This window comes from Equus quagga, chromosome 1, assembly GCF_021613505.1.
Source record: "Equus quagga isolate Etosha38 chromosome 1, UCLA_HA_Equagga_1.0, whole genome shotgun sequence".
In the NCBI taxonomy this organism is placed as follows: Eukaryota; Metazoa; Chordata; class Mammalia; order Perissodactyla; family Equidae; genus Equus; species Equus quagga.
Window position 1 is genome coordinate 118,933,326 of NC_060267.1, and position 288,358 is coordinate 119,221,683.

The 288,358-nt window shown below is 39.9% G+C and overlaps 1 protein-coding gene and 1 long non-coding RNA gene across 12 annotated transcripts; one reads left to right on the forward strand and one right to left on the reverse strand.

Moving 5' to 3' along the window:
* Positions 1–11,631: 11,631 nt before the first annotated feature.
* MITF (melanocyte inducing transcription factor) lies at positions 11,632–221,302 on the reverse strand. 8 transcript variants are annotated; one of them, XM_046669232.1, is made up of 11 exons: positions 220,839–221,302; positions 95,437–95,686; positions 41,543–41,602; positions 41,375–41,467; positions 40,240–40,323; positions 38,009–38,104; positions 30,849–30,966; positions 28,611–28,685; positions 23,537–23,612; positions 20,048–20,195; positions 11,632–15,167 (listed from the first exon to the last, which is right to left on the reverse strand). In XM_046669232.1, the coding sequence occupies exons 1-11, from the start codon at positions 221,285–221,287 to the stop codon at positions 14,766–14,768; spliced, it is 1,851 nt and encodes a 616-aa protein (XP_046525188.1). In that variant the 5' UTR covers positions 221,288–221,302; the 3' UTR covers positions 11,632–14,765. The 8 variants fall into 8 exon arrangements, with proteins under 8 accessions (XP_046525188.1, XP_046525182.1, XP_046525164.1 ...); XM_046669226.1 differs by having other exon boundaries at positions 28,611–28,667; positions 41,375–41,602; positions 95,437–95,683; XM_046669208.1 differs by having other exon boundaries at positions 41,375–41,602; positions 95,437–95,683.
* On the forward strand, positions 220,048–229,417 carry LOC124243589 (uncharacterized). 4 transcript variants are annotated; one of them, XR_006889722.1, is made up of 4 exons: positions 220,048–220,270; positions 222,469–222,626; positions 228,854–228,967; positions 229,295–229,417. It is a non-coding gene; the product is annotated as an uncharacterized LOC124243589 (long non-coding RNA). The 4 variants fall into 4 exon arrangements; XR_006889720.1 differs by having other exon boundaries at positions 220,050–220,270; positions 228,854–229,405; XR_006889721.1 differs by lacking the exon at positions 220,048–220,270 and adding an exon at positions 221,233–221,337 and having other exon boundaries at positions 228,854–229,398.
* Positions 229,418–288,358: the final 58,941 nt, after the last annotated feature.

The window sequence follows — 288,358 nt, forward strand, 5'->3', positions numbered from 1 at the left end:
TTCTCTCATTAGTCTTCACACCAACCCTCTGAGAGGGGTATTTTTACCTCCATTTTTAGATGAGGAAGCTGAGACTCAGAAAGCTTATTTGCCCAAGATTACACGGTAAGTAACAGACCCTTCTAAATCAAAACCTTGTATTATATCTACGCTTGGTGTCTTAAACAGCAAAGGCCAGCAAGCAACCAATCTTAAAGATCCAAAGTTCTATTCCCAATGGTCTCTTCTCTGTAGAATAACCCACGGATTGGCTCTGTTTAGAATTGCAAACTATTTTTAAGGGGTTGCATTAACGAGTTAGAGAGTTTCATAAACCAAGAATCTTCCAACAAAATTTGGAAGAACAATACGGAGATCCCTTTAATTAAAATTAAAGATTCCTTTCAATTTATAAAGGAAAAGTCATTTTAACAACAACAATGATAAAATGTATCGTTTCAGAATAAAGAGCAGTCCTTTAAACTAAATACATTTAGCTTTATGAAAAGCTCAATCTGTTGTTCTGATTTTTCTCACTTCACCGTAAATATGTGAATGTCATGTTTTGGACAAGCATTATTCCATGGAATGGTATTTGGGAATTGATTGTTCAGTTGAAGTCAATAAATGCTTTTTGTCTTGTTGTGTTGTGTGTGTGTGTGTGCAAATGCATATGTGAGTGCTTGTGCATGGGTGGGTGTGTTGCCAGAACAGAACAAGATATCGATTTCTAGCTAATTCATACTTTAATTGATAGCTCATGATACACCATCATTGACCACAAACTCAACTAAATAACTAAACTAATTGAGCCTAGCATTTTTAGTTTAATGCAAATGCCTAAACATTATATAAAACCAACATCATTATTGATGAAATTTTAGTACCATCTCATGGCAAAAAACAAACGTGAACACACCCCGTGTTTAGAAAATAGAGTCTCATTGTGATGTCATAACAATAGTTCATCTTCAGACAAAGTTTACTCTTTTTGACAAGTGAAGAAACAGCCTGTAATGGCCAAGAGTTGTTCTTGAAGAAACATACATGAAAACACTAAGTATCCCTGATTGTGATGACATTACAATTATGATAAAGATGAAAATTTCCTTCCATCCTGCTTCCTAATTGAAACTTTGCTTTGTCCCCAGTATTCACATCCACGACTTGGGAACAAACTTCACCCAAGCACCCCCACCCCAAGCCATATTTCCCTTCCATCTTTGCACTCTTCCTCTTCAACACTTGTTTTCAACCCAGCTTCCTATTTTGGCTGCACCCTGCAGGATCCCTTCCCAGCTAGAAGTCTGTGGGGCAAAATCCTTTCTCCCTTAAAATGACTACTCTCCATGCAGCCTAAAACAACTTTTTTTTAAACGTTTCTCCCTACTCTTTTCCCCCCAATTTTTAAATTAAGATAAAATTCACATAACATAAAATTCACCGTTAAAGTTTACAATTCAGATTTTAGTATATTCACAAAGTCATGCAACCATCATGACTATCTAATTTCAGAACATTTCCATCGCCCCAAAAGAAATCCTGTCCTCAATCGTCCTCTTCCCAGCCCTTCTCCATTCCTTCTTGCCCCAACCAATAGCTTGTGTTCTCTGAACAGTGAATCTTTGTGTATTAACCATGTTTCTAGCTTCTGTAAATTCGATGCTTTAACATCTGCCCTGCATGCATATGCTAGACATGCCTTGTTTGTTCTGGACAACCCAATAATATGCCTGAGTCACCTTGCCCTGGCCTCTTGCATCCCTCGTCACACACTGCCCTACCTCAAGAGGGGTCCTCCTCCCAGGGGCACACTTTTCAAACATAAATCAACCAATCCAGACTCCACACCCCCAGCCAACCCCCTTATTAGACATTCAAACTCCTGGTCATTATCTACATGCCCTAACCACCCTTGGACCAAGTGCCAGACAACCAGGGAGAGCTTCTATTCCCCAGAGCCTACTAAAATTAGTGAAACTAGCCACACCTAAGCCTGCTTACCCTGCCTCGCCAGTTCCTTCTTGTCTTGCCCATGGTTCCTTGCTCTGTCTGCCCAGTGCTTCCCCATGCGGCCTCCCGTGGCATGGTCTGACAGCTCCCTCCCACACCTGAGACTGTGAGTAACAAACTGTCTTTCAAGGGCAATCATCTCCTGATCTGTTGGCCTTACCATACTTCAAATTTTCTATTAATAAACTATATTTTAAAACACCCTGTTATCATCCTTCATGCTAACCTCATTCAATGCAATGTCAGGAAATAAGATTCTAGTCCAAGCTCTGCCACAGAAGACCTGTGTGACCCTAGGGATATCAATTAACCTCTCTGGGTCTATTTCTTTATATGTAAAATGATGAGCATTTCTTAACATTTTATAATACACTTCCATTTTAATAAACAGAAGAACCTTATACCCTACTTCTCCTCCCATGAGCATATGCCTTCACACTCAAGAAGTGGTCCCTACACACAAGATTTTCCCTTCCTACATTAATAAGCAGCCATTTTTCCTTTTTTAAATAAAAAAAAATTATGCTATTTAGTTTTTTAAAAACTATGCACACAGTCTTGTAAGTTATTGCAATAGGTGCTTCTAATCTTTAAATTCTGAAATTCTATTAAGAACATAAGAGGAATTCAACAAATATTATTTGAATAATTACACACGAGCATACATTTACTCTTTAATTCAAATATTTATTGAAAATCTGTTACGTGTCAGATTCTGGGTTAAATACTGGGATATAAAACTAAAAGACATATGACTCACTGGTATTGAAATATCCTGAATCCAGGTTGAGAAGTAACTAAATCCTCCTGTGTCTCTAGGTTCAATGGAGGAATGCTATCTAGCTCAGATGAGGTTTTAAAATGTGGCACACATTTTTTTTGGAGCCACTTACCTGTGATCCTGACGCTGGACCAAATAATGCCCCTCAGCAGCATCTTATTGGGTGAGAAAGTTTGTGAACCAGGTACATCCTCCCAAATGCGTGCCTTTTTCACCAACCGGATGGGAGCTACAAAATAGCTCCTCTTTCTAAAACAACTCTGATCAATTGGTTGGAGATGCTAAGAACACTTTTTGAATTGTGAAGCCATGTCTAGACTCAGAGAGAAATACTGTGGCAACTGATTAGCAATGCCAGCAGATGAGGTGGGTTCAGGATGTGGTGACGTGTGGATCACATCTTTGCCATCCTTGAGATAGATTTTCAACGGCAGAGAAAGACGGCTCATGTCACTTCCTATTTGGAAACACAAGTAGAAACTGGGTATAAGAGAAGAAAGAAGAAAGCTATGATGATATTAGACATTACTAGGGCAGGATCCTTACTCCTCAGATTGCTGGGGAGATGTCTACCTTCAAGAGGCAGAAGAGAGCTAATCTTAGCAACTTATCACATATCCCATAGCCTTACAAAATGATAAGAAAAAATGCCGTTACAGCTCTCTTTTTCTACAGTGAATCATAGCACAGACAACAGAATTTGCACTGGTTTCATTGCTTCTTGTATGATTTTAAATTTTGTGCAACATGTGTGTGTATAACGCTCTACATTCAGCGGTTCATTTCAAACTAGATGTGATTAAAGAAAAAGCTCAACTGACAACAAAATAAATATTCAAGGCTATTATCCAGTCTTTTATAATAATCCCAATAAACAGATAGAATCTGCCTGCAGGTTTCACTAAGCAAAGTAAGATACACTTCTCAAGATTTTTTGCTTCCTATATTACAAAAGGACAACTGCATCTCATATAAAATCCTTAGAAACAGACAAAATTTTTAGATAGCTTTTAAATTCTAGCTCAACTATTCTCATCCAAGCTACAAAGGGGAATTTAATTTGTTTTTGCGTAAGCAGAAAAAAATTCACTGATTTAGATTATTTGAGTAGTAAGGCCAGTAGGAAATAGCAAAAGTCCTTAAGTAATGTCAGTGAAGAAAAGAACAAAGAGGAGGAGTGGGAAAAAGAGGAGGAGGAGAAAACATTTCTTACTTTTTTTCCTTTTTTTTTTTTTTGAGGAAGATTAGCCCTGAGTTAACATCTGCCGCCAACCCTCTCCTTTTTGCTGAGGAAGGCTGGCCCTGAGCTAACATCGGTGCCCATCTTCCTCTGCTTTATATGTGGGACGCCTGCCACAGTATGGCTTGACAAGGAGTGCATAGGTCCGCACCTGGGATTGGAACTGGTGAACCCTGGGCTGCCGAAGCAGAACATGTGAACTTAACCACTGCACCACCAGGCCGGCACCAACATCTCTTACTTTTAGTTGTAAAGAGTATAGAGTATTTGTGAGCATAGCTAAGCTATAACAACAAAAGGGCTCAAAACACAGGCCTCAAGTTAGATAGACATTTCTTCTTTTTCACGTAGCAGTCTAGAAATGAGAGGTCCAGGGCTGGTGGGGCCGCTCTGCCAGGGTCAACGCAGAGCATCTCTCTCTGGGCTTCAGGAGCCTGTTTTCAGCTCTCACTCTCTCCTAGCCAGTAGGTAGTAAAAAATGGAGGGCTACTCACATCCTATTATCCAGAATTTAATGACATGGTCCCACCTAGTTGCAAGAGAGGCTGGACAAAAAGGAACCCAGCAATGTGGCTATGTGCTGAGCTAAAACTCAAAGCATTGTATTACTAAAAAGAAGAAGAGAAAAAAGAGGCCAGAGGACAATTATCCATCCATGCCATAGTCCAGGGGTTGGGAAGCTATGGCCCAAATGTGGCTCACCACCTGCTTGAGAACAGCCTGTGAGCTAACAGTGACTTTTACAGATGAACATTTATGATCAATTTGATGCTAGGGAACACTAACTTTGAACTCCAATTAAGCAAAATGTTATTTCCCCTTGAAAAAGAATTCCATTCTTTTCATGAGTAAAATCTGTTACAAAAATTGTCCTCAATCATTATTGTACTTTGAATTCATCAATAAAAAATTGGTGGAAATTTGTTTTCTTTCTTGTTATACAAATACTGATGTAATATGCTTGATTTTGCCTCTTGGCCCTCAATGCCTTGAGTATTTACTCTCTGACCCTGTACAGCCAAGTTTGCTGACCCCTGCCATAGTGTGAGCTGCACTAAATTAGTGGAATTCCTGCAAAGTGGAGAAAGAAGAATGGCTTACAATGGGCACAGCAAAACAGAACCTCATGGCCTCAAGGAGTCTGGCCTGTGTTTCTAATCATGGGAAAATTTCTTTAACCGAGTCACAAATCCAGAAATTTCTATTAGCCAAAGTCCCGTGGAAAAACAGGAAGGTAGGAGAGAAAAAAGCTTCTGCACAGCCAAAACCAAAGCACTAAAGTTTATGCACTGCACTTACAGGAGAATGGCCAGACCCTCACACAGGGCACATTTTTCTTGTACAAGACACAGTTCTGTTAACTTTTCATGACCCCACTGGATTAGCAGTTTGCCCAAACCCACAGCAGAGCTGTAGCAGTAAATTTGACGGGGTTGGGGAGGAAAGGAGACAGGGTAAGAGCACTGTCTCCATGGCCTCTTAATACAGGGACCTCAACCTCCATTCCACCTCTGAAGCCCCCTAGGACACCACTGTATTACAGCTCAGTGAAAGAAGGAGCTTAAAGACGACCCTGTGCCGCGAAGCACAGGTAAAATTATATGCATTATATTCTGTTTTAAGAGGTAGAGAATAATACACTTGAGAAAGTCTATCAGCAAAATAGTGAAGAGAAAACTCTGGTCATTTAAAGACACAAGTTATCTGTTATTTAATTCATCTGAAATTTTTATTCTCCCAAGAACTCATGTAAATAAGATGTGATGACGTGCTTGTAAACAGTTATTTCTACAGTCCTAGGAAACAAATTATATTAACCTAGTACTTTTTTCCAATCTTATTTATGTTTTAAGTTCTTTTTTTTTTTTAGAAAAAAGACTGTATTCTTATTGATGGTATTCTAGCAAAACTTGCCAGTCCTTGTCTACTGATCACAAATATGATTATTTTATTTGCAAGTGACGGAAACCAGCTCAAATTGGTTTAAGGAAAGGGGAGTGCAGAGGAGAAGAAGAAGAAGAGGAAAAGGCTATGAAGGAAATAAACAAGATGGTGTGTTAAGAGAACAGAAGTGGAGCTTCCTTTCTATAAGGTGGTCCGTGCCCTCTTTTCTGAGGAGGTAAAATTTAATCTGAAACCTGAACGATAAGGAGCCAACTGTTGGAAAAGCAAGAAGTAGACACTCAAAGGCAGGAAGGACAACTGAACAGGGGCCACGGGATGACCACCTCCCCAGCTTTTAGGGCTGCTCCTTTTCCCCTCCAGAGGACTGAGTTCACCTGATTCCATAGGTGGAAATATGATTAGGCACGACCAGTCTATTCCAACCCCCTGGCAACAGTGATTGGTCAAGGCATAAGTACATTGGCCAATTTGGACCAAGGACACTCTGGGAAGAGAAACACCTGTTCCGGGCTGGTGGATCAGCTGCAAGGGTGTGTTTGGGGGCATCAGCCACTTTGCCACCTCACTGGGAGAGTCTGTCTAAGAATGAAGCTGACATGGAGGAGAGTCGAAGTGAGTAAGAGAGACAGCAAATGACATGCATGAAGTCATTATTTGAGTAACTGAGGTCACCATTCTGAGTTTCACCCTGGGAGTTTTTCATTACATGAACCAATAAACCCCCTTTTCAAGTTAAGCCAAATGGGAGTTTGGTTTCTGTCATGTACAACTGAACACATTCTGACAACCCAGTGAGCTTTGGAAATGACAGAAATAAGAGTCCACGTATTTGGAGGGACATGTTCTTAGGGAGTCCTCTGTACATCTTATTGAAAAGCTTGAGGGGTTGGCCCTGAGGCTGAGTGGTTAAGTTCATGTGCTCTGCTTTGGCGGCCCAGGGTTTCCCCAGTTTGGATCCTGGGCGCAGACCCAGCACTGTTCATCAGGCCATGCTGAGGTGGCGTCCCACAGAGCACAACCAGAAGGACCTACAGCTAGAATATACAGTTATGTACTGGGGGCTTTTGGGGAGGAAAAGAAAAAAGAAGATTGGCAATAGCTCAGGTGCCAGTCTTTAAAAAAAAAAAAAGCTTGGGTCTGAGGATCTCCATCTGTAAAGGACTGGTTAGGGGAGTGAGAGCTGGAGAATTCTTTATGAAAAACCAGTCATGAATGAGGAGGAGGAGCTACAGCTATAGGGATTTATTACCTTCTTTCCCTCCCTTTCCATCATCCCGTGGTTAAGGTAGAGGACAAATAAATCCCAAATTGATGCATCTGGGAGGAGCAAAGGATTGGGAAAGGCAGAGCTTGCCCAATCATCTTGAAATGCACAGTAACGAGGATCTGTTGTTTCGCCTACCTAGAGTCCTCTCCTCCCCCTTTTGGGAGCAGTAGCACCCTTTGGAGTCTGGGTTAATCCCACCTTCCTTTCTCTTGGTCCACCTGGTTTAGGTGCTGCTGAGTGAATCTGGCAGAGTGGACCACGTGAGCCAGACCTGGCCAGTTGGCGTGGTCCACCTGCTGGGTGTGAGGGTCATACTCAAGTGGGCCTGATCAGAACTAACAGAGGGACTTTGCCATTGCAACTGGGAAAGAGGTGCTGGCTCTCAACTGGACTTTGAAACCGCAGAAGAGCCCTCATGGAGAAGACTCGCCTGAGAGAGATGGGCAGAGTCAAGAAACTTACAGACAGGCAGACGAAATGCCTTGTTTGAGCCTTTGAATTCAGGCATACATGAAGTTAGTTACCATTTGGACTTTGTGGTAGTGTGAGCCAACAAATTCCTGCATCCCACTGGAGTGAAATTCCTCTGTTCACCATTTGTTCCCAGGCAGACAGTGGCAGCTGAAAAAAAAATATTTAAAAAAGACATTGAATGAAAGAAATCTCTGATCTCCTTTGTAAGGAGTAGAAAAGGTGTGCTAATGTATTTTCCCTGACTTTGTAATACAGGGTATTTCAATTCTAGAAGAACCTAAGTAATTAGTCAAGTATACTTCAGGTACTTGAGGATTAATGTAGCTTTTGTGGGTTGGCCTACAACCAATTAATTTAACTGAAATTTTGAGATATAACCTGATCTATCTGTTAGGATTTGCCTGTCTTAAAAAAGGTATCACTGGGGCCGGCCTGGTGGCACAGCAGTTGGGTTCACACGTTCCACTTTGGTGGCCAGGGGTTTGCTGCTTTGGATCCTGGGTGCGGACATACACAGCACTTGGCAAGCCATGCTGTGGCAGGCGTCCCACATATAAAGTAGAGGAAGATGGACATGGATGTTAGCTCAGGGTCAGTCTTCCTCAGCAAAAAGAGGAGGATTGGTGGCAGATGTTAGCTCAGAGCTAATCTTCCTCAAAAAAAATAAAAGGCATCATTGACAAGCTATGTAAATTCTGAATACCATACAATTCTTCCTAGCATCCTTCCACCAAAAACCAACGAGCAGGACTGAAAGCCATAAACCAATTGTACTGTAACCAAGATCTTCACTTTACTTCCCAAACATCAGGTGTCTATGTTTAAAGGGGTGGGAGACACGCAATACAAAGTTTTTTTTTAACCACTCATAGGGAAGGTACACAGGACGTGAGCATAACAGAATTTATATTTTCATTGAACACAAAAACATCAATTACTTTTGAATTCAGGAACAATAATATTTTAACGGCAATCGTTTCCTTGACCAAAATTTTATATTTTCATTGGAAATGAAAACCTAAGCTACTTTGTTTATTCAGGAATAATTTTTTAATGACAATGGTTTCTACCTACAGAATAATAAACAAACGTAAGCATACTTACCTTAGGAAAGCAGAGATGATCTTTATCAACTCTGTTCTTTGGAACCATTAACAGGTGTTTTACTCACACACACACACACACGCACAATCCTGTGGTCAAGTAAGACCAGGAAACACTACATACTACTCCCAGTCTTGAAAGCTCTCAGTGAACATTAGCATCTTTTCGAATGTGACAAGTCTTACAGTAGAGATACCTGTTCAAATGTGATTAACTCAGCATTTCCCCAAATTAACTTTTGCAAAATTAACCATAGGATTTTGCTTCCTACCTTCCCCCCACCCCCAACCAGCCCCAAACCCCCATTCCTCAAAGCAACTTTTGGAACAGCTTGTGGAACTCGTTCCATAAAGCAAAGTTTGGGAAACACTAGTTTAGTGGTTTCTATCTACAGATTTTGCTGTCTGAATAATATGGAAGAAATTTTGAGTGACAATTGCACCCATTTGGATGGAACTTCAACTGACTCCATAATTAGAAATTTAAAATGCAAATTTTTCAAAAAGCAAACTGCCTTTACCATTTAGACATGTTGCTGAGATTTATTTGGATTTGGGTAAAGTCACATTACTTTCCAAGATATCTAGGAAAGGTAACAGTCTCCAGAGACCTATATATATTGAACACAAATAAGATTAGCCATGTCTAAATTTTATGTATAAACAGGCGCTTGACAATTTTAATATGGCAAATGTATTCTGTACTCTTTTTTCTTTTTTTTTTGGTACATGCCTCTTGGGAAAACCAGGAATGGAATGGAATGGAAGCTTCTTCATTTAAATTCTGCACAGGATGTGTATTACGGATTCATGTTGGTATAGGTGAGGACGTGAAGCCATTGCCACTGAGCCTCAGATGTGGCAGCAAAGAATTAACGGATCATCACCATCTCTCTCTCAATGTAATGAAAATCTAACTTTACAACACTCCTCTTAACTGAGCTTTCCTCATGCTACTTGGCTATGCATTAAATCTTGGCATACACAAAAAATAAAAACAGGGTGCTTCTAAAGGTTCATTTATGTTGGCTGGATTATGAAGATTAACTCCTCAGATGATGTTCCAAAGAAGTCATCAAATGTGAGTATAATTGAAAATAAAAACCTGAAAAACATTTAAATATTGATGGAAAGTGAACAGATAGGATATCCGTCAAGACGTCACTTTTTAGATACATAACATCAGTGTGTATCATAAAGGATTAAAAAGTTTAATTCTCCGGGGAATATAATAGAGATTTCAGCTCCAGCAAGGCATATTTTCTGGAAATAATATAGTATAATTCTCACGGCAGAGGCAAACGTACAGAGTATATAGGTTTAATACAATTTAAATTTTAGGTCATTTGTGCTGAAGATGTTTTAAAAATGTGATAAATTGGATTTATTATTAATTCTCTAAAATATTCTAATGCTGGGTCCTAGAGAAAGCAAGGTCCTCTTCTCCAAATTAGTCCTTGGCTTCTGTTGCCTTGCCAATACACACGTATTAGCCCTATGCTAAAATGCAGCATTTCTCAAAATATGCATGTTACTATTGATACATACGATGAGTTTAGGTGGTCCAGGGAGTATGTTCTATTTTAATAATGAAAGTGATTATGATGATAATATAAAAACAGCTGCCACTTACTGAGCGTTTGCATGTACTGCCAAGCAAAAATTCTAGTGTATTGATTTGAATGATTTTCACAAGACCATTAAGTGGTAGCTACTGTTACTATCTCCAATGAACAGAAAGGAAATTGAAGCACAGAGAGGCTAAGTAACTAGCTGAAAATCACACAGCTGGAAATGGGCAGAGATAAGATTCAAACTCAGGAAGTCTAGCTGAGAGTCCATGCTCTCTTATGTTCTGGTAATAATGCTATAACACATAATTACGTGGTCTTTTTTGGGGGGAAGGAGGGAGATGCTAGAGATTAAGGATCCTTATAGATCGTTAAGTAAATGTTAATAGGCAAATGACCAGTCAGAAATTTGGGTTAAGTCCTACTGCAGACCTCCTGAGATGAATGGCTCCAATGTGCAACTTACCTGCCTTCAATGCTGCCTAGAAAATTCTCTTACTCAGATAGGAAATCTTCCCATTTTTACATGTTTTTAAGACATCACATAATCACATTTCTATGGGAAATATAAATAATTCAAATAACTCTGAGAAAGAAGGAGCTCAATTACTGTATATTACAATTTAAGGAGAAAAAAATCAAACTTAAGAAAAAGCTGACAGTCAGATCAGAGGTATTACAGGAAGTTTCTTGCTCATTTTCTCCAGAGGTTAACCCAGAATATTTTTTTAAGAGGGCAGAAGTTTAAGGTCTAGCTAGGGAATAAAGACATGTTTTGTCTGACACTTCTCAAGTCAAATCCAACATTTATCAAATGATTTTTAAGTACTGTATTAAAAAAAAAAAAACAGCCAGGAGCTGGCATCCTGGGTATATTAAGCCTTTATTATTGTAAATTTGTATTTTAAAAACCCAATATCTTTTCTGTAAATATGCAAAGGTTTCTCTGACAATTTCTCGTTTTGTAAAGCCACCTCTCACTGAAACATTTTAAATAAAACTTCTCTATCTAAAATGAATTCTCGGCATTTGGGAGTTTAAAATCTCCCCAAATTCAGAGGAAAAAAAGCTGCATAATTATAGTTCATCTGAGTGCAAGTCATAAAGTAATCAAAAATATTTAAAAGCAAAAAGTAATATCAGAGTGGCATTTAAAACAAAAAAAAAAGTACTTACTGGCATTTTTAAATTTTTCATGCAATTTGTTACTCATTCAATCAGAAGAAAATGTGTGCTACCATTTTTGATAAGGCAAGCGATATTCAAAACTGGCATTAACTAAACACAATTGGCCACCATTCTGTGAAAAACCAAATGCTTTAATGAAGCTATCAAGAACAACAGTTCAGTTATTTCATCGGATACATTAATATTGATCCATAATATACAGTGCTATGGACCATACAGAAATCACTGCTGCATCCAACAGCAGGTGACTATTATTAACATTACAGTACCAAGCGTCCACAAGAGACAGTCATTTGTCTTTTTTTTTTCCAAGAAATAGGGTTTTTAATATACTGTTATCAACATCAACTTTTCCCCAGTGCATTTTTAAAAAATATTAAGTGCATTCCTTTGTGCTTTATTTTACATCTTTTAACGTCCTATGTATTTTATTTGTTCTTATTGCTTTATTATTTAAAAACAACCAGAAAGAACTTTGTCATCCTATGTATGACCAGGTTGGTTGTATGATTTTTGGCAAAGTCAGAAGGTTTGGTATTTCAATTGCCTTACCCAGAGGCAGGTGGACAAGTTTGGCATTTCGGTGACTCCATATGGAGGACCAACCCTGAGTCACAATTCTGTACCCAGGGATGGGGGGAGTGGTGTGTGGATCATTCTCTCGTTGTCACAAATGGCAAGCCCAAACAAGCACCTCTTGGCTTAACTAGTCCCTAAAACGAATCCACACTCTATTTGGCAAAAAAGAAAGAAATCAATCCACCCCCGAGGTTGCAGCATTCTCCTGGGCTTGCTCACCAGCCACTCCCAGAAATTGTCTCTTGAGAAGAAGGGGATGGAGAAGCAGGCAATGGCGAGCTCAGGAGTTGCGAGAGTCAGGGCAGTGGTCCAGATGCCATGCTTTCTCTCAACAAAGCTTTCTATTAGGCCGCTTCACCCTGGCCATATTCCCTGGGCCATGCGTTAGTCAACCTTGCTCTATTTTTAAAGAACCCTCAAAATCAGCTAAGGAAAACTAGCATCATACCATCGCGATCTTCAACTTTTGCACCCACCCAGCTCCCCTTCCCCCATATAAATATGAAGAGAAAAACAGACAATGGTATGATTGTATCAATGAACACTATGGTACAACTAGCTGTTCATGCAGATTTGCATCACTATTCTAGGAAAAGAGCTATACAATTAAGGGGGTTGAAAGAATGGGAACTAATTTTCCCGACCCCCTTAAGTAATAAAGCTATAAAACTGATAGCATCATCAATGTTTCCAAAGATTCTCATTGCCCAGCGTGCATGGGAACGATGCGGTTGATTATTTTCACGGAAGCCATCCATTCATACCTCTGACAATCTCTCCTTCGCCCGAACCCTCCAATACCCACCACCAATTCACATTTGACATTTAAACTCATTTTCTGTTTTTAAAAAAACCCTCCTGAATAAGGTTTCCTGATGAAAGAAGTTGGCACTCTGTCACTAAAATACATTTAATATTAAAAATATCTGAAGGAAAATTGGAAGCTCTTATATTGTCTACATAGGCACCATGCTACATGTTCCTCTTGACTACAGATACCATCTTGAAACTTTCTCCTACATTACAGTTCAGTCAGTGCTAGTCCAAAAAAGACTACTGCTATATTTAAGGCACTTCATTCTGAATGGATATGCTTTATGCCACTTGCTATTCAATTGTAGGCTGCTACTGAAAAATTCCATTCAGCAGCCTGGCTCTTAACACCATATGTCATCTGTATAAAACATCTAGGCTTGATAGAATACATGTAACACTACTGTTATTGCATAGGACTACACAAGTAAATAATGCACTGAAACTAACTTTACAACATTGCTGCTTGTTAAAACATTGTTATCAAGTAACAGTAATCTGCCAATACAGTATTTCTCTCTTTAAAAAAGTTCAGCAAGTTTGCTGAAATAAACACCAATTGATATGACCATAATGGGCGCATTAACGCTATGGTTATCGGTTTCCAAGAATATTGCTATTTTTATATCACTAAAAATAAATACGTAAGTTTATTCTCTCTAGAAAGCCGATTTTAACCTATTAATACTATACCTTAAATGTGCCGAAAAACAGTTCCGAGTGAGACTGTAATACACAAAAAATTTGCAAAGCTCTCTTTAAACACAAGGTCTTGCATAAAAGTTTTCTCTCATGTGTGTACAAAGAATGCGGAAAACCACCAGTGAGTCGTAAAAATATTGAAAACTTGCCATTTTAAGATGCATATTCTTACAAATTAATACAAACATATTGAAAAGAATGATGATAATAAAGAGTCTGTACAAGTCAAATAAACAGTAAAACATAATTTAAAAATAAAAATAGTAAAGCCAATTAGAAATGTGCCCGGTTTGGTTTTCTTATCAAAAGAGAAAATAAAGAAAACAAAAAAGTAAAACGTTCAGTGCTCCTTAATAGTTTACTTTGAGAGGACATTAATTTCCATTTCAAAATAAAGTATATCTTATGAAAAACTGAATCACACTCATTGATGAAAACTGTAACAGAGCACAGAGCAAATAAGAGCAAGATCAGACCCCATGTTTCAGAGCCTTGTCCATCTCCCTTCAATTTCAGCTGCACCTAAGTAAGGTATCAGTTATGTTTTCTAACCAGACAATCCTCTTGAAAATAGTTACATTTTTTTTCTTGTATGGAATATAGTACTTCTTTAAATAGTTTGCAGTACAAAGACTAAATGATGCTAGAAGGGTACTGTATCTTTAAGGCAGTACCAATAAATCAATACATTTACAAAATGGAAAAGGGTTAGTGTGGATTTCTTGTCTTCTTTCCTTTCTCTCTCTTTTTTTGGTTGCTTTACATTCTTTCGATTAAACTTTACATTTAATTTCCAAGGAAGTCACAGGCATAAAAATCTCAAACCAAGTTTCCCCTGAATAAAAATGGACAGAAATTTCTCAGATGCAAAATCCTCTTGCTCAGAAAGCTAAAGTCCAGGGTGAATTCAGTTCACAGATACTGTACACTTTTTGTACAATACTTTGGAGGCATTTGTAGTTGTAAAATAGAATATACAAGTCTGTTTCACAAAATTCTAAAAATAATATATATCCTGGGCTATTGATAAAGCATGAAAAAAAAATTCATATCAAAGGAAAATTATCAAGAAAACCCCTTCAGGTAAATTATGAAATCTACTAATCAAGAAAGGAAGCAGTCTGTGAGAATGCAGAGTGCGAAGGATTTGCTAACAAGCATGCTCGGTTTCTTCCATGCTCATACTGCTCCTTCGGCTGCTCGTTTTGGAAGCTCCGGGGGACACTGAGGAAAGCAGTGGATCAGTTACACCAACCGGAGAAAGAGTATCATCCATCAGGATGTCTTCCAGTTTGGATCCCATTTTCGTGGGGACGCTGTAGGCTTGGTTGCTCTCGGTCCCGGTTCCGAGGTTGTTGTTGAAGCTGATGGTGCCGTCTGTGAGATCCAGGGTGGTTGTACAAGTTAGGTCTGCGTGATGCTGAAGGAGGTCTTGGTTGCAGTTCTCAAGGGCGGGTTCTTGCTTGATGATCCGATTCACTAAATCTGGAGAGCAGAGACCCGTGGATGGAATAAGGGAAAGTCCATGAGCGCGAGCCTGCATTTCAAGTTCCTAAAATAAAAGTAAAGATCAGACACTTAAATAGGTGAGGCACAGGATTTGAGGGCAGCGAACCTATTGTATGTGATACAAACATGATGGGTACATGTCTTGATGCATCTGTCCAAACTCACAGGATATACAACACCAAGAGTGAACCCTAATGAAAGTAGGGACTTTGGGTGATGATGATATGTCAATGTAGGTTCATCAACCGTAACAAATGTACCCTCAGGTGCGGGATGTTGATAAGTGGGGGAGGCTGTGCATGTGTGGGAGCAGAAGGTATATGGGAAATCTCTGTACCTTCTGCTCAACTTTGCTGTAAACCTGAAATTGCTCTAAAAAATAAAGTGTATTAAAAAATCACTTAGAGGGAAAACAATAAATTATTAAAATAAAAATTTTTGCTCTTTTAAATTAATAAGTGCTGTATGTCTTAAAGTATAGTATAGGTACCACTGGTAGTATATGAAATGGTTTTTAGGTGGTATATGGATTTTTTTCCATATTAAATATAGAGACAGTCTCAGACGTAATGTTCACAATGAGGATAAGTTAAACGAAATAAAAATAAAATTTCAAATGTGAGCTGATTAAATGAAAATACTCGATATAGAATAACATAGTTCCATGGTTCCTAAAACTGTGCAGAGGTATCTAGGGGTGCTGCACTGAACTCACAGGGCACTGAGGATATCCTAACATTTCAAGGGAAATGGCACGCTACTGTGAGAACTATCAAACTCAAGATAGGTTACAGTTTCAGCATTAGACTGTGCTACATTTTTTTCCATCACTTCATATCATAGCAAAGCCAGGTTTTTGGTGGTTGCTGTGATTAAAAAAAAAAAAAAACAAGCATTGCATGAAAATCAGTGTGGAGAACAGGGTGGCAATGTCCAATCTAATTCCAATGTTTGAGAAGTTGTGTAGTGCTCAACAGGCACACGTGTCCCATTGGTAAGTAATGGGGTTATTTAAAAATAAAATTAAAATGGCACCTTTCTTTCAATTTATGTGTTTTATATTTATATGTTTCAAATGGTTACTAAGTTGTTAGCACCTAAGTATTTAATAAGTTGTTTGGACCTAACAAAGAAATCATAGGTATTTCTTTTGGGCTAGGGGTGTGGTGAAGAAGTTACTAATTCACTAAGGATGCCGTCAACTAAGAAAGTTTGGGTAGTAATGGCAAAAGTTGTGAAGGTTCTACATAAGTAACTTAAGTTTGAGAAGTACCATTTGACCCACCTCACCATGGCAAATGCAAGGGCTTTTTTTTTTTTTAAATTCCACAAGAAAGTTCTTATCTGTATTCTTCCTACACTTTCTTCACCTCCTTCATATTAGGGGCTGAAATGTGTCCCCTGCAAAATTTGTATGTTGAAATCCTAACCTCTAGTACCTGAGAATGTGATTGTATTTAGCGGCAGTATCTTTAAAGAGGTAATTAAGTGAAAATGACATCATTAGAGTGGGCCCTAATCGAATATCCAAAAGGACTGGCGTCTTTCTAAGAAGGAGATTAGGACACAGAGAGGCACATGCGTAAGACCACACGAGAACACACGGAGAAGGCGCCATCTACAAGACAAGGAGAGAGGCCTCAGGAGAAACCAACCTGCCCACAGCTTGGTCTTAGATTTCTAGCCTCCAGAACTGCGAGACAAGAAATTTCTGCCGGTTAAGCCGCCTCATCTGTGGTATTTGCTATGGCAGCCCAAGCTGCCTAATTCACTTCCCAAGTGGCAGTGACTCCCTCAATAACTTATTTCAAAATGCCTTCCAAGCAAGCTCTTCCCTCTTCCCTTTCTGAGCATCTCTGGACCCTCCTCAAATGAACCACACAGACCTCGATTGACTCCCTGGTGAGCTTTCTGCTTCCACATACCAACGCTGTCCTTTCTGTGTGATTCAATAGTATTATAACAACAGAATATAAAGCGGAAGCAAGTCACCTTGCCTCAGCAGAGAGGGAAAGGTCCTCTCCAACGTGATGAGGCCTCTCAACCTCTGCCCACTAGCTTGGAGATATGTGTTCCTGAAAAGTTAGTCCACAATAAAGGTTGTTTGATCTGCAAGCTCTTTCTCTGGATGTAATACAAGTAAGAGATAGCAGCCTGAGACGTCACACAAGTATCCGCATGTTCCTGTACGCAATCTCCAGAAACACACGTCTCTCCCGGCATCATTTTAAAGCCCTGGGCTGTTTAATAAAAAGACAGTTCCAATGATATGGAGGCTTCATGCTCCTTTTTCTGTGAAAATTTTTGTACGCATCACTTAGAGCGAAAATGAGGGGAAGCCCTTAGGCCCAAGCTGAACACACACACTGCTGTCAATCTACGCCAACACGCGAGTAAGAACAGCACCCCCGCACATGCAGTTTGTCTTTTCAAAAAAAAAAAGTTGGATTAAGAGAGGCAAACATCTTACCCTAACCCTTTGTTGTTTAATTAAAAATGTTTATCAGCTGATTAAAGCGTTACTTAGATTTCTAAACAATGTGATAAATCTCATCTAGAGAACCCAGGCTCACTGCATTACAGAGCTTTCCTAATTAATGATGTTTTCCACGATACACAGAAGTCTAAAAGCTGCCTCACACTGCCACTGGAAGAAACCCAAGACATCATCGCTGTAGAATTTCCAGTTCATGCATTTCACAATATTCATACTTCAAATGAACAGACGTGTTTGGAACCTTAAAATGAAACCTAGCTTCTCTTTTAAAATAGTTATTATATTTTAACACTTGTGAAGGGAATAACACATTAGAAAAAGCTGCTTTGATAAACAGGTACACTAAGTTCAAGAGATTAAAGACCTATGGCTACTTACTGAAGTGGTCGAACATAATCAAGAAAAGCCAAAGAAAAAGAGGGGAGAGGGGAAGGAGGCTTTTCAACTCACATATGACCTCGACTTCACCACCAAGATTCTAAGCTGCACCCCCTCGAGGACAGCCACTTCTGCATCCCCCCCCACCACGGCTGAAGATTACTGCAGCGACACGAGAGACGTGCCATCTAGAGATGTCAACAGTGTCGCAGGGCATTAAAAAGATTGGAGACCATTATTATAAACGAATTACTCTGTTAAATAAGTTCAGTGGCCGGGATTAACACCACTAGAAGAAACACACTGGTCTCTAAAGTGTCCTACTTTGCACTGCTGTTCCAAAAATAGTTGTATTGGAAATCTGAAGCACAACCATTGTTCCACGGCAAAATCTGGTAAGAGGTGAGTCCACCTACTCAAGAAGACAACACAGCGTCACTGACTCTTACTGGTAGGTTGCCTTCAAAGTCAGCAAGTAAACTGAAATTACCATTGCAAACTCCTTTCATCATTAGCAGAGAGTCAGTCTGTCTTTCTCTTCTTCAAGACAGCTTCAGAGAAAGTGTGTCTTTACACTCAGCCTGAGAAGGCAAGTGTCTAAAAGAAGTACCAGGAGCTGATACTAAAGAGGGATCCCCCATCTCATGCTTACACTGGTCCATATACTCACTGAATGGAATGACGGATGAATTCCATATATTATTAAAATTGGTATTTCTCTAAGAGTGTACAGTGTAAGTTATACATATGGCATAATTTCACTATCTGTAACCATTTCTAAAATTTATATCTTGATGATAAGATCCTGTGGGTATCCCCAAGTTCCCTATTAAGATGGGCTTTCGGGGGCTGGCCCTATGGTTAGTAGTTAAGTTCGGTGTGCTCCACTTTGGTGGCCTGGGTGCAGACCTACAACATTCAGCAGCCATGCTGTGGCGGTGACCCATGTACAAAATACAGGAAGACTGATTTAACAACCATGGTCAATTCTCATTATTCAAGGTGGTTATTGCTACAGACTGAACATTTGTGTCCCCCTCAAAATTCATATGTTGAAACCTAATCCCCAAATGTGATGGTATTTAGAGGTGGGGCTTCCAGAGGTTATTAGGTCCTAAGAGTGGAGCCCTCACGAATGGGGTTAGTGCCCTTATAAAAGAGGCCCTAGAGAGCTCCCTCCCCCTTCTGCCACGTGAGGACACAGGGAGAAGACAGCTGTCTATGAACCAGGAAGTGGGCCCTCACCACACACCAGCCTCCAGAACTGTGAGAAATAAATCAGCCGTGTAAGCCACCAAGTGTGTGGTATTTTTGTTATAGCAGCACAAATGGACAGTCATGATCTATAAAGTCGCTGTGACTGCTGAATTTGTGAATACTGAACCACTGCCCCTGGAGGAAGGACAAGGTCAGGTTCCAGTGAGTGTCTGGTCCCACATTTTCATCAGCCAATCAACACGCAACCTTGTTTCATGTGTGTTTCTGTTTAAAGACACCTTATTTAATATATACTGTTGATTCATTAACATTGAACTCACAGCCAAGAGCACTGTAACTCATGCCTAACAAAACTTCTCTCCCCATAAGGCCCATCACAGACTTCTTGTGCTTAGGAACACTGGATAGCGCTTCAGCACCATGCTTAGAGGCCATTTTAAACAGTAAAGTCACCAACAAAAACGACAAAAATGTGAAAAACATGCCATTAAATAGACTACAAAAATGACACCTGTTGACTTTATGAGCTGAAACAAGAAGGCAGAGCATCGCCTTGCCCAACCTTATCTGGAAACAAGTGCACTGGGCAAGTCAAATTTGCTGCTTTGAACACATCCGAGAACAACCAGGAAAGCGTAAAAATACTGATTTGAGGGTTACATATAAATTTTTACAAGGTGGCAAGTTCACAAATAGGAAATCCACAAATAATGAGTATCAACTATATTAGGATTGCGTAAGTCAGCTCCCTCATGGCTCATTATATCCTTTCTTCTCCCATCTCAAAGTCAGGAGCATGCAGTAAACTCTGCACAATGCACGCCATGTACCTGTATTCTGAGCAACAAATGCCGGTTGGCATGCTCCAGTTTCTTCTGTCGGTTTTCAAGTTCTTTTGCACGTTGCTGTTCTCGTTGCAATTTTCGGATATAGTCCACAGATGCTTTTAAAATGGTTCCCTTGTTCCAGCGCATGTCTCTATAATGAAAATGGAAGAAAACAGACCTTTTCAGGATTTGAGGCTCAATGAAAGTGTAATATTCAGAGCATTTAGTTTCTAAAGATGTGATAACAATTAGAAGTTGATAATAGCTATCGCTCAGTGAGTGTTTGGCACGCGCCGGACACTGTCCACCAATTTCTTCTACAATATCTCACTTAACTCAGAAAAACACCTTGAAAGGGAAGAACATTGTGCACGTGTTGGAACAGAGACCATTCAACTTGTCCTAGGTCACAGAGTGGAGTCAGGACTTAAATTGAGTTCTGTCGATTACAAAGTCAATATTTTTAAATACTATATTTATGTTTAAAACTCCTTATAGGTATAGGTTTCTAAGAGTATTCAAGTTAATTTATTCAGACAGAATAAGCTATGGTAAAAGAAATTCTGTGAGATCCCACTTCTCGACTGTGGGCAGCAGGAAAGCGGCATCCTTGGATTTTATCATCAACTTTCATGGGCAGGTGATCTAACCTCTCTCCGTCTCTGTTTCCTCATCTATAAGACGGTGATACTACACTTGCGTGAGTGCTTCATAGGCAAGTTACTGGAATCAAAAGAGGCACTTTATATGAATGTAAAAAGTTTAGAACGCAATTGGAATGATGAAGCGGGTACTGTGTTAAGGACGCAACATACAATTACAATAGCTATCTTTAAAAAGTATTTAGTATGTGCCAGGTACTTTTTAATGTGTTCTACTGCTCATTTAATCATAACAACCTCAATGGGGAAAGCACTAAAATTATACCCATTTTACAGATTGAGAAACTAAGGCACAGAGAGGTTAAGTAATTTGCCCAAAGTCACATAGTTAGGAAGTGGCAGAGCCAGGAAGCTTAGAGAATCTGGCTCCAGACTCCATGCCCTAAGCCACTATACTGTTCTTCTTCTTATGTGGTTGAGTCCCCAAAACAACTAAATTAGGTAGAAATATTCTGACCCACCCCCCCCTTTTTTAAACAGATATGAAAAATGAAGTACAAGAATTCAAAATTCAAGTGTCTTCCCCAAGGTCAGACATTTAGTAAGGGACTGTTTTGGAATTCAAACCAAGGTGGCCTGAGCTTGGCTCCTCTCAGTTTTTAATCATTATAACTCTAATGTACTCACATATGAGAAAATTAAGAACACCATTAAAATGTAGGCAAAAGTGAGTTGAACAATTTAGAGCACTCCAGAAAAATAATTAAGAATGAAATTATAATTACATAAGTAATATTTCTGTAGCACTTTAAACTAATGGAGCCCTATTATAGGTAATTTTCACAATGATGACAATGGCAAGGATAAAAACAAAAACAATTAAATGTATGGAAAACTTCCTACTCCAAAATCTATAGCTGCAAAATGCAGATTGGAAGTATCAGCTGGGACGTGTGAATGGAGGGCCATTAAAACAAGCCAGCGAGTAATTGATCCTCGTATGAGTTCGACGACGAAGAACAAAACAGAAGTTCTCCCCTGAGAGGCAGCGCTACAGCCCCCGGAGAATTCCCTGGGGTTGATCCCCGGGGTTCTGGGCACCAAAGACGGCACCCGCAGGAGGTGTTCTAAGATCCTCAGGCTGAGTACAGAGCCGATTTACTTAACATTCAGGGCTAAAACCAAAGTAACAGAAACCTTACCAGCCAAACGGACCTATACTGAAAGATGCCTTAACGAGGCCAGTAAGGTGAGAAATCAGTATTGAAACAGGCAAGCAGCTGCCCAGTTTTTCAGAAGTGACTATTTCAACCAAATATCTTGAGTTTTGCTTCCTTGTGAGACCCAATCAATCAGTTATGCCTTGGGGCTTAAAGGAAAGGTTTTTCTAACTTCTTTTTTTTTGGAATGACACTGAGCCTTTTTTCACACAGAAGTGTACACAGATCCCCAATAAATAAATCAACAAAAGCACATCTGCTCTAGAGAAGGAGCACATATGGGGCTGAAACCCTGATCAGCTCAACTGTGTCTCTATAGCAGCCCCAAAGCTTGCTCCAGAACCCCGGTATGGGAAAACCCTGTAATGGATTATAGTCCATTTCATCTTAAAACAATGCCTACAATGAAAGATCATTATCAGTTTAGATTATAAACACCTAAGTATTCTAATACAATGGAGAAAGAAGATATGCAAATACAGGCTTTCACTGCAGCCCCATAATTTCATAATATGTTGCTAAAGGGATCCACACGCCACAGTTTAAAAGAATATGCTAAAAAGCAAAAGCTGATAAAGAACAGGAAAATGGGAATTCAATTTCAACTATCATGCAAGACTGACTATAGGAAATGAAGGTCACAGCCCCTTAGTAGGATAAATTTGTGCTGCAGAACTGAGAATGTGAATGTTTTGAGTTTCAAAATGGCTTTCCTAGAAACCTGGGAAAGCAAAATGTTGATGATGGAAATTGTGCTTGAACATCCATCAAAACCACCTTACAATGGGCAATGGTTTTATTTTATTTTGTCATAAATTCCCTGACAATAATGTGAATAGCAAATTTAATAAGCCTTGCATGAATAATGCTTGATTTCATCTTTACATTTTATTAGGTAGCTCAAAGGTCATATTCAAAGGCTAATTTCCTAGAATGCCTGTGGGAGCCATTAAAATGTATACATCCTCTAACCCCTTACTTCAAATGGGCCAATTTCTAATGGATAAAAATGGTGTATTTGTTGTCCTATTTGCTGACGTGGCTGGCAGGAAAATTCTCTCTACCACTGTTAACTCTGAAAGAGAGGGGAAGGCAGACTGAAAGCTGACCTGTACTTAGAAGAGGATTAAAAATTACTTTTTTTCATAAACAGGTAAAACATACAAACAGCACGCAAGTTTTCAAAAAAAAAAAAAATTGACCTTTTGTCTGTTGAATACTGTGAAACCTGACATCTCCAATATCAGCTCCCAATGCCCACAGATAGCATCAGAGCTGAGAACAAATAGTAGACAAATCTTGCTTTAACAGCGACTGAAATCTCTGTACTGCATGCATGGCTAAAATGACTTCTTTTGGCAGCTTGGTGTTTATTTGCCAAGGATTTTCAAGATTTCAGAAAGCCACCTCCAAACACCCAAATCATCATCATCATCATCATCCTCATCATCTTCATCATCCTTTTGTACGATTCAGTTTATTTCTCTTGAAATTTTCGTTTGATAGGACTAACCAACAGAAAGTTGTAAGAAGTATTTAGGAATGAAACCAACGGGAGAAGGGGCATTTCCTTCCTTTAGTTTTTATAACTGTGCACTTTTTACAACATATGAAAAAATATTAAGGCACGAGAAAAGATATGATGCAGATTAACATGCAATTGTACTCACGGATCATTTGACTTGGGAATCAAAGTACCTAGTTCTTTAATGCGGTCATTTATGTTAAATCTTCTTCTTCGTTCAACTTCAAGAAAAGAGCAGAGGAAAGGGCCATCAGTAACAGCGCCACATACCACACACAGTCAGCACATCCCACTCAAGGCAGTGGGTGTTAACTTCGCCAGGTCAGGACAATGTAAACCTGAACCTTTATTTCCCAGTTTTTACCACGTTTTTGGTACTGAGGTTCAAGCACTTTAAAAAAATGAGCTGCCTTTGTACAGAACTTTATCAGTTACAAAGCCTTGAGATACACAATTTCTCATTCGATCCTATAACAACCCTGAAATTGGAGTCCTATCTTCAGCTACAAATGATAAAACCGCCTTGGAGATATTAGGGACTCGGGGAGAACATCCATCAATAAGTGGGGAACAGCTTGAACTCAACCCTGATCCTCCAGACCACGAGCGGCAAACTTTCTGCAAAGGGCCAGTGAGTGAGTACTTTTGGCTTTGCAGGCTACATGGCAAAAATTGAGGATATTACTTACATGGCCAGAGAAAAAACCAGATTTCCACAAATTTTTAATTGTCGAAGTTCAAAATGTGGTAATATTAACTGGGTACAGTTTTTTGCAATGCAAATCTATTAATCAGAAGCATTGGATGCCAAAATTTGGATTTTATATAATTTTCACATATCACAAAATATTATTCTTGTTTTGATTTTTTTTAACCATTTAAGAATGTAAAAAAACATTCTTAACTCACGGGTCATACAAGAACCTCTGCTCTAGCCCAGCACTGCCCACTAGAAATACAATGCAAGTTACACGTGTAATTTTAAATTTTCTAGTAGCCAATTAAAAAAGTGAAAAGTGGTGAAATTAACTTTATATTATATTAAACCCAATATATGCAAAATATTATCATTTCAATGTGTAATCACTATAAAAATTTATAAATCAGATATTTACTTTCTTTTCTTTGTACTAAGTTTTTGAAATCAATGTGTATTTTACACTTAAAGCTACATATCAAGCATTCAATAGGCAGACATGTGGAGTGGCTACTACACCGGATGAGACAATCCTAGAACTTAAGGTGAGCATCTTTAACTATACCATGCACCCTAACAGCATTCCTATATTATAAACCTAGTTGTATGTTCAACTAAATTAATGTAATCTTCTTAAGGGAGGGTGAAAGAATAAGGCATATGAGTTAATAAATGTTTCTAATTTACCTAGTCTGGCAAATAAATTCTAAATAATTTGAGGTCTAATAAATTGGGTTAAAGTTGTTAATATTTTACTTTAACTACCTTATAACCTAATATATATTTATTTGACTCATTAATATTCTGTATACTTACATAAATGTTATTCACTGCTTTCCAAATTTGTAAATTGTATTTTTTTCTTAGCTGAGTGATTATTTCTATGATTAAATCAGTTATATATAATACTGTCTTATCATTAGACTTTAATAAAATAGAAATAGTGAGTGATATCAATGGTTCTGAAGAAGGAATTTTTGGATCTCTGATCTTCTAGCTAACCTCCTCTAAAACTCTGAAGCTGATACTTTTTCTTACTTTTTCCAAGTATATACAGTCATAAAAATTCAAATAATACTGACATACATAAAGTGAAATAAAAGTCCCCTGTAAGTGAAATTAAAAGTCCCCTAGACCTAGACGTGAGCACTGTTAGGTTTCTTCCATATCCTTTGTGATTATTTGTATGCTCTGAAAATAAACATGCGTGTGGCTTAGGTGTGCACCCAGGCACAGTCCTTAGAATTCTTTTCATCCACAGTCACTTCCTGGTGATCTCATTTAGTCTCATGGTTTTCAATCCCAGGTATACACTGATGACTCCCATACTTACATTTCTACCCCAGACCTCTCCCCAGAACTCCAGACTCACACGTCTAACTGACTACTAGATGTCTCCATATGGAGGTCTAATGCACAGCCCCACTTCAAACATGCCTTCCTGGTCTTCTCTGCTCAAACAGCTTCACACACAGGCTTCCCACCTCACTTAATGTAACTCCATCCTTCTAGTTGTTTAGGCCAGAACTTTGGAATCAGTGCTGCAGCTCTGTCCTTGTCATAGCCTACATACGATCCATCATCAAAGCTCTTGGCTCTACCTTCACAATATTTCCAGAATCTGTCCACTTTCAACCTCCACTGCTGCCCGACGGAAGTCCCCATCATCTTGTGCCTGGATGACTGCAATCCTCCTAACTGGCATCTCTGCCTCACCCACTCCCCACCTGCTTTGGTCTGTCTAGAACACAGCAGCCAGAGGGATCCTATTAACACCTAAGTAAGAGCATGTCAGTCCTTTGCTTAGAACCTTCCAATCACTTCCCATCTCACCCAGAGAAAGGCCAAGTCCCCAAGGTACACTACAAGGATCTGACAGGCTCCCAGCCCTCTGACCATGCCTATTATGACTCACCTGTGTTCCCCGCCTTTAGCCCCACAGGGTCCCTGCAGTTCCTCAACCAAGCCAGACACACTCGCCACTTCAGGACTTCATACTGTTGTCCCCCATGCCTGGAACACGCCCCCAGATATCTTGGCTCTGCCCTCACCTCCCTCAGGTAGTGACTCAAATTTACCTATAAGCCTTCCTTGACCACCGTATTTAAAACTGAGCCACCACCTCCCATGCCCATCTCACCTCCGCCTGCTCGGCTGCCCTTTGTCTCCTCATAGAACTGTCTACCTTTTAATATCCGTATATTTCATTTATTTATTGTGTTCATTTTTTGTTGTATTCCAAGCACCCCTATGGGCCTGGCACACAGTAGGCCCTCAATAACTATGTGTTAAATAAAGAATGATACAGTTAAAGTAGAATTACACTGAAGACAATTCTGCATCTATCTTTTCTCACTTAGCATATTGCTGACACCTTTCACTGTCAACATTTAGATGGATCACATTTTATTTTTATTTCAGTGCCTTCCCTCCTCAATAATTTTTTTCATTATAAAAGTGATATAAGCTTGCAAAAAATACAAAAACGTATAAAGGAAAAAGTAAAAGCTACCTTTTTACACCATCCAATATCTATATGTCTGAGGAAACTGTCAATGATAAGGGTGACACCTAGACCTTCTCCCACACATCCACACATCCACACCACACACACACATCGCTATACAGTGTATTCTTTTTACATAATGGGATACTGTCGATATTATTCTGCCACTTGCTCTTCTCACTGAGTAATATATTGTAGACATCCATCTAAGTCAGGTGAGAGAGACCAACCCCATTTTTCTTCAAAGCCATTGAGTATCCTTCATATGGATGCACCATAATTTATTTACAAATCCTCTACTGATGAATATTTAGACCGTTTCCAATATCTCCCTCTTTTTCAATGGTATAATGAATATTTTCGCTGGTGCTCATATGTACATTTTATTCCTATCATACTTATCTTATGCTGAAAACATCATCTGAATATATTTGTTTACACATCTATTCTGTCCGCCCTGAGTTTAAGCTCAAAAGGGTGGGAAACCTGTCTGTCTGGTTCATTTCCATAGAAAAGTGCTTCATACATAACAGGGGCTCAATAAACAGTTAATGGCCAAATAAATGAATGAATAAATGGAAGTATTCTTTTGCACATTCTGGCAAGTACTCTACAACATAAATCCATAGACGAGAACGAGCTAGGCCAACAGGCAACCTAACCTTGAGTACTATTTCCAATGGTTAGATGAGATTCTAAGATGGTTTTATAGCCCCCAGAGTTTGAGCGAATCATATTTGCACATTACTGACAACCCTTAACTTGAGAGTTTAGGTGCCTGCATAAAGGTGTATATTGTTTTTGACACGATCCAACTTAGTTTCCCAGATTTCAGGTAGGTGAAGTTTTGGATAATGCCTAATTATCTTTTTTCTAAGGTATTTTAAAAGAAGAAATATCTTAGAGCAAAATGACTTGGAAGCTAGAGAAGACATCAGAATATTAGTCCAAATATCTTGGTTAAAAGATGAGAACTGGAAATGAGAACTGGAAGGGCAGTATCTATCAAAAGAAAAAACTCGCTCCCTCTGGGACCAAGCCATTCCATTTCTCAGCACCTAACCTGGAGAAACAAACTGCCCTGTCCACAAAGAGGCATGTAGGCAAATGTGGACTGTGGCATTGTATATAAAATAACAGAGAAAAACTGGAAACAACGTAAACACTTAGCAGTAGGATGATTACTAAGTATCACACTATCACACTGCGGAATACTATGCAACAGTTTTTAAAAAGTAGATAGATCTAGATTAATAACAGCAAAAGGTCTTCAGGACACACTGCTGAATAAAAGAAGCAAGCAGCAACAGAATATGGACAATGTGACACTGTTTGTGTTAAAATATACACAAAACAATGCAACATGTCGTCTGTGTGCATATGCATGTATGTGTGACATTCTTAAACACACAGAGGTTGGGAAGACCAGCAGCAAATTGAAAAGAATAATTCTTATTCCTGGAGAGCAGAGGAAAATTCTGACTTTATTCTACCATTTTTATAAAGAAAAAGTTAATTTAACACATAAAAAAAAATCGCTTCAAATGTTAGAAGACTTTTTTTTTAAGCACAGGTAAAGTCAGAAATTTGGGAGGCTCCCTCTCTCATTTACTCCCCCTCAGATGTGCTCCATTTTTTTCTCTCAAATCTCACTGGAGAAGGTGATCCCATAATTCCCTTTTGTTAATAAGTTCCAGTGTGAGCAACACCTATTAATTGGGTAGTTGGGGATCACGTCTCCCACACACACACACATACATCCCATCATTACAAACAGGGAAAATAAATACTCTTCAGGGTTACCGAAAAGAAGTATACAAAAAAATTCAATTTGATCAAAGGTGAAATATGGGGAAAAATATACACCTTGGTTCCTCTGAAAAACAATTTTCTTCCATAAAACATACCTTTAACAGCCATAGAAATCAATCTCCCTCCACAATTTCTGGAAAAATCTTGATATATGGGGGAACATCAACTCCAATATCAAATAGCATGAACATAAAAGCAACTCACTCAAGTTGTGATTGTCCTTTTTCTGCCTCTCTTTAGCCAATGCTCTTGCTTCCGACTCTGTGGGAAAAATACACGCTGTGCACGTGAATGAAGTCATTAGAAATTGGAATTGTTCAAGGCACACAAAAACGTAAACTACAAAACAGCTCATTTTCTAAACATCTGGAAGCTTATTGGACTTGACTCTAAGTAAAACTACAGTTTTTAAAATTACAACTTTTAGAAAATTTGCATTTTTCAAAAGCAATGTGTATCAACTAAATGCAAACGCTTGGCTTCCACAAAATGGTAAAAGACCAGTAACAAAGACGTATGACACACTGTAATCATAACACGTATGAGCAAGAGAAAGATAACTAGAAAGCTATAAAAATTTGTTATTATAGTCTATTATCAGGAGTCAAATTTTCCTTTCTTTTCTTTGACACCTCGTGATACACACCGACGTGAAAACTAAATAGAGAGGCTCCCAAATTGAATCGCTAACTGATTTATGGACATAAACATTTTTTCAGAACTTGGTGCCAGGTTCTGTCAGAACCTGCTAGAATGAAATTATTTAATGACTCTTAGGAACAACTATTTACCAGTCTGAGTTTATAAAACAAAAATAGGAACAGAGTACAGAGGCATTTGGTATCAACTCCGTTTGGAAAGGTCTACCTGCAGCATAGCAACTCTTGTGAGGTCTCTGTGATAACGATTACTTTTTGCCTTACAGAGAGCAAAACAAAACAAGAAGAAAACACCTTGTTTGACGAATCTGGGATTCAGGAACTTCTGTTATTTTCTTTTCAGAAGTGATATCCAAAACATTACACTACCATAATTCAGAATTTTATCTCAAAATAGAAATTTTTTTAGTATAACTTATAGCCACTGAAGCATATATGTGCAAATATATTTATTTCTTATATATTATTTTTATATATTTTATATATATATTTTATATGCTTATATATTTTTATATATTATTTTCAAATATATTTATATATTTTATTTATTTATTTATATATATATAGATATATATCAAGAAGCTGAATTATTTCATTAGGAAGGTCAATCCAAATAATTTTCTATTTTTTTCCTCAAATGAAAGTATGGTAGGTAGCTTTTATTTACACACCTTCCACTTCAGAATCTTAATTTTTTTGCTGTTTTTGTTTTTTGAGGAAACAATCACATATATAATTCAAAACTCCACTTTGCACTCAAGTAGAAAGAATTTTATTCACGTCACTCTGACCATATTTTATCATCATTTTTCTCATTTGGCAATAGTTTCTAAGACTCCATGGTACTTTTCCTTCCTGGGTACCTACTTATTTGTTGGCTTTCAATGGTTTTTACTTATTAATTAATTATCTTTTTCAACTAAAATCAATGACTTTTTAAAAAAATGTCTTTCTTCTGTCACAATTTTCTGAAGTATTTTTTTAAAAAGATACCCTTGAACAGAACAGGAATGTTTTGCACCAAATCCATATTCCATACTCTCAGTCTGTTCATCCAATCCTGCAGGATGCAAGGATCAAATAATAAAAAGGGGGATGAGGTGAGGGTCATAAAATTCAGCATGGTAGAATGCCAGTTCTAATATAGTTTTGTCATGTTTTAATGGCCAAATGCCTTTCCTAAAGCGTTAAAAAAAAATGGTGAAATCAGTAATTTCACACTTGCCTCAAGAACAATACCCATTGCTCCATTTTATAGTTTATTTTTTTCTTCTGTGTAATAAATCTTTTGCACGTGATACAGCAAAAATGACAGGAGGCGTCTGAAGGTATAGAAAATATATTCTTACCCTATCCCAACTGTGGGCTTGAATGTGTGTCAAAGGAAAATTCAGACCAGGGTTCTGAAACTCACTGCCTCTAGGGGCTTGGCAAGTAACATCACCACCAACTGGGTGGAGACAGCTTACAATGGAAAGTGTTGCCTGCTATTTCCCCTCCAAAGGGGACAGCAGCCTGGACACAATGATGGGTGCCATGGAGTAATGGTGCTGTGGAGTAATGGCGGTCCCAGTGCCTAGTATCTCAAGAAATACTGGAAACCAGGATTTTCAAGCATAAATCCACTATGTTAAAATATTGCTCAACATTTTAACCACTGCATAGAGTTAAAAAAGTATGTGTGTGAGTTGGAAATTGTCTGGAGGTCACTATTTTGATAGCTTTGCTTGTCAGAAAGTTAACAGAAATTCCCCAGTAAGAGGCACATTTGCCTGGTATTCACCTGTGAGCTCCCTTTTTATGTTGGGGAGGTTGGCTGGACACGAGTTGCTGATGGTGAGGCCTGGGGGCGGCAGGCCTTGGTTGCCGTAAAGGTCAATTAAGTTTCCGGAGACAGGTAACTAGAGAGAAAAACAATAATGGAAATGGATTGTTCAACAATTCCTAAGCTGTTCAGATAAAACCCGCATCCAATTATTCCAGGCTTCACTTGGTTTGGTTTTGGGAAATGGTTTGATGTAAACAGTCATTTTTAAACTAGGAAAACATGAGATGTTTACCTTTTCTTCACTCACAGATATATGATCTCCTTAGCCAGTTCTCTGAGAGAGGAAAGAATGCAGAATCTCACACCCATAGAATGGGTATACTCCCCAGCTTACAGGTTTATTTGGGCATGGAGACAAGGGATAATGCGGCAAAGGCATTATCCAGCCCATCTAGTAGCCTTTAGTAGAAGTTCAGCAAATGCTGGCTATTATGGTAAAATAGGGTTCTATGCGGATGACTTTTTCACCAAATCAGGTTTTTTCATTAAAGTCAATTTTGTTCCTTCTCTCTATTCCTCTCTCCCTTATTCTCTCTTGTTCTTTTAAAAGGGAAAGCAATAAAAAGTGTTTTCTTATTGGAAAAGAAATGGTTTCCCTTTTGATAAAGAAAAGCTATTTTCCTTGAAACTGAAATTTTTCACAAAGCCACAAGAGGGAGCCCACTGACTTTAGTAAAAGACCAAAAATACACTTAAAAAAAAATAATAATATTTAGCCGTCCCAAGCCAGCTTAAGAGCATTTTTCTTTAGTTATGAATTGAATATTTTCAAGTAGTAAACTTATTTTTTCCCAACACTGACTTCCTTTTGTCATACAGGCATTTCCCTGTAATGAGTTCATTCGGGAGCTTGATACACCCTGTTGTATTTCCTGTTCCCACCCCCTGAAGTAAAGTTCTAAATGTTAACTACAGGGACACTGTTACATGACCTCACCACTTCCACTGTAGAAAATTCTCATTTCCAGCTTAATTCAAACAACTCCTATAACTATTACCAGGGAAGACTTTATGTCATTTATTCCTTCCCTTACTCGATTACACACTCCAAATTTTACTCTACCTCTGAGAAAAGTAAATTTAGACAGCATTTAAGTGTGATTAAAATATTTCGTGACTGCAAGGTATCTAGAAAAGGTTGTACTGCAAGATAGCACCCTTTATTCTCTCAAATGACTGTTAACATACAGGTCAAAATTAGAATATGAAATAAAGACAGAATCAAATGCGTTTCGCCTCATTGGTAGTCACTGGCCATCTATTCCTATCACGGTTTCTAAATAAATACTCTAAGAACCAAACCCCTAGCTAAAGAGATGCAGGAGGGCTGTAGCTGTACAGAGAATAAGATACTTCCCAACAGGTTAATATGACTGCGGCTGGGGCAGAGAGGACAGACACATCGGCAGAGAGCAGCAGAGCACATTGCTCTCTTCTCCACTTCGTCTTCTGCTCCTTTTTGAAGGCAGCATTTATATTATGTACATAAAATGTAATACACATACCCCACTTACATATGCATATAAAACAATGTATTGTGATAATTTAAAATGGCCTTGAACCACACTTCAAGGCTTTCTAGCTGAGGCACTGATAAAAAGTGACTTTGATGATTAGCTGTCATTTTGCTAAGTGGTTTTATTTGATACAGGTCCCTTTCTCAGAGTCAACCTTGCCTTGTGTATGTTCAGTTTTATTCTGGTCCAACTTAACACTGCAAAGTGAAAGGTGCACAAAATGTTGCAGTACAGCACTATAAAAAGTCGGAGAGTCGAAACTTACAAAGCTGCTATGACATCTGATAACTCCTCTGGATTCCAAAGCTTTATCCTCCTATCTTTCAGGAGTTTCAGATTTTGTGAGAACTCCCGGGTATTAACAAACCAAGAATGCAACTTCAAAATTCAATGCAACAAGCTAAAAAGAGTATTCTCATAGCTCTAGAAATACAAATTATATGTTTTCATATGCAAATTATATGTAAAACACACAATCGTGTTATTATGATGATTTGTTAGGGATAAATATGTAATAGGCAAGTGATTAGGTATAGCTACCTTTAAAAACACCTCTAAGTCAACAATGGATCTACATTGAACAGATATTTAATTATAAGCTTCTTTAGGACAAGAATATATTTTCTAACCATATTCTAAAGGAAGATGCATATATATATATACGTAATAAACGCAGGCTCACAGAAAGAGAGAGAGAGACACAGAGATAGAGACAGAGGGTAAAAGAATCAAAAACTGGAAATGAGACAGAGGCAGGGTGGAAACAAGGAGAGAGATGGAAAGACTGATGGACAGACAGGCAGGTTAGGGGTGGAGGAGACAGAGAACAAGACTGCAGGAGACTCAGAGACAAACGGATTGGGAGGGGTTAAAATTTTAAGAGAAGATGGCTGTGATTGGCATGGATTGACAGCAGTGGCTACCAAGAAGGGAGATGAATTAAAATTTCTGTAACAAGATGCCTTATCGGGCACTCCACCGAGGTCAGACATCATTACTTCCAGTCAAAAAAGCAGCTGGTAACCCTCCCTCTAGTCCCCCGAAAGATTTCTCGTTTTGGCTGTTTTTCCAATACTTGCTCATTAGGAGTAGGTGGCATAGAGCCTGCCAGAGGATTCTAATAGAGAAAATCTAATTTTGCAGGCACCTGCTCCGGGCCAGGCACAGAACTAGAAAGGCACTTTGTGTGTGTTATCTTACAAGACATCACAGAAGGAAAAGCCGTGGCGCTTGCTGTGTCTGAATGGAGGTTTTTGGTAGGAGGTTCATGTTCCATGTTAACAGCAGTATTGGGTGGTAATCAACCTGTTGATATTAACCAAGCAGAAACTGCGCTTTTCAATTAATCTCATGTGGACCTGAACAAAGTTGCTCACCAGCCAAGTGTGGATACTCAAATTTACAAACTAATAGTGCAGCGATTTACAGCCTGGGTTTAGGAGTCAGAGACCTGGGTTAAAACCTGCCTCTCTTACTGACCTGCTGTGTGTTATTAGCCTCTCTGAGGTATGGTGTCCCCCTCTGAAAAGTGGCAATCGCATCACCCATCTCACAGAGCTTTGTAAGAATTAAATGTGATAAAGTAGGTGAAACAGTGCCTGCTACTTAAGTGATCGATAAGCTGCTATGTTTAGTAATATTATAATTTTCTAGAAAATACTGTTTTCCCAGTCTACAATTTGGACAGTCGAGCTAATTTTCACCTTGATCAACAAAACTATCTGCCATGCTAATTAACAAGTACCCTGTCAACCATTACTCCAATTGTACCAGATTGCCACGCAAATCTTAAATCAGGGGATCTGCAGAGCTGAAGCGCTCACTTATTATCCTAAATCGGTGCTTTTCCCACCAGGGGACGTTTGTCAATGTCTAGAGATATTTTTGATTGTCACAAGTCATAAGGAGGGTGCTATTGGCACCTAGTGGGTAGAGGCCAGGGATGCTGCTAAACATCCTACAATGAACAAAACAGCTCCTACAACAAAGAATTATCCACTCCAATGTCAATAGTGCCAAGGCTGAGAGACTTGGTCATAACTGTGGCTCATGTTCTTTGTATTAATGGACGTTATTCGTTGAAGCTACTAAAAGGAAGGTTGATTACAATAATATGTCTTTCTAATTAAAAATTAGTCTGCTGGCTATGCATACTTAAGAAAGGATTCTGTGGTTCCCCTTCTGGGTTAGAAAAATTCCCTCATAAACACAGTTAACATCATAATTAGCTCAAAATAACACCTTTGCAGCTAAAGAAGAGGAAGAAGCATCTTCTGTTAACATGGATATGTTGTGTCTCTGCTGGGTTTTTATCCAGCATGTTAACCTGATGGACAAGATTTCAATTTCAGCACACAAGCCACACAAGGGACAGATGAGAGCCACAGTCCAATCAGGACAAACAGAGAGAAGGCAGACAGGCATAGGTCTGTGCCCTAAACTTGGTCTGAATCGAGTTCTTCAAGCTCCACCAAAATGAATATTTTTCCAAGTCAATGATAATTGTAAAACGTTATTCTTTTTTTCTCTCTTGGATGGTCCCCTTCTCTGAATATCAATTGAACACTGTTAGCACAAGTAAACTGGGACTTTTATTATTTGTTTGTGATGGTACAAGAGGGCCCTTGTGTTCTCAAAATAGTTATTTCTAGACTTCAATTCCCCTAGGATAGTTTCTTCTCTAAGTGTTCCTTCCACTTTGTGTTTTTTATGTAGTTAACTTGAAATAAAGCATTTCAAAGAATCAAATAAAAGGAAAAAAAAATGCCCAACAGGAATAACATTAAGTTTAACCTTTATTGTGGGGGAAAAAAAATTAAAACATTAGTAAGTTATAGTAGTTTTGTTATTTAATTTTGACAACTAAAACCCAAGTTTATCAAGAATAATAGCTGGTAACTAACATTTAATGAGAGCCTATGAAGACCAGGATGGTTCTAAACGCTTTTTGTGGATTAACTCTCATGATTTTCACATGGATTATGTTGCTTTAGATGCTATTATTATCCCCATTTTACAGACAAGGACAGTGAGGCAGAGAGGTCAAATAACTCACCCAAGAGTATGCATTGAATTCAGATGTCTGGCTCAGAGTCCGTGTTCCTAACATCTGTGTTATATTGTCTTTCCCCTAATAGCAAAATGCTGAAATAGTTCGTCATGGGAAGGTTCCAATGGGGCCACATTTAGCCTTTTCCAGGGTGGGAATATAGAAGAGAAATGGATGCAGGAACAAAGTCAGTGACTTCTGAAGGTGGCTGTAGGTTACTCCTCTCCTGACTGGGGATTAATTCAACTCTGCCCAGGGGATCTTTCCTATCTGCAAACTCCTCTGAGATGGCCTCTCTGCCTCAAAATTATCCTTCTCCACTCAAGGGCTCAAGTGGTCTCCCCTTTCCAGACCAGTAAGCCCCGTGAGAAGAGGAAGCATAACTTACTCATCTGCCTCCATAGCAGCTCACCTAGTGCTGGTCACGTATTAGTCATTTAAAAAATGCTAAATCTGTCGTAGGATTAGTTCAGGAGCAATCAGATAATAAAGGAATAAGACGTCAACTCTAAAGCAGACTGACTAAATAGACTTCGGTATTGAGTCTAAAGGAGAGAAGCAAATGGGGATCATGACAACTGTTTCCAGAAGGGGTGTCATGAGGACAAGTTCTCCATGAGTCAAACTGGGACCCATGCCTGGAATTTACAGAGAGACTCACTGTGAGGAATATTTTGATTATTAAGTATGATGTTATTCTAACATAGAGCTTGACACATTACAGGTGCTCAATTAATATAAGCTGAATAAAACACTATCAAAATTACTTGGTATAATAATTAATAAAAACACTTATTGCTTTAGCTATTATCAAGTACAACTTATGTTTCCAATGCTAAATGCTACACATACTTTATCAAGTGAGATGACCATGTGAGGCAAGAACAATTATCAGTCCCATTTTACAGATGGGGAAATGTAGGACTTCAAGAAGCTGGGTAACATGCAAGGTCACACAGCAAATGCTGACTTAGGATTTGAACCCAGCTCTGATCACAAATCTCCTACTCCTAACCACTGTGTTTCACTGCTTCTCTTGTGAGTTACTGCATATGCTCCACTGGACGCTTTCAAGAAGCTGGATGCCTGATTTTTTTTGTAGGGGACAGCGGATATGTAAGAGGAGGTTGATGCATTGAGTTCTAGGCTGGATCAGATGATTTTAAAGGTCCTCACCATTGGGAGAAAAAAACCAATAATGATCTAAAAAAAACCATACCAATTCTACAGTCCTGAGTGTGCTTGGGTACCCATTTGATACCACTGGCAAAGTGACCACGCTCATCAGCAAAGTTCTTTTGAGATGACTGAGCCATTGCTAATTAATGCTGCGAGGGCAGTGAACACATTGTAAATATACCCAGGTCTTTGGGTATATTTATAAATTCCCTCGTGCCAGCTCCCTCAAGTGTTTTGCTCATGTTCGTCCCAGGATTTTGCCTACTGACAAGTGTAGTCAGCCTCATGGGATGTACATAGTTGAAAGCAGAAGGGTTCCATGGAAGCCAGTCAAGAGTTCAAAGAGGGTGGGGAGAGTTTGGCATGGAAACATTTGTCAGGATAACAGAACATTTAGTTCTTTCAAAATCAGGGGGTAAGTTTAAATGGGTAGGAAATTGACAAAAACCAAAGATCCTAGAAGAAGCTTTGAGGTTTCAAGGGAAGCCTTTACCCCTCAAGACATCAATAAGCGAACTTAAAGAATTGGACCAAGATGAGAAAGAAAAGAAAATGCTAACTATGAAAATTTAGTTTATTAAGGATTTTGGTGTAAATAAGTAAGGGGTATGATGTTCCCTGGCTGAGGGAATTTATTATTGGAATTTAGTCTTTTTAAATAAATCTTTTTATTGTGGTAAAAATATATAAGCTAAAATTTACTATCTTCACTATTTTTAAGTGTACAGGTCAGTAGTGTGCAGTATTTTCACATTGCTGTGGGACACATCTCCCGGACTACATAAGATCTGCAAAAAGACTTCAGCAAAACGGTAACATAAGACACAAATACAAGGAATGGAAAAAATAAACAATACAGGCAAGGCTCCAAATTACAAAGATAAATAAGTAACATAAGAGCAAACACGACCACTGTTTTACTAACTAAAATTGGAATAAATTTCACTGTTGAAGACTATCCCTCTACCACCTGTGAAAAGTAAAGGACGGCCTTTAAAAACTGCATTAATTTTTTGGGTCAACTAGAATACCACTGTAAATAGTACAATCCATAGTATTTCCCTTGGCGGCAGTGCACTAAGCTGGGCATTAGATGTCAAAGGGAACTGGAGATTCTGATGTCCCATCGAAAGTGGACTTGGACTCCAAGGAGTGTAGAGCTCAATCATGGGGTTACTGACAAACTCATGAGGAATTCTTAATTTCTGATGTCAAAGTCATTTATTTGTGATCCTGAGATAATTCTCTGTTTTATTATTAATAAGTTTCTCCATGAATCACTTGCAAAGATAAACTAAAAGTTCAGGAAAAGGGAGAGAACACTAGAAACATCTCAAGATTTTCTTTGGAAAAAAAAAAGTCATCAATACCGTATTTGCCATTTGCAAGGCAGGATCCATCAAGCCCAGGATTTCTTCATTATAACTTGATTCTAGGCTAATGATGTCATCGATCACATCATCCATCTGCAGAAAAAGGGGCAATGAAAGAGAGACGGATATAAACAAAAACTGTGCAAAGCAAACCAAAAAGAGATCCGCCATGGTCTTTTCTTACCCAAAGCAATAACACTCCTTAGTTAGATTCTAAGAAGTAACCGTCCTCTTCCTCCCAAAATATGAATATTATTGGAGGCCATTATCACTACTGGGTGATAAGAATGACATTTGCAACCAGCACTTAGTGAGTGATAATTAGATGCCAGGCACCAAGCTCAGGGCTTTTCAGGGGCTAAGATATTTACCCTGACAATAACCCTATCAGGGTAGATGCTATTATTATACTAATTTTCCAGGTGAGATAAATGAGAAGCAACTTGCCCGAAGTCACATCCTGAAGAAGGGTTAGAGACACAATTTGAACCCATGCTCTCAAGTGCTATGCGAAACTGCCCACCCTCAACAAGAAAGAAGAACCAGGAAACTTCATCTCGAAGGATAGCTGCCTTTTCCTTTTTTCTCTAAGAGCTATGCCCCATACCTTTCCCACACCCTCTTTGGAGTAGGAAAACAGATGGTAATTTAGCCCTTTGCTCCCACAGGGGCATGTGGGGCACTGTGACTGCCAGGCCACTTACTACTCCTGCACTGATCTATCAGTGACTTGTAAAATAAGTTTCTCCTTGTACAGCTGCCAATGTGCTTGGCACTCCCCGAGGAGTACACCAGGACGAGGTTATCATTACGGTCGTGGAGCTGACATTCCCTCTAGATCAATTTTATTCCTGAAGTACCAAAACATCAGTTATGATCATAAACAAGAGTGATTACACGTGCATTGCAGCACTTGCAAGGACAAGTCTGTGAAAACATTTCTTTGTAAACACCTTCTGTATGTGAGCTAGTCAGGGTATGTGTGTGTGTGTGTGTGTGTGTGTCTGCGTGTGTGTGTGCATGCACACACACTTGGATCTTAATCGTGCTTGGTAAGTACACAACGAAATCTCAGAACTCAGAGGGATGGTCCTTTGTGTCTTCTTGCCTCTTTCAATTGAAGAGAACAGGCTCCAATGTCATGGAGTCTTCATCCTCCCACTTTCTATATTAGGGGCAAAGCCCCGCTCTGTAAGAGCTTCAGTGTACCAATCTGTAAAACGGGGTTAATAATACTCAGTGCCTTATTGAATTCTTGTGAGATTTAAGGATAAACCATATAAAGAGCTCACAGTACCAGGAATATAGTAAACATTCAAAAAATGAGTGTTATTCAGTGACCCCTGAGAAGAATAATTGGAGGTCAGTTTGCCAGCACACTGTGTATTAACTTCCGTTTCTAGGCACACCAGTTTTATCTGTTTGTTTTTAAGAGATGATTTTCAAATTGAGTTGGTGACAGGCAAATGGGCCAGGGGACTTATGAACAACCTTTCTTTGTATATTTTTAATTTTATTTTTAGGGAAATAAAATAAATGGGCTTCATGTGATAGAATTTTCAAAATAATTTTTTTCTCTTACGAAAAAAGTAATGCAAGTTAATAGGAAATACAAAAACACAAAAAAAATTTTGCTTATTATTCTTCTTTCTCATATATATATATACATTTTAAAATACATAAATATATTAGTAAATGAATGTAGGATAATTTATATATCCATTAAATAAGATATCACAGAAGAACCTTTAATTACCTGGGAAAATATCCATGAAATATTATTAAATTAATAAAGTTTCAAAATACATGTTCCATGAGATTCCATTTTATAAAACAATATATAGATCTCACATATACATACACACATATCTTGGTTTTCCTTAAAGTTGGTACCCTACAAATTTGTATAACATACACTGATGATAGTATCTAAATGAGGCACAGCATTTTACATTTTATTTATTAACATTTATGTATTTTAAGCACTTCTTAATGACTTAAAGTAAGGTAGGGAAAACATTTTAAGTTTAATTTCCCTAGTAATTATTTAATCACGAGACGCTATGAAGAAAATGCCCTTGTTCATAGCTTTCCCTATTCAAAAAAAAAAAAAAAAAAATCAATGGGGGGGAAAAAACCCCTTAAGTCAACAGGAAGGTGTGATTAGCCACAAATATAGATTCTCATTACAAAGTGTTACATCCTTGGGCTGCTGAGTCATTCAGTACCTGCATGCACGATGCTCGAGAATGTGTGTTCATACTTGGGCATTCGCTCTCCGCCCTGTTTTGCTCTTCAAATTTATAAAACCCCTGCAAAAACACAAGCAAAATCAGCTCATGACTTGGATTTGCAAGTGACTTTTCAATAACATGTTCACATGAGGCTGATGGTGCAGTGACAAGATGAACTAATAAGCTTTTAAACAAAGTGGAATCTGACCAAGAAACGAAATAATGAAGGAAGAGCGTCCATGAAATCAGCTTGACAGATGACAAATATGGACAGAGAAGAATAAGGCAATTGGCTTGGGCAAAGGGGAAAAGACTTAGTCCCTCTAGAAATTAAAGTCAAGCAAACTTCAGGAAAGTCACCTCTGAAATCACATAAACATTTCAGAGTACAGTAAAACTCCATTAAAACGAGGCTTCTCATCTCATAATTTGGAAATAATGGGCATTAAGTCACAACTCTCCTCTCAGGTATTTTTATGTTTCAAATTTGGATGCAACCATTAGCTTGAGGTATTTGAGTCTTGTCTCCAATCCAGCCTTTACAAAAGCAGATTGAATGGGCAGCGACAATTTTATTATGAAACTGAATTTATCCAGCCATTAAACCTTTGCTTCTCTGTAAAATTCTCATGTGCTACGTTATTCAAATCTACCCATGCACATTCTGTGCTTTTTTCCCCCAACTCAGGGAGAAATAAAAATAATATTCAAGACATTCACAACAAGCAGAACTTCTAAACCGCCTGTCCTACACCTTTTCTATTTTTGCTTTTCCTTTTCCACCTTCCCTTCTCCTCTCCCTGCATTTTCACTGCTTTCTAAACGGAAAGACATTGAAGAGAAGGGAGCACTCAGCTACCGACGTGGAAACAGGTTGGGAGAGAGTGTCCTCGCCTCTGTGTTCCACTGGGACGGAGCGGGCCAGGTCTCCCGTCATGCGCCACAACCCAATAACCCAGTGACAGCGACAAGAGGCTGGAGTGCCACAGCCATGCTTGCAAATCTGGGACAAAGGCCGAGGAAAGTGGCCACACGGACAGACTAGAGTCCAGAGTCAAGTGCAGGAATGATATCCAACAGACAGTCACTTAGTGTAAGCAAACAGGAGAGGGGAGGAGACATGAATTACCTCTTTTTCACAGTTGGAGTTAAGTGTAAGCATAGCCATGGGGCTGTTGGGTGCGCTGCTCCCCGGCACCGGTGGCATGACATGATCGCCAGGCTGGTTTGGACATGGCAAGCTCAGGACTTGGTTGGCATGTTTATTTGCTAAAGTGGTAGAAAGGTACTGCTTTACCTGCTGCCTTTGGGCTTGCTGTATGTGGTACTTGGTGGGGTTTTCGAGGTGGGTCTGCACCTGAACATAGCCAGGGAGGGAAGAGAAGACAGCGGTGTTATTTGTGAGTTTGGGACAGCTCTTGTTTCAGGCACGAACATGAGACTGGCCAGTCCATGAACAGAATAAATTATTAAGCCCTCGTTATGTACCAGGCACTGTGCTAATGGATTTTGATATTACCGAAGTTTAAAGTCTAACTCTTAGGATTTGGGGTAATACTTTCCCTGTTTCATTTCCATGCTAATTAGCGGTACATCTCTTTAAAACCTTGTGCCCTTCTTCTCATGTCTAATGACTAAAAATTGGCAACTGGCTGCAGGGCAAAAATTTCCCCAACACACCTGAAAGGTTTTATTACGATCAAAACAACAATCAAGAAAAAGGAGCATAACTCAATTTATTTCACTTTCTTTGGCAAACAGAACAGCTTTCTGTTAAAAAAAAAAAAAAAAGCTCCTTAAGAAGCAACTGTAAAACAGTCGTAGAAAATCAACAGAAACATTCTGATGATTCAATCAACTAGCTGTGGATTAATTCCTCCCACTTTCATTTGGACATGATTATTCAACATTTTAATTAAGAGCTTGAACGCAACATAAAAAGCAATTCCACATTAAGCAGTTTCTTTCAAATGCATAACACTTAAATGTATGCGGTTTTAAAAGCATGAATATTAAGCCACCGGGATATTTTTCTGCCTTTCTTATTAATACAGAATTAGGAAAGCGTTTTTTAAATTTTAAATCAACAACATTCAATTTAAAGTCACTTTTTCCTTGATAAACACAATTTAATCTTATAAGCTATGAACAGCGGCTCAAAGAGAGAGCAGAGCTACACGCCAGGGAAAAAAATATATCCTACGAATACCTTGTTCAAAATTACACTGAATTACTTCTTATGGTATCAAACAACAAACAGCATTAAAATAGTAGATTTGTACTTACTGAAAACAGTGTGTCTATTACAATAACATGAAAACGTGTATCACTCAATTGATTGCATTACATTTCAGAGACTAAATATGAATAAGAATAAAGCTCACCTGATAGTGATTATATTCTAGCATTTCCAGCATAACAAGGTTTTAGGTGGCCCCAGTCCAATGAGAAATGGTAGACTATTCACTCCCTCTACTTTCTGTAATTCCAGTTCCAAGACTGACTGGCACAGGGAAGGCACTATAAACAAGGTATCCCGAGACGCCACCGGAAACTTTATCACAGCCGTCCTGCTTATAATAACCTAAGCTAATTAGTTATGCATTTAAAAAAAAATGTTCACACAAGGGGCTTTTTTTTGGAAGCCCTAGGAGTTTAGTCTTAAATATTGATATCAATGTTTCCCCCTGGCTTGACGTCATGCTTTTTTTCATAAATATAAAAGAAGCTTTTAAAGTGATGAGCTATCAAAGTCAAACTCACTGTCAGATCAAGGCCAGTTCACTATTCATCTTTAGTTCCAGTAGTATTAATAGACAATGGTATTTCTCTCCCAGCAATAGGTTAAGAGCTCCCATGCCCCCTTTGGAGAAGACATTGCCTAAAAGCTACTAGTACACATAAGACTTTTCTAATGGCCGAATAACCCTGCCACTACCGACTTGCAGGGAGACTATCGTTTAGGATGCAGGAGTCTCCGGGCTGAACTTTCAAGTTCAATGGCGTCATCTTGCACTGTGGTCTCAAAGTGCATCTTATTCTTAGCTGGATAGGTATGTAACTTTCCTCCTGAGCTCGCATCAGGAAGAGAGGGAGTTATCCTAAATAGAACAGGAAAACTACACAGACACACACAAGACTAGATGTTTATTTATGTGGAAAATAAGAAATAAACGTCTTCCCAATTTAACCCTCAAATTAGGAAGCATTAAAATTTTTACTAAAAATCTTTTGATATAATTCTCAGGGCTAGAGAATAATAAGATTTATCATACAACTGATGCATTTATATATTTACTCACTTATTTATTCCATTATTTACTGCTATTATGTGCTAAACACTGTGCAAGGCACAGAAGATATATTGCAAACAAATACATTTGATTGCCAGCTTTCAGAAACTTATAGTCTGGGGAGAGGAAAAAGAAGAAAAAAAGGCAAACAAATATATATCTAAAAATTATGATAAATGGTTATTCACTGCTGAAATGGGAGGTATTTTAAGCATTAAAATTTGAAATTCAATAATTCTGTCCAAATGCCCAGGATAATGAAGTCCTTTAGGCTGACAGTCTCAAATTGCTTCAAATGACTGATCAAACATGAACACAGAGGTTCACAGAGACATTTTAAGTTTCATAAAGGGTCCAGACACGATAATGATGAGGACAACAGACATTACTAAAATAAACATAAAATGAGGGCAATGGGTGTAATGTGCTCATTTCACTATTCCACTTAAAAAAGAAAGGGCTGCACATTTAAAAATAAATGTTAATTCACTGGCAGATCCTTATTCTTTAATGAATTAGAATTTTATGTGTTAGCGAGGAGAGAAGCAACTTGTTCTCTATTTGGCATTGTCTGCGAGGTCTTTACTACACCCAGGTTGGGGTAATCAGAGTGGGATGTATTTTGCTCTTTTACTGTCAGTGTCTTTTTAGTTTTCAAGTAAGTTGAGAATAGATTGGCTATAAACACTATGCAGGAGACAGAACATCTCTAGCTGTCCCAATCCAAGTACCTCAAACAGGTAACATAAATGAGGGACATAAACTATAGGGCAATATGGAGTGCTGAGGTCTGTGGCAAACCAGAGGACACACGTCTTATCTATTTTTTTTTTTGAAGAAGAAGATTAGTCCTGAGCTAACTACTGCCAGTCCTCCTCTTTTTGCTGAGGAAGCCTGGACCTGAGCTAACATTGTGCCCATCTTCCTCTACTTTATATGTGGGACGCCTACCAGAGCATGGTGTGCCAAGCGGTGCCATGTCTGCACCGAGGATCTGAAATGGCGAACCCCAGGCCGCTGAGAAGCGGAACGTGCGAACTTAACCGCTGCGCCACCGGGCCGGCCCCACACATCTTATCTAAAAGGAATAGCTGACATAAACTGCAGCTCATGGTGGCCATATGGGAATATCAGTCTAGTCCAGCTAGACTGTCTAATTTTTCAATTTAGCTGGCAATCTGAACTTCTTCTTCCTTTTTATTTTATTTTTGGTGTGGAAGATTGTCCCTGAGCTAACATCTGTGCCAATCTTCCTCTACTTTATATGTGGGTTGTTGCCACAGTGTGGCTTGATGAGCAGTGTGTAGGTTCGCGCCCAGGATCTGAACCCGTCAACCCCAGGCCACTGAAGCAGAGCTTGTGAACTTAACCACTATGCCACTGGGACAGCCCCTGAACTTCTTTTTTAAGTGAAATCTCCCAGATTAAAAACAATGACACCCAATTGTTGATTTTTCACCTTGCATAAGACAAATCAAACACAACCGTGGGGTGGACTCAGCCCATAAGCCACTAGAACGTGGTCTCTGCTCTACACTGTACAGGAGGATAATCTTCATATCTACATTCCCTGGGGGAGGCCCTAGGTTCTGGGAAGTTAGTTCCTCTTCTGAGAAGTTAGTGTCAAAATCCAGGCATTTCCTGGTGCTTCTCTGAGAGACAGCATGCCTGACAGCACAGTCAGCAGAATAGTTAAGAACTCGAAACCTGGGTTCAAATTCTGGCTTTGTAGCTTACGACTGAGGTGACCTTCTGCCAGTCATTAACTTTTGCAGGGCTTCATCTCCTCCTGTGCTCAGTGGAGATGCTAACAGAGCCTGCCTTGGAGAGGTGTTTACAGCATGAAATGAAAACACTCCTCTAACAGGCTTAGCCACGTACGTGAAACAACAGCTCTCAAACATTTTTTTTGTCTTAGGATCCTTTTAAACTCTTCAAATTTACTGTGTTTGTGTGGGTTGTCTATCTATCAACATTTACCAGATTAGGAATTAAAACAGAAATTTTTAAAACAAGATTATACACTAGCACATATTCCTCTGGCCATCAGAACAATGACATTTTAACACGTCATCTAGTCTCTGTAAAACTGTATACTCGTGAAATGAGCGTGGAAAAAAAAGAAAATAATTTCTTGGTATTATTATGAAAATAGTTTTGACCTGGCGGAACAACTGCAAGGGTCTTGGAGACCCCCAGGGCTCTCTGATCACATCTTGAGAACTGCTGACCTAGAACACAGTTATACGCTCGTATGATCACCATCCACCCCAGCCATGTCATTCACCACTGTGTATCGGTGGTGCGTGACACAACCTCTGTGTGTCTTGCCTCCCTCGTCCAGAAGACGCTTGAGGAAGACACTATCCCTGTCCTAACTTCCTCATAGCAGGATTATAAGGCTCTGCAGTCCTCTGACTATTTTAAAAGCCATATAGATATAACTTTCTGTCTTCAACCATCCTGAACCATAGCTTTTCAGTGAGTGACTTCCCTTTTACTGATTTTTAAATAGCCAATCAAAAAAGTATGCAAATGAAAACATATATGTGACATTAAACATCTGCATGATTTCCTGATAATTTTTGCAGGTTTTTGACTTGGGTATTGCTGAGCACTTGAGACATAGAACACAAAATAAGGCTAGAATTCTTCATACTCTACCAAAATATAGTATTTTATTGAGATAATTTATATTTCATATAAAGTATATTAGCTATCTGGTTAAAGTGCAAAAATTCAAAGACTTTGAAACTTTTCTTCCTTGTTATTACTATCTTTTTGCCCTTTTCCTTTCTTCATTCAGATCTTGAATTGATAGCAAGAGAATTGGAATGGATCACCTTCTAACTGTCACACTTTATCTTCTCAACTTCCCAGGCAACAGTGACAGGCTATTTTTCATCAGTTTCATTCTAAAGGGATCCCGGAGCACATCAGGGTAAGATGGTGCCTACAGATACTACCACCTTGGCTCACAAAAGAATTCACTGGAGGGGAAAAAAAATCCCCATTTGATGTCCATTATTCTTCTATTCCCTCTGCTATTTTATAAAACCAGAATATAAGTAAGATTGAGTGAAGATTTCCAAAACTCTTCTAGTTTATAACTGATTTTATTTTTTTAACAAGTCAACAAAGTGTTCAGATTTCTTTTTATGTTTAGAGAGAGAATGTGTTCTTTTGCTCAGGAAGCTCGAGGAAGATTAAAGGATTATAATTCAATCAATTGCTCTTGACTACAACCCCCAAACCACTATTCTTTTCACACTGTTTATTAAATGACAATTTATAGAGAATGTCAATTATGCAATCACCATCCCTGAAAAAAGCGGTAAAACAGAGAAAGCTAGCTTTCTTAAATGACTTGAGCACAGTGTTGTCCAGGGTCACATCTGCTAGGTGCCAAGCTTCTTCTCACTCTCACAATTACGTTACTGCAAAAGAAAACTGAAAGTTCAGAACACATGTTCTCGGACAGTCGCTCATATTTTCTGTTCGATCCATACAAAGGCATCCTTAACAAAACATAAGGACAGCACGAATGTGAATCCTAACCTAAGAGAGAAGAATCAAAACCAGATGCAAACAAAAAGCAAAAAGTACTTCAATAAAGGAAGGTTAGAAGTGACAAAGGTTGATAAGACCAAGGCCTTTTCTCTATCACAGGGGTCTGCCCACCAAGATAGATTTTACATTTTTAAATGGTTGGAAAAAATCTAAAGAAGAATGATATTTCATGACACATGAAAATAATATGAAATCCAGATTTCAGTGTCCATAAATAAAGTTTTCTTGGAACACACCCATCTGTTTGCATATTGGCCATGGCTGCTTTCGCACTACAAGTAGTTGCAACAGAGCCGGCATGGCCCCCAAAGCCTAAAATATCTACTATCTGGATTTTTACAGAAAATGCCAGCCCCTGCTCTGTCAGAACGTTTTACCTAACTAGAATTCAGCTTTCCTATTAAGCAGAAGTTTTAACAAGGTTTGAAGGAAAGAATGAGGTGATTTTTTCTAAAGAGGAATACTATATGTGCATATAACTTTGTAACTGTTTTTCCAAATATTGTCCAATGGACAAGCAGCCACTTTAACACAGGGTGTGCTTAATGATCCCCATCTTACATGTAAAGAAACAGAAACTCTGAAAAGAAAGTTAAAAGACTTGCCAGGGTTAGAAATTAAACCAAGGTCCCCATCATTCTGTCCCCAGTGACAAATGACAGAAACATCCTTCACTGTTGATCCTTTTGATCTAGGACTATAACTGAGTGAAGAGGGGAAGATAAAACTACGTAAATCCAGAGGTATGCTCACAGACCCTCTGTGCGCACACACAAATGTGCATGCAGTTATACCCCATTTTTATTGGTCTGTATACGTTCACAGCACTTCCTGTCATATTACTCTGTAGGATCATTAGGCTCTGGATTCAGAGAAATGTGTAGTAAATGTGTACAAAAGGAAAGGACAGCGTATCTATTTTTCTAAAATTTTGATGTTGTAATAGAATAAACCAGATCAGCCCTACCAAAACACCCTAGCAGGTCTTTTGTCTTAGCTAATGACCCATAAAAGAGTGTGCTTATTATAAAATGCAAGGTGGGCATGCTTTGGGTTTAGGGCAAACAAGATTTAGTAACCTCAGGAAAAAAGGTATTATCATAAGAAAACTCCTACTATATATACTTGTTTTCCATCTCAGACTAAAATAAGCCAAACATTTGAGTATAAAAAGAAGATCAAGTTTTTATCTCAGTCAAATAGAAATATGAGAGATCTAAGAGGGGTAGCCGTCTGCCTGCAAAGTATTTATACTCCCAGAATAAGAATGCCACTCTCAGAATCAAATTCCTACGAGAGAAGCAGCAAGACCCAATAAACCTAATCCATTACTCAACTTAAAGAAAACCATGCATTTACAGGTCCTGCACTCTCAGGATCATAGTCATTATGCATGGATATGTTATGTTAACTAGCAAGATTTTTTAAAAATATAGAAAACAGAATTAGCATTAATTCACTGAAAATTGTCTACCATGTACTAGATGCTGTGCATTTTATATTTATTCCTGGCTTAGGTCAATTCAAAATAAAACTAAGAAATCACTTGGATAACCATATAAAATATTCTTGAAAGCCTCTACACACAGTTTTTTTTTTTAATCATATGAAGCCACTACAGAAGAGATCTGATTTCAATAGTTTTAACCTCTTATTCTGAGTCGTTGCTATCTGAGAGTATACCCAATCGCTCTCTTGCCATATACATAAAGAACTAAATACAGGATTGGGTGCAAACCTTGAGGTCTATGTAAATCACCTGGGATCTTGTTAAATGTAGTGTGACTCCATGGATCTGGGGTGGGACCCAAGATTTTGTATTTCTAATAAGCTCCCAGGGGATGCCCACCCTGCTGGGCCACGGACTCCACCACACCTTGAGTACAAGACTTTAATGTGTTCTTACCTGAATGTCTGCTCCCATCAAAAGAGTTGTATGTTCACCATTCATTCAACAAATATTGCTCGAGTACCAACCGAATGCCAGGCAACCACCCTAAATCTTACACAGGCTGTTCAGGGAAGGCCTCACAGAGAAGGTGACATTTAAGCACAGACCGGAAGTTGGGGAGGAGAGGAGCCAGGCAGGTTGGTGGGAAGGGCATCCCAGCAAAGTGCAGAAGTCCTCGGGTGTGAACAAGCCTCGCATGTTTAGGGCACAGTAAGAAGGCTCTTTATACACATTCTTTACTTGGCATCTAATTTACCATAAGTGCCTGGTTTTCCTCCTGCCTCTTTCATCATTTCCTCCCAGTCTTCTTTGCTAGTTTTCTCCTCTTCTCTCTCTCTTAAATGTCAGAACACCTCAAGGCTCAGAGCTTGATTTTCTGTATCTACATGCACAGCCCTGTATACCTAAGCCAGTATCATGGACGTAAACACCCAGTCCAGACATCTCTGTACTCCAGATTCATCTCTACCCACCCACTCCGCAGCACCACTTGGAGGACTGCAGACATGTCAAACTTAACAGGCTCAACATCCCCTCCAAATCGCTTCCTCCCACGGCCTTTTCCATCTTAGTAGTTGGCAACTCCATCCTTCTATTAGGTTAAAACATACGAAATTATCATTTTTTGTAGGTCAAAAAGCGGTCTTCACATGGTTCAACCTAGATGCTCACTCCCAAAACCTTGGTCATCTTTGACTCCTTTCTTTCCTTGACACTCCATATCCAATCCATCAAGAAGTATTGGCTCCCTCTTCAGAGTATATCCAGAATTTAACCCATTTTCACCATCTCTACTACTACCATCTGGTCCACGCAAACATCACTTCTCACTTGGATTACTGATAGTCTCTTGACTCTTCTACTTGCTTCTGTCTTTGCCTTCCCTCAGTCTATTTTCAAGGCACTGACGAGAGTGATCTTTGTAAAATACATCAGGTCATGTCACTCCTCTGCAAAAAAACTCTCTGTGACGGCTCCATATTTATCTCTGAGAAAAAACAAAGTACCTACAATGGGCTACAAGTCCCTAAACCAGTGCTATTCATAGTGTTTGTTTGAAGTGCACATTCTCAGGCCCCACCCCAGAGCTAAAGAATCAGAATCTCTGGCTGTGGGGACCAGAAATCTATGTTTTAACAAGCTCTGCAGGCAGATTCTTACGCACACAGAAGTTTGAGGACCCCTTCCCACTGTACCTATTTTCCACTGCACCCTGGGATCATGACCTCTGACCTTATCTCCCACAACTATCCTATAGTTTGTTCAAACTATCCTATGGGTTGTTAAAAATCCCAACCCATGCCCTGCCAGTGCTCCTGATTCCCAAAGCCTGCTCTGCTTTGTCCAGAACACAGCCCAGCACACAGTAGACACTCAGTACATATTTGGTGAATCAATCAATGAATAAGCCAGTGTGGCTGAAGCACATGGATGGGGGGTCAGGGACAGAAGCTAAGGACAAGGGGTTAGATTGTGCAGGCCCTTGTAGCAGTTGGAGGTTAGGATTTTGACAGCCTCTGGAAATGTCCTGAGGAAACAGAGAAGTGACAGACCCTCACTCTTCCTGACTAATTCAGAAAGTTCTGGAGGAACTAAGTCTCCAGGTCAGGCAGTTGATTCACAGCCCACCTCCCTACCCCAAGCAATAAGGCTTCCTTTTTGATCAGGGTCTGCCCAAAGATTGCCAATTCTTATAGCTCTCATCTATGTGGGTTAGGGCCCTGTGGGTCTAACACACATGGCCAGGAGCCTGGAGATTTATCTCCATCTCTAAGCTGTAGACCCCTCGATAAGTCACAGTTAGAGCAGAGGTCCCTAAGCAGGTGGCCCATGGTCACAATCCACAGGATGGGCACAGTCCACAAGTATCCATCAGAGCCTGATCTATAACAGGAATAGTTAGATTACTACCCTAGGGCCCACCACCTTGTTTTCTAAATAAAGTTTCATGGGGACGCAGCCTTGCTCATTCATTTACATGTAATCTGTGACTGCTTTCAAGCTGCAGCAGTGCTAGAGCAGAGCTGAGTAACAGACCTCACGTCCCCCAAAGCCTAAATACTTACTCGTTACCCTTTACAGAAAGTTTGCCAACCATTAATCTCTAATAACAAAAATTGGAAGCAAATATCTAATAACAGACAATGGATTCAATTAATCATGAGGTAACCATATAAATTCAGAGTTCCCCAATCTCAGCACTATTTGATGCTGGGGCCAGATGATTCTTTGTTGTGGGCGCTGTCCTGTGCCTTGTACGATGTTTAGCAGCATCCTTGGTCTCTACCCTCTACATGCCAGTAGCACATTCTCCTCCAGTTGTAACAACCAAAAATGTCTCCAGACATTCCAAATGTCCTCTAGGGGGGCAAAATCGCCCCCAGTCGAGAACCACTGCATATAAATGGATACAATGCAGTCACTAAAATCCACATTTTATAAAACTATTTAATGAGGCAGAAGTTTATAATGTAAGTAGGGACACAAAGCAGGTTAGAACCACTAAACACACCGATTGTAAATCGGCTTAAAAATATTGTTTACACATATACATAGACAAAAATGACTAATGACAAACCATTCTGCAAAGTCTTAAGGATGACAATGCCTGGGAGATGAAATTCTAGGTGATTGCTATTTTATTGGTTCTTTTCTATATTTTCTATAATGTTTGTAGTACTAAGTTCATAATTTAAAAAATCTATAAATTGCACAAAAATTAAAGTCTATGCATCTGGAGAAATAAAAATAGATTCAGGCAGAATTCCTGTATTAAAAATTTTGTAAAAGACAGATAAACCCATGAAGTTGTTATTTAATGGTGAAATTTGCCTCGTTTCAATTTTTTCTTTAAATACTTGATCAGATTAAGAGGACTCTGTTATTTGTGAAATTTTCAGTCTAACACTGGCGCCCAGACAGTTTGAGTTTGTATAAAATTTGGCACATTTTTACGGTTTTGTAAAGGGCTGCGATTACGTGGTTCAACGGGGCCCTTATAATAGCCCATTGTAAGGACTGCCCGGTTCTCTCCCCTCCTAATGGGAGCTGCGAGTGCAGCATTCCTCGTGCTGCAACTTTTTCATGTGCCCCAGTTTAGCCCTGCCTCAGAACTGCAGATGCCTTTTTGTTTTAGCATTTTTCCCCCCAAAATGCCCCCATTGTTTGCAGTTTATCGGGTATTAGAGATCATTATGGCACAGGCAGCGTAACTCCTTTTCATAAGGAGCGATACTCTTAAGAAACTGGCAGTGGTCAAGTTTGTCAGAGATGAAAACATTGCCCTGGGCCTAAGCAAAAGGTCGGTCAGAAATGAGAGCTGAATGCTGCCGGTTTGAAGGTCAAGTCCACATGAGCTGAAAACTGGCAAAAAGCAGCCTCCTCACAATAACACAGACCTCAGGGCCATATCACGAGATTGTGGGGTCCTCCTGGTGTTTGAGGAACTGCACTGTCTTGGGCGATTCCTAAGACTTGTTACATAGATTATGTGATGATGAAATTCCAGAATGGAAGTAACAGCCCCAACGACAACAGCAGCTTGAGAGCTTTCTGACTGAGTTTGGCACCGGGCTGAGCGCTTTACATGCAGACACACTATAACTACTACCATGTGACAACTCAGTCTTTCACTCAACCAGGATTTATGGAGGCACCGAGGATAGAACAGCAGCTAACACAAAGCTCCGATTCCACAAAAACCACATTCAAGTTGGGGAAGCAAGACAAACACAATGGAAACAAATCCACACGGAAAGGAGAATTTCATACAGTGACATAAGCGCGATGCAGAAAATAAAGCAAAGAAAGCCACTGGGAGAGAAGAAGGCTACTCTGTGGTGGTCACATTCCACCTGAAACCCAGATGATGCGATGAAGCCAGGAATGTTGAGAACCAGAAGAGCTTAAACCCGGAGGCGGGAAGCAGCTTGGCAGACTGAGAACAACCTCAAAAGCAATTAAGCCAGCAGGGCTGGGGCTGGGGCTGGGGCACTGACCAGGTCAGCACATGAACTGAGAGAGGCCATGGGGGCCACAAGTTACGGAGTTTTGTAGGCCTCTCAAAGGAATTTGATTTTTCTTCTCTGCTACTTATAAGAAGTCCTTGGGAGGTTTTAAGCAGAGAAGCGACATAATGTGAACATTTGTAAAACATGTCCCTGGGGTCGTTGTGGACAGGAGGTGAGAGTGGAGGAACAATTAGGAGGCTCCTGTAGCCACATATATGAGGGCTAATGATGCCTTGGACTCAAAAATTAAGATGCACTTGGATCTAAGACACATGCTACCAGGTCTTGTCTCTGGCTTCTTCTCAGCTTACATCAAAGCTAATTTAAAAATAGCACACATATTAAAGGACCTTCTTATACAATGCTCTGAAATGTCTCACACCACCATTGAGAAGTTATAAATGATGCAGACAGTTGTCAAGTATCTCATGTATACCTGCTTGGGGAACACAAGCTGAGCATATGGCCAACTGTTGGGATGCAATGCAGAGAGGTAGTCTAGCATTGTTAATATGTGGCTGGAATTTCAGACAAATCTGAGTTCAAATCCTAAGCACTTGCTTAAATGCTTTGAACCTCAGTTTTCTATTTGCAAATGGGATCATGGATACTACCTACCTGGTAGTTGCTGAGCTGTTGATTAGTTTAAGTGATGAAATGTGTGAAAAGTGCTTAGCACATATGCTCAATAAATAAATAATGTTCTCTATTATTGTTAGTCCTGGAATTTTTGCTTTCACATTCAAGTAGATCAGTGTTAGATCATTTAGCTCATCCATCTCAAAAAAGAGAAGGCCACCTTGAAGGAGTGGAGAGGGCAAACGGCAGGGGGACATTTCTGGCCTCTTTCAGGCATCTTTCATTCACTCCTAGCATACACATTTATGTATTATATAGTTTATTTTTATTCATTTTCTAGCTTCTTTTTCTATAAAAAGGAAAGTCTCATGGTAGCATATTTACTAAGCAAACACTTGGTCAATCTATCAACCCATCACAAGCAGAAATCTTTGCTTTTTGGCTTGCTTAGACCTCTGTCTTAACCTTTCTTCTAAAGGAACTGACTTTACGTTCCATGAATTGATCATGGATTCAACACGGTCTATGCCATTCCTCTGTGGTGGTGTCAGCCTGAGCACCTCTCAGAAAACATTTTGTTAACAAAGTAAGTTGGATCTGCCCACAGAGTGTTCTCACCGATCAAATCAGGAGTGTATATTTTAGCCACAAATGAAACACAGAGGGTACAACACTGAATTCATATTGACCTGTTCAGATGAAAATCAGGACTACCTCTTATCGCACTGCACAATGCAAATTCTCAGAGAGATTCAAAATTTATTGCAAATCCATAAAAATGTATTAAGGTCAGACACACCTATACAAGACCAATATATGTAGTTGGAATAATCTCACACGGATTTCTTTGCGTGATAAAAATAAAGGATAAAGGGCGTAAAGAGAAAAAGGACAGAATATTTCTTTTGAAAATGTAGGTGGGGATTTAAGAGAGGTAGGAAAATAAGAATATACTGGGATTCCTCATAAGGAATAGAAAGAATTAGAAAGTGAAACTGAAGTAATTATTGAGCACTAACTATGTGCCAGGCAGTTTTTGTAAACGTTTTCAATGGATTTGCTCATATAATCTTCACTACAAGCCTATGAGGTAGGGGCTGTTATTATTTCCATTTCAGGGATGCGAAAGCTGAGGCTCACCCTAACCATTCTATTAAAAACTGCCATGGTATGACTGATGTGTAGAATTTGTATTTCAACATAATATTTCTGGCTTTGAAACTGTACAGAGAGCCTTTGTGATAATTACTTCTTCTGAGTGCTTGTCTTCTTCCTTCCATTATAAATAAGCCTCTCTTTAATATATGTTCCTCACCTGGGTGAACGCTAGGCGTTAAACCAAAGCTCTATCCGATTGCTAAGTGAACAGAAGCGGGCAGTCAGGCCAGCAGTGGGTCAATGAAGACAGGATGTTACAACAGAGAAAGTCAAAGTGAACATTTGTTATGGGAAAACTGCCTTAGGACTTTGAGTAATTTAAGAGTTGATGCTTTTTCTTTCTTTTTTCAGGGGTGGGAGAGGAAGGAGAGAGTCGGCAGGCAAACAGAATCTTTCAGACTCAATAGGAATTTTTGTTAACCAAAAGCATCTAAGTATCATGGGATTTTTAAAGAAAAGGTTAAACCATTGTATGATATAGTAATGTCTTTTATAAGAAAGAAAATAGGCCACTGTACCCTGAAATGCCAGTCGCCTTATAGCTAATTGCAAACCAATATCAAAAAGCCAGGGAAGAAGAGAAATGTCCACATTACTCTTTTCTTAAAAGGCCCACTGCACTATGTGGTTTGGATAAAACAAAAGCAAAAAGTGATGGTTTAGTCAGTGCCCAAAAGTCTATACACGATGTGTAGTAACAGAAAGAGAGACCTCAACAGAAAAGACAAGACCTCGCTCCTCTCCTCAAAGAGTTGATAACTGGGGGGTTAGAGCGAGGATGATGGAGCGAAGGGAAACCCACACACAAATATACATTTAAAGGGCTCCTATTCTTTAAGACTGGTTCTCAACCACAGGCGATTTGTCCCTTGAGGACTATCTGGGAACGTCTGGAGATATTTTTGGTTGTCACACTTGAGGATGGGGTTGGGGGGCCGCTACTGGCATCTAATGGGTACAGACTAAGGATACTGCTAAACATCCTACGCTGCACAGGACAGCCCCTCACAACAGAGAATTACCTGGCCCCAACTTTGCCAGTGGAGAAGTCCTACACTAAGTGACAGTGTGCCAATTCCCACCCCAACCCTCTTAGGGGTAGATTTCAGAAAAAGGTGACAAAACCAGTCTAAGTCACAGGCATGGTGTGGATACCGCACGAACTACTGATGTGCCTCCAGGTTGTATCTGAGCTTCATAGCTAAGAGTTATTTTATATCTTGACATGCAAAGGACACCTTTTAAGTTTACTGGAAGGAGGAGGAAATGTCAGCATCACTCTAAATAGCTGAATTCAAAACCCAAGACTTCATATCAACTTGAGTTCTGGAGAGCAATACAGGCAGGAAAAGTTATGCTGGTAAATTATCAGTTCAACAAAATAATGATAAACTTAACCCTAAAACTATACAGAATGAAAGTGAACAATTCTAATGATTCAGAGAGCACTCTGGGAATTTACTTCGGTGTTTCTGAACATCAACTGTGAGTGCATTGGGAATATCAGCGAGTGTCACTTAAAAGTCCCCTCTTGGGGGCTGGCCCCGTGGCCGAGTGGTTAAGTTCGTGCGCTCCGCTGCAGGCGGCCCAGTGTTTCGTTGGTTCGAATCCTGGGCGCGGACATGGCACCGCTCATCAAACCATGCTGAGGCGGCGTCCCACATGCCACAACTAGAAGGACCCACAATGAAGAATATACAACTATGTACTGGGGGGCTTTGGGGAGAAAAAGGAAAAAAAAAAATCTTTTAAAAGAAAAAAGTCCCTTCTTTACTTCCTTGCAAACATTCCTTGCAAACAAGGAACGTTACTTCCTTGCAAACAAAGCCAGAGCTCGCTAATTCTTAGTTTACAATATTTCTCATAAATCCTCCTTACTTGCCCCAACTATTAATAACAAAACAACAAGTAATTTTTCATCTATGCATTGCCTACATTAAAAAAGGATTTTTTTAAAAAGGTATTTTAAGAACTTTCAAAAGTCATTAGCTTATAATTTTGTATGTGACAAAACTTATAGACTTATATTTCTGTTTTGTAAAAAGTATAAACAGAAGTGTAGCAAATGCTGATAACTGTAAAAACTGAATGACGAGGGAGGAGTCCCATTGTGTCATTCTTCCTACTTTTGTATATATTAGAAATTTTCCATGATACAGAGTTATAAAGAAAGAAAAATGTGTAACTAGTTCTTAGACACACACACACACACATACACACAATGTTGCCTTAGCTGTTTACATAAAATAATTTAATCCTGATTATTTCAACAGCAAATACTTTGTGGTTTTAGAGATTCTAGATCTAGTTTTATTTTGCTATCTCCCTCCCTATACCCTACATTAAAAAAAAAAAATCTACAAACCACTCATTAAGGAAAAACAAAAAAAACCTAAAGTGATAGAAATAACACTAATTAAACAATATTCTTCCTACAAAATTTTTGTCTCAAATGATGCCTATAACAGGTAAGTGCAGCCCCAAATGACCTGAAATGGACTCTTAGCAAAATGACAAGTGGTCTCAACTGCCAAACTGAGCTTCCTCGTATTACGTGCTTTGTCTCATAAGCACTCTGGAAATGCTTACAGTGTGGTGCCTGAATCAGTGTTCTCTGCTTCCCCTTTTGGCATTAAAATACGGAATGATGCCGTTATACCTTTACCATGAAATATGCTTAGGAAGTTAGCTTTTGATATAAAATGGTGACACAGAGAGAGAAAGAGAGCACTTTCTTGAAATAATAGAAATGATTAAAGAAAAACATGTAATAAAAGGCCAGTACTGCAACATTTTTCATTTGTTTTCCTTTAGCTAGAACATGATTGTTTACCTGACAACAAGCTATACAATTTTCCTAATTCAAAGTGGTCATTGGAAGGTATGAGACTGAGTTCTAACACTATTTTTACCCTCTCTGTTCAAAGAAAAACAGGAAAGAAAATTAACCTCTCCTGAACATCTCTTATTATAAGGCATAATGCTCAGGCCTTTATGTACCTCCATCTTACTTGATGCTCACAATAAAGTGCCATCACTAGTCTGATTATACAGATGAGCGGAGAGGTTAAATAACTCGTCTGAAATCACTTACCTGCTCTCATACAGTGAGAGCTCTGAGCCCTACTTTCTTGGGCTCCAAACCATGCAGGATGCATCGCGGCTTCACTTCTCAGGAGTGACCCGTGCTCTCCTACAAGTGATATCACAAATATGCTATGTAAAGACCCCCAAAATTGTCACTACGAAAAGGAATGCACCAGAGAAAAACCACCGAGGGAATTTTATTGAGCTCATTATCACTCTCAAGACTGGGGACAAAACAAAAATCTTATAACTTTTCTCATTAAATATGCAATGTACACGGTTGGAGACAATTTAGGGAATGAAAATGAGCAAAGGGAAGGAGAAAATATCACAAATAATCCTTCACTGAGACAAATCCTGAGAGCATGATGGTATTCATCTTTCTATCGACCCTAGTTGGATTTTTAACGTTGTCACCAGCTTCAAAAAGACCATGGCTCCATCTTTCCTAAAGGGAAATCTATAGACGTCTCCAAAATACAAAATATACTTGCCAACCTACCCACCCAAATCCTGCAAGATTACACCCAATTTAATCTCTGAGATTAGGGTTCACATGTGGATTATTAACTTAAATTACGTTTTACTACACTTGACTCTTTAAGTAGTAGTAGGGGACACTTGGAGCTACAAACAGCCCTTTGCTAGGTATCAAGGGAGTAGAAATAGAATCATCAATGGGAGGAAGATGATAAGGAATGTTACATAAGGAGAGACTTAACGCTGAAAAATCCTATGCTTCCCCTAACCCACCTAACGTTGCCACACAAATACCTTTTTTTACATCAAGCCACAAGTGCAACCACCCTTACCGAAGAGCAGAATTACAACCCAGACTGAGTTCAGGGGCTAATGATAGCAGGAAAAAAGGGCAGAAACTCTATCAAGTCAAATATCCCCATATTTCAAAGAATGGTGAAGAATATCTAAGAATTTCCCAAACCTGAGTGCTCAAACTACGCGCACTAACCTAAATGCCAATAACCGAAATATGCACAAATGAGATTTTTTTTGGTCATTATTCCCAGAAACAATCTATTGTGGTTTTTCGAAAGCATCCATACACATACACTTCCAGACTCTAAAACCACCTACTTGATGGAAGCTCTTTGGCAGCAGACAGACATCCTTCTTGTTCTGGTACCCTGGTGCTTAGCACAGTGTTTGACATGCATGAGACATATAATAAACATATACCGAATGAACAAGTGATGACACCAGAATCTTACAGGAGAGAGCATTCTTCTAAAGACTGAAAACGGGAGATTGACAGATTTACCAAGGGGGCTGGCTAATAAACTATGCTATTTTCATTTTATGATAACATTTAATTCTAAAAGAATCCACTTGTAAACACAGTGGTCGACTCAGAACATCCACAAAGTAAGAATATCATTCCAAGGTTTGTGATCCTGATGAAACTGAAATGTTTTACTTTAAAAAATATTAAGAAGCAAGTATGAATAGATATACAACAGCCATAAGCTTATTATGATGCACACCAAATTATCTAGTCTAGATATGGGATATTTATTATTAGGTCACATATTTGTTTTTCTAATACTAAATTAAAAAGTAGTACTATTTAGTAAATCTTTGCTTAACAAACGTAGCTTGCCCACATAAAATGTTTTAAAAAGTTTAAACAACCTCAAATTTAACTCACTCAATTCTGAACCTATAAAATTTAACATCAAAAGGAGTAAAGAGTGTGTCAATGTTAAAATCAATTAATGAAAGGTATAAATTAAGTATACTGATTTTTCTTATTAGAGAATGGAGAGTTAACAGATTTCTCTATGCATATGCACTCTTTTTCTTTTTTAGAAGATTGGCCCTGAGCTAACATCTGTTGCCAAGCTTCCTTTTTTTTCCCTCCCCAAAGCCCCAGTGCATAGCTGTATATTCTAGTTGTAAGTCCTTGTATGTGGGACACCACCACAGCATGGCTTATGGGCAGTGTGTAGGTCCATCACCTGGATCCAAACCTGCGAACCCTGGGCTGCCGAAGCAGGGCATGCAAATTTGACCACTATCCCACTATGCTGGCCCTCTCTTTCTGCATTCTTGACACCCAAATTCAATGTTCAGATGTCAAACCTTTAAATACGAACATATTCATCACATTATTTTTCTTTTGTTTTACATTATTTTTCATAATAATGAAAATGTATCAGTAATCTCCAACTTTAGAAGAACGTGAAAGTACATTAAGTACATTCATTTGATTTATTTTGAAATTATTCAGAATTATTTATAAGAGGATTATACAGTAATATAAAAAATACACGATATTTAAAATAAAATGCAGATATAACGGTATAAAAGTTATGAAAGCACTGACACAAAAACATGTGAATTGGAAAAAGACTAACAAAACTATATTTTAAAATAGTTTTGTACCAGATAAATGGAATACAATGATATTTTCATCTTTCCTCCCTTCCAAACTTTCTGGTATGATTATTATAGTAACAATTTGCCAATTTTTTTGGCTGCAGGGCCAGCCTCCTACTAGAGAAGTGGGAATACATAAGTGTTTCTTTTCCTGCCTCCCTTGCTGCTCAGGAGGGAACACATGGCTTAGGATCCACCAGTCTGAGGTACCTGCCCTGGACTCGGGTGTTAGAGAGAAGTAGCAGGCCCCACTGGCAATGGTCATGGTGTGGGAAGATGGAGTTCCCGGCACAGCAGGGACAACAGAGCAGGCTTCAGTGGTTGTTCACCAGACTAAATCTGCAGTGTGGTTTGAGGTCTTGCTCCTGGCTGCACAGCTCCAAGCCTGGTCCTCCTACCTACCTAGCCACTCTGCAGGGAGCCCAATATTCTGTCTATAAATTTCTTTGCTTTTAAATTAACCAGAGTTGCCAACTATTACTAGCTATTAAAAACTCTGATACATGAGGGGCTGGCCCCGTGGCTGAGTGGTTAAGTCTGTGCGCTCTGCTGCAGGCGGCCCAGTGTTTTGTTGGTTCGAATCCTGGGCACGGACATGGCACTGCTCATCAAACCACGCTGAGGCAGCGTCCCACATGCTACAACTAGAAGGACCCACAACGAAGAATATACAACTATGTACTGGGGGGCTTTGGGGAGAAAAAGGAAAAAATAAAATCTTTAAAAAAAAAAAACAAAACTCTGATACATGACTAAGGTTTCATTACTTCTATAAATACATGTACAGGTGTGTTATAAATATATATTTATTACAGAAATATGTACATATTTACATGTATGTGAATATATGCATGTATATGTACAAATATACCTATTTACATATATATAAAGGGGAATTATCATTCATTAATTTTTATGTATTAGGAATTTTTTTACACTAAAAGGAACTATATGGTATGATACATTTTTATTATGCCTGATTATGATGTACAATTCTTATGTTGAAAAGAATTCGGGCTGTGGTTTAGAAAAGAATCCTATGATACGGAAAAAACCTCCAAATGGATTCTCTTAGATTTGTTCCCATTGGAAGCAACTGAGATGGGCATCTAACATCTCGCTCTGGGCTGTATCTTAGAATTAAATCTAATGTGTAGAAGCACGCAGTATCTCTGTTTAACTTTGGAGAAAAGAGTGATTGATTATGTTTAACATCCATGCTTGTATCTATGTATTGCACCATGACTGACCCACAGAATAAAGAGTTGTTTGTTATATAAAGAAGCACACTTATTTTAAGATGTTTACATTTCACCAGAACCCACTAAACCAAGCTTTATATCTCTTCCTATGCTCAGTACAATACATTGCGCATAGCAGGTGTTCAATAAACATCTGTTCAAATACTGAACTGATATGAAGTATCCCGAATTACTCATTATTTTTACAGGTTAAGCCCTCCCCAGAAGAAGTCAAGCGCAGGATTCCTCTTCTTAATCCTATTTTAACAACTAGCCAACCATTACAACCCACCCCCCTTTCTAGAACTACCCAGACCCTAGCAATCACCCTTTCTCACATACTGACTCATCCGACACTGCACAATGATGGCAGGGACCCGATGCTCCAGTAGGGCAGGTGAGTATTACCACTACCACCTCATAAATGGATGAAGTATCCCTATGCCAGGGAGAGTAACAATTTGTGCAAAGGTAGACGATAGATACACAAGGAAGCGTCAAGTTTATCTGCAGGAGAGTTTTCAGCACATGGCTCAATATAAATATCCTCTTCTGAAATGTGAAATTGTCCTTTGAAAACAAAATTGTTCCATTCCAGTAGCAAGTATGGATGAGTATGAATTGTGCGTGTATGTGTCTGTCTGTCTGTCTGTCTGATAAAGGAGCGGAGAGGACGGCAACCACAACAAAAACAAACGGGGCAGACCATGAAAACAACTTCTCCCAAGAATGAGCATTTTGTTAATTCGCATTTCAAAAAGAGAGAGAATTCCTCTTCTCATTTAAAGTGCCATAATGCATTGTGTCACAGATCATAAAAAGTGCCATATCAAATCTATGCTGCATGCACGGAAGCCAGCTGCAGCTTTATGTTGCCCTGAATATGGAAAGGTTGAGTAGGCACCACCATCAAAACAATCCAAGGGACTTCATTTTATCATGCTATTAACATGTTTGTTAGGATGATATAAAATCACTGGCTTAGTTTACAGGCTGATGACACCCGTGGAACTGCCTGGTTCTACCCTCCAAGTCCAATGAGCTGTGCTATTATTTGTATCTAAAAACACTGCATTATCATAAACGAGATGCAGTCCGTCACTGCGCACGATGATCAAGTATCCCAAGGGCTGAAATCTGAGTCACCTTCATGCAAATTCAACTACGCACTAAGGTCAGGGCTCCATTACCTTAGCTCTTCTTCGGAACCACAGAAAAACCCTATTCTACAGATGCAGGGCAAATGAGAGCCCTCAAGGAAGAATTCATCTCCTAAAGAAAAATAACGGCGTAAAACATGAAACGCGACACACGACGTGCTTTCTTCATTTATTTAGACAGAAATGTCATTCAAACATCAGTAATACTACTATGTTGTTCATTAAACAATAAAACAAGCTCATTAAAAAATCTTAAAACAATAAAGACAATATAGATGTAGAACAAAAAGCCCCGTCTCTTTCCTCTCTTTTATTTCTATGCTCTAGAAGTAATCCATTTTAGGGTTTACAGGGATTCTTAATACTTCTAGGTGAACTCAAAAAGAATTAAATAAAAATATAATCACACATATGCAATATATGCATTTAAAACAAACATCTGGTTGTGTGATGCATGTTTCTGCAGTTTGCTTTTTTAAAAATAATAATATAATATAGACAACTTTCCACGTCAACATGCTGAGATTTACTTCGCTTTTTAAAAGCAGTCACCTAGTGTTCCATTCTATTAATAAAATGTTTTATTCTCAGATTGAAGGCCATTTAGGTGTTTGCCAATGTCCAATATTGTAAGTAATGGAGAATTGGATATTCTGCATTCATGAACATATTGCACCATCATATGAGCTTTTATTGTCGGCGTGGTCTTTGAAGTAGAAGGTAGCTGGGCAAAGAGAGAGCCTGTTTCGCATTTTGATAGATGCTGCCCAAATTCCCTGCAAAAAGGTTCTTCACTGACATTCGCACCAACAGAGGATCGAGTGTCCATTTACCCAAACCTTCCCCAATGACGACTCCAACAGGTTTGAGAAGCGTTCTAACAATTTTTGTGAGCAGCCTACAGAATGAGTGTCATACTTTCTTTACGAAATAGTAGGAAGCTTGACTTCAAAGAAATCACAAGCAAACTTACTGCCCTAAAGATAATGACACTGGTTGTAGCAACATAGAAAACAACTAAAAAATGTCCAGGACGGCACTTAAAGAAGCTAACCAAGCAAAGACAGTGATGATGAGCTTCTGTGATAAACACTTTGGCACACATATTGGGATGTGCCTCACTACTGTTTTTCCCCCTTAAAGTGTTCCCTCCTTTTTAAAAAAAAAATTATTGAGATATAACTGACATATGAAATCATATTAGTTTCAAGTGTACAGCATAATTTGACATCTATGTTGCAAAATGATTACCACAATAAGTCTAGTTAACATCCATCACCACACGGTTACAAATTTTTCTTATGTTAAAATTTGTGCAGAATGATATAATAGCCATCTTCCTGTTTCTTGGAATGAAAAAAAAATTAAAATATTGCCATGTGTGCTTTGGATTAAATATTGGAGATATTAGGTTCGCCTTCCTTCCCAGAGGAACTATCACTCAGAATTTGTTGTGGATCCATCCATGTTTTTATGCATTTACAACACAGCAGCTATAAAGTATCTATGTTATTTTGTGTGATTTTCTTTTAAAAAAAACCATAAATATTAACCATATGTATGTCTGAATCAACTTACTTTTGTCACTCAATATGACATTCCTGAAATCTAGCTATGATGATACATACACATCTAAATTTATTAATTTTCCCCACATTAGGATATTTTGTGTAGTCCAGTCCCTTATTAATAGACATTTAGGTTGACTGTAATTTGTTGCAATCACAAACAACGCTGCGGTGACTCTGCGCCTCTCCTTTAGGGTTTCTTTAGAGTACAAATCTTGAAGTGAAATTGCTAGATAGTAGGTTCTGCACATTGAAAACTTTATTAAATGTTGCCAAATTGTTCCCAAGATATTTGTACAAACTTTGCTCCCACTAACAGCGTGTGAGGGTTCTGATTTCCCTGTTCTATCCAAACATGGTATTATCAGGCTTCCTAATTTTTGCCAATCTGATTGTATGTAAAATAGCATATGGTTATTGTTTTAATTTGCAGTTCTCTACAAATCAGCCAGCCCTGGTGGTCCAGTGGCTAAGATTTGGTGCTCTCACCGCCCCAGCCCAGGTTTGTTTCCTGGTCAAGGAACCACACCACCCATCTGTCGGTTGCCATACTGTGGCGGCTGCATGTGGCTGTGATGCTGAAAGGTAGGCCACCAGGATTTCAAACATCAGCAGGGTCACCCATGGTGGACAGGTTTCAGTACAGCTTCAAGACTTAGGCAGACTAGAAGGAAGGACCTGGCAACCCACTTCCAAAAAAATGGCCATGAAAATCCTATGAAAAATGCAGTGGAGCATTGTCTGATATAGCACCAGAAAGCAAGAGGATGGCGCAAAAAGCCCTGGCAGGGTTCCACTCTGCTGTGCACGGGGTCACTGGAGTCAGAATTAACTCGACAGCACTAACAACAAATTACAAGTCAGGCTGGCTTTTGTGAATTGTCTATCTCTATTCTTTGCTGTGTCTCTCACCTCATTGTTTTCTTATTGATTTTCAGGAGTTCTTTATATATTCTATATTTATATAGAATTACATAGAATTAAAAAATTTTATCACATAGTCTCAAAAGCAGAACTGACAGTAGGAAGGAACTAACTCTAATACAAATCTTCAGAAATTGCTTGCTTACATAGGAACAAATACTCTCAGATTGTTCCTTATTCCTTTCTCCTAAGGAGAAACATAAACCCTAAGTGGAACTACTAGATAAAAGAAGATAAACAAAACACTGAAGCTTTTGATGCATTTTGCCAAATTTTCATTCAGAAAAATTGTTCCAATTTACATTATTACCAGCAGTGTATGAGTGTCACCTCCCCACATCTTCACAAGAGATTGAACCACAAATACACAAATATTAATGTAGTAAACAAACAAAAACTCCTATTACTTTATTTTGTTATTTAATATTATTACTTTAATATGATTTGTTTTTCTCCCCAAAGCCCCAGTACATAGTTGTATATCCTAGTTGTAGGTCATTCTAGTTCTTCTACGTGGGACGCTGCCACAGCATGACTTGATGACCAGTGTGTAGGTCTGTGCCCAGCATCTGACCCTGTGAACCCTGGGCCACTGAAGCAGAGTGTGCAAACTTAACCACTCAGCCATGGGGCCAGCCCCCAATGTGATGTTCTAAGACAAATGATTTTATGTTTGTTGAAGTACAACTATTTTTTTTTAATTGTTAAATCTTTAAGAATTCTACCACCCAGTAATTTTTTTTAATGGGAGGAGGGTGATAAAGGGAAATATTAGTCAATTTGAAAACTCATGCCAAATAAAGGAGTGATACATAATGCACAAGAGTTTTGATTTGTTTGTTTGTTTGTTTTCAAGGGAAATTAGCCCTGAGCTAACATCTGCCACCAATCCTCCTCTTTTTGCTGAGGAAGATTGGCCCTGAGCTAACATCTGTGCCCATCTTCCTCTATTTTATATGTGGGATGCCTGCCACAGCATGGCTTGATGAGCAGTGTGCAGGTCTGCACCCGGGATCTGAACCAGTGTGCTGCAGGCTGCTGAAGCAGAGCGCACAAACTTAATCACAGTGCACAAACTTAACCACCATGCCACTGGGCCAGGCCCTGTGGGTCTCCTGTATGAAGTCAACGATAATTTCAACTACCAATTTTGTCACTGTGATAGAGGCCATTAGACTGGGAACGGAGGAGGACACTACATCCAGCTCATGGACTAATTTGTATTATCTTAAAGTGTCCAGGATGTGTCTCTCTCCAATACAATATAACCTTCATGAAAGAAGGACCTTTGTGTGTATTGGTTTGTTTTGCTGCTGTATCCTCAGCACCTATAACAGTACCTGGCACACAGAAACTCAATAATTTGTGTTGAATTACTCAATGAATAAACGATCCATTTATCTATTAAAGCAGTTTGACTCCACAGGGCCCCATCTCTAAACCACCAGGCTTTTTCATCCAATGGTTCAAAAGAGATCATGTACAGGAAAGTTTTAGACATAGTAAGTAAGAATTCCAGAGATCAATGGCCTATTTAAGTTACATTTCAAGTTTTGAATCCCTTTCATTCTTTTAGTACTAAAGTTCTTACGCATAGTGGTTAGGAACACAAGATTATTCAGGGAAGCAAGTGGAGGATCAAATACAAGCTCCAACACTTCTAAATGTGTGGCCTCAGACAAGTGGTTTAACCTTACTCTCTCCAAGCTAAATAGGCATTAACAGCAGCCACTTCACATTGACAATATAAGTACAAAATTAGACAATCTATGTAAAGTACTTAACACAATGACCAGCATATATTAAGTAACCAATAAATAAAAGCTGCTGAATTTATTACGTACTTTGATCAAAGAAACAGAGAAGGGAGTGTGTTGACAGCCTCTATTATAATTCACACCCAACAGCCTATAGGTTGCCAGTCTCCACTTTGGAACTTCCCCACTCGGGCATCTTATAAATTAAGCAAACAAAAACCCAACCACAGTCTTCTGGACAGACTCTGCAATCCACTTCAGAATCTACCAGGGTTTAATTAGTCTTGTGACAAGCAGTTTGAAGTCACTTCCTAAATGTTAAGTAACTACATCAGTAAAGACCATGTAAAATAAGACTTAGAAATAATTAAAGATTAAACCAAGGGACTTGTACATAACTCAGCCCTCTGCTATTTGGGAAAATTCTGAAATGTCTTAGATAAATCACCTTAAGAGAAAGACACCTAATCATGGCATTTATTAACCAGAGTAATGAAGAAAAGTTTCAGTTTTACCTCCCTAAAGACTGACATCATATATACAACTAGTAACCACCAAATTTTACTAAAAAAAATAACAAAGAAGAACAAATTGGAGGGCAGACACTACCTGACTTCAAGACCTACTAGAATGCTACAGTAATCAAGACAGTTTGGTGTCAGTGTCAAGAGAGACACAGAGATCACAGGAACAGGACAGAGAGGACAGAAACAGACCCACACATATATAAGCGACTGCTTTTTGACAAAAGTGCAAGGGCAATGGAGAAAGGACAGTCTTTTCAATAAATTATGTTGGAACAATTAGACATCCATATGTGAAAAAATTAATTTTGACCCACATCTTACAACATATACAAAAATTAATTCAAAATGAATCATAAAACCTAAAACTGTAAAACTTCTGGAAGAAACATAGAAGAAAATCTCTGTGATCTTGAGTTAGGCAGAGTTCTCAGACAGGACACCAAAAGCGTAATGAATAAACAAATTGATAAATTGGGCTTTGTCAAAATAAAAACTTCTGCTCTTCAACAGACACTATCAATATAATGAAAAGACAATCCACAAACTAGGAGAAAACATATGCAAAGTGTACATCTGATAAAGGACCTCTTGATCAGGAAAAAATAAAGAACTCTCAAAATACAGTAAGAGAAACAACCCAATTAAAAAATGGGCAAATGATTTGCATGGACACTTCAACAAAAGAAGATATATACGTAGCAAATAGGTACACAAGAAGATGCTCTACATCATGAGTCATCAGGGAAATGCCAATTAAAAACACAATGAGACAGAACTACACATCTATCAGTATACATACCTCTTAGAAAATAAAAAGACTAATCATACCAAGTGTTGGAGAGGATGTAAGGAAAGGGAGCTCTCATACATCACTGGTGAGAATATAAGGTGGTACAATCACTTTGGAAAAAACTTTGGCAGTTTCTTAAGTTAAATATATGCTTACTGTATGATGCAGCTGTTCCTTTCCCAGGTATTTACCAAAGAGAAAAGAAGGAAAACATTCATACAAAGACCTGTGCACAAATGTTTATAGCAGTTTTATTTGTAATATTTTAAGACTGAAAACAACCCTAAATGTCCATCGACAGGTAAATGGATAAACAAACTGTGCTATATCAATAGAAAGGAATATTGCTTAGCAATATAAAGGAATGAGCTAGTCATACACGCCACAACACTGCTGAATCTCAAATTAATTACGCCAGAATGAAAGAAGCCAGACCCCCCCCCCCCAAAAAAGAGTACATACTGTATAAACCAATATTTATTAAACTCTAGAAGAAAACTGATCTATAATGACAGAAATCAAGTGAGTGGTCAGTGGTTGCCTGGGGATAAGGCGAGAAGGGTTGAGCTGGGTGGGAAAGAAGCATTATAAAGAGGCACAGGCAAACTTTTGGGGATGAAGGATATGTTCATTATCTTGTTTGTGTGATAATTTCACAGGTGTATAATATACCAGCATTTATGGGTCATTTATGTCAATTATGCCTCAATAAGGCTGTTTTAAAAAATAATAACAGTAACTATTAGTTATTGAAACTGTACTGTGAATATGCTGTGCTAATATTTCGAGCTATGTATATATAGTCTCACATATTCTTACCAGCCTATGAGGTAGGTATTATTCACTCGCATTCTATAGAGGAGTGAAGAGAGGAAAACATCACTTGTAGACTGAGATTTCTTTCATCATACTGACTACTTAGTCTATACCAGGGACTGTCCTAAGAGCCAGGGGACATGCAAAGATGTGGAAGCCATGTGGTTGCTGTCACGTTACTTACAGCCTATAAGGATGAAAACAACTGACGGTAGTAGAAAAGATAAACTGATTCATGCTATAAGTAGAATACAAGTAAAATTCTATGAAAGACGTGAGTGGAGAGTGGAGGAGAAGGAGGTAGAGAGAAGAGGAAAAGTCAAGGAATGTTTCACATAGAAGGCAGTGTTTGAGCTGGGCCTTATGGCTGGACAAGATTTGGCCAAGGACAGACGGAGACAGAAGGGCAGGATAAGAGAAGACGTAATGAGGAAATTCTCAGCATTTCTGCTGCTATTTTTCATGCTGGTGAGTGCCTGGTATGGGCAAATATACAAAATCTAAAAATTATCAAACATCTCAGTTATACGTATGGTTAAATGGTAGGGTTGTTAAAAGACCATAAAGTATCATTTTTTAAATTATCATTTATGCTTTGTCTCTTTGTTTGCTACGGTATCCCCAGTGCCTGCCACCTTGCTTGGTACATAGTTAGTACTAAATCAATATTTCTTAAATGAATAAATATTTCAAAGAGGACAAAAGGAGACAATAGTTAATGAACAGTCATGGGCAACATGACTTCAAACCAATCATGGCACGTTGTCTCTAGAGTTTTTATTGAAATTTGTAGTAATAATAATAGCACTAATAGCAGCCATTCACATTACTGAGCACTTACTCTTTTGCATTCATAGTCGTTATCTCAGGTAGTCCTCCAACAACCTTACAGCGTTATTATTGCCTTGTTGCCAATGGAAAGAGGCTAAGTCATTTTGCTGCTAATATTACACATCTAGCACATGGAAGAGGCAGAATCAGAACCCGGGGGATCTGATTCCAGCACCTCCTCCTCACACACTCGTGAAACATCTCCCACACCAAGGTAGAGCGAAAAGCTATGACTTCTAGAAGGGACCTGAGTTTCTGAATTCCATGTCCAGTGAATACCGGAATGGACCACTGAGTCTCAATCAGTGGCAACTCAACAACACCCCTCTGACCATTGATTTAAAAAAAAAAAAGAAATTAACAAAGAAGCCCCTAGTGACAAGGCTGCTGCTTAACGTGGTTAATGAAGCGAGCTGCCTTTAGAGAAGATGACCCTAGCCGCCTCATCATCCAACAGTTGGTCAGGGTCAGAAGCAAGTCTCAGGTCACAGAACAGAGCACAATCAACAGGCTAACAGAAAAATCACACCCATGACCTTGAACCCAGTGATCCAGTGTTCTAAACCAGACTTTGTTTATCATCAGAAACCACTAGGGAGATTTTTTAAAATAAAGATTGAAAGAGCACTTCCATACTCTAGGTCTGGGCCCAGCTATCTTTATTTTTAAAAGATCACCAGGGTATCCCAATGATTATTAGTTAGTTTGGAAATCATTATTCTCAACCACAAACTAGATCCACATCTTAGGGAAAAATTGTTCTTATGATACATATTGAATTTTCATCTCTATGGCTTCATAATAATTCAAACTAAAACTCATAAAATGTGGTTAACTTAAAAGGAAAATCTAGTTCCTAAACTCTTTGAAGACTCAGAGACCATAGCTTATAAACTTTACAAACAAAACTGGAAATGATGAAACATGATAGAAAATACCATTATTGCATTACTTTAATTATCCTATACTTTTATAAAATAAAAACAAAAATCAGAGTAATTTATTTTAAAATTCAAAATCAAACCCATTTGGATTTGTTTTGCTTTTTACCCTAAAAAAAATAAAGTGTGTATTAAAATGTTTCAGAGGCAATTCTAACTAAGTATCATGAACTGCCAATACCACGTCAAAAGGCAAGATCGCTAAAGACAAAGAATTGAATGTGTTACCATCTCAGTGTTCCAGAGGTTATGAGTGTAACTAAAGGCTGCACAGTAATTAAAAGTAGTATTTTTGTCAGAAGATCAAACTAGCGTCATATATTTAAAAAAAAAGAAAGAAAGAAAGCCTCAGGCTGGTTTTCAAAAGGGTCTATTTTATACCAGAATAACCTATGAACTATCTGTTTAACCCTCTATTTGAAGGAAAATATAAATCACCCACACAAGGCCACTGGACAGCTGGTCACTCAAACATAAAAACCAAGGGGTGCAGGGGCCGGTCTCGTGGCCAAGTGGTTAAGTTCGTGCGCTCCGCTTTGGCTGCCCAGGGTTTCACTGGTTCAGATCCTGGGCGCAGACATGGTACTGCTCGTCAGGCCACGTTGAGGCAGCATCCCACATGCCACAAGTAGAAGGAGCCAGAACTAAAAAATATACAACTATGTACTGGGGGGATTTGGGGAGAAAAAGCAGAAAAAAAAAAAAAAAAGAAGATTAGCAACAGTTGTTAGCTCAGGTGCCAATCTTTAAAAAAAAAATAAATCAAGGGGTGCAGAGTGAGTCATGAATTAAACTTCAATTTCATTCAACAAATAATTATTGAGTCCATAATATGTCCCAGTACTCTTCTACATGCTGAGGCTCCAGCAGGAAGTCAAGTAGATAAGATCGATGTTCTCATGAAGTTAAAACTGACCTTTAGGTATAAATATATTAAATATGGAATAGCTATGAATTTATATACATGGAAAGAGGAAGAAGCACAAGAAATGATCGATCACTGGAGAAACAAAAGAAAAACTAAAGATATGAACAACCACAAAACATGGACGTGTTTCTTCTTAGGAGCTATTACGACTTTGACGTAAAAGGTCTCAATTCCACTGATGGCCACCTCACCATTTTTATTTTCATGAAACCTGAAGGACACAATCTAGAAGGAAGGTCTCTTCTCCACTGCCAGCTGGAATGGGGCCACATCTCCATCTCCAATGCAAAGCAAATCATACTACTACCACCTGCCCCCACCTTGCCAGACTGGGCCAGGGCTCCATCTCCCTCTACTGTCTCCATGCAGGCACAGAGTGGGCAACTCTTGAGTTTGTAACACTTGCACTTGCAAGGTTGACACTTGATGAGATAAATGGGTGAGTTAATTGCCTACATCTCATGAGCTCTTACGACAAAGGATGGGAGGCTACACTCAGCCTACACCACATCTCAGAGGCTCAAAGTACTACCCAGGTTTTTCTGCAGATCTCTGCATTAGGTAAGTGGTATCACTATAAATATCTGTTTTCAGAACTTACTATAATATTAATTTGTTTCTCCATCTGGTTACAACTCATGTAGAAGTGAGGAGCTACTCATAGGATAGGACTAGTTGTTCTGTCTCAAATACATGATTATACCATGGGTCATCAGGAGAAAAATATTTAGGCAATAGCTAACTTTCATGGGCTCACACCCTATTCAGTCTAGGAGCACTCTGACAAAGACAGTCTTAAGGAAATTAACTATGCCGGTTGGGATACGGATGGAGGATGAGCAGAAGGATCATTGTGTCAGTATCAGTGGCATAACGGCCAAAAATTTGATTCTTAAATTGGAAAGACTGTGCTCAAACCCATGAAATGTACCTAAACCTTGGCAAAATAGAAATGGTAAAAACTATTTAAAAAAAGTATTTTTTTAAAAAAAGAGCCAAATCACCTGCATTATTAATAACATACTATTCACATTTAGAAAAAAAGGCTCTAAATGAAGCTAAATACTACTAATGTTAACACAGAGGCCAAGTCTTACTAAAGACATATTGGATTTTTAAAAATCACATTGGTTCCTATCACTGCTAATTTGGTTCAAGAGTAATTCCTTTTCTCTAGCTGGTCTAGGAGAATGCTGCTTGAAATTACAACCAAAACTCAAGTCATAGGTATATAAAAAGTTACACTGTAGCAACTTTCATCCAAAGAGCTCAATGTGCTTCACACATATCTCATTCCATTCTCACAAGTTTGGTGCTTTTTTTCCTTTCTAATGGAAATAACTTTTCTGGGGAGATTTCAAAAAGGGGCTTCTGGTCGTTAACATATTTTAAGCCGACTTTTCCTCTGATACTACTTTTTATAATTTAATTTTATATAATTTTAATAGGTAACAAATTCAGGACTTTCACAAAGTAATATCTCTAAAATAGACATTGTACAATCATTATTTACTCTATCCATTGATTGAATTTTCCCTTCGCGAGCACTGTCTCTCATCCTTTAGTTACCTTAATCAGGTTACTTTTTTCTTGAACAAATTATTGAGTCAAATATTCCCAAAATATTCAAAACATAACTTCCTGTTAACATATTCACCTCAGCTGCTTCCTCCTTCCTGAAGAAAGGGCCAGCTGCATACTTCCATCTACTGTTTTACTGTCTTCTATCAGCTTTTGTCAACTCTAGCTCGAAAACAAGGTCACTGGCTTGCCAAGCGTCAGCCAGTGTCACCTCATGAGTCAATCAGGATGAGCACAAAGAACAAAGATGTGGGAGGTGTTTGGTTCAACAGCTCCAGGAAGGAAGAGAAGAAATTCAGGTAATTGTACCACACCTATTACACAAAACTAATTAAGGAGGCACTCTTAGAAAAAGAGAGAGAGAGAGAGGGTTTAGAAACAGGAGAACGAAGGCAAGAACAAGAGAGGGAAGTATCACAATTTTTTAATTCCATGGAGAAAGGTTATCATTGATGCAAAAATAAACCAGCTGAAACAGGGCTGGGTGAGGTGAGCCTCCACTGGGAGCAGAGGAAAGGGCCACTCACCCATGGTGATCAGAAGTGTGGCAGAGAACGCCACTGCTTCCTGCCTTCAGCCCTCACTAGGGCCCACCGTTACCTTCTCTGAAAACCCATCATTTTTCCCTCTTCCTCCATGCCAGCAGTAATCAAGTCCTCTTAATATAAGAAGACTTCTTCTACTACATGGGGAAACCATGTATGTAAGCTACTCTTAGCAGCTTTCTTGATTCATCAAATCTAAGAACAGGAGTGCAGAAGCAGGGAGGTGTATAAATGGCTTCTTAAAAGAGAAGTCACTGAAAACAACAGTCCGCTTTGCAGTCATGTCCCCAGGCAGACTCCAAGGAGAGACACCCCCTAGAGGTAACTCAAGCCTAAAGCCAGTGCCCCTTTAAATCATTACTGTCAGAAGTTGTCTGCATTTTTTAAAAAATTACTTTATTGAGGTCATATTGGCTTATAGCACTGCGTAAATTTCAGGTCTATGTTTTTTTTTTTTTTTTTTTTGCCTGAAATTGGCTGATCCAGAAATTCGGGTCTCCTGAAATAACACCATACACAGTCAACAAGGACATTATTCCCCTCAGAAGAAGCTTTCCCAATGATTTCAGGAGAAATGTTCACGTTGTTGCTAAGGCAGGCAGAGGCTGTACATGAGCTAGCGTTTCCCGGAAGAGCTTGGTGCTCCCACTCAGGGGATGGAACGATGTCCTCCTGAGATGAGAACCCTCAGGGTCATCTGCTGGCGTCGGCTCAGAAAGGCATAACGGGTTCACTCTCTTTACAAATAGTAGACTACATTTCTTAAAACGTTAGTCTGGTTAAGTCTGGTTACCCCAGCCAATACCTTTCCATGGCTCCCCACTGCTTTTGGAACAAAGACAAGAACCCTTAAGACAGTCTACAAGGCCCTAGGTGCTCTGGCCTTTCCCACTTTTTAGCCTTGTACTACACAATTCTCGCCTTCATTCTCTGCACAAAACCACCCAGACTTCACTGCTTCTTGTTTCCTGGAGCTGCCAAGCCACTGGCACCACTGGGCCTTGCCACAAGCTTTTCTTCACAACATGAAATGTTCTCTCACCACAGACTTCACAGGGTTAACACCTACACTCCTTTCAGCTCCAGGGTCACTTAGAGAATTCTTCCCTGCCCAAACTCTTCCCCTCTCCTTTGCCACATATTCTCACAGAATCTTCTTTCTTTCTTTCATAGCCCTTACCTTAGTTTCTAATTGTCCATTTACCTTTGTTGCTGGTGCTGGGGAGACTGACTAAACATCCCTCTTCTCCACGTTAACACTAAGCCCCAGGAGAACAAGGACTCTGTCTGACTTTGCCCAACAATGGATCCCTAATACATAGACGCTCAATAACTATTTATTGAATAAAGGGATGAATAGATAAGTGTTCACCTCCTTTCTGCCCAATCATTCAACAAATTGGCAGCCCCATCTTTTGCCCTCCACTCTCCCAAATCTAGTCTTTCAAAGGTCACGGTCACCTCCCAGTGGAACAATCCAACAAACACTTTTCAATCCTTAACTTCTTGGACATACATGCTATAACTTCAATTGATCAGCTGCTCTCCTACCTCAAAACTTTTCTGCCGCACCAGATTCTCCAATTTTTGTTCCTAGTTTTTCTACCTCTCCATAGGTCCTCCTTACTTTGTCCTTCTCTTTATTGGTGTGTTCTGGAGTTCTTCTCAAGGCCCACATCTTCTCTCACAACACTCTCTCTGGTGACCTCAAACTCCCTATGGATTAAAATACTCACTATGCTACTGAGTCCTAAACGTGTAGCTCAAGTTCAGACTTGGCTCTAGAAGCAGAGAGATTCCCCTATCCTGATCACAAGACCCCTGCCCATCTCTCAACCTTCACCCCCAGCATGGCCAGCCTTCTCTATTCTTTGCCTGCTCTCTCCTGCCTCAGGGCCTTTGCACATACAGTTCCCTCTGCCTGAAATACTCTTCAAAAGACCCTCTTCCAAATTAAAGTCTACTCACTCTTCATACTGTAGGTCAGATGAGTATAGGAAAGTCTTCTCTGGCTCTTTACATCAAATCCTCCCATCACTGGCGACCATAGCACTGTGCTCGTCTCTTGTCTGGTACCTGTTGACACTGCAACTATACACTCACGTCTGTGATTATTTGATTATTCACAGGGAGTTTGATTAATTAGCAGGGAGTTTCACAAAGGCACATAAAAATCTTCAAACCAAGAACAATGCCTTGTACACGGTTGGCACTCAATAAAGATTTGTTTTACATACTAACTCCCACTCAACATCTTTATAAGAACTAGTACAGAATAATTGTGAACAGCAAAGGCTGTAAATCAAGTAGATTTGACTTTGCTAGTTTGTTCATTCATTTATTCACATTTACTTATTCATTAATTCAATAAGAGTTTGTTTATGAGGGTTTACTACATATTGCACACAATGTAAAATGCTCAGGATCAGAGGTGGACAAGAGATACGATCCCAAATCTCAAAGATGTGAATCCCAGGTCGACCACTTATTAGCCATGTGCATAGACCAGCGGTCAAACCTTTTCTATAAAGATCCAGAGATTAATTATTTTCAGCTTTGGGGGCCATGAGGTCTCTGTTGCACTGCTCAACTGCCACTGTAGTGTGAAGAGCAGCCACAGCCCATAAGACAACGAATGAGCGTGGCTGTATTCTAATAAAACTTCAGAAAAACAGGCAGCAGGCAGGACTCAGCCTGCACACGCTGTTTGCCAACCCCTGGTACAGAGCAGTTTCTTTACTATGGTCAGTTTTCGTCTAGGTAAAGTATATATAATATTATGCTTTCTACTTTTTCCTTTTTACCTAACAAGGTTCCATTCACTTTATCCCTTAACTTTTTTTTAACCAGTGCTCTCTTCTTACGTCTTCTAAGAGTTCCAGAGGCAATGCTTTCATCATCATTTATTCCCCAAATTATTTTGATAGTCTCCCCACCTCCAAATGTCTTCCTCTAAAACCAATCCTCCCCCCTCCACCAGCTCCCGGAGGCACCTACCTGACCATTCCTCTCCTTCTCTAAAACGAAAATAAACGAACAAAGACATGGAAACAAACACACACACACACACACACGCCGTCAGTGGCTTCGCGACACCTACCACCTCAGATCCAAGCTCCTCTGCGTTGCCTACGGGCGCTCCACCACCTGCTCACCCTTAGCTGCGCCTCTCCACATTCTCTCAACCCCATCTTTTACTATCTTGCATTTCACTGCTTCCTGTAAAATCCAGAATACGTCTTGTTGATCATTCCTCTCCTCATGCCATGCTCCCTCTCCCTAGTCCTTTTGGTATGACCCTCCTCGTTCTTCAAGTTTCCACTCAACATTAACCCCTTCAGGAATATGTCCCTCACCTGCTGAGGCTGAATGGCAGTCCCTCTGTGTGCCCACAGCACTTCCCCACAAGGCGGACCAATTGCCTTCATCGCTGGAGAAGTAAAGGTTTCAGTGTGACAAGGCGTTCCTAGCACTAGCTTGATTGAGTTTATTGAGTGCTTTCCTACTTGTCCTTCAAGACTCCGCTCAAAGGCAACCACCTCAGGAGCGGTGCGCCGCACTTTACATACATTAATTCACTCAATTACCACAACTCTGAAGTTGATTCAGGTGTTTCTGCTCTAACTCCATCTATAGGGTCCTGAAGAAATGTCACATTCTGTAAAACCACATGCTATGAATAAGAGGGCATATAGAAAAAAAAAATGGTTAGGGGCAGACCCCTCAAAACCTACGGACCTTTGTAACCAGAGCATGAATAACAACAATCAGTAAACCCTAATTCAACACCAGCTGGTTAAACTTCTACTGGCATCTGCAGCCGGCTTCACAGAGCGTTTTAAACCCCAAGACTCCTGCTTCCTTCCTTCAAAAGATAGATCATGGATGGCGGGTGCTTCTCATGTAGATCATTTCTTGAAAAATTAAAATCCGATCCTGGATATAGCCTTCTTTACGAGCGCACTGTGTCAACGCAGAAAGAAGTGTTTTTGTCGCCGCTTCCTCTGCACTCTCAGCTCCTCCAGAGAGCGAGCACAGAGGAATGCCACGCAGTGCTAGGAGCTTGGATTGCACTACACTGCAGGAGGGGCAGATGCTCTGTAGACAGTTTATTTCAGCTAAGTCTTCATCTACGGCTAAGGCTTTCTTTTTCTTCTTTTTCTTTTTTTTGAGGAAGATTAGCCCTGAGCTAACTACTGCCAATCCTCCTCTTTTTGCTGAGGAAGACTGGCCCTGAGCTAACATCCGTGGCCATCTTCCTCTACTTTATACGTGGGACGCCTACCACAGCATGGCCTTTGCCAAGCGGTGCCATATCCGCACCCGGGATCCGAACTGGCAAACCCTGGGCCGCCGAGAAGCAGAACATGTGAACTTAACCACTACACCACCGGGCAGGCCCCTAAGGCTATTTCTTTAAATATGATAAAGCTTGTCCTGACTGCTTTAACCATTAACATGCTGTAGAAAACGTACCAAAAGGAATTCCATGTTACACCAGCCTGAGTTCTTTATTTATCAATGACATTTGTGGCATTCACATTAAAGAAACACACTGCAACAGATAGGGTATACTGATACTAGGCCCATTTTACAGATGAGGAAAGTAAGGTTTAGACTACGGACTAAGTCACCTGCCCAAGATTACTTAATGACAGAGCTAGGATTCAAAGGCAGGTTGTGTAATTCCAGATTTGTACATTTAAGGAAGGAGGAAAGGAGGGAGGGAAGGAAATTAACATCTATAAAGGTGTCCTCCAAGGGGGGAAAAAAAGGAAAAACTGAAAGATCACTAAAAAAGGAAAGCCTCTGAGAGAAAACTAGTCAACAGACACACACACACTCTTAAGAAGAGAATTAAAATCAGTATTAATATGCAAACCAAAGGAAAAGAACAATACATATATATATAGCAGTGAATCACATTTTAAATTCCCCTTTTCCTGTCCTTATACTCACTGATCAATTGTAAACAAACATCCTTAGCCTCAACTCGTTCTCTGCTTAATAAAGGAAAGAAAATAAAAGCTATAGAACATTCTGTGACGACAAATTATGTCAGAAATGAATTTTCATGTTAGCGATTTAGTAAACCTGAGACTTAAATATTTAACATGGGATTTTAAGACATTTGTGTCAATAAACTCAGTTTTGTCAACTCCCTCATCATCTATTCCTAATAAATCTGTGCTCAGTTTCTGCTTAAAAGGCCTTGAGGAATGTCTCAGAAATGCAGTAAGTGAAAGTCAGTATTAAATTATTACTGTTGTAATAATGTAACTATAATATAATGTGACATAATATACCAAATAAGATACAATAATATAAAATAATATATATAATATAAATAAGACAGATAAAATAATCCAATATCTAAATAACAATAAAAGGTTTTCCAACTCACCTTTTGCCACCTCAAGGTCACCTGAACTACAGTGGAACTGTAAGCATTATATACCCTGAGGTTCTTTATCATGACATCTGTGTGTCTAACACTTAAAACAAACCTAACGCTTCTTTCAAGGACTTTGAAAGTCCTTTGTTGTCTTCGTCTTATCACAAATGAAACTTCAGTGATCTGTAGGGAAGCACCTCTCAAGGAAAAAGACAGCTCACTGAATGTCAGAGCTAGGAGAGACTGTCAGAGGTAGTCTGAGACCCGCTAGTCAATCTGCGGACACTGAGGCCCAGAAAGGCAGCTCTCCCCAGGTCAAATTACAGGGCCACGCATGGACGTGGGTATCATGCATTACGTTTGATTTCAGGGCTGTAGTATCGATTGTAAAGTAGTGAACGTTGCAAGATCGGTTGAAGGGAATGGCCTTTTGTCTTATCTCAAGATATTACGTATCACAGAAATAAAATAATGATTTAATAGCAAAAATAAAGGTCAGGAAAGAGTTAGCATTGAATACAGAACACTCAAGGGGACATGTTTCTAAAAGATAAAAAAATAAAAGGAAAAAATTTTAAAAAGGAAAGATTAAAATTTTATACAAATTACAAGATATAGGGGGGTGGGACAGCAGGATCTCAGACTAGAAAAAGAAAATGGACGTATCACGTAAGGAAGAAGTCAGGTATTTGAGGAGCATACAAGTCAAAATACTTGGAGATGAGATTAAAAATAATTACACAACTCGATTAGCAGTGAAAACCTTCTGAACGCAGATATTGGTTTCCATCAGTTGACTGGCTCTATAAAGAGGGCCCTTGGTCTCGGGATGCGAGGCTGTGCTTAAATATATTTTGAATCTCTACCTGCCTAAAAATAATAATGCTTTCAAAAGCAAACACTTGGGCTGGCCCCATGGCTGAGTGGTTAAGTTTGCGGACATGGCACTGCTCATCAAACCACGCTGAGGCAGCGTTCCACATGCCACAACTAGAAGGACCCACCACGAAGAATATACAACTATGTACTGGGGGGCTTTGGGGAGAAAAAGGAAGAAATAAAATCTTTAAAAAAAAAAGTGAACACTTAACAAAATCATATATGGTCACTTATATTTAGCCAGAGTTCCAGGGCCAAACCTGTTGACTTCTTAGCTTATGAGTGAAAACTTAATTTCAGAATCAGGGAGAATTTTGACAGCCCAACACCTATTAATTTTTCTTGAGAATTTAACCCCAATTTTTACCACCTTCTTCAAAATTTTCTACAAGTAAGGATTTAACAGTTGCCTAATTTGGTTGTCAATCATCAAAACAACTTGTAAGAATTTTAAGTAATGGGTGTAATTTGGGAGGAAGCTAAAAACTGCCCAAGCATCTCACTCTCCCCTGAAAAAAAGTCACTGTTAAGGCAATCTACATAGCCAGGAGATTTTTAAGAATAAAAATTCCTTGCTGTTGAAACGTAACTCATGAGTTATCAGTTAAAAGAATCTTTATACATCCCATATACCTCTAGAGAAATTAATTCCAGATTGTATGTAGACTCAACTTTCCTCACCTTTTGCCAAAGCAGTAATCTTTTAGTCATTTCTCAAGAACCCATTATGTGGCTCAATCACTGTGGCCCAGGTGTGTGTCTTTAGTTGAAATGCTGATGACAGTGATCAGCATTAATAAGTATTGTGCCAGGCACAGTACTAAGTGCTTTGCAAGCACATGTCACTTATTTCTCACAGTAACCCTGTGAGCCAGAAACCTTTAGTATCCCTGTTGTGTAGCAAGGGAATTAAGGTTGAAAGGATTTGGACACTGCCCATCTAACTCTGGAGCCCATGCCCCTCAACACGTATGCTGCAACCAGAGAGCAGGTGTGGCATGTCATCAAACACCTTTGGGCAAGAGTTCTTTGAATGAGTTTTAATTGAAAAATAGAAACCCTAACAGAAAAGCAGAGTAGGTCTAGGAAACGAGGGTCATGATCAGTGCAGAAGTTCGCAAGGGGTGGTTACTTCCGATTTTCTCCTCTTACTAGGAGGGTGGTAAAAATCCGTGGCTCCCGGTGGAAGAAAAGCGCACAGTAGGGCTGCTATGTGAGCCAGGCCTCTTCTAAGGCGGCAGTTGGGTCTGCATGCTGGGTGTGCAAGTTAAGGACTCAAGCATCAGAAAGAGTTGGTCTTTCCCAGGAGCTTCCAAAAATGAACACTGGTTTTATTCCAACCAGGGGGCCTCATGCACTGGATATATTGCCTTCGGGCAGAAAACTAATACTAAAAAAAGAAAAAAGAAAGAGAAACACTTTCTGTTGATGTCAATGCTCCAGTGTAAAAGGCAAAGCCAAGACTGGGGCCACGTCAGAAAAGACCTTTGATGTCAGAGACTGACCATCAAGGGCCCGCTGCTTGGGAAATTATAGATGTTTGGGTCCCTCAGACTCTCAAAAGGCCATTTTGTGTTACCATTTAATGAAATCCAATTTGCAAAAAAGAGCAGATTCCAAAAGTAGAATTTAAATAACACTTCATAGTTTAAAAAAAAAAAAGGTTTCCTCAAAAGAAGTAGCTCAACCTTTTTTAAAAGTCAAATACTTCAAGGCCCTATTTGATTAGGAGTTGTGCTTTTAGTTTTTGTTGATTAAGAAAATGTCTAAAGGGGCCGGCCCGGTGGCGCAGCAGTTAAGTGCGCATGTTCCGCTTTGGTGGCCCGGGGTTCACCGGTTCAGATCTCGGGTGCAGACATGGCACTGCTTGGTAAGCCATGCTGTGGCAGGCGTCCCACATATAAAGCAGAGGAAGATGTGCACAGATGTTAGCTCAGGGCCAGTCTTCCTCAGCAAAAAGAGGAGGATTGGCAGCAGATGTTAGCTCAGGGCTAACCTTCCTCAAAAAAAAAAAAGAAAACGTCTAAAAATGAGAAAAAAAAAAGAGAAATATATGCTTAGGTATCAATTTGTACTTTGTCCATCAAAGCAGCATCTAAATTTATTTGAAAAAGAGATGTATGGTATATATGTAAGTGAGGTAGATATTTAGTTTACAAATATTTGTGGACAAATGGATTCATTGACCTCTCAGAGCTCCTCCAAAAGCACAATGGTTGTTGCAGCTTAAAGTGGGAACCACTGTGTAATTTTAGAGTTTCTTGTTGTTTATCCCCAAGATTTGACAGGATTAATCTATTTTTATCAACTTTGCCTAAGTATAAGCATGTAATGGAATGTACCCCAGTACAAAGGACTCTCAAGAGCTACTGGATATTTTGCAACTTCTACTGATCAGTTTTACACAAATGCAACATTTCCTTTGCCTGTCTTCCCCCTCTCCTCTCTTCTCAAAGTGCCTACCTCTTGTACCACCGTTGAAGATCTGCCATAGCTCTTTACATGTTTACTGTAGGTCTAAGAAGTCCTACAGTAAAGAAACTTGGTTGACTTTATTTGCACCAGCATTTCCCAATTTGTCTTATGTTTCTTACAAATTAACTTCCAGGTTTCTACGGCAGTGATTCTCAAACAGGCGCATGGATTGAGAGCATCCAGGGCCAGCTAAAACACAAATGAATAGCCCTACCCGAGAGTTTCTGACTCAAAAGATTTGGGATGGACTCAGGGAATCTTCAGTTCTACAGAGCTCCCAGGTGATGCAGGCAGACCCAGGCACACTTTGAGAACAACTAAGGTACAGAGCACTTTCCAAGAAACAACATTTAGGGTTAAGTTCTACAGATCTTAGGTTCATGTCAAACTGAATGAGGATTTTACATCAAAATTAAATGCTCTTTCACAATGTTCTAGTTTTTCTCCCATCTATAAAATATCAGTCGTCCTAAGTGTCAATAAAAATGGGCACAACAACCCAGGCTCTTAAGACTGTATTAGGAATTTTATCAAGATTATGCCAATTAATGAGTTAAAAAAATTCTGATGGTATATGATTTTAATGCAAACCTAGAAAGCTACTAGGAAAATTGAAATCAACTTTACATGGCCTGCAGGTTTATTAACTGATTTTAAGACGATAATAAAACAAGTAATAAACACTGAGAAAACATACAATTCCAAACCAAGGAAATCATCAAATCTGACAACGCTGTGATTTTTCTCCCTGGAAGTCACAGCACACTTAATATTTTTGCTCTTTTGGTTTTCTTGCTTGTTGTAATTGAACAAGAATGCAACTTTATAGGCTCTTAATATTATATGAAGAACACAATAAATCTCTCCAAGGTAGTTTACTAATCCCAACACAATCAACTCATGTTTGCATTAGGAATGACAAAGTACCTAATAAGATATGTTATCATTTTAGGTATATTATTTCTGGTTTAATAAATGGTCAAAAACTACTATCAAAACAGAAAATGTGAGAGCCTAGTGAATAAGAAAAGGAGAAAAAACTGTTTCATTGAATCATCAGCTATGCTGAAAATTCCTCAAAATATACTGCAAGTTAACTGAGAACAGAAATTGTCTTAGCAATATCAACATGAAAAAAAATTGTATCTAGAACTCTGCCAAAAAACTAGTTTTCAATACCCCACGTTAGTTTAGCTACTACTGAATGTATATTTAAATAACTAAGATTAACTAATTCCTTTTCCTTCTATGTCTTTTTTGCACCAAGAACTTTGATGAAATGCTTATACACTCCCAAGGTTTTAGATATCTTCAACACACTGGACAGGTGCTCTGTAAGCCTGATATGTATAAATTTGAAAAGAAACTGGATTGAGAGTATGAGTAAGATGTGTGACTGAGTCAAGGACTGTCACCTCGCTCAGGCCTGAACGGAAGGCTGTTGGCAGAGACAGGTCCAAATGCCAAGTTACCAAGGGTGACTCTTCACTATGCTCTCCTGCAAGAGGCTGTTTTTGACAGGAAATGTCAACCACACATGAGATATGTCTGCTAACCTGAGCTCTAAAGGGTTGTGAGAAAGACAATAATGAGTAACTTTTTGTTTTCTTTGGTGGGGAGGTAGGCAGCGGGAAAACAATAGTATTGGTTAGGTACAAGGGCAGCATATGAAGATGGCCAACTTGGAGATGATAATAATTACTATATTCAGGTGATTAATAGTTAGAAATTATTATATTATTCATTACCAACAACAATAAAGCAGAATCATTTTTTGAGCACTTTCCATCTACCCAGCACTGTGCTAAATGCTTTAGATCTGTGCTGTCTAATAGAGAAGCCACAGGCCACAGGTGGCTACTGAGCACTGGAAACGTGGCCAGTGTGACTGAGAAAATGGATTTTTAATTTTTGTTTCATTTAAATCTAAATGTAAAGACTTATACTCAATTTAGTTTTTGGAAATCTTTTAAATGTTTGAAAAACTTGGGCATATGAATCAGCTTTTTCAACTGTAAATCTTATAAAAGCTAAACACAGATCAAATAATTCTGATGAAAATTTAGCCTCTGAATTAAGATATTCTTCCAGGTGTAAAATACATACACAAGTTGAAGGCTTAGTATAAAAGACTTAACATGAAGACAACATCAAAAAAAGAATGTAAAAAAAGTTTTATTAAAAATTTTTATATTGGTTATATGTTGAAATGATAATATTTTAGATACATTGGGTTAAATAAAATATATTATTAAAACCAGGGTCGGCCCGGTGGCACAGCAGTTAAGTTTGCACATTCCAATGTGGCGGCCCAGGGTTGGCCCATTCGGATCCCAGGTGCAGACATGGCGCCACTTGTCAAGCCATGCTGTGGTAGGCGTCCCACATATAAAGTAGAGGAAGATGGCCACGGATGTTAGCTCAGGGCCAGTCTTCCTCAGCAAAAAGAGGAGGATTGACGCAGATGTTAGCTCAGGGCTAATCTTCCTCAAAAAAGAAAAATATATATATATATATACATTATTAAAACCAATTTCACCTGCTTCTTTTTACTGTTTTTAATATGACTAGCAGAAAATTTACATTTACATATATGGTTCACATTCTATTTGTATTGGGCAGCACTACTTCAGGTGAATTATCTCATTTAATCTTCAAAAAGACTCTTCAGAGCAGGTGCTATTACCTCCATTTCACAAATGAGGACACTGAGGTCCAAAGAGAACAGGAAACGTGCCCAAGCTCACCCCGTTAAGTATTGGAGCCTACTTTTATCTGCTTCATATGCTCCAATTTTGTTTCATCTAATCTAATCCTAGATTTTCAACAGGGATGCTGATTCTGGTTGCATCTCAAAGCATAACGAAGCACATCACTTGGTATTAATGGGAATTTGGCATCCAAATAATAATTTACTGCAGTGTTTGGATACCAAGGCTGTGAGACGAAAGTCACAAGGTTCTTTGCTCCTCATAAATTCCATCTTTTAAGATTAACCTGGCTGTCATAAATATCACCAAACACTTAACAATGCAGGAAGACCAAAGGCCATTACACTCCAGCCTGTCTTACCAGACGAAGGATTCAAATTAAATTCCATCAAACCACAGTGAACCAACACACTTTGACAAGCACCTCACATCCAAAACCTCCAAGAGCCTGGAATTTTTTTTTTTTCCTAATTTGCTCCCCCTTTCTCTTCACCAAGAGACAAAAGAAAGCCCAGTAAAATACTGAATGGAGTAAAAGAAAACACAACAAAGTTAATAGGGGGCTATAGATGGCCCTTCAGAATTTGTAAAAACACAAAAACAAGAGGGCACGTTTCCATCGCTGCACAATATTGCTTTTGTTTAAGAGCCAAGTCTCAGTCTTGAAACGTGTTGGTAATAAATCAGCAGGCATTATTTTAAATCAACCGGTTTTATGAAATAAGCCAAGAGTTGAAAGAGGCAGGACTAATTACCAACATTCCTTGATGAATTACTTAGCGGCGTGTGCTAAGTCAATGTGCGTCTACGTCTTGATCCCCAATTTTATCCCATACTTATTTCCCAGGAGGTAAAAAGAACATGTGGCTAATTAAGGCACCGCTCTCCACAGCCAGAAGTACTCAAGGTAAGATTTCTTTCGAAAAAAAGAAAAGGTTCTTTGCCTGGTACTTATTAATCTAATTTTTACTACTTCACTAGAAAAACAGAGCTAATCTTGTCACCTTTAGGCAGCCTGAACTACCATGCAGTGTTCAGAAAAAATGTTACATATTTGTAATTTAGCCAATAAGAATTTCTTAAGCCTTTCCTAACCAGCAGGAATGTCTCTGGTTTGTCGCTTCTAATTAAGTCTCAACAAAATTTCTAGCTCCTAAATTTTAATTATACAAAACTCAGGGCCAACAGGGGAGATTATGACAAAGCTATGCCTAGTGGTAAGGTAATAGAAATCTGAATTTTGCTTTTCATGTTGGGCCTCTTAACTACTTTTTAACATTATTCACAACCTGGTGATTCAAATCCTTTTATTCATTTTTAATTTTTGGGACCCTTACACCTTGGTATCTTTCCTAGGAAAGACCACTAGGGTTACATAACATGCATAATCTAGTAAACTCACTGACAGAAGAACTGTGCTCCTCAAAAAGTTGTAGGTGAAAAAATATTTGCCAAGAATCCTAAATAAAACGCATTAAGAGATGCTCACCATAACACTAAGAATATATGCACATGCTCTCCTAGTAAAAAGAAGAAATAAAGCCTCTGACCACCACCACTTCCAATCCCAAAACCCATCCCAAAGGTCACTAGTAGAAACAGTTTAGTATAGTTTCATCTAGACCCTTTTCTAGGGCATTCTCTATTTTCTAAAAGAGATTAAACAATTCTTTTCCTAGGACCACTCTCTAAAAGCCTCCTACTTCATCTGCTTCATATGCTCCAATTCTGATTCATCTCATTTTCACACGGTTATAAATTAATAGGCAAAAACATCTAACTTTATAAACAAGGTCTCAAAGACTAGTGTATCGTCAGGAGCTAAATTTTCCTTAAAGTTCAGTCTGATACTCAAAGATGTCAATAAAAAGAGGCATATTCAGGGCAAGAGCCAATATTCTAGCACAGATTGCAGCTATAACCTTGAGCAAAGCCGCCGTCCTGATTTACATACTTTCAAACACAGATCCCACCCTTTATTTTAGTAGGGCAATGTTAAAATTAGATTTTGCTTACACGTATCCACAATCTCGACTGTTTAAGAGCATACCTATGGAAGGTAGTCCATCAGTGTTCTTTCAAATCCAAGTCCTTCCTTTAACTGTTGGGTTTAAGTTCGTGAAGAAGACTCATGACCGACCTTTTCACATAGTAATATAAGATTTATTACAGTTGATGTTATTCACTTAAAAGCAAAGAGAAAAACAACCAGAACTGAAGTTGCAGTTTTAAGTGCCAGAATAGAGCAAAACCTATAATACTGTAGGGAGGCAGGGGAACAAGACTATAAACAAATCGTAATTTCAGGAGAGAATTCATATGAAAAGATGTGTGTGAGTCTATCAAATTGAGTATTTCAGAAATCATTGAAAACAACACAGATGTATTATTAAAATATATAGAATATAAAGCATATGAATTATGATAGCCTGGGCCAACAGGATCTTTGAAACATAAGCGATCTTGAGTTATCCTTTTTGGATGTTGTTACAGAGACGTTCACTATAGTGTTTTTTGATCAATAATGATGACTATGACCCAACCATAAATTACCATCATGCTCAACGTGGCCAGGTGGTCTTTTTATACAGTAAGAACACACCTAGCTCTTTCATCTGGCATATGGTGGAGACGCATGGGGACACTGTAATTATTCAATATGGATGGCCTTTACTAATTCCAAATGCTTAAGATCATGGATCCTTCCGTGAAGCCTGTGAGACTCCTCTCTTTGACCTCCCACTTTGCTCTAACATATCTTGTTTCTGGTGATTCTTTAGAAATATTTAGAATACATCCTTGAGCTCTGTAGAAAACACAGGACATAGCAGGGTGTGTGCTTATAGGCAGAGACGGTAGGGTGTGGAGCCTAACTGTGTGACCACAGTACAATCTCTCTATGCCTCAGTTTCCTCATCTGGAAGATGGGACTTATCCTACCTATCCCATAGGGCTGCTAGAGGGATAAGTGAGATAACAGATACAAAATGTTCAGCCTCTCACCCGATACAGCCAATAGGTAATGTCCATGCAATCACTGCCTTTCCTTCTCCAAGTGACTTCAGGCAGAACTACATTTACACAAGTAATTCCTATAAAAATTTTAAGCTATGACCTGAAGCTCTGTAATAAACATTTGCTACAGGCCCCAGGCTACCATGTCAGTTGAGAGACACAACATTGCTACCTCTCTCTCCTAAAGTTTCTCAGGTCATTCCCTCTAGGAGACATATCACCATCAATGGTTAAGAAATCTGTGCCATGGAGTCCAACTGAGTGGGTTCAAATCCTGACTATCATTTGCTTCAGCGACTTTGGGTGAGCTACATAACCCCTTTGCCTCAGGTCCTACATCTGTGAAATGGGGATGCTAACAATAATTGCCCATAGCTAACCATGACTGCTATTCTAACAGTTCTCCAAGGGACGTACAGACTAGCTGGAATGTAGGAGTCACACCTATAAGAGCCTCGATAAGTGTTCTCTAAACACAACACAAAGAGAGGAGTTGAGAAAGATGCTGAGTACACTACAGGAATGTTTCTCAACCTTTTTTACATCATAACTCCCCTAAGGAGCCTTTTCAGACTTTGTTTTTTTTCTAACTGCCTCTCCCACCTCCCTATCCCCATGAAATTTTAACAGGCATATATACTGTGCATCTGTTTGTATACTATGGCCCTTTAGCAACTCACAAACCATTGTAACATCGTAGATACGGCTTTTTGCTCTCCAAGAACCAATTTTTGCCCCCTTAGGGGGCAATATCACCCCTGTTGAGGATACATACTCTACAGGTCACATCACATGAAAAAGAAATTACCATTCAGAGCCAGATAAAAAAGGCCCACTCCAATTTTCAGCCCTCACTCCTAGGCCCCAGACCTTAATATTCTCTTTAAGATGCTACCCTAACCTCCAGTAGTACAGAATTACGAGAAGTGTGTAAATGAAAGGAGACTGCACCTATCAACATGGCTTCCTTTAACAGCCCAAAACAAGCAGCTGAGCAGGTGCCCCCTCACGGAAATCCACAAGAGGACTTCAGTGATCACAAAATAGCTCATAGAGAAGATGACAGAGCTCCCTGTGCCTGAAGACAAGGTGTCCCTCCTAAATCTGCATGGTTCAGGTGTCCACTGAGCACAGCTGCCCCATCCACAACCTGAGGACGTGAAACCACCCATAAAAATGGCCTTGTGGTCACAGGGGGAGAAATCCTTTCCATTTTGTGCCAATATTACGAAGTGAACATGTGATTAGAGCTGATGTTTCAATGTTTTCAGGAAAGTGGAATTAATCATAGGCTTAGCTGTGTCAAGGTTGAATACTTTGTTTTAGATAGCTGCTCCCCGTGGGTCTGCCCTTTCAAGTGGACAAGCCCTAAAAATCTAAGCAAAGATGACTTTCTTCAGCCAGCATTTCCTTACTAGTTACTAGACACTAAAAACAACGTCTAAAATTAATCAATATGCATTTACTGAGATTCTTGCCCTAGTCAGCCTGGGTTAAGTTTGATTTCACCAAGGTAAGACAACTCTATGGAGTACCTTCTTGCACCAGCCCTGAGACTACTAAATCCTCACCCACGGGAGTTCGTAAAGCAGCCTGGGAAGCAAAAGGGCCACGAGTCAGTGCCAATGCAAGCTGGTGCACACCCGTACCCTCGGGATGATCTAAGTGCTTTCCACATACAGAGTCAGAAGTCCCCATTCTGCTTAACGAAGAGCAGAGTATCAAGTAATAGTCTCAAAAAGTAGAGACAACCCAGAAGGAGAAGAAATTCTATTTCTTTTGTTCCATTTGCAAATGTGAACAAAGAGAAAGACAGGGTTTATGTGCACCTGATCAAAAATGCCTAGTGTATTTCTTCAGCCCTCACTCCCACCAAAGGCAACTGTAGGGCTGGAAAGCTGCAGAAGTCAGAAAGGCTGCAGCCCCAACTGTTAGCAGCGACTCCCTCCGGGAGCTCGATGGAGGGAAGGGGTGGAGAGAGAGGCTCTGGTTGGATCCTTCTTCAGCACTGTTTAAATCAGTTCCAAGTTAACAAGTGTGGCCCGTAATTTTTTAAAAAGTCAGTAGGGAGTTGGCCCAGTGGCATAGTGGTTAAGTTCATGTGCCCCGTTTTGGTGGCCAGGGTTCACAGGTTCAGATCCCAGGCACAGACCTAGCACAACTCATCAAGCCAGGTGGCAGCGGCATCCCACATAAAACAGAGGAAGATTGGCAACAGATGTTAGCTCAGGGCCAATCTTCCTCACAAAAAATATATATATATTCTTACAATAAATAATACTATTTTTTAAAAATCAACAAAAATGAGTTTTAAAGAGAAAATTACTTAAATTACCTTATCTGTGACACTGAACACGTCCAAGTGATAAGACCAGGAGATTCAAAGACCCTTTAGGGAAACAAGGTCTGGGAGGATGAAGAGCTGTTTGTGGAACCTGGAAACTGAGTCTCTTTGTCTCCCTGAAGACCTTGCAGACACTGAGTTTGACTCAAAAACAAGGATACTGAAGTTTATAAACAGTCCTGAAATCAAGGCTCACAGAATGTTGGTGTAAGTCACACTGACTGGTGACAAAAGTATATGATGGCCCATGGCAGAACACCATATATGATGGCCCACAGGCTATGGTATTAGAGGAATTCTCAGATGTCCTTTCTTATGAGGACAGCGCCTCTAGCAAGAGATCCCCTAATAAGGGACCAAGGGAAGCCACTCTGAGACATGCTGCATCTGTTCCTGCTTCTTGCAGCCACCATGATGCTAATAAGGTTCTGTATGCCCAGCTAAATGAATTAGGAACAAAATCTAAATGCATGGTTGGGAATGGGAGTAGACGCTTCTGCTAATCCATGACCCACCAACCCACTTGTAACTCCACACACCCTTTTCTGTGTTTCTGTATTATACCTAAAGAATAAGCCACACCTTGAAAAGTCTACACCAGGTAGATTTCATAATTTACAGAGAAAGCCTAGCAATTCAGTCAGCCACCATTTCCCTTACTAGCGAAAACTCAAGGAATGTTGGATGTAGAACAGGGGGTCAAGGAAGCAGGACTTCCATCCCAACTCACTCGAATCACTATCCAAACGATATGCCACATTTATGAGAACCACTAGATAAAGCCAAAGTAAATTCAGCTGACAATGTAGAGGGCCCTGGCAAAATGTGTTTCTGTATCTGATGAACAGCAAGCACCATTTCTAATTCTACAGCAATCTGCCCAACTCTTTGGATTATCTGGGATGGCTTGGAAAAAAGGAAAAAGTAAAAAATAAATTCCTTCAAACTACTTAAAATATCTTAAAGTTATCAAGAAAAATTTTTCCCTTAAATTCACATAGCTTTTCTCCTAAGCAGAACAGAAAAATTCAATGTACAATCTATTCCAGAGAGAACACCTTGTTTTAAAATTTTCAAATTCCAAGGTGAAAGGAAGGAAAAGGAGGAAGTAGAGAGGGAAACCCTTGGCAATTCCCTACAAATTTCTGAATACAGAAATGTTTGCAAACTATAAATTAATGTTTTCAAGCTCTAAACTGGCAGAGTCCACGTTGCGGGGGGGAGTGGGAAGAGAAATTTTGATGAACTTGACAGGCCAAGAGCAGAGCAACCAGGTGCTCCTCTAATCAATTAGTGTTAGAGAGCTGAGACAGTGAAAACGGATGCTTCACGGTGTGCAGACGATAACACAGTGGTTGGCACGTGATGCTTCTTTAGCTATGAGACCTGACATGTGCCCACAAGGTCTGTCCCTGGTTCCTCTGCTTCTGTGTGAAAGAAGCCAGATCAAATATCCAACCTCAGGTCTGTATGACTTGCATGTCAGCAAAACCTACCTGTAGAAGAAACTGCTTCCATTAATGGTTCTTAATGACTTTTTTTTATTAATTCACAATTTGAAATACAGGATGTGTTCACTACCGTGAAAATGCACTAGGCAATATATTCCAAGTATTGTTTAATTTATGGTAAAGAAGCATCCTTAAATTACAATACCCAATTGAATAAGGTTATTCTTTGGAATCCTAGAGGACACCTCTAAATATATAGCAATAAATATATTTATTTTTAAATATATAGCCATAAGACATCATTCCATGTCATCTAACATAAAAATCAATAACAGGAATAGAGCCATAAATTAATTGAGTCAGTATAGAAACCAGAGGCCAATCTTGCAAAGCTTCATGAATTTATAGACTGAACACTGACCACATGAGGAATAAGTAATTAATTTCCAACCCCTAGTATAAATTCCACAGACTAGTACTAAGTTTACCAGAAGCAGTCAACAATTTTTAAACATGCTTTATAAAGCTTCAGATTTTAAGCATAACTCTGCCAAAGAAAAGGATTAATCTGAAAACTCTAATTTAGCTTTTCAAAATCAGTCATTCAGCCCACTGATAGTACAATGTTGGTAACTTAAATTTGTGCATGTCATCTTTGATCAAGTTCTTGCAAACCAGTGGGAGATGGAAAGATTTAACCAGGATTCTCTAGCACATGCTAGCACGTCTGATCGTATACCTACCTCCACTGAGAAGCAGGTATGTTCTGTTTTCATAGTTTAAATCTTTAAAACTTAAATGAAGAATTTACTCAGGCTACACTATGAGAAAATACTTACTCGATACAATTTGTATCATAATGCATGCAATTAACACACTCGGTATTACCCATTCCTTAAAAACGCAGTTACAGAAAAATGGTCCAAAATTAAGCAAATTTACTATTTTTGTTACTAACCATTTACTTTATAAAATTATGCTTATGACTTACAAACTATAAAAGGGAAAAGAAAAAAGGACCACATTTCTTTCTTACCTTTCTATACTAATATTTCACAAAAATATTTTCATACATAAAACTTTTGAAAATATATAAACTATTTTATAAAGTACCAAGTTTTTAAGTATCTGAAGCAATCACTTATATGATCCTCTCCTTAAAAGTGTCACTTGAATTTCTTAGAATGTTATCTTATAGGAAATCATATATTTTTATTTAGTCTTTCACTTAAGGGCACTAAAATCTATCTAAATAGCTATCAAACCAATCCACACTGAGGCGCTAACCATTTTTTCTTCTCATTTCTACGACATACTTCACTACTTTCATACACACAAGTTAAATAGAGATCAACTACATTCAGCATGAAATATAAATTTACCTATTGCTCATTTTTAGTTAGATTAGGTCTCCCAGTTCTAATAACTTCTTTGTGCTTTAACTTCGGACATTTTTCTGGCATACCTAAATTGAGGACTGAAGCTCAAGCCAGCGTTACCAGGACACAGCAACATATGAGGAAAAATGGGTACATTATTCAAACCATTTAGCTTAGATTTTAATTTTAACCATTTTCAAAATAACATATTTTAAGTAATAAAAACAATTGGGAATGATGTCCATTTTTAGGATGATATGGAAATGATGTTTCAATAATTTGCATTTGGGTAATTTTCCCACCATTGGATGTAACCGCCTTAATAGCAATATTCCTTTTAATTATTATATTCAATATAATATCAAGTACTATAAACCACTACTAGCAAAACTCCATGTCATCTCTTCTAAAATTTGTCCCTCAGATTAAAAAAGTAGACTATTAAGGTGAATAAAACAGACATATTTCTCCACACTTTATTATTATTTAATTCACATAACTTTAAATAATCTAAGGTATAGACAAAACAATTCATGTGAACACCAGACAACTTAAACCTTAAATCTTAAATAAATAGAAACTTAGTGATGGTCAATTTTCACCCAAGCAAACAGAAAGATTTAATGTATAATCTAGTCCCGAGAGAAAGCTTTGCCTTTACTTGAGAGGAGTGGGGGAAGAATAAAATATCCATTAATTTAAGTGGCAAGATCCAGAATTTCAATCACATTAGAGGAAAACTTTGTGCTAAACCTCTTGGAGCTTTTTTGCCCTAACAGAATTACAGTTGGTTTCTCTATGAAAGAGTTTCACTATTTCATCACTATATTTTGGAAGTCTTTGCAAATAAAAAACAACTGACTTTAGATTTGTTTTTAAAGAATCTCTTTCTTACATCCTGGTAAAGATCGTACATTGCTTCCCAATTATAACACATCAGCCCCTCTATTTGCTTCATTAGTAAACTGTAAATAGTGGGAGATGTTTTTTCCAAGCACATGAATGAATGCAAAGACCAGGAATGAATCACCAGCGACATTGTTTAATGAACAGTAACACTTGAGACTCTTCAGAATGAATCAATTAGGTGAATGGGTTAAAAAAAAAAAATTTTAAAGTAAGGAAATTCCCCTGCTTTCGTTTTAACTCCCTTTACATCAGCCACATTTAAGAGTTGGAATGTTTATCTTTAAACAAGGAGTGTCTCCCCATGTGATGTGGAGGACACACGTATGAGATGGAATTCTATTCTTAGACTTGTTACAATTTTCCCTAGTAATTAGGAGGCTATATGTCCCTGATAGAATGATGCTAACAAGCTCCTGCAGTTTCTACTCTAGCAAGAAATCAAAGAGACCCAAAACAGACAACTCACTTCAGTTAAAGGATTACGCAGACTGGTTATTCAAGTCTTGGAAACTCCTCTACGTACAGTTTTATATCTGAAGAGAGTTTCTAAAAGAGTCAGATTCCAGAGCCAAGATTATATACTAAATAAAGAAAAAAATTAAAAATGTCCATGGAAACTATTGAGGAAAATATATATACAAGTTATGAGCAGAGGCTCCCTTCAGATAACTTGTACATTTTGAAACTTTCCCAAAGAAAGATGGAAAGACATCAAGACAACACCTATTCCTACCTGCGATTTCTCATGGAACATCAACGTTCTTCCCCCATTTAGTGAGGGTTACTATTAAATTTACAGTTACCTTGCAACCTTCTTTTAAAATACAAAGTCATGTAGAAATCAATAAAGTTGGCATTTACAAATATGATTCAGATGGGTCAATATAACCGAATACACATTCAGATAAATAAAACACCTAGATAACAGAAAATGTTGGGGAAGAGAGTTTGGCCCAACCAACAAGAGTGACATACATACCTTAAGGACTTCCATCGGCACCTGGGTGGCAGACGGAAGGGTGGTGGGCACGCTGACGTTTATGGCTGGTGTCTGACTCACGGGCACTCTCTGTTGCATGAACTGGGCCGCCTGCAGCTTCTGCTGCTGCTCCCTGCGCTCCTGCTCCTGCATCTGCTCACGCATGAGTTGCTGGCGTAGCAAGATGCGCGATGTCATACTTGAGGAGCTTATCGGAGGCTTGGAGGCCCCAGGATGCTCCTCGGAACTGCTGTGGGAAAACCAAAAAGCACATAACATTTAGTTTCCTAATGAGACTCCTCGTTTGCATTTTGGGGTATCCTAAAGTGCACCAAACTATGAAATGAGCCTGTGCAAATATAATCAAAGTTGCAGAATAGTACTCTACATAATTGAAAATCAGGAGGTGACAGGATTTAAGTCATTAGTAGTTGAATTAAAATAAGTCCGCTTGATTGCATCTAGGCATTTTTATCATACGGCTTAATTTTTTTTTGACATTTTATATCACATACTACTCATCACCACCAAATATAGTGCCGCCATATGAAGTGCCAAGAAGCAATGAGTCTTAATGGCACTCAGATTTCCACATTTAAAAATAAATTGCTTGATTTGCTTTTGTATAACTGAATCTAACCAAATAACTACTTCTACGAGGTATCTAAATTCCTTGAAGATGTCTAAAATGTTTACCAACACGGAATAGTTTAAAGAAAAGGTGAACTCTGTCATGAGGAAATTTTTCAAAAATGCAGGAAGTAAAAATCATTAAGGAAAGAAGCATTTGGACCAGAATATTAACACTGAACTCGACCTTAGTCTTTGGGAAAGGGGGCAGAAGACAAGCTGGTTTGACAACCTAATTCTTCTCCGCCTGGTTTTCTTTGTACTGTCTTTTCTTCTGATTCATCTTGGCATGCCCTCTCCTACAAGCACTCTGCGAGTTTCCCATGAGGCCTACTTCTAACGGTTTTGGTACTTACTCTACCCAAAATTATTTAAAATGCACAGACAGTAGCTGTAAGTTAAGAAGAAAAGACTTCCTAATTTTCCTAAATCTGGGTTTCGATGCGTATCTTGCCAGGTCTATGACATCAACAAGTTACCAAACTTCTCTCTGCTTTAGTTACCATATTGGGAAAAGAGGATAACAAGAGTTTTCTACCCCTCCCACCCATTAAACAAAGTGGAAGGTGTCTTTTTTAAAATGTCTGTTGCATCATTTACATTTTAAAGCCCTACCTCTAAGGAACTTTTGAGGATTAAATAAAATAATGTGGAAAAAATCCCCTGGTACAATGAACGCCATATAGTTTGCCTCAATAAATGGTCACTGTTACTATTATTATTATCATTATCTAGAAATTCTAATTGTTTATTTCCAGCAATACAATTTTCTAAAAGATCTCTTTTTAGGGCCAAGAGTACAAAACCTTTACACCTGAAAACAGAAAAAAAGTAACATTTGAGAAAATATTCCCTCCTAAGTCACTCTTCAGGAGAAGTGTCTGCACCTGGTGCTTCCTTCCCTGAGTCTAAACCCCAGTATTGTCTTGACCTTCTTACAAAAGGCAAGATACAGCCTTTAAACCACTGACCATCCTTAGGAACTCCTTAAAGACAGGAACCTTCAAACTCTGCAGGTAACAAAACATGCCAAAGGATGAAAAAATGTTCACGTTTCACCTCACACAGTTCCAGAAACTACATAATAAAAATTATACTAGCAGCTTACCTATTACTCACGACAGGAAATTGGTTCAGTAAATTGTGATAGGCTCACATAATGTAATACTATACAGCCATCAAAAATGGTATATATACATTTATTGTTGTCAATAAAAACCACAGTATAATAAACTCAGAAAAACATCTACAAAATACTATTGAAGGTACGATCCAATATTTCAAAAAAAAATGTTCACAACAAGAAAAAGTATAATGGCAATGTTACTCTGAGCCATTGCTGGTCTGTATTATTATAATCCTTAAAGAAAACAGTATTATCAAAAAGCTGTAAAATTGTTCATACAGTTTCATTCAGAAATTTCATTAATGGACAATTTTTCTAAGAAAATAATTTAAAGTGTGGAAAACCTGACATTAAAAGATATTTACAAATTGAAAAATATTCTAAGTCACCTAAATTTGCTCCCTACATAAGAAAGGTTAAGTGAATTATGAGGGGAGAAGTTGATCAAAGGATACAAACTTTTAGTTACAAGATGAATAAGTTCTGGAAATCTGATGTACAGCATGGCGACTATAGTTAATAATACTGTATTATATACTTGAAATCTGCTAAGAGAGCAGATAAGTGTTCTCACCACAAAAAAGAAAATAAATGGTAACTATGTGAGGTGATGGATGTGTTAATTAGCTTGACTGCAATCATTTCACGATGTACACATGTATCACAACATATACATGTATCAGATCACATTATACACCTTAAATATATACAATTTCTGTCAATTATATCTCAATAAAGCCGGGGAAAAAAATAAAACCATTAAAAAGATTTAAGCATAAAATAGGTTAAAAAAAGTAAATTATAATACATGAATTTGATAACATACTACTTTTTTCATTGCACAAGTCCGGAGAGCAAAGTAGGAAATGCATGTAATAAGAGTGAATTTAAAAGTAGGATTCAAAAGTGTATGGACACAAACACACCTGACTAGCGGGCACTATATAAAGGTGATCATAGCTGCCAGAAAGGGAGTGGAATTACAGGTAAATTTCTTTTTCTTTAGTTTTTCCCCCTAAACTATAATAAACCATAACATTTTTTTCAGTGGCAGAACATATGCCACTACCTTAAACTAATTTAAGAACACAAAGAAATGATTTGAGCAATCAAAGTCACCACTTGGCTAGAAGAAAGGAGACTGGATCCGTCACAGACAGTATTTTGACAACAGGGTGGGAAAGGGGTGACTGTATCCACCACGCTGGTTCTCTTGGAAGTCTGCAACATTCCAGAAGACTTAAACCCTTTTTCCTTTATAGTTTCCTACAGCCTCACACAGGTGGAACAATGTGAATACCCCGCTTACTATTTTAATATCATGTGCTCAACCACGCAATAAAAGGACCCAGCCATTACTCAAAATAATCTATTCACCTGGAAGGTTCTACTAAAAGAGCATCAAAAGAAAATGTATTTTCCCACTTTGGAGTATGTGTTCAAAATTCAAATATACTTTCCTAAACGAAGAAAAGAAAGGGGGGTCGGGGGGGGTGCACTATTTAAAACTAAATAAATAAATAAACGGTCTTACTATTCAAAGCCTGTCAGGTTAAAACATTCCCAGAGAGACTGATCCTTTTGATAAAAACAGGAGCAAACCTTTGTGCTGTAGCAAATGCAGCTGTGGAATAATCGCACTAATTAGCTGCTCAAGACAAGCCATTGGCTGTGATACTGGGGGAAAAAATCCTTTCAATTAACAGTAAAGCATTCTTGAGACATCTTAAATTAAAATTACTCGTTATCAACCACACTAAGGCTTCAGACTTTAAAGTCGACAACAATATCATTTAAAACATTGACTGAAATAGCCTATCAAAAAAATACGTATTTACACAGTAGACCTGTATAAATAAATGGAAACCTCACCAAAGAAAATCTAGCAGAGTTCAACTAATTGATATTATTCTAATAAATCTTCTCAAAAAAAAAAAAAACCCATGCAAGGAAGAGTGGAGTCACCCCACTGCACACACTCCCTGTGGGATATTTCCATGTTTTTAAAGACGACTCCCAGATTCTCAGCTTTCCTCTCGATCTTTTAAAAATCTTTCTCTTAGAAATAATTGAAGCTGCAATTATCACCTTACAGACCAAAATGAAGCTATCAACACTTCAAAATGTAAGCAGGACCCACAAGCATAATGATTGAAAATCAAAATCAAGATTTATGTGAGAACATTATAGGTGGCTACAAAGCTCATTTTTAAAATGAGGATCTGATGCTGAAGCCACTAATGATAAGCAAGGACAGTTGTCCAAATGCATTTAATTTTAAAAACTAACTGAATTCATCCAGGACCGATAAAGCCCAATCTGCGTTAGATAATCCTAATTCCATGAGTCTGATTCCTTTTAATCAGATTATGTAAAGGTCATTTATTCAACAAATCGTTATTGAGTGTTTCCTCTGTGTCAGGTGCTGGGAATACCTGGTTTCTAATCTCATAGAGTTTAAAGCCACAGTCACATAATTTTTCTGAGATGCCTTAAAATTAAGTCAATTATCTAGATTACCTGACTCTTACCTAGTTCTACGTAGGAAGGAGTACATCTCACTGTAAGAAATCACCCTTTGAAAGCCAAGTGCAGAAGAGGTAAACCTTCGCTGGCACTTAGCCGAATCACTGAAGCCAGACACACAGAGTCCCTGAGAACTGGGGAATGCCCACTGGCGACTCAAGGAGGACCGCCACCAGTTGGACACCAGTTCTAGCTCATTCACTGCCGAGCAGCATGATCTTTAACGAGCCATTCAGCCTCTCTGAACCTCTCCAAAACCCACCTCCCAAATGTACTGCAGCAACTGAGGGAGCTAATATTAGCTAAATTAAAGTGCTCAGCACAGCAGCTGGAACATGGACAAGAGGCAGCCACTAAATGTGACCTGAATTCCTACCTCGATGGCTGGATTTACTTTTAACCTTCAAAGCTGCTCCCTTCTCTGTGATGGTTGAGGTATGTGGACATGTGCTCTGAATTACCTGGTATATTCCTAAATTCAAATAGTTTATTCCACTGCTTTCAGCGAACATCTAAAATAGATCAGAAATTCCATTAAATCCAATACCGCAATAGCTGCCTGACCACCCCTCACCTTTGACAGTGATGCCAGTGTCCCTTTCCTAGACTTTATGCAGCAGCCTGTGGTCTCCACATCATAGCCCTCCAAGGCAGGAATCCAGTGGTCAGTTGAAACAGTCTCTAGCTTAAAGGAGCTGTTAAACTTTTTCCTGCATTTCCTCTCTTCAATTCCGTAGGCAAAGTCCAGGTCTGTCAGCTACTAACCTGTGACCGTGGCCAAGTTAGTCAATCTGTCTGAGCTTTGGTTTTCCTTATTTATAAAGAGTGTTTAATACATCTGCCTCTCAGCATTGTGATGAGGGTTAAAAACTGTAATCGATGTAAAAAGCTTATTAGCACAATGACTGGAACACAGTCCAGTAAAACAAAACATAGTTCAAAATTAGTAGTAAAAAAAAAAAATTAAACCATGAATATGACACTTCTTTTTTGATGCAAGGAGGCAATTTCTTCTAAGCCCATATGCAAGTGTGGACCATAGTAGATCTGTCTTTTAAGGTTTAGGCAATCCGATTTAATTCAGAGAACTTGACAAAATTTTGCAGAGTGGAGAGAGAAGATGATTTATCCTGCAATTCTCTCATGAAATAAAGTAAAAATTCTAGCATTTTTCTGCAGGAAAAATTAACCTTCATTATAATCATTCAGTTGATAGAACTCAAAGCCTAGCATTTGGCTGCACTGGGGTATAATGTAATTATGTCTTAAAAAGCAGAATGGCTGATGTTCACATACACAGTGGAGACACAGAAAGGCAATATTAACCTCACGTACAGGTGAGAAAGCTATGTCGAGGATAGGTCAAGCTACAGGGGCTTCCACATGATCAGCTGGCTCTGTCTAAAATCAAAATGCTCAGCCTCCATCCCTGGAAATTCTCATTTCAGTTTAGGTAAGGCCCAGGAATCAATGTGTCTACAAAAATTCTGCGGCTGATTCTGATGCCTGGCCATGTTTGAAAACTAATAGTGAAACACCCAAGATCACCCATCTATTTAGTAGGAGAGCTGGGACATGAACCCACATCTCTCATTCTTAGACAAGAACACTTTCTTCCGTGTTGGAGAAAAAACACATTCCATTCCCCACCTCCATCCAGTAAGCCTGACGTGAGTTCTGAAGAGTCCTTCTGATGCTGAATTCAACATGGCGAATGGAACGTAACACGAAGGACTACTCACTCCTGAAAAATGGGCTAAGAAACCAAACAAACAAACACATCTGTCCAGAGACTGCCAATGGATCGTCATGGTTAAAACTCAACTACCTTATCATAAGTAAAAGGAACTGATAGGCTGAATCTACAGAAATTGCCCCAACCAGTTTGTTCTGCTAGCAAAAAATTCTCAAGAGTCTTTTGAAAGTGCTTCCACGTACACAAGTCACTGAAATAAGAGTTGGTCAATGGATTTATATTTTAAATGAGAGTCTGGGTATCTAATATTTCAGAATGCTCAGCACTTTCATTATCTTTGTCTTTCCAGTCCTTCCAAAGCAATCACTTTGTCAGTGTAAGGATGATGTTGTCACCATGTATAGTGGAAGCAAGTACCAATAAGAAAATATATTGTCACTTGTACTTAAACTAGCTGAGAGTAAAACTCACGTAAATGTGAAAGGAAAAGATTTCACAGTTTGGCTTCAAAAACTGGGATCTTCTGGACTTCTGTCATCACCAACCTTGGGCTTTAGTGGTCAAGGAAAAAAATGAAAACCTGCCAAAATTCCAGCTTTTTCTGGTAACATTACCAGCTCGGACAATAACTACTCTAGGTTTCTGGCACAGAGAAAATAAAAAGGCTTGCGAAGGCAGCTCGTCTTTCTCCTCTCCTTCCCTTCAACAAATATTTGAATGCTTTCCAAAGGCCAGGTTCTGCTAGACATGAGGGATGTCATGGTGTCCAAAGTGGACAGTACTCCTGTCCTCTGGAGCTCTGTGCCTCTCATTGTACAAAAGGAGGAAAACATTCTAAAAATTATAGCCACCAATTATAAATAAGTTAAAATCTGAAATCTTTACTTGTCAACACCTAGACCCCAACCGGTTAGTAAAAATTGAGGACTCTCCATATCTATTCAGGATTAATATTCTTTAAGCTAGACCTTTAGCAGGTACCAGTAAGAGTAATCTCGATAACTGATTAGATCAAAAGCAAAGAGAACACTAATGAGACTCCCAATATATCAATATTCTTCAAAAGAGGGCACAAAAAAATGATACCCTGTGGTGTAGGAAGAAAACATTAGAATGTTACTTTATATATATTTTATCCATCATTTTTATTTTCTATTTTTGTACACGTATAATGTAATATGAGTATAATGGCACATGTATATACTTTATAAATAAAAATACAAATACGCTGAGAGAGTTTGCTTAAAAAAAAAATTCTTCACCTAGGAGGGATGACCAAAAATGTTTAAGAGATCTCTGTAATATACGACCAATGTTCTTCCAGGCAATTTTCATCATCAGATGTGATTTGAAGTTGGTTATTTTCACCACTCCCAAAGAGTTTCTCATTTCTATAGACTCCAACTAAGGAGAACGTCAATCTCTTACTAAAAGATATTTTCAACCAAGGATATGAGGATGCCATTTACTCATTTTATGACCACGACTGATTTCCATTTTCCACAGATACCACAAGGGGCTGGCACACTCTTAACATTCAATTCTCTTCAGGAAATTGCCTCTGACAGCCAGACCATCAAAAAGTTACAAAGCAGATAAATTTGAGGTGCCCCACACTCCAGCTTTCTCTCTCTCATATCAAGCTTCCCCCCAGAGCACAGTCTAGAATTCTTCTTTACTCTGTCCAAGTACGGAATCCTGTTCACGTCTAGCTGCCACGTTTTAAAAGGCTCTGAAAAACTCACTCCCTACGAGGTGTGCGTAACTCACGTGGCATGACATGACACCCCACCTAAAGTACCTTAAAAGGAAGAGCTTTGTTTATCCAAAACTATGACAACCTAATGACAGAATTCAGACATGAGTGTGAAAGTAATTGGAAGGATCTTTTTTAAAGACAGAAAGTCCTACTATCCTTACTCAAATAATTGTCCCAGGCACAGAGAATGCTCTGTCTACTCATCTGAACAACATCATAACAGGCCAGAGAAGATTCAAAGCCTTAGACTGCCATCACTTAACAATCACTGCATGTCCAGGACATATATACCAAGATGCAAAGTTTGCAATGCTGTCTGGAAATCAAGACAAAAGTACGAATTACGGTCTTAGGAGCAGTGAATGGGTGCCTTGTCACGGTTTAGGGGGCAGCCTTACAAATAGTAATAATGATTTACTGCGATCACATGCTATTTATGCCTGCCCAGCATCCTGTCCCACTTCTCTGGGAAAGTACTCTGATTTCACTTTGAAGAACCAGCTTCCTCACTTTCAGTTTGTAACATACCCCAGGCTTGAAGAGCATATCCACTGAGCGGGCTTGTTCGCCAAGATGGTCCAATAAGAGTCAGCCCCATGCCTTTGACTAGAACTATTGGGGTAAAAGAATTCTCTTTATATTAAGGTTTAAAAAGATGGTAGGATGTAAATCTGGGACTTCCAGGGCCTATGTGGAAAAAAAAGCCAAAGTAGATGAAATAGTAAATGTAAACTGGAAGACGGAACAAAGGACTGAGAAGAAGGAAAAACAAAGAAGGAGTCGGTACTTGGATGGCATTAAGCATCTGGATCAAACCATCCCTGAACCCTTGACAACCCTGGATGTTGGACATTGATTTACAAGGGCCAACCAATCTCCATTTTTGCTTAAGCCAGTTTGATGGTTTCTGTGACATTTTAGAAAATATCAGTTAATCTGAAAAAAAATTGTCAAAGTTTCAACCTAAGGTCTACAACCCAAATAATCCAGTATCCACTCTCCTATTTCTTCCTTGTTTTGGTTGGTACATTGCCACTTACAATATTTCCCAGCTTTCCAGGAGCTAGGTTGCCTTCATGCCCAAGTTTTGCCAATGAGATGTAAGCAGAAATGTCATGAGGTACTTCCAGGAATTATCCTTAAAGAGATATCCTTCTTTGAACCTTCTGCCATCATGTCTCCTGAAATTTGGCTGTAATGGTTGGAGTTCTAGTAGCCATTTGGACCAGAAGGATAAAGCCCAAACTTAAGGATGAAGCTGGAATGTTCTTGGTCCTTCATGACCTGATGGGGCCATCTCCATGAGGAGAGGGATTTTTATATGTTTTATTCACATAAAGATTTCCAAGCACCTAGAAGAATACTTGGCACATAGTAGGATAAATAAATATCTGTTCAGTGGGTAAATTTGGTGTCTCTATCCTAAGAAACACCCTCCCTCATAAAATCAGACAATACTAGAACCTTAGTGTTGGAAGACCTTTGGTCAAACCATTTGCTTGAATCATCCAGTAACAGAAAACACATTCTTCCAAGGAAATCTCAGTTCTAGAGACCTACTGTATTTCCTTAATTCTAATGAACTTTCCCTCCACATTTTAAGACTCGTCAAGTCAGAATAGATCTTATAATTTTATAGTCTTATCTAATAGAGTTTGCTCCTCTCCTAAATAGTTGCCTTATAATCAACAGTGAACTGAACACAAGGAAATACATTCGATAGACAAATACTGTGGCATTGGACTAATCATGGCCCCTTGAAAGCTTAAATGAGTTAGACTTTGGGTAGTTCAGAAATCTGGGCATTGGAGAACCCATCAATAAAAAGGTAGAGGAAGGGCACTGGCCCCGTGGCACAGCGGTTACGTGCACATGTTCCGCTTTGGTGGCCCGGGGTTCGCCAGTTTGGATCCCGGGTGCAGACATGGCACCGCTTGGCACACCATGCTGTGGTAGGCGTCCCACATATAAAGTAGAGGAGGACGGGCACGGATGTTAGCTCAGGGCCAGCCTTCCTCGGCAAAAAGAGGAGGACTGGCGGCAGATGTTAGCTCAGGGCTAATCTTCCTCAAAAAAAAAAAAAAAGGTAGAGGAAGAAACATCAATTCATTCAGTATCTTAAATGAAAATCCATAGAACATAGCTAGCAACAGCATAAGCCCTGGAGCCAGAAGACCTAGGTTGAAATGCCGGCTCTATCATTTCTCAGCTATGTGACTTGGGCAGGATTTTTGACCTGCCCAAGCCTCAATTTTCTCATCTGCAGTATGGAGGTAGAAAAAAGGACCTTTGTCAGAGCAATTATGAGAGCAATTAAATGAGAGGATTAAATGTGTTAATACAGGTAGGATACTTAGAATGGTGGCCGGCACACCATGTAGACAATAAGTAAAAGATAGGCAAGGAATTCTTCTACACTATGTTTCAATTCCTGAACTGGTATCCTCTGAGCATCTTAATACCTCAAAACTAGTGAAAACTCATAATTATTTTGTAGGAAGTCAAAACATTTAGAATGTTGCCTTCTGCTATGGTGTTTCTTCGCTTTCTTAGAGGAAAACATAAAAGAAACAATTCACAGCATGCCCCCTCCCTAAAAGAACAGGCACAAAGAAGTGAATGGGCAAGAGCCCAGAGCATCAGTTTCATCAAAGACGTGTGGTAAGAATTTCACTCTGAGAGTTTATAAGGGAAGCATGCTCCTATGGTGAGTATTTTGGTTACCGAGAAAAATAAATAAATAAATTCAAAATCAATTAAGCAAAAAGAATTGAAATTGAGAATTAATTTAGGTGTCAATTCAAGGGGGACATCACTACTGTCCTTACGCTGCATCAGAATGGCATGTTTTATCCATTCGTGCCATCCATTAATTTGCTTAATATTAATATTTAAAAGAAATTAGTAAGTTACAGAGGACATTCTTGTAGGGTATGAGTCACAAACAGCAGTCACCATCTCCCTATTATTTGATTTACAAAGAAGAAATTTATAACTTCTCTAACATAATGACATTTTAAATACATAACTATATACTTTTGTTCATAAAATACTCTATCATTTTAGAGAGATGAGTAATTAAACTGTTTTAATGACATACAGAATGAAAAACTATCTATAAAAGTAAATTCAATACAGCAAAAATAGCACAAGAAATTAGAAATCATTTTAAAAGCTCCTATAAGACCTATTAAAGATGAACTTTATGAACTTTAACCACACAAATTTGTGGGAATTTGAGTCTTTTTAAGAATCAAATTCTTAAAATAGTTCTGCTACATTTAGTATTTTTCCATCTTTCTTGCTGTCTTTAAACACACCTTCACAAGCTGCTGAACATAATGCTTTTCTGACTTAATCAGAACCTCTCTCATGACCCAGGAACGTTCAGTAAATAATTATTAAGCTCCAGAGGTGGCTTTTGCATAAGTTGATTTGCTTGAATGCCTATTCACTGAGGGACACGGCTTATGTATTGTTTTCAAATCTTATCACTTAACGTTGAAAGTAAATGTTAAAGGCAGTGGGGGGAGCTACCATCTATGTAATATTTCTCCTTTTCAGCATTTCTTTGAAATTGCCAATTTCAAATTTGTTCTACATTTATATGCAGATGATTCTGATGTTTGCATGTTTTCTTTTCCTCTCAAAGAGAAAAAAAATCAATATACAGAAATGCAAATGAGATGTTTATTAATGCAACTGTTACTATTACATCGTGGGGGGGGGGGGGGGGGGGGGGGGGGGGGGAGGGGGGGAGGAGAAACCAAAAATCCAAAGTGTTTGCAATGGGACAGTTTTGACAAATGTTACTAGTTAAGTACACTCGTTTTCCTGAAGAAATCCTCTTTTATTCATGACAAAGCTGGGCTGCAGTGTACCTTGTAATCATACATCACACTCCGTTCTAACTCAGATTTTTCAAACCAGTCATATTTTTTTTTGGCATTATTAATTTGAGACCAACATTCAATTCTCAACGGGAAGGCAAAGAAAATGGGCTAGCATTTTGATCCCCCCCCATTAGTTGTTCTCCTTGTCATAGCCACCTACTAGAGGTTACAGCTGAAGCTGATTAAAGCCACGGTCGCAAAGTAACAGTTCCAGTATTTTTAACTCCCAATAAAACCTTCCCTTTCTCTGTCCTCCCCCTTAAAAAAAAACACAATCGCTCCTGTTAAGTAGTCCCAGGATTATTTCCAGAATAAAACTTCACTTACAGATACAAGCTTTCAAAGGAGCAAGGCATGAACATCTGAACTCTAAGCGCCTCCATCTTTTTTCCTTTAAGGTGTTCTGCAAGCCCTTGGCGAAGAGTGAAAGTCAAACTTAGTTCTGGCTCTGGCTGTGTCACTAGGGGTGGCTCCTGATAAGGCCCTGGAAACTCCAATCCAAACACAGCTCGTGCTAGAACGGTGCCTGCTGTCTGTCTGCAACAGCAGACCTGTTTAATCCAGTACCTACTGTACCTGCAGGACAAAAATGCTGCCTCACACTGCAAAGGGGGCTATGCAAGGACCCGGGCACAGCCAGAAATCCAACCCGGCAGCCGGGCGAGCACCGACTCGGGATGCTGACTTAGCCTTCCCGAGCGCAGGTAGCGGTTGAGGCTTGCAGCGGCTGCGTGTTATTAGAGAACTGGAAAGGAGAGGTAATTTCACATACCGGTGAATTTTTAACCCTTAATAGAGTCACGGGATCTAGCAGAGCTGTGGGATTGCTCGTGCCCCTTCTCAGTTGGGGAGATCTCGGGCATCAGCTCATCACACACCTCTAGCTGCTTTGCATCCGTGCACAGGCATTTCTGGAACTGGAGCTTGATAATTGAACATGCTCTGCTGACAGGCTAGAGGTCAGGACAGCATTCCTTACCCTCAGACCCCTAGAATATAAGGAAGCCTGTTCTTGCCCAGTCCTGGCAGGAGTCAAACACAAGCTGCTTCTCGTTGTGGGCACTACCTTTTGGGACAAACACATCTTTAGGCCATACATCTGTGTATTCTTCTCCAATTAAATTCTGAACACACTGGTATACAAGAAGGAAAAAAACAACAATACATGTTCTCGAAAGACATTTTAAGATTCTGACATGACAACATCAATATTATCAAATATTGATGCAGCTCCTACAGACTCAGCACACCAAGAGGCCCTGCAGTTAGGAAAAGATGTACGTTTCTCCCAACACACAATTCAAAGGTCAGAACAAAGACATCTGACATTGATTAGTTGTGTACGCTGGGCAAGTTACTTCACCTCTCTGTGCCTCAGAGTTTGTCTCCAAAGTAAATGGCTGGAAAACAATGCAATCTCTATAAGCCACAATCAAACTTGAATTCCATAATGTAATGAAATTATCTTTTTAAATTTCCCTTTAATAAGAGGAAATACCCAGCCAGAAGTTTCAGACAAGCTATTTCTGCCTCTCTGTATTCTTTGTTCATCTTTCATCCTTTTGTTTAATAAATATTTATGGAACACCTACTATGTCCCGGGCACTGTGTAAACTCTTGGAGTTTACAGTCTAGGGGGACACACATATTAAATAATCACACAAATAAATAATGATACAGGTGATAACTGCTACAGGGAACTGGAAAAGCTTAAAATGTAAAGGTCAGAGAAGGCTTCCCTTAGGCAGGGACCTCTGGCTGAGAGCTGAGTCGGGGGAGCGGTGGGGGGGTACCTGGGGAGGGATGGAAGAAGAGCCTTCTGAGCAGTGGTAACAACAAATGCAAAACCCTGAGGTGGGGAGTTAGAATGAAGATCCATTGTGGCTGGAGGACAGAGAGGGAGGGAAAAGCATGGCATCTGTGAGACCAAAGCAGTGAGCAGGACCAGACCGTGCAGGATCTGGTAGGCCAGGGAAGGGTACCTGATTTTGTTCCAAGATGAACAGGAAACCATTGAGAGGTTGTAAGCAGGGGAGTGATGGGATCAGATTTGAGTTTTCGGAAAGGTCCCTCTGGCTACTATATTGAGAACCAATTGGAGGAGGGGCAAGATTGGCTACTGCAATGGTCCTGGTAGGAGGTGATGATAGCTCATTGGTTGGGGGGGGGGGGGGGGCAGAGCAGAGAGAAGGAGCAAGAATGGAGATAACTGGAGAAAAGTGGATAGAGTACTAGTAAAACTAAAAACTAATAAATAGGAGTGAGGTGGGGAATCCAGGTGCTGATGCAATAATTGCATTTATTAACAACAGTTATTGAGCACTTTCTACACACTGGGTATTGTGCTGGGTACTGGGGTAAACAGATGACTAAGACACTACACTATTCCTTTTACTAAGCTCCCCCACCTCTCTTCTCCTGCCTCTAGCACAGTAGCGCATAAAAATCAAGAACACAGATCCTGGTGTCAACCTACTCAGGTTCAAATCCCACCACTTACTAATTCTGTGACCTTGTACAAATTTACTAAATTTTCTGCGCCCCAGTTTCTTCACCTGAGAAAGAGGAAATGATAAGTAGCTATCCCATAGGCTATTGTTAGAATCAAAGGAGATAATATACATAACGTGTTTGGCATAGTCTCTGACACGTAGTAAGCTCTCAATTAAAAAATAGCTCTTATGATTATGACTGTGGGTAGGGCTGTTATCCTGGATTCACACTGACTGATCTAAAGAACCAAGGCAAATAGGACAGAGTGAAAGAAAACACACAGACATTGGAAGATCAAGGAAAACAGAGTGGGTAGGAAATTACCATATCAGGACCTTTAAGGGATCATTTTTTAAAAGACTGAGCCGGACTCTCTCCCACCTTGGGCATTATTTGAAACTGCATTAAGTTACAAGGTACCCGGGTAAGCTGTAGAACTGAAACCCTGATTTATTACATGCTTACACACAGGGAAAATCTGTACCCTCCGTTGGCTCTCAAATGTTGAACATGAAACCAATGGTATCAATTCCAGCCATTCCAGCAGGGGATACAATATAATGCCAAATGCTCCCCCGGCATGTTCGGCCAATGACATTGCTTGACTTTTTATCCAGCACAATCCATAACCCCAAGAAAGCTATCCATTGACCATTTATATGAGTGTTTAAATAAAATTACATTTAAAAGGCATGTGTTCAACTTATCCATGGTACTTTAGAAAACTCTATTACACCAGCATTCTCGGAGAATCTTCTTGGACACAGCAATGAAATACCCAGCAGCAAATGGATCAAAGCTTGACTTAAATGTGCATATATGACACCATCTACAAAATTTCTGAAACGTTACATACTTTTCCCCAATACTAAAATACTAGTTCTCAAGCAGTCACTCAATTATTCAACAAATGTCTTCTGAGTGGCAGGAATCATGTCTGTTTGGTTTACCATTGTTACCATTGCTTACCATCACTAGAACCTCGTGGAATAAATAGTCCATGGCTGATGTTGAACAAATATCTTTAAAATGAATTAATCTATAATGTGTAAGCAAGTCTCCTGTGCACATTTGTGCTATCCAAATGAGTACCCTAAGTGCATTACATATGTATATACAGATGCGCACACACACATATACAAACCCTAAATTTAAACACAAACTAAGAAATGGCAGCGGAGGAAAAGGAAAAATAATATTTTAGAGTGAAACGCTGAATGCAGAATAATAATATTACATGTACTCTAATGCATTTCAAATCTTAATTACCATTCCTTGCCCCAAATTCCAGCAAATCAACTAGAGTCATCAGAATTCTTACTGACCTTTTCAAGGATGACCTTAACTAAAATGGAACTTAAATCTATCAACCATCCAAGGGACAGCCAAATTTTTCTTAGGATACTAAATTTGGGCCTCAGAATCTTTTTCGAAGGAAAAAATTCAATCACTATGTCAAACAGGTTAGAGAAGAGATAAGAGGTTTTACTTGTTATCTTGTCCAAAACTCAGCTGAAGAAAAGCAGAACCACTGTTTTATCACAGTCAGAATTCTTATTTTATTTGGGTATCAAATGTTTTATTGCTCCCAAAGCATGCCGTTTTCCTATATCTTTTCTTTTGATAGTCATTGCTTTTTTCAGTAAACTCACATTTCTGCTCACCAGTTCCATGACAGTTAACATTTGAGGGCTTATCGTGTGCCCAGTATTCTCCTGACCCATGAACTGCCTCCTCCATTCAATTTGGAAAGTATCTACCCAGTCTTCACATGTCTCACTAGGATCCTCACCAACGGTTCCCAAATCTATATTCCTATCAGAAGCACCTGGGATTCCTGCTCCCCATCCCACTCCCTTAAAATAAACTCAGGAGCATTTAAAAATATAAATGTCAAAGATCTTTCCCCAAACAAATGACTGAATGACATTCTCCAGGGCTGTGGTTTGGAATTGCGTATTGTTTAAAAGATTCTCATAAAAGTCTAAAGTGAGGTCAGGCCTGGGAACCACTAATATACAATATAACATATTATAATATATATAATTATATATAATATATTTTATGTAAACTGTCTCTCTAAGAGTGGCAGGGAAATACCCAAGAATTTGAATAAAGAAGTCTTTACTTGTACCATTTACTTCTTTAAAGTGTCCACTTGGAATTACTATGGATATGCTTTGAATGTTCGGTGAAAGCCTTATTATGAGGTAATTAAAGAGTACCATGAAGTAGTTATGAAACTCAAACAGTACTCTAGGAGAAATAAATACATCCTCTCTTATCCCCACATGTTATTATGCTCACGTTCTGGGAAAAGTCAGATGCCACCAAAAGGCCCTGCAACTCAAACATTTACTGATTCACCCAGCATGTGAGAGACACTGCTCTCAGTGCTGTGAGAAGACCAAAGGGAAGATGCAGGCGGCTCTGCCTCTCAAGGGCTCACACCACAGAAACGCAAAACTCACATACACACGCCCATCGTTAAGCGTCGGGGTTAGAGAGAAGGCCTACTCCAGGGACTCCATCCCATGGCCGGCTCCTCCTCATCTTTCAGGCAAGGTCTTACAGGTCTTACAGGTTTTACGTTTCTTCCCCAGGGAGCTCTCCCCCTGCCCACACTATCTAAAGCAAAAACACCCACTTCTGTTTTTTGCTCTCTCAGCCAATGTTTGTTTCTTTTATAGCACTTAGTCCAACTTGGAATCATTTTATTTGTCTTTCATCCTTGAAGGCAGGGTCCTTTGTATTTATTTTATTCTCAGTGCCTGGCACATAGAAAGTGCTCAATCAATATTTGCTAGATGGATCGATGGATGGATAGAAGGAAGTAAGAATGGATGGATGAGTGACAAAACGAAAAAAGACCAGGTAAGGAAGGAGCTATGAAATATAATTGGAGGATGGCATTTAATTAATTAGGAAGGAAGTCAACAGGCATAAATGAGACGCACAATTGTATACTCTTTGTTTGGAAGCTTTTCGTTGCTGAACACAACTCACTTTCATGGATGAAGTATCTGGATACAAAGTTACAAGAAATTGGTCCAGGAGTTCTCATTTGAAACCCTCACAGCGTAACTGAAGGAAATTTTTTTATTTCATTTTAAAAAAATTTTTCCATTTTATTTTTTTTGAGGAAGATTAGCCCTGAGCTAACGTCCACCACCAATCCTCCTCTTTTTGCTGAGGAAGACTGGCCCTGAGCCAACATCTGTGCCCATCTTCCTCTACTTTATAGGTGGGACGCCTGTCACAGCATGGCTTGATAAGCGGCGCATAGGTCCACGTCCACAATCCAAACTGGCAAACCCCAGGCCGCCAAAGCGGAGCGCACAAACTCAGAAATTTTAATGACTTCCTATCTGCAGAAATAACTGTTCAGAACCACTCCATCATGTTTATCTCTTTCATCCTGTTTCTATTTTTTTCTATTACCAAGAACAGACTTCCCTGTAACAACGACGGTACAGCATCTGCTGCAAGACTGCTCACTGTGCCTGGTACACAAAGAAGTCCTTTAAGGGTGAGAAGGAAAATACAGATGAGACCAAGGTGACCCCAGGTAAACTTTATCTAGGCTCATGCCAACATTATCAAAGAGCTATTTAGATGCTTAGACAAACATCCAGAGAGAAAAATTAAAGTTTTTTTTACATCTGCTTAGAGAAATCTGTCTTGAGAATAAAAATACAATCTACCAAGAGACATCTCTAACGCGGTCTGAAGTGAATTTTTAAGCAATTAATGAAGGGAGAAATACATGAAATAATAGCTTGATCCTTTCATTTAGTAGAATAATCAATACAATAGATTAATTTCCCTATCTTCAGCTCTCTGATATTCTCTCTCTTGGGGCTCATTTCAAAAGAAATACTTGTTCCTGCTTGAAAGGTGGTTCAGAGGCTGTCTCCTTGTTATCTATAAATGGCAACACGGTATTTGCAATAAGCAGACCACAACCTACAATATAAACCAAGTAGATGAGACAACAGAAAACTGGGGAGGGAAACACCAATAAGATTATGCCATTCTGATAATCTCTTCAAATAAGAAATTTAGTAACATGCAATTTACTTTCCTTATCCAGGTAAATAAACAGGAAAAGATAAGGCTGTCGCCATTGTGGGAGACCAAAGCTACAATATGACTTTACAATAAATAAAATCTTCCACTTCAGGACTTTAAAATCATGCTGTTTTTCTCTCGATTTACTAGTTAACTCCTAACTCATTTAAAAAGAAAAATGTAGACTTTCTTTTACTGTACTTTTTTTTTTTTTAAGTAATGAAAGACTAAAGAGCAAACAAGCACATAGGATGTCTCTGCCTACATCTTAAGGGTGTTGAGGACCGAATTAGGAGAGAGCACCATCGTCATCATCTAAGACATCAGTTTCTTTCTTCTTCTAAGCAGGAGTCAGATATTAAAATAATTTAAAGCAACATAATATTCAGGTTTTAGAAGTGGCCTCCACACACCACCTTAGCTAAGGTCCTTGCTACTAAGGAAAGTGAATCCATCCTTCCTCGGCTTCCATCTCCCCATGAGACACCAGGGTATCGACAGCTCAAAGAACCACCTACAACATTTATGGCCCCAAGGGGAGCTGGAAAAGGGACAAAGAAAGGAGAAGAAAGGGATACTTTGTCAGTTAGCCTTTCTATTCCATTCATGTGAATTAAATACTTGTATTCCAAACACTGAGCTGAAGGTAGAGATGGACAGTTTCTTGTGGACAATCATGCTATGGTGGAAGGTGATATGGAAGTTGATAGATTGACACGTGAAAACTCTAATTTCTGTAAGATGTGGTAAGGATCCAGAGCAGTGGTTTCAACCTGCAGGCAGCAAACTTCTGAGAAGTCTACTATTTTATCAAGGAATGAACAGCTCAAATGTGTCTCCTATGGATATAAAATCGGCACCATTTTTCAACTGGAGACAGCAGCGTGTGAGAGTGCAATGCAGACACACATGTACACGTATACCCCCCACGCTGTGTTCACATCCTAGCTTTACCTTCGTCAAGTCATTTAATTCCCAAGTCTCAAGATCTACATCTATAAAATGGGGATATTAATATTACCTATTTAATAGATTAATGTGTTGATTCAATGAAGTAAAGCATGAAAAGTACTTAGCACAGTGCATGAAAGGACAGCACTCAATCAACGTTATGCAAAGAAGAAGGACAAACCAGCCCTTAGGGCCTCAAAGAACTTCAAGTTATAGGACAAAAAGAAGTTATTATTTGAAGACAATAGTGAAGATGCTTTGGAAACTTGATATTTGAAGAGGCTGTACAGATTGAAAATATATGTAAGCTCAGGAAAGGTTTAGAGAAATTTTTCAGTAACATATTCATTTATGATGGCGGTCGTCTGTAACTTCTTCCGCAAGCGGACAATTAACTATGCCTTTTCAACGGGTGTCTTAGCTAGAGACAAAAAATATTAGCCCAAGGAACATTCTGCTCTGATTCAGTGGGTCAATTATGTCTTTAATTTGTATTTTTACTGTATAAATATAGCCAGACATCAAGCAGGAAAATCATGTATTTAAATAAGTAAAACTATAACAAATCGAACTTCTTTCTGTTCAATAGATCATCTTATGTTAAGTTTGTATTAATAGTCAAATTTCTCAAACTTCTAAAGCATCTCAATACTCACTCATATACTAATGACATCCTGTTTCAGTTATGCTGAGAAACACAGGATTTAAAACGAGAAAAATAATATTTGCACAGAAATCCTTCCTGTCTGCTGATTAAATCCAATCAATCATAACAAACCCAATAGGCATAAGCGTTCTGTATCTCATTTCCACTCTAGGGAGTCTTGCCTATAATCAAAGTGTAGATTTATATTGACAGAAAAATGTTAAAATAACCAGTATTTTAAATTAATAGCCTATGGGGGCCGGCCCAGTGGCACAGCGGTTAAGTACGCACGTTCCGCTTCGGCAGCCCGGGGTTCACTGGTTCAGATCCCGGGTGCGGACATGGCACCGCTTGGCAAGCCATGCTGTGGCAGGCGTCCCACATCTAAAGTACAGGAAAATGGGCATGGAATGTTAGCTCAGGGCCAGCCTTCCTGGGCAAAAAGAGGAGGATTAGCAGCAGTTAGCTCAGGGCTAATCTTCCTCAAAAAAAAAAAAAAAAGAATTAAATTAATAGCCTATGTAATTTCAAGTAATACTGCCATGAAATGACATAAAGGGAAAATTAAATCTTTGCTTAAAAAAATTAAGCCATAGGTCTTTTGTTTTGTTTTTTAAAGTGCCTAACAAAGCTACCTAATTCTCTCTTTAACATTTACTGAGTATTTACTACCTGCTAGGTGCTACAGGCAAGACTGGTGATAAGGATGCAGAAAATAATAACCACTCCCATTCAAGCTTATCTGGCTCCTAATAGCAAATAACACAGGTTCATTTTTAAGAGGTATGGACAAAACCATGAATAAAAGATAGAAAAATCAAAATAGTCTCACTAAAATTCATTCACTCAACAAATATTTATTGAACACCTACTGTGTCCCAGGCCCTGCTCAACAGGCTTCAGATGCATCAGTGATACATCATAGACCTTACATTCTGAAGACAGAAATGTTTTAGAGCAACTCTGAATGCTCAAATCATTTATTCACTTAAACAATTTGGAAATTGCATAGATTTGCAATCTTTAAGCACCATCCACAATGATACTCCCATCAACAGTGATGTCTGGTTTCTAATACTGGATCAAGGATCAATATATTTCCATTTCCTAGTGTGCCAGGCAGGAAATTTAAAATTTTGAATATTTGAAAAATGATGACATCGTGTCTCATTTTAAGAAAAGAGGGGGGGAGGAGAGAAGACAGAATTCATCTTACAGTCACACGGATAACTGTAGCTCATATTTGCATATTACACCTCATGTTTATTTAATCTTTTTATTTCCATAAAGAAACTGAGGGACAGGGAGCGGGGTGAGTAACTTGTCCAAAATCAAGATGTTCATGAGCTGTAGATCCGGGGTTTGAAACTTCAGAGCCCACACGCTTCTCACTACGGATTTCTGTTCCAAGTTAACATGAGCCACCCGACAATCACAAAAGCAAACTAATTCTAAAATTAGAACCTTGCACTCAAGTTGCCTCTTTAGTTGTTTGTACCCCACAGCCCACACTAAATTCTGAATTCCATGAAGGCATAAACCATGTCTGTTTAGTTCACCTCTTCATTCTTTAACCAGGCACAATTCCAGACCAAGAGAAGGCGCCAATAACTATTTGTCAATGGGTTAAATGATTAATTAATTGACCATGGTGCTTTTTCCAGCCACATGTGAACATGATCTACCTTTAAAAAGAAAAAACTTGAGAATGAAGCAGGCTTTTCTAAATATTTATACCAAGCATGTGTTAAATTGATGGCATTCAGTGGAAAAAAAGATAAAGAAATACACAATGTTTGTCCTCAGATAATCTAGTTGGAAAAGAGAGTGTGAAAATGTGAAAGTACAAGGAAAAAAAAGTAACCCAATATATCAGCACAATTTATACTTGTTAATGGGAAAACAAGGAAGGAAGTACTTGGAGAAGAAAAGAATAATTCAAAAAGGCTTTCTAAGGGAAACGAGACCTTTGGGAATTTCGGGGAGAATGATGAACTTCCTCTGGCAAACACGGTTTAAATCTTGTGCAGTTTCCCAAAGTGAGATGATCTCAAATGAAGACACAGAGACTCCACATGAAATAACCGTGGAATTACACAGGGAGAAAGACCCTTTCAAATTTCTTTCATCCCAGGAAAAGGCTCTGTTTGATGCTAATATGTCTTCAATCTCTCAACACTTGCCCTTTGTAACAAGAAAAAAGCTCAGACCTCAGGCTAAGCTTCCAGACAATACACCTAGCAAGAATCTAACAATTTTCTTCCCATTTCATTATGTTTATTTTACAAGTACTTCCATATGTGGTTTCTATTTATTATAACATTTCCTTTAAAATATACTTTTAACTTTTTTAGACCCCATATATAGTCATGCATCACTTAACAACAGAAATAAGTTCTGAGAGATGTGTCATTAGGTGATTTTGTTGTTGTGCAAACATCATAGAGTGTACTTACACAAACCAATTTGGTATAGCCTACTACACATCTGGGCTAGATGGTACTAATCTTACGGGGCCATCACCATATATGTGGTCTGCTTGTTGACCAAAATGTCGTTATGCGGGGCAGGACTGTAGTATATGCAGGCAAAAATCATGAAGTCAGTAAGAGAATGGCTAAAATTTGGGAAGCACTGATGGAGAGAAATGAAGAATGTGCCAGAATCCTTCAGCAGAAACAAGATTCAACACAGCCCAGAAATACTGGCCTACTCTATTGCAGCGAGAAGCTAACAGCTGCAAAGAATTTCAGTCTGATAAAGAAAATCACATAGGGTTTTGAAATCATAGCAAGCCAGCCCAGCCCTAATCGCTCCCTAACTGTGGAAAATGAGCATGACTCTCAGATATGACCCCATACAGGAAAAGTGGGGACCTGGCCAAATAGCCCTGAGAATGTCATAATGGAAGTGACAGAGTGCGTTTGTTGATAGTGCCTGTAAATAAGTCCTCTGTCCAGAAAAAAAAGGCAAGGCTGTCAGAACAAAATGTCAGGCACGCTTGAAGTTGATGTTTCAATATATAACGACACAGGCTGTGAAGGTCACTTCTGCCTGTGCTGCCTCCCAGGGCACAAATATAGCATATAGTCCAGTTTTGGTTTGGTTTGGTTTCTTCTAATTTCATAATGAAGTACCAACAGAGATCCCCAGTACAGACTTTCCCCCTAGCTGTATGATGCATTCATACACTAGATGGAGCCAACTTGACAATGCTTTGGGATTCATGTGCAGGTTTGGGTTGCACTTGAAAGAAATCCATACATAAAGTTATGGGAGAGCTGTGTACCACCTAAATATATTTTAATTTAAGTTTCTTAAATTTTAATTTTAAAGATGAACTGGTCCCATGATTTTACCATTCTGCATATTTTAACTTTGATTTATTAATAGGTATTTACTGTAGTTTTTTAAACTGATGGTTTCAAAACATTCTTTTTTTTTTTTTTTTTTTTTTTTTTTTTTTTTTGGGAGGAATGGAAGCAATTTATAAATGCAATGAGCATGATCGTCTCATCAGAAACATAAGTAAAGACTACCTCCAGGGTAGAAGGGATTAGGGCAAAGAGAGTCGCAGACAGGTAGAATGTAGACTCACAGTGTATGAAAATATAGAAAATAGTTGCCAGCATGGGGCGAAACTGCTAACATACTTGCAAGAGGAAATGGCTGATCTCCAGGACCAGGGAACAGACGAGAATACACCACTGTTCCATAGTCACTAACCTGGGGCTGGGCTGGGGCAGCAGGGAAGTAAGAGTCAAGTTAGAGCGATAATTCTCTCCTGTCAGTCATGGTAACTCAATGCCTTCTCACTGAATCCTAATACTGCAGAGCAGTGGTTCCCAACCAGGGATGATTCTGTCCCCAGGGGACATTTGACAACGTCTGGAGACACTTTGGGTTGTTACAAATGGGGAGGTGGGTGCTACTGGCATCTAGCAAGCAGAGGCCGGGGATGCTGCTAAACATCCTACAATGCACAGGATAGTCCCCACAATAGAGAATATCCAGCCCCAAATGTCAATAGTGCCAAGGTTGAGAGACTATTTTAGAGTAAGCACCTCTCCCATACAGGAGACAAAGTAGGAACTCATTGTAAGCATTAAATATTAAGCAAAAATCTCAATGCGTTTATAAGACAGCTTTTAAACCTGTGGGACACAGTACACTGATATCCTTGAATCTTTCACATATGCCACAGTATTTGGGTCAATGCATAAAAATTATTTTGGGTGATGAAAGCCAGGGATTAAAGATTAAGGGGGAACAGATGAATAAATTGAGGATTATGGATACAATGGACTACCAAACAACGGTGAAAAGGAATGAACTGCAAGTATATGCCTCTATACGGATAAAACAAAAAAATAATGTTGAATGAAAAAGGAAAGCCACATGGAACATTGCCATATGATTCCATTTGTTTAAAGTTCAAAGTATAGTTTAGAGATGTATTCATAGATAGTAAAACTATAATGAAAAGCAAGGGAGAGAATAGCCCAAAATTCAAGGTGGCAGTTAACTTGGTGAGAGGTAGAGGACATAATCAAAGATGAGGTTTCTAGAGTATTCTATATCTCAAGATATAGTGGGTACACGTTTATTCATTTTATTATTCTTTACTAAACTGATAGGTTTTAGACACTTGTCTATATGTATTATATATTTAACAATTTAAAAAAATGTTAAAAAGTAGGGAGTGTTAGGGAAGTGAACAAATAGAGACAGCAAGTATAGGTCACTCAGTAAGGATAATAGTGAATTTTGACACAAGTTGTGAGGTACCACCAGGTCAGAGGTATCTCTTATTCTTCTTTCCCCTTAACCTTCCACTGCTCAGTCACTTACCACGTCTTATCTATCAAGCACCAAGCTGCATCTCCTCTGGCTTCAGTTATTCTGCCACGATTCAGCTCTGGCCTGGACTGCTCAATTCTTCTCCCCACTCCCCTTCATCCATCCTACACCTACTACTAGGTAACTCTTCCTAAAGCATGGCGTTGCTGTTTCCGCGCAACTACTTAATAAAATTAATGCTTCATCAACATAGAATAAATGAATTTCAAATGTCTTATTTAGACTGGCAATCAAGGTCAACTTACCTTTCTAGTCGTAACTATTATAAGCGTTCCGACCAATGTAAACAGCATCCTCATTCTCTAACGCCAGCTGTATATTCTTGCTTGGGTTGTTGCTCTTGCCTGGAGTACCCTTCAAGCATTCACCATCCCTTTACATAAAAAATCCTGGACATTCTTCAATAAAATGAAATAGAGACACTTTACCCACTGTTGGCAGGGAATGGAGTAACTAGAACACTCAGATACAGCAGCTGAGGGTGTAAATTCGTACAAAGACTTTGGAAACAGTTTGTAATACCTATCAAAGCTGAACATATGCACATCTTATGACCAAATAATTCCACTCCTTGGTACGTACCAAACAGAAACATACATGTATGTTCACCAAAACCATATAGCAATAATGTCCAGCACTGCTCATAATAAACCAAAACTGTAGGCAACCCAAATACCCACTAACAGTAAACAAGATCAACAGCGATATATTCATACAATGGAATATTCCATGGGAACGAACTATTGCCACATACAACAACAGGGATGAATCTCACATACATAGTATTGAGCAAAAGAATCCAGACGTGAGAGTACATGCTGCATGATTCCATTTGTATAAAGTTAAATAACACTGAGACATTATTAATCTATGATTTTAGAAGTCAGGATAGCGATTATACCTGGAGGAAGGGTTGACTAGCAGAAGGCACGAGGGTGCTAGTAATGTTCTGTCTCATAGACTGGGTGTTGATTACTTGGTAAAAACTCATCAGGCAGAACAGTAAGATTTGTATACTTTTCTGTAGGAACATTATACTTCCATTAAAAGTTTACTAAAAAACATTTAAAAAATTTATCCATTCTTTAAGATTATGTCTTGATAAACTTTCCTTACGTTCTTAAAAAAAAAAAAAATCCATGATCCCAACTAGATGTCCCTTCCTCCTCTATCTAAATTCCCATAATATAATTATAACCTCAAAATTACTTTAATTTTTTGTGCATGTTTATCAAAGTTGATTGTTACACCACTGAGTACATGGACCAGCACTTCCTTTACGATTTCTCATAAAGCACTGCATTATAGTAGCTAATCAATAAATATTTACAGAATTTAAGTGACATATATTGCTGGGGCAGGCCTGGTGGCACAGTGGTTGGGTTCACTCACTCCACTTTGGTGCCCAGGGTTCAGTTTGGATCCCAGGCACAGACCTACACACCGCTCATCAAGCCATGCTGTGGCGGCAACTCACACACAAAATAGAGGAAGATTGGAACAGACGTTAGCTCAGGGACAATCTTCCTCAAGCAAAAAGAGGAAGATCGGCAACAGATGTTAGCTCAGGGCTAAGCTTCCTCATGAAATAAATAAAAATAAATGACATATATTGCCTCTTTCAAGCAAGTCCACATTTCTGAATATGTTGGGTAAATGCTGTCATTCCCTTTATTATTTTATTTTTATTTATATATATTAAAATTTCTCTTTTTTGGTGTACAGTTCTGTAAGTTTTTAAATACACAGATTCATGTAACCACCGCCACAATCAAGATACATTACAGTTCCCTCACCTCAAAATACTCCCCTGGGCTGCTCCTTTGGAATCAAAACACCACCCATCTCCAACTACCCAGGTCTGTTCTTATAGTTTTGTCTTTTCCAGAATGTCATAGAAATGGAATCATATAATACACAGGCTTTTGAGTCCAGTTCCTGTCCCTCAGCAAGTGCATTTGAGACTCACTCACGTCGCTATAGGTATCAGTAGCTCGTTCCTTTTCCTTGCTAATTAGTATTCCACTGCATGGACGAACCAGGGCTTGTTTATCCTTTCACCAGTGAAAGAACATTTGGGCTGTTGCCAGTTTTTGGTGACTGTGAATAAAGCCACTATCCACTTTTAAGATTTAAAAAACAAAAAAAGGATATTCGGAAGTAACTCACCCAACCCCATAGGTGATAAAAAGAAAACGGTATACACTTAAAAAAAAAGACCTGCCTATGGGCAAAGTAGGAGTTGACAATTTTTCGCCTGTGTCAATGAATCCAGCTCATAATATATTTTCTGTAAAGAGATTTCGAGCTCCCTTTTCTATATTTAGTGCACACTGATGGGCCAGAGTTCACAAGTATCCAACTAAAGCACTTTTCTAAAGGCTGCTTCTTGCCAGTGTGACCCTATGGCCGCACTATTATAAATAATGTGTGTGTCTTGATGTCTGGGCAGCTATTCATCAGTGCTATGTAAATAAGTGATTACGCCCTGCTGGCCTCTGCCTTTCATCTGACCTACTAGACTCACCTGCAATGCACAGAGGGGACGGCAAGTGGCAGGCCTGGCACTCAGGGGCTCCAAGAACATGTGAGGAAAGGGCTACTTCAACGATTATGTGGAGGGGTGGCTAGAGCTGCACTTTTTTCTGTTGATTTAAACACAAAAAGCATATGTCCAAATCCTCGGGGGCAGAGTGCCCACATCACAAAATTTCCATTAGCTGGCATTTTGGGGTGTCCTTCTGTGGAGCCTGAGCCACTCGATGGCCAGGGTCAAGGCCACAGGGAAAGGAAATGTCCAAGAACAAAAGGGAGGATGCTGAGCTGCACCTGCCACCGTGGCTAGAGAAAGCATATTGGTTCTAAGCCTTTGAAATTCAAGAGTGGCACAGTAACTCTTTTTGCTTTAGGGCTTTTAATATTTCCATGATAGTCACTAGGAAAATCATGGGAACCTCATCCTTCAGCCCCTTTCAAAAGTTCTTAAGTAATAATAACAATAATAGCAGCTAAGTATGGAATGTATGCTACGTTCTCCCATGCTAAGCACTTCACATGCAGTACTTTGTTTTCATCCTCAACAACAACCTAACTTAAATACTATTCTGACATCCCTTATACCAGTGAGGAGAGGAAAGCTTTGCAAGATTATGTCACTTGCTGAAGGATCTGCAGACAAGGAATTCAACCCAAGACACAGTCTGGATCTGGATCCTGTGTTCTTAACGCACAGGCTATACCACCCCATAGCCCTACTAGTAAATACATTCATTTATCCAGATACTCAAAAGATATTACATTATTATATCCATCCAAGGGAAAAAATATGAATAAGAAACGCTTTTCCCCTCTAGGTGTTCATTACTTGGAGGAGGGTGGAGAATCTTATAAACAATGACATCTTAACCTTTTTGGTCAAATACTTTTCTGAGACTCCTACGAAAACCACAAACTCTCTTCAGAAAAATTCACCGAGGCAAATTCATGCAAAACTCGACTGAATGCTTGGGCCACAGCCTCGGAATCCCTGGAATACTTAAGTAGCTGACTATTAGCCACAAAGGGTTTTCATTAAGAGAGGAGCGAAGTATTGTGAGAAGTCAAAGGAGAAGTCCTGAAGATTAAGAGGAATTCCCCAGGCAAAGGAGGAAGGAAGGGAGACCTCCAGGGAGAGGTACATGCTTCAGAAAGCTGGTGGCAGGAAAAAGATCTAAAGAGGAAAGAGGAGCGAAGCAGAGAAATAGGTAACAGGTCACTGAAATATTTCAGGCAAGAATTCTCTACTTCTAGAAAGGATATGCTGAGAATGAGCTATGAGCTAAATTCCTCCCTCTCTCACTAGCTGTGCATGTAGGGGAAAATTAAACCCTCCTAAGCTTCCATTTCCTCATCTGTAAAATGGGGACAAGAGCCCCGAGTCCACAGGCTTGCTGTGAGGTAACCCATGGAATAACGCATGACATGCATTTGGCACAGAACTTGAAATGGTGTGAGCATTCGATACATCGTAGCCACTATTATTATCAACAACATCATCATCACTGCCACTGTCATCACCCCAGCCTGATGCTGACATGGCCTCCCAAAGGGAACTCCTCCATAACAGCAACAGAACTGAACTCCTTGATTCATGTTTGGACCAACCTGCTACATTCTTAGACACACGAGGTACTACAGGAGGATCTTTGCCCAAAGGAAGCCCCACCCCAAAAGGCCACTTCTCAAAATACTCTCCTTGTAAATTCCTTGTTAACTCACACCCTATTACTTATTCTCATTAATCACATAAAATGTGAGAAGCATAGTCTAGAGAAGGCGGGGGGAAACAGAAATTAGGACGATCGTTGGGGGGTTTGTTTTGTTTTTTAATATCATCAGTGCCTGCTCTTTTCTTAAGTGAGGATAGAGATTATCAAAAGCTAAATAAATGTTACATGTTATTGTCATTATTGTCATGTCCATAACAAGAGTCTGAAAATAAAAATTCTTGCAAAGCCTTTCTGCACCCTATTCATCTATGTCACCATTCCTGGCATGACATTACTATGCAGAAAGGGAAAAACGGTACAAAATATTCTACCCAATTCTTCTTAATCATCGTGTTTCTAGTGATATTTTATTTTAAATTCTTTATGTGATCTAGGAGCTAACATAAAAGTAATATACTGGAACCCATCCATGAATGCTCGAGGAAATGTGTGAAGAATATTTTGTTTTTATTCCTCAGCCATGGTAATAGACAGAACATTCATGAAATCCTTGCTCTTAAAAATGTTCCATGGCCAGCCAATATTTGCCAGAGTGATACTGCCATACAGTCAGCACTGGAAAAATAAAGTCATGAGAAACACAACCATTCTCATCTTCCCCAGAAAGCTGGCCAGGATATCTGCTTCTCTCTGCCATCTAGGCTAACACCATCTACAAAACTCACAGCGTTCCCCTCACTTTAAAGCACACAAATGAAAACGGAGGGATTCCAACGATCCTCCCTGAACCCAACAGACTGTTACAAATCCACCAAGCTTCCTTTCAGCTTTAAATTTGCTCTCCTGCAAAAGCATAGTAGCAAATGAGTTCATCCCATGGAAAACGAAAATAAGCAGTAAAAAAACCAATAGTCCTACAACAAGAAATAGAAGAATGTGTTCATGAGTTGGGGGCAGAAGGGACAAATTGAGGCTAATGAGGATAATGTTGCTAGCACATCGTTAAATGTGAATGTGGTGGAAAGACCTGATAGGTTGTGAAACATGTGGAATGTGACTTTGGCACTTAGAAAATACCTTTGTCTTACCCGAATCAAAACAAGGATTCATGTTGGGAATGGTTCCCAGATGCCTTTCAGAAAACCTGATAAATTCTCAAGAAACTGAACCAAAGCAGTCTTTGAGGCATACCCAAGAAAACTAGAGAAGTATGAATTACAGAGTAAACCTTTCTCTCCAACTGAAACCTGTCATATGTGAAAGAAATCATATCAACAGAAAGGATCATCAGTTACTAACGCCACTAACACAGTCCATTTAGCCTAAGTGAATGCTTTTCATACTTCTGCTTCTATACCTGCTATTCTTTCATGTAAGCAGTACACTCTGGAGGTTAAGAAGAAAACTCATGGACTCAACTACCTGGCTTTGCCACTTACTAGCTCTAAGCCTCTATTTCCCATCTGTAAATGAGGATGATATCTAAACAAGTTAAAGCAAATAAGACATTAACGCTACGCCTGGCCTTGACACCATTTTAGTCTTTTCAGTCTTCTCCAGTTCTACTGTGTCTTTCTTGGGAAGGAAACAGGCAGAATGTCTGTTATCTTTCCAGTATGACTCCAACACTGCTTTGTGAAAGAGCTGAAAATGTATACGTGTTTTGATTTTATTCACTCTTTAACAAACATTTGTTAAAGCTTCTACTATGAGCCCACAGGTACTATGCTAGAGGTTGGGACGCACCAAAGAACAACAACAGATACAACAACAAAGACACAGTCCTTGCCCTCAGTTTAGCTCCCAGCGTCCTCCTGGAGGGTGACCAATATTTAGTTGAATTGGAGAACTGCCCCCCAATTAATTAGGCTAATGCCATCAAGGAGAAACTTTCAAAGAATCCCAGGTCCCTTTCCTGGGTCATAACAGTCTCTTATTGTACTTTGTAGATGTGTCTTGCTAAGCACAGAGACCATGGAATCGTCATTAAAGAAAAATTCCTGGTACACATGCTTCAGAGCTGGCCATGTTCATTGCCATTAATCTACGGGACTGTGAAATACGCTTAGCTAAGACCCTGCTTTTGAGATGTTTTATATGCTTTTAAAACCATTTATGTGTCCATCTGTTAATTGCACAAATATTTACTGAACACTTACTTGGGGCCAAAGACCAGACTTGACCCTGGGTACAAACTGGTGAGAAAGATATGGTCCTTCTCCAATGCCGAATCTTAGCATTTTAGAGATGCATTCACAGACGTGGTCCAGAGGCCAAAAGCAACCAAGTCTAATTCACACCATTAGGAGAGGCAGCACTGAACTAAAAGCGATGGCTAATGCCAGATCTAAGCATGTAACCTCTGTCAACAATGCTTTTCCCCAGAAAGCTGCACAGCTTGCTCCTCTGTTCAAAAGGAACCTCAGAAGCAAAATCTAATCTATTAGCCTCAAATTAAACTGGAACCCCTCCCAGCTTTATTATTTTCCATAGCACTTACTACCACCTACCAGAATGTAAACTCTATCAGGGCATGCATTTTGCCTATTTTATTCACCGCTCTATCCCCAGTGCAGGAATGGCGCCTGGCACAGAGTAGGTGCTCAAAAAATACTTGTTGAATGAAGGAGCCCACTGTTCTTTTTACCTACATATACAGATACCCATGACACTCCTGTTGGGGAAGCTTACAACCCTGAAATTGGAGAGAAGAGGAACACTGAAGAAAATCCAATTCATTAAATACAAATGTTATGCAAAAAGTTGATAGGCTGTGAAGCATGTGGAATGTTACTGTGGCAGTTAGAAAATATGCCAAAGTGTAGGATATGCTTAACCAACAAGATGAGCTGCGGTGGTGCACCGACACGGCATTAAATAACAATGGGTTACACATCAAGAAAATGGAGGAACACAGGACAAATGGCATTCAGCCTCAGTGTCATGGAGACAACAGAGGGAAGGGAGGATGTGGCGAACTAGACACAAAGTCATTCAAGGGCAAGTGTTGGCCCATTCTCGTTGGGTCTTCAGATTTCTCAAAGGAATATGGAAATCGTGAATAGTATGTAAAAATTAATGTTTCCACATTTTGATCAATTCAGAGTTGTTTTCAATGCTACTTGGGCTACACTAACATCTAACAGCAACATTCAGTACAGCAGGTCTCCAAATCACAGCAACTATTGTCTTCTCTGATCATTTCCCCAGGAGCCACATCAGTGCCATATGTAGGGCACTGAAGGATGCCTCCTCATGGTCTTTACAGCTGGCAAATAAGCTCTACGCAGGTTTGTGGTGTCTTAATTTTCGCACTTAGAACTGAATGAACAACTATTCCAACTTTCTCAGCTTTTCAGTTCTCAAAGCAAGATCATGAAAGTCAACCAGTCTTACGTACAAAACAACGTTTTACCAATGAAAAATTACCAAAAAAATAAACGAGAAAACACCAAAGGACTACAGTGCTCTGAATGGTGCTAGAATCAAGTAGACTCTAAAATAGGTCAGAGAAAGAGCTGAAATCATTTTAAACTCTCGTCAGGCAAAAAATAAAAAATAAAATGATCTTAGGGGAAAAAAGTCACTCTCCTATTTTTTGTTTATTTATACCTTGTTTCTTCCCAAAAGGACTTTAAGCAGTGTATGTAAAAACACACAACATTACAAGACAAAACAACAACAGAAAATGAATGTGTGTAGGTGAAGGAAAGAGAATTTAAGAAAAAAATTAAATGACCCTTGGAATAAGATCGGTATTCAAAATGCAAATAAGAGTCTGCACATTTTCTAGAGGTAGGTTGCAAACTGCTTTCTAAGCCAAGGGGCACAGAGTCCAAAGTCTACCAGGGCCAGACAGTTAAGGTAAAGGAGTAAAACAAACTCCAGTGCCTGTGCTATTTTAAGGAAAATGGCATTAGTTTATCGGATCCCACGGTTACCGTGGAGACATATAAGCCCAGTGTTGCTAGATCTCATTTTTCAATAGATCCTGGAAATTCAAACATACTTGTGCGAAATCTTCTCATTATCCAGTGTTGGCAAACTAATTTTTCTTTTGGTTAAAAAGAAAAAAATGTGTGGGTTAAAGAAAACATGCCTGTGGCCATAAAGAGGAAGAAGACATGATCAGTTACATGACTAACTATATCCATAAAATAAAAACCCAAAGTTGTGCAGAAGTACAGTCATTTGTGGTATTGAAACCAGAGAGACACTTCTCCCAAGAGCCTTCCTGAAGAGGACGCTGTATCATCCACAAGATAGGGACCCCATATGGTCAAGATTCATAGGGCTCTATCTTGTAATGACCTTCAACGGGGGCTAAGGGCATAAAACCAAGTGTAATTTAGTAAAACTAATTGCCAGGGGTGGGGGGCAGGGGGGACAAATTCTCAGGTATAGAAATTTCTGCTCGTCTAAATTATTTCATGTATAGAGTTTACATCAGATTTCCCTTAACTATTTTTTAACCAATGGCTCTTTCGATGAAAGTAAAATTCTCACATCTTTCTGTAACGTTATTTCACAAATCAAAGCAAAAGCCACCTTGCAAAATAATATTTCAAACAATATTCCCTGCCTTTCTCACTGTTTTAGAGTATCCAGAGAAATGGGTGAACGTCCATCCTTCAAACTATAATCCAGAAATACTGGTTTTTCATAGCAGCATTTCATAAGTAGTGAGCAGCACCGTGTTCAAGGTTAGATTCCCCAACAAGGACCTGGGGTGAGGGATTCTATGGGGCTGTTAAGTTCAAGGCCACTCACCTTACTGGACAGTCCATCTGGCAGTGGGACTGAACTTTGTGACTGCTGAAGAACCTGGCACGCCTCCAGCCAAGGAAGGATACACAGATAGGACCAAATGTCTCCACAAAAAGAACACTGTTCTGTATCTGTTCCAGGTCACCAACAAAAGGACGAGCAAGTTCTATGCCACACAGTGATGCTCCCTGGAAGCCCTGGGGTAGTGATAGGGAGGGTGGATTCTATGCTGGGCTAATGTAGCTTTATTTCATTTACCTCATATACACTTAGTTCTGCTATAATGCTTCTTTTGAAAACGTAAATTTGTTCAAACACGATTGATACATTAGGGGACTATCTGAGCATAACCCAAATGAATTTTCATTTGTTTATGCATGATTTTAGAAACACTAGATGAACACAAAAAACTACACCCAGCTGAATCAAACCGTGTAAGAATACACAAAATGCACACACCTCAAACGTCTACCAGCTACCTCAGTTTACCGTGTGTTATGAGCCACACCCATCCACGCCTTTCCGTCCAATTTCACATAAGCCTCCTTTCACACTGCACCATAATTTACAAGCTGCGAGCCTTCCCACACCCACTTCCACAAGCAAACAGGTCTTTTCAAAAAAGAGTACCAAGCTTATTATTATATTTATATATTGCTTAACCACTTAACAAGTGTAAAACTGTCCACTGTTTTTATTAGGTTACTATCTTCTTTTTTTAATTTGTCACTGATGAAGTTTTCGAGTATTGTGCCTTTACCCCTATTTTTCCTATAGACTCTACTGTATCTACTGCTAATTTTGCATAGGCCGGTGATTTTTTAGAAATGCATATGTTGTATTATAGCAGAACTGAATATACTGGGACTCTATATAAAATATTATTTGAAAATATGAATTTCACTAGACCGTCGTCAGTTCAACTCAAAGCTACCACACTGCCCAACTCCAGGGGACACCTCTCACATCATATTTGATGTGTATCATTTTTATTAGAAGTTAATTAACTCGGCATTTAACAACAGTTATGGGAAGCCTATTATGTATCATGAAAGCACTATGTTCCAAAGAATGTATTTGCTCACTTCGGAAATATTAAAGGAAAACAAAAAATGTATAGAAAATAAAAATGACTCACCATGTTAACATGCAAACATTTTCATATTTTTCTTTTCTGTCTTTATTCTTTGCACATATAACACTACTACTCCTGCCATGTGCATTATTTCGCCTGACCTATTTAACTTGGCTTTAAATCAAATATGCTTATTCTTCTAGAAAAAAAAAGTGTTGCCAAATTGAGTCAATCCTTTAACATTAACTGAGCACACACTATCCGCTCAGCACTATGCTCTGTGACATTCAAATCAGAACACTCAATAGGCTGTGCTTAAGAGCATTTCTTAAAGTTTCCAAATTTGGCATGGTTGCAACATTTCTTGCCCTTAGGATTAATTACTATTTTCATTCCTGTTAAAAATATAAATTATATAAATAGCACATGTGGAAAAGAAAATGGACTTGTATTATGAGTCTCCTGCAAATTACAGCTTCAAGAACTGCATTCTATCCTTTTCTCTGTCGCCTTTTCAAATATGGTACCACCAAAATTAACGACGCAAAACAAAGCTGTATTTGAATATTTCTAAGTAGTAAATACACACATTAGAGTCTCACGAAGACTGTCTGATAATTTCCCCTCTTTATTTCTTCAAGTAGAGTTATTTTAAGATTTGATTTTTTTGTGTGAACATGGATTTAAGAGTTTAGTAAATTATGTGGAAGATTTAGATATAGATACATATATATGTGTGTGTACATATGCATGCACATATAATAGGGCTCAAATATATAAATTCTTGAATTTTCTCTCCTACAAAATGTGAAATATGTCTGTCATTCTATCTGCTTAAGTTATATCCCTAACTAGCAACAAGCAACTAGGAGTAAAAAGCTATTTGGGATTTCATCCTCTCCTGCCCTTTGATGAGATGCTGAGAAACACTAAGAAATGAGGCCAATAGGACAAAGTCAAAAGGCTAAAGAATCCAGACACATAATAATCTGCTCTGAAATCACTGATAATTGATTTTTCTCTTCTCTTTAAAAAAAAAAAAAAACTGCTTGGCTAAGTCATTATTCAGGTTCAAAACCAGGAGAGGGAAGGAACACTGGAAAAGGTCACAGGGTGACATCTTCAGGTGCCAATCCCCACCACATTTTACTCTTCTGTCTCTCATTGAAAAAGACAATTGTCTTATTATTATAACAATTTCCAGGTGAGAGTTAAGCCTTCAGTCTCGAGTCCTGACCCTTTCAAAGTACTTCTGTGTGTGCCATGATGGATTAAGTGTTCCACCTCACTCTGGGCAGTAACTTTTCTCAAACCTCATGGTGATTCACCTTGTTTTACCCATAGAAGCATTCCTGGAAAGGCTGTATTTGAGAAGGGGTGAAAGTGGACCCCATAACTTTTCTACCAAAGCACGTCCCATCGCAGAGGAAAGGGGACCACCCTCACAGGGGGACCGGAAGCAAGGCCGAGAAGGGTGCTCTGAATTCACCATCAGCAAGGGAGATATCTCTTCGCAGCCTTATATTTTATCTCACATTCAACTCTATGATATACTCTTGCTTATATCAGCAGGAAAAACTTCCTAAATTACTGACCAGTTGGATTACTGAAACTTCACCCCTACCCCAAATATTCAAGAATTACTGATGCTCCAGAAAGATGGGCCACATTAACCTCCAAATTCATGCAGCCTTTGGCACGGGGCTTCAGACTCCAGGAGGTAGAAGCATTTCTAGATGACACACACGGCACTAAGGACGTGAGTGCTTTTATTTCTTTTCAGCCTTAACGCGAATGTTTTCATTTTTTAAAAGAATCAACTGAAATTCCCTTATTCAATTTTACCTATCAGTCTTTCTCAAGGTAGGACTGCGTTTAGTGCAGATCACTTTTCTCTTTTGTAGATAATGAGTGCTAATGAAGGGAAAACTTGAGGCGAGTTCCTTCCTGAGCTCACAGAGATGTCACTGCCACTCGGAAAGCTATCGGCCACTGACATGCTCCAGCTCTCACATCACAGAGACCTCCTTCAGCCTGTGTGAGAGCTGGAGGGGACGGGAGAAGAGCAGTACATCCAACCACGGCTGGCAGGGATTCAACTGGGCTCCTCTAGACCCCCCAGCCCAGGCTCCTCTGCACTCTCTTCCCTTTAGAGCTACTCAGACCCCATTATTCATCAGAGAGTCCTAAAAAGATACAAGAAGATAAAGTCCTCAACTGTGCTAGACATCGGAAGAAAAAAAGCAGCCACAAAATAAAAACTGCCTTTTAAAAGTAGCTATGGTTAAACATTAAAAAAAAAAAAAATCACATGATTTTGCTCCCCATACTATAGCTAATGAAAGGCGGCATTTAATATCCAGTGGGAAAAGCAGTGTTTTTATAATTTCATCAGCAATTACTACAAAGCTCATTTGTAAGAGCTTGGCGAATCCTCATCCTTTTTCTGACCTCGAGAACCAACATTCTCTGGAGTCAGAACCCAGGGACTTAGTCTAATAAGCTCTCCCGAGTCCCTTTAAAAGAAAAATGAGCTTCACATTGACTGATGCATGACATTGTTTTAGTCCCCCAAAAATGTGCAGGTTGAAACCATTATAACATGTCATAAAGCATCAGTAATGGCCACTCAGCAAAATTTCAACCATTTTTAAGGTCATAAACAAACACATAAAGTGTGCTACCCTAATTCATTGGAAACATCCTCTTTAAAAGACAGGGTCACAAAGGGCTATGGCTCAATCCCACTGCTCCCCACACGCCAGCCACAGAACTCACAGATGACCTTTGCAATTCCCCTTGCAAATCCTTTCAGCACTTGGGCATTCGGCTTTGAAAATTAGGGGGAGGTGAGGCAAAGCTATAAAAATCAGTAGCAGGAACGGCAGAATATGCTGGAATATGATAAATGTCTTTCTCACAGAAGAAATGCAAGCACTAGTCATTTACACAATCCAATGCAAAAGGCAGCTAGTCAGATCTCTTTTACCACCTCTACTGTAAACCCAGAAAAGAAAAATCAGACTTACCCTGGGAAGCCATCCTATAGGCTGACTCAGAAAAGTAGCCTGTTGACAAGCCAAAAACAGCTACAAACCAAAGCTCCAAAAACTCACTGGGTTTAATCTTCTCATCCACCTACTAACCTCTGCTACTACGTATGCATCTGGCTTTTGTTAAAGAACTTCTGCAAATGTGCCGTGGATGAGTAATCGTTCAGACTCCGTGAAACATGCCAAACCCAACACTAATAACGGTAGTTTCATTTACTCATCACATTTTTGAGTGTCTTTATTTTATGTTTTTTAACGAAATTAGTGTTTTTGCTGATGCAAATTCCCTGCCTCTAGAGCATGCATACATTGTCCAAACGGCAGTAGGCTGCCTGGAGTGTGTATAACTTTTTCTGGGTCCTCGTCAGCAGCCAGTAACGTTGAACTAATCTGTAAAGGCAGAGCCTGCTTGATAAACTAAGTAGCATTTAACACTAACATTACCACTATTTTCCTAAATAAAATAAATCCTCTAGGCAATTTTACTCTTTACTCTCTTTCACTGAATAAGGCAATCATTTTAGTATAAAAAATTATTAGAAATATTGAAGAGTATCAAGCATAAATTCATCTCTCACTGTCTCCCCATCCAATTCCTTCTCTTAAAGGTAATCATTGTTGACACCTTTTAATGTATCATTCCAGAAATTTCTATATATTATGCATATTTATTCACACATGCACACTCTTCAAAAAAAACTCTTGGAGACTGATGGGCCTTGGATCAGAATTTTTTCCAGATTTTATAAAGATAACAGAGTACCTACACAGTATAATATCCCCAGTGAGATCAAGGCAACAACTCATAATCAAGTGCATTAATATTTCTGCCAGAAAACATAGGAATATTCAACTAAGTGAGATAATAAAGACCATAAATAGCCTCATGTCATTTCAGGTCAGGTAATTCTGCCAAAAGACATTAAAAAAAAACCCCTTCAACATTCAGAGACTTGGATTTCAGAATCATGGATAAAGGATTTCAGACTTACAGTTTTTCTTCCAGTTACTTATCAAGTTTTGAAAACTTTGTTTTTATCACAAATGTTCATGTTGGGAAATTTAGAAAATATACAAGAATAAAATTAAAGTCACCTATGAAATCCCACCACACAGTTTTTAGTCACTCAAGTTTTTATTCATTCAAGTGTTTTTATTCACTCAAGTATTGAGTGCCTCCAGGAGACAGGCTCAATACTCTGCAGGCACATTAAAAAATTAAAGAAAACATAATTTCTTATGGTAGGTAGAAAGTAATACCCGTTCCAAAGAATTAGAAGGCATCGTGCTACTAAAATTCAAAGGAGGTGTTAGGTGGTCACGTATTATCTTTTAGGCTCCCGAGCACCTTTTAAGATATTTCCTGCGTTTGGAGAATTCCTCTTTTGTGGGTTTAGAGAGAGACAGAGATAGCTTCAACTTTGGAAGCCAAATGTTCATTTTCCCAGACTCCCTTGCAGCTAGGATGAAGACAAGTTCCTTCAGTTCTGCCAATTGGATACACCTAGGCCAGACTGCATGGACCTGTACACTGTAAAGAAAGAAGCAGCTATATCTGGAAGGCCTTGGGGCTAGGAGTTGGGCTGTGTAGTTTAATGGTCTGCGCCAGTGGGATCCATGATGCAAGCTGCAGCATCTGTGCCCAGTGGCGGCAACATCAATATCTCCATTGGGCCAGGCCTACAGTGTAGTAGGGACATGGCTCCTGGCTACTCAGCCTCAGGTGGGCATCCCTGGCCTCCCAGGGCTCCTTGGCTCCTGAAAATCCTTTAAGAAACTTTCTGCTTAAACTAAAGAGAGTTTAGTTTTCTGTTGACAATAACTAAGAAATTTGACTGCTACAAGGGGCGATTTCCTTTAATAAGGCGAGGCAGCAGGATGTAGTGAAAAAAATACAAAGATAACTTGAAAGCCAGAGAGAGCAGCTTTCAAAATTCTTATCCCCACCCTGTGCCAACTGTCTCTGGATATATGAACTAGCTGATTCGATTACTGGGACATCAGTTTCCCTATCTGTAAAATAACAATATCCACTTCACAAAACTGTTCATGAGAAAGAAACAAGCTCTTTTATTTATGCACTCATTTGTTCATTCAAACTTTTACTGAGTTTCTATTATGTGCTACATATTGTGCTAACTACTAGGTACTAGAGTGGCCAGACGTAGTAAACAGAACTACCAGACATCAAATTAAATTTGAGTTTCAAATAAACCACAAAGAATATTTCAGTAGAAGCATGTCCCACCTTTGACATATGCTCATACTTTTTTTTAAGGATTTGGTTTCTAAGTATTTGAGATATACTTTTAAAATGTCTATATTTGGGACACACTTATAGTGAAATATTATTCGTTTTGATCTGAAATTCAAACTTCACTTAGTGTCCTATATTTCATCTGGCAACCCTACTAGGTAAACAGCAGTGCACAAAAGAGGCACGGTCCTTGCTGCCATGAACCTTCAGTCTAGGGGGTGGAGGAAGGCAGGTGGACAGGTAATAAATAGGCAACCAACTGCATACACAGTGTAAATAGAGAAAAGAGCTATGAAGGTGATGAGTTAAGGAATAAGATAAAAATAAAGAGGAAAGTGTATTTAAATACAGGGTTTTTAAGAAAAGGCTTGTCTAGGAAGTTAACTCTGAAGGAAAGATCATGCTGAAGGAAACAAAAGCCTCATATAAGAGTAGAGCATCTTGCACAAGGCTAGCACACAGTAGATGCTCAATAAATGTTCATTTCATTCCCTGCCAGGGCCAGGACTTGCACCTCTCTTGGCTCACCCTTGTCTGGCCCTGTCCCTCAGGGTAGAGAAAGATGATAAGAAGAGGTATAAATTGACCACCAAAGGCTTCCTCCTTCAGACAGTATGGCAGCCACCATCTGTCTACAACCTCATGAGACACCCTGAGCCAGAACTGTCCAGCCCAGACCTCCTGAAGGCCTGACCCACAGAAACCACGACAGATAATAAAACGGTAGCTCCTGTTTATAGTCACCATGTTTTAGCATGATTTGTTATGCAGCAATAGCAACCAAGTGATGGCAAGAATGGGGAGCACCCAGAACTCGGACACCGCTGACGGAAGCGTAAATTGGGATAGTTGCTTCGGGAGACTGTTGACAGTACCTAGCAAACTTGGACACAGAGGTACCCCAAGTTCCACTCCGCTTTACACTCCCACTGGCACCGTTGCATTTCTGGTTCTTGCCAATTCCCACAATATTCCCCCTCTCTCCCTTGTCTGCTGCATTTGTAACACCCCCTCCACCAATTATGCACACAGCCCCCAGATTAATCTTTCTCAAGCTCACCTTTCACCATGTCATTTTGCTATTCAAAAAGTCCTCCATATATATACCTAATAATAATGAAATAAACATTTGCTGATTGATTACTTGTAAGATTCAAATTCTTGGGAGTTTTACTAACCTGTAACTGAAGGAAAAACGGACAGAAAGCAAATAAACCAGGCATTCAGAGATTTACAAGGTAGCCCCTTGAAATGCTCTCCAAAAAACTGAAACCTCTGCCACAAACCGTTGTGAAATACATATGTGGAACTACGTCTCAAGGACCCAGACAAGTTACCTATTGCTATCTATTCAAACAGAATGCTGCAAAAAGACTGAGTACTGTGATGATGGTGACAAACAATATTACAATGCACAGCAAAGAATGAATTTCAAACCTGACAGGTCTTCCATTGCATGCCAAGGGGAGAGAAACAGTTTAGGCCCACCACAGAAGAGGAAGAGGAAGAGGAAGGGGAAGGGAAAGGAAGAGAAGAGAAGGGAAGACAATACTTAATCTTCTCTAGAATTTTCTGCTAATGTCCTACTCTCTGATGACTGTCTGGGACCATATCATTAGTGGTGATAACAACAGCGAAGGGGGACATAATAATTGTAACAACTGCCATTTATTCTGTGCGTGCCATGTGCAGACATTATGCTGAGCCATAGGATACTCACATCTTCATCAGCATTAATGCAACCAACATTTATACTAGGCACTGTGCCATCCACTTTACAAGCATCATCTCTTTTCACCCTCACTGAAACCTTACAAGGTTATATGTCATTTCCATTTTACAGATAATGAAACTGAGGGGTGGAGAGCTCAGCTAACTTGCCTGAAGTCTTATCCATGAAACTTTGAGGGTCTTAGGTAAAGTAAGATTAAACAAACAGTGAAAATCAATAAGAAAAAGATGAAAACACCTTATGGGAATATTTGAAACAAGGAAAGAAAAACAAAGAGATGCACTGAAAGCCAATTTATGGCAACATAAGAACTGAGATTCATGAAACCACAACCAATGGGGTGGAATACACGCAGAGCAACATGAGGAATCTCAGCTAAACTGGCTGAATTTAAGCTCCATGTTGTACACACTGAAAGGAGGAGTCAGATTCCCATAGTCATTCATTCATTCATTCATTCATTCATTCATCCAACACTTATTGAGCAGACACAGTTCAAGATGCTCAGGATACAGCAGTGAACAAAGAGACAAAAATCCCCATTTTTGTGGAACATCAGGGTGAGGAGGGGAACATGGACAATAAACTCAAGAAATAACTAAGCCACATAAGATGTTAAAGGTAGTAAGTGCTAAGGGTAAAAATAAAGCACCAAGGGCCACAATAGGGGCAGGAGAGGGATGCAATTTTAAATACAGCAGTCGGGGTAAGCCCAGAAGGTGACATTGGAGCACAGGCTTAAAGGAGGTGAGAAGATGAGTTCCATGGAGGGTTGAAGGTCGAGCATTCCAGGTGGGGCCATGCCTGGTATGCTGGGGAACAGCAAGGAGGTCAGTCTAGCTACTGCAGGGAAGCCCGAGGGAGAAAATACAAGACAAAATCAGATTAAATAACAGGGGCCAAACGGCAAAAAGCTCTTTAGGCCACTGTATACCAATGATTCTTCAGCTTTGGGGGTCACAAATTACTTATAGAAGCTGATGAAGTCTAGGGACTCCCACTCCAGAAAGTGCACGTACACAAAACGCTGCCCTAATTTCAGATGGTTAACATCTCCCCGACCCTCCATCCTAGACTCCCAGGACCTGAACATCATCCTGCAGGAGATCATAGTCTCTCCTACAGAACCAAAGAAACACACTGGATCTAACTCTTGTTTTACTCGCATCCCAAAAGGGGACAGCAATTCAGGACACTGAACACCAAGGTTCCTCTGGTCTCAGAGGCTTCACCTGTTCCACCAATCTGGGGAAGCCATGCTCAAGCACCAACGGCTCAAAGCGAAGCCACCCACATTTGTCACCTGAGGACTCTTACTTTGTAACTGTCCTACACAGGGTTCAGACACAAAACCACATCAATAGTGATCTTAACATCCACAGGGTAGAGGAATGTATGCAGTCGTAGCCCAAGTGGAACTGTATGACACTGGAGCCAATCTACCACCGTGCAATTCATCTGTGTGTGTATGCATATACATGCATGTATGTATATTTATATATTTTAATTCTTTTCATATAAGCTAGAAGAAAGCAGGCATTATTTTTCCGTTTGTTACTGCTGAATTCCCAGTGCTTAGAATAATATCTGGCACACAGTAGATGCTCGGTAAACAAGGGTTGAATGAATCAATAAATCCAAAGAACTACTTCTTTGCAAATCATATTAGGAAATTAGTGGATCAAAAGGTCACAATTAAACAGACAGAATAGTTATATTGGAAAGGTTAGGGGATACAGCTTAACTAGGGATTACAAAGCTCACTGCACCATGAGACACAGTGTTCCATGTCATAACTCAAGCAGGTGGAATATTAGAATATATCACCTTTCTGCCTCAGTAATATAGCTTTCTCAGTAATGCTTCTCAAACCATTTGTGGTTTGCACCAGTTTCTCTGCTTTTTTTTTTTTTTTAATTTCAAATCCATCACAGACCAATACTTTTGTAAACAATAATAACAATGAATTCCTAGACAAGTGAAATGAAAAACGAAACAGACACAAATATGCAAGCCCAAATGTGTATTAGAGTCAACAGACCTAAAATTACTCTGTCCAATTACTATAAAGGTTTCTGAACACTCTCAATTTCTGTTCTTAGCTCATTGCAGACCAGCAACACACAGTTCATGAACCAGTCGAGTCTGTGGATCACACTTTGAGTAGCATGACTCTTAGATCTCTCTCTCTCTCTCTTTTTCTCACTCACACACACACACACACACACACGTTGGTGATTCCAATATTCAATTCAGATGCCAATGCTTTTGCTTTCCAGCAGACAATGAGAAAAATAACTTTCTGCTTCCTATTACACTTCTGTCAGATACCTAGTTCAACTATCAAGGAATAAAATTAGCAATCCATGATGCTCATAATATCAGACTCCAAAAATATGTGAATATATTGATTTTACCAAACTTCAAATCATCCCAAGATTCAAACACAAAAATTAGCATCAGATTGTTCATTTTATAACAGATCCTACATTTAGTAGAATAATTATGAGATTCATTTTATATGTTTAAATACAATTATAATTTTATATTAATCCATTTATAAAATGTAATCTTTATATATTTATCATCTACATTTATATACGTGCAGCTTTATAGAAATATATTTATTGTGCAAACTATTATGCTGAGGTTTTAAAAAATGCTACTAAAATGATGTACACTTGGGCCACAAGGGTTTCCCTTCACCTATTCTAGGTTAAGTAACATTACCTACTGGGAAATTATCCTACAGAACCTAAATAAAATTAGATTAAACATAATTTATAAGCAAAACTGATACATGACTCTTCCAAGAAGAAAACAGGTTGTCCTTTTTCTCTTTCTAAAATAGGTCCAGATTAATGAAGCAGCTAGCTAATCTTCTTAAATTATCCTTCATCTTAAAATACAACCTTTGAAACTACATAAACATAATCCTGAAATCTCTAGTCATTCACAAAGCTCCCTTAAGTCAGGAGGAGTTAATGATTTTCCTCCAAGTCCAACGAAACATGCATTCCAGAGAAAAGCATGCCTGCAGCTGAACATGGAGTCAATATTGACTGATTTACTTATTAGCTGGCACCCAGGCAAGTAATCCTAGCTTTAGGCCAACTGTAAATAAAGGCGGGTATATTCTTGATGGTATTTATAACATGAATTTTCTAGAGGCAGGACTCAAGACTGTCGCCTTCAAGCTTCACAGAGCTTCTATGACATCATCTGGCAGAAGGAGTAAATATTTGTTGAATGACAGAATGAAACTGTTGATTCCTCATTTCTTACAGGCTGCTGAGGTGATTGAAGCTCAGGCATACTTTTGCGAGAAACAGGAAGTCATCAGGGTACCTGGGTCACTGACTCGTAGCCTGGGTCTCCTGTATATCTTGTGCATTGCCTGTTTGCTGGTTTGGCAGTAAACTGATGTGAAGATTCAAAAAAAGGCAACGAAGCTGTTGAATAAAACTGACAATGAAAAACGCATTGTGAATTATAACCCCAGAGATCACTACTAACTCAATGAAAATATTTAAAACATTACTCGGGGCCAGCCCCGTGGCCGAGTGGTTAAGCTTGCATGCTCTGCTTCTGTGGCCCGAGGTTCATTGGTTCAGATCCTGCACGTGGACATACGCACCACTCGTCAAGCCATGCTGTGGCAGCATCCCACATAGAATAACTATAATGACCTACAACTAGGATATACAACTAAGTACTGGGGCTTTGAGAAGAAAAAAAAAAAGGGAGGAAGATTGGCAACAGATGTTAGCTCAAGGCCAATCTTCCTCACCAAAAAAAAGAAAAAAATCATTACTATGCTGCCCCTCCTTGCCAAATTCCTTGTTACTGACTGATGCCTCTGGGAGGTTTATATTCCCCTCCCAGTGATACCAGGCTTGGCCATTGATACGTTGTGGCGAACAAATACATGTGCAAGTGATATGAGCCACTTCCCAGGAGAAGTTCTAAGAGCCAGTGTGTGGTTCTACCATTTTCCTTTTCCTCCTGTTCAAGACAAATATGTCCCAAATAGGTGCTCCTCTTTAAGCCTTAGTTTCAGAAGCAAAGAAACATGCAGCAGAGCCAGTGCCTTGCAAGTCACTAAAATTCTGGAGTCCTTTGTTAATGCAGCAAAACTCCACTGACTGATACAATGGCCTTATCTCACGATGGATCCACATCTTCAGGAGAAAAGCCCATACAACGGTGTTTGTTGAAGACCTGACAGTAAAGCTGAGCTTCCTTAAGTTCTTACTATAGAATCAACTGGCAGCAACAGCCCTGGAGAAAGACTATCCCGTCAACCCAGGTAGCATGGATTCTATCAGTGAGAGGAGGAAGAGGAGAAATATTAGCATTCAGAAGCTGCTATGAGGTGAGGAGGATGCGAGCTCAGACAGTGGCGGTAAGGAAGGACACCAGCAAAATCATAAGACGTGGGCTATTTGCTTAGTTGTCCACTTCTATCCACAGATCATGAGTTCCAGTAAGTAGAGACCATGTTTAGTTCAATATTTCTAAAAGTGTGATACGCGTATCAGTGGCAGTATATGAAATGTTTTTGACGGTAAATAGAAAACTCTTTAAAGATATTGCTACGAAACCCTTATTTCAAGGATTTTGCCTCCTTGGGCAAAGCAAAGTAAAACAAAGTGAGCTGATTAAGCCACAATGAGAAAAAACAATAAGCAAACAGTATTATAAAGGTGAGCCTATATGGTAAAAAATGAGAAGATAATAAATGAAGTCTGGTAAAAACTCTCTTCTTCAATCCCCGCGCCTCTACCTGGATTCTAAGAGGCAGGTAGTAAGTATGGCATGGGGAGAGGGAAGATAAAGAAGATTCAGACAAAGCATGGGCAAGCGCCGAGAAAAACAGAAACACTGTACAAGCAACAGAATGCAAACAGTAAATTATGAGAATGCTTTGCTACAATTCATAAAAGTTTAATTTACAAAATAATAGCGACTTCCATTCTTTAAGCACTTATTACGTGTGAAGCGCTGTGCAGAGGACCCACCATTTCATTTCATTTTTTTCCAAAATGCTGCAAGACTGGAAGTGGGATGCCAACTGAGGAGACAGGCTCAAGGATATAAAAAACTTGACCAAGAGCACACACAGTTAATGTGTTGTCTGTCTGATTGCGAGCTTGTGTCCTTAACCTCACACTTTGCTCTCTTCCAATGTCCAGACATTTAAAAAATAACAGTAACAAAGACAAATGTTCATGGCTGCACTATTTGTAAATGCCCCAAACTAGAAAACTCCCTACACACCCATCAACAGTAGAATCAATAAATAAATCCCAAGAGTCATGCAATGAAATACTATATAACAATGAAAATGAATGAAACACAACTACCCACAGCAGCGTGGATGAATTTCTCAAAGATAAATCATGATGAAGAGATGGCAAGCACAGGCAAGTACCCACTGTTTGACTGATTCCATTTCTATAAAGCATAAAACAGGCGAAATTAATCCATGCTTTCAGGAGTCAGGCTGGTGGCTACCCTTGGGAAGGGTAGCGACTAAAGAGCACAGGAGGGGAGCACCTGGGGTACAGACCACATTGGATTAACTGATCTGAGTGCCAGTAAACAGGAGTCCAATTTATTAAAAAAATCATCATGCTACATACCTACAGTAGTGTACTTTTCTCTACATATATTACACTTCAGTAAAATATGCTTTAAATTTAAAAACTGGTGCAGGTGCATCAAGGCATTTTCTGCTCTATCCTTTTCATGTATGTAGACTCAAATATTCTTTAATGAAGCACATACTATATTTTCCCAAGCTTTACAAATCTTAAGTGCAAGTTTAAGAAAACGAATCATTAGAGATTTAAAAGTTAATATATTGGAGTCAGGGAAAAACAATCCACCAGAAACCCCAAAAAATCTGTTTCGGTGTATTCTTTTGTTCTCTAACTAGCTGCATACTCTCAAGAGCAAAGCATTGAATCTCACCTGTGGTCAGTTTTCACATCTCAGAACTGAAGGGATCAGACCAGACAATCTTCAAGGCGCCTCATTCTGGTCTTTGCTTTTTTTCTGAGTCCTACACTTGCCCATATCACATTGCTGCAGCATTTACACAGAAAGGGGAAGAAAAGAGCAACTGTTTGCAGCCCGATCACACGATACGAGGGTAGAAGGAAACAAACTTGACATGTACATTTCATCAGTTTTGGATTATCAACGCAGATGTTACGGCTCTGCAGACAGCCCCTAGAAGCTGAATTTCCACTCACCAACTGGTCCCATCAGCAGCCTCGTTCACTCATCCTGAAGCTCCCACACAAAGCAAAAGGGCCAGTTTGTCAGACAAAATCTTCTGTGGATTTTTACTCTAGGATCGTCAGAACCACTAACTTCCTCCTTTACTACAGATAATTGCAACTTTCCAGATTTTTCCTAAGATATGTTCATCCAAGTGGAGAATGCTGAGAAATATATAATAGCATTCTTACTTCATGCTCCTTTGTACAAATCCGTTAGACTCTCTTACCTACTTGCTTCTTGCAGTGCAAGCACAGAATATAATTCTATGGATGGAACCCTGGATTAGTTAGGGTCCAATCAGGAGAGAGCAACTACACAGTAATTTGAACAGGGAAAGTTTAATATAAGGAGTTATTAACTGTAACAGGGGATCAGCTAGTGAGAAGTAAACAGAACCCTAAAGAATAAAGGAATGGCAGATAAAGGGAGCAGCCACTACCCCAAGAGCTGAGACACAGTGCCCAAGGGAGAGCCTTCCTCCCCAGGACCGAGATGCAGGTCCTGTGGGCTCACTGTAGGGCAGGGAATTCACCGTGGTGCTACACCTGCAGAATTTACTGGAATCCATCCTCTACGGTGCCAGGGAAAGCTGTTCACAGAGAGGTGGCTCACTAGAGACATTCTGCCCCGAAACTGCCCAAGTAGGGATGTCAGGGGAAGCTGCTGGCCACTAGAAACAGTTCTGGCCACCAGGTGCTACAGGAGCCTGGCACTGGAGAAGCACCTATGCTACAGGAGCGAAGTGCTGCAGAAGCCAGGTGAGCACACACACCAGCCCAGGAAGGAAAACTCCTTCCTCCTGCAAGGTCTCCCCAGCACCCTCTCCCGACAAAGCGCAACGTCATGCCAGCTGGCAAAGGAAAAACATTCGGAGTCCAGATCCATTGTCACAGAGCAGGCAATAGAGGGTGAATGTGGACCTGAGAGGCAGTAAATTGATAACCAACACAGACTCTCGAGCAAGCAATTGCAATAAGTTCTAATACGCCAACGCCCTGTATGCCTGCCACAGATATTAACTTGATCACGAGTACTACCCTGCTCACAGAAGACAAAACTGACTTAAAGGGAAGGAAATTCTCTCGTCGAGAGGCAAACAAGTCTGAAAGCAGCACGAATAACAGAACTACTTTTGAGTCAAGGAAAGGGTTCTTGTTTCCTGGGATACATCTAAATTGTCTTCTTTTTACGGTATTCTGAGTTTGTACCGAATCACTTTTTAGAAGGTCCTTAGCCTGGCACAGACATTAATAATACTAGTCTTCTGACAAATGATGACAGACTTTGAATATCAAATCGCTCCCTGAGCCATAAATAATGTTGCTCATATTCTGACCTTTGCTTAGCCGTTTACATGAATGTGGTAACTGTTTTGTAACAGGATCATTTCAGGCCTGTGTATGTGTCAGTCCTGGCCTTTTGTCCAAGTTATGGTCATTCTGCTAACCAAAATGCAGGCTAGAGGGCATATTTGGAAAACCAGAAAAGAAATCGTACTCAACTACTCATCCGCTTAGGAGAGTAAGACTGGTGATCAGGGAGTGTCACAAAGGAGTCCAACAACAGGAAAGGTCCAAAGGAAAGGAAACATTTGTCAGTAACTCATTGTGGGGAAGAGCACAAAATGCAGGCTTTTTAGAGAACATCAGATCTAGGGAAAAACCCTGATGCCAAAAGAAATAAAATGATCGTAATCCATATTCCCAGAAGAGAGGGGGAAGAAAAGCATAGAAGACTAAGGTTCCAAACTCAACTACACGCTGCATACAAGCAACAAATCTTAAGTAGAAAGACACAGAAAAGCTGAATGAAAAAAGGATGAAAATAAATATACCTTATCAACACCAATCTAAAGGACTCAATAGGCCTGGGTTGAATAGTGAATTTCAGTTAGGGCAAAAAAGAGACTTTGGGAAAGAAATAAAACAGAAAATTAAAAAATCATAGGGAAAAGCAAGTAAGTGCTTGGTGTTTGCGTGTGGGCGGGTGGGAGGGGGAGGAATTCAAAATCTGGGAAATAACTTAGTCACCATTCCACAGGCCAGTTCAAGGAAGGAAGAACAGAGGGTGAGACACAGAACTCCCTGTCATTCTCTCTCTCACACTCAGTGGCTTTGTCTGCCCAGGGCTTGATTTTTTCAGTTTCTTATTTCTATTTGACTTGGTTAGGTTTGGTTTTTTTCAACACAGGAAGGTAAGCTTGCTGAAGGTAGAGATGTGTCTCTTCTTTTGACTTTATTTCCCCAGTATGTATGACAGTCCTCGGAACAGAACAAATACTCAAGAAATATCTGTTGAGGGAATTAACAAAATCCAAGAAAGGAACTTTTCATTTGATTATATATCTAATATCAAGCGTTGCACGGCGAGCACATTCTAAACCAAGGGTCAGCAAACTTTTTAGATAAAGAGCCAGTAAATATTTTAGGCTTGGTAGGCCACATATGATCCCCCTATTGCACATTTCTTGTTTCGTTGTTGTTTTCTTTTAACATTAAATGGTTGAAAACAACTATTAATTGTAAAAACCATTCATAGTTCTATGGCTACACATGAATAGGTGGCAGACTGGGTGCAGATTATGATTGGCTAATCCCTATTGTACTCCATCATATATAAACAGCATATGAGAGCAAAATATTTTTAATATTTATACATATATATGCAGTATCAAGAAAATTTGACTTGTACTTTTGCTTTCATGCATAAATTTTTTTTTTCTATTCTAAATGGAGAATTCAAGATCTAATAGTAGCCTTGATGGCTATCAACTTACATTCTATTTTAATTTTTTCAATCTAAATCTCCTTTGATCCTATTGAAGGAAAAAAATAAATTCAAGGGCCTGAAACAACAAAACGCAAAGTGAGCAAGTTGCAGGACAGCAGCAAAGACGCTGCCTTGAATCCAAGCTTATGGTTTCTGCCCTCTCTCATTGTTTCCCATACATCCTACCAATTAGATGCTAAGTTTCAGCAACCTCATTAGTTTTTCAGGCTTTATGACTCAAGCTTAGGAGGTGGGGGAGAGGGCAGCGACCCACGAAACAAAGACTTCAATGTCTCTAGAAGCTGAGAAAATTCCAGCATTGTCAGGGCAGATACTATTTATAACTGGTTTAATGTGTATGCTCCTGAATGCATTTTCTATGGAGAATATCCAACCTACACTTCTCAATTCCCAGCTTAGCAATGGCGAGGAAGACGAGCAGCCAAAAGTCAGACGATTGAAGGAAAAAAAATGAAGTCCTTGCTATTAGTATTTTATAACATCTGGCATCATGTGACAGAATTAGAAGCTTCCTGTTTTTGACTCACCTTTGACAAGAAAGGACCCCACTGCTATGAGTTTTGAGCTTAAGTTACTGGAAAAATGTGGGGTCGGAAAATATCCTACAATTAGGCTGAAAGAAAAAAAAGTTGTGGAAAACCCCATTTAACTTCTTTCCAGAAACACACACACACACACATACACACAAGAATAAATGCGAAGCAGTTTTACTGAATGTGTGTGTATGTGGCCTACAATTGCACGCCTATTCTCTTCCTCTGTTTACGTTCTTCTCTTATCGCACAAGAGTCGAGTTCTTCACAAAGGTATCTTGACAAGCTATACTGCAAAGCGCGGGGCGCTGGGCAGCCCAGCATCGCAGCAAAACTTCTGCCGTGATTGATTACAATGGACTCTGCAAGCCCTGCACATTACGTCCATTCCATTCACGGATCCCAACCAAATTAATTTTCTCCTGTGCCAATTCTATCACATCCCCCGGGTTTACAAAGAAGTTTTACCAGGCCATCAGAACCCAAAGGAGAATGAACATTTTCATCCTAGCAGAAACCTAAAATAGCGCTTAAAAATAAAACAATGAGAATGAATTTTTAGCTCTGCACAGCTCTTAGTTTCCAGAAATTTCTTTTACAACTGAAAAAAAATCCTACTCTTGCTTGTATTCCTACATTTAAACTGCAAGTTATTAAGAAACTAACTTAGAAATTCCAAGAGTTTAATTCCATATCTGACTAGACATATTTCAAAATAAACAGTCATATCAAAGTGTAAGGTGGACAAAGTTCTATGTGCATTCCTGGTAAAGTTTCTCCCAAAAATGACACTGTCCAATAAAAATAGAAAGTGAGCCATATACGTAAATTTAAATTTTCTTGTAGTCATATTAAAGAGAAAATCAAAATGAAACAGGTGAAATTAATTTTATCTTATTTAACCCAGCGTGTCCACAACATTATTTCAATACTAATCAATCTTAAAGATTATTAACAAGGGTCAGCCCCATGGCCTACTGGTTAAGTTTGGTGCACTCTGCTCTGGTGGCCTGGGTTCATGGGTTCAGATCCGGTGTGCAGACCTGTATCTCTCATCAGCCATTCTGAGGCAGCAACCCACATACAAAATAGAGGAAGACTGGCACAGACATGAGCTCAGGGCCAATCTTCCTCAAGTGAAAAAAAAAAAGAAAAAGAGGATGTTTGGCAATAGATGTTAGCTCAGGGTCAGCCTTCCTCAGCCAAAAAAAAAGAGGAAGACTGGCAACGGATGTTAGCTCAGGGAGAATCTTCCTCAGTAAAAAAAAGAGAAATTATTAACAATATGTTTTATATTATTTTTCTCATACTAAATCTACAAAATCAGGTGGCCATTTTACACTTAAAATACATCTCAATTTGAACCAGTCACATTTCAAGTGCTCAATAGCCACATGTGGCTCATGTTACCATATTGTACAACACAGCTCTAAGACTTCTCTTACTCTTCTTTGAGTTTGCTCTTCCAACCCAGAGAGTTCTAGTGGCAATGACATGGCTATCATCAGGAGAAGAAGATATTCTGAGAAGTGTTTCAACTTCTTCGACAAGTTCAGACTCGGGCTTCGCTCTCTGGCACATCCACACTGCAGGCCATCTGCTATAATGGAACAATGCCCGCCAGAAAGAAGTGACCAGCTTCCAGAACCAGAGATGCAGCCACAGCAAGAAGATTCTCCCAGCTTAAGCAGTTCCAAAGTCTGAACTTCGTTTTTCCCAGGTGCTGCATCTGGACATTTAGCAGGGCTGAAATTAGTACTATTTTTGAGATTCTGTCTTTGAAGGAGGGGAAAAAAAGCAAGGATGAAGCTTTGTAGGATGGGCCTTTGAGGAAGATGGTTACAGGAAACACAAGCTAACACTGAAGGAGACACTGCGCCCTTTATATGGCATTTTAAAAAAAACAAATCGTGACCAAAATATCTCTCTAGTGAAAACTTTTATTCCCATCCTACCCTCAACACAACAACTGTAGCTGCTTTTTTTAAATCATTATAGTATTCTGATGTACATATATATATTTTTTACTTCAAGGTGAATCTTGTTGAAATTTTAACCTATTAATCAGATAGGACTGAGGAACTGTGTGGCTGGCAACTGTTGCTTTTCATGTTAACACTTCAGTCCTCTTTGATTTTTTTCCATATGCATGTGCCTCTTGTAACCAAATTTTTAATTAATTTATTTAAAGAAGAAAATTAACCTATTAATGCCCATGGACTCTAATGTTTCTCCTCTTATGAGTAAACAGTACTTCTCTGACTTAACATAGACCTTGGACCCCAAATCCTCGATTTTATGAAAATATTTATTAAAATATTCATAAATGTTTTATTTATATCCACTATTTTCCATTAAACAACTTAATGGAAATTCTGTAGTGAGAATATGTAAGTCAAAAGCCCAAACTGTACTTCATTCATGTATTCACTCAACAAATATTTATTCAGTGACTATGTTATCCCAGACACTACATGGGTGCTACATAGGTGCTGGGGAAATGGAAACAGACATGGTCTTTCCTCAGAGGAGCTTAAAAACTAGACTGCCAGACTGGAAAGAGGGATAAGGAAGTAATAACAGTACAGATATGAGTATTAATATTGCAGAATTGTAGAAAGCATATCTATTATATGTATTACTAATATACATATATGGATCGGGATATTGATTAGGGACACTGAAGCTAAGATTTGATGGATGCATAGGAGTCAGCTGGAAAAACTGAGGGAAAGAGGGAGAGAGTTATAGACGAAGAGAAAATCAAGTACAAATGTCTGGAACAAAAGCAAGGGAACGATTGGGAAACCTGAGAGGAAACAAATGAAAAAGAAGAAAAAAACTGAGTATGGCTGGAGGACAAAAGAGTGGATGATGGTGGGAGGAGCAACAGGGGAGAACGTGTTGCGGCTCCACAGGTCCCCGTCAGTTGCGTGGACTTTGTCCTGGCGATGAGAAGCCATCTTGCAGTTGTAAGATTTGAAGGGCTCAGAAGAAAGCAGCTTAGATTTAGAGCATAGACTGGCCCAGTAAAAAGTCCCCACGTTCCGATACCCAAAATTCAAACTTAAGTAGACCACCAGCCAAGTTTTATCCTAACAATAACTATCGCAAATACATATACAGAAGGAGAGGTGTTCTTGACCCCTAAGAATATATGTGTTCTGGAATTGTCCCAGAGGAAGACATAAGGCACAATATTGTAGTCACATCCCTAGAAGCATGCCCAGAAGGCTTGATATAACATGAACCAAGGCACTGCAGCAAAGAGTTTTAGCCCCATCTCCAACTTGAACATTATAGTTATTATATCTGTTTTTAAAGTATATATCAAACATACAGAAAAATCCAGAGAAGAATAAAACAAATACCCAAATAAACGCTGACTAGATCTTAAGATGTTATTCAAAATGTCTGATCCAATTTTTTTTCAGAAATAAAATAGCATGGATCCAATCTAAGACCTTTTTGTACCCTTGTCTGTTGTCCCTGCTATCCATTTCTCTCCTCAGAAAGGAACTGTTTTCCTGAAGTTGGTTTCTTTCTAAACCAAGTTTTTCATGATACACACACACACACACACACACACACACATTTATTTATACATTGCCATATACGGTAATGTTCTATATGTATTTTAAAACTTTACCTAAATGGGACCTATCATACCCATGCTACTTGTATGTTTAATTCAGTATTTTTTTGAACTGGTATATCAGGACCATTTGAGGGGGTAAGACAGGTTTTTAAAATTATGGGACATTTCATGCATACCAAAAAGAATAAAGACAAATATAATAAACACACCCTTGTATGCATCACACAGCTTAAGAAATATAACATTAAAGATACAATCAAGTTGATTTTTAAAGGCATTTTGCACACAGTCTTCAGGAGTTTTGGGTCCCTAAAGTCTATATGAGTAGCTTCAGAACAAGTATCAACTCTTCTGGCTACCATGACTGGAAGTCATCAATGAATTTTTCTGTAACTTGTCTGACAGTTCTGCAAGCAGAGAAAAGGAAGTGTCTATGTTCTTCTTGACCCTATCACATTTCAGCGACAATCAACTGCCACTATACTTGCAGCACCTTGACTTTCCAACATGAAGAATATCATTTTTTTCCATGTAACATCATTACTTAACGGTAAAAATACAGCCCGACATCACCACCAACTACCATCACTATCATCATCATCATCACCATTCGTCATCATTGTCATCAATGAATAAGCCTTAATATTGTCAGGAGCTATACTAAGCATTTTACTTGGACTATCACAAATAATGCTCACAAAACCCCATGAATTAGACATTATGTCCATTTTATAGATAAAGCAACTAAGTCAGAGAGATGCTAACTAAATGCCAAAGATCAAAAGATAGTAAATGCTGAAGACTAAATATGAGCCTCATGTTTCTGATTCTCAAGTCCTGATCTTAACTATTACATAAAAACTATGTTAGAAAAAAAATTCCATTTTCATCCATGCAGAGTAACTGGTACCAGATGATCTATCCCACTGTAATTAACTAGGAAATTAGACAAAATACATGAAAGAACAGTTTTCAGTCATTAAACAACAGACATTTCATGACTGTGATCCCTGAAGGAAGAGAAACAAATGAGATGAGCAGTGTGACACCTAAGCTTTCTGCCTAGAAGTACTTTCCAGATTCTGAGACAGAGAGAGGGAACCTGGGCAGAGAAGAGCAATCTCAATGAGTTAAAAAGAAAAAGGCCGGAATTTAGAGAGAATGAGGTGGTTGGAATATGTAGGTCAGAGTACAAGAAAGGAAGGAGTTATGCAAAAAAAGAGATTTAGAAATCTTCATAGCGGTCTCCTTGAGTCTTTAGCTAAATAGCAATATGCATATGCCGACAGTGAGATTAAACAAGGCTGGGCAAAGAAAAACTGTCAGAGGAAGAATGACTACCCGGAAAAAAAACATCTATTGAGAAACTATGAGCTGAACAACTTTCAAAGCTCACAATGGGCTGGAAGACATTCAAGTTCGAACCCACCAAAGTGGAGAAACATCATTGAACACCTAAAACATTCAGCAGAGACTCCAGAAAAGCCACATCTTAGGAGTAGGGATAAACTAGGCCTACACTAGATCCACTCACACAAAGATTAAAACAAATCTCAGGAGAATCAAGCTCATCTCCAAGTAAATTAACTTCCTGCTAGGACAAAACTCAACACTTCTTAAAGGAAGAACAACAAAATCCATAGACACAACAGCATAACATTCACAATGACTAGCATCCAATTAAAAAATTACTAAACATGTGGGCAGAAAAGACTTCACTCAGCAGACCTGGGTTGCTGAAACCCTGAACGTTCCAAAGAAAGGCCTGTCTTCAGGACTGCCTTCATTGGCTCCTATGAGATAACCTCTGAGCCCCTGGAATATTCTGCTTGATAAGAGGGTTTCTGTATGTCTGAGGTCTGGGGTCACACTGTATTTATGGTGAACATCTATTTTTGTATGCTTGAGTCACACTGTATTTATGGTGAACATCTCTTTTTGTATGCTCGAGGCCTTGGGCCATATTGTATCAGTTTACCAGAAAAGTTTATCCTAGAAAAGTTTTCCTAAAAGTGTGATTTAAGGTAAACACCTGTTTTTGCTAGGGGGCAGGGGTGAAGTGAGGGTAAGGTGGAGTCTGAGTAGCTGAGGTCAGTCACACAGTCACTACATTACCTCCAAAAAAGATCCTGGACACCAAGGCTCAGGTGAACGTCCCTGGTTGGCAACACTTTGCATGTGTTACCACACATTGTTGCTGGGAGAATTAAGTGAAGCCCCATGTAACTCAACTGGGAAGGGACACCTGTAAGTTTACACCTTGTTTCTACATGCACCAATAGATTAATAACTGGCACATCTCTTTGGTGTACAAAGATATCAAAATTTAAGACTACAAACAAAAATGGCAGTAAAATTGACAGGTTAAAAATGCAAAATGGGAAAAGAATTATTGAACAAATGAATGAATCAATCAACGAATCAATACTTCAGCTGTACATTATAAAACATACCACAAGCCTAGGTCATCAGACACTGTGAATGCCTCACATTGGGAAGATGATCAATAGTCTATGGAGAATTGATTCTTTGAGAGGGAAATCAAGAGGCTGCCCAGTCACACAATGACCTGACCAATGGTATGTAATTCTTTTACCAGTTTCCATGAGCCAATCACACACCATTTACCCCAAGGACAGGAGGTCAGAGGAAACAATAATCAACCGTAAGGTTGATAAGTATCTAATATCTTTCAAGGACACTTAAATTAAACACTAGTAGCCTTCCATTAAGTTTCTGTAGTTCTTAATGGGTCCCTAGAAAATAACGGATTAGCAATCCTCCTTCAGTGCCCTATTATAGAATTTTAAGTATTTTCACTTTTTGCTCATAACACCAATCACAAAAAAAAATCACCCTCTGAAAATTACTGATTTTCCACTAAACTTAATTCTATAAACTCTAATCAACTTGTCAGTGAGTTTAAAAGAAGAACTGTATTGCATACCCCATTCACACTTCAGTGGAAATAATAAACTTTACACCTTTTAGAGAAATCTTAAATATTTGGCAGCTAGGTGACTCCATAAAAGCTGATAATGATTCAAGAAACTTACAGTCCAATGTCAGATTTACGAGCAGCCTTTGATGATCTTCCTTTTTCACTAAAGCAATAGAAACCAATTTGGAATGCAAGGAAAAACAGTCTAGGTCTTTTCAGCAGTAACATCGATTAAAACTCCTCACACTTTTGCCTCTGACGTAAACTAAATTTATAAGAGGCTCTGAGAAAGAGAATGATATTAATGCCCAAATATACTGGGAAATGTAACAGCACTTCCAGGAGGAGAATTATTCCACTTGGTGAAAATGATACACAAATGATAGGAAAGATTTTGTACATTCTACCTACTGACTGATTTGATCTTCCTTTTATTTTACCTTATCTTTCTTAGTTACTCGACCGTGTCAATGAAAAGTTACCTTCAAGAGTAATGAAGAATGATGAGAAAATTTTGACTGAGTCAGGCTTACTGGTATCCAAACGCTAAGTGTGTTCAGTGCAGGGCCAATTTCCCTCCGTCCTGAACTCTCGACATTACTATTCCAATCATGAACTTTTGCCATTGTCTGTTCAACCCACTGACTGGGAGACAACAAAATGACTTTACGATGTGCCAACTGAGGACAAGAAGGAAACCAACCAAATCGTTTGCATGTACGACCCAATGCTTGCTCTTCATTGAACCCATAGAAAGAAAAACAATAATTTTATCATTAATTCACAACACACAGAACTCTGTTACTCATATTTTCATTAAAAAAATTGATCTATATCTAAAAACATATATTGGAAGAACTCTATGTGACAATTTAGACATCAGATAATTAGAAATTCTGAGAATGAAATAACCATTAGGAGAAAAATCAAGTAAAGAAATATTCTGTCTAGAGTTAAATCAACACTTAAAAACACAGTCCTTCAGGTATATTTTATAACTCAGCCTCTCTTCTCTACTATCTCTGTCTCTGAGAGCAAACCTCTTAAAACTTGCATTCTGCAAACATCTGTTCATAAGACAATCCCCTCACTAACAGGCCCATTTACCTTTTCAAAGCCCTTCTACCAGTGTAATCTAATTTTTCACTACGCCACCCCTATGAGGTTGCACTATTCCCATTTTAGACAAACCTGGTAGTATCAAGCACCCTGGATAAGGTCACTGAGCTATTCTGGGACACGGCTAAGACTGTAACTTACTATCCTCATTCTTTCCGCAACATCGCACTATTTTGCTTATTCCCCTTACCCCATTTCTATTTTGATTATTGCCCCATTTGCTACTCAAAAATTTCTACTAACCTAATGTTCTACTCAAAGCATTTGGGGTTGCAAAGGAGAGAAACGCTCTGAAGGGAGTACAGGAAGGAGAAATGATAAGGAAACAACAGGCACTATCACAGATGCGCAGGGCAGGAATCAAATACACTGGGGCCCTGGGGACTGGAACCGGGACAAGGTCAAAGACAAAGCTCTCCTTGTCATCTCATGGGTCATCTAGTTGCATTCCCAGGAAATCTGTGCCTCGCCTTGCACACTTACTCTAGTTAGTCTCTCTTTGTCCAGTCAGCCTCAGTTCACACATGGTCCAAGGTGATCATCAAGCTCCCCCACCCCTTCCTCATCTTTCTATGCTTCGCGCACTATAATAACGTTTGTAACTTTACTCCAGCTCTCTCAAGAGTGAGTTAGCTGTCTGTTTGTTGGCCAGCTGACGGCTTGGCAGGCTTTGGTTGGATGTCTACCACTGGTTTGATTAGTTATGAGGAAGAGAAGGAATAAGACAGCAGGCCAGGAAACAATTTGGTAACAGGTAATTCATATAGTAGGGCGTTAAATCAATCTATTACAGCACAGCAAAAAGCTAGTACTGGCAGACACCCTCGCTGCATTTAACCAAACCCCTCACTTTAAAGATGAGAATCCTGAGGTCTGCATGGTAAAGTGACTGAGCTAAGGGGACACAGATGTACTGCGGCAGTCATGCCTACACTCCACATATCCTAGTTCTCTGAAGCTACATATTTTTTTCTGAAACCCATCATCGATATTGTTCAATCCATAGCTAACGGTATAGTTCTTCTCTCACATGGAGCTATGTATCTTGATATATAATAGTAAATCCATCATTAACCATAATGTGCAAATACTCATAAAACATTCCTGCGTTTAAAGCAGTCTCAACCACAGCTGCCCATTAGAATCCCCTTAAGAGCTTTTTAAAAAATGCCAGTGCCCATGTCCTGCCCTAGACCAATTATATGAGAATCTCTGAGGGCAGCCTCCTGACACTGGTATTTCAGTTTTTTAAAAGCTCCCCAGGTCGTACTAATGTACAGGCAGAGTTGAGAATCTCTGCTCTAGTACCTTGAAATTAATGTGCAAATATATCTACAGAAATTCTTCCTCACCTCTACTTTAATTCGAATTCAAAATACAGAAAGTTCCCAAATAATGTGACAACATATTTTAGATCACAAGTTTTAGACAAATTTTGCACAGCAAAGATTAGAGCTACCATTTATTGAGACATATACTGTGCAGGATAGGACTTGGTTTTGTTCTCTGTCACATCTCCAATGTCTAGTACAGTGCCTTGTACACTATAGATGCTTAACAAATACTTGTTGAATGGACAAATGAATGAATGGTCTTATTTATCGCTCATAGTGGCCCTTGAAGGTATGCATTCATATTTCCTTGTCACTAATGAGGATTTTTAAGCTAAGAAAGACTCTAACAGACTTAAGGCAACAAAGGTGCTTCACTTCCCATACAAATAATGTTGAAATTACATGTTTTTTCAGGGAGTTAATCAAAACTGATTAACTGTTCAAACATCAAAACTGGTATGTTTTTAAAAAGTTATCATGAATACTAGCTCTATTATTTAATTTCAAAAGCTGAGCATATTGCTGTCAGATAATCTGCAGACCGTCCAAGTTCATATTGGACAATAATCTAGGAAGCCCACTTACGGCAAACACAGTTTAAACCTAAACCACATAGCTAACTCAGTGTGCAAGGTTTTAAGAAGTGAATGGAAAAAATTAACCACATTTAATCTAAAATATGATTCAATGCTTAGTAAAGGAATGAGTCGGCAAGCAGTAGTCAAAGCCATCGGAATTATCACTAAACACTGGCCTCGGTCATTCTCAGGATCAAATCCTGCAACAAGATAGCAAAATCTGTACTAAGCTTTTGAAAAATAACATGCAATTCTTCTGGCCAGCCAATGCCAGGTGCAGGTTCAGGATGAAAGACCAAAGGTAGATGAGCCTGCTCAAAATACTCAGCTTAGAACAAATAAAAGAAAATTGAAAAGGGAAGAGACAGCGGGTGAAAATGAAAATTTCTAACAATAGCCTTCCTCGCCTCCAGTCAAGCAAAAAAGACCGCTAATGGAAACTGAATCTTGATGTATAAACTGGGGTAGAAATCTCATAACTTTCCAAGATTAAAGAACTAAGCAAAAGAAGTGAAGAGAAACATGTGAAAGAACCTCTGCTTCTTATTTAATTGAAACAAGATTTTTGGCAGAACATTCAAGATACCACCTTAAGAAGTTTAGAACGCCATAAAATTGATATTTAATATCAAGGGTAAACAGAATTTTGTGTATGTTAATATAAATTTTGATGTTCTTAGTACAGTATCTGAACTAAGATTGCAAGACAGCCCCAGAGATAGGCTGGCTCAACTGTTGCTAAAATGTGTGCACACCATTGCTGATCTAGCTGATATAGCTGATATATACATGCTGATATAGCAATAAAGGCAGAATGAAGGAAACAAGTCCAGAGTCTAGGAAAGAAGTAAACTATAATATTTCATCATTTGGCAAATATTTAAATACCAATGTGAGCCTGATGTTATGCCATGTACAAAAGCAAAAGCTTTCTACCCACAACATTATCTTCTACAAAGACAGATACACTTAGTTCACTGTGTTTATACACACTCACGTGACCTGTGGGTTTTTCTTTTAATTCGTAAGCTCCATTACATCACGCTTTAATATGAGCAACAGCCTTATAAAAGAACCATGTGAGAAACCAAGTGAGCCCAATGTCTAAGATGCACCCTCATCATAGACAAAGCAACTGGGAATCGGTACTTTAACCCCTTCAATGCACCAGGGTATTATTTAGAAAATTATTGTTCTGGCATCCTAAATGACACCTTAGTCATGCTGCCCTACAGGCTGAGAAGACATCAGGGTAAGACATCAATGACACAGCAATACTGGTTGGGATCGTACCACAGTTCAACTCTTGCACAAGAATTTAAAAGCTGTACTCTCCCCAACACCCAACTCATTCCTTATGCTATTCCTCCCCTACACACTACATAGTACCTTGGTGATACCAAATAGTTAAGATATTTTCTGAGTTTCTGATTTCTCAGAAACTATCGCCAGCCACTTAGGGACTATCTCAGAAGTCAGTGAAGCTAGCTCTATCTGTTCTGTGGCTTCTGCTCATTGCACAATAAACTGTTTATTATTGCAAACAGGCACAAAAGAATTTTAAACACCCTTCATTCGCCACAACACTCTGTTTCAAGTCCTTTTGAGTTTTGCTCCTAAATACCTCTCAAACCCATCCACTTGCTCCAACTCCACTGTTAGTTACCACCCTAGTTAAAGTCACCATAGTCTCTTGGTTGGACTAACACAAGAGCTACCTAACCACTGTCCCCAGATTTACTCTTGCCCCCAACCCTGCTTCATGCGACCCATCCCTGCTCAATCTCTTCTCCAGATGGCAGCCCAAATGATCTTTGCAAAAAGCAAATCTGATCATGTGACCTACCCACCTACTTATTCCCCTCCGCCACCTAACTTCTACAATGGCTTCCCATTTCAGTTAGGATAAAGGTCTAAATCCTTTCCAGGGCAGTCAAAGCCCTGTGTGGTGTGGAGTCCACCCAGCTTCCTAGCCTCATCCTGCTCTGCAGTGAGGTCTATGCTTGACTCCCTCTGACCTTCTCGCAGTCGCCTGGCCACATCATTCTCCCTTCCCACCCTAACACCTTTTGTACATTCTTTTTTCCTTCTGAAATATTCTCCCCCTAATCTACTCCCACTCTTCCAGATCTCAGCATAACATTTACCTCCTTAGGGAGGCCTTCCCTAACCCCATGACCAGGTCAAATTCCCTTATTATATGATCTTTCCTAATTTTTTTACAGCAGTAAATTGGCATTTATTATCTGATTATTGGATTAATCTCTGTCTGCTCCATTGACTGCAAGCTCCAGGAGGACAGAGACCACACCTGCTTTAACTATGGTGACCATGCGTCCGAGTTTTCCTGGAACAGACCAGTTTATACCTGTTGTCCTAGAATAATTATTAAGAGTGCCACCTTTGACTCTCAAAGGTACCTAACTGGATTAAAACTTATATGGTTATCCTATTTTTAGTTCATCATTGAATCCCTAGTAACTACTGCTATAACAACCATAGAAAGTAGCCAGTAAATATTGATTGAACCATTAATAAATACAAAATCTAATTTTATATATAATATATAAACACATTTTATATTATATATTCATATCAAGAAAAAAAAAATCTACCAAGTAGCTTTCGAAAGTACCAAACCACTAAACAGAGAGAACCATCAAATATATAGCCAACTCTTAACAGTCTCTCACATTTAGAATAGCTAAGCTTAGTTATTAAATACACAATACTTTAGATGAACTCTAGAGAAGGACCAGTGTGGCCATATTATTCCAAAATGGGTCACTGGAAGATTAACTGCTTCGATGAGGTCACTATCTCAAAGGCTGTATAAAGAATACTTTGACCCAAATAAAGGTATCAAAGTGGTTTATCCAGCACAGAAGTGCAGTAAAAAGTGTCCTGCCTTAATTATCACACTTAGTAAATGAAGGTGTTGCCTGTTTATATGTCACTGTAGACAAGCAAGACTCATTAAATTCAGCCATAGATGTAGAAGAAATTAAATTACATTTCCATTTATTAATTGGCTTTAGTCAATATAAAAGGCCTTCGTTGAACAACTGCCTTTGAAAGGAAAGTGTAAAATTAAGCAGAGATCATGTATCTTCTTTGGGCACTAGCCAATATTTGATCATTAGTCCATCAAAGCAATAATAGTTCATGTGAACTATCTCCTCACTATAGTACTGCATTCCCCATTAATCAGACTGAAGAAGTAAGAGATCCAAAGACTGCCCAAGACAATAAAATAACATGCAAGCATCCTCAGGTCTGAGGTGTGCTATGTCATCCCTAATACAGCTCCAGAGAGCTATAACGTACCACAGGAATTTTAAATAAAAGAAGTCAGGCAATAAGATCACCAACCAACATGCTGGGGGACATCACATAAATTAAGAGCAAAGCTAGCCCAGCCAGAAATGCTTTCCTGGGGGGCTTCCCCAAGAAAAGGCAGACCCCTTTGTTTTCCTTTAGGTTGGAGATGCAGAACAATCTAGGCAGTCAAGACAATCTTCAACAGAGAACAAGACAGAGATGAACGTGTAGAATCCTCTTCAAAAGGAAGCTGTGCATCACAATTTCCTTGCATTACTCATTTTACTGGCTTGTATTTTTTCCTGTCTTAATTACACATGGCACCAATCTAACAATAATTGCGGTTTTGATTACAAGTCCATAGGCTCAAGAGTTTTAAGTACAAGAGCCTCATCTTTAAACTATATGAGTTTTGTTCTTTACACAAAGCCTCAGAGAAAAGAGTCTGAGTTCTTAGCATATGGGTTCAAGGACTCATCCACAAAGGTCTATAAATCTTATTGTTATATGTACAAGTTTATAATGGACTAAACATATTTTTCTGGGGAAAGGAACTTTAGATTCAAAGCATAAATTGGCTCTTGATCCTCAAAGTTAAGAATCTTATTATCAAATGAATTCCTCACTTAAAAGAAAAAAATCTTTCAGTTAAAGGAATAGTAAAATAAATCCCTCAGTTTAAAATAATTAATTTTAGTATTGGGGCTGGCCTCGTGGCTGAGTGGTTAAGTTCGCGCACTCCGCTGCAGGCGGCCCAGTGTTTCGTTGGTTTGAACGCTGGGCGCAGACATGGCACTGCTCATCAAACCACGCTGAGGCAGCGTCCCACATGCCACAACTAGAAGGACCTACAACAAAGAATATACAACTATGTACCAGGGGGCTTTAGGGAGAGAAAGGAAAAAAATAAAATCTTTAAAAAAATTAATTTTAGTATTGCAAACAGATACCCTGCACCCCAAAATTTGCTTTGCAAGGTAGATTTTCACACAACTAGTTTACATTAAATGGACTAAATTATAATAACTCTATATGCCATTCTTCTAAAAATCCATTTATTCACTCATCAAATGTTTATGGATTATCTATTATATATCATGACTGTTTTATGTATTGAGGTATAGCAAACAGGACAATAAACCAGCAAATAAGTAAACAATTAAAACACATGATCAAAGATGGTCTTAACCACTATGAAAGAAATCAACAGGTAGCTGTAATTTAATATAACATCAGGTGGTCAGGGAAGGTCTCACTCTTTTTCCCTCCACCCAAGAAAAAGAGAAGAAATTAATTAATCAAAGCCAGAGTGGACTCTATACAGCTTCTTATTTTTAGCTGAGAATACCTTTAACATATGGAGTTACTATTAAAATTTTAGCTAAAATAGTCAATGGATGTTAAATTATTAGTTACTTTAAAATTCTAGTTTCTATCCAGTGAACAACCAAAACTTACAAATGGGGAAGAAATGGAGAGGAGGTTAAGAAACATGCGGCAACAGACAAATTATTTTTCTATGAACTGGTTAGCTAAGAAGGCAAAAGAAAATCATAAGGTCATAAGAAATTACCAGGTAAAATTATGTCATATTATAGACTCAGTTTCTTGTTAGGTTAAATAGAACAAGCATGAAAAGTCAAAGACTGATTCCTCTAACAAATGCCTCTACAACATATCCAGAAAATGACAAGCTTTATTCAAAAAGTAGATTTAGAATCACTAGCAGTACACGTGTACTAGAGATGTCATGTACTAGAGATGCGACCTCCACGTAAACCCTAACGTGGCTGCATTGTTCTAATAAGCAGAACAAAGTTGTTTCACAGCTTTTCAAATTCAAGGGCCATGATTCTGGATGGCAAAGTCTTAGGACTGCATCACGCTGGCCTTCCACGACATAGCCAACACCCCACATCTTCCTTGCACTCAGAACTCCCTCGCTGAGGATGGTCTCTGCCCTTCCGGCAGAGAGCCTTCAGAGGATCTTGAAAAGCAGAACAAAAAGAAGTTGAAAGGATATGCATTAGGGCTAAATAAAAAATCTTGCCCTCATATATCACAAGAGAAAATCACATTTTGAAACTATCAACTCTTAATTGCACTTGTGTACATACTTTCCAAAATTCAAGTTAAAAGAATAAACACAAGAATAGTATCAAGCGCTAGCATGTATTTTCAAAAGAGATTTAACCATAAAAATTTGTTAAATGTTGGAAGAACCACAGAAAAAAAAGGTACGTGGTAGAGAATGGGGAAAGGAGGGGAGAAGCCAGAATAAAAAGGAGGCCTGAACCCCAAAAGTGTGCAGAGGGCTCAAAGAGATTAATCGTTGACGGGAGGCAGGGGGGTGGGGGGGAGACAAAGCAAAGTGGCAAAAAATGATCAAGAAAAAATTATCATACTATGTGTCATAACAAATGGTTATGTATTTTTAGAATTTCAGAAAGATCGTTGAGGTGGCTGTTCCACAGTGAAGGAATTAAACGGCTCTGCGCACGTACAGTTGAACTGTTTAAACGGTTCAGACGACACAGGGGTGACCAGTGAAACCGTGCTTTGTGCTGCTGACTCAGTTCCTCCTTATGTAAAGCACAGCACCTCTGCCTCACGGCGTCTGTCTGCTGTGTAGATAAGAACAGAAACAAGCAAGCAAGAAAAAATTAGCCTAGCTCTCCACAATGAATATACGCTTCTAAGACAGGGACTTCCCAGCATCAAGGAAACTGTTCACCTCTTCCTCACTATGGGAAAATTTGCGGTTAATAAAAAAAAACCGGAGTTATTGGGTCAATGAAGTTCATAATAATAACAGTGGCAATTCTTGCTTTTTCATGGGATAAAAGTACAAACTGCTGAGAATCAAGGCCTTCGATTGATCTTCTTGAAGTGTGTGTGTCCACACACTTGCTTTCTGTCATTAAGAGAATTTCCATCGGAACAGAAGCATTTAAAAAGAAAACCAGAAGTGCTTTATTCCAATCTTTTTTGTAAGCCAAGCATTAATCTTTTTTGAGGGAAATTGGGTATTTTATGATACTTCCCACAAAACCCAGCAAACTATCTCATACTAAAATAATTATTAAAAGCCAACCACAGAGCTCACTAAATATACAAGGAAGATTCCTCTTTCCCCAAGCATTAACCTCAATTCCAAAAACTGTCTGAGACACAGACCAATTCATCTCCTGTTTCTGAAAAGGTTTTTACTGGTAATGAGAATGATAGAACTGCAAATTCTTTCTGAGGGCTGTAGAAGGGTTTATGGAAAGACAAACAGAAGTCAGATTTCCTTGAGTATACAGTGCCAGGATCCAACACAGCTCCAGCAAGACGATGCCAGTGCATAAATGGATTTGAGCAGTCAATGAATAAAAGAACAAAGATTAATGTGAGGGTTCCAACCTCACGCAATGGATTTTTGTATATTGAATCATTTTTTTCACTTCTTATGTTACATTTCAGAAACATGCTCTTCCATTTCTGGGTGATGCTTGGCTAGCAGAATAGAAGTTCTATGAGAATATGGACCATCAACTGGCACAGAGTTGGTGCTCACTAAGTGTTGGAAGAATTAATGATCAATACATGAATCAACACATGAATATAAAACCAATACACGAATGAATCGTCAAAGAATAAATGGATGGCGGTGCCCTCCCACGTCACCTTGGTTTCTCTGGACTTGGCTTGTCACCCTCCCCACGAAGCCATATTTGAGTCTCAAGCCATGAGGCTATCTTAAAGGGACTTGTCAAAAACTTATTTTATTTCACTCCTTGGATTCTCATGAAGGAATGAAATGGTTTCATGGGGAATGTATAAATGTATGACTGAGAAAAGTTGGTTCAAATCCTACTCCTCTACTACAAGGTCCATGACTTTGGCCAGGGTTTCTCAACCTTGGCACAACTGACCTTTTGGGCTGGATAATTCTTTGTTGTGGAGGCTGTCCTGTGTGTTGTGGGATTTCAGCAGCACACCTGTCCTCTACTCACTAGGTCAGAATCATCTTGTACTCCCAGTCGTGACAACCAAAAATGTTTCCCCAAACATTGCCAAATGCTTCCTGGGGGTCAAAATCGTGTCCAGGTGAGAACCACTGCTGTAGGCAAATCTCTTGATTATTTAAGCCTCATTTTCTCATATGAAAAACGTGTGTAATGCTACTTTCCACAAGTAATGGTTGTAATAATTAAATTACGAAATAACCATAATTACAAACAATTCTGACAACAAGGCTAATATTCATCGAATGCCTGTTACGCGTCAGGCATCGAATGGAAGAGTTACTTAAACTGATTCCTTCCAATCCTCACAACAACCATATGGCTTGTGGGTACTCTCATTTTCACCATAACCACACAAATAAGAGTTGTCATAGCCAAGATTCATACTGAAGTCATCTGACTCCAAGACTCCTAGCTCTCACCCACCATTCCCTACAATCAATCTCCAAACATAGCTTGTCACCCAGAGGGCACTCCATAAATATTTATCTCTTTCCAATATTTTTCCTAATTTTCTTTTCCCAGAATAATCTGAATTTGGTACGTTTCCCTCCTGCATGAAAAATAAATATGATGTCTTAGAATCTCCATGTCAAATATATCATGGTTGCCTGTTGCCTCTTCCATCCCTGTAATTACTGAATTCCTCCTGCCTGGTAGATGCTGCCAATGCTTTGCATCCACGATATCTACTGGCGTCAATGCTCTCTGTATCCAACTCTAAGTTCCAAAAGATCAAAGACCAGTTTCCTCACATAATTGAAGTCTTAGTTACACGTTCACGAGTGATGGTGGTAATCTTACATTAGAGAGGAACAAAAACATATTGTTATTGATTTGACATTGTCAAGGTTTACAATGAAAAAGCCATATACAGAATTTTAGAAGGGGTTAAGACAGCTGAACTTCAATTGAAGTTGAGTAATTTTACTTTTTTAATACTAAATTACATTTAATGAATGGGAGGAAAAAGAATCTATAATTGTTTAAGCTTCTTAATGCTGGGCCCTTAGCCATGACGATTTATCCACTTGAAACAATGGAATACAAAACAGGGTTGGCTAATATTCACAGAGCTTTTTCTACAGGGATTTAAAAGATCTTACAAGATTAGTATACAAGTGAATAATTATCATGGTAACAGCATATGAAGAACAAGCATGTAAAGTTAAAAAAAAAAAAAAAGCTGCACAAGGAAAAAGACCAAACCAAAGAGACAAATTTTTATTACCCAAATTTCTTTTTTGACTTTTTTTCCTGTAATGATAGGTTTCTATAATTTATACATGAGAACATTTACTTGAGGCTTAGTTTGGTAGAATAAATTCTAATTTGTAGGCCATAACTGCTATTTTTTGGTTCAGTTACTTCTCTAAGCATGTTGTTTCTCAATCATAAAGTAGTATTTCAAATACTATTCAAGATTTCCTCAATCTGAGAAGAGGCCCTTTTCAAAATCTAGTTCTAATAAAAATGACAAGAACGATGTCCATTTTTTAAACGAAAGAGGTGGCAGGGAGTGGAGAAGGAACTAATCAAGCGCCATCAGAAATCACTAAAATAGTCAGACGTGGGGCCAGCCCACTGGTGCAGTGGTTAAGTTCGTGTGCTCCACTTTAGCAGCTCAGGGTGTGCGGGTTCAGATCCCAGGCACGGACCCACACACTGCTCATCAAACCATGCTGTGGCGGCATCCCACATACAAAAGATAGAGGAAGACTGGTACAGATGTTAACTCAAGGACAATCTTCCTCAAGCAAAAAGTCAGACACAATGACTACCTCACACACACTAGAATGACTATAATAAAAAAAAGAAAAAGAAAAGAAGAAGTGTTGGCAAGAATATGGAGAAACTGGGAACTGGAACCCCAGTACGCTGCCAGTGGGGATGTAAAATGGTACAACTGCTACAGAAAGTAGTCTAAAAGTTCCTCAAAAGGTTGAACATAGAGTTACCATACGATCCAGCAATTCTGCTCCTAGGGATAGACCCAAGAGAACTGAAAAGATATTCACACAAAAATTTGTGTAAGAATATCTGTAGCAGCATTATTTATAACAGCCAAAAAGGGAAATAATTCAGATGTCCATCAACTGAGGAATAAATGAATAAACAAAATGTCGTATATCCCTACAATGGAATATTACTTGGCCATAAAAAGGAATAAGTACTGATACATGCTACAACTGAACCTTGAACACATTATGCTGAGTGAAAGAAGCCAAACGTAAAAGGCCACATGTTGCACAACACCTTTTATATGAAATAGTAAGTAAATCCACACAGACGAAAAGTAGATTAATGACTGCAGGAGATGGGGAAAGGGAAGTTGGGACTAATTACTAATAGGCTTCTTTTTGGGGTGATGGAAATGTTCTGGAATTAGATGGCGGTGATGGTTACACAAGATAGTGAATATACTGGAAAACACTGAGTGTACACTTTAACACCGTGAATTCTATGTTATATGAATTACATCTTAGTTTAATGCTAAAAGAAAAGGCTGGAGACTAAAAAGGAAAAATACTAAACTTACAGATGTACAGTCGGTCCCCCACCCCCTGGAACCACATCACACCTGACAATGGCCTCAGCAGAGGTTTCTTCCCTGAAAAATTTCCCTGTTCATTTAACTGATAGGAATGACTGAAAAGAGAAGCCAATGCTGAAGCTTTGAACCATTAGAAATGGTAAAGGGAACATGGTAAAGGGATTTAAATCTGTTTCAGAGTAGAGAACGACAAGAAAATAAAAGTGCATTTTTGACAGAAGAAATAATAAGACAGAGAAAGAAACTGGAAAAGGGGAGTGAGCGTTTGTCCTAGGAAGGGAGGACAAATAAAAGCTAAACTGCCATTGTTTCTTTGCTCATTTTTGGTATATGTTTGTCTGTGTAAATAGGTGGGCATAGCATCCTAGGGGAAAAAGGGCAATACTGTAAATCACACTCAAAAAGAAAAGGACAAAGGTGAGAAATGTGTAAACCAGAAAAATAAGAACTATGGCAGAGGAAATAAATGCACAATTTTCTATGAAGTCACTTCTCAGCTATTTCCTCTTTCCAACACTCCAAAACTGTTTCCTGCTAAGCTCCTTCCTTCCTCCCTGCATTTCTCCATTTGCAGTTTTTCCTCCCGCATCAACACACCACTCTTCCTCCGTGGAGTGCCAGACCATTAGCCAATCCAGCCTTCTTTCTATGATTCTCCCAGGGACGAACTTCACACCCCACAACCCCCTCTATTTCCTCAAATGTTGCCCAGATACATTCTATCACCATCTCAGTCATTCATCCATTTATTCACTCCCTCCCACAACAAATGAGTGTGGCAGGGAACTATACGAAGATAGAATGGTAATCTAAATCTGACATTATCTCTGCTCTGTCAGAACCTACAGTCTAGGATGGGATATAGAATTAATTAAATGAGCACACAAAAAATGTAAAATTACAGGTGACTTAGTTAAGTACGAGGCAAAGTTGAGGTGAAGTACAACAGATGTTTAATACGGTGATGAGTAGGGAAGGGAAGAGGTAGAAGGGGAGATGAAAAGAGGTTAGGACTATTCCAAGTAGAAAAAACAGCATATGCAAAGGTCCTGTGCAGGGAAGAAGCATAATGCATTTGAAGAAGTAAATGAAGTCCATTGTGGCTTAAGCACAAAAAGAACTGCGGGGAAACAATGTGGGAGAATGGGGCAGGCAGGAGAAGTAGGCAAAGGTCAGATCATGTAGGGTCTTCATAACAACACGGGGAGTAGGGTTAAAATGCTATTACAATAATCCAGGGAGAAATGACAGTGGCTAGGCTATGGAAATGGCAGCAAAACTTTTGCAATGTAGATATAGCCAAATAATAATAAAAATGATAATAATAACAGCAACCATAACAACAGCAGCTAACATTTGCTGAATGCATATTACATGTCAAGACCCATGCTATAAACTTTAAATATAATATTTTTCCTCACAATCTGAATGGTAAACATTGGGATTCCCATTTTTGCCATCAAGGAAACTGAGACTCAGAAGCAATCAGGTGACTTGAATCACCTGGCCAAGACCCCAGGCAGCTGGCATGTGATACAACAGGAATTTCATAGTCTATCTGCCTGGCTTTCACTAATACAACATAGTTTCCTTACCATAAAAATAATAAAAATATCAATGAATGTCAAGCCAGGAACTGTGCTCCAAATGTTTAAAATCAGTTGGGCTTTTAATCTTTCCAACAACTGTGTCATCTGGGCAGCAGCAGCCCGACTTTTACAGATGGAGAAACTGAGGCAGGGCCAGGTCAGTTGCAGGCATAAAATGAGTACACGAATGTTAGCAGCTCAGAAAGTCACAGAACTGGGATTTGGACCCACTGAAGACACACTTCTGAAGGGTTATTCCTTTTCCACTAGGATGCTGATTAATCAAAAAAATTAAAACTATGAGTCACCACTTTATCTGTAATCTGTAAAGCCGTCTGTAAAATCTAAAACGCATGCTGTTCCTGAAACCAACATTCATATTTTTATTGTAATCTCTGACCCACAGCACTGGGAGTTCCAGATTTCTATCACTTCTTGTGTCACCACACCCCTGACAGCTCATAGAGATAACCTAGGTTAGAGATAAAAAGTATCGAGGATTTCCACCAAAATGGGCAGAAGAAATGACTTTGACAATCCAGTCGTCTGTGGGGATTCATAGTATGCTTCACTAAATGTATAGTGAAAGTATCAGCATTGCAAAATCATGACTGAAAATAAATGTCACTTAAAACCAAAGAGGATGAAATCAGAACATGAGAATTCAAGAAAAAAGAGTGAAAGAGGCTCCTTGGATTCCTAATTCCTCAACTATCGTAACCTGTCCCCCTCTTCAAATAGCTAATGCTGCAAAAGGATCTTTTTTTTTTCTCCCATTGAGTCCAACAAAATAGAAAATCCTTCCTGTTTGGCCAAAAGAATCCTTTTTTTCCTATAATCTATTCACTCTCAAAAATTATTTAATGAATGATCTTTAGTATGATAGAGTAGATGCTATAATAAATGTTTCATTTATATGATTTGTCAATATTGCCACCCTGGCAACAAAAATACTTCTGTAAATATCTACAATGTGAGAACACAGGTTAAAAAAAATACTTAGGCACAAAGATTGATAATTTGTTTCTCTGTATCACCCTAACCTTCAGCTAGTGCAATAGGTATAATCCACTTTTCCATTCACATGTGGTATTAAATTGGTTTGACGAAAGCCAAATCATTAGAGGTATATCCTTTGGACTAAAATACAGTGCAAATTGCTGTATATTGCTATTAAAAATAATTTGTACACTTAGAGCTGAAAATTTTCTCTTTGCTAATGCATTCAGCTCATATTAGAGTCAGAAAATCTACAAGAAAAATCTCCTAGTCAATGAGTATGGTTTCTGCAACCTCTATCATCTAAACGTGGTCTTGGTGCTTCTGCTTTAACGACTTAAGCCCTAGGCATCACTTGTTGGGGCATTTGCCCAAGTATTTTGAAATGTTTAGTTTGTTGTCAAGGCAACAGATGAGGCCTAAGTAACAAGTCAGTTTGTCCCAGGTTTTGTTTCACAACTATCCCAAAGAGATGTTGCTTGTCAGCTTCACAAACAACAGGGCATCCAAACAGCACTAAAGTTTTACTACCTGGAAAACTATTGCGGAAGATTCCTCACCGGCACCGAAAGAAAAGATCCCGTCAGATCATATCCCCTTTTTCCACCAAAAAGAATAATTGCCACACTCTTCAAAGGAATAACAACTAAACTCAATCTTCAAAAATAACAACAGCAAATTAAAATCTTGTTTCCTAACAACAGAGTTTATACGATTTATGATGGAGGGGACCTCTGCTCTATGTAACTTGGTATGGTATGCACATGAGCAAAAATAATGAGAAATCACAGATAATCTAAAAATGTGTATTGTATTTTTATAATTTTATATGCATTTGAAATATGTAAGATTGATTTAAAATACGAGCCATGTATTTAAAATTTTATGAACAGATTGATTTTTAAATGAGGTAAGAAAATTCATTATTTTTTTAAAACCTAACGTGAGCTTTTTGTAATATGAAGAGTAATTACATAGTTTTCTGTATTTTTTTTTTAATTGGAAGTGTTCTACATCAGGCTTTCTTAAAAAGCGGCAAAGGAACAAATACAAATGGTTCCATTTACATAAAGTTCAAGAACAGGTAAAACTAAGTCAGAGTGACAGAGGTCAGATTAATGGCTTCTTTTTGGGGGTGGTTACTGGCTGAGAGGGACACAATGGTTCTACTTCTCGGTCTGGGCAGTAGCTACATGGGGGTGTGTGTATAAATCAATAAATCACAAATGTAAAGGAGCCTAAATGACATTACTAATTTTTTAAATGTATATAAATTTTAATGTTTGCCTATTATTTTGACAACAAACCTATCACTAAAATGTCAACTGAGTCTCAATCATCTTAGCTCACTATTAAGGCAAAAGAAGAGAGATGCACATGGGCTTATTCTCCAGCCCATGGTAACATCAGTAATCTTTATAGTCACCTACTTGAAACAGGCACGAAGTCCAACCAACACAAAGCCGTCTGACTTTCTGTAAAAGTACAAAAAACAGGGGCTGGCCCCGTGGCCGAGTGGTTAAGTTCGCGCGCTCCGCTGCAGGCGGCCCAGTGTTTCGTCAGTTCGAATCCTGGGCGCGGACATGGCACCGCTCATCAAACCACGCTGAGGCAGCATCCCACATGCCACAACTAGAAGGACCCACAACGAAGAATATACAACTATGTACCGGGGGGCTTTGGGGAGAAAAAAGAAAAAAAATAATAATAATAAAATAAAAAAATTTTTAAAAGTACAAAAAACAATGCTTTGATAAGGGGCCACATTTCTGATTAAGGGCCTGATGCCCAACTGTGCTCCGATATGATAATACATACCCTATTAATTAAACAAATCAACCATAGTCATTTGTAAAACATGAAGCTACTTAAATCATGCATCTTTTGCAAGAAAAAAATATAGAACATGTGGAAAGTGGGAAGGCCCCCAATAATCCTCCCAAGTGGGGCTATTCTGCCTGAGGTCAAAGGTTGGGGAGACCCTGTAAAAGAGAGACAAGGAGGGGCAGCAGGTGGTTGGCTACCTGGGTGCCACTGCCTCCTACACACTTGAACTATCTGGAACGTCATAGGGAGGACTATGTTCGCCAGGTGAAGTGCCTGAATCCCACTCAAATAAAATGATCTGAGACTCAAATCGCACTCCCATCTCAGGCTCATGCTTCTCTAATTTGAGCAGGTGCTGCCCCAACCACAGTCAAGAAAAGCTACGATTAAGACGGCTCGGCTTATAAATGAGGACTCTGTGTCGACGCACCAGTATGACACCAAAATGGCATAATCTAAAGAAGATCTCAATGCCGTCTCGTAAACTTGAGTTAATTGAGGTTCATTATTTGGAACCTAATGTTGAGATTCACTCCGAATACTATACGACATTAGACTCGTGTTGTCAAGTACAGATGAACATAAAAGAAAAATAATTTTCTGCCACAACCAGGTTTTTAAATGTATGCTATATATATACATTTACATTATAGCAGTGTCTCAATCAGGATGATTTTGCCCCCCAGGGAACATGTGGCAGTGCCTGGAGACATTTTGGTGGTCATACCTTGAGGAAGGGGTTGGCATGCTACTGGAATCTAGTGGGTAGAGGCCAGGGATGCTGTTAAATATTCCACAGAGCACGGGGCAGCCCCTGCAACAAAGAACTATCTGGCCCAAAATGACAATAGTGCCGAGGTGGTGAAACCCTGCATTATAGCATAGACAGCCAACATGCAAAGATTCCAAGAGCAAATTAGCAAATTAGAAAAGCTAAAGACTTCAGCTCATAAAATCCGACAAAAATCATAAAGTAATAAAGAAAAGCAAAATGAAAAATGAGAAGCCCTTTAACTTTCCTCTTCAAATATCATGCAGGGAAAAGGCTTTTCAAAAAAATATGCAGTTAAAATAAGCTCTATTTGTGGTAGTAGGGGAGGGGTCTATAAACAATCTGAATCAATCAATAGAGGATTATATGGATCGATTACAATAAAATCATATTATAAAATAGTCAGCAGCCATTAAAAAATAATGATTTTTAGCTAAATGCACTGATTTGGAGAGACGCCCATGAAATAGTGTCAGGTTAATAAAGTTCAGGACATTGTATATAGCATGAGTCCACTTTTATAAAAGTTGAAACAAATAAATTTGTCTATATACATATATCATTTGCATGGGCAGGGGAAGGACTGTTGATACAAACCAAACTGTTAATATGGATTTCTTTAGAAGGGCAGGATTGGGGACGATGAGGAGGAAAATTAAGAAATTTTTCCTTATATGTTATTCTTTTGGAATTAAAAAAAAATCGTATAAAGTCAATTGAGCTTAGGAAGGGAGGGAAAGAGCAAACAAAGGAAGGAGGAGGAGAAGAGAGGGCGAAGAAAGAAGAGAGAACATCGCTGTAAGAGCCAACAGGAAAACTGGAGTCTGTTGTTCCTGTTTTTACCAGTGAGTGCTGCTGTTGACCAATTTAATGGATAAAAGCAGGGAAGTAAAATTGGGGAAAGCAACACCAAACATCTGCCACTGTGTTCACTATCAGGCCCCTTCAGCTTCCAACGCACAGTTTTGTTCAACTGGCTTGTTTGGTTTTGTTACTCTGCCCCACTGCTCATCTTCAAAACCTCTGCACCAGATAGCGATGGGATCAACTACTGTCATATCTCTTTTCAAAAACAGAGACATCAACTGTGCTAGATGACAGGCGCAATTCTGGCAAGTGTAGATAAGGACTCAGCACATCAGCCACCCCTTTGAGGAGTAACTCTCAGGGCACAGGAACTTCATTACCCGAGTCTCATTACCAGAAAGTTCTCTGAATACCTCCACTCCACCAATACTGGAAACTAAGCCCTCCTCTAACTACTGGTCACTATTATTCAAAGCATGAAACTGCATTTTCCAAGTTCTACTGCACAAATGAAACAGACCCCACATGAAACATACAGGCATTTCTAACAACGCCTCGTAGATACACACTTACACGCACACATGAATGTCACTATAAAAAATGTACGGTTCTGCTTTTCCAGTATTTTGCCCCTACTTACAACAAACATCACTAGCCCTATCTTGAAAGACTACATAATAATAATAATAATATTCAAAAGATAAAAAAATTGGGCCAATTTGAACTTTCAAATAGCCAAGATTTTCATATTTAGCACAAGTCACTATTCTTCTTAACTTCCCAAGAGGAAGCAGGCCCCTGGGTCTCTGAATTCTTTTCTCTACACAGACATTTACTCAAAGATTGCACAGAAAACATGATTTGTTTTTGCTTGCAAAAATGATTTATCACCGTACTATTAATCCAGTGCTAGTAAAATGAACTAAGGAACATGTATTTATCTCTTCTAAGTTATGACACTCCTAAGAACCACCACGCTGTTAAGGAGAAAAACAACTTGGAGAACTCTTGAGCAGTGGCTGAGCTTTCTTTCAAGCCCAGAGTTGAATCACAGTTGCAAGGCTGGATTTCATAATCTCCCCAGGGTCTGTAAAGACTGGCGCCGATCACAGCATTTCCCCTGATTAGTAAACTGGCTTTAGACCCATCAAAAACTTTCACATTGGAAATTTAACACATCTATATTTAGAACATGACTTGTAGGACAACATTTGCTGCAAGCAGAACAGGAAAAGAAAAAAAAAAGCAGAGGCTATATTTGTTCCTATAGAAAGAGCTCGGACCTAAAACAGAACAGGCTACTTAGAGATTAGCGGACGCTAACTAGCCGGTGTAGGAACAGCAGAGCATCCAGTGTATTACCTTGAGAGGCATTTGGAATGACGAGTTTAATAGGTTAAACCTACAAATATGGTGACCAGGAAAGTGAGTACACGTATATATGAGGTCTTGGGCCTGGTATAAGAAATTAGGGCATGTGAGAAATGTAGTCTGAATTTATGCCCAGTCTAAAAGGAGGTTGGCTACGCCTCAACTCCAGCCATTTGCTGATTACACAGAACATGGGCCCAGTTTCCAGATTTCCCAGTTTTCCATAGAAGCTAGAAATAAGTATTTTTATGTGAAATTCCCTAGTTTTTTAAAATGTCAACCGTTACTTCATATTTTGTCAAAAATAGATTGTGGGTCCATCTAAATGTGTCTGTGGGCCACATTCAGCCTGTAGGCTCAGGGTTTGCAACTTCAAGTAAGCTGTTCAAAGAACTCCATTAAATGGTTAAATTAGTACCAGGAGATAAATGCAATTTTTTAAAAATTCTGACAAAAAAACACACATCATAAAATTTACCATCATTTAAGTGTAACAATTCAACGGTATTAAATACATTCACCGTGCTGTGCAACCGGTCTCCAGAACTTTTTCATCTTGCAAAACTGGAACTCCATACCCATTTTAAAAACTCCCCTTTCTCCCTCCCCCCAGCCACCGGCAGCCACCACTCTACTTTCTGTTTCTATGAATTTGATGACTCTAGATACCTCGTATAAGTGGAATCATACAGTATTTGTCTTTTTGTGACCGGGTTATTTCACATACTACAGTGTCCTCAAGGTTCACCCATGTTGTAGCATGGAACAGATTTCTCTCCTTTTTAAGGCTGAATAATATTCCATTGTATGCATTTAGCACATTTTTTTTAAATCTATTCATTCATTAATAAACACTTGGGTTGCTTCCACCTCTTAGCTATTGTGAATAGTGCTGCTATGTACATAGGTGTGAGAACATGTGTTCAAGATCCTGCTTTCAATTCTTTTGGAGATATACCCAGAAGTGGGATTGCTGGATCATATGGTAGTTCTATTCTTAATTTTTTGAGGAACCTCTATACTGTTTTCCATAGCATTTTTACCATTTTACAACCCCTCTAACAGTGTACAAGGTTTCCAACTTCTCTACATTCTCACCAACACTTGCCATTTCCTGGGGTTTTTTTTAAATAACCTTCCTAATAGATGTGAGGTGATATCTCATTGTGGTTTTCATTTGCATTTCTCCTTTGACTAGTGATGTTGAGCATCTGTTCATACCCTTGTTGGCCATTTACATGTCATCTTTGGAGAACTGTCTATTAAAGTCCTTTGCCCATTTTTTTAATTGGGCTAATTGCTGTTTTGTTGTTGAGTGGTAAGAGTTCTTTATATATCCTGGATATTAACCCCTTATCAGATATATGACTTGCAAATATTTTCTATCATTCCATAGTTTGCCTTTTCATTCTGTTAATTGTGTCCTTTGATGCATGAAAGTCTTTAAGTTTGATGTAGTCCCGCTTATCTATTTTTCCTTTTATTGCCTGTCCTTTTGTTGCCATATCCAATAAACCACTGCCAAGTCCAATGTCATGAAGCTTTTCCATGTTTTCCTTTAAGATTTTTATAGTTTTGGGTCTTATGTTTAGATCTTTAATCCATTTGAGTTAATTTTTGTATATGGCATAAGATAAGGGTCCAACTTCATTCTTTTGTATGCGGATAGTCACTTTTCTCAACATCACTGGTTGAAGAGACTGCGCTTACCCTCCTATCTTGTGATCTTGGCACCCATGTCAAAGACCATTTAACCATATACGAGAGGGTTTATTTCTGAGCTCTCTATTCTATTCCTTTGGTCTATGTGTGTCCTTATGTCAGTGCCACACTGTTCTGATTACTGTAGCTTTGGATTATGCTTTGAAATCAGGAAGTGTGAGTCCTCCAACTTTGTTCTTCCTCAAAATTGTTTTCGGCTATTGGGGCAAATACAGATTTTTTTGTGAAAGACTCTTGGGTCAGGTTTTTCCGAGGCCCAAGCTGGTAAATTCTCTCTTTCAATCCTCTACCACTCCTAGTATAGAAGCACACACTAGTATACTACATACTAGTATGTAGAAGCACATACTAGAACTTCAGAAGGATTCAAAGACTAAAGAAGGACTTAAAGACTAGAACTTCAGAAGGACTTAAAGACATAATGCAACTCCCCAGGAATAGCAAACTTACTGACAGATGGAGCAGACTTGAAGTATCCTGGTTTTGCAGGTGGAGAGAAGAGAGGTAAGAGCACAGGGCCCAGAGTCAAAGAGATCTGTGTTTTGGCTCCACCATTTCCTGTCTATGCAATCTTGGGCATATTATTTAATCTCAGTTTCCCCATCTGTAAAATGGAGGTAACGGCAGCACCTCCTTGCCAGGGCTGTTGTGATGAACAAACAGAACAATACAGATAAAGCACCCAGCACAGTGCTTTCCTGGCACACAAGTAGCACTCGATCCACCCCCCCACTACTACCACCATTCTTGGTATTTTTGCCTCTCAATAGTAACTATTTTATCTTTATCAGTGGCATAATCTTTGTAGAACATAATGTAATGGCAGGCACCTAGAAGACCCACGTGGAATCAGATATCTTTTCTTTATTAAAGCATGAAGTTCAATGTCAGAAGGGAGGAGCAGTCATGCTGAGATCCATATGAAGGAAAAAGAAATAAAGTTAGGGTAATTTATACTACCTTAATGAAACCTCAGATGTACTCATCCAAAAGGCATTTGGTATAGAAAACCACTGGCCAGAGACTCAATCTGATGCTTTACAAATTCAAAACCAAAACATCAAGACTTTTCAACAAGCTAAAAGGAAGAAAATCCCTCAATTTGCTCTGGTGTAGTCTATACAACTAAGAGAGGAGCTTGAAACAAAATCCTTTCGAAGTTAAATCTTGATCCAGGTCTTTTATTTATAAACTGGCCAGTTGTACGTGTAACTGCTAACACGAGTGTATGAGAGAAAATTATCAGGTAAATTGTGTCATGAGTCTCAACTGTTTAAATCTGCAAGCATTCTCACTTACTTTGGAAACTATCTTGATCTTCCTCTAGGATCCCTACCTCTCTTGGCAAACCTCATGCCATCTCAGAATCTATGAATGGAACATGGCACCATTGTCTATAGCAATCAGCCTCATTCCCTCATCAGAAGAACTGGCTCCTGAATGAGAACATGACTTAAGACTGGTAAATAAGAAAGGTTTGATTTTCTTTCTTGCTATTCTGAAAGAGCTTCCAGAAATATGTCTCTCTCTCTCAATCATGCTCTCTCTCCCTTTTCTCCCTCTCTCTTTCTCTCTCTCCCCCCGGATGTGGCAGAAGGAATAAGCAGCCCCAGGAGCATTTGGTAGACATCTTGACAGGAAGTAGAATCAACAATAGACTAAAGGTGATATAAACCATGAAGGCAGAGTGGATTAGATCAGAAACCAGACCTACAGTAGTAACCCTAAGCTTCCGAGTCAAACCAACCCTGAAGTTCAAACCAACTCAGAAAAGACCTGGACTCTTCACCCAAATGAACCAATAAATCTCCTTTTTTCGCTGGACTTGAATTTTATGTCATTTACAACTGAATGGATTTTTACCTGATACACTGACCAAACTCTAATGCTAAAACAAAACTTTTAAAATAACACACACCTCCAAGGATGTATGCCCCAGATGTATATATTTGGGTCGCTGGCCTCAAACATTTGGACATTCAAAGGGTAATACCATATAAACAAACATATGGCTCCCAGAGTCTTATAAGAAACTCAGTATTAATATTACTCAAGTGATTGTCACCAATCATCTCAATTCCACCTACAAGAATTCAAAGATTTGACTCCTGGGAGCAGTAACCATTTTCCAGATATATTTCCTTTCCTCCCCTGAGTAAGCTAAGGCTATTTAATTTGTCGTGCTAGCATATACATTCATTTTTCAATGTTAACCAAAATGGAGGAACTCTGGACATTTGATATGACTTTAGGAAGACCTTGGACTTCAATACTTCTTTTGTCTAAAGAGCCCAAAGAGCTTTATACTCATTTACTGTCAACATTCCCATAAAGTAGACAGGAGCAGGTACTCACGCCCCTAGGGGGAGCAAGATGGAGACCCAATGAAGATCTCTAGGTACTGGGCAGTTGCAGAACGAAGCCAGACTCTCAGGAACTCCCTGCTCTGTTTTGAAAATAAATCATGTCTCAAACCAGTGTTTGAGAAGCAGCAAAGTCAGAATAAAATGATTCTCTTGTTTGCAATTTCCCAAAGTGCACATCGGCAGATATTTTCCCTTCAACTTTCCTCCCCCTGCAAAAAAGGCAGGAGAATTCTGTAGTCAAGTAAATTTGAGAAACACTGGACGGAGATTATCAGCAGAGCCTTTAATATGCTGATGCACAATGTGATACTTGAGAAGGTTAAATGAATGAACATAAATACATGTAAGAACTTAGAATAGGGCCTGGCGCATGTACAGGTGCTCAGCAGATAGCACCAGAAGAGGCAAGAGTAGACAGGATCCAGTGTCCGGAACCAGACCGCCTTGGTTAGGATCTCGGCTCTACCACACAATGGCAGGATGACCTTTCTTCATCTGTGAAACTGGGATTAAAATCCTAACAGTGCTGGTACATATAAAGTGTACGCAGGAAGTACTCAGTAAGTATTAGGTGCTACGGGTCCTTTTGTTGCTGTTGTTCTACAAATGGATGTTAGAATGTATTTGATCATAGAACCTTTTTCAATAAAGCTTTCTATGGCATTAATTATCACCTAGCTGATCCCTGAACTCCAGTTATCAAATTACATTTAATATCCCTCCTTCTCCTCTAAGAAGGTAGAAATCACCCTGGATGTGTCCACCTGTCTCTCTCCTTCTCTCTTACCCAACCCTCCCAACATTTCGTCCCCAAGATTCCTTTTTTCCCTTGACCACTCAGTAGAGGGACATGGTCTCAGGGTGAAGGTCATTCCCAAGGCTGACCTTTCTCATGTCGTATTTCCCTCTCACTCAAAACCTAAACTCATGAAAAATAAGAAGTCTTCAGGTCCCTGGATTACTAAGTAAAAATTACTAAGTAAAAACTGATTATGATATAATTTAAGGCAGAAAAAAAGCCAGTAACAATGTGTACTTCAGTCAAAGAGAGTACAGTGCTGTTGTTACATGTGTGAATTCGGGCGTCCAAGAGATCAGAGTTCAAGTCCCACTTCTACTTCTTACTAATCACATGACTTTGAGATGATTATCTGTAAAATGGAGATGAAAGATGGTACTTAGCTCACGGGACTGTGGCCAATTTAAATGAGATAATGCACATCAGGCACTTTGCCTGGCATGTTGGAAGCATCAATAAATGCTAGGCTAGCTACTGCCATTAAATTGTTGTTGTTGCTGCTGCTGCTGTTATTTCAGGACACGACTGCCCCAGCACGCCATGACTCACTGCTCCACTCAGCTCACCCTGCCTCAGCCCTCAGGAGGAATGTTCAAGCCCCTCACAGGACAACCTGAATTATACTCAGCACCACGTCCAGCAGCCCAGCGCTGCAGCCAAGGGTTCTCTGCCAGTACAAAGCTTTCATGGAAAAGACAAAGCAGGAAGATAACGTATTTGTACCATTAAAAAAAAAAATTCCAACCGCAGCACTTTGACAAAGATAACAGGTTCTCACTTCTGTTAACCAGCTCACACAAACAAAAGGCAAACAGCTAGGTGCTCGAGCCCACAATCCAGGCCAATCTTTCCACTGGGATACGGGACCCTTGAGATTTACCCGGGGCGGGGGCCAATGGAAAACATACCTTGGATCTGACACTTCAGAAGAAATCACCACAACAGTTTCTTAACTCTACAACACTTACATTATGATTTTCCTATGTTAAGAAGTGCTTTTATAAAGAAGAATCTGCCTCTAAAATCCTTGTCTGGATCAACATGCCTTTAGGAGTATCCATCCAAGTCACCTGAAAATGTCCAAATCTCTAGTAATCCAATTAGCTATTTATCATGGACGAGAGCAGAAACTAGTTTGCTGGCTCAGCTTCTCATAAAGGAACTTCTTTAACACAGGGGAGGGGTACGGAAGGCACCTCTCATGGATACTTTTGGTTAAAAACTTCACATTTTTAAAAATCCATTAAAATCCCTAATTTTGTGACTGTTTCCTATACACACTTAGAGATCTCAAAATCTTTGACACTAAACACTGAGGGAGTCATTACTACCTATTCTGAGATCCCAGAAAACCCTCAAAACGATTTCTCAGAAAATTCTGATTCCCTTCTTTCACCCTAAAAAGTAGCCTCTATAAACTTTAGAAATGTCTGCACCAAATTCTTGGATTTATAAAAAGGAGGAGTCATAAATTGCTAAAAGCATTGATTACAACACCCACTAGCAAAGAAAGCCATGGTTCATCCTGAGAAAAGAACAAACAGCATGCTGTTCCTTTCTGGAGACTTGCTATAAAGAATAGTGGGTATATTAAAAAAAAAAAAAAAAAAAACACCTCTTCCCCAATGGCTCCTTTTATACAGACCACAAAAGAAAAGACAGAATTGTGATATTGCTAAAATTAACAAAAGCCTTTCATGAACACTAAAAACACATAAGCCATTAGAATAACCCTTGAAATAGTTCTCTTTAATATATTTGAGGAAAAGAGAGGAGGAGCAGAGACAAGCAAGAGGAAAGTGAATCAAAAAAGAGAAAATTAAATTAAATCCTTATCCTCACGTTGATACATTTCAGTCCATGGTTTTCAAACACTGGTGTGGCAAAGAATCACAGCGAAGCCGAGTAAATGCAGTTTCCTGGAACCCTGGAGTCAGCAGGGCTGGAGCCCTGGGACCCAGGAACTCATTTTTAATGTGTTCCCAGATGATTTTGACATAGATGACCCTCAAACTACACTTTCTGAAATACTGCTTTTAGACACACAGAAAAAAATAACATATTCTGGATAATTTAAAACATCCTTTATGAGAAGTATGCAAATAAGTATAATAAAGTATTCCATAACCCCTGGCAAATACTTCAATTAAAGGAGGGAATATTTGTGGTGCTGAAAGCAACATAACCTGACTTGGCACCTTACCTATGGCTACACACACACACACACACATATACGGATATATATATATGTATGTATGTATATATATGTAGGTATGTATACATATGTATGTGTGTGTATATATTTTACTAAGTATACTGTAGTCAAATAAACCACCCTACCTTTATTTTCTATTTGCCCAACATAAACTAATAGTCAAGACTAATCAGAATTTTTAGAAAGATGACTCTATCATATTGTTTGCAATTTAATACTGAACAGATGGGTAAGTGAGACAAGAAGGATCCAAGCAAAATGTCGTTTCTGGTATCTCAACTTCCCCATAACCCATCAGAGGATACCCAAGTCTCTGCCTCCAAACCAGCATTGTTCTGACACCTGGAGAAGAACTTACCTATATATATATGCATGATTTTAATTGGACTATCACTCTGATGGAGAAAGAGAACTCTAGTTGCTACCTGGGAAAGAAGGAACAAAGCAAAAAGGTGTTTATCAAGGCAAATGGTCCCCCCTCTCTCATCATATAGCACATTATACTGAAAGCGGTATAAATTAGACGAGAGTCATTTTCCTTATCACTAGTAGGAAATTCTCTGGTGGTGTTTAGGGCTCTATTCTTGTGTCAAGGAAATGAGTTAATTTTTATGTTCTCTTAAGGATCTGTAAAACACACAGCTCCACTATAATCCGACTCACCATTTACCATTTGTAAATTCAATTAATTCAGATGGAATATTCCTAGATTTCCTGAAGTAGATAGCAAAAAAACGTACGGAAGGCCTGGTGGTTACTTCGAAAAGAGTTAAGAATCTGGAGAGACATAAATGTAGATGGAAAATATTTAATCAGGGAATGATCTAGAACAAAGAAAAGGCCCATGACAAAACAGGCTTTGAATGGTGAATTGTTATAGGTAAGCATTCCTCCAAAAATATAGTGCACACCCTCTCTAATGTTCTGGGGTTTGGAAATCAGACAGAACCGGGTTCGGATCACAGCTTGTCATTTAATTTGCTATGTGACTATGGGCAAGTCACACAACCACACTTAATCTCAGTGTCCTCATCTGTTAAATGGAAGAATAACAGTAACTATCTAATAGAGTTGTTGTGAAGATAAAATTAGATAATGCATGTCGAGTTCGAAGCACATAATAAGCCTTCAATAAATGTTAGCTTGTTATTATTCTATTATAAGAGTCAGGCGTGTGGGTGTGAGGGTAATTTGACCTTGGCATCCACTGACTGACAGGGATGATAAAAAGAAAACTGAAGAGTTTATGACGCTACAAATCAAGGGCCCAAACAAGTAACTCAAAGTGGCTCATGTATTATAAAAAAATCAGCTCCACAAACACCTCTCTAAATTATTACAGTAGACCGAGATTCTTACAGGGCAGGGCCTCCGTGTACAACCAACTGGGTTGTGCACTGCATAATGCCAGGGGCTGCCACTCCTAGATTATGATCTGAACATGCCTCCTATATGGGCTGAACTGTGTGCCCCCAAAATTCATATGTTGAAGTCTCAACCCCTAGTATCTCAGAATGCGTCCTTATTTGGAAATAGGGTCATTGCAGATATAATTAGTTAAGATGAAGTCATACTGGAGCAGAATAGACCCCTAGTCCAATACAACTGGTGTCCTTATAAAAAGGGAAAATTTGGACACAGACACACACACAGGGAGAAGCCAAGTGAAGTCTGGAGTTACACTGCCACAAGCTAAGGAATGACGGAAGATAGGAGAGAAGCCTAGAACAGACCTCCCCTGGAGGCTTCAGAGGGAGCACAGCCCTGCTAACACCTTGGTCCCAGACCTGCGGCCTCCAGAACCGTGAGACAATCAATTCCTGTTGTTAAAGTCACTGAGTTGGTTATACTCTGTTTCAGCAGCCCTAGTAAACTAATACCCACGTGAAGGTGTGTGAAGTGATAGCCCTGTCTAGAGTCCACTGACTACCTACCAGAGAGGCTGACCCCAAAATCCCTAACATAATGCACTGTGCTAGTGTCTACTCCAAATGAACTTAAACGCCCAGCAATTAGACAGGCAATCTATTCTGTATGCTTGAAACAGAGCTCAGGAAAAAAGAACAACATACATTTAGGAGATGACCTGTCAAACACTCAACAGCATATGTTGTCCCTCCTGGGTCTGTGCCACTGGAATTCAGGAAGGCTGAATGGCCGAAAGCTCAGCCTAATGCCCCCCAAGACCAGTTGCTGTGGCCAAAAGCTATACTGCCTGTTTGGGAGCAGAGGACTTTTCAAACACAAGGTTTCCACCTTTTCTGACTTGTCCAAGCACTGCTTCTAAAACTTTGTTGGGTTTCAAAATCAAATGAGAATTCGATTAGAGCCAATGGCCCTCTACTGGAAAAATATACTTTACCTCAACATTTGCAAACATTGTCAAGGGTCTAAGCAGGGACAGCTTGATGGACATGAGACTTATGTAGTTACACAGAGCCCAGGCTTGGTTTAATGCTCTGCTGTCACCACCTTAAAATTCTTAATTTTTAATCAAGAGATCCCACATTTTCATTTCGTACTGGACCCTGCAAATACGTAGCTGGTTTGAGGTCTTAGGAATACAAAAGTCCCATGATAATGAACAACTGCACTTACTTGGGGCCAGTCTGATTCAACAGATTTTATTTGAGGGCCTCTTTTCTAGAAGGATACATGATTAGGAACCCAACATTAATTCACCATCTGGTCACATATCTGAAAAACACACACTCACCAAAACCACCAGTGATCTGTCTTATCACTTAATAGTATTATTTTTTAAGAGGACTAGAAAGCAAATAACTACAAATGAGTTCTATTTCCAAAGGAAGCCATTGTATTAAAAACCAAATCTTCTCCAGAATCAATTACCATAAAAAACTTAGTATAATGCACTTCTCAAAAACTTCAGAGTAACATGGGTGGGTAAGCAGGAGAATTTGCCCTGCCTTCCCAACTCATCTTGAAAAACAGTGTCACCAATAGCTGGACATCTTGACTTCAGTGGTAGGCAGTCTCCAAAGATGGCCATCAATGAACAGAACCAGGTCTCCCAGTATTTATACCCTTGGGTAGCCTCCCAAATGAAACTGGGCTGGCTTCTGTCTTGAGTTAACTAATGGAAGGTGGCAAGAGTGACGCTTTGGCATTTCTGGATCTTGCCTTAAGGACTGGTAGCTTCCACTTGTTCCCTCTTGGAAAATTCACTTTGGGGAGCTCTGAAGCACCATGTAAAAAATCCAGTTACCCTGCTAGAGAGATCACATGGAGAGGCCCTGACACTATACAGGGGTAGAGAAAGTTCCAATTGTCTCAGGGCCCAAGATGGACCTTCAGATTTCTCCAGCACTGGCCATCATCTACCTACAATTACATGAGGGACCCCAAGCAAGAACAGCAGAAGAACTTCCCAGTTGAGCCCAGTTAAGCCTGAGATAATAAAGAGTAAGAGATAATAAAACAGTAATTGTTTTAAGCCACTAAATTTGGGGTAATTTGTTACATGGCAGTGGATACCTGAAATTCTAAACATTTCTGAAATAAGCTCTTAACATTCCATCGAGAAAAGAGAGACTAGGCACTGGTAATCCATGAGGTGGATCTAGCCCACAGACGAGAGCTAACTGGTGTGCATCATTTTTTTTTTAAGTAGTTTTAGGAAACATTTAAAAATTGGGAGATCTCTCATAAAATATATTTCTGGCTTCTGAGAAATCAGACAACCAGCCACATTGTACCTACATTCCCACATGATCATAACCAGCAGCAGAAGAACACAGAGTTACCCCCTCTACAAAGGGCTCACTGTCTTGTCCAGTCTAACACAGATTCCACCTGGCCCACCTCAGTCACATTGCCTGATCTCTGTTAAATCACCTTTAACTCCTACAGTGCTTAGCAGAGTGATTGGCACACAATTGGTCCTCAATATCTACTTGTCGAGTAATTGCACACAGCATCAACTGCTCTTGTCACTCCCACATGATCGCCAAATCCTGTTGTTACCACCTCGGATGCTGTTAACACCTCAGGTAACCCTTTGCTTCCAATCCTATCACCACTGCCTTCATATCCTCTCTTAGATCATTGCAAGAACCTCCTAAGGGTCTTCGTACCTCCATACTGCACCCCCAGTCCAATCCTACTAGGATCACCCACTTAAAACACAGAGTCAGGCATATCACAGACTCTCCTCAAAAGTCTTCAGTTGATTTCCTGGTTGTGATATTGTACTAAATGTTACCACTGGAGAAAACTGGGCAAGTACATGGGATCTCTTGGTACTATTTCTTAAAACCATGTGTTTTAGGAATCCATAATTATCTCAAAATAAAAAGTTTAATTTTTAAAATCCATGAAAAATTTAAATGTACATATTCTTTGACCCACAAATTCCACTTGGATCAAAATTAAATTTGTATGGATTTTTTAAATGTCTTTGGTTGCTCCCTGTCAACTACAGAACAAAATCCACACTCACTGAGCCAGACTTTCAAGACTCTCCTCATTCTGTCCTTTATTGAGAACAATAAATCCTTGAAATCCTCAACCACACCCTCACACCGTGCATTCACTCAGCCTGAGGCCATCCTCCATCCTCCTGTAAACCCTCTGCCTTCTCAAACATGGAGTTCAAACTTCCTCTTCCACAAAGCCTTTTTTTTTTTTTGGTGAGGAAGATTGGTCCTGAGCTAACATCTGTTGCCAATCTTCCTCTTTTTGCTTGAGTAAGATTGTCATTGAGCTAACATCTGTGCCAATCTTCCTCTTTTTGCTTGAGTAAGATTGTCACTGAGCTAACATCTGTGCCAATCTTCCTCTATTTTGTATGTGGGACGCCACCATAGCATGGCTTGATGAGCACTGTGTATGCCCACACCTGGGATCTGAACCCGCAAACCCCAGGCCACTGAAACGGAGAGTGTGAACTTAACCACTACCCCACCAGGTCAGCCCCCACAAAGCCTGTTTAAAGTCCCCCAGCAGAAATTAATCTCTCCTTACCTTACATCCCACTGTATTTTACATGCACCTTCAGTGTGCTCCAGCCACCCGTGTTTCACAGGTATTTTTGTATAAGTATGCGGCTGGAACTATCTCCTGTTCTCAGCCCAATTTCATAAAATAAACTAGTTCAGAGAGGTTAAACAATATTCCCAAGATCACACAACACAATGGTAGGCTTGAGATGCCTCCTTCCAAAATCTCTGCTCCTTCTGCTATCCCTCAGGGACTGGAAAACTATTTATCTTCAGAATCACTGTTAGCTAACAGAGTCAATAACAGCATTCTGGATATATCAGGTGCTGAGACCCTCTTGAATTAAACCGGAGTAGAGGACAAATATCTGCATCTTATGACACCCTCGAATAATGTTACCTTCTAAAACAGTGAACAAACATTTCCCCTTACTAGTTTTAAACACAGAATAATTCTTTCCTTCACAGAGACAAAAGTCATAGTAAAGCGTATGACATTTGCCATCATGCATCCCCTGCTTTTACTCGCACATCAGTAAGCGAACACCAAATGGAATTTTCCACATTTGCTCTAAACCCAAAGAGGTCCACTGAGAACTTAGTGATAAGGAAGATTTGGAATAAATTTGAGAAAAAATGTCTTGCAGGTTGAGAATTTTAATCAGATAGGAAAAAAGATGTGCTTAATATATTTTAAAGACAATTCAGAGTTGTGTTTGAAGGTAACTAACAAAAATGCAGATGAACTTTAAACACACTTCATCACCATTTACATGTTAATGAGAAATTATAGCTTGTGGCTGATCGCAGATTTAAGAGAAAACATGCTCGTTGAAATTTCTCATCCACGTGATTAAACTTCTCTGTGTCCTCAAACACTTTATATTCCTCCAGCCCTTACCAGAAACTTGGCTGAGGCAAACACGGCAACTATTTACATATAAAACTTCCACCTCCTTTGTCTCCTACTATCAGAACGATAATTTGTTCACGGCAGCAACGTGCCCAGCAAGGAGCTGCTGTTGACACAGTTCTGGCCAATGAGATGCAATGAGACATCTACAGGGGGTTTCTGGGAAAACCTGTGTTTTCCTGCTCATAGTGTTACCCCTTTTTCCTTTCCTCTCTTCTTAAAGCAGAGGCGATGCCTGGAGGATCAGCAGGCATCTTACAACCACACGGTGAAAAACATTAGGAAAAAAATGACAAATCACTGTGAAGATGGTTCTGACATCATGGCGCCACTTAAAGAATGGCAGTGGTCACGGACCTCTGGGCTTCTTGTATGGGAGATAAATGAATCCCTCTTTGTTTAGGTCACTGTTAACTGGCTATTGAGTTTCATGCATGAAAACATAAACCTGACTGAAACACAAACTCTGCCCCCAGAATAGCGCCTGCTGTAAAGTTCTCTCAAGTGACAGCTGTTCCATCTCTTACACCCCACGTACAAGGAAGAACTAACAGCCATCCACCCCAACCTGTTTCTTTCCCTAGAGCACCATCCCTGTAAATACCACCATTGTTCTACCCACCTGCCCAGATGAGAAGTCTAAAAGCCATTCTTCCTTCCTTACTCTCTCTGGCCACTTAAGTCCAACCAACCACCCAGGCCTGTCTTCTTCATCCCCCATATCTCTCAGTTCCAACCCCTTCTCTCCATCTCTACAACCAACCATGCAAGTCCAGGATGGCATCATCTCCTGCCTACACTGTTGCTACTGGTCTTCTTTGTCACCACCCTCTGCAATCCATTCTCAGTGACACTGCCACAGAGTTCTTACAGGAACACAAACAGGATCCTATCACTCCTACTTAAAACTTTTCCATGCCTCCCTATCAGCCTTTGAATAAAGCCACCCTCCAAATCATGGCTTACAAGGTCCTCCATTCGATGGCCCCAGTGACACTGAACCTGAATTAACGTTCCAGGTTCCAGCCTTCGAACCATTCCATACTCTCAGCAGATACCTGCACACACCTGGAGGAAGTCTTCCCATACATTTTTTATTAAATAACTTTACTCATCCTTTCAGAACATATAGTCTAGGAATCTCACCAGCACTTCTGTATCTTGACTTGAGAGTATCTGACAGCCTAGACCTGGTCCAACCATTTGCACTATTCTGCACACCTGACTGCTCAGTGCCAGCTCCCACCTTCCACTAAAACACAGGGGACTTCCAGGTCAAATGTTAGTCAAAGGCCTACTGCTCTCAAATGCCATTTATAGCTCTGTACTATAACTGCTGTTTTTTCTTCCCTATCTTCTCTCTTTTTTTTTTTAAAAAAAAAGGGAAGTTGACCTTAAAGATATATTGCAAAACAACACAAAGGTTTAAATATGGATATTGTAGAAACAGTGACCCAAATGACTAAAGTGGAAAATGTTACCAACACTGGAATCAGTGCTCATCCATTCCTGGTGATGCGGGGTTATGATGCATGGTTATCAGTCATAAATGAGATTTAACATCGGAAATTTAAACAATGTCAAACTCCACTCTAAGATATGAAGTAGATACAGACTTGACTTAAACATAGTTTATGTGATGGTTTTTTGTTTTTTATTTTGGAAATTTTAGTTCCTGATGTTTCCTACAAGTCATTTTCCATGAACATAAAACTGTCCAACTAACACAGACCCTGACTAACTTTGATCTTTTGTGACCTATAAAACTGTAAGTGCATGATGATAAGACTTTTAATGAATATTTGCAATTTGCTGAAATAGCTCCACTTATATAAATATCCCAATAGTAATGATAGACCTGGATATTACTTTCCACATATTAATCACGTTGATTTTCACAGATGGCTTGTGGAATCCATCTTAAAATATAAGTTCTGTATAAGCCAGAGACATATTAGCAGTAGAATTAAAAATAATGGAAACGATATTAGTGATGCAGGAACAATGACTTACTGAGTATTTTCCATGTTCCAGGCCCTCTGCTAAGCACTTTACTTATGCATTAACTGATTGATTTCTCATAAAACTTGGCCCTACAACGAGAATCATCCCCATATTACAAAAAGAAAAAACTGAGGCTCAAAGAAGTTAGTAACTTCTTCATGATCGTACATTTGGTACATGATGGAACCCGACTTATGACCCCAGACTATCCATCTGCAGGACCCAGGCTTCTTAATCACAACTGCAAACATTTACATAGCATTTACCACGTCCCAGGAGTTGACAAGTACTCAACAAATCTTCACAACAGTCCTATGTAGCAAGCATTATTACTATTCTCACTTTACATACGAGGAAACTCAAACACGGAAAAGTCAACTTCCAAGGTCAAGATGGCCCAGACATTAAGCTGCAGATCCAGAATTCGAACCCAGGCCAGGGCCTCCAGAGTCTATGCCCTTAACTAGCACCTTATCCACTGTACTATTGCCCAAGTAATAATATCCCTAGAGCATTTATAACGTGCTGGGCCTTGTGACACTTTCCATACCTTATCTCATGAAATCCTCACAGTAACTCTGAGGTCGGTGGTATTCTTATCCCCACTTTACAGAAGGAAGTTCTGGGGCTCAGAGAAGTTAATTTAGTTGCTCAGGATCACACAGCCAACAAGTGATACACTGGAGAATATAAAGTAGCAACGTTTGTGTTTCACCCCCCACCTCCCCAATTGTTTTCCTGAGGCCTGAGTGTCTGGGAAACAGTACACATCAGATTTTCCATCTCTTAAAAACTGTTCAGTTCGTGTAATTTAGGGTGTGACTATTCATAGATACCTGTGAGCTAATCTTCTGGGAGCCAGTGCAACCACAAGGTGCACTGCAGAACAATGGACGCTTTCTCTATAAATTAAACATGTCAACCCAGCCTGGGAAAAGCCCATCTTTCCAATATGAGCACTTAGCACAATTCAGTTTTAGAAATCAAGTCCACTGTTGATGCTGTTTTGTTTTTTTTTTTACACACAGCAGGAAACTTTGCTCTTTCTTCTAGAGAAAGCACCTCTCAGTTTTCTATTCCACCCCATTTAACAGTTCCATCATGTAAGCCAAAACAATTCCCTCCAAAAAAGCATTATGAATCCTATTAAGAAAAAGCAATCATTTCTCTATTCATTTTTAATAAACAGAATGGAAGACAACTTGAATAGAATTCAAGCTCCTTTCTGGAAACAGAATTAAAAAATAAAATGCAACTACAGCAAAATAAATTGATAAGTCACAGCCCAACACGTCAAGCCACGCCAATTAAAGAATGCTGATTTGTGTGTCACTGAATTTTGGTTTTTGCAGAGATAACTTTAATAAAATTCCAGAAGGCCACAGAGTTATGCTGGAGACAAAAAAAATCACATCTTCAGCATCCTCCATAATATATAAAGTCACTAACAGTTGTGACCCTGAGCCGGGATAGGCACAGACATTTAATATAAATAGACAAGAGAAAACACAGAGTCTGCCTTTTAATCATTTATTCTTTCACTTATGGACTCATTTAATCAACAAATATTTGTAGTGTCTATCTGTGTCAGACCCTGGGCTGACCTCTGAGAATACAACAGTGAACAAAATAGCTTTGCTCCCTGGGCTCCTGGAGTTGGGAGACAGATGCTGAACACACAGATGAACACAGGATAATTATGTAAGTAATTCAGTATGTAAGCAAGTAGTATGAAGGAAAAGATCAGGAAACCGTAAAGGAATGGCACGGCAAGCTAACTCAGACGAGGGGGCAAGGAGGTGGGTCACGACACAACCTTTAAATTGTGACTGAAAGATGGAGTAGACAGTAGAAGAGTGGCAGAAAAGTATTCAAGATGGTGGAAGAATGTACGCAAAGGCCTGAGGTAGAAAAGAACTAAAAGGAGGCAAAGTGTGGCATGGGAATCAAGAGCTCTTGGCTCCGTTTCCAGCTCTACCACTAGCCCTGGCAAGTCCCTTCACCTCTCTGGGCCTCAGTTTCCCCTCCAGCTCTAACAGTGTTCATTGGCATAGTCATTTGCCTCCTAAGCATTACCACAGGGACAGCTTAGGTGCTAACAGGCTGGCCTCCTCTTTCTGAGAGTCATGGCGCTGGTAACCATGGTAATTCCCCTGGGCAGCAAGGCCTCCAGCACCCCAACACAATCCAGGAGACTCAGCAGAAGGGCCAGTCTGGGTGAGCGGCAGCCCCCCCACCTCCTGGGAAGTTATTTCTAGAATCCTCAACCTAGAAACTTATGACGTTTCAAGGCCGCCCAAGATGAGGACAGTTAACAGAACACAAGGAATACATTATGTCAGTGGGTAAAATGACTGGGGCTCCACCTGATGCCTGACAGTTCATGCTGGAGGCCTGAAGATGAGGCGAGGGTAGGGCAATACTTCTCCAGAGGCGAGATACAGAAACTGACCAGCCATGTGCCTGCCTGGGGCACCAGTCTATAAGGAGCAGTAAACATCACAGGAGTGGAAGAAATACTCTGATGGTAGGAAGAAGGTTGAGATGCCCAAAGGACATGCTTGAGTAATAAAAGATGGTCCCTAAACTGTCTTTGTAAGTTGGTTAACTGCAGGACCTTGAAGTGCTAAACAGTGTGATGCAAGTTTGGGGCAGAGCCAAATTGCTCAAGGCTGTAGAAGAGAGGTAGCAGGGCCTCTGGCACCTCCCACCCTGTGTGGCACTAGGGCTAACTGGATGGTGAAAACATCCTTAAAGAATATTGGTGCGAAGGTGCACCTGAATATTAGTCCACCAGGGATTTCCAAAAGCCTCGGGTTGGCCATGGCTTCCTACTCTCTTTCCGGCCATGAACACTGCTTTGTGGGGTGCTCTCTAGGCCTGTCTCCTCCTACTCAACTCCTTGAGGGCAGAAGCTCTTCTTATTTATCACCCTATCCCAACTGATAGCTCACAATAACACTTAATCAATTTGCTCTATTTTCTGTAACAAAAAAAACACTATTAAGGCTACACAATAAAGTTTATAATCTGTGCTTACCCACACCATTTAGTCTGTGAGCAATAACGTTTGTATAAAATTTATATAACATTATTTCCTATTTTGCAAGTTTTTCAACATGAGATGTTTATGAAAAATTTCAAGAAATTAAATGAAGGGCAGTAAGATCATTTGCACGTCTGAAGTCCTGCTCTGCATACTCAAAGAGAAATGTAATCAGCCACAGATCTGAAATACTCAAACACATTCAGATGGGGCAAGAAATCAATGAATGCAGAGAGGCAATATCAAAACCTGGAAGGTCACTTAAAAGTATCTAGTGCACCAGCTTTGTTTTATAAGGAGGAAAAAAATGGAAGCTCAGAATGCTGAATGAATCTGCCCCTACCTGGTGATGAAACCATGACCTAAATGATCTCCAGATTCTTAGATCATTGTTTTCCCCACCACACTGGGCTGCCACCTGAATTAATCAGATCACGTGACTCCTCTGGCTGGGAATCCACAACGGTTTCCCATTTTTAGTGAATAAAAGGCACAGTTTTTACAAACCCTGCAGGGTCTGCCTCCACTGGGATCCCATTTCTTCTCCTGCCATTCCCACAACCCCTCCCTTAGCTCAACCTGTCCCAGCCACTGTAGCCATCGTGCTGTTCGTGAATCGGGCACACTCCTGTCCAGGGCCTATGGACTTAACCTTCCCTCTGCCTGCTGAGCTTTCCCGCCAAATACTAGCATGACCCACACTCTCAATTCCTTCAGATCTTTCCTCCAAGGTCATTTTCTCAGTGAGGCTTCCCTTGTCCACTCAATTTTAAGTGACAAGTCACCCCAAATCCATCCATGCTTTATCTTCTCTATAGCACTTATCTCCATTTAACATATTATATATTTCACTTATTTTTATGTATTTATTTCTACAGTTCCCTCCTCTCCCCCATGTAAGCTCCATGAGCACAAGGATTTTCAATAGTTTGGTTCATTGCTCTATTCCTTGATCCTAGATGAGCACCCGGCACCCAGTAAAACCTCAGTAGATATTAGTTGAATAACTGGCTATATGGCTTGATGGATGGAGTTCAAAAGTGGCCCAAATCCAGAGAATTCAAGAGCTGTGAAATGTCTGATAGTGCCTGGCAGCCCCTGCGAAGCAGTTTGTGGCCTGGGTGTCATCTACCATCACTATGTGCCCACTCTAGAACTGGCATTCACTGATACCCTGTGAGAAAGTCAGTAAATGAAGGAATGAAGTGACATAAAGACTTGTCAAAGCAATCCCCTTTGAGGCTATGTGACTTTGGATTGAAGAGTGAACTAGCAAGCCAATCTTTTTTATCAGAAACAAGACGCTCTTACACGTACAGATGCAGAAATCACTTCTGAATGGCTTCCCCGGGCCCTTCGGCTTAAGAGTAGAAGGGGATGGTTTGCTTAGATTGGACATCTCCAAAAAAGACCAGATTTCAAAAACTTTCTGGCATAAACCAATATTTGCCACTAAGCCTGAATGGCTGGCACGGCTGAGCCTCCATGCATCATTCTAAATATAAAACACGAAGCTTCAATTATAACTTAATGACAGATATATAAAGGAAGATATTAAGAGTGGCCAAAAACAAGGCAGCAGGAACCAAGGGCAGATATTAAAACTACATAATATGTGGCCCAGCCATCAAGGAAAAAAAGTAACATTCAGACAGATCCAAACTAACATAAACAGTTTATGCTCTTTCATGTTCAAGAAGCCAATAAAGGTTTGCATCCAGGCTCTCTCTCACCCCACCAGCACCTGAAATAGCAAAAACATCCACAAAGAACTATCTGTCCCAACTTGAAAGACACCATGCTAATCCTAATTTACGAAAATGAAATACCAAGAGTCATGAAATGCCTTGCTAATTTCCAGTCCAATTTAGAGCTTTGTGGCCCAACACACAAACTGAAAAATGAAGAAGCTTTCATTCCCAGTCTTAGCGGTCTCTCGCATGCTACTGGGCATGCCACCCAATCCAATGCTCTTCACGACATGCCTTATTATCTCCTCACCAATGTGAACACCCTATCCCATTTTAATTCATTTGCCGGAGAAGTTGGGGTGATCTCAACAAGTTCCGAATGCTGGTGCCATATTTAAATGGTATTAATTTCACATGCAATCATTTCCAAAAAAAAAAACTACTAGTAAAGAGCTGTTGAAAAATATTTTAGTATTTACTGCAATAGTAACTCTTACTTTCCAAGATCACAAATTTTCATAACTAAATCTACAGCTCTTCTCTTAAATCTATGATGGCTAAAGCAGGTACGTGCGTGTTGTCATCTGTAAAAACCTCCCCATTTGCTAATGGCACACTTGCTGGAGAATCATTTGGAATCATTCAAAACCATTAAGGCTATTAACCCTGATTTGGGCCAAGTCTAACAAACAAGTGTCACCCCAACAGGAAATGAGTTAAGCTGGCCTTCCAAGTCTCTTAAAGACTCAAGAGTGCCTCACAAGAAGCTTCTCATGAAATCCTTCCGTTGTTGATTTTGCCCAATTTAAATCAGACATCACTGGAAATGTTCATTTCAGGGAAGAAAAAAAAACATATTTAAATAGTGACTTTCAGTTGTTTTTAACTGACCAACTGTTAGAGTCTCTACACAGTGTCCAAGTCTCTCTGGTTGCCTCATACGTAACAACAGCAGGTGCGCGACACTTATTTAGGAAACCAACATGGAATGAATCCAGCTCCACCTACATAAAGTCAAGTTTCTGATCTGGAAATTCTAGATCACAAACAGTCACACACAAAAGTAAAGAGTGTGACCAGTTACCATGCTGTATATATTTTTGTCATGTCTAAATGTCATATTCATTTCAAACCGTGGCCACCTCCAAGTCTTTGTTAATGCTAAGCCTACACCTAGAACATGTCATTTCCCAAATGAAATCATTCTCATCTTTGTAGAGTTCTCTCCAATATGACCCTCCAGGAAGCCATTCCTAATATAATCCATTCCTCCTCCACTTTTTCAGATTTAATCACTTCCTACATTCAACCATCTGGGACCTGGCTTTACCTGCCTTCGACTCTGACCGTATTTATTCTGTCTTTTGTCATAATCGTTTCTTACCTTACTGCTCCAGTTAACACTGGAGGTTTTGAGCACTGGAACCATACTTTAAATTCCTATCTACCCCTATGCAGCTGCTTTATGCCCAGCACATACTCAGTGAATACGGGCTCAATTGAAAGGATCTCAGTCTTGGATTTAATTCTCTCAAAGTCTCCAACTAGTCTAATAGCTTAAGGACCAAACCTACTTAAAAATTAACCTAAATGGTAAGTACAATGAAATCAGTCTAAGTTATTAAGCTAACCACTTGATGTGTTTATTTTCCTACTTGGAAAACCAGGCCAGCCATAGGGAACGACCTTCCCTGGAGAGGTGACTCTAAGAGGAATGAGGTAATTTCCTCCAAAGATGATGAGCTTTTCAGGATTCTCTGGAATGCATACCTCCTCATTAATGTGTCATTATTAATAGTTCCCTTTGGGGAGAAGCCACACTAGAACATTTCAGAATTTTCAAGAAACTTTGCATTATTTACTCAGGTGTCAACATAATCTCAATTTGATGGTCCCATTGCTTACATATAGGTATAACAAATTAGGAGACAATATTCCATCAAATTTATGTAACTATTTCTACACTCATGTTCCAAGGGTGTCATTCACTGTATTTGTATAAGCACCCATATACATCTATCTGAGTAAAAAAATGGATGAGAGGTTAAGGGTTAAGCCTCTATGTGCATTATCTCATTTAATTCTTACCACATCCTTATGAGGTGGGAACTAGTAGTAGCAGTAGTATTACTTTACAGATACGGAAAACAAGATACAAAGAGAACCAATGCCAATGTCATGGAGTAGCAGAGCTGAGGGTCAAACCCAGGCTGGTTTAACAAAGGGCTTACATGCTTAACCACTACCTCCTCTTACAGGTGGGGAAAAAGAGAATCTTAGTAATTTACCCCAACTCACACAGCTGCTAATCAATGTGGCTGGGATTCAAACTCAGGACAGTCCAACTCTAGAGTTTTAGCCCCAACAATACACCACCTCTCCGAGTCATGCAAAAATGGGAAAAGTGTACCTCCCACCTAAGCCAGCTGCGATTACCATTGTAACACGTTAGAATGAATCATCTTCAAAGAACAGTGCTTGAACCCAGAACGGCTTCCTGGGAATTTTTATCAGATCCATCCAGCTAAATTTTAACTCCTTAAAATCCAAAAGTTGGATGGAGAATATGGAGAAGATTTCTATTTAGGGGAAGAACTTGTTTGCCATTTCTGTACCAAAACATCTCTTTTAAAATAAGCCACTTATCTAATGTCTACCAGTCTTGCTGCCCTAAGGCAAATTCTTGTTCCTGCACATGAATTCCAAACACTGGCAGTAACCTGGAACACAGACATGAGGGCCAATTTGAAGCAGCCACCAAAGCCAGATTCAAGATCCAATTACGCATGGAAGGACCACAAAAGCCAAGATTTTTCTCCTTGGATCTGGAACTAAACAGCCAGGATTATTTCACGTAAAACATCAGAGTTCAGAAAAATATTGGAAGATATCTGGAACTTTACCTGAAGCAGATTTACCTATGGAAACCCTCAAATTCTAGGTGCTTGTCTACCTCTAGAATGAAGACAGATGTCTTTAATCAGCATGCGCGCGCGTGTGTGTGTGTGTGCGTGTAAGCAGGAGCGATACAACACACATACAGTACAATGGCCTAACTTTACCCTCAAAACTTACTATAGAAAGCAGAAAGCATGTTGGTAGAGTACGAGTTAGCTGCAGGATAAGAGGTGATGCAGGGGGTGGTCTGTAGATAGAATGGACACTTAGAATTTTGCTCATGTAACTTACAAAGAATACACAGTAATCTATAACTGCTTGTTTACTTGACTGTGCCTCCCACTAGAACACAGGCTTCCTGAGGGCAAGGACCATGTTTATTTTATTCACCACTGTCTTTCCAAGATGTGTGGTACAGAATAGACACTCAACTATGTGATGAATTAATGAATGAACAATCATTCTTGTCACCAGTAAGGAGTGTGCACACAGTCTTACTTTTACCCTCCTTGCCCTTGAAATCTGTGACCAAGGTTTGTATCCTTTTGCAATCACAACCTCTCTTCAGGGCTGAACAGTGCGTGTGCATCATCATTTCTCACAAAGACTGTTCAGCTGGAACCATCCTAACAGGCCTCTGTGACATTAGACCTGGCCACCCTCCAACCTGTTCTTCATTTGGCAGTCAGAGTGCTACTCCTCTGCTTAAATCCGGCCATGCTCCCTGGCGCTGCAGCCACGCTCAAAAGCTTACACTCTCCCAAAGACAACATACTGGGCTATACTTCCATGTTGCCATCTACCCAGAAAGCCCTCCTCTCATTTGCTTAGCAGTTGCCTTTCAATAATGAACTCAAACTTCATTGAATTCTTCCCTAAGATTTTACTCTTCCCCTCTACCTTCAGAAGAACTGACCCCTCGATATTTTGTCCCCAAAGGTACAATTACAGACCTAGCACCATATTTACATCACTGAGTATTACAAGCAGGCAGAGCTCATGTATAATGGGTTGGCCATTTTATCACTAGCATAGTGTGTGGCATGTAGTAGGTGTTGAACAATCACTTCCTAGATGGATAAATAGACTTGGGAGAGTAAAAGTGAAAAACTTTGCTAATATAATCATTTCTTGATCTCTTACGCCACTGGGGGAATATTGTCTGGACCCATTCATTGTTCTATCTATATCTGCTAAATCGACCAGAAAAAATATTGAGGGGCTGGCCCTGTGGCTGAGTGGTTAAGTTCGCGTGCCCTGCCGCAGGCGGCCCAGTGTTTCGTTCGTTCGATCCTGGGCACGGACATGGCACTGCTCATCAAACCACGCTGAGGCAGCGTCCCACATGCCACAACTAGAAGGACCCACAACAAAGAATATACAACTATGTACCGGGGGCTTTGGGGAGAAAAAGGAAAAAAATAAAATCTTTAAAAAAAAAATATTGACAGACAATGGTGTGTGCTGTTGTCATTGCTATTGTTTAAGTGAACACCTGCTAACCAAGAAACGTCATAGAATATTGCCTACTTGTAATTGGACTTGAGATATCAAAAATAAAATGACCCAAAATCAAGGAACTACAGTAAGGGACCTCAGAGAGAAGGTCCTTCTGAGACAGCAAATAAGTTTTGCCTCTAGTATCCATGGTGAGTTGTGAAAACCTGGTGCACTGAACTCAGAATGGCCCAAGGCTCCTCCCGGGTTCACAGGACAGAGCAAGGGAAACGTTGCCAACATCTACCATTGTATCACTGTGAGAGGGAGCAGCAGAGTACCACATAGTCATCCTGAGCTAGGCCTTACCCTCCATCGTACATAAGACGAAACAGAGTTCTCATAAATAGTTAGCTCAGGGTCACACGATTAGTTAGCAGCAAAGCTGGGCCTGGAACCAGGCTTCCCAATACACATATTCATTCAACACTTATTAACTATTCGGTGCTACAGGGTTCCATTTGTTGGGATAAAATGATAAATGAAAACACTCATGTTCGTCAACCTAGTGAAATTTACAATTTACTCGATGCCTAATCCATAGCTCCTCTTACCACCTCACAGGATGTTTCTAATTTCCACCTCCCCTCAGCTACTGAAATCTCATTTTCTTATTTTAGTGACATTCCCTAGATACATACAAAAAGTCTTTCTTTAAAAAATATCTCATTCCAAACAATTCAACCAATTTCTAACTATTATCTTCGCCCACTTCATTCTAGTACATTCCATAGTGATATTTGAAATATTTTCAGATAGCAATGCCCATTCCCAAATCTCAATTCAAAGTACTTAGCATCACAATGGTAGAAGGAAATGTTGGCTGTGGATACAGATCCTATAGTGTACATTTTCCAGAGGTTGAACAACCATAACTTACACTCAGAAACTCAAACCAGTGTTTAATAGTTCTTATAGTAAGGAAATTCTGCTTTTATTGCTAGTCCAAATTTTACAACTAAAATTTAAGCTAAATCCACTCTACCATAAAAGGTAATAGAAAAGAACCAGTCACCGTCTCACAACAAATAGTGTAGTGTAGATTTTGGTCTGCAATTCTTCTGTTTAATCTCTTATTCTCTTCAAAAATTACAAGAATTAATTAGTGGGGAAATTAACCAGGAAAACAAACTGTTCTTAAGTCTTAAAATAATTTAGCCAAAAAACATTTTTTTTCAAAGAAACTAATTCACCAAAAATGGAAATATTTATGTATCTATAATTTTCACTAAAGAGTTTCCATTTTGACTCTGGAGTAAACCCATGATTTTTCAAATTCATGGTTTGCAAAATCCCAAGGCACCAAGTAGCACTTATTTCCATAAAGTAAAAAGACACATTCTGGTCTTATTCTAAACAGGACACCAGAAAACAAAACTAATACTGTGAACAAACAAATCTTAGCTAAAACTCATTGAAATAATCCAAATGGTTTCCATTCCAGGGAAAATAATAAGTCAGCAGTTTGCATACGGCTGCCTTTTCCAAATACACGAAATAAGCAAAAACACCACCAGAGGAAAGTGCAAATGCTGAACCCTTTCTATTTCTGCTTCCATGGGGCTGCAGTTCGATCAATACTGCCACCGTGCAGTGCTCGGCCACCATTTACACACACTTCAGGCGGCCTCCAACGTCCCGCCCAGAGAACTCCCAAGACAAGGTTCAGAAAGCCATCGCACAGAGAGTGACAAGAAGGCCTCACCCCCAGACCCCAACTGCTAGAACAAGGGCTGGAAAGCCAGAAGAATAAATGTTTGAGGATGTTGAGCCATCAGAACTGCCACAAAGCACACTCAGATTCTAAACAAGAAAACAATGGGGGACAGAGCCAGGCATTCCTTAAAGAACAAAAGGCTCCAGAAAAAAATAATAAAGGAATCACAACCCTTCACCTAGTAGCACTAACAGCCTGGAGTTGGCGAAAGACTGTTGAGTAAAAATATTCTATATAAGGAAACTCACTTAAGGGAAGCATTCAAAACCCTTCACCCAGGATAGAAGACAACCGACGGGCAAAACCATGGGCAGGCAAAGTCTGTCTGAAGTTACTAAAGGTCACAGCAGAGCAGCATCCTAAACACTAAATTATTTTTGAAGAATAGCATTAACAGAAAAAGGAAAATGAAAATTGCTGTTTTAACTTCAAGACAGAGAACTTCCACATCCCCATCCTCCTACAGGACTTGAAAGGACAATAATTAGTCAAGAAAATAGCAAAATGAGGAAGTGGTATTCTCTTACAATTTCTGTTAATCCCCACCAGCTGTAATTTAAGAAATTCAGTGACATCAGCATTTATATTTGATCCAGCAAGCATGACAACTACAACTGCAGAATCATATGGTGGGGGGATCTTGAGGGCGACTGGAAAACACATTTGAAAACGTGGAAAATTAATTCACTTTGCAGTGAATCACTTCAACAGCTTCAATCGCCAATATTGCCAAAAATAACATAAAAAGTGGAAAAGGAAGCATAAGCACTCCAAACCTAATCAAATGATCCAGTGGAACTTCTGAAAAAATGTTCACTAAAACAAGCGAGCTGAACGTGTCTGAAAACAACAGAAAGCAATCTAGCCATTTGTGAATGACAAGAACCAAAGACTCAGTATTATACTGAATGACAAGTTATCACTCTTGAAAACACATCTGGTATACAAGAACCCGTAAACTGAGTTACGTTGGTCAGCATTTGCATTACCTTCTCAAAGACAGGCACAGAGTCAATTCCATGGTCTCCTTTTCCCAGGTAGAGAAAATAGCTCGTGGGAACACCACCGAAGTATTTTCAACGTGTCCCATTTGAGTTCAGAGACGGACCAGGAATAGGTCTGAATTCCCAACATAAATGCTAACTATTAGCGTTACTCAGGTCAGAGTCAAAGGGAGAAGGAAACCACACCAACCTTGACTGACCAAACAACCCACAGAAGAGTTGAAAACACTCACCAGGGCCGCCTCGGCCCTTTGGCTGAACATTGAGTCCACTGAACCGTCTCAGAAAGGAGATTATTAGGAAGAAGCGATTGCAGCCGCTCTGCCACACGCTTACATGCACCTTCTCTCAACACTAGGAAGGCTAAATTAGAGATAGAGTGATAATTAATAGGAACCTTGGCAGCAGGAGCCAGCTGCTTTAACAAACCAGTAATTGCTGCCTATTTAAAATGACGGGGAATTCAGCCAGGAAGGAGGGAGGTGCTAATGATGGGAATCATAAAAGGTAAAACAGACTTTACATCAACAGGTTACTTGGCTCCTATTCAAAACTATGTCTTTATCTACAGATTCAGTTAACAACGATAACAAATACGTTCAAAACCATACATAAGAGAACGAGAGATCATTAATCCTTCCAGAAATATCGCCACAGATGCAAGGAAATCTGGTGAAAATAGATCTCCCATTGACACACCCTCCAATCCCCAAAATGTCATAAATTCCTAACTTGATCATGAAAATAATTATCAATTTGCACAAGACGTCATACATATCGCAAAAGAACATTTTTCTCCTAACTGATCTATTTTGACTTGGATATCTTTTGAAAATATCCTTTGAAAAAGTCTGTGGAGAAATGTTTAACAGAGTGCATGGACACAGTTTATACTCTATTCTGAAATTAAAGCAATCCCTTGTTGGCAACCTCTCTAGGAAGGAAAAGGTATTTAGCTCAGAACAACTGAAGATTGCCAGCAAAATAAAGGAGAGTTACACACAGTGTCTCCAGTTTAAACCTCCAACCCCAGTAAATAAGACAACACATCAACCTGTTAAATTGATTACCAAACACTTATCTAGACAATATTCCATCAGAGAAGACCAGTACCTACTACACACTCTCCGGCAAGAAGCAAACCAACGTACCTCTAACATCTTTGGATGCCCAGAGACATGCAGAGATGAGGACTCAATCATCTGGCACGGGGAGATGTCTACAGAGATAAACCAGAGCAGCAGGCATATGGTTTCACAATGACTAACGCTGACCAAAACTCTTCATAAAATCAACTCCCCAGGTAAAGACCCATCTCATTCACTCAGGAAATCCCTGGCTCTCTGATGGTGTTGCAAAGGATGTGCGGATGGCTTACCGAAAAATAGGTCATTACAAGGCTAAGGGCTTTCTGACAAGATGCAGCCCAGGAGTCCCTATTGATAATGTCTCATGGAAATCTCCAACATTTCTTACGGCAGTTATAGATACCTGCTACATAGTTAACCAGGAGCAGAAGCATTGGAAACTGGTGGCTTACACTTTTCTGTACTTATGAGAATTAAGCGGCTTTTTTTTTTTGGTGAGAAAGATTGGCCCTGAGCTAACATCTGTTGCCGATCTTCCTCGTTTTGCTTGAGGACGAGTGTCAGTGTGCTAACATCTGTGCCAATCTTCCTCTATTTTGTATGTAGGATGCCGCGACAGCATGGCTTGATGAGCAGTGTGTAGGTCCAAGCCCAGGATTCAAAACCGTGAACCCCGGGCCTCCGAAGCAGAGCGTGTGAACTTAACCACCACATCACCAGACCAGCCCCTAAGTGGGGTTTCTTTGTTGTTGGGCTTTCTCCTCTCCTACCAATACAGAGTAAGAATGCTTTTATGTTCATTTTGTGAATCTCTAATCCATCACTGATAGAACCCACTAAGAATATGCTCATCATTAAAGCCATCAACTATTTTTTTATAACTTCTTCCTCTCTATTAGATCATTATATCATTTTATTGAAAATATTTAACTCAATACTTTGCAATGACTAATGCTTTTAACACCCACATGTCAAGGCAGAAGTTATGTTCATTACACAACATTATGATGTTTCAAGACCTTTGGCATTCAAAGATAAACAGTCCAGAATGGAATAGTCTGGCTACAACTTTAGGAAGACACACAGGAAAAGCAATTAACAACTCAGGTTAGAGAGAGAAAAGAGAGAGAGAGATGAGTGAAAAACATCAAGATGTTAGGAGCGACATGTTCAGTGGTAGACCACAGAATGGTTATGTACACCAGACTTCTTGATGTCATCAAGTAGGAAGATTCAAAGATCTTTAATGAGGAATGAGGAAAATTTACAATTTACACACCACACCCTTATAAATGATTAAGTATCCACCATCCCATCTTTTGCCACCTTTCTTGGAGCCCTAACAGGCTAATTCTTTTCTTTCTTCAGACACAGCTTTGAAAACAAAGGACTATACAGCCAAGCATGCTGTGAGCACCTTTAATAGATAGATTTATTTATCTTGGATTTAGATGTTCAACCACACCCAGAGTCTCTTGTCTTTACTTCATCAGAAACCTAGTCCTCTTTCTATTCCAAAATCAACATGAGTTGTCACTCCTGATCACTTCCTATCCCGTCTCCCCCTTTATACCCCAATATACAAAGTCACCACCACAGCACTGTGGATAAGAGGGTGAGCTTTGAAGTCAGACCGCCCTTAGTTCAAGTCTTGGTTCCACCCTTATTTGAATGACTTTAGGTAAGTGAGTTAAGATGGCCAAGCCTCGGTTTCTTCATCTATAAAATGGGATCCTACCTACCTCATATTAGCATTAAATTGCATAAAGCATTTGAAATGTTTAGCACAGTAGGTGCCTTACTATATGTACAATTTGACTAGATCTAAATTCTTCATTTCTGTTTCAGTTTCCTGACTTTTCTAACACAGGAAAAATCTGAAACAAAAATTACATAGGTCCCTTCCTTATCTCAGGATTAAGACAGACAGGTAGACACATTCTTACACATGTATACACACTTGTATACACACATACAAACCAAACGAGCTACTCTTTTTATAATACACATAGATATAGTACAAAAATACAAAAAGCAGGCTACAGATGCAAGGCAGAACAACATAATTTTCATTACTTGAACCCCGGTAAGTTTCAGTTTCCTAAATGTAGAAGAAATGAAAGCACTAACACAAGGCACAGCCTGTAGTAAGGGCTTTAAAACTGCGAGGTGCTTCTGTTATTATTATTGCTGTTGGTGTTTCTTGGTTGTTATTAAATTGTGTGATCCATCTGCTATGCAACTTGAAACTACTGGGTCTACTGAAAACAATTCTTTTCTTCGCTCCTTCCTAAAAGAATCCCAAGCACTCCCAACAAGTACTCGATTAATGTTTACAATAATAACTATGCCAATAATTATAATATGCTAATTTTTAATACACTGAGAAGTCAAAATCATCACCTTTATCCTGCAGGCCCTGAGTAAGCTGAGCCTGATTATTTCAAAAACTGCGTATGCCAGAATCTGCTGGGTTCTTCAGTAATGGCCCCGTAATTTCTCTGTGCTCTCTTCCCGGGTCCCCACTCTCACACTCCACAATAGAAATTACATCGAAATAAAGAGTAACAAATATAAAAAGCAAAGTCTCACTCAACTTAAAGATCTGGAAGTGATGGGCCATTTTTTTGGCAAATAAACTGGGAAAAATGGGAAGATCACGTTCCTGGAAAAGCTTTATTAATGTGGCTTCAAGTATAAGCCTCAACAACATTGGAGCAGAGTTTTAAAACGTTTTCCCCAGTGAGTAAGTTTTTCAGCTCAGAGAAAGAATTGCTAGAGAAAGACAGATGCAAGAAAATAATTTTTAATACAGTCAACTCTCACTATTTGCGGATTCTCCACCTGCGAACTCACCTATTCGCTAAAATTTATTCGTAACCCCAAAATCAATATTCACAGAGTTTTTGCAGTCACTTGCAAACATATGCAGAGAGTCGAAAGATTTGAGTCACCCAACGCATACATTCCCAACTGAGGTCAAACAAGGTGACTCTCGGCCTTCGTTTCAGTTTTCATGCTGTAAACAAGTGTCCTTTACAAGGTCTATTTAGTGCCACACTTTTTGCATTTTGGTTTTTTTTCTTGGTTGACCTCACTGTTTAAGAAGGCCCCAAGCCTAGAGCCGAAGTGCTGTCTAATGTTGCTAAGAGAAAGAAGGCTGTGATGGGCCATACGGAGAAAATACGGTTTAGATAAGCTTCATTCAGGGATGACTTACAACGCTGCTGGCAATGAGTTCAATGTTAATGAATCAATAATATACATTAAATAAAGAATCTTTAAAAGAAATACACATAAAACAAGGTAATGTATTGATCAGTTGACAAAATGTAATGAACTAGAGTGTCGCAGAAACCTAACCCTGGATTTCCCTAGGAGCAAGGGATCAGTATGCATTAATTAAATGTTTATGGTGACTTTACAACATCCCTACCACAAAGAAGGAGAATTGACTGTACTTTGTTTCATCTCTTAGCACCAATAGTAGTAACAACAATCATCGCCCCTACTAACTCCATGTTTTGAGCATTTACATACACAAGGCATTTTAAACATTATCTTCTAGAATCTTCACAGCTATTCCAAGAAGGAAATACTATTACCCCCATATTTTAGGTGAGAAAACTGAGACTCAGAAAAACTTAACAAGGGCCCATAGCTAATAAGAGAAAGAGTCAAGATAATTTCTTACACATTTTCCTGAAAGAGCCTGAACTCTGTTAAACTAAGTTACTGATCCCTTCTAGCACACAAGAAACACTTCATCCATTTTAGTCATTCTATACTCAACATTTATTGGACATGAGCTATCCTGGATCTTGGAGATGCCCATTGAACTAACAAACTCCCTGTTCCCACGGGGCCTCTTGCAAGTGGAGACTGACAGACAAAAAAACAAGTATTACCTATGGGCCTATTTATAGGCAGAAGATGCTTGATTTCTTAAAATGTAAATTATTTTTTAAATAAGGGCTTCAAACATAGTGACAGCTGAAGGCTGTCTTCAGTGAATATCAGTCCAAAATATGTTTCTTGAGTCATAAAATAAATAAGCCATAGGGATGCAATGTACCGCATAGGGAATGCAGTCAACAATACTGTAATAACTTTGCATGATGACAGATAGTTACTAGTCTTAGGGTGATCACTTTGTTATATAAATAAATGTCAAATCACTATGTTGTACACCTGAAATAATACAATATTGTAGGTCAACTATACTTCAATAGAAAAAAAAATAAAATGAAATATATTTCTTTCGCAGGGTAACTGATGTGACCACCAAGAATGCTCTTTTTCCCAAAAAGAACATCTCTGGCCCTTGATGATCTGATCTGGGTTCCACATCACCCCTCGGCCCCTGGGAAGCCACTCATTTCCCAAATGCCACGGTGGTTTAGGGCTGACCCTTACTGCCCACCATAACCTTCTGACTCCACAGGAGGCTCAAGAAATATTCACCGAATATTGTTTTACCTCACAGGGCAAGGAAACTTTGCCCAAGGATCTTGCAAATAATTCCCAAACCATGATTCTGAGAAAATAAAAGTCAGATCTCTTAACGTCCGCCAACTATTTAGATGCCCAAGAAATGAATCTACTCTGGAAACTTCCAAAACTGCCTTTTCTATCTCCGATGGCTGGCTCTTCCCCCTCGTGATGGGTGTCCTAACTCTCAACTCCAGCCTACACAGCTGATTCATGCTGCTCTCTCAGTAAAGTGCAGAGCTCAGAAGCCCATCAAACTGGTCCATTTGTGACCTTCCTTCTCAGCCTTCATTCTCTCCCGGGCTCATTACTTCTCTAAGTATAGTGGCTCGCACCCTAAGGAACCAAAGTCTTCATGTCTTTTGCTTCCGTGTGTGTGTATTTGTTTGTTTGTTTGTTTTAATCCCACGGAAAGAAGAATAGTTTCATTTTCCCTGTTTCTTTATAAAACTCAGCCAGAACTATTTAACCAAGAGCCTCGTTTCGATTAGTCATGACAACACCAGAGAAAGGCTGCAAACACTCTGAAAAGCATCACCTTGAGAATCCTATACAAGCGTGTATGAATGTACGTATGGATTCTGATGGAAGATGTCTCCTATTAACTGGTAATCAAATGAGTTCCCTTTCCTCTACACACAATAGCTGAGAGTTGGGGGAAGTGGTCTAGCAGACCTCCAGGCTACAACTGAGTACTAATACGTACAGGTTTGCAAACTTGCTGCATATATTCGAAGCATTTGAGAACTGACTATATGGTTGGGGTTTTTTAAACTATGGAGAATGAAACTGCTGTTTACTTAAGTGACAAAGCAATGGGAAAGTCAATAGCACCTGCACAGTTTAACTACTTCTTCAATTCTTATGTAACCCCCTAAACTCTAATAGCAATGACCCCGGTATTGGCACATGGACGCAGCAGCAGGCCAAGAGGGGCAGTAATGCCAGTTTTGCAGTAGGCATAGCAGAAATCAGGGCATAGCAGCAGCAGCCAGCATCTACACACCCCTACCACAGGTAGTTCTCTCATTAACTCACTGAATCTTCACAGTAATCGGACGAGGTAGGCAGCCTCCTTATCTAGGTAACACACCTAAGCTGTAACTGATAAAGGCACCCACTTATGGGTGCAGTATAATGGGAACTTCTCTCCTGAGAGAGATGGTTACTACTCAGGTGAATCCCCCTTTCTGCTTTCTAGTGACCAGTGAAGCCACAGGTTTGGGGGAGAAACTTTGTGAGGAGCAAGAAAAACAAGCTGTGATTGTGGTGATCAGTTCACAATGTATTTCACACCAAAACATCAAGTGTACACCTTAAATACACACAATTCTTATTTGTCAATTATACCTCAATTAAGCTGGAAAAAAGACAAGCAAGTTATTGTATTGGTGTGAAGAAAAACATTTAAAACTTAGGTTCTAGTCTCTAAAATAGCTATACATTGCTACTAGAAGGGAAAAATCCTAGAAGAGTGAAAGATATAAAGATTTTGAGGTTCAAGAATACAGGGCATTATGGTTTATATTGGATAAAGATAACTATACATAGAGGCTATCATGTTAAATGGGAAAAGATAAAGCAGGAACTCGCTATGGGCAAAGTCGAAACACGACAGTTAGGAAGGATAGCTGCGTGTGTGGATACAGCAATGGAGCTCAGCTGCTACACTGCACAGTGTTGTGAAATGCCAATTAGTGCATCTTATTATTTATCCCTCCACCTAGCTATCATCTGTAATTATGATTAAAGGAAACATGCTGATAAAGACAAAGATTGTTTTGGCAACAAAAGTAACGCCTTACCTGTAAATAGCACGTGCCGTCTTTAAATACCTCCGTGTCAGGCATCCCACTGTTCACCACTATTTGACCTGCATCAACTCCCTACGATCCTATGCTGATTATCCAACTTAGGGATTACTTAGGCCCCCTCTTTCTCTTCAATGGACCCTCTTCTTTTCCCACGGATTGCCTTTGAGTTGTTTTCTCTGCGTTAAAGCATCTAAAACTAAAAGTTTACTTCAAGTCAAAAATCTCGTTGATGTTGTAGATACAGAGGGAACCAGAATGAAGGAACCAGCTATTGAGTACTGACTAAGAGCCAGGCTTTGGGCTGAGCACTTTACCCACATATTTCTTTTAATCCACACAATTATCCTATAACTTAGATCATATTATTATCCACTAGCCCCACTTAGCCCTCTGTTGAAACTGAGGTCTCAAGAACAACTTGTGCAAAGATAAAAAAGCTAGCAGGTGGTCAAATGGGAATTTAAGTTAAAAATCCTTCTTACACTGAAGGTTAAACCCAGAACTTTAGACTTATTAGACTGGTTAGATCTTCACCAGTTTACAATAAGAGCAGATCAGGGCCTTTTCCTCCGGAGAAGGTCAGCAGGAAGCAAAAAAACAATCCAAATGCTTGGGTCTAAATGGATTAAACACAGGGGTAGGTTGAATTTCCCGGTAGAGAAGTCATCCAGAACTTTTCCATAGGCTCTATTTGTCTGACACGACATTGGCCCTGCCCTTCCCTCTCGCAGTCTATTCCTCTCCCTCAGAGAAGTGAACGGCCTGGGCAGATTCAGAAGAGGGGAACAACTCTGTTATGTCAGGACACCCTTCCATGTGACAAAACACATGCTGGCTGGTCGTAGTCATTCCGCCCCTCTGTTTTGGAAGCTCCCACACTCTACAAACTGTCTGGAATTCATTAAGACGGAAAAACAGGCTGACAGTCGTATTTCAAATTTTATGCAGTAGAAGTTTTGTGAAAAACAATTTGGTCATGTGGGCATGCTCAAAACCACCCTCACCCTGTTTCTCAACCAAATCTTTCAGTCAAGTGACTGCAGTATGCTTCAAGTTTCACACTTTCTGAGTCTAGATTACAACCCTCTTTTGTGATTTGGGCCAGGGCTCCTTAAGGTAGGAAAGCTAGGTTAACTCCAAGTCACTCAGAGATCACATTTAGACAACCAAGAATCCTACCTGATTTCACTAACATAGATCTGATAGCTAACTTTCTAGAAGGGATACACTCTTTTTTTTTAATCAGTGAGTGATTATTATCAATGATCATCTCTGGCCTGAACATAAAAAGCAGAACTCCATTTTTTGCTAAACATATTCTAATCCAAGGAATTTTTCGTTCAGCAATACAGGAACAATTCAATACGGAGATACAGGATTTACGGTAAAAGCATTAGGGCGGTGGTGCTCAAACTCGAGTGTGCATCAGGGTCCCCTGAGGGGCTTGTTAAAACACAGACTACGAGGATGCGTCACTACAGTTTCTGATTCAGCAGGTCTGGGGTAGGGTCTGAGAATGTGCCTTTCTAACAAGTTTCTAAGTGACACTGAAGCTGCTGGTCTGGGGGCCACATTTTGAAAGCCACTGAACTAAGGTGGTGGCGGATGTGTTGTCATTGGGAAGGCGGGTGGTGATTTTGCTCAATGAACTTGGGATAGGAAGCATTGCATAGAGGCGGGATTCAGACAATGTATAAGTTCAGGCAGTCCTCATTCAGGTGGCAGGAAATCCCAATTGAGCATGTTTACTCAGAAAAGAAATGTATTGGTTAAATAACAGAAAAGTTCAAGGATAGGTCTAACCAGGCCTACCAAGGATAGGCATGACTTGATCCACAGGTGAAAACACTACTACTAAGACCATGGCAATGATGGCTAGCTAGCCACCAAAAACGTATTCTCTTTTCCAGGACAGAGGCGTCACTGTCCAGCTGGAGTCTCTATTTCCTAGCTCCCACCCCTACATCCAGATACAGACACGAGACTGATCCTTGCCAAGAGAATTTGAGCAAAAGTGATGACTGTCACTTTTGGACCTTAGTTATGCCTTCCCCTCTCTTTGCCTTTCCACTACTGGACACAAAGGACTCCAGGGTCCTAGGCAATGGCAGAATCAGAAGAGGGAAACAGCCTAGGTTCTTGATTTGCTATATGGAGGAAAGTTCCCTGCCAACGGGAACTATGACGTTTATGACTATTGAATGCCACTTTGTTATAGCAACTAACATTAACCTAATATAAGGATGGTTTTTCTCTGCCTCCAAGAGTTGGCTTTATTCTAAAGCTCAATATCCCCCCAAGTTCAAGATCAATGGAAACAAAGAGAGAATCTCTTTCTGTTAGCACCCAAGCAAAATCCTAGGATTCATTTTCACTAATGAACATGCACCTCCCTGAAAGCAATCTCTGTGTTGAAGAAATAAGGCCAGGCCTGTGTCAAATTCTCCACTCCTGGAGCCATGAAACTGAAGCATGTGGGCTGAGCGTGTGGGAAGGGGTTGTTACAAGAATTTGGAAAAGAGATGAGGAACAGCAAAATAAGAGTGTCCACCAGAGTAAATATGTAAGGAAAGGGAAGCTGGCTGCCAGTGAGAACTGATTAGGAAGATATCAGATATATGAACCCAAGAGTGAGAAAGGCGGGTACACTAGGCCAGCAGAGTGACATGCAGTATCACTGACTCCAAAAACAAACCCCAATTAATTGTCCCTGCCATTCAGCCTCCACAGTTAAATCACACATTTTAGTGACTGTGATACTATGACCAAGCAAGGGCCATCAAACTCTCTTGTTATTTCTGAATCAGCAAAGATTTAAAGCATTGCATTCCAAGATCCCATCATTTAGCATTTACTCATCTAGTATTTATCTAGATAAAACATTAGCAGTGTTTATCTACCTAAGACCAGTAGATAAATGACCATACTAAGATGAAGTAATGTGTGGTTCCAAAAAGTCTACACACCAATTGTCCAATATACCACAGGCAGTGGCCAATCTCTCACAAGTCACTCTCCAAGCATACTTCCTTGCAGCAACTGGGGAAACTTTTATTTGGAATGTCACCAGGAATCATGCCAGTTGCATATATTTTTAGGGACTGTTTTACATAAGCTACTGTAAACTCTTCTTTTAAAAATAAATAAATAGAATTTTCAAGAATGAATAATTGGTATCCTCTTCTTCCCCTGAAAGTAAATGACCCTAAGTGGCCAATACTATTTTATGTTTATTCACAGCCATTCTCTGCCAGAAGCATTATAAATTCATTGCAAAGGGTTCTATTGGCTGAGGTGCCAATGTTCTAAATTTAGATGGTGTGGTTATGCAGGCTCAGTAATACAACAGAGCAAAGCTGACCCTGAAATAACACCTTTCCATATTTTGCTGAAAAACTTGAAATAAAAATAAAGCAAAAATGGATGTAGAAGGGATTTGTTACAATATCTGTATGCCTGTTCATGGACCGAATTTTAGAGTACTATCTCCAGCTGCTTGGGACAGATGCATACAAGAGGAACAGCGTGGCCACATCTCACTGAGGTCCTCTGATAGACTCTACCAGGATCTCGCACTAGGTTCCAAGCTAAACAGGAAAATCATCTTTAGGATTTCTATGTGCTTTTCCTTTCAAGTTTCAAATCTCCAGTTATAAAAATAAAATGTGGGCTGGCCCCGTGGCCGAGTGGTTAAGTTTGCGCGCTCCGCTGCAGGAGGCCCAGTGTTTTCTTGGTTCGAATCCTGGGCGCAGACATGGTACTGCTCATCAAGCCACGCTGAGGCGGCGTCCCACATGCCACAACTAGAAGGACCCACAACTAAGAATAAACAACTATGTACTGGGGACTTTGGGGAAAAAAAGGAAAAAATAAAATCTTAAAAAATATATATATATATATATAAAAATAAAATAAAATGTGTATGCTGAAAAACATCCTTCTTAGAACCAGTTAGTATTTAGGAACATTTTACAATAAAGGCACCAAAGTAAATATAGCATTCTTATCTATCTGTCAATTCATAATTTCATATATAACCTGCGCCATGAGGCTAAATGAATCTTCTTTGCGTCAAATCTTCTTCCCACTGAAGCAAGTTAAGATTCCCAGAAGGAACACCTGCTCCACAAACACAAGGTATACAGACTCCCAACAGCGGGGACAAGCACTTTTCCCGCGTTGCCCTTGATCACACAGGAAAACAGATGACTGTGTGTGAATGATTCAGCAGGTTATCCCACTTTGGGGAAGGGGCGGGGGTGGGGAGGGTGAAGGCCACAGATGCCTTCCTGAAATTGCTCAATAACCCACAATTTTCTTCTAGAAGAATAGGATTCCACCAGTATACTCCATAGACCTATAACTCCCTACATTTGGATTTAAAATGTTTTCTCTCACAGGACTAGGATTTTTCCTTTTGAAAGTTCCACTCCATCGGTACTTGAATCAAAGAACACAGCTACTGAAATTCAAATGCTTTGAAGTTGTTTTTTTTAAGTAGTTGAATTAAAAACAAGCCATTGCCTGCATATGTCAGCATTGATGAAAGCTCAGGGTGGTGTGTGGGAGGAGAGGCTTCTTCTTTTTCATTTCTGCATCAACACTGACATTTTCACATCAGTGTAGACAGGAAGTGTGATCTAGGGGCTGAAACACAGGACTGGGAGTCAGGAGTTCTGCTGGGTTATTTGTGGTGTGTGTATATTTTGTTAAATCAATCTTAGGCTAGAGGTTTGAATCCTAGCTTACTTGGACCTCTCGTTTACACCAAAAAGTAATTCAAAATCCAGCCAAAAACCACTCCTAGGCTAAGCATAAGGGAAGGATGGTCGGAAATGAATGACCTCAGTGCAACAGCAGGGAGAAGAGCAAGGGAACAACTCAAGTAAGATGATCCTAGAGGGAAGAAAGGATAATAAAAATAACAACACCCATCTCCACATCTAGTCCAGGGTTAGGTTCATAAAGATAAGCATAATTCTCTGACTCACTCAACATTAGGAAAACACTTAAGACCAAGTAATAAACACTTACAGGGAAGATTAATGTCTGTATTTTTCTCCACTATTCCTTTACCACCTTAAACCAATCCTATGCGTCTTCCGGGCACCTATAAGGTCAAGCCTAATGTTAGCTGCTTTGCCTGCATTACCTTCTATCTTCACAGCAGTCTTGCAAGGTAGCCATTGCCCCATGTTACAGAAGATGGAACTCAAGTTCAGAGAGATCGGGTAGCTTGTCCAAAGTCACACAGCTAGTGAGGGGAAGCACCAAGATTTGCACATTTATTTCAGACATTCAGGTCTTGCCTCAAAATCATCTCCTGCCTGAGGTCACTCCTGATGACCCAATCTAATAAAGCCCTCTTCTTTCCCAGTCACATTCTATCAATAACACCCTATTTAGTTTTCATAGCACCAAAAATGATCTTATTCATTTCACTGCATCCCCATCTCCAAGATGGAAGCACCATGCTAGCAAGAACCTTGCCTGTCTGGTTCTACATATGACTCCCTGTGGCCAGCACAGAGCCTGACACACTATAGGAGCTTAATAAACAACTGTTGTAATGGGGTAGAGAAAAGAAAAAGGGAAGGAAATGAAGAAAAATGAATAAATCCAGGTCCTTCTGATCCCAAAGTAATACTGCCTCTGCTTAAAGTGATTCAGGGACGTTTTAGACGCACCTTGGGGAGGACAATAGGGTCCTCGTGATTTTGAGGTAACACTGACTTCCCTGTGGGTCTTCCTCTCACCATCACTCCATCACTCCACCAAAGCACCGAATCCCTTCCCACCCGCCCTGGTTCAGCTTCCAGCTCAGAAGGAAAACAGCCAATGAGTTACCATCTGGAACCCACCCAGCACAGTGTTCAGCACTTGAGAAGCCTCCAGAAATGTAGGATGTTGAAGAGAAGAGCTTCATCATTCTGAATCTCAGGACAGATGTCTCCTTGAACACTCCACAGGTGTACTTCTTTACTCTTCATGGCATGCATGAAAGCCACAGTGGGGAAAGATGGAGCAAAGAATTAAGGAAGCCATGTTTAAGAACCAACCTAGAGAAATGAAGAGCCTAGTCTTCCTCTCCAAATCCTTAGGAACAGAAAGAGGGTGTGGGAATTTCAGCAGAGATCCTAGACTTGCTTGAGGGTCTTCTTGCCCTCAGTCCTCATCTGCCTCAATAAAGAGGCAGACTTCAAGACTCTGTGCGATTCCTCGCCCTGTAGAGTACACAATGCTCACTAGACTCACAAAAACCTTCTTACAAACTGCAAACTTGTCTTTACCATATCAAAAGCCTGTGGCAACTGCATGTAATATCTCTGATCCGTCTTCTTGATTACTGTCTCCAAATAATGCATATTTGGAGTTGAGTCAAACATATTTTTATAATTTACTTCGATGAGACAAACCTAACAGCAAAGTACATTTTATACTTAAAAACACACACACAAACACACACACAAAAACAAATGAAACTCTTGCTTACTGTCCTTCAAAAATGACAAAAAAAATTTAGCCAGGGATTTTTTTTTTCCTATTATTTATCCTAATACTGCCAGTTCTGAAACAAAGCAGTTGGAGGGAGAAATTTAGTAACTTTGATTTGTCCCAAGATACATTTTTTTACACTGAGGTCCTATTCCTGACAGTAAGCACATGTGACCTGTTCTAAAAAAAGGATATTTTCCACTTCTTGCACAACTGGAGCAGATATAAACATCAGCCTGTGCAAACTGCACGGCAGAACTCAAACGGAATTAAAAACACACACATACATATACTTAAATAAATTCTATAAATAGCAGTACTCAGGAAAAGGAAATCTCCAATAACACACAAAACCAACACTTAGAATCCCACTTTAATCAAGTTTTCCATCTAATCATACCACACCACTAATTTGCATAATAAGATTTGAACATCTGCCAGGTTAAGGCACCTCGATCTTGTCTATTTGGCTTCAGAAACATAATTCTATACAGGCTTTAGTTATGTTATGAGAAGGGAAAAAACTGCAATCACGGTAAAACGGAAAAGAAAGAATCGGTATTACTTACTAACACGTGCTAGGCACTCTGCAAAGCATTTTTACACACTTTATCTGTTTTAACACTTCTACCAATCCTAAGAGGACAGTTCTACTGATCCCATTTTACAGATAAAGAAACTGAGGTTCCTAGGGGCCAAGTGTCTTGAACACAGACATAGTGGTTAAGTGGCAAAGCCACACACTTATGCACAGCACATAAGCACGGCTCCCTCTGAACCTGTCACATGCATTCAGTCTCTTTGCCACTACCAGGTGCCCGCACACCACAAGGAAGAGCTGGGACTCTGGTTAGAAGTTTAAAGGGCAACCAAAAACCCTAAAAGTCTATTTTAAGATTATGCCCTCCAAGTCACCTAACGTTTTATTTAATGTTGTAGAGAAATACGTTTGAGTATTGCTTGAACTTCAAGGCCAAACTCAAATACCCCTATTTGTTCACAAAACTGCCCCCCAAATTCCCTTCCTCTATTATATTCCCCTTGCTGATGTCCACCTCCCCACGGGGAGCACACTCTGTCTGGTATGTTTCGCTGGATCCACGTGTTCCCTTTCACTCACCCACTGAGGTGCGTTTCGAAGAAGGAACAGCACAATGCACCTTGGCATTTCCCAGCCATTCACAGTGCCTTCTACACGGTGGTACAGACTAGTGAATAAGAGCCTGGGGCTAGAGCCAGACGGCCTCCATTTAAATCCAGGCCCATCTGCTCACTCTGCCTCAGTTTCCTTCTCTGTAAAATGAGAATGATAAAAATACCCTAATACCCAAGGTTCCTTACTATTTTTGTTCATGATCATTACCTCATGCAGGTTTTGCAAGATTAAGTTAACAAATATGAAAACACTCAGAACTGGGGCTGGTCCATGCTCCATAAATGGTAACTGTCATTACTGGTATCAATTTGCACATACTAGGATTTGATAGGTACAAGTTGAAAATGAATTTTTATGTATACGCTGATGCCACAACTGGTTTTTTTCACCAAGCATAAAGAAAGTGTTATGGGTTGGATCAAAAATATAAAATCAAGAAATGTATCTGAACACTTCATTAGGAGGAAAGAAAAAAGAATTTACTAAAATTGGGGTGATTTTATTGCATAACAACACTAGCCTTAGAGAAGAAAGCCAGAGTCAACCAAATGCAAACACCTTCCAGAATGTCTGAACTCATTAGGCTAATAAAGGCTAAGAAAGAAAATAACAAGAACAACAGCTGCTAACTTTTACTGAGCACGTATTATATTGCAAGCACCACGCTAATACTTTTCCAAAGTCACTGTCACAGTCAATGTTCTTAAGACCTGTAGGAGGTGGGCCCCCATTTGCCAGAAGAGGAAACTGAAGTTGGAGGTCACTCAGCCTGCCCAAGGTCACCCAGCTAGTTAGGGACAGACAGTGATGCCAGAACAATGCTCTTCATCTCCACACTAGTGGTTCCCTGCAGAGTGAACAGACAGAAAAATCAAGAAAACTTGCAGAAACCAATAAAAGATTGAGAGTTTTGATTTGCCAAGAATGGATTATCATTTCATAAAACAAATGGTATTTTTAATAGGAATACAGGAGGGAAAATCTCAGCATAAATCCAAGAAATGGCAGTGGCTTTATACCGAATACGTGCGTGCGAGTGTGCATGTGACATGACAATCTTTGTCTTTCTCAGTTCACCACAAACCTGTGAAAACTTCACACATCTCTCTATGAATCAGCTTTTGGGAACCACTGCCGTATCCTGTCCTGCCATTACAAACCTAATACTCATTTTCGTTCCCATTTCTAATTTGCAGGAAGTTAAATAACAGTCATGTAAAACATTACTAAAAATTCGAGCAGAGAAGAAACTGGAATTAGATTAAGCCAATTTTGAAGTCTGTCCAGGAAAAGGGCACCAGCAACTACAAAGCCACAGAATTTAGCACAGAGTAAACTAAACAAAAGGACGAGGGCTCTAAAAGATGCTGCCATGTTTTAAAATGGTTTTTTTCCGGTCCCAAAGACCTAGAGAGAGTTCCTTCACTGCTGGGAGCTCATTCAACAGCTCCACATCTGTTTCCCTGACGTGACTGTGCCGACGTGTGAACTCTGGGTTCACCCTTGATATTTGGCACTTTTCCCCTGCACCCACCATTCAGAGCTCACTCCCAGGGAAACACACCAAGGTTTCAAAAACGTTATTGGGAGAACCAATCTGCAAACAATGCTTCACAGAACCTTTTCTGGTAGTGTGTGTCTTCCTACAACACAGTTGTGCCAGTCAATATAACCAAAAGGGGCTCGCATAATCTAAATTGAGCAGCTTCACATTCCTAAAGGCAAGGGAATCTGGGTTAGGAATAAAATATGTCTTTCCTCATGAAACACTTGCAGATGTGAGCTTAGCCCAAAGGAAGAATATACAACTCCTCTTTGGCAAGACCCTGGCGGATACCTATTTTTAAAGAAAGGCAATGTTGAATGCAAAAACCAAAACCAAAAACCTCAAGCTGAGGGGGGTATGAAGGGAGAAAGCAACACATATTTACATAACAAATCATTATTGTGCCAGGCATTGTTCTAGGTCAGTCACTCTGAAACAGGGGTGATTCTGCCCCCCATGGACATTTGAACATGTCTGGAGACATTTCTGGTTGCACAACTAGGGAAAGGGGGCTGCTGGCCTCTAGTAGGTAAAGGCCAGGGATGCTGCTAAACATCCTGCAATGCCCAGGTCAGTGCCCACAGCAAAGAATTATCCAGCCCAAAAAGTCAAGAGCACAAGGTTGAGAAACTGTCCTAGGCTCTGAGGACACAATAAACAAGGACCAGGCAGAAATCCTTGCTCCCTTGGAGCTTGCAGTCTTGTGTGGAGAAAGATATAATAAACCTAACATATTAGAAAATTATAGAGTAGGTTATATAATCTGAGCACTACAGAAAAGACAGAGCAGGGCAAGGAAGATGAGAGTTTGAAGGGACAACAATTGTAAATAGCATGGTCAGGGTGGGCTTGATGGAAGTCACATTTAAGGAAGACCTGAAGTTGGAGGGGGAGTGAGCACTGTGGCTCTCTGGGCAAAGGACCATCCAGGCAGAGGGACCAGCAAGTACAACATACAAAGGCCCTGAGGTGGAGGGTTCTGGAGTGTTCCAGGAACAGCAAGGAGATCAACCTGGCTGGAGCAGAGGGAGCTAGGAGAGTGGCAGCAAGAGAGAAAATCAGAGCTGACAGAGAGCTTGACCAGAGAGGCTGCCTTGTGCCATCTGAAGGATCTTGAGTTTTACTGAAACTAGGAGCCACTGGAGGGTTTTCAGTAGAGAAGGACATGATGTGACACGTTTTAACCCAGGGTTTCTCAACCTCAGCAGTGACAATTTGGGGCCAGATAATTCTTTGCTGTGGGGGCTGTCCTGTGCATTACAGAATGTTTAGCAAAGGCCAGTAGCAACCCCCTTCGGTTGTGACAACCAAAAATGTCTCCAGACATTGCCAAATGACCCCTCGGGGGCAAAATTGCTCCCTGATTGAGAACCAATTTTAACAGGAACATTGTGGCTGCTGCACTAAAAATCCATTAAAAAATGGTTAGGGTGGAAGGCAGGAGACCAGTTAAGAGACTACTTCAATAACCCAGGCGAGGCTGGTGGTGGCCTGGACCAAAGACGAGTTGGTGAGAAGTAGGAAGACTCTGGACATACTGTCAACTCGAAGATACAATCCAAGAACACAACTGATAGATGAAATGGCTACAGCAGCTGTAAGCTTTCAATTTCAACTTTTTCCATCCAAAACTTACAAGAAGGGAGGTGCCCCAGCCAAGACTTATGACAAAAAGCCATGAGGAGGCCCTGAACAATGGTGGCCCTTTTAAAGTCACACAACAGATGTCGATGACAATACGTGAGACAACTGTGGAAAACAGTATAGGGGAATTTTGCCAACCCCATACACTTATTCACAGATTTTATTTAACTGGTTTATTTCAAAAAGCATGTGTCTGCTCCACAGACAAGTTTGACAACAACTTTTTTAATTTAGCCTTTCTCTCCATACCGGTTCTGTCCTGCACCTGTCTCAGCTTCAAGGTGTGAAGCCACTGCTTCCCACGTACCTACATTTTTCCTTACACATTGCTAGCTAGCTACGGGGGACGTTCACCCTTGCAAGCAATTTTGTGCCGACTCTGAAAAAGAGCAGGCCCAAATCCTTCAACATGAGTTTCATGGCACTCGTTTAGGTTTTTCCAGATGGTATTTTCCTCACTCTCTTAAAGTTATTTAATTTATGTATCAGCTACCATCAAAAATGTTCCAAACAGTCCGGTTAATTCATTTCTTTCAGGACGACACACACACGCACACTCACTCCCTCATTCTGGTCATGTAAGCATTTGCTTATAGAAGCAAAAGCAGAGACTGCTCGGTAAAACACTGGTCCCTTCAGGCGAAGGCAGATAAAGCCCCAATGAGCATAACCAACAATACCCTTTACACAATATTACTCAAAACCCCCAACCCCCAACACACACAAGCTATGCTCACACACAAAACAGCCATTATGAAGAGAAACCACCAACTAAAGGCGAGTTTTATGCATCTAACTGCATAGGAGGTTTCCTTCCAATCTGGGTGAAGCATCAGCCAAGTGGCTGCTTCAGCAACCCCAAAGGTGGGTGTGCTGTTCCCAGATTTTCTTCCCCAACTTGGATTCAGTCTTGACACAGGCCTGAAGGAAACACGCTTTCAGTTGAAGCAAGTACCAGCCCCTGGCCCCCAGAAGCAAAGATCACACCGCCTGACTCCTGATTCAGCTGCCCCTCTTCATTCGCCCTGATTTCTGGACCCACTGCCCCTCTGCCGGCCAGGCCCATTCACCCAGGCCCTACCCACGGCCAGGGGCAGGCAGGAAGGTTGGAGATGGGTGCAGAAGCACTGCTGAGCCTTCCACTGACAGCCTTATCTTATCTCACAACTGAGAGGGGTGGAAATACATCCCTCTCTACTACTACAGCCTCAAATGACCATCTCCCTCTTAGTAAACATTGGGAATGTCCGGAGTGGCCACAGAACACAAAGGAAGATCCCCAACCCACTCCGAAAGATAAGTGGGAGTGAAGGTAACACAGGAAGTGGGCACTAGAGGTGGTGGGGCGCCAGACCAGCGAGTGTCTTCACTCCTTCCCCAAAAAGTTTTTGAAGTCCCCAGCGAACTAAACACGTGTCGCTGCCAAACAGGAGACACGCCCGAAACCCTCCAGTCCCAAAGCTTTTTCCCCTCCCGTGAAGGCCTGGATTTGAATGGGACGCCATCGCCCGGGGAGTTCAACCTGCACCAGGAGGCACGCCCACTCGCCGCCCCCGGCCCCGCCCGTGCCCGGGTGCAGCCATCGCGAAGGTGAGAGGCGGGGCGCCGGGAAACCTCACCTGGAGGCGGCCAGGGGCGGGTTTTCCCAGAGGGATCGCACTCCTAAGAGGCGACAACAGACAAGCTAATCGCTTCCCTTGAACGTTGCGCCTCAATCCACCCCAAGCTCTCCCTCTCCAAGTGATCAGCCCGCTGGGATCTTCAGAAAAGGGGTTCACTAGAAACTCTTCTTTTCCTGCTTTCCACCGGGGCAGCGTCCCGGCTCGGCGCTGCTCCTCCCCACCTCCGCGCCGGGTCGCTCCCCAGCCCCCACCCGGTCTCAGCAGCTGGTATCCCAAACCGAGGGTCCCCTCGCCTGGGCGGGCCGTCCCGGGCTGCCCGCTGCGCCCCCGAAACGCGCTTGGGCGGAGCCCTCCAGAGGCGCACCAGCCAGGCGGGCGCGGCCCCCAGCTGCGGGGGGCAGTTCGCCCTCTGCCCCGGGGCAAGGGCACGGGGTCCTTGTCCCAGAGCCCGGCCAACCGGCTTTCCACGCCCCAAGGTGCGAGGCGCGGGGTCCCCCGGCCGTCCGCCGCGCCTCCCTCCAGCTGTCACCACTCACCTGCTCTTCAGGGGTTGACTTTTGAGTTCGTAATAGGTTTTGGGCTCTTCGTGAAACTCCTCCCCGACTTCGAAATCCGGCACGATCCCCGATTCCGACTGCATGGCTCCCGCTTCCCGGCCTTCTACTGCTGGAAAGTGCGAACAGAGCCCGGGGGCGGAGGGAAGGTGGTCAGGCCTGGGTCCCCCGAGCGGTGCGCCCCCGCGCAGTGCCGAGCTCAGCCCCTCGCCCGCGCGCGGCCGCCAGCCCCAGCGCGGTGAGTTTACACTCGCACCCGGGTGGGAGGGGCCGGCGGCCGCGCGCTGCCTGGGATCTGTAGTTCGATCCGGGCGGGGCATTCCCGGCTCGCCGGGGGAGCAGCTCCTGCGAAAACTACAGCTCCCAGAAGGCCAGGCGGGGGTTGAAGCAACGTGGTGGACACCGCTAGTGCAACTCCTGTTCGGATTCATTGTCAATGTCAGCAGCTCCTCTCGCTCCTCTCTCCCGGCTTGCTTCAAGGGTATGGACTTGGCTATTTAATATTAATAAGAAGGACTCAGCCCTGCTCTCCTATCGTCACCCCTCCGCCCACCTCAGACATTTGCGAGGGCGCGCCAAGTCGTTATTTAAAAAAAAAAACATAGTGCAGGGTTTTGGCACTAGAAAGTTTTAGCCTTCAAGGCTCCCTTAAAATAAAAGGACTTCCTATCAGCCTGCATGCTTCCCAGCGCTGCTGCGACATATCAGCTTGTCCTCGGATTGGAACACAGTGGAGGAACTTTCCTTCACTTTGTCATTAGAATATTATCGTAGAATGTTCTTGTGCGTTTCTTTTCTATAACTAACTCAGACTGGACTTGTAATATGTTATTCACCCAGCTGAGTGGCTCTTTCCCCTTTATCCAATTAGCCACTTCTAATCTAAAGCAGCACAAGAAAGGTTTGATGAATTTAAAAAGGCACAAAGTTACGAAACAGCGTCGTCACTGTCTGCTTTTAATTTCTCAGTTGGCCGGGAGTTCAAACGAGATTGTCCTAACATTTCAGGAGTGGAGTTGTGCGGTACATAAACTGTACAAGTGTCAACATTTGCCTGAGCTTCTCGGCACTCACTTAGGTACCAAAATAACAGGCTCTGGTATGGCTCATTTGTACTTCCAGTCTTTCCCTCTGATTAGTTCCAGTAGGATGTGTTCCTTCTTTTAAAAGAGACTTGAGGCATTAGGGAGGCAGTAGAGAGTTAGAGGGTGGTGTTTAAAGTTACAAGACCCAGAGTTGAAATCCCGAGTCCTTCTCTAAAGCGCTGTGTAATCGTGAGCATGTCACTTGATTCCTAGAAGCCTCGATTTCCTCATCTCTAAAAGAAGAGATTGGCAAACCTGTTTTAGAAGATGTTGCAAGGTCAAATGCAAGAGAAAGTGATTTGTAATCTATAAAAAGGCTGCTCAATGGTCATTCTTTTATTTATTAGATCTTGAAGATATTCCTTGCCGACAACTTTTCATCTATGAGTTTGTCCCTTCAGAAGTCATCAATTAAATGATCATCCTGGGAGAAAACTCTAAGGAGGTTGGATTAATGATTGAGCATCACTCAGACATGGCCATTAGCACTTTTTTCCTCACAATGAAACATTTTCGTTTCACATTAGGTCCATACCATGAAACTGTGATGGAACCTGAACACTCCTGAGGCAAACAGGGATTTGTGCTCACGAATGTGGGATCCCACATTCCTCAATCAAAGGACTGCTGGAAATCAGACGTTAAAGGAAAGAAGTGTTACCTTCTGCCAGAAGGAAGAGGAAAGGTAAGACATGACGGGAACATTCAGTCTAGACTCCTAGTTTCATCTTAGTTCTCAATTGTAGGTGCTTGGAATATGGGAGGAGGGGTTGATCATCATCATAACTCGGGGGTATTACAGGCATTTAAGGGGTACGGGCCGGAGATGCTATGCAAGGACAGACTCTTGTCCAAATATCAGTGGTACCCCCATCTCTATGAACTCTAGAATCTGCATAATCTTTTGGTTTACCAGGAGCTTTTTAATCTGAGCAAAGTGATGGACCTTCTCCCAGAAAATATAGATATAAACAAGATTCTGTGCAAAATTTTCACGTGTTGACCTTTAAAGGCTATCAAGTACTTCACGTTAGAACTGCAGTTGGTAACCTCTTTAGAAGTGTAATGAAACAGTCTATTTCATCATTCATTATATCAAACAGTGACCTGTTAGACCTAAAGGACCAAACTTGAAGGGGAAAAAACCATCAAGAAAGCTAAGACCTCTGAACTTATCTCCAACTAAGGGCACCTTCCAGAGGTATCCCTAGGGTGCAGAGCTCTGCCATGAGGATGCCCTGAAGTACACACAGATAGCTGCTATTTTTTTCCCCTGCATTTTTTCTTCGGGTCTCATCCTACTCTTGCCTCAGGAAAACTTACATTACATATGGCAAGGTTATCAACTACAGTGCCATCAGCGACCCAGTGGGAGTGGATATGTGACCTAATCCTGACCAATCACTGGGCCCATTTCCTTAGCCACAGTGATTCCTTTACGGATGAACGCAGGTCCCTAACATGACTAGAAGTCTTCCTAGGGACTTTTCTGCAAGGGCTACTAGGGAAGACTGTCTGGTTTTTGGAAGCAAAGTGTCAGAAGGAAGGAAACCTAAAACTAACTATGTATGGCCATATAACCAAGCTGATCAAAAACAAGACAGACTGAGGTAAGATCAGCAGTCAAAGAGAAGCAGCAACAAGCAAAACTGAGAAGTAGAAAACTACCATAACATTGTTCCCGTTCCCTGTTCCAACCATACCTGAAGGCAGATATCCTTGGACTTTCCAAAAAGAAAATTTTTGGTTTTTGCTGGAACTCTTTGGTTTAGGCTTTTGTCACTTGCAACCAAAAGTGATTTGAGTAATCACCCTAAGAACCTTCCACTCCTTTAAACAGGCAATTTTCTATGGACTGCCATACTGTTAATCCACGTAACAAAAAGTTGGCCCCCTGATAGATGGACTCTGTAATCCCTCTTCATTACTGAATTGAACCCTAGGAGCAGATACCTCTTCTAAATAAAAGTAATAAAAGTCAAGAGCTCCACACATTTCAACCCAGGACTATGCCTATTAAAAGCACAAAAGCAATTGCTAAAAATTATAATTATTATCATTAATAATATGACCTATATTTAGGTAATAGTTTACTTTTTTACACATGCTTGTCACATGCACCTCTTTTTGAGCTCATAAAAATCCATCAAGGATAGATGGACAATGGTCCCATTTTAATATGCATTGAACGTGGTCTAGTTATGAACATGGCGTGTATTAGGTACCCAGACTACAAGAATGTATCTCACTTCCTTCCTGCCCTCAAGAGGCTCACAGTCCAGGAGTTGAGTCAAGGCTTGTAACACAGTGAGAAACCACACATAAGTCAGCAAATGCTAAGCAGCAGATAATTGATGTATGCGTGTACTTTCATATCCATTTAGCTCAGCGACTATTTATGGAGCAACTAGTCTGTGCCAGCCACATTGTGTGCTAGATATGGGGGAAATAGCAGTGATGAGCCATGTATATTCCCTGCACTCAGGACATGGTCCCTGCCTTTTTAGGAATAGGAATGAAAATGATTTAATGGATAAATAGAGTGACAGAGAGGTACACGCTACAAATGTCTGAGAAAGGAGCAACGACTGAGGCCAGGGACAGGGATGAAGGATTCTTGGGGGAGATGTGACTAAGCTAATCTTCAAAAAAATTTAAAAAAAGAAAGGAAAAATCTAGGGTGTAAAATGTGAAAACTGAATCTAACCAAGCCCCTAGATCTAACTACTAATTGACAGAAAAAAAAAATGAGAGAGGAACAAGTTAATAATACCACAAAGATGCAATCAGACAAACCCAGAAATTGAGAAATTCTACGAGATATTGAGAAATTCTTCAAAAACTAAAGAGCATGAAATAAAGGGGAAGGAGGAACTGCTATAGATTTTTAAAGATTTAAGAGACGTTAGATATGTTAATTACATCTCAATTAAAAAATGAATTGAAAAAGAAGACCTATCACTCTTGTGTAGACTATCTGGAACCTAATTCAAACAAACCTTGTGAAAATTCATTTTGGAGAAAACTGGGAGAGTTTGAACATGGGCTAGAATTGGATGATATTAAAGAATTATTTTATTGGGTGTGGTAGTGGTATTCTGCTTATCCTGTTTTGAGTTCCTATGTGTTAGTTAGACATACCTATAAAGTATTTACGGGTGAGATGATATGATGTCTGGGAGTTGCCATAAAATACTCCATCTCCTGTCTCTGTCCTCAGAAAAGTCTGGGAAAGGAAGGATGAAGCATGAATGATAAAATGTTGAAACTGGCTAATGTGTTATAGAAGTTTACTGTACTACTCTCTCTGCTTTTGTGTATATTTGAAAATTTCCGTGATGAAAAATAAAACAAAAAAAAAGTGAGAGAGAAAAAGAGATACTATCATAATGCTTTGTTTTAAATGGGGTACAAGTTTTGATAAAACTAGATTAAAAGGCATGTTATTCAAGAGAGAAAATGGACGTGAGGAAGATATGGAAGCAGTGTTGCACACAGGACGTTTGGAGGAAAGACTCAACAGAAACTGACTGCAATTGATTCAAACAGAAAAGAACTTCTTATTGACAGTGTACTGAGTAGCAACAGACCCTCAGGAAGGGCAGCAGAACTTGGCACAGAAGCTACACAAGTAGGAACAACTCCAGAATCTATGCAATAGAACTGGACTAGTGAAGGCACCACCAGCACCCCCTCTGTGTCACTAAACATCACAGCTTGCATCCCTGACACTGGACACTGGATGCTGTCCTTGGTTGAAATGCATGGAGCTATTGACTTGTATCACCTTTTTTTAGAAGCGGTATCTACTCCTAGGGCACAATTCATTAATGAAGAGGGGATCCCAGGGGCCATCTATCGGGTGCATAGATGATCGAGGTTTTGTGCCCAAACTCTAACAGCAAGGGACTCTAGCTACCCAAAGACATTCAGTACCCTCTTTCTCTCACTATTGTGGAGACTTACAATAAAAACTATTTTGTAGTCTCCCTGGCAGCAATAAATTCAATTATGTTTACAGAAACCCACAAAGCTTCCCGTGCTCCTTTTTTTAAACATAATCTAATTTAACTTTTGTTTCTCTTATTTGAAATTATTCTAATAAGCACAGGATTGAACAACAATGAGGGTATTCAGTTACCTAAAAAGAAGGTGAAGGGCCGGCCCCATGGCCGAGTGGTTAGGTTCATGCGCTCTGCTTCAGTGGCCCAGGGTTTCGCCAGTTCAGATCCTGGGCACAGACATGGCACGGCTCATCAGGCCATGCTGAGGCGGCATCCCACGTAGCACAACCAGAAGGACCTACAACTAGAATATACAACTATGTACTGGGTGGCATAGGGAAGAAGAAGGAGAAGGAGAAAAGAAGATTGGCAACAGATGTCAGCTCAGATGCCAAACTTTAAAAAAAAAATGAAGGTGAGACAGGCTCAGATGAAGAACAATGTAAATAACAGACAGCATAAAAAAACTGAACAGTAAGTGACTAAAGCATATATTTCCTTCATCACTGTTTATTCTTCTTTTAAAAAATTTCATGAGTAATATGTGTTAATTTTAGAAGAATTGGAAATACTACAATAAACAAAAAGAAAAAAATTGTCTCTAATTGACCCTCCAGAGAGAAATGCTTTCAGTATTGGGTGGGACAGCCACCCAAACTTATTCCTAATGTTACTACACACACACACACACAAACACACACACACACACACAAACACACAATGTTCTCTTCTTCTGTAACCAATTTTTCTTTATATAATATATTTTGAATAGCTTTTCATGTTAAAAATATACTCATCATCATGATTAAGTCTACAGAGTATTCCACATCAAGAGTATATAAAGTGAGTATGAACCACTCCTGGATTTATAGGTAAGCTTTTACAAAACATTTATGAGAAATTGTATGCAAAATGTATGTACATTTTTCTAGAGGGGGAGCCCATATCTCTCCTCAGATTCTCTGAGGATTAAGTAATAATTAAAGAAGGAAAAAAGAGTTGAGTCGCTGGATGGTATGGCTGTGGAAGAGATGGCGTGGCTTACCTAACTATTATGTAACCCATCCCTTCTTGAACATCTTGTTTGTTTCCAATTTTCACTGTTATAAACGGTGCCACAAGTAAATTTAGGAGATTTCAATATGGAGTTTTCAATATGGAGTTTTCAATTTAGCTGTTAAGAAAAACGTGAAAGGCACGAAGTACTGTGATCTCATTGAGTCTCCAAATGTTGAAAAAATGGATGAATGTGCGGCAGTTCAACCATCTGTCCCGAAGGCATTCTCTTAGAGGCATCAAAGAAGAGATCAGAAGCCCGTGGACACTGAAACCCCACCAGCTCAATTAAACAAAGCCTGTCATTGGCTGCCAAACCTAAGACACTGATAGGCAAAAGAAAGGCAGAAAATGGAGAAAATTCATAATAGAAAGTAAGAGAGAGACAGGACAGAATGAGGAAAAAGGAAGAAATTAGGGCAGTGAACTTCTGGTTTTGATTGAGTCAGCCTTCCTTCCTTCTTTCCTCCTTCTCCTCAGGGCACCTCCCTTTGCCTTTGGGGAACTGCCCCACCTCCATCTCAGGTGGTATTGGTACAGCTATCCATCAACAGTACCCAACTCCCTCTGGTCAGAGGAGTCAACTGCTGACCCACGCTAGACCAATAAGCTTCTCTCTCCCAGCAAGCGAAGTCTCCTACAGAGAAACCCTAGGAGGGAAGGCTCTTGGAGCTGAGTCATCCAACAGCAGCCCCCTGCAAAATCAACCCAGGAGTTCCTGCTACAGAGATCCACCAAGGACCCCTGGTTCCTGCCCTCCCCCAGACCTGATCATTCCCGTTTTCCTTCTGATGCCTGGCTACACAATATTCTTCCAATTAATTCCTTCTTCTTGCTTCAGTTAGTGAGAGCCGGTGTCTGTTTTTCGCAACAGTAACAAAATAAATCTTAATGCAGTTAGAATTAGACCCATTGGTACAGTGAGAACATACAGCCCACCTCTTGATTTTTGTAGTTGAAACAAAAGCAAAAGCACACACAGGCCCAATAATGCTAAGATATCTGGCTAAGGACTCACAACTATTAGTGACAGAAGCAGAATCAGACAAAGATCTCTCCTCAATAAAACATAAAATCTTAAGGGCAGAAACGCTGTCATGTTTCACGGTGAGTCCCCCCTCTTTAAAACAGTGAGGGCCACAACAGAGGTGTTCAATAAATGATTGTTGTTAATGTTTTGTCATTGTGGTGGTTGTTTCCTGACTTAAAAACAAGGAGAGGTGTCCAAGATATGCTGTTAAATAAAAAAGCAGGTTGCAAAATACTGTGTATTGTGTGATCCTGCTTTGGCAATTTTGAAATGTACTGTGATATTCATAATTGCACTATCTAGAAAATGATCTGGAATTATCTTCCCCACCCTACCTGTTAAGAGTAGTTATCTCTGGCAGGAGAAGAAATGGACAAATTTTTTGTATGTTTCAGTGTTATTTGAACTTTTCGCAACTTAAACAGATCATTTTTGTGATTAGAAAGTAATTATTTAAATTCAGGAATGGGAAGGAGGGAAAGAAAGAGAGAACAAAGGATGAAAAAGGTATAAAGATAAGAAGGAAGGGAGTAAAAAGAAGGAAATGGAAAGGGATGAGGAGGCAGAAGGGCAATGACACCCCTGGTGATACTGTGCCATGGACTCCTTATTACAGTAATTAGTAGGACTATTCACCAATATTCCATTTTCCTCCTTCCAAGCACATGGTAAGATTGAATTTCCCACACTCTTGAAGTTAGACCTCACTTTGTGTCTTGCTTTGGCCAACGAAACGTGAATGGAAGCAATGCATGCCACATTCAGGCAGAAGCCTTTAAGAGTCAGTGTGTGATTTCTCACATTCTCTTCCCTTGTCTACAGCAATCACTGAGTGGAGACTTCCTTATGACCTGGTCCCTGAGTGAGGATGGCAGGAACATAGCCACCCTTCAACCCGTGATGGACATGGAGCATAAGTGAGAAATAAACCTTTATGTAAGCCACTGAGAGTTAGGGATACAGTGTGCATTTTTGTAATCTCAGCATACCAACTCTACCGTAGGGTATATCTACCCCAGGGCTGGAGGATACAGCATTACAGCATTGTCTCATAAGATCTCTGTTATGAACTGATGTTTGTATGCCCCTCCCCCCCCCATTTCATATGTAGATGCCCTAACCCCATGGGTTGTATGTTTGCAGATGGGGCTTTTGGGAGGTAATTAAGTTTAGATGAAGTTATGAGTGTGTGGGCCTCATGATGGAATTGGTCCCCTTATGAGAAGATACCAGAGAGCACTCTCTTCATCTCTCTCCACCAAGTGAGGACACAGTGAGAAGGTGGCCATCTGCAAGCTACGAAGAGAATCCTCATCAGACTCCAACCATGCTGGCACCCAGATCTTGGACTTCGCAGCCTCCAGAACTAGGAGAAATAAATTTTTGTTGTTTAAGCCACCAAGTCCATGCTATTTCTTTATGGCAGCCTGAGCAGACTAATACAATCTCCTACAGAAAGTTAAGCTGTGTCAATGTTATCTGAAGAGCTCAGGACAATTTCTCCAGCATTGTTCATGCTACTCTTTCTTTCACCCCATGCACCGCCACCACCTCTGCCCCATTTTGTTGAGCCCATACAATTCTATTAGAAGTTACTTGACTATTTCATGATGCTAATGATACTACAGCTACATTTTTCACTCTCTTTTCTATGCAACTGACCCTTATTTTCTCCAAGAAGCCTTCTTGGACTATCTCAACCACCCACATACAAGTCTAATCTAGACCTCCTTCCTAAGGGGCCTAGTCCCACTCAAGGCTTGTCACTTTGCATATTGTTTTTGGTTTTGTTTGGTTGGTTGATTTGGGGGTGGTTTTTTATTTTCAGTTGAAATTTTATTTTAATTTTGGGATAATTATAGATTTACAGAAAAGTTGCAAGGATAGTACAGAGAACTTCCATACCCCACTCACCCAGCTTCCCCTATGTTAACATAGCCGTGGTACATTTGTCAAAACTAAGAAATCAACATAGGTACAATACAATTAATTAAACCGTAGACTTCATTCAGATTTCACCAGTTTTCTCCTTTTTTTGTTCCAGGATCTAATCTAGGATGCCCCATTGCACTTATTCATCAAGTATCTTTAATCTCTTATGCTCTGTGACAGTTTCAAAGTCTTTTTTTTTTAATGACCTTAAAACTTTTGAAGAGTCTTTGTCAGTTATTTTGTAGAATGTCACTAAGTTTGGGTTTTGTCTGCCTTTGTCTCAGAACTAATCTGGGATCATGAGTTTGGGAGAAGAATACCACAAGGCGAGATACCCTTCTCATCACATCATATCAGGAGTATATAATATCAGCATGACTGATCACCGGTGATGTTAAACCTTGATTCTTGGTTACCTGGTATCTGCCGTATTTCTCTACTATATAGTCACTAGTTTTCCCTTTCAATGTTTTTTCTTTGGAAGAGTCACTAAGTCTGGCACACATTCAAGAGGAGGAGAACTAAGCTCCTTCATCCTCTTGGGTGTTCTCTCTCTCTCTCTCTGTCTCAGCTCTGGGGGGAGTCAGCTGCCATGTCATGTAAGCAACCCAGTGGAGAGGGTGATATGGCAATGAACAGAAACCTCCTGCCAACAGCCACATAGTGAGTTTGGAAGTGCATTCTCCAGCCCCAGCCGACATCTTGACTGCACACTCATGAGAGACCCTGAGCCACAAATACCCAGCTGACCTGGTCCCAGATTCCTGATTCTCAGAAACTGTGTGAGCTAATAAATGTTGGACATTTTAAGCTGATATCTTTTGGATAATTTGTTGTACAGCAATAGGTAATGAATTCACTAGGCAATAATTTCACCTCTTTTTCTTTGGCTTTTCTCTCCAAATCTGCTTTGTTCTTTCCTCTCTTTACATGTAATTCCTTTTGAATTTTGTGCCCTTGGCTGAAATTGCTACTTATGTCCTCCCAGGTAACATCTCCTTGGTTCAAGGCACCAGACCACCCTGAGTAGTAGTCTCTCAGTTGTAAATTCTAAGGAGAGAGAAAATTAATGGCCCTGAATGGGTCATGTAACTGACCACTCTGGTCCAATTAATGTGGATGAAGTCAAGCTGTATAAACATAGCTGCCTAAGATCCAATCCTCTCTGAGTATGGAGAGGGGCAATTCTTAGAGGTAGAGGGTTAACATGGGCCAGGTAGACACCCTACCAGTATCCAACTCTACATACCTGACATACTCAAAGGAGAAAAAGATGAGACATGAGTTTCCCACTGGACTCCATATTCAGGAACTGATGGTGAGATGGGAAGTGTGGAGAGTTGGGGGCCCTCATCAGGATCTTCCAAAACAGGCTACACCTACATCCATATGGCTGTAATGACCCCACCTATAAATGGCAGGAAGGATAATATTTTTACAAACAAGGGGTGACCTCAGAGACAAATGTGTGAAATGCAGCAAGTTATGTTACAAACAATACAGTTCACGGCTATGTAATTCCAGTCTCCGCAGAGATTGAGGGATATTTTCAGCCTAAGATCCAGTAGGTCCTTTATTTGTTTGTCGGTAAGGTGATAGCTCGTGCCAGGATTGGTTTAAAAATAAATACACCATGAGTGAACTTGAGGCAAAGCATGAACAAAGGAACAAGTGTCAGGATGAGTTAATAGTAGGCTCAGGAGGAGTTCCCTTAGGGCTTCCAGATGTTGAAGAAGTCTGGCTCACTTTACTAATTGGTGTCCAGCAATAGCAGGATGTTAATGGCCGGTCTTGTTGAGATCTACCTCTCTGCCATGAGGAATCGAATGGCAAAACCTGTGTCCCACCGTAACACTCTACAAGTTGATACAATTTCTGACACTGCACAGATGAACTAAAATTAGCTTTTACAATGTAAGAACAACTTTGGATTTTCAATAGCTTTGATATTTTAATCAAGATGCAATTAAAACACACACATGCAGTATCATATATCAGAGTGAATGGGAAGGTAGTAAAACAACACATAAAATATTTTCCAAAATTCAGAATCCATCACCAAGATAGGTCATGTGCAAACATTTATTTCAATGCTATTTAAAATATCCTTGAGATTAAGGATGCAAAAAGAATCCCTTTCAAGTGCAAAGTTATCTGGTTCAGTTCACGGCTATCCTCCTGCTAATCATTCCCTCCAGATCCGGGAGAGAGGGCTGATCACATTGATAATCAAGATTTGCTAAAACAAAATCAAAAAAGAAAATCTTCTGAGTCATCAGGTTGTAGCTGGAAAACATTAGACGAGAGCTTCAGAGTTCTATGAGTTTAAAAATATCCTTTTTACTTTCAAGCATGTTCTCTTGAATTTGACTATGGAATTTCAGTGCTCCCCTTCTCATAGCTCTTTTCTTTAGAGAGAGAATCACACCCCAAACAGGGGCAATAATACATCTCTATCACCGGAATACTCCTTTACCATCTACAGAGAGTAAACACCCAGGGCATGCCATAGATGACACTGAGCAGCTTATATGCTTGGGCCTTGGCTCCTCATGTGCCATTTTGCTCTCAGCTCCATTCCTCAGGGAACTACTTTCCTCAGGCTCTGTTGCCCCCTGGCTTTCGGGTGGTTCGGCCAGTGGGAGGCATTAGTGCAAGACTGAAGGACAAGAGGAGGGCAGAAGCTGGAGTACTTCTCCATTCTCTGCTTCACAGGGTACCTCTGATGTGGCTTATCTCCTTTGTCACTCCCTTTCTGCAAGATAACCTCTCTCTTCCTGATCCCACTTCCCACCTACAGCCTATTATGATTCCAGCTTCCAGTGGATGGCCCCAAATCCTGGGCTTTGGTAACTTACACCCTTTCTCTCTCCAGTCCTAGGGCTGGTACTAGCTTCCCTCTATTGCTAATCTCATGTCCTCTGTTTCGCTTTCAGCTCTTTCATCACCTGTGTAACCAATTCCCTATATTAAATCCTCTCTGTTTGAGATACCTAGAATAATTGCAGTTTTCTCCTCTAGACCCTGAATGATACAGGGATACAAAACCAACACACACACATTCAGAAGTCAAAAGTAACAAAATTATATGATTAAGTGAGTAAATTGGATAGTGCAAGAAGTGTTTACAGAAGGCAGAAGTCAGAGAAGCCTAGAAATTGAGCTTTCCTATAGTTTATCATGGTTCCCAGTTTGACCTTTCTTCTACATCTTGACCTTTTAGCTTCAGTTTCTCTAAGTAATTGTCTTTTCCTCTTAGTGGTATCCAGTCAAAGCTCTTTCTTTTTTTTTTTTTTGAGGAAGATTAGACCTGAGCTAACTGCTGCCAATCCTCCTCTTTTTTGCTGAGGAAGGCTGGCCCTGAGCTAACATCCATGCCCATCTTCCTCTACTTTCTATGTAGGACACCTACCACAGCATGGTGTGCCAAGTGGTGCCATGTCTGCACCCGGGATCCGAACCGGTGAACCCCGGGCCGCCAAAGCGGAACATGTGAACTTAACCGCTGCACCACTGGGCTGGCCCTTCAAATTTCTGAGGACTTATTAAGCTATGCCATTTTTGACATAGGAGGCTGGTTAGTCTATTCACTGGTTTCCCTCACTTATGGTCCAGTCAGCCTTGGCCCCGAAAGGACTGAACACACCAACAATGATAGCTGACATTAACTGAACGTTAATCTTGTGGTAAGGAACCTTTACTCAGTTACCTCATTTATTTTACAAAACAACTTCATAAGGTAGGTGCCATTATTATCTCCATTTTTAAGACAGGGGATTTAAGGCCTAGGAATTAAATATTCTCTCTCTGAACATGTTGTCTACTACTACACCTTCCATGAGGATTGCATCTTCAGTGGCCTTGTTCCTCCTAGAATACCTGGGGATTGAAGGTTCCAGTAGATATTGAGAAGAATGGAGGAGCCATAGGAGGGAGCCAGGCTATGGAAGGTCTCGTGAATCAGGGCCAGGAGGTACCATTAAACACCCATTAGATTCTCCATTAAGGGAATGATATTAATATAAAGCATAACCTTTGTAGTTAGTGGCAATTGATTCAGTTTGAATTTTTTATAAGAAAAGCCTTGGCCTACTTCTAGGGGGATCCAAAGACCTTCTCTTGTTTAAAATGAACACAGTATCAATATTGTGTTCACAGTCCCCAAACCAGCACTATTATTTGAAGCCTATTTATAATTCCTATCATTTAAAAATAAACAGAGTTGCTGGATTTTGAAACTGATTAATCACACCCACCCAAAGTAAACGTCATTACTATCCACGTCCACATAAAATGTGTAGAAAAACAATTTGAGTTTTTACTGCATGCCCTAACCACAGCCCAATGCATATTATGCTGAAAAAGAGTAAACACCTAATTCTCACACAGAGTGATGAATAAGATTGTCTTCCTGTGCAGATACCTGCTAAGGTTTTTGGTTTTTTTTTAATTGCACCTGTTCAGAGTAAAGACCTCTGGGGTTTTGAAAGAGTCAGCAAAAAGCAAAATTGAGTCCACAGTCCACAATCTCTCCCTCCCCCCACCCCCTCATCCACTTACACAGGTATATGCCTCGACTTGACTCGTGTTGGAAGGCAGAAAATGCGAACTTGCACATCTACCCAGGGATGGGGATCTGATCTGGAGAATGAAAGATGAAATGAAGAATTTAAAGAGTACAGCCCGGTGAGACCAGCAGCCTCTTGTCAACCCCAGCTGTGCAGAACTACGGGCAGCACAGTGAAGCAGATAAAGGAGGAGGAAGCCACGCAGCCACTGCTGACATTAACCCTTCGGAGTCCTGGCAGCGCCTTTAGCAGAGCATTCCTGCAGAAGGATGGGGTCCAAGGTTGGAAAATAGAAAAGCATGCTTTCATATTTGATGTGTATCAAAAAACATGAGAAAATGTGTCTCTCCTTCCCCCATAAACAGCAAGTCTTGTCAAAGTGTCAGGGGTCAATTTGAGCATCCCTTGTGTAGAATTTGAATGCAATAATATGCCATTTCATACCATGAAGAGGAATTCTGAGAAAAGGTCAAAAGTCCATCTGAATCTGATTTAGTTTAAAATTCAAATTCATTTCCTTAATTTCCAAAATTCATGGTGTTATGAACAGAATACTCTTGGAAAAATCTAGGCTTATCTCCAACTCTGCAACTTTGGGTACATTATTTGATCTCGGTTTATAAATAAAATGGACATATTAATCCTTGACTTACAGGATTAAATTTTCAGTCAGCGTGTGCTGGTATGCATCAATATGGCTGTACCAAATGTTAAAATATTTAGATATTTATGCAGTGGTTGGTACAGAGCTGTATCCTTTGACCTCGTGCCTGATAGCTGTCCTCTAACTGCTGTCCTAGCCAGCCTGGCTCATTTCTCAGAAACCCCTGGCCTGGACCTAAGCCTCTCTACCAGCTAAGGAGTTAAAACGTGACCCTGCAGAGGGCCCCTGAGACCCTGCTCCACGGCCAAGGCCAGGGTGGGCTCTGACTGGTCAGGTGCTCACGCCAATACTGGTTATTAAGTATTTCGAACATCACCTTTACAGAGATGAATTAGCTTCATGCAACAGGACGTGCTTTAGAAATCATTATTCACTCCACACATGCTAAGTACTGTCCTAGAGAAAAGCTGCTTGTTGTGCAACCTCACACAAGAGTATTTGCTACGTCAGAAGAATAACTTGGATTTCTAACTTCCAGTCCAGTGTCATCTATGGATCAAGTATTTTCTATTTTGCAAAATAAAATAACACACAGTCCTTGCCTTCCAGAGGCCTAGTGTAGTCGAGTGACTAGTTTGGAAAGGGGACGCAGGAGCCCATCTGAAAGAGCTCCCAGTGGCTAAAGCGGAACAATGTGAGCGAGAAAACAAGTAGCGACAGCATTGGATTATAACCCCCTCCCCCAAAAATATTTATGTGACCATACCTTATAAATAAATTATAGAATAGATAAATCAGTGGGGGAGAAGAAACGCATCTGCGTTATAGAAGAATTCCAAATAAAATACGTTGACATTTTCCGAGTAGTATTTTGACCTCCCTTTTGGAGGAATTCTCCATTATTTGTAATCGTGGGGCTGATGGAAAGGATGGCGCTTCCCAGAAGCTGCCTCTCGCTTCTGTTTCCTATCACAGAAACAGAGGAGGAGGTCAAATCTTGCCCTCACCCCAACATACACGTGAATATGAGGCCTGTCTCATGGTTTGAATCTCACATGCATGATGCAAAAATGGCAGAAAGCTTTGAAGGTTGAAAATTTGGTGGCGTCTTAACCAGACCAAAGCTACAGTTCGTGCTGCCAAGCTTTGAGATATCCTTGCTTTCTCTTTTTCAAGCCCGCTTCCCTAACCTGCATTCAACTCTCTAAGCCCTTGATATCCTTCCAATTGCTTCCCTTTGTACTTAAGATAGCTCATGTCCATGTTTGTTCGTTGCAACCAAGAAGCTGACAGATGAAGATCTTTTATTCATGTTTATCCATCCAGCAAGCACAGTTGTTCTCAAACAGTAATGTGTCTCAGAATCACTGGGAGCGCTTGCTGTAGATGCCCCACTCCCATAGAGTTTGTTCGGTAGGTCTGAGGTGGTGCCCAGGAATCTGCCTTGCAAACATCAAAAAGCACAATGTAGTCATTTGCTGGTCTTGATTGCTATGCTTTGAGCACTAGATATATGATTCACTGACCTAGCCTCTGTGCCTAGTACAGAGCCTGGCACATATAGGATCTCAGGAAAACACTTTTAGACATGATGTTCATCCTCAGTCCCACCAGAGCTCCCAGGCAAATGCAAAGCAACCTTCACTTTTGATACAAAGATTAATCCCCTCCATTTTAATAATAAACAATATAATCCCAGAATTCAGAGTCTACTAGACTACATCAATAAGATACTATACAAAAATTCATTCTTATGGTCAAATTAGTTTGAAAAATGCTCTATACCAGCACAGTCCAATAGAAATAGAATGCAAGCCATGTATGTAATTTTAAGTTTTCTGGTAGTCACATTAGAAAAGGTAAAAAGAAATAGGTGAAATTAATTTTAATAATATATTCATTTAGTCCAATATATCTCAAATCATTTCAAGATGTAATCAATATAAAACACTGATTAATGAGATGTTTTACTTTTTTTCTGTACCACACTATTTTACACTTTCAGCATATTTCAATTCAGACCAGCCATGTGCCAAGGGCTCAAAAGCCATGTGACAAATGGCTACCAATTGTTCAGCACAGCTCTATATAGAAAATATCTCTCTTAGGGCTGCACAAAACAGATTAGCGCACTAAAGGCCCTCAGAAATTCTATCCTAAGAAGATCTGCTTAACTATCTTTACCTCAGAATTCCTCAAACCTGTTTGACCAGGGAGCACGCACACACACAAACACACATACACACTGATTTTGGAACACCTGTTTAAATCCCACAGAGTTAGTCCTTGTGAAAACATTTGTTTAAAAATCACTTTTGTAAGACCAATTCAAAAGCAAATCACTACTTTTATATCAACATATACAGCAGAATCTAGATAACATGGTGAGGGTGTGTCGGTGAGGGAACGTATGTATGTGGGGGTATGGGTGGTGTCTGAGAGCAGTGTGGGTGTGTATGGGTGAGGGTGTGCAGGGGTGAGGGGGTCTGGGCTGCCTGTGATGGTGTATGCACAGGCTGGAAACTGTCAATAGAATTTTTTTAAAGCAAAACTGAAATATGTTAGCTTTTCCCTCGTAAGAGTCTCCAAGGTAAAATATTATTTGATTTATCTCCTCAAGAAAATTACATTCTTTAGATGAAAACTTTAAATTTTTAATATATTTTTTTCTTAACTCTAAAGATGAACTAAAGAACAACTGCTTGGGGAAACTAGGATTTGTAGCATGATTTTCTTTCTGCTTTTGCAGCTGTGATAAAACTAAAATTAGTATAGTTAAGGCTAACGGGGGGACATTTCAGGAGTTACACATTTGACAAAAATAATAATTAAGAAGCATATACTGAACTTCCTTATATGTAATGGTTAGAATGATACAATATCTTCAGGAGCTGAGTTTCTGCCCAATGTTCCTTCTTATTTTTAGTATTTAAACAAAAAGCTCCAAAGGACTACCACTTCTCAGACAAATCTTGAATCATCTTCTTAAATGCAGAATGTTATTACCTCAATTGTTTTTCTACTACAATAGAGTTAGGAATACATTCCAAAGGAAACGTGATGAAACAACTCCCAGGGGAGAGAAAGACTTTGCATTTCCATTAGGTGTATGCCCTTAGCTCAGTATATACGGTGGGAATGTGGCCAAGCAGGTCCCTGAGATGTTCATTAGCGCTAATGGGAGGGAGGTGGCTAAAGCACGTCATACATGTGCAGCTTTTGAAGAGTTAGAATGTTCGAGGAGGCCAATTAGCGTCTGAGTGATCAACACTTTTAGTATTTGTCATTTGGAGACCACTTCTTTTTCAGAGACTGTCTTCCTGTCATTTTTAGTTGGTCTTCACACCACCTTTTTGAAAGCAGAATGTGTCTCTACAGATGGATAAAATGGTAGATTATTTTACTATAATTACCCGGCTAGCTAGCGGAAAGATCCAAAAGGTCATCAAGTCCTTTCGGTATTCCTTTCAGATTCAGAAGGTGGATTTTGAAAAAAACGTGTAGTGTCATTAAGTAACCAATGGCAGAGTCGTTTGGACTTCGCTCTAGAAATTTGATGACAAAGATGACTCTTCTGCCAAGTACTTTGATTGATCACTGGAGTCTAGATTTGGTGGAGACCGCTGCTGGCAACATGAGGTTGGACTAGATAAAGCATATGATGGGACACAAAAGAACAGATCAAGCCAAGTGTTCATGTTCTGATATGGCCTCATGACTCATGGTGCGACCTCAAATAACTTCTCTAACACGGCTTTCTTATCTGTTCAATGGGTAACAAATTCATACTTCACAGAGTATTGAAGCTTCGTTAGTATACATAAACCAAATTTGGTATCATCCTGGTGTTGTTTATTGCTCAGATATTCAGATTTGGAAGCAGGGAAAGACACAACTCATCACATACTGAGTTAGAGGACAGAGAATCTTCAGCATTTTTTAAGTACCTCAAACCAAGATGGCTGTTTATAGTCTTATGTGTTTGACAATTACGTCAATGACATTAGCCATTAGTGGGAATCAACTATAACAGATATGTCTAAATGACCAATCTTTGTCCTAAATGGAACAAATGATACTTTTCGATAATCTAAGTGATTAGCCTTGTGTAGTTCTGTAGACATGATGACACAAATGAGTTCCAAATAGGAAGCTTTTTATGTCGTGAGTTTGGGGGGAAACAGTAACTAGACTCTAAAAATATATTATCTAACATTGGAAACAAATCTCTGTTACTTTGATGGCATAGCAGATGAAGTAACAGACTTTTAGGGGCTATTTTGAACAAATGTCTCTTTTTAAAGTGAAGAGTGTTGCTCATTTTTTTGTTTTTTGGGTGTCTGTGTGTGTGTGTTTGCAGTGTACACTGGCTGAATTTGCTTATGCTACAACTCCACCATAAGCACCTGGAGGTCAAGAAATGTGTTCCCACTGCACAGGAATAAGTACTTAGTGGGAGCTTATTAATGGTTTTTGTTGTTAGTACAGTAATTAATCATAACTTCTAATGTAATTACTGATTAGAACAGCTTTGTCTGCGCCATCGAAGAGAACAGAAATATGTCGGGTCAGTGCTCTGCAGTCCTTGACAAATACATAGAAGGATTCCTATCAGAGTCTTCCTAGCTTTTGATTCTGATTCCTTCCCTCATCTCATTGCCCAAATTCAGGCTAAGAATATTCCTATCCTACTCTCCCTATGCAGATCTGGCCATCACGAGCCTGTTGAGAAGCAGATACCAACAACCTCGTCTGTCTGCTACTTCCTCAAGTCGGGTCTGGCTCACACTCCAATTCTTCAACCTTCCCTGGTGACTCTATGGTCACACCTGTGATTTCAAGTATCTAGTTCCAAAGGCCAGGATGAAACCTGCTTAGCTGTCTTCATTTGCCACGGTGGGATGTGGTGGTCGTGGGAATGCGAACCAGAGAGCTCCAACTGCAGGAGAATTATTGATGAATCCCCAACTGCTGTGCTCTGAAGTACATCACCGTGCTTGGGCTGAGGCCACACTTCCCCTGGCCAATGGCTGAGCATAGCAGGGAGACTGGGAGGCACAGAACTCCTCTGACGGGTGACTTTGGCTTGACGACTCCCTGTTGGCCTTGCCAAAGTTTTCTTACAACTGCACGTACAAGTTCCCTCCCTCCTTCACTGGGGACAGATTTGCAATGAGGTCTGAAAGCTCTTCCAGCCCCTCCATTGTCTCTCATGGCCACTTCCCCTAATAAACTCTTAACATTTAGTCCTGTCTTGTCATCTGTTTCTGAAAGGACTCAAGCTAGCATACGGAAAGTGGCCTTCTATACTAAGGAGGGCAAGATGTATATGGGGATGCCAATCCTATGAGGTGTTCTGGAACTGCAAGAGCCCTCAGAGTTGTCCCACTGTCCAAATGGTATGGTTCTTAGATGGTATGGTCCTTGTGTTGAGAAGAATTCTGAAGTCACAGGGTTTTAGTAAATGTGTTGCCATTCCTCTTTTCTATGCCCATGATAGATATTGCTAATTGATCATACCTATGTATGAAACAGGGCAGTGCTGAGTTAGCACATCTGCCATGGGTACAAGTGGTTATAATAGAATGGATGCCAGGCACTTGCCTTTATATTTCAAACCCGTCAGCAGAACCTAAATGTGAAAGTGGTATATTATGATACTTTGATTTTAGGAAGCTCAGTCCTTTACCGGGATTCCTCTGTCAAGTTTTCCTAGCAGCTCCCAGGGAATGCTTGCATGTTCTGTGAATCTTTGCTGGGTGATGCATGCCATCCCTACCAGTCATTCAGCTTTGTATCTTTCCACCTTCCACTTGCCACTATCACTACACTGCAGTCCATTTTCTACCATTTCTGAATTTTTTAATTAAATAAGTTGAAAAGAATTTAATCAAAGAAATGCATGCACATGTCTTTAAAAGTCTAACATAATTAACAAGACAAGAAATAACAAGTGTTGGAGACAATGTGAAGAAAAGGGAACCCTCATACGCTGCTGATGGGGATGCAAACCGGTACAGCCACTATGGAAAATAGTGTGGAGATTTCTCAAAAAATTAAAAATACAAATACCGTATGATCCAGCTATTCCACCACTGAGTGTTTATCCAAAGAACATGAAATCAATAATTCAAAAAAATTAATTCATGCACCCCTACGTTCATTCCAGCATTATTCACAACAGCCAAACTGTGGAAGCAACACAAGTGCCCAACACCAAATGGATGGATAAAGAAGATGTGTGTATTCACACACACACACACACACACATACACACACACACAATGGAATACTACTCAGCCATAAAAAAGGCAAAATCATGCCATTTGCAACAACATGGACGGACCTTGAGCGTATTATGCTAAGTGAAATAAGCCAAACAGAGAAAGACAAATATGTGGAAGATAAACAAGCACATAGATAAGGAAAACAGATTCTTGGTTAGTAGAGGGGAAGGATCTGGAGGCAAGGCAAAGGAGTAAGGAGATACGTATGTACGATGATGGATAAAAACTAGGCTATTGGTGGTGAACACAATACAGTCTATACAGAAACTGAAATATAATAATGAATAATGTATACCTGAAATTTATACAATGTTATAAGCTAATATGATCCCAATAAAATAATTTTTTTAAAAAAATAAGGCTCATGGGAAAAACTATAATGCTATCTTTGCTAGAGAAAGATGTTCTAGTATAGTGGTTCTCAAATGTGAATGTGCATCAGGATCCCTGGAGAGCTTGTTGGAACTCAGATTTCTAGCCACAGAGTTTCCAATTCACATAGGTCTGTGTTGGGTCGCAGGAACTTCCCAAGTGATGCTGGTGCTACTGGTACTGGTCCAAAGGTCACACATTGAGAACTATTGTTCTAGAAGACAGTGATTCGCAAACATTAACAGGCACACAAATCACGTGCGGAATCTTATTAACATTCAGACTATGATACAGTAGGTCAGGGGTCGGGTGTAAGAATTCTGCATTTCTAACAAGCTCCCAGATGGTGTTGATACTGCCGGTCTGCAGACCACGTCCGGAGTAACAAAGTGCTAGCGCTGTCTTGTCCAATATGGTGACTAATAACCACGTGTTATTACTGATGAGCACTTAAAATGTGGCTAGTCTGAATTGAGAAGTGCTTAAAAGTGTAAAATACACACTGGATTTAGAAGATTTAGTATGAAAAATGTAAACAATCCCAGTAATTTTTTAAGTTGATTACATATTAAAATGTTAATACTTTAGATGTATTGGGTTAAATAAAATAGCAATTACTCAAAAGCTAAAATTAAAAAAATAATAAAAAATGTCTATCATAGTACTTAAAGGTTTATAGCGAAAAATAGTTATTCCTTATACTATTGTTCGTGTCTGCTCCCCAGAAGAAACCTTCCCTGTTAACTCTTCTAGCTACATTCCCTAATATTTACTTCTACATTTCTAAAATTTTGCATGTATTGCTATTTCATCATCAGTTTGAGAAGGTATCCACTGACTTCGCTACATAAGGACTTAGTTCATTGCCATCACCCAGCATTTTCCTTTTTCTCAACACTTCGCCATAGTCCTACGTTTTACTAAATCAATAGTCAATGTTACGTTGTTATGATTGTGCAAATATTATACAACTCACTAGAATTATGCCTCTTTTTGTGTTCAAACATATATTTCTGCTGGAGTTAGTAGTTCCTTTCTTTATTGTTGTTATTCATTTTCTTGGTGCCTAGAGCCTTCCCTGCTGAGTGCTCTGTCCTGATCCTATCTGGGCTGAGTCTTCTCTTAGCTGGCTGCAAGGCTGCATTCCTGGGGCTGTCTATTTGCCAATCTTCTGGATAACAACCCATATTTTCCTACACCTCGCATCTCCCTCTAACTTCGTTTACCCTTTTGTTTTGGTAGACTGTCTATACTCAGTCTGCTGCTGTTTTTCCCTGTATTATTTTACTCCAGTATTTTCTAGAGAAAGATGTCAATTTATTGAGTACTTGCCCATATGAAAATGTCTTTATGCCATCCTTGCATTTATTTAGATGGTTATATATTTCTAGGATGAAATATATAGTCTAGGATTAAATCAAAATCTAGGATGAAAATATTTTCCCCTCATATTTAAAAGGCACTTTTCTAGATTCCAACGTTGCTGCTGAGAATCTAATGCCATTTTGTTTCCAGTGTCTTTTCAGTTGTCCTTTTGTTTTTCCTCCCTGGAAACTTTTAGAATCTTATATTTTATCCTCTGAGCTCTGAAATGTCACCACAATATGCCTTGATATGGTCTCAGTTTGGGTTCAGAGATAGAGATAGTTGTACAGAAAGCTTATTGGGGACTGCTCTTGAAAACAACACGTGTAAAAGATAAGGAAAGCAGGAGTGGGCAGAAGGAGAAGTTGAACTGTGAGGCAGTTGCAACAGAGACTTCAGCCCAACCTATGGGAAGTTCTGGAACTGGAACACCACTCCAGAGTTGTCCGACCTTAGCCAGGTGGCTCTTTTCCTCTGTTGACCAGTCATGGATGTGGGCCATTCCCAAGAAGGGAATGACCTTGCGTGAGGCAGTGCCCTCAAGTCAATGTTAATTGCCAAGAGGGAATCATCAGAGAATCATCAGCCACCAACATGCCTGGGACATGGGGGAATGAGTATCTCAGTCCAGTAGGGAAATCTGGGTGGCACACAACAGTATCCACTATCATATGGGTCTCATTTTAATCATTGTGCTGAGCTCTTGCCGAACTTATTCAATCTGAACAGTTACGTCCTCCCAATTTTAGGAAATTTTCTTGTGTTTGTTCTTTGATAATTTCCTCTCTGCCTTTTCCCTCCTTTCTTCTTCTTTTTTCTATGAATCTTATTTTGTTCTTGCAGGGTTGACCTTCCAATCTTAGCATTCTTCTACTGACCATCTGTTCATCTTTTCAATTTATATTCTGAGATGTTTCTTCAACTTTCTTTTCCAGTATGCTTGCTGTGATCATCTAATAATGTGGTGAGTCCAAGAGATGTGAGTGGGGCACCAACAGCAAATGCTATATGGATTAATAACTTACTTACTCCTTTGGTGTCATTTTGTGGAATTTTGGGAGGAATAATATATGAACACGTGTTGTCTATTCGACATTTTGAACCAGGAAACTCAGTTAGAGACTATCTTTAGTCTGTAGCTGTTCCTCTTTGAATCACTCCACTCCAAGTGTAATCAAAGAGAATTGACTCCACACAGAGTGAAAGCTGAGGCCAGACTAAAGACTTTACAAAAGACCTCAGAGTAACGGAAATGCATTACCACACAGAAAAAATTTAAATTAGGTGTCAAATTTGACTCTTCTCAGAGTCTACAAGTCTAATTCATTTCAAGAGGCATCAGTTGGGTGTTTAGTTAATCCAAACCTTGCCCCATATTTAAGGGAACATCTCACATCTCCTCAACTGGGGGCCCTTGAATACACCTCTTCTGCTTGGATCTACAAAAACCAAGGAAATGAAGGTCTCCTTTTATCCCTAAAGTCTTAGGCTTTCCAGTGAAACCCTTCTTTTTAACCCAAGACTGACCTCTTTCCAGGATGACGGGTGGTACGAATTTCCATTCTCTCCACAGCTCAGTCGCCTTCAAGAGGGCCATGTTTTTTCCAAGGTTGATCTCAGGAAGTCTTCCAATGAACCGCTGTCAGACATCAAGAGTTCAGTGCGGGGAAATCACAGATGACCCAGGGATTCCTCTGGTCCATTTTGACAATCAGGTCTGCACATCCATCCTGACAGTTCTTGGCTCTTCTTCAGCAGGCAACTGTTCAAATAATAACACACACACACACACGTGCATGTACACATCCTTCCCTCCAAAACCAAGCAATGATATATAGAAATCACAGGAATCGTAGCCTGCAGAGATGAAGGTTTTCACTGAATAAAATAGTCTTATGTGTTCTCCTGCAGCATAAACTCCTCAAACCACAGTTCCACCAGACCCAGAAAAGGGTCTTCAGTCACATTTGTGTCATCAATGTTGTCCCCTAACCAAGGGACATTTAGCCCAAAAGCAACATCAAGTGTTCATCCCTGCAAACAGAAAATTGCTCCATTCGGGAGATTTGTCATTACAGGATTTGTTTTTCTGTGCACTAGAGTTTAACATTTACAGCCAATGACTGTGAAGTCAGTTAGTAATAGGTTCAAATACCAGCTCTGTCACTTCCTAACAGTGTACCCCTGGAACAGCTACTTAGTTTTCCTGTGATTCAGCCTTCCCATCTGTGAAGTGGGAACAGTTAAGAGAACCTACCTCAGAGAGTCATTGCTAACGTTGTGTGAAGAAATCCATGTAAAAGATCTTCAGACAGTGCTTAATAAAAAAATAAATGTGTGATAAATATTAATTGCCATTATTATTAATTAGGAGTGTGGCTGCCTTCTCTGCTTCACAGTTACAATATGGTGAGTAATTTGTGGTATATTAAGACGAGACACAAGTGATGTAAACTGGAAAATTCGGGCTGTTATAAGGAGAGTACCAATCAAAAAACCATGGATGTCAGAGGTCAGAGTGGATTTTTAGGCCCAGCTAGTAAGATTATTTTGCTTGAATCCACCGTTTCCAGGAGTTCAAGAAAGGGGCCCCAAATTCTGCAGTTTTTTTCTCTTCTCCACCTGACAGAAGAGAGAAGCTTCAGGAATCCTGGCCAATTTAAAGCTTGACCAATTTAAAGCTGACAATTGCCTGCCAGTCTGCACCATTCAAAAGATGAGTGATAATGAGGAGTTTCCTAATTACCAGAGTTTCAGGCTTGTCAGATTATAAATCTCTTTGAGAGATGTAGCTAATTGGTACTGTCAAGGAGAGAAATTTAGAAAGACCTAGATAATAAGGAGATATTGAATTCAGTTAGGATGACTGTTTTCTATTGTTTCTGTTCATAGCCTTCTTACATAACAAATCTTCCATCTCTCTGTTCACATGTTGGAAGAAAGGGGGTTTTGTCCTTCCCCCTTCTAATTCAATGGTGCGTTGGTGAGAAGAGAAGTTTGTGGAATATTATTTCTACTTCTCACTGGAGGGTTTTAAAAATCTAAACCTGAAATCATGTAGATAAAATCTCACTAGATTAGTTTTTAAGGCTCAAGGGCCATGTTTTATGAAATGAATTTGGGTTTTCAAAGTGGAAGACAAAGTTTCAAATACAATCCTGGTACTTAGAATACACGGAATGTGAGTGGCTTCTGTCCCTACTCAGAGACTCAGTTTCCTCATCTGTAAAACAAAGAAAAGAACATCTGCTTCACAAAGGTTTAAATCAAGTAAATTAGATAAAACCATATGGGCACATCAGCTGCTGATAGTAGGGAGTTGGTCATTTTTTTAACTAAAAAAGTAGAACTCTCCTTATTAGATTTTTTTTAGATAGATTTTTAAAAATAAAATTTTCAGGCATTTCTTTTTCCTATGCCTTGTTACTACTCCAAACCCACACAAGTAAACTTGAAGAAAACAAAATATCTGAAGAGATTGCTTAATTCACGTTCCCATCACTATCATAAAAAATTAATTTAAAGCTCCCTGAAAGGCATCCCTCAGATACATTTGCATATGTGAGCAAATATTTAAGTCCCAGTGTGTGTGTGTGATGCACACACACACATACATATCACATAATAGATTAGTAACCTAGCCAGCCTTCAATATGAATAATACTACGAAGGAATACTGTGCAGGAATAAAACCGTGCATACAGTAAAACTAATTAGATAATTCTGCAAATTCAGATGTCATATGATATAATCTCAAAGATAATATTAAGTGAAAAATAGCATGTATATATGGTTTTCTAGTTTTGGTATAAAAAAGAAAAGGCTAGATGGACATGAATACTTGTAGACGCTATCTCTGGAAGGATGTACCAAAAATTGGCAACTCTGAACACCTCTGAGGAGGCCATCAAAGGACTCCGAGTCATGAGCCAAAGGGAAACTTCTTTTTGTAGAGTTCAAATTTTTACAAGTACATGCATATTTTATTTAAAAGAGAAAAAGAGTACTGAGATAATTTGTAGAATTTCTGTCTCTCTCCTCAGGAAGCTTTCTGAAAGTTCTGTGAGACCCTAGAGTTGAGGAATTTCAGAGCTGGCAAGAAATTTAAGATTACCTCTAACGGGAACTTCAATTCTAGACACTTATCAGAACCACCTGGAGAGCTTGTTACACATACAGATTCTGGAATCCTGTCCCACAGCTGCTGATAAGGAATGGAGGTGTGCTGCAGAAGGTGAGCAGATGAGGAATTCACATTTAAAAGTAACATCCTTGCATTCTGATGTGCAGGCAGATTTGGAAACCACTGGCCCAGGGCAAAAATCTCTCAGCGTTTTCCAAACTAAGCTATTCAAAATATCTTAAGGTATCACAGCGGTGTCTAGGGCCCAGCAATGGTTGGAATTGATAGAGGTGGCAGTGGCTGGGGGAAATTGGACACAGGGCCAAGGGCAGTAATTAGAAGACAAGGCTGGAGACACACAAAAAAGTCCTGCTTTCAGCTATTATACATTTGGGGAGATTACTGGAAATTTCTTTTGATAAGAGGATTCTGCTGATAAAAATATTTGAAAATTATTTTTCCATTTGAAGGAAAACATTTCTATAGCATCTCTTCCAAGTGATAGTGGACAAAGAGCCAATTTTTTCTTTTTACCCTTATTCTTCCAAATATAAGTATGCATAAATATATGTACACATATACAACCAGATGATATATACACATGTAGACATCCTGCTATAGGAACGGAGATTTCTTCATGTATATAGCCTCCACCACAAAAGAGAGTAAAATTTTTCCATAAAGGGCAAGAGAGTAAATAAGTTAAGCTTTGCCGATCATACAGTCTCTGCCTCATCTACTGAACTTTGCCATTGTGGTGTGAAAACACTTATAAACAATATGTAAATAAATGGACATGGCTATAAAACTTTACTTATGGACACTAAAATTTGAAGTTCATGTCATTTTTTTTAAAGACTTTCCTTTTTAGAGCAGTTTTAGGTTTACAGCAACATTGAGAGGAGGGTACAGAGATTTCTCACATGCCCCCGACCCCACACATGTATCACCTCCCTCGTTATCAACATCATTCACCGGAATGGTACACATTTACCAAGGATGAATCTGCATTGACATCATAATTACCCATACTCTGTAGTTCACCTTAGGGTTCACTCTTGGTTTTGTACATTCTATGGTTTTGGACAAATGCATAACATGTATAATGACATATATGCATCATTACAATCTCATACAGAGTATTTTCTGCCCTAAAACATTCCCTGTGATCTAGCTGTTCATCTTACCACACCTCACCCCCGGCAACCACTATCCTTTTACTGTCTCCATAATTTTGCGTTTTCCAGAATACCATAGAGTTGGAATCATACAGTATGTAGCATTTTCAGATTGACTTCTTTCACTCAGTAATACGCATTTAAGTTTCCTTTATGTCTTTTCATGGCTTGAAAGCTCATTTGTTTTTAGTGTTGAATACTATTCTACTGTCTGGATGTACCGCAGTTTATTTACCCATTCGCCTATGGAAGGACATCTCGGTTCCTTCCAAGGTTTGGCAATTATGAATAAAGCTGCTATAAACATCTGTGTGCAGGTTTTTGTGTGAACAGAAGTTTTCACCTCCTTTGGGTAAATACCAAGGAATGTGATTGCTGGATCGTCTGGCAAGAGCGCGTTTAGTTCTGTAAGAAACCACCCAACTGTCTTTCAAAGTGGCAATTTCATGTAATTTTCATGTACCATGAAATCATATTCATCTTTTCATTTCTTTTCTACCGTTTAAAAATGTAAAACATCATTTTTAACTTGTGTGACATACAAAACCAAGTGGTGGGCTGGATTAGGCCATCCTGCTGTGATTTGTCAACTGCTCCTCTGCCACCTAGTTTAAACGACACTTCCCCCCCCACCCCCTTTGAATTGGACGAAGTTATTCATCTTTCTTAGTTTTAGAGGTCTCATCTTTAAAATGGAGTGGTTACCGGACCCCATAAAACAGAGCTGTTTGAGAATTACATTGAAAGATAAATGCCTGGTACACTAATATGTTTACATTTTGTTAGAGTTTTATTACTTAAGATTCTCTCAGTTGTAAGTAATAAAAAAAAAACAATTCACACTGTCTCCAACAATAAAGAATATTTGTTAGCTTATACAGCCAAAAAGCTCAGGCATAACTGCATCCAGAGGTTTAGGCAATATCATTTGGAAGAGATCCCTGTCCATCCCTCCATGCTGTCCTCCACCTTGTTGACTAGTTTCTCAGATAACTTCTCTTCCAGTGATGGCACCCGGTAGCTCCAGGCTTACACCACCTCAAGTTTGTGTTAAATAGAAAAGGGGCATATCTCTTTTTCAGGTGCTCAAGCAAAATGTCAGAATTAGCTCTGATTGCACCAGATTGGCTTGGCTTAGGGTAAATATTTGCCTCTGAACCCATCACCATGCTTGCATGGATGTGATATTCTGCTGACTAGGTCTTTGTTACACATCTACTCTTAGAGCAGAGAATGGAGGGAAGGTGAAATTAACTCCATCCAAAGATATGAACTAAGAGTGGGAAAAGGTGGTCTCCCAAAACAAAATCAGGATGCTATTATCTGATAAAGAAAGAATGGACAGTGGGCAGCAAAACTCATAAATGTAAACTTCAGAGTTCTGACCCACAAAATCTTATATCATTAAGAGTCTGGCCCAATTTCTTTACAACTTCAGCGCAATGGAATGAGAGATACTTGCATAACCGATGAGTCTGTTTTTGTAGCTGTTGGTTTTATTGGGTGTTTTGAAATGTTTCAGAGAATTGTGTCTTTTCAGGCTTTATGTTGTTTGTCTCTCCAGAGAGAAATGACTTCCAAGAATTAGATCTCTGAGGTTTAATCTCTCCCAAGAGGCCTAATGCAAATAGTGCTCTCCTTTTGTGTATCATTTCTTTGTTCTCCACAAATTCCTTCCTTGCAATGAATCCACTAGATGCTGACAGCCCAAACACATAAAGTTTAAACTTTCTGATCAACCACCAGGCACTGTGTTGGCATAATAAAGAGTAGAAGAGTCATCAGCACGCTGTCTTATCAACTGTCTTTAGTTAGGATACAGTTGGATCATTCAAGACAGCCTAACCTTCTTTTTCAAAAACAGGCCTGGATCAATGCCTGAGATTTAATAAACATACAAAAGTATACCCCGTAATCTATAACCATTCATTGTAGCTATGTTGACTTGAGTCTTAAAAATCTCTGTCCTTTTTCGGCCAGTAAAATGCACCCTGTCTTGGTTCTTTTCCAGTCCTTCCATTTGGTCCATTCTTCCTTCCTCATGCTCTCCTGCTTGCTTTCTAGCTCTCTTTGAATCATTTTCTTTCTTCTACTCTCCTCTCGTCTTCCCCAGGCTCCCAGCTCTTTTCTTTCTACACTTACCCCTTTATTGATTTCACTCATTCTCATGTTCCAATGATCACTTTATTCATTCTCTATAATAAAAGCTACCATTTATTGAGTATCTACCCTATATTGGCTCCTCTCAATGACTCTGACAAGTAATTGACATTACCTATATTTTATAGTCAGGAGTGGTGACTTACTAAAGGTCACACATCTAGTAATTGAGAGGTTGGAGTTCAATCTATCTGATTCCAAGGTCAATTCCCTTTCTATTACACTTCACTATATTCATTCTTTTCTTGTATTATTCAGCACAGCTCTCTTGAAAACTTACTTTGAAACAGGCATAGTTTATGAGAAATCACAAAAGACCCAGTCACTGTCTTCGAAGAGCTCACTGTCTAATGAGGGAGACAAGCAGTCAATTTAATTATTATATAATTGCTATGACAGAAGCATGCATATATTGCAAAATTACATCTAAGGTCCAGATCTCTTGTCTGAGCTCCAGGCCCATATCACCAATGACCTAGAGGACATTTTCATTTGGATATTATTTCCATTATCTATTGCTGCCTAACAAAATACCCAAAGCTTAGTGGCTTCAAACAACAATGATTTATTGTTTCTTATCAATTTTTGGATTGGCTGAGCTCAGGTGAGTTGTTCTTCTGCTTAAGTCACTCCCATGCCTGCAATCAGATAGGAATTTGGCTGGGACTGGAACATGCAAGATGGACTCTGATAGTCCTGCATCTGTCTGCCCATGACCTCTCATCATTCAGTAGTCCAACCTGAGCTTCCTTATGGCATGGTGGCTGTTTCCAAGAGGACGAGACTCAATGCACAAACACTCATCAAGTCTCAGCCTGGATCATGTTAATGTCTCATTGGCCAAATAAGTCACATGGCCAAATACAGAGTCAATATAGAAGGGGACTATACAAGAGTGTGACCAATAGAGCCATGGATCACTAGGGGCTAGCAACGGACAGTCCACCATAGGGCCCAGTTTTCACCACTATATCTTAAACTGAAATCACCAGATGTCTTCAAAACAATCTCACATTGGTACTTTTATTTCTGGTGTCATCATTCCCAAAATTTAGGAGGTATTGTTGACTCTGAAATCTATTCTAACTACGTCTAATTAGTTCCTGATTTTTTCAATGCATTCTGTAAGATCTCATGTTCTTCCCTTTTCACGTACACTAGTACCTGTTCAGTTCAGGACAGTTTGCTAACTTAGAGGATCCCAGAGTGTGCTGGTGCTCACTACCATGCTGTAAAAAGGTTTTAGGTATGAGGCAATGGTGATCATCATTTGAAAAGCTTCAGGTGAATGCCTGTGGGAGTCTCTGGGCTGGTCACTCCTGGCCAGGAGCTGTCTTGTCCATTTGTTCCAGTGAGCGATACATACATCATTTTTCATATGTGCCATAATATGAAAAATTTGGAAAATACTGTTGTAACTGAATCTCCTGCCTCCTATCCATCTTTCTTACCATCACTAGGTTAATGGTGTCCCATTTTGGAAACCACTTCATATTTCACTCTTCTCTCCACATTAGTTGCCTATTGCACACAGTCCAAGATGGCATCCCCAAATTTCTGCCATCTGACTTGAACCTACTTTTCAGCTGGTTACCCACTTCTCCACAAAAACATACTTCTGCCAAACTGATCTGCTTAGCATTTTCTAAGAATACTTTATTATTTTCTGCCTCCCTGACTTAGGGCAAGCCCACCCTCTTAGAAATCTTTCAAACCCCAAATATCCTTCATATCCATTTGGAGTTCCTCATCCTCCATGAAGACTACCAGATTTTTCTGACTCATAGCGATGTCTCTGTTTTGCCTCTGACCCTCAAGAAGATAATGTTTATAATTCTACACTGCCCAATATGGTAGTTACTAGCCTCATGTGGCTATTTAAATTTAAATAAAACTAAAATTCAGTTTCTCAGTCCCACTAGCTGCATTTCTAGTGCTCAGTAGCCTCAGTGACTAGTGGCTGCCATATTGCACAGCATAGATGTAGAGCATTTCCATTGTTGCAGAAAATTCTATTGAAAGTTGTCTACGCCACTTACTTGGCAGTTAATCATTGTTTCCCACTTTGGGTTGGCTTTTCAATAACCAAGTCCTTAGTTTCTTACTTCTTTGTTGCCTCCTACTACAGAGCCTGAGAATCCCAGACGCTTCTGTTTCCAGACTCCCTTGCAGGTAGGCTTGTCCTTTGGGCCCAGACTCAGCCAATGCAATATAAGAGTAGGCTTGTTGGGAGGGTTTCTGGGCAAAAGTTCTTTTACATGATAAAAGACAGAAGTATACAAGGAGCTCTTTCTCACTAGATAGTCCCTTGCCTTTGGACACCGCCATGTGAGGATGTCTTACCTAAATGTATAGCAGCCATCTTGAGACCATGAGAGAAGTGTCTGGACTATCTCAACGACATCTACCCAGAGCCCTGAAATGGTTAAACCACTTAATCAACTCTAAGACTGCTAACCCCTAGACATCTTGGTATGTACTTAATTAAATTATTTTACTATTTAAGCCTCTATTAGTTATGAGTCCTAATTCTTATGCACTAACTTACTATGGGTAAAATTGCCTATATTTATGTCCTGCCTCTTCAACCACATTGCAAAAACATTAAGGCAAGAACATCTTTACAACATTCCTTTGACTCATCCACAGCCCACAGTGGTGTTCAGTACACTCAGGTGAGGTGAGTGATTTCTTACTGCTTTGGAAAATCAACAATGAGAGGCTCCTGGGCTAGACCGCAGGCTTGTGAATTTCTCTTCTGAAATTCTCTAATCTTAGCCTAAGTGAAAAAGTGTGTCATTTTAACAAGAGCAACACTTCAATCTATATTTGTACCTGAAAGTTACACTAGAAAGGTGAGAAAGAAAGAAGTATAGTTCTTCATTTTTACCTCTAAGATACACCCAAGACAGATCAATTAAACAATTAACATGATAGTGTGATGTCAATGGCAATTTGAAAGAAAGCCATTGAGTCTCATTGAAAGCTTTGCCAGATAATCTAGTCACATTTAGCTTCTGGAATCATTTGCAAGGTATGGTGTGTGTGGTGTGACGTCTTTGTGTGTGTGTGTGGTGTGTGTGTATTGTGTGTGTTCTCCTTGATGGCTTATTATCAAAGACATGTGAACTAAAATAGGATATTATTGAGTTCACTTTATCTGTTTCTTTATGCCGTTTGTTTTCCAACTCCTGCCAAAATTCTAGGTCTTGACCCAATAAAACTTCTCTTTTCATTAATTCATTTAACGTCTGTCATTGAGTACCCAGCAAACACGAAAGAGCCAAAAATGAAGAAGACACAGACTCTGCTTTATTAACATTTTTATAGTGCTATCATTTAGAAAATTATCTTCTTTAATCCATTCCCCAAGCCTGGCATGTGGGACTTGTTCATGCCCCCATGTATGAGGCTAGCTCTAAGGCCAGCTCTAAGGCTGGAGGTGACTTGCCCACAAATGCACACTGAAGACTGGCAAAGCAAGTCCCAGAACTGAGAGCTCAATTTTCTAAACCCTGGGATTTCCCTCCCTGCCACGCTGGGAAGTATTATGGCAAAAGGTTTCAGGACATTGGCTCTGGTATCAGAATCAGATTCCCACATCTGCCATGTGCTAGGTGTGACAATCGTGATTTGCACAACTTCTCTAGGCCTCTGTTTCTTTCTTAGGAAAGGGAGATAATAATAGTACCCATCCCACAGAGTTAGTAGGATTATATAAGACAGAGTCTTTCTGATGAGCATATAGCAAGTACTGAATAAATGGTAGACTATTACTGAATCACCTTAAAGCATCAGTTAATGTGAACCTAGACGTGTGGTACAATGAGCCAAAATGTCTGGAGGTGATCGTGTCTCCAGATTAAGTGGACAATAGGCTAGCTGGGATCAGATCAGAGGTGCCCCCTACAAGAAGAACTCAAGCTCAGCTTCCCACGGGACCAGGGACTCCCCTTCCCTTATTGGAGTGGTTGCAAAATCCCACAGTCCCAAGGTCTCCAGGTGCTGGGCAGCTGGTATTGCCAGAAAGCTCCCTCTGAATAGCTGATCCCCAAATCCAGATTTCTTGGTACCAAGAAGCCTAAAATTTCATCCACAGGAAAGAATGCCCAGAACGCCCTCATCTGGTATGGACTTTTGTGGAAGAATGAGAGGATGGGGGACTCAAGCTTTCTCTTCTCTTGTTGATCTTGGCCTATGTAAGTTTCCCCTTTCTCCAACAAAGGCTATTCCTTAAACCATGGAGTTTGTCTTAAATTCTGGTTGCATGACAGGTGGAGGCTCAGAAGTCACTCACCTTGTCTAATAAGTAGGTAAAAGATAGATGCTAACTGACCAGATGGTGATTGTCTAGAAGGGCTAACATATCTGCAGGAGAAGAATCAAACAAGCTTGGAGAGAAAACATCCAGAGAAGCCTAGCATACCCTAAAAGAAACATTATAATTTGAGTCCCTAGCCCCTCTCTTCTCATTCTATGTGTATATTCACTTTCATACAGAATTTTTGCATTTGTGATTTTGTATTCTTCTTCTTAAAGAAGACCCCTAAACTGTACGCTCTTCAGGCCCCACAAATTTTGGTTGTGATTGATCATCAATGTTGTTTCATGACAAGAGGGGAGAGAGTGGCTGCATGTGTGTCATAATTACAGCACCCTGTTACAACCCACATTCTTTGCTTCACTAATGAGGAAACTGAGAATGGGAGAGAAGTGACTAGCTCTTTCTTGGCCCCACAATTAATCAATGTTGATAATGGGAACATTAATCTCCCCTCCTCATATTTATTAGCAACAGTATTGAAGTGACGCATCCAGCCCTTCTTGCCTCCTCCCGAAGAAGCAGGTAACATTTTGGAAGCAGTTTTGGGGAGCGGTTAAGTGTGAGGGCCCCGGAGCCAGAGTGGGTTCAAATTTCAAGCCCACCACTTGCCAGCAAAGTATGTAATTTCTCTGTGCCTTAGTTTCCTCAGCTGCAAGAATAGAGAGAGTGACAGTTATACCTGTCTCGTTCAGCCATTACAGGATTAGACGAATTAATTTATGTAAGCATTTGGAAAGTTGATGGCGCTCAGAAAGCACTCAATAAATATTGGGAGAAGGAACGCAGCAGCATGTTGCTCAACCCTGTTTGTCCTTTTCATTCTGGATCTTTCTGCACTTGACATGAAATGGGTGTTTTATGCTCTGTTCCTACAGAAGTAGGATAGTAAGGATATAAGAGTTGAACCCAGGACTTCCTTCAAGAATCAGGTTCAGGAGTTCATCTTTCTTTCTCTGTTCCAGGCAGAGGGTAAGGCAGTGATTCCATTAATACGAACGCCTGCTCAGGGGGGATGCGTCAAGGTCTAGGCTTGGGCAAAATACTTACGAGGTGCAGAAGGAGCTGCAGATCAGGCTACTCTCTTCCATTATCTTTTACCAACAAAAAATCTGTATTTTGGTCTACTTCTGTCTCATGTAGGTCTGTCTTTCATTTGGCTATGAATCGAGGAGGGGGTAAGTAGTGCTATTCATTGGTCTCTTTCAGACACCAACAAAAGTCAAGTCAACTCTACAATTTAGGACAACCAACTCCAATTCACTTTTAATTCACTGTTGTAGATGTAATTACTCAATTCCCAGCTGTTGAGCAAGTTAAAGAGAAACTTGATCATAGCAAACGCCATGTCCTTTCTGAAAATTGTGTGGATTTATTTAAAAATAAAGGAAAAGATGGCGGAAGAGGAGGGAAAGGAGGAGAAGACAAAGGGGGAGGAGGAGGAAGAGAGGAAGGGGAGGAGGAGGAGAGGGAGGAGCGAAATTAACTCAATCCATCACCAGACCACATATCTCAGGTAACCACTTCAGTCCAAAGTTCCAGGAACATTCTTTGCGTCACAGAAGTTTGCAGCACATAAAGGGTACACCACGGACCAAATGCAAATGCTCCTCCACGAGCACAGAGAAGTTATCAAACATCCTAAGCCCGGGCCTCCAGGGGCTTCTCTTTTGTGAAAAGAACCCCCATGAAAGGTCTCGGGAAGCAATACGTCCCTTCATCCCTCCATCTATATGGCAAAGATGGATATTTGATGGGCACTGTGTTTCTGTGGAAGAGGAAAAGAATGGAAGAGTGAAGTGGGGAGAAACATTCTATACTTCTGTTTTTCAAAAGCTCTGTTTAAGGAGAAAACTTCCTAAGATTCCCAGACAAAAGAAAATAACATTAAAAAGATGGAAACCATCTACTATGCCTCTTTTCAAATACACACACACAGAAACCTCCTCTTCTTACATTAGGCAGAGCTAAGAATGAGATTTCAAATTTAAACACTAGATCCTATTTGCTCTGATCGTCCAAGGGACTCTGAGAGTGGCCATGGCCTTTCTCACTCCATCATCACACTTGAAAGCATGAAGAAACCATTGCAGTAAATTTCATGTCATGAATGGAACTGGCTGTCAGATCCCCAGTGACTTCCAGGCCAGTGACCTAGCACTAGTGGTGTTTTTTTTTTTTTTTAAACAAATTCTTTTGTTTTTTTCCCTTTCTCTGTAACCTCTGCAAACAGGACTTAGCTTTGAAGGGTGTGTCCTTAAGTGAAATGAAATAATTTTGAAAAAAAAGAAATGAAATGGAATCCTTATTAAAAACTACTACCACTCACCTATTTCTAAATAAATTCTCCATGGCAACTGGGGCCAGCTAATCAATAAAGACTTACGGCCCTATCATGGCCCCAATATCACCCAATTTTGCCCTGGGAGATGCTAATGAAAGCAACTCTGTGGCTTAGCTTTTAGAGACTTGATTCCTGGTTCTCCTTTGCTTTCCATAAGGGTTTGGAAAAAATCACAATCTCTCTCAATCTGGATTTTTAATCTCGAAAAATGGGGATAATAACATCTGTTTTTCCCATGTCACAGGTGAGTTGTGAAAATCAGATAGCATGAGGTTATGTTAGAGCTCTAAGAAGTGCTAATGCAAATGTTAGCTATTGAAGGAGAGCAAAGGAGGAAATCTTCACTTTGCAGAGAAATTTTTAGCCTCAGTGTGTTTATAGGTGAACCGAGCGTCTCTATCTCTTTAAATCAAACACACAAGACTCTCAGCTTACAGGTTCCTTGTGGTTTTGGTGTATCCGTGAGTAGCAGGTAAGAATGTGCAGCCATGATGATCTCAGGTGTGCAAGAAATAACATATTTATTCTTTTAAATCTTCTTATGGAGAATTTAAAACTGAAGCAAAAGCAGATGAAATGGTATAACGAACCTCACTGCACTTCTCTCCTAGCTTCAAAAATTATCACCTAATAGCCAATCATGTTTCATTTCTACTCTCATCTGAAATAGTACATTTCTTCCTTTAAAAAATTAGTGAAATCCAACTGCTAACCCCATCAGGTGAGACTGTCGGAAATCGAGTTCCTCTCCTTTGGTGGTTCAAAGGTCCTGGGGTCTTGTACAGGGTGAAATATTTGAGGTGATACCTTCAGTGTTTGTTCCACGCTGGTTACTACAGAGCTTCCCATTGATAAAAATTGACTGGTTGAAGTCAAAGGCTTTCTGCTTCCCTGCCATGCTGTAGGGCAGAGGAGTCACTGCTGTGGCCAGAGCTCCATGGTCAAGCATCTGGGCACTGCCTCCTTGGTGCCCCCTAAAGCCATTCCCTTCTAGTCTTGCCAGCCCCACACTCCCCACCTAGGGCATGGTCAGCCAGTGGGTGTGGGTCCTCAAGATACAGGTTGGGCACAGACCTCTAGTCCTTTCCTAATGCCGAGAACGCTGCTGCTTCTCACTTTCCACCTTCTAAAGACTCCTAGCACCTAGCATCCACAATTAGCCATGGCCCAACTATTCTCTCCTGCTCTAGCTGGCTGTTTTTTCCTCCCATGAGATTTTATCACTAATCGTCTGTCTCAGTCAAACCTCCTTCTTGTTTCCTGGAGCATAAGCTCTGCAGTCAGACATTCTGAGTTAAAACCCCAGATGTATTCTTTACTGGCTGTGTGACTTAGGCAAGTTACTCAACCTCTCTGTGCCTCAGTATCACCACCTATAAAGGTAACACTGGTACCCACCTCATAGGGTTATTGTGAAGATAATGAGTCAATATATGTAAGCACTTGGAACAGGCTGGTGTGTAGCCAGTTGCTGATTATCATCACTCAGCCTTCACCACAACTCTGAGAGGTAAGCAATGTAATACTAACTTTACAGACTGGGGTAAGGATCCACACTACTCTGAGAATTGTGTAGACACTGATTTCATTTATATTAGTAGCATCTTCCCCTAAGGATTTTAAAAAAGGGACTTAGGCAATATCCAGGTTTATTTTTAAAACTGGAGCAAATTATTCTCTACGTATAGTTAAGCACTTTTGAGAGTCCAGTAGGAAATGATTATTCACTACTAAATGATAATCTTAGTAATTCAAGATAATTAAGAAAAAACTCTTCCTATGACTAATCCTCAGGGAGAGACAGCTTTTCCAACAGCTGGGAGATGTTCTGTGAATCTCAGGTAATGTTAGTCCTGTCATTCATTATTTATTTACACGCAGGAAGGTGCTGACTCAAAGGGCAGGAGTTAGGCCATTACTTCATTAATGTCTCGTTATGAATCTCATTACTTCCAATATCTCTGTTCTGGTGACAGGTCCCCAGATTTTCTGGGACAGCTCCAATTTTGAAGATCCTATTGTGTTCTCCCTGAAATCATCAAAATCTCTCTCAAGGACGTGCCAATATTAGAGCTTCCCAAATCGTCTCCCAGAGCGCCGCTGGCGCGCACAAGCGGCCAGATCACCTTTCCATCGTGTGTGCGTGAATTCCAATTCGGAAAATGTCCTCACCAAACCCCACAGAGAGTCGAGGCAGTAAATTGGACGGCACAACCGTGAACGATGTCACAGTGTGAGGAGAGTCTGGGCTCTGGACGCTGAGGAGCCAGGGTGATCCTCCCCTTATTGTCTAGCTGTGGGACCACAGGCAAGTTGCTTAATTCAAGCTTTGTATTTGGAAAATGAAGGTCTGTGGGCCCCGGTCATTTGCCCTTCTACTTTAAAGCAAAATCTCCAGGTTCATCTATAGACCTGCAGTGAAAATCAAAAACAAAACGCTGTGCTTCCAACTTGGTTCTGAGTCAGGAGTTCTTAGTTACGACAGGGCTGATATTTATCTGGTATGCACTGGTTAATAATAGCTGTCTTCCTTTCTGGTCAAGCTAGCGTCTATTCTGTCTGCTCATTCTCACACAGGACTGAGTTTTAAATATTTTGGCAACGTCCTTCTCCTCCTCCTCCCCATCCTTAATTAAGAAGGTTAAGGTGTGTGTGAGCTCTGAGGTCAGAACGACCTGGGTCTGAGTCCTAACTCTGTCCCCCAGCTCTGTGATGTTGAGCAAGATACTTAAGTCCTTTTGTCTTAACTTCATGCTCTGTAAAGGGGAACAATAGTAGACACTCTGGAGCATTAAATGAGCATCGAGCTCAGTATTTGGTATAATGTATACGCCCAATAAATGTTTGCTATTATCACTACAGTGAACAAAAAGGGCCTCAAAATCTTCAACTATAAAATGGAAATTAAAAACCTGTCCAAAGGAGGACTAAAGGAAAACTTCACAATTGTGGAGAAAACCTACACTTACAAAAGGAAAATTATACCAAAAAAGAAGAAGAAATGTAAGCAGAGGCTGGTCCTGTGACCCAGTGGTAAAGTTAATGTGCTCCACTTCTGTGGCCCAGGGTTTCGCCAGTTCAGTTCCTGGGTACGGACCTAGCACCGCTCATCAAACCATGCTGAAGTGGCATCCTACATAGCAGAACCGGAAGGACCTACAACTAGAATATACAACTATGTACTTGGGGGCTTTGGGGAGAAGAAGAAGAAGAAAAAAAAAAAAGAGATGTAAGCAAAATTACCAATTTGCCTCATCAGTGAATAATATTCACTTAATCATATCAACGTAATTAGAGAATATAAATTTAACTAAGTATATTGTAATAGATCTTTATTAGGAAGTGAGGGGGAAGAAGAAGGAAAGATTTAAGAGAGTAAAGTTCACATCTATCATCAAAGGCAGTCAATAAATATTGCCAAAATTGATCAAGAAAAAACAGGAAAAGCATATCTTTAAAAGTGTAGATGCAAATATTGGGAGAAAGAGCAAGAAGTGTTGCATGTGACTAGGGAGCTGGTCATGGGCCAAGCAACTGCTGTTTTTTCATTACCTGCCTTTTAGCAGTGTATTAGTTAGGATTGTATTGGGTTGCAAGTAACAACAACAGCAACAAAATGTACACAAATAACAATCACTTAAATATGAGAAACTTTATTTCTTGCTCAGGTGAAAGTCCATAGGGTGTAGCCCAGTTCTGGATGGCAGCGCCATTCCATGAATAAAACTCTGGAGAATAAAGCTCCTCCCAGCTCACCACCCCCAGGAAGCAGCCATCTTCACAGTCCAAAGCCACTGTCCTCGCAAGAAGATGGGAAGGGACAAAGAAGAAAGCTTATCAGGCTGGGGCTAGTGGTCTCGTTAGGAAGACTCCTTGAAACAGCCATTCAACGCTCCTACTTGCATCCCATTGGCCAGAATTTATCACATGCCCATGTTTAGCTTTAAGGAAGCTTGGAAGATTTGGGACAGACATACGCCCAGCAAACAGATTTCCTACCATGGAAGAACAGGAGAGTCGATATGGGATCAACTAGCAGTCATTCCCACAAGCACTATTTGACTTTCAGACTACTTCAAAGTTCTGACACTTTAATCAAAGTAAAATCTAAACGCAGATCAAAAGCAACACCTTGTGTTATGTGGCGGTGTAGACCTCAAGCTCTCAGTCAGAGGGCTGGGGTTTGAATCCTGTATGGTCCACTGAACAGCTCCAGTTCCTTATGTGATGTGACGATTTCAGGAGTTGATTCTAAAAAGTCTCATAACAGTTCCTCAGCACGTGGTAAGCATTTATTCAGTGTTTGTTGTTATTGCTGCTGCCGTCACAAACATTCTACAATTATTAAAATAAACAAGTACCTAAACCTCAGCCATCTGAGGAAAACCAATAAATGAAAAGCCCACATTAAACAAACGGAACAACTGAATATTCAGGAAACATTTAGAGAATCAGTCAGGGAATAGAAGAGATTAATGAATTTTAATAAACAGCCTTAATAATATTCACGAAAATACTGTATATATGAAACAAGAAATTAACACATAAAAGAGGACAATAAGATGGTATTAGATACAACTAACACAGCTAGTGTACAGCTCAGATTCTCTGTGCTTCACCAGTTTCACAGATGCACACAGCATGCTGAGCCTCAGCTCACCCACTGTGGCAGCAGCTGAGGCCAACCAGTTACGCCTCACAGTTTCTGGCTTTTCCCACCACTTCTGGAAGTGGTGTGGCTTCTGGCTTCCCCTAGAAGGGATGGATGACATAACTAGCATTGGGGGTGAATTAATTTCCGTGGGCAAACCTTGACCGGTGAGTGATAAGAGACAGGAGGAAGTTGGACCATAGGAGATACAATAAATATCAATGCATTAATTTTCTCTTGAGTATGAAAAAGTTAACAGACATGTTCTAAACTTTATATATTTAAAGTAGAAACTTACATATATTATTCAAAACCACAAAATTAATCAGTTGAAAAAACTGAAAAAATAGAGTTAACAAAAACTGGGAGTTTGGGGGCAAGCGCAGCTGCATAGTGGTTAAGTTCACGCTCTCTGCTTTGGCGGCCCAGAGTTCACAGTTTCGGATCCCAGGTGGAGACCTATACACTGCTCATCAAGCCATGCTCTAATGACATCCCACATACAAAATAGAGGAAGATTTGCATGGATGTGAACTCAGCGATAATCTTCCTCAAGCAAAAAGAGGAACATTGGCAATGGATGTTAGCTCAGGGCAAACCTTCCTTACCAAAAACAAAAGAAAACAACAAACTGGGAGTTTCTTGGGTAATATCCAGCTGGCAAGGAGAAAACAGCTATGCTCTGAAGTTGCCAAAGCAAGAACTAATGGCATAAGTATATAAAGCTATAACAGTAACTGCTGGGAAAAAAACCAGATATGCTATAGACAATTCTTCCTAGGTAGTGAGACTAGAGAAGACATAATTTTCATATTATATTATTCTACCCTGTTTAATAAAAATGTACAGTGTTCAGTTGTTATGTTTCTATAGCTGCAGATACAGATCCTTTTTAATTAGGGAAGCGAACATGTAGACTCCCACGATGGTTGATATGGGGGGAAGAAGTTTTGTCTTGTTTCTGTGTCACCTCGTATGCCTTTGGTTTGTTTGAATATTTACACTGATTATGTATGACATTTATGAATAAAGTTATTTGGGGAGGGAAATAGACCTAACAATATACACAGTGCCTAGCGTGGAGTGGTCCAGACTGGTGACTTCTCACCATCGTAGCAGTTCAGCACAGTGGTTAAGGATTAAATGTCACAACGTATGTAAAGCATTTAGCATGGCGCTTGGTGCTGCTCAGCAAACACTCGTTATTACCATCACCTTGATATCGCTGGTCTTTAAGCTTCTAGCTTCTAAAATGAATCACATCCCATCTGAAGCAAGTGGATTTTATAAACCAATCTGAAAAAAAGTTCCTTCCCTCTATCAACTCATGGTCTGAAGATTTTCCGAAGACTTCTTGGTAAATCCTGGTTCCCACCTTCACTTGTGATGAGATTCTGAGCCTCAGCATCCTCATGTGAGACACGGGGACAATAAGAAGATCTAGCTCAGAGATCGTAAATGCCATACTGCATCTAGGGCATGGCACATAGTAAAGTCTCAATATGTGAAAGCTATTGTTTCTGTTATTGTTACAAACAGCCGTGCACCGCACCCAGCTAACATCTTGAATAATGAAAGGAAGAAATAAATGCCTTGATAAGCTCTCAGGCCAAGGACTGGTCCCTTGAGACCCTCCTCTGCAATTAAAGCATAAAGCCTTCACCGTCCAAATTCCCCAGGGCTGTAGTCATCACTAGGATCTGCTGCCTCCCTGTGGAATTGCAGAGACACGGTCATGAGACTTCCAGGCCAGAATTTCATTGCCGAGCCGTTCTCAGAAAGCTCCCTAACAATTTTATTCATGGATTATTAATATTGAAGTCTTTACACAATTTTCTCCTTCTCAAAGAGTCCTACTCTATTTAAAAGGGCAACTGTCACCGCACTTGCTCCCAATGCCTTTCATGCCGCTCCAGTATTCTTTTTCACTGCATTTATCACCTTCTAATGTACTACATAACTTATTTGTTCTTACATTTATTATTCATTTTCTGTCTTTTCTGTTACTTTTTTTGGGTCTAATTTGATTCCAAGTGCCTATAAACAGTGCCTGACACATAGAAGAAACTCATAAGTATTTCCTGAATGAATGCTTTCTCCTATAACGTGACATGAAGTGCTTGGGGACCTTGAAGATATTGGGTGTTTTGGTTGCACTGAATATATGCATGGAAAGCCACAGTCCTTGGTGCCAGATGTTGCTCCTTCTCCATACAATTCAAACTCTGTAATAGGAATCATTTCAGCAACTTGATCTCTGGGTGCTGAACAGAGGACCCAAGTAGACATCTGTAGTACTTGATCAGCAAAAGACATGCAGGGACACATATGCAACTTCGATTTGCACCATCCCAAGTAGACTGTGGTGGGTGTGTGTGCGTGTGCCTGTGTGATCCACACAGGATTTTGAAGATGAATAAAAGGTGAAAGGAAGAACTAATCTCTTCTCTGATGATTAGAGGGTGAAAAGAGAGAAGAAAGAATTGGATGAATTTTCAAGGCCTTTATCTTATACTTTTAGCCAACATGAAAACACTTTAAACCAGGGTTTTAAAAAGCATAGTCCAAAATGTACAGCTCTGAGTGAGAGCTGAATCCCTTTCTGGTCTAATGTAAGTCGAGTCTAGGATGTATGTATGTAAGGCTTCAAAGTCAGAGCAGGGTTCAAACCCACCTTTGAGACCTCAGACAGGTCACTTTAACCCCCCTGAACCTCAATGTCTTCACCATCAAGTGGATATCACCATTTAATTACCGAGAATTAAGCGAGAAAATGAATTTATATGTCAAACATTTGCTGTTTCCAAAACCCCAATAGTCAGCTCTTGGAGTCACTTTCCCTTATAAAAAAATGCTGGCTCAAGTCCATCTTCCCATCTGCACTGTGAAATCCAGGGGTACCTGGGTAGTCTTCAGTTTGGGGGGTTGGTTACTTTTCTCCTAGTAGCCTCTTACTCTGATTTCCTTTTCCCTCTGAATTGTAACTTACCTTTGCTTGCCGCTTTCCTTTCTCTACCCCACGTTGAAGGAAATGTGGAATAGTATACAGTTACCAATCCCCAGCAAGAGTCACTTAGCACAAGGCAATTGTGTGGCCCACGCTGAATAAAAGTTGGAGGCAGCAGGGGATGGGCCCCATGGCCAAGTGGTTAAAGTTCCATGCTCTCAACTTTGGCAGCCCAGGTTCATGGGTTCGGATCCCAGGCACGGACCTACTCCACTCATCAGCCATACAGTGGACGCATCCCACATACAAAATAGAGGAAGATTGACACAGACATTAGCTCAGGGCTAATCTCCCTCAAGCAAAAGAAGAGGAAATTTGGCAATGGCTGTTAGTTCAGGGTGAATCTTCCTCAGCAAAAAAAACAAAAGTTGGGGGCAGCAGAGAAGACTTATCTCCCAGCACAATGTAGCAGTCAAATAAACTTACCTGTTCTTAAACATTTATCTTAAACATCCCCCTGTGGAAATCTGTCCGTGGATGTGTCACTGCTGGGGACCTCCCCCCTGCCACACGCCCAGGCCTCACCCACTTTTTCTTTCTCATAGTCGCCTATAACTGCTTCCTAAATTTTTGTGTGTTTAGCTCTTCAGCCCCACCTCAAATTAACACTGTGCCGAGCTCTGCAACTCTGAAAGCCCATTAAGGGGCTCTGCTCTAGAAGAAGCCACCTCACAAAGGACCTTCACCCTCCGGCATGGCAAAGCAGCACAGAACCTATGACATGCATCCATTCTTTAACATAATTTTAAAAAAATCTCAGGTCTGGCTCATTATTCCCTTTGCTCTCTGTGTGAGGAAGGAGGAGGTAGAAATATTCGTCCCCACACTGACAGAACACGTGCTACCGTCATTAGAAGAAAGGTTCTTTGCTGTTGTTATATTTGACTTGTTATACTAATGTTTTCCCCCTCTGCCCATTCCCAGGCTCACAGTACATACTCAGTAAACAGGAGGCCATATTATGATGCTCTTCTGGGGGTGAGATATTTGCAGTTCTCAGAGCAGAAGGTGAAAAGCAGAGCCATGTCGGGTCCCCACCTACGACAGAGAAAATGGATGATGTCTTGGTTGGGTTTCCTCAGTGCAGGCCCTGAGACAAAGACTTGGGTGCAAGCGGCTTATTCGGGAGCCAGGAAACAGTGGGAGGGAGTGGGGAGAGCGAGACAGGGCAAGGGAGAAAAACAGATAAAGGGCGTAGAATAAGCAGGTTACCACTCTAGGCAAATGGGATGCAATCATACTGGGGGACCAGGACGGGGAGACTGGGGGCTATTTGTCCACTGACTCCCGACCTTCATCGGTTGAGGTTTGCCTCGGGGACATCTTAACCCCCTTCGCACCCTGCGCTTCCAGGTTCGTCTTGGTAGAGGTGGAGTCACTTCTGTGGTGTTGGAGAAAGTCATGAGGCAGAGAGCAGAGCCATTCCAGCACTTGAATTGGGAGCTGGCGCACCCTGGAGACCCTCTACCCTAGCTGCGGGCGCACACACAGGTGGGCCACAGGGCGGTGAGCTGGCTGAGAGCAGCGTCTATGCTGAGGGGAAGCAAAGCATTGAATCCTAGTCCCGACATGGCTACTAAATATTATTTGAGTAAGAGCTTAAGTGTTCCTTGCCTTTAACCATTTCTTTTCTGTTCTGGGAAAGGGGAAAGGAGGACCCATTGTGAGCATACGCTGTGCTCTAGACAAATGCCCTGGGAGTTCCCCAGGATCGTCTCCATCTTCACAAGTATCAGGAGAAGTGATATTTTTCTCTGTCCACAGACAGGAAGACTAAGACCAGGAGAGCAAAAGGGATATGCTGAAGGTCACTCAGCTACTCATGAAAACATTCAGCTTTGCCAAAGCCTTGCTCCTCCATCCCCCAAGATGAAATGAGGAAAATAATCAGAATCTGGTCATGAAGGGCAACATTTGCAGAACACTGCAGCGCAGGGCAAGAAAAAGTCCCCTCAAAATGGTGAAAGGCTTGTGGCTGTGCTCAGTAACTTCCACCCTCCCCTCCTTTTCTTCCTTCCTTATGAAATTCCCTGCTCAGCGCCTCAGTCCGCCTTTGCTACTTGCAACACCTGCAGCCAAGAAGCAGGTGGTGTTTACTCTGGGCCCACGCAGGCCTGAAGCCCTCTACCCTGTGGGAGCCCAGGAAGGGCCCGGCAGGCAGAATGACTGAGAACTGGGAAGCAGGGAGGCTGGGAGTTGGGTAACTCATTTGCTAAGCCTTGGGCAGCTCCTCGTTTCTCTTGCTCAGCTCTGCACACACACACACACACACAGCAGCCATCTCCTAACCTTTCCAACCCAATGGAGTGAGCTGTGCTAGAAGCAGGATTGGCCCTTCTCTCCTGTGGCTGTGACTTGAGAGGCCACAAGAAAACTTCTGCTGGACCAGACCCTGAACTAGTAGAATTCATTTTATTTGGATGTTGCTCTGTTTTTCTGTTAACTTTTCCTTTTCAAGGGCTATTTTTATGAGTCATTTGCTGGCTCTCTTCTCAGTCATCTGATTTCCATTTAGCTTCTGCTCCAGCTTCAAGATGCATTTTCTTTTACAGCCATTATAGTTGGACTTAATTGGTCTGGTCCAGGCTCTCACTGAAGTTTTATGTTCCTGCTTGTTTTATAGGTGCTCGATTTTTGACATTCATCTGCCTTGGCCAGCTCTATATTTTCTTGTGTACTTTTTTTATTTTTCTCTCCTTTCCCTCCCTATTGTTTTGCAATCAACTAACTTTAAATCTTCACGGATATTTCACTTGGCTTGGTTTTTCCTCGTCGAGTTTGACTGTTTTCTAAGTGTTTATTTCTCATTATACTTGGTTTGCTCCTCTCTTGCTTTTGGACATTGCTGAGGACTGACAGTTTTTCAGCCTCTTGGTAAGAGGTTCTGCAAGTGGGGTGACTATCAGTCCTCGTTTGTCTTGGATAGCTTCAGTTTGGCCTGTTGTTCTGGTGTCCAGTCCAAGTATCCTTTTGAAAATGTTTTGGTTGGGTGATAAATTACACGGTCATCCTATCTGAAAGTGTGTTTGCTCCACTTTAGTCAGCAGACTTGAGTCAAATATACTCGGATGCCATGGGTCCTGGGACAGAAGACACATCCTATCTTATGTTATTCTCCATTGGTTTCCTACAATCTGGGAAGGTTGCCTTTCTTTTCCTGAGGTTATATATCAGAGTAAAGTTGTTGATTTACCCTGTGGTTAAATTTAAATTTGCGATTGGACATCCATGTAGAAGATGTCTTTAAGAAAGGAAGGTAACTGGTTGGAGGTGGGAAATGGGAAAAGGTAGAGAGAGATACAGCACTGTATCTATTTATTTATTTAAGACTAATGTTATGAAATTAAAGCTGCAATGTCCTAAGTTCAATTTCCATATTTTCTGTGAAAATAGGGAATCCTGGGGTCCCTGCCTCCACTCATGTTTTGAAAGGACTTTGGATGGTTGACATGGATTTGGACGCCAGCTTCATCCCTTACTAATTGTCCAGTCTTGGACAAATTAGTAAAGTTCTTCTGGCCTTCCTTCTGCCACATGAAAATGCAGATAACAAATACTTGACTTTTCGGAATGCTGTGAGGATTAAATGAGATAACATATTTGTGGAACTAGATAGAGGCTCTGGTTGCACAACACTGTCGATGTGCTAAAGGCCACTGAGTTGCAGACTTTAAAATGGTTGATTTTATGTTACGTCAATTCACTCAAAAAATTGATTAAAAAAAAGAATGTCTATGCAAAGTTCTAATGCAAAGCAGGTGCTCAGCAGAAATTCATGCCCCTTTCTCTGTCAATAGCAAAGGGTCAAGGGCCATTTCTGATAGTTTTTAATGGGACCTGATTGTCCCAAGGCCAGATTTGCCTTCCCAGGCTGGGCACTGCATGGCTCCAGCTGCTGCCATGCGCATTGCCGGACAAGTGAATGGCACCCCCTGTTCTGTGTGGCACCCTGGCCCTCAGCTCACGAATTTCGATGGTTTGCATCAGAATTCTCTGGGTGAACTCATTAAAATGACAAATGCACAAGTCCACTCCTGGAGACTCTAATTCAATAATTCTGGGGTAGGGCTCCTGATTTTCATTTTCCTTTTTTTTTTTTAAAGATTGGCACGTGTGCTAACACCTGTTGCCAATCTTCCATTTTTTCCCCTCTTCTCCCCAAAGCCCCCCAGTGTATTGTTGTGTATTCTAGTTGTGAGTGCCCCTGGTTGTGCTGTGTGGGATGCTGCCTTAGCATGACCTGACGAGTGGTGCCATGTCCGCCCCAGGATCCGAACCCGCGAAACCCTGGGCTGCTGAAGCGCAGTGCATGAACTTAACCACTCGGCCACAGGGCCGGCCCCTGACTTTCATTTTTTAACAACCTCCCTGCGTGAATCTTGCATGTGGGAGAATCACCACCTTAAACTCCTTCATCAGCCTGTGATCTCTTCCTTTGAGCCATTCTTCAGGGATCACAGTAAAGCCTGTCAGTTAGGTCTTTACCTAGGATACTAATAATGATGCTTTACATTTGTACAATTCATCAAAGTGCTCTATACTCAGTCCTCACAGGCGTCCTCTCCAGCTGGCTGTGCAGAACTTACTGTTCCCATCTTACAGATGTGGGAACTGAGGTAGAGAGTTTCATCCAGGGTCACACAGCTGTCCAGAGGTGGAACCAGAGCTGGATATCTGACTTCCTGACATTCACCTACTGAGACTTTCCTTCCTCTGAAAATAAAATTATTCTCATTGCTCTTCCGATGCAACTTTTCTTCTTTGTTTCTGCTCCTTGGAGATTTGTTTCTTCTTATTCTATCTCTCCTTTATTTTTTTGTCCTTAAAGTGTTGGCTTCTTCCTCAAATATCACCATTATTCCTCTTCTTTTATAATACTTTTTTTCTCACTCTAACAGAGCATCCAGAGGGGGTGTCTTTATGAGCGACTGAACAACTTGACAATGAAAGCATGTACAGTCGTTAAAAAGAGTGGAAGGGGGAAGGACTGCTTGCTACATTGAGACGTGACAAAAGAGGAGCGTGTGTGTGTGAACAAAGCTATGAAAGTACATTTATATAGTCATAGAAAAGATACTAAACAGACTGCTCTCTGGGATGTGCCCACTGGGTGGGGTGAAAAGCCATCCCAGTTTTCTGGTTCCTGGGAAATAAGACTTTGGTTCTTAAAATTGGGAAAGACTCAGGCAAAAAGGGACCAGTTGGTCACTTGCCTCTGGGCAGTGATGGGACTGGAGGTGGGGTGGGTGAGGGATGATGGGGGCAGAACTGTGGCCTTCTGCTTTTTTCCTTAAACAACCTCCATAGGCTTCAGAAAGTTCCAGTAGCTGTCGTGCACGTAGCTTTGAATCCAACTGCCTGGGTCCAGCTTAGATGCTGAGAAATCTTACACAAGGCATTTCCTGACTCTGGGTATCAGTTACTCCTTTTGCTAAAACTGGATTAATGACAATAACCACCTTCATAGAATTCAAAGAACTGAATAGATTAATATGCTTAGAATAATACTTGGGACATAGCAGGTACCCAAAAGTGATAGGAGTTACCACATTTCTGTGCTATTTGAATCTTTTATAGATTACATTTATTAATTGCATCATTTAAATCACAAGTTTTGGAATTTTTTTTAAGTTTCGGGGAAATGAGATTTAAAAAGAAACACTCTGATATCCTGGCACCAGTCTTTTGTCTGAACGTTAATTGTATCTGTGTATGTGATTCTCTATGTATCATCATCTTCTAAATATTTTCCACAGCTGTTCTTTTTTACTCTGTTATTAAATAAATATGTTTGACTTCAATCTATCTCAGTTCTCAAAATATAAAGCAGAGCCTCTCTTTTGTCACATGCAGGAATGGATCCAGTCCTCCACATTCTCCTTATTTGCTTATTTAAACATTGTTCGTTTCCTTCTTTATCCAATAGTATGAGATGTTTGGCCAAAAGAAGCAAATTTCACTTTATTTAACTGCCAGCTGTGGCACTTTCTTTGTCCTAAGACCTGTTTCTCACCCAGAGGTGCTTTGAGCCAGATCACAGTGGAAGACTCAGAATTAACTCATTCGTGCCACAGACTCCAGTCTATCCTTCCGGCGTCCGGGAAAATGACCTGTTGGCTTAACCGGAGGTCGCTGGGTTAAGCCTGTCAGAAAGAGATGGCTCCTTGAGGATCACAAATACGAGAGAATTGATGGTCTGGGCTTTCCTCAAAGATTGCCATCTCCAAGCCTCTAAACTTAGGAAAGCACCGCTATTTATTCAAACTGACAAACATTTATTCTTCACATCGGGACTGCAAACAGAGCTTTCTTGATGTTGTCTTTAAGGCAGAATCTGTTACATACTTGTACTCCTAAGAAAAAAAGTCCTTTTCTTTTTGGCCAACACAACAGCCACCTGTGCAAATTGCCCAACTTTTTTCTTACCTCTTCATTAACTTGTTTCTAACTGCTGTTCAGCAGAAGGCAATAGAGCCGGATGGCTGAGCATTCAGGCTTCGGAGACAGACTGTCTGAAATCCTGCCTTGGCCTGGCAACCACTGGGCACGTTCTTTCACCCCTGTGGTCACCTCCTCTGTACTGATAGTGATATTTTATCTTACAGGGTCTTTGGAGGAACAAATGACGAAACAAACATAAATGACTGAAAACACATCTCGGCACGTAGTGAACAAATGCATACATATTTACACCACAGGGAGTGGGGATTTTGAAACTCTGTAGCAGTGGTAGGTTACCAGGTAACCACTGGGTGTTTATGTTGCCCAGCTCCTTTACTCCCTTTTTCTTGGAATGACTTCATCCTTTGCGAGAACTGCCTTTGGCCAGCCCACCCCAGCACCCTGGGCACAGGGGAAGTCATCAGCCCAAGCCTGGCCAATCAAGTCCTTCCTTTGGATTTTACAAATAGATGCTATGATGATGATGAAGATGATGACAGTGAGGATTTGGTAGCTAACCCTTATAACAAGCACTTACTATGTGCCAGGCCCAGTTGTAAGCACTTTATGGATATGAACTCATTTAACCCTCATGACAAGCCAAGAAGGTAGATACTACGATTATTCCTATCGTACAGATGAGGAAACTGAAGTTCAAAGGGGTTAAGTGGCTTGCTCAGGATCACCCAGCTGGTAAAGTCAGAGGGCTGGGAGGTCTTTCTTCTTACCATACCCAATACTGCCTGGCCAGTTTCAAAACCTTCTGGGGTGGAAGCCTGGGTCGATGTGAGGCTGTGTGCTGCCTTCTTCTGCCACACAGTGGAAGACCACCTGTAGTAGGAGAGAGTGAGGCAAGCTTTCCAAGGAGAGCAAAGCTGAGAGAAAGAGGGAGGGGAGAGAGGGAGGAAAAGAGCGAGAGACAGAGAGACAGACAGAACGTATCCTGATGACTGTCTGAGTTCTCTACCATTGGGCTTTTGAGTTTGGTGATATAATTAATTCTATCCCCTACAACTCCCCCATTTTTAAACCAATTTGACTAGATTCACTCCCTTGCAAACAAAACAATCCTGACGAATTCAGGTAACAAATATGAGATTAGTTTTGTTTTCTGTTGTGGAAAAATACACATAACACAACACATAATAGTGACATTTAGAAGCCTCACAATATTGTGCAACCATCACACTATTTAGTTCCAGAATATTTTCATCAGCTCAAAAGGAATCTACATCTGTTAGAAAATAAATCCCCATTCCTCCCTCCCCTCAGCCCCTGGCAACCACTCATTTGCTTTATGTCTCTATGGATTTGGCTATTCTGGATAAAAAAAATCATTCCTTTTTATGTCTGAACAGTATTCCATTGTATGGACATACCACAGTTTGTTTAACCAGTCATCAGTCGAAGGACATTTGGGTTCTTTCTACCTTTTGGCGATTGCAAATAGTGCTCTGAACATTTATGTACACGTATTTGTTTGAACACCTGTTTTCAGGTCTTTTGGGTATCCACCCTGGAGTGGAATTTTTGTGTTATAGCGCAATTCTATGTTTAACTTACTGAAGAACCGTCAAACTGTTTCCACAGTGACTGCACCATTTTACATTCCTACCGGCAATGTAGAAACATGGTTATTATTTAAATATAAGGAAAGATTAATAAAATACACAATTTCACAAAAGATTTTGTGGAATTTTGGCTTCGCATGGAGGCTTCCGGGGGGGGCCTCAGAGCATACACATGTATGCACGGAACAGTGTTTAATGTTTGAACATCTTCCTTCCTTGAAGCTCTCACCCAAGCTTTGCAGGTGGTATAAAAGAGGAATAATAATCACTTTCAGGCCTCAAAAACTTGTGATATAATAGAGGCTTGTAATTAAATTGCCACCTTTTAGGTCAAAATTTGGTATATATATATATAGGCAATTTCATATGGTACAACTTAATCCGCAAGCAGATATAAAAGGTAACTTGCGATTTTAAGTCTTTAGTGGGTGTGCTATTTTCATGTACTTTTACAGTGTAAACACATATATTTAATTAAGGACCCATTCAACCAATCAACAAATGTTTTGGGGAAGATGTGCCCCCCAAATGTGGTAGGTATGGTGCAAAGTGCTAAGAATACAGAAACAGATGAGCTACCCAGTCTAATACAAATTGGAGCAGAAGCCCCAGCTCTCAAGAATATTCATTTAATGACTTGAAGAAGGGAAATACGCTGAAATGTTAAGAGTATCTCTTTCTAGGTTATTGGATTATGGGTGATTTTTATCATTCCTTTCTTTTTATTCTCTTATATTTTCTAGGTTTTCTCGAATGAGCTTGCATTGCTTTAATAGTTAGAAAAGTTAACTTTTATAAATGTATTCTCTTAGGCAAGCTCTAGAGAGAGCAAAAATCCAATTAATTTGTGGTATAGCCCACTGGACTTTTTTTAATATTAAGATGATTTTTCATAAGTAAGGGTGAACGTTTTAAGTGTTTTTTGTCTTGTTTTGTGCAGCCTAAATCTAATGGCTGTTTGTTTTTCTTTTTAACATTTATAACTCCTTGAAAGTGTTTCCTAGCTATGGCGTTGATAGGTCTCAATTTCAAACATTTGTTTTTATTGTCCCCATATATTCATATTTGACTTCTTCTAACTCTGATTCTTAGGAGATTATCGCTTTGAAGAATGTGGTTACTCCAGTTACTCCAATTAAAACCCTTAGAATAAGTACACTGTGTAGACCAAGGGCTTGTTAAAGTAAATACCATTAACGAAAAATTTGCTCTGGGAAATGTGTGCTTTACATGGTTCCTCAGATTTCTATTCCTTGAGGGGGAAAAAGCAATTAAGAAGTTAAAGAAGTACTTTTTGGGTAGCCTGTCTCAGCATAAACGTGTTCGAATGCGTCTGCTTTCTCCGTATTTCCAGCAGTTATTTATTGAGGGATTCCTGCGTGCCGACACTGTACATCGGTTAACTCAAGCAGCCCTCAAAATAAAGCAACAAACCGATATTTGACACCTCCACTTCATAGATGAGGAATTGAAGTCTCCAGCAACGTGCTAACACCCTAAGACCACACAGCTGAGTCGAGGAAACAACGAGATTTAAAGTCAAATCTTTGGGATTCTCAAGCTGATCTTTCCCCACCATATTATACTTTCTTTCATGGAGTAATGAATAAAACATACATTTCAAACAAGATCAGAATTTCTTGATTGATGTTATTGACCTGTTGGACCAGACAATTTGCTGTTGTGGGGCTGTCCTGTGCATCGTAAGATGTTCTGCAGCTTCCCTGGCCTCCACCTCCTAGATGCCGGTATCATTCCCCAGTTCCGGTAAGCACAGATGTTTACAGACAGTGCCAGAGTCCCCTGCGGGGCAAAATCATCCCTGGTTAAGAACCATGTACTAAATCATATTCATATTATTCACAAGGAAAATGATCAGTTTTGAGTTTTCATAAAGACCAATTGTAATTTCCCAAACAAAGCCATCTTGAAAGAGTCCATGATTATGTCGACATGAAACAAATAGAAGCAGATACTGGAGATTTGACAATAATTGGTCTGGTGCAGACAGCTCAATGAGGTAATTTAGACTCCAGAGTGGCCTCCTGCCAACTTTCCCCTTCACTCACCACCCTGCCTCTGGGATAATAGCACTGAAGAGTAAGGGCGGTGTCATGTTTATACAAGGAAAGAAGACTTTTCATTATGACATAAAGGATAGCATAGTCCTTCATAAAAATTAAATCAAGTGAGATAAAAATCCAGGAAAACAGTCAGGCAGTTAACAACTTTTTAGAAATGCCAGCTCCATGATGGTCATTGTTCTTGACTCCAGGGATATTGCAGGGAGAAAATAGACAATAGACATCTTCAGGGAGTTTGAAGTCTAGCAAGGAAGACAGACATTAGACAAAAGATTACAGGCATGATTAGTTAAATAATTACATATATGCATAAGGCTGCAAAGGAGTAATCCTTGTTATGTTTTTTGATGCCAGGCCAAAAAGCACATCATCACGTTTACGCTAGTTATCAAGCTAATATCTCTGAGCTCCAAATCCATCTCTCTGTATATTCTGGCCTCTGGTTATGCACAAACTACATTTCCCAGATGCCTTTGCCAGGTGGCTTGCTTTAAATTCTGTTAACAAGAAGTATAGAGGGAACTTGGAAGACAGGAGGAAGTGAGAAGAAAGCAGGAGGTTCTGAAGAAGGGACTTCCTTCTCCCTATTTCGTTACTGTTCTTGTCAAAGTCGCCCCAGCAGTGGCTCTTCAGCCCAGAGTAGCACCTGGTTCCAGCCTCCAGTTCCTTCTCACATTCCCAGGATCAGCCTCATGTTCTCCAGAGAAGCCAACAGTAGCCAGGTTGTGCTTCTCAGAGCTCTCCAGGGCTCCATCTCCAAGCTCTTCAAATTCTGATAACCTCAAACTCTTCTCCTTTAATTCCCCAGTTCTAGGGGTAAAAACTGGATTATCTCTCAGTGCATGCTCTTCTTTTTGCTCTTTAAGCCCTCCAACATCTAATGTACTAATACCCTATACTAAATCTCCTCTGTTAAAATACCTGGCGTGTTTTCTGTTTTCCTGACTGAACCCTGCCTGACGTAGGATTTCATTTTGAATCAAACTTCATCCACAAAGCAGAAGCACAGGTATTCTTCCTGTCAACCAAGGCAGGGGAAGACAATGGCTTTGAGTCTTCCCTATTTTGAAGGGTGACTTAAAGACAGAATCATGCGGCTGGCCCAGTGGTGCACCAGTTAAGTTGGCAGGTTCCGCTTCAGTGGCCTGGGGTTCGCCAGTTTGGATCCCGGGTGCGGACATGACACCGCTCAGCAAGCCATGCTGTGATAGGAATTCCACATAAAAAGTAGAGGAAGATGGGCATGGATGTTAGCTCAGGACCAGTCTTCCTCAGCAAAAAGAGGAGGATTGGCAGCAGATGTTAGCTCAGGGCTAATCTTCCTCAAAAAAAAAAAAAAAAAGAAGAAAGAAAAAAGAAGACAGAATCAGTGGAAAATAGCAACGCAAGTCTGAGGACAGAGCAGTGAACAAGACAAAGTCCCTGCCCCCATGGAGCTCATGATCTAGTAGGAGGAGCTAGACAGTAATGAATAAGTCACAAGGTTGGCAGAGCGTACAGTATTAGTTTCCTAGGACTGTTGTAACAAAGTACCATAAGCCAGGTGGCTTTCAACAACAGAAATGTATTCCCTCATAGTTCTGGAGGCTGGTAGTCCAAAATCAAGGTGTGGGCAAGGCCATGCTCCCTGCAAAGGCTCTAGGGGAGTATCATTCCTTGTCTCTTCTAGCTTCTGGTGGCTCCAGGCATTCCTGGGCTTGTGGTCACATAACTCCAATTTCTGCCTCCATCTTCACACAGCCTTCTCTCTGTGTGTCTCTTGTGAGAATACTTGTCATTGGACTTAGGGCCCACCTTGATAATCCAGGATGATCTCCTCTTGAGATCCTTACCTTAATTACATCTGCAAAATCCCTTTTTCCAAAATAAGTCACATTCAAAGATTTCAGGGATTAAGATGTGGACATAATTTTGTGGGCCACCATTCAACTCACTACACGGTTGAAGGGAGTAGAGAGTGATGGGGTCCAGCATAAGGTGGGCAGTCTTAGACAAGGTGGACAGGACAAGACTTCAGTGAACACCAGCAGCAGCTACGGAGATCCAGGGGAATTGCTTTCTAGGCAAGGGAAGAGCAGGTGCAAAGTTCTGGGTCTTCTACCCCTCCCCTCCTTTCCCACTGCACCCGAAACACAAAATTTGTTTCTGCCTCATGACATTTTGATGTTCCCTTCTCATGGAACTCTTTCCCCAAGATCTCACATAAGTGCTCCTTCCTCATCATCTTTAAATATCGCCTCCTTCAGGACATGATCTCTGACCACTCTCTATAAAATACCCCCACCCCAGTGTAGCAGAAACCTACCATCTCTGCTTCCTGTCCTCTCGGCCCCCGCTCTGCCTTTGGCCTCAGCTTCAGTGGACACTTCCATGAGTTCAGATTCACCTTGTGCTTGCAGCATCTGCTCTGAGCTCCCAGTTTCTCCTTCCTCTTTCTGCTTCGGGGCCACCTCTGACTCTCTGGGAGGCCCCTCAGCCAGTGTCCAAGCACAGACCCAAAGTGTGAGGGGGTAACATTCCTGGAATCCAGAGCCAGGTGATAAATGCTCCCTATCCCTCAGGTGGACATTCTGGCAGGTATTTATACACCTGCATCTCCCCCCACAGGAATGTAAGTGCTGGGAGGGCAGGGACGTTTTCTGACTTCACATATCGAGTCACCACCTACTGAATGACTCCCGTGTGCATTGGTTCTTTCAATGACTCCTCGTAACTCAGGGGTTAAAATCCCCATTTTATGAGAAATCCTCTCAATACTATTTAACCTTTGCTATTCTGAAATATTCTAAAAGTGCTACCTACTACACTTTATTCTGGAAAAATCACTTAGAATTTCAAGGTAAGTTGTCAGCAATTACACTTTGCTCTAATCTTTATCAAAATAGTATAGAGAAAAGTGGAAGAAGACTAATGCTATTTCTATTAAATTAATTTCTTTTTAAAATAGAATCCAAAGATTAATTTTAAAAATTCCCACGTTATAGACGAAGAATTGGAGTCCTTCGGAGTTTGTTAATTCCCCAAGATGCTACCCCAAGACCCTCTCCAAGAAGTGAAGTTTAAAATCAAGTCTTTCAGATTCCCAAGTCAATGCCTTTTTCACTCTATCACACTTGCTTTCCTGGAGTAATGAAATAGAACTTTGGACAATACCGGCCATCAAGTAAAACCTGATTAATTCAGCGGGGGCTGAATTCCTTTTATTAAACTGTGTTTTTCCTAGATTAAATAGGGGATGGGAACCAATGTTTACAAAGCATCTACCTCGGCATTATTTGATTTCCTCACTAATCACATAATGGACGATGGACTCTAAAACCCTTAGAGTAATCTGGAAGCCCTTGATTTGATGTAGAAGCACTTACTTCTGCTGGTAATCCAGGATTGCTGGTAAAAAAATTGACCTCTTCAAAGGTCACAGTTCAATTCCCCTCAGTCAAATCAGGCTCAGTTATGATAATGGCAATAACATCATCAGACCCGTTAGAGGCGGTCCCGTGTAGCGGATGAGGAGGATGCCGCCAGTCATTAGGCAATTCAAAATAAGTCCACTGACCCAAATGACATTTACCGTGGCTCTTATTTTTAGTAATAGGTTTGATCCCTATTCTGATCTCCTCATCTAGAGTAACATTTACAGGTACCAGGCTCTCTGCTCTTGATTTTTAACCTTACTCTCTCCCCACAACAACCTTGTGAGTGTGTACTATGAAAATCCCCATTTACTAGCAGGATCCCACAAAGTCTTAACTGTTTGGCGGGTGGGGAGAAGTTATAGGCCGCTCTGAAAATCTGATGAAAGCTTAGGGACACTTTGGAAACAAAAATGTATGCAACCACATGACACACACACTCACAACTCATGGAACTCTCTGAGTGCAAATATGAAGTTATGTATGAACTTGAAGTTAAGAAATCCTTTGTAGGAAACACAGGCTCAGAGAGCCCCCAGCAGCAGTAATTTGCACCTGGTCACCTAACGATTAAGGAGTTAGGCATGTTGCAATGTACATCCGTTTAACCCAGCGACGGCTTCGAAGCCAACACCACGTAGTTTCCTGAGAAGTGACGGTCAATTCAAACCCAAGCACATTTAGATTAAACGAGATAGCATGCTGGTGACAGATTGAAGAATATTAACTTGAAGAAAGATCATCACAGCTGTTAATAAAACTTCATTAACCTTGGGGAAAGTGCATTTGCCTTCCAACTGAGGAAAGAGCTGAAAGCGAAAGCCCATTTGCCTGGGGGCCATCCCACAGCAGGACAGTCCCTTTGGCCATTGGGCACATCCTGGCTTTGCCTTTCCAGTCTGCAGAGCCCACCCAGGAACAGCCAGCTCCCTTTGCTATGGACCAACTCAATCCCCATCACCTGAACACAGAGAGCGGGGCTGCTGATGACCGTGTCTGAAGCAGATGAGGAATAGGATACACTGAAGACTGTAGTCACCAATGGGCTCCAGATCGGGCAGAGCAAAGACGAGTCTCTTATTTTAGAATTGTCAGTTTGTGTTATCTCCACATGAAATGAAGAGGAATGCTGTGATGAGCACTTGACCAAGAAAATTAAACTAATTTAGCTCTAATCTAGCAAACCGCAGAGAGACTAGGGCTCTGGGCTCTTTCATTTGCTGATTTAGCCCCATGAAGATGTTTAAATGATAATGATGATTGTTTTTTTATGGGAATTTTTTTTTTCAAATCTGAGATTGGCATTTCTTCAGCATTATAGGAAAACTATCCACTCAGTTGTTTTGATAGCTTAAAGTTTTATTTATATTTCATTAATATTCAAGCAAAGCTCTAATTTAGATCCCAGAGTTTACGTGAATTTAAATAACAGAGGAATTTGGTGCACTGAATCACATTTTTGAGGAGACTGGAGTCCAAGGTTGCACTTTGGAATTTGACCAGCAGATGGCAGTGTCAGACAAAGAGTTTTGATATTTTTTCTGCCCCTCCCTCCACCGCGGCGCCAAATGTTTTCAAAAGCCGCTGCAAATATATGCAGAAATATAGGCAACGCTCACACCTTACAACTGCACACTGCAAGTAAAACCTTTGGAAAAGTGAAATAAAATAATTATTTGGGGCCGGCCTGGTGGTGTAGTGGTTAAGTTTGTGCACTCTGTTTGGAGGGCCCCCGGTTTGTGGGTTTGGACCCTGGCACTAACCTGCATGCTGCTCATCAAGCCATGCCAGGGCAGCATCCCACATACAAAATGGAGGAAGATTGGCACAGATGTTAGCTCAGGGCCAATCTTCCTCACTAAAATAATAATGACAATAATAATAACAATTTGAATCCTTTCTCTAAATTCTCAAATAATGAGCTCAATTTATTTCACTAACTCAACACCATAAGTATGAGATTAATTGATGGTAATATAAAAGAGTTTGCGTCAATGAGAATGATTTTTTTAAAATACTGATGTAAGGGGATGTTCTATCATTTCTTTTTTTTTCTTTTTGCCTTATAAATTTCCAATAACAATATCATTAGATTTTGCTGTTAGTTCAATTTACTATTCATGTGTGCCAGCCACTAAATGGCAATCGATCTGCTAGACAGCTCCCTTTCTTGTAAATACCAAGAAATAATAAGCAGAAAAATAATAATCAAGGGGTAGGAGGGAGGAATTTGGAATTTAGAGGCTGCTAGTTCTGGTTAGAACCCCAGTTTTACTTAACCTGAAAATGTCAATTTACTATTACTACTTTTTTTTTCCATACTTCTCTGTCTTTTTTAAACTGTATCTCAGAAACTATGCTTTGCTATAAATCTATATCTATATCTATCTTACAAAAGGACACTTTTATTCAACAAATATACCAAGTACTGTGCTAGGAATTGAGGATACAGCGGTAAATAAGCCAGACAAAGTCCTTCCTCTCTGCAGCTTGTGTTCTGGTGAGCAGAGGCAAACACGAAATATGTGCATGGATAGAACAGAGTTTCAGAAATGACCATTGGCGCAAAGAAAGAAAGCAGCGTAAGGAAACGCAGAGTGGCAAATGGAGGTGGTCTGGCAAGGCCCCTTCGAGTCGTCAGCTTTTGAGTTGCGTCCTGAATGATGAGAGGGAGAAACTGGTGATATGCTCTGGGGAAGCATGTTCCAGGCTGGGGAACAGCAAATGCAGGGGCATGAAGCAGGAAAGACCTGGGTATAATTCAGCACTGTTATGAAGTCTATATGATTCAGCAAGTTGAGTAGAAGAGTGTCAGGAGGTGCAGTAGAGGAGGGCGCTGAGGCCAGATCATGGAGGGCCTGGGGATCAAGGTCAAGGAGTCTGAATTTAACTCTAAGTTCATTGAAGGTTTAAAGCCTGGGAGTGATAGGGTCTAAGTTACCCTTTTATGAGATTTCTCCATGAAGTATCATTATCCCCATTTTATGGTTGAAGAAATTGAGGCTTTGAGTGATTAAGCAATTTGCTAAAGATCACCCAGCTCGGAAGGAATGGCCTAACATAGGCCAAGGGCTTCACTCGTGTATGCAACAAGTGTTCACTAAAAGCCTACTTTGAGATCTACACTAATAGTGATGAGGAACGCTAAGAGATGCTATCCTTGCCTTTTAGTTTAAAAAATCTAACTGAATAAATAAGAGAGATTCAGAAAAAAGGCACAATTTGAATAAAAACTAGTATCTATCAGTTGATACCAATGAGATAAAGAAATGACTGGGTTAACCAGATGTAACCATCAATTAATTAGATTTGGGCTCTGCCAAAGAAAACAATGGCCCACCCGGGATTTTAGAAACTACTCTGGTGGACACACCCTAGAGTGATCCCCAGTGACACCGCCTTGTGTAATCCCTTCTCCTTGAGCAAGTCCAAGACCTGTGACTTGCTTCTAACCAACAGAATATGGCAAAGGTGATGGGCTGTCATTCCTGTGATTATATTTCCTTACATAAGTCTATCTGAGCAGAATGCATAGAGACTCTCCTGTTGGCCTCATTCTTTGCTTCTTGCAAACTGCCATGATTTCCACAGCTACAAAGAAATGAATTCTGCTGACAATTTGAATCAGCTAGGAAGTGATTTCTTTCCCATTTGAGCCTCTGATGAGACTTCAGCCCCAGGCCATCCCTGGATTGCACTAAAGCAGAAAACCCAGTTAAGCCACACAAGAGTTTTGACACACAGAAATGGCAAGATAACAAAGTGTATAATTTTAAGCCGTTACATTTGTCACACAGCGTAGAAAACAAATACACCCACCAACGTCCAGGAAACATCCTGGTGTTCTTATAGCTTCATCCCAGCCTTGTCTACGTCTCTTGCTGCTTGAGTATAAGCCCACAATCCTCGGGTAGGAAGGCCCAGATGTCACCTAACAAATGACAAATTCACTTGTATTCTAGGGAGGAGCGTAGTACCATTGGACAAAGTTTTCCAAAAACAAATATGGCAACAAATGAACCAAATGACTTTAGGCTTAAGCCTGCGATTACCAGGACTTTGAATAACGTGAGCCCCACTTTTTCGAAGCGTTATACAATTTACATCGTTGTTTGAGGTATAGAATAGTGTTTCCCAAAGTGTGTTGGGTAGAGCCCTAGTCCCTAACGTTCCGAGTAAAGAAAGGATGGCAAAAACACTTCCTGTTATGTCCTTTGTTGCAGATTCTCAGTGCATTTTGGCATATGAAAGGCCTGCACATTATTTCTCCGTTATACAAATATTACATGCTCATGATAGGAAAAAAAGAGAAAATATAGAAAGTCAAGAAGAAAAATCAAGAGGAAAAAATCCACTTTTATCAAACTTCTCATAGGTAACCATTGGTTTTATTTTGGCGCATAACTCTCTCCACCTTTTTCTATGCATATATTTACATATTAAAAATAAAAGCAAAAACTCGATACTGTTTTGTAACCTAGTTTTAAAAACTTTTTATATTTTGAAATCTTTCTCCTTTGATACTAAAGGAGAAAGAAAAGATTTTGAAATAAAAATTAATAATAAGGTGCTTTTTGAACCTCTCCACTTGCACTGTCCAATATGATGGCCACATGGGCTACTGAGCATTTGAAATGTGGCTAGTCTGAATTGAAATGTGCTGTGAGTGTCAGATACACTGGATTTCAAAGAGTTAGTACAAAGAAAGGATGTAAAAATATCTCATTAATAGTTTTTTATGTTGGCTATATGATGAAATAATATTTTTTGATATATTGGGTTAAATAGTATATTATTAAAATTAGTTTCACTCTGTTTCTCTGGGTTATTCACTCTGTTTCTCTGGGTTAAGTAACATATTGCCACATATTATTAATATATTACTAATATTAATTTCACCCTGTTTCTTTTTACTTTGTTTAGTGTGGCCTCTAGAATATTTACAATGGCGTACGTGGCTCGCGTTCTCTCTGGGTTGGACAGCCTGCTCACTGCTTGATACACCCATGTTCTCTCTCATGTACATTCATGGCACCTCAGTTCTGGTTCTTCCTCTCAGTTTCTGTTCAGCAGTAAAAAATAATGTGGAAAAAATAACCCCATTTCCTGATTTGGAACCTGCCTATCCTACCTCAGCAGATCTTGACGCTAGGGTGTAGCATATGTGTGAGAAACCTCTTGATCTGGAACCTTCCTAAAGGTCTAGCAAACTTCCAGAAAGCTTTCTGGCATCCTGAGCTCCTAACCATGGGCCATATCACACCAGAATCAATCCTTGCAGCTCAGTAGTTATGCCAGACCAAACAATACTTGAGTGAGACGTGGAATATCGGCTTATAACTGGGCAGCATTTGAGGTCTTACTGGCTCTTTCTGGCTGACCCCCAGCTCAGCAATGTAAGTGAAGGCTGTGTCAATGAGTGGGGCAGCCCAGAGCACATTACCCCACCCTAGGGCATTATCAAGATTTATATTTTCCTGCAATTCACACCATTTCCTCTCCACACCCTTCGAACTTCCTACAGTGCCAATGGGCAGGTGACAGCCAACCTCACGGCCTTCCTGCAATGTGTCCTCATTTCCCAGGGGCCAGAGGCAAATAGTCCTGATGTTTGCTGTGCAACTAGCTCCGGGGAGCAGACAGAAATCTCCCTGCAATGTGTCTTCATTTCCCAGGGGCCAGAGGCAAATAGTCCTGATGTTTGCTGTGCATCCAGCTCCGGGGAGCAGACAGAAAGCTCCCGAGTGTGCAAGATCTTGATTAGCATCCCTACAGCTGCCAAGCCGCTCACTGTCTTCCTCAGACATAATACAAACAAGCACTTCACACACTGAGAGCCCTCACAAAGGCGCACCAGTGGTTTCCAGGCGGGGATTGGTAGCAGGATTTCTGTCACTTCCCAGTGAATTGGGAAAGAAAAAAACCACACATGACTTTTCCATAAGCCAAAATTTAATCCATTGAAAACATTGTCCTTTATCCCTTTATTTTTAATACTAATATGTCCTTACTCTTATGAAATAATGATCATAATAAATAGTGTGCATGTGTGTTTAATGTCTTTACTTGGCAGCCTCATGTCAGCCCTTAAATATGGGAAGTTTCATACCTGGTCCAAACATACTAAGGTCAGAATCACTGGTCCAGGCTGACAGTGAGAGGCAGCTTCTAAAACCCAACGGCCCAAAGGCTCTGTAGGTTTTCCATAACAAAGACAAACCCTTAGATTCCCTTAACAATATTAGCAAATCCTTGCAAATACAAATTGCCCTTCCCCTCCCCCCAGCTATTCCCACAGGATGGCTAAAACAGTGCCAGGTACCTCCAGGTTCTCAGTAAATCATACGGACTTGTGCAGTGAAGGAAGAATAATTGCTGATGCTTTACGACTCTACTTGGTGTGTTGATTTTCCTCCAATTCTATTTAAAATTTTAACATAGATCCCAGAAAAGGGAGATTTAGTGCGTAGAGCTAATAACAATGACTTTTATATGTAACTTTTGAGTATCAGTTGCCTATACTAAGAATTCTGTGTATGTAAATAACCAAATATAGATACGGTAAAATATAAAAATAGTAAAAGCCCTCAAGCAGTTTTCAGTCTGTGTTTTTAACTCTTTACTGACTCTAAGTAGGAACTGACCAAATATTTATCCAGGGGCCTAAAAAGCAAACACATTGTTGTGGACTCTGGAAGGAACTAGACAAGAGCTCATCCTCATGAAGCTCAAAGCTTCTAAGGAGAAGGCGAATATTAACCAGGTGACGGCATGAAAACGTGATCAAATTTAAAGTGGAGAGACGGATTAGATTTGAATTTTAAAGACTCCTGGACAAAGTTATTTAGTTAAAAAAAAGTGGGGGAGGGGGGTTGTTCAAGTGAATATCTAATTAGTTCCCTGGAGAGTATAGAGGGAAAAAAATAAAAGACAGTTTGAAATGGGGGAGTGGGATCTGTAAAAACAGGGGGACTGCAGATTAGCAGAGGTCCACATTTGTATCTTGTGGTTCTCTTGATTGGAAATGCTGGGAGAACACGGAGTTATTTTGAGATTTCAGTTTTGAAATCTTGAGTGAATGAGAAAGGCTGCCCAGATGTGGGTGGATACATCTGTACAAACATTTGGAAGAAAGGAGACTAGAGCAAACCAGTTGGGGACAACTGTCGCTTGAAGTAAATGGCAATAACGGTCATGTCTCTGCACCCCAGGAAAAGAGACAAATGACCGTAAGCCAACTTGAGCCATCAGCTTATTCCCAAGAAAACATCATTGAGAAGACTCATCTGGCAAGACACATTTTAAAAAGATGCTAATATTTAGATACATAAAGATTGTTTTGAAATTAATTCAATTTTCCTGCATTCACACTCAGTAACGATGTTCGGAAATAATGGAATAATATTGGCGTACGGCGACTTCTTGGACCTGCTTAGTAACCTTCATGAGAGACTTTGACGTCTCCCGGTTTCTATCAGACAGCTGCTGGAATTTGCTTAATTACGTTGCTTATTCTCATCAGAGTAATGGTCTAATGAAAAGTGGAGGAAGAAACAATGGATTCGGCTGTCTTGATCCGTGGGTCTCCTGAAAGCCTACTTTGTATGTGTTAGGAGTCTGAGCACCTTGGGGCAGGAGGTCTGTTTTATCTATTCATTTTTAATTAGGGGTAGAGTTGACACTATTTTACAAAACATCATGTCATTTTCTGTTTTCATGGAGCAAACGACCTAGTAAATAAACCAGAAAAAATGAAAATGTAAGATGCTGGAGGCTGGGCGGGGAGGGAGGGGTTGGAGCCAGGGCGGCACAGTGAGCTGAGTTCGATTCCATGGCTCTGCCGCATTGCTGAGTGTGTGATATCGGACACAGAATCTCTCTGGGCCTTAGTTTGTTCATCTACAAGATGCGTATGAAAATCACATCTTCCTCTAAGGGCTAATATGAGGAGTAAATGATATTAATGTACATATGATATGCCTAAAAGTGCTTAATGATAGCAAGCACTCCATACATTTTTATCATCATCACGCAGTTCAGTGGCTTTTATCCTGGGTTACCATGAACTCAGAGACTTCAGAGGGGATGTTCAACCCACTCACCCCGCATAGCTCCCTATTGTCTTTAATCTTTGTTTTAAAGCAACTCTGCTTATACCTGTTTCAGATATTGGACTTCTGTAGAAGAGTTCATTTGACAAAAGGTGTTTTCTGTTACTAAAATTTTTTCAAGTTTAAAAAATGACTGGTCCAGTACAACTCCCTCATTTTACAAGTGAAGAAACTGAGTGCATGAAGGAGGCCATTTCTGAGCCACAGCTCTCTCAGATAAGGCTGGAATTTATGACCCGCGAATGTCTTGTTCCCAGTTGAGAGTTCTTTTCACTTCCCAACTGGGCTCTTGCCCTGGTCACGTTATGCTCAGATTAACATGCTGGAGATTAAAATTAAGGATTAAGATTGAGATGACTGGAGACATTAAGGGCTGGAGGAGTTGGGGCTTTGAGTTGCTCTTGGCCTCAACTTTGCACTTCCCCTTTTTCCTTTTTAACTTTTTATAATGAAAAATTTTGAATAAAAGCAAAAGTTGGCAGAATAGTTTAATGAAAGCCCACATTCCCATCACCCAGCTTCTACATTATTATTTTATTTTGTTATAATTTTAAAGTAAATCCCACACATGACTTCATAAATATTATAGTATGGGTCTCTAAATGACAGGGACTTGTAAATACACAATCTCAATGGCATTACCTCAACAATAATTCCTCAATATCATCAAGCATCTAGTCAATATTAAAATTTCCAGTGGTCCTATAGCAGTAATATTTTTTAAAAATTTGAATCAGGATCCAAATGTAATCCACATACTAAATTTGGCTAACAAGCCTAAGTTTTTAAAATCTATAGTTTCTCTCCATCTCTTTTCCCCCTCACAATTTACTTATTAAAGAGTCACCACTTTTGACTTTGAGTGTAATGAAAATAATCTTTAATGGTTTTTATGACTATAGAAAATTGTCATATATTTTAGTAATTATAGTGGTGGTTTGTAAATGCCATGCTGTGCCTCAAGGTTAAAAATAGCAGTAATCAGGGCCAGCCTGGTGGCTTAGTGGTTAAGTTTGGGCACTCTGAGGCCTGGGGTTGGCAGTTTGATCCCAGGCAAAGACCCACAGGCTGCTCATCGAGCCATGATGTGGTGGCGTTCCACTTATGGGATAGAGGAAGATGAATGTTGAGCATATGCCAGGTACTTATTTGGACCCAAGTAAAGCAGGGTGAGGAAAACGATGTTATCATCCTAACTTCACAGATGAGGAAACTAAGGAATAGAATGTTTAAATTACTTGCCCAACATGTAAAGGAGCCATCCAGCCACTCTGATTTTAGAGCTTGGGTTCCTATCACCAAGCCAGACCACCTCTTCTGTATGTCCAGGAACATATCACTAGACGCTAAATTCATAGCTCTTGGGGTATATGCAGACTTCTGGGGGTTTTTTTGGTTTTGTCAATAGCTTTTACTTACTTTGACTTTTCATTGAGAAATTCAGTTCTTCCTCAGTCTGAGCCTGGGCAGAATTTGTAACCCAGACGTCAGCCAATGAGCAGTGGACACAGTGATCAGGGGTGGGCATGTCACCCAAGCTGGTCCACACAGTGAATGCTGTGAGTTTTACGGGAATATTGGGAAAATCTTTCTTCTGCTTGTATTTGGAATTGCTGTCACCATCTTGCCATCTCATGTAGCCTGAGAAAGAAACTAACACACAGAGGACAGTTCAGCCAAGCTAAGAGATGGAGAGGAATTAGATCCTGGTCACTTTGTTTAAGCCCTGAGCAAGCCACACCTGCAGACAGACTAGCCTTGATCTTTTGAATTACATGATTCAATAACTTCCCTT

Excerpts from the sequence above, each read along its gene's own strand:
- MITF (XM_046669199.1), bottom strand. The coding sequence starts at position 221,287 with ATGAATCCGAACAGGAGTTGCACTAGCGGTGTCCACCACGTTGCTTCA. Across the intron at positions 30,967-38,008 it reads CCTTGCAAATGGCAAATACG|TTACCTGTCTCCGGAAACTT; the intron begins GTATTGATGACT and ends TTTTCTCTCTAG. Across the intron at positions 20,196-23,536 it reads ATTCCCAAGTCAAATGATCC|AGACATGCGCTGGAACAAGG; the intron begins GTGAGTACAATT and ends TTTTCATTATAG.